Raw genomic sequence first — 282969 nt, 5'->3', positions numbered from 1 at the left:
TCAGTGAGGATTACTTAAGAGCACTGATGAGTGGGAATTCCTTGTAATGCCCGTACAGCGTCATGGTTATTCCCCATGTTCTGGGGGTGGATGTGGGATGTTAAAATAATCGCCTTTGATCATTCTAGTGACTCCCTCCCTCTGCTTTTTTCTTTTACTTTCACCTCATCATAGTAGCCAGTTGATGGAGGGGAGGGATAAAACCCACGTTCAGGATTAGACAGTGTTCATAGAGAGCGTGTGTGTGTGTGTGATCGGCTGCAAACAACAGTTTTCTCCTTCAACGCAAACAGTTTCTTCAATGGCTAAATACAAGCCCTGGCTGGTGTGCTGCTTCATCTTTGCTGGTTTGATCAGCGCGGTTGCTCTGGTCTGTCTGTGCATCGTGTCGATAGTGGACCGAGGTTGTGTCGGCGGCAGCTTCACGCAGGCGGCCGTGTCTGCGGACTCTCTGCGGTGCTCCGAGATTGGCAGGTGAGTCACTTTCAGAAAAAGTTAAAGTAAGTCATTTAACCTGAGTTTCGTTTAACTTATTTTATCTTAAAGCTATATATTAAAGTTTGAAAATGTTTTCTTTTCTTTTTTGGGGGGGAAATGTATATGTTGATTAAGTTGTGTGTTCTTATAGATATGCATATGTTATTATAGGCTATTTGCATTAAATATTTCCTTATTCACAGAAATGACTTTAGTATTAAAACTCTGTATGCTATATCAGGCTGCACCTCCATGCTCCTGTGGGTAGGATAAGAAGCTGTACTGAGCAATGGGATAAGCAGTTTAAGAGATTTGATAGGCTCTGTTTGAAGAATAGAGATAATGCCTGCAGAAATGTGTGCAGACAGGCCCTGACTGTCATCACCTCTTGTTGATTTATATCCAAGCTATCCTGTTGGATGTGACCGTACGAGGAAACCAGGTTTCCAAACTAACTGATTTAATCTTTTAATAAGGAGTAAACAGACTTCTATCTTTGTTCTAAACTTGCATTAGTTCAGTGGTGAGCAATAATGAGGACTCCACCAATCTGTCATCATCCAAACATAAAATAAAGCTGAGGTGGTTTTTTTAATTACTGTTATGTGCATGAATGTTGTGCCACAGTTGGAGTACAAAGAGAGTCCCTGAGACCAAACTCACTTATCAACCCAACCTACTGTTTATACCATCTTAAGTATGGAGAATTAAAAAAAAAAGACAGTACATACAAATTAAATCACCATATTAGTGTTGCTAGACCAGTAGAGAATTTCCCGATCAAAAAATCAGTTTATGACATCTACCGTATAAAGACATAACCAGTATCAACCATTTGTTTTTCAGTCTACTCTGTTCACTTGAGGATCCTTAAATTAGATTCTACCAATTAGATTTTAGTCTCTTATTCCTCTTCCTGAAACTTTTCCCTCAGTTAAACCCAAACTACAAACTACCTTACCAGAGCCAAAACATTCCTGTCGCTGCCTTCTCTTTTCGGTCAGTGAACACATCTGACCCCATGCCAGCCTCTCTGTGAAAAGACCTATTCAGCTCTTTAAGAGCAGCTCCACTCTTTAAAAGCTTAGATGCTCTGTTGTGTGGTGTAAATAAGTTGTATGAGCCTTATTAAAACAAATGACTTTCTATTTTTAAAGTGACAGTTTAATAGAGCCAAGTTTAAAAAAACAAAAAGCACCAACGTCTTCCTGGAATGTTGCCAAAATCTACCAGCATCAGCAGATAGTTTTAAACATGACTCTTGGCAACACTGATATTTTGACAACCTGAAATACTGGGACGCCAGGTCTAGTAAAGCGTGCAGCCATCAAATAATGTGCACAAATGTGTCCGTGGGTGTACAAATATGTAGTGAGTAGTCAGAGTGTGTGACTAAACGTGTGTTCACTCATTTCCCATAAAGCAAGTGGAAAATGACCTGAGGACATTTTTTTCCAGGAGCATGCTCAAGCAGGGGGGGTCGGCAGTAGATGGCGCCATTGCAGCTCTTCTGTGCACATCTGTGGTCAATCCTCAGAGCATGGGGATTGGAGGAGGATCTATATTCACCATAAGAAATAAAAAAGGTGGGTCTTCTTGTTCCTTTGTGTGACCTCAAATTATAAGGATTGAGTCGGCCGATCGTTCTAATTGCTGATCTCTTCTCAGGCGATGTTAAAGTCTACAACTTCAGGGAGACTGTCCCACCGTCTTTTAAAAGAGACCTGTTGAGTGACTGTCCCACCGAATTCGGACTGACCACAGGTAGGCAGACTCGGTGTAAAGTAGCTTATAACACTTTTCACACCTATGCTTCTTTTTCTAAAGGCTTTTCAAGCTCTTTTGGCTCTCAGTCCAGTAAAAGTTAGTCGAAATACACCCTTAAATATTATTTATAGGCACTATAAAACCGTTTAATAAATGGTTTATAACACTCTACAATATAGTTGTAAGCAGGTACAAGGGCACAAATTTAATGTTTATTTAGGTTGCTAATATTCTATTGAAATCAACCCCCTATCAAATAAAAGAAAAATCTCATATCATTGCTGAGGATAGTTTTTTGTTTAGCATCAAATATTTGTTGACCTGAAAAAACAATATCACAAGGAGTCAAAAACTTTTGCTGTACTTTTTTGCTGTATCGCTTCTCTCTCTGTTCCACATACAGTAAAACCCCTGTTCACCTGTTCAATGCAGCTGCACTGTTTTCCACCTGTACATTGCAGGCAGCCAGTGGATCGGCGTTCCCGGAGAGCTGCGTGGCTACGAGGCCGTTCACAAACAGTACGGGAAGCTGCGTTGGGCCAAGCTGTTTGAGCCAACAATTAAACTGGCCAGGGAGGGCATCCCTCTACCGCCGTTTCTGGGAAACCTTCTGAAGAACCAAATCGTGAAAGCCCACGTGGAGAAATCATCTCTTTGGTAAGTCAATATCTGCTTATAGTGACGGAAAGCTTTTAAAGGTCTCCAAAATGTTACTAATAGAGTTCCTACAGTGAAGCGACACTGATAATAAATGTTTGAGGTCACTGATGAACTAGTTCTGGGGCCATTACTAAAAGGTGTGTCACTGCTGAAATCCTGGAGCAAGAACTTTCCTATAAATCCCTGGTTTAACTCATTTAATAGTTTTATGTAACCCTGGGTTTGGCTAACAATTGACTCTTTCAGGATTTCACATTGCATAATAGATTCACCCAGTTGCACCGTCATTTGTACACTTTTGGGATTAGTGAAAAATGATTGTAATATTCTAAAAGCCGGTGCAGGGTTGAGTGACCCAGATATCAGTTTCCAACCTCTTAAATGTTTATGTGAACTGTTTATGTTTATGTGAACTGTTGCTTTTCCCGAATGCAAGATTTAAAAACAAGTTAGCTGGGAGTTAAGTGTGTAATCCAAAAAGTGTTGTGAAAAGCCAGAGTTTGTTTACTTCTTCTCTGCCTCTGCAAAAATGTGCGAGCAGAAATAAACCCCAGCAGAGTGGGAATATTTATTGATAAGTGTAATTATGTATAAAAGATGCATGTGATATATTTATGATTGCAGTAAAATTAATGTCACTCTTTGGAAACAAAGCAGCCCAGAGAGGTCACAAATTGGCCAAATAAGGATGTGCCGCATGGTTATCTCTAAGTGTAATCTCTTTATACTTCCTCTGTTTTAATAATGTTCTTTTTGTCGATACTTTTTACAGTGAAGTTCTGTGCAACAAAAACAAAACGGTTCTGAGCACAGGAGACATTCTTAGGTTTCCTAAACTTGCTAAAACCATGGAAACAATTGCAGAGCAAGGGGCAGATGCCTTCTACACGGGCGAGATAGGACATGACCTAATCCAAGACATAGAAGCTGCAGGTTGGTGCAAATTCACAATAAGTCGGGCAAGTTGGGGGAGTATACCGGTACTTAAATAAATGGGAAAAGAACAAATACTTTTATATTCTCAATGTTTTCTCTTAGGTGGGACTTTAAAAAGGGAGGATCTGAAGTCCTTCCATGTGCGTGTGGAGGACGCATGGACAGTTCCACTGGGAGACGTTAAGATGCACGTCCCTCCACCACCTGCTGGGGGCCCCCTGCTTGCCTTCATTCTCAGACTTATGAAAGGTTTCATGAATTGTGTGAAGACTATCTTGTGATCCCTTAAACTGACCTACTGCAGCAGTTGGATTACATTCTAGCATCTTTGCCCTATTGTCAGAATTATGGAAAGATTGTAGTGCGTTATCGTTTTAAAGTTGGTTGTTTTTCTTTTCTGCAGGCTTCCCCTTGTCTCCACACTCCCTGGATGGTGACCAGAAGATCCAGACATACCATCGTTATATCGAGGCAGCTAAATTTACTAATGGACAAAAGAGGAGCATTAATGATCCAGTCTTTAATGGCAGAAAGGTTGGGATCTGAGATAGTTGTTTCTTTTGCATTATACTTAAGACAAAAGATATTAAAAGGCCAAGAGCATATCTCATTAGCTGCACTAATAGAATTTACAATAGAAAAGTACCTTTGAGATGAGTTGAATTTTCCGCTGATACCATCCGCTCCATGCAGCGTTTTAGCGTCTGGTAGCTCATTGTTTTGGTTTGACGTCCTGCAACGTCACTGTTTTACTACTATTCTCATAAGATAAGATAAGATAAGATCAAATAATCCTTTATTTGTCCCACAGCGGGGAAATTTGCAGGATTACAGCAGCATAGTGGATAGTGCAAACAAACAAATAAGAAACATAAGTAGAAAACAAGATTAAAAAAAAAGTACAATAAATAAATCACAAAGTATAATAAAAAGGTTAAAAAACAACCTAAATATTATATTAACCTTGTTTCTAAAGCTCTGATAAACCCGCTGTACACCACCCTCCAAGCACCAAATGGTAGACAGACAAATAGCAGCTAGCTGTTGGAACATTAAGGTGGTAAAGAGCAGATATTTCCCTCAGGAGTTAACGGAGGGCAAACACAGAGCTGAGAGGAGAGAGAATATTGGATTTACATTTGCCAGGTAGACAGAAACACAGCTCCAAATAGATAGAATCGAAGATATGTATTGTGGCAGATGCAGTCCCTGGGAAGGTCGACACAAACACTACTAAAAAAGAATGCAGGTTTAATGAACAACAAAACAATGTCTGGTGCTCAGGTGGTTAAAGTAAAAGCAATTTTTGATTTCCTGAGAATTAGATGAGAAGATTGATACCTTTGTACTTAAGAGGCATTAATATTTTCATTATAAGTATAGGCAAGAAAATGTAGAACTTTGCCTTTAATGTGTGTTCCATATACCGCTACGTCTCGGGTTCGTTTCCAGCTGTTAAACACGCTGTCTCTCCCCATGCTCCCTGTTTTTATCTACACTGTAAGATGGCCAATAATGGCAAAATAGGCAAAAAAAATCTTTCAAAAGTTGAGAAACAAAACAAACCCCAGAAGAGAAAGAAAGAAAAAGAATCTGAGCTACAGTTTACCAATCACCCCACCAGTATACAGGATGTTATTATACCCTTTTAAAATCTCTTTACCATATTCTTCTTTCAGAGTGCAGATCATTTGATTGATCACTCCTTCGTTAATCGCATCAGGGATATGATCTCTCCCAACCGCACCCATAACAACGCTTACTACAACAACGCCAAGCCCTCCCGTGACCACGTTGGGACGACACATGTGTCCGTCCTGGACAAAGATGGACTGGCCGTCTCTGCAACGAGCACCATAAACCAGTTGTGAGCAGGAAACCTCTTAAAGCTGAATATTTTTTGTATCTACCTCATATTATATAGAATCTATGATATAATAATTATACGCTCAGTCTGCTATGTTTTGTTTTTGTAGATTTGGGGGAGCCGTTTACTCTCCACGAACCGGCATCATCCTCAACAACGAGCTGACGGACTTCTGTGGGAGAGCCGACAATGTGTTTGCAGGTAAAGTCACGGCAATAAACATGAACTTTCAACCCTGAGATAACTGAATTAAAAACAAGTATCATTCTAATATGCATTGTTGTCACAGGTGAGCAGCCTCCTTCCTCAATGGCTCCAGTAATACTGGAGACAAAGTCTGGAGGGCTCCTTGTGATTGGCGGATCGGGAGGAAGCATGATTACCTCAGCAGTGGCCTTGGTAACTCCATTGAACTCTATTTGCATACTTGTTTGTCTGCTTCCTCATTTGTTTTCTTACATGAGTCTCCTTCATTCTTGTAGTCTATAATAAATCGCCTGTGGCTGGGGATGAATCTGAAAGACGCCATTGCTGCGCGTATAGTGTTTGTGGATTCCAACAACACCGTGAATTTTGAGCCTGGTTTTGATAAGGTGAGCCACTCATGTTCTCATCCCGCTGTCCATTAATGACATTCAAGTTCACCAGACTGTGTACGTCATCTAATGAATAACATTTCTATTTATGTTAATGAATTCCGACAGAGATTACCACATCATAATCCGACAAAAGTCTGCTTCATTTTTACCTGTAATCAATTTTGAAACCTGAATAAGTGGTATAAATGTGTGTGTGTGTGTGTGTGTGTTTTGTGTGACCTCAGTCTGTGAAAGATGGCCTCGGAGCACTTGGACACAAGTCTGGGAAGTGGAAATACTTCATGAATGTAGTCAATGCTGTGGAAAAGGAGAATGGATGCATTGTGGCCGTATCGGACAGCAGGAAGATGGGGGAGTCAGCCGGATACTGACCACACACACACCATGAGGGAAAACAAATCTGCCCTTAGAGAATGAACCTTTAGCCTTAAGAAGAGTGAATGTGCCAACAAGAAAATGTGAGAAATGTGTTGCTCAGGCTCTTTTTTGGTGAGCCACACAATCAATCAAGAAACTACCAGCCTTATTAGGGTTGGTACCAGATTGTAATAACTTGGGCCTTATTTTTATTATCGTTTAAGCAACATTGTATTCACCATAGTAAATGCAGAGATCTTAGAAGTTAGCAACATTGCTCAAAAGAAGTCAAATGGGGCAAGAAAAACAAATCAGATTATCTAAACCAATTTCTTTGACGGTAAACTCAAAGTAAATTTTTTTTTTTTTAATGTCCAGGGTTTCCACTGCTGAGTGCACGAGAGATGCCAGTAATAATCCCTATTTGGACAAGTCAACTGTGTGCATGCACAACTACGGCAAGCACATTAAGTCATAGTTGAACCACGATGTCGGTCTGTTAGGGACAGTCTTCTTTTTTAATGTTTTGAACAGTAGTTTGCCAAAATAATCTTAACGCAATGTCCACTTGCTAATCTTTTCTGGAGCTTTCAACAGCATGTCTCGGTCTCCACCACCAAATGGAGTTTGCAAGTTGTCATGACAATTGAAATCTCCGGAAAAGCTAATAATTGGACCATTAACAAAATTTGTGTAACACGTAACGTAACCATCACCCCCAAAATTTTGAATAACTGTGGGGACTGTTTAAAAGTCCTTCTTCTCAGGTTTCTTGCCCCACCATTATTCTTTTGAGCTATGTTGCCAGATCTAATCCATTAACTTGGTGACTGTGACAGAAATGATCAATCAAAACTAAATAAGACCCAAATTGTAAGAGCACAGACTTCTTTTGAGCTAATTAGATCACTCCTTACTGAAATGCATTTTCAACCCAGCCAGTCATCACACACACACACACACACACCCTGATGTCATTCCAGTAAATGCTGTAGACTTACTCACAGTAAGCGCAACATGAGGCCGCTACTCTTGCTGCTGAGATCTGCTTTTATTTGCTGCAGGACTGAACACTCCTGAACCAAAGTGTTTGCAGCAGCGAGCCATAAAGGCAAATCTACTGTAGTCCAACAAAACAAAACCAACCGCTGTTTCACAACAAGTCAAATATCAATGACTATTTCATTTTCTTTTCTTTGTAATTCTGTGTAAGAACTGTTTATTGTAGATGAGCCATGAAACCCTTTTTAAAGTGACATCCTGCCAAAAAGGGAACTTTTACTGTGACCTTAAATATTTTCCTGTATGTGAAATGACTTTATTCCTGTCCCTAGCATGTTGTGATGTTTGTTTAAAGATTAAGGAAATGCTGTAGAAATCCATCTTTAAAAAAATAAGTTGATTAATACTGAACAAAGTTATCAAAAAAAAAACATTAGCCTATTTTAACACCACCAACGTTTTTTTTGTATTTTCTCTGTATTTTTCAAGTTTAAATGCTTTGTAAATTGATTACAAACTATTAACTGTGAATATCCGTCTTGTAACAATAAAAGATAAATTCCAAACAAAGACGATTTATCGCTGAGTGTCTGAGGTACTTTTCAACCACAAACCAGAAACCGTGTTTGGGCTCGTACTTTGTTCAACCCAAAAACTTTCAATATGCTTTTCACTGCAAACTACAACTCTTTAAACATTTATCATTAATTGTCAGTATATTATTATTATATTCCTTTATTGATCCCCATGGGGGAAATTCAAGTGTTGCAGCAGCTCAACTACACAGACAGACAATAAATACACATACTATACAACAAAATAAAGATAGAACAAAAATAACAAAAAGAATAAAAATAAAAATGTACAGTATATGATCTTATGATCAGCAATAATCTGCTTCATGTTTTCCTGTTTGCCTTGTTTCAGAGGAGCACTTTTGCTCAGAGACAAAATAAGCAGTAATGAGATACATTTCAGGAAAGAGGTTTATGAATTAGTAATGTTTTCTTAAGTGGATTCTGCTCCGTATTCCTTTGAGGCACTAGATGTGAGCTATGAGAAGATGCAAATTTTAGCCTGTGTGAAGCACCACTGTCTTTGTTTCATGACAAATGAGTTAATCTGGATAAATTGTGACTTCATAGCTTCATGATATGAACCGCTTTGTATGAATAACAGCCACTGAAAGCATAATTTCACACTATGCAGAAAATGATTCAAAGCAGCAGCAGTTAAATAATCCAGTGATGAATCTTTGACTTTCACCATTAGCACACTTTAAGTCACAAAGCCCCTTGATGAAGCAAATGATCTCAACAGTTACTTATTTGATGTCATTATAGATGCATTGTTTTCATTATTTAGTAACCGTCATAATGCCATTCAAGGCAGCGGGTTGAATTAAGACCACGTTGACATTGACATTCACAGATTTTTTCATTGCCTGAAGGGTAAATAAATTGTCTGAGTTGCATAACTCTGCAGTTCATTATAACTATGTGGAAGTGAGATTGTGTTTAATTGGGCCTTAAAGGGAAATTCTAGTGTGACTTGTTCATTTTTGCGCTCCTTGAAAATAATGGTAACCACACCAGGTAATGCAATTGAAGATATTTTAATATCGCTTTTGCGAGGTGCCCTGGTGGACTTCGGGGCTAAGACGCATCGCATGCAATATTGATGTATGGCTAGAGACATTTGTTACAGTCTGTCATCCCCCTCTCTCCCCACATTTCCTGTCACTCTCTGCTGTCAATAAAGGCAAGAACATTAGAGAAGTGTCAGATTAACGGCAGCTGTACAACTGAATATGATTGGATGTTACAAGTCAGCTGGAAGCCACACAGCTGATGAATGAGTGATTACTATCAATGCATTAATGGACTCCAGTGCTCTGCCTGAACAAATGCTTTGATCGAGTCATGGCTCCCTAAGAAATACAACAAAGGAAAAGGAATTTCTCACAAATATATATTTTTTTCATGTTAGCATAGCTGTATGGTTCTAGGGACAAACATGTTGGTCTGTTGCTGCTCGCTCCACTACTTTGGACCAGACTTAAATATCTGGATGGATTGCCAAGCAATTTTATACTGACTTTCATGGTCCCAGAGGATGAATCCTACTGACTTTGGTCATCGCAAAGTTTTTATTTATCAGCACGTAGTCCAATACTTTAGTTTATGACCAAATAAACTGCTGACATTACCAACAGCCTCAGCTGTGCTTTGTGTTTAGTGCTAGAATTCGCAAATGATAGCATGCTAGTCTAAACAAAAACATAATACCTGTTTAGCATTAGCATGTTAACATCTTCACGTGAGCTTTTTAACCTGCTGACATTTGCTGCTAGCACTAGCATTTAGCACAGAGCTATGCCTACATAGTACATACTCACAAAGCTAGTAGCGTGTCTGTAAACTCTTAGTCCTATCAACCATTAGCTTACGGTTGGTGGTTTGTAGCTATGTTAGGACCTCACGTCTGTCAAGTGAAATTAATGAGATTAAAGCCTGAGACCCAAGAATCAATAGACTTTTATACACTGGTAATGTTTTAATACTTAAACAATTACAGTATCTGCATTTCAAGTGAAAAACTAAAAACTTCTACTTCATCAAGTTGATAAAAACAATAAAACATTAAAATTACAAAATAATCCATTCACACAGAGATTGTCCCTCATTTGTTTTTAAATAAATATGTGTTGTGAATGTTTAACCACTTAATATTCTAAGAGTTTATCACATATGAACCAGTCATTTGTTGCAAAAAGTTGATAAAGGCAGAATCATTTTACACTTTTATGCATGTCAGTAATTATGTAATACATTTACATTCCAGCTGAGAAAAGAAGAGCCCTGAATCCCAGCGGTCACAGTGAGCAGCAACAGCTGCAATGTTATTATGGGGTCATTACAGGCCGTTGCACTCTGGGTTGTTGGAAATTACTCTAGTCATTAAGTAGGACTGCTTAGTGGCCCCTGAGGTGTGATAGTCCTTTATTTTAACAACAGCTCATGCCATCTCTCCCTCCTTTTGCCTTCACCTCATATGAACAGTTCTGGTGAAATTTGCTAAAGTTTTAAATTACTAAAAACTAATTTGAAGTCTGCTAGTTTCAGTTGATTATTTATGTGGATATTTCCTTCATTAAGATTTCAGTTTTTAGTAATCTAAATCGCATATTTAATGTACAATAAGAACGGGAAACAGCTTTATGCTTCTAATGATTAACAAAAGGGCTTTATAAATAGGTAGGAATTGTACACATTTATGACCGACAGTGTGAACAAAACACTGACGGTAAAGCTATCCTTTAAAATAACATCCAATGCCTTCTGCATTTCTTAATTACATGAAATTATGGAATGGCATTTAAACGCATTAGACATTAGTCAATATTCATCATTCATTTCAGACTGAGGCACTTTGCTTTGGTCATAAATGAACAAAAAGTCAATTTGTTATCAGAGTTTCCGTGTTATGCAGCACATGAACGTTAGTCTAACTTAATGAGGGACCAATTGGTGCCCAAGACAGCTGACGTTCCTGGTTCTTTATTGAGTCTTTAATCTCTCAATTCCTACCTCTGGGGTCAAGGTTCACATGGGTAGCACGTCTCTGCACAATTGGAGGTGTGTTTACGACCTCAGTACCCTGCGGCGTACGCCCACTTGCGAGGATCTGACTGAGCATGGAGTCCGTCTTCATAGCGAACCACCGCCTGCACCACAGCTCCCGTTGCTTTCAGGAACTCTGTCTCGTGGTTCTTTAATGCCAAACCTTCCAGGATTTTCTGCAAACAGGAGCATATATGAAGACTTAAACTGAAATATTTCTCTCCTTGTTCTCCACATCCCTGAAGGTAAATATAATGAACAGCGTCCCGGGTGCTGGTCACGACTGAGGTACTGTATGACTGCTCAGTGTTAGCCGGGCTTCCGGTTGACGGATTGTCTCCCTACACACCACACCAGCCTGCCATTAGTCACATTCATCAGTATTGTTTGCGGATTGTGACACTCACTTTGTCAAAGTCAGGCTCTGCTACAGTGGCGTTGGGACTCAGCTGGTTGTGGAGCCTTGGATCTGACACAGCTTTATGCAGGTCGTAGTCGAAGAACAGTGCATTCAGAATCACCTGCAAAACGGCAAACATTTCCGCCAATGACAACTTAACAGCCGAGGAGTTATTACCTGGTTATCATAGTACACTTCATTAGTTTATATGCTTCTTTAAATGGCTACAACAGCATGTGAGCTTGTGTCTTACCTGAGCAATTGAGGTGGTGATTTTTGTTCCTCCTGAGCCTCCAACCACCATCTTAACTTTGTTGTTTTTGTCAAAGAGGATGGCTGGACACATAGAAGACATTGGCCTTTTTCCTTTGAACATAAATTAATGGTAGTGTAAGTAAAGAAAGTGGTCAAATGAACAACTTGTATGACTTTTGTAGTGTCTTTAAAAAGTATTCATATTCTACTGTCTCACATCATCAAGTTTGAAATGGCTTTTTGTGTGTAGATACATAAAGATCCATCTACACAGGAGTATTTCATATTTGTTATTAATCGCTTTGCAGAGGTCTGTCACATTTTGACGTGAAAGGGTCTGTTGATTAGTGTCAAAGAATCCACATTAAACCCACTTTGATTCAATGTTTAAAACAATGAAAGATGAAACCTTTGATCAAAAGACATTTGATCCACTGTGTTTTAAGTATGAATACACAAATAAAAGCATTATTCAAAAGCCAAAATAACAGTGTCAGAGGACCGTTTAACCTCTGTCCATCCTTTACATCAGCCCACTGCTGAACAGCCAATCTATATTACAATTTAACTGGTTTATGTGATGGTGTCATCATCTCACCTGGCCTGATGAAGTTGTTGGGTGAAGGCGGAACTCCGAAGCCGTTTGTGATGAGCGGAGAGCTGAAGTCGTCCATCTCATTGTTGAGAAGTATCCCCGTTAATCTTGACATGACTTTAGAGCCCAAACTGCAGAAAACATTAGCAGTTAAGATGTCAAGGGAGTTACAAGCCCGAGACCAATTAACTAAGTAACTTAAAACATATTGGTGAAGGTCAATTAGTAGGTCATACTATTGGTTGATGGTGCTAGTGGCAGCCACAGCACTTCCATCCTCTGCTACTACAGAGAGGTGGGAGGTCCCATGGTTTTCCGGCAGGTAAAACTCGGGTTCGTAGTAGTTCATGTGGTGTGTGGAATCATCCGTGATCTTTTCACGGAGGTCATCGGCATAGGAACTTGAAGTCATATTCTGGATAAGCTTTGGAAGAGAGAGTGGGACACCAAAACAATTCATATGCCAATATATTCATGGAAACTTGTTATGTGTCATTTATTAGGTAATGATCCATCTTCTGTGGAATGTTATTTGTGTCCTACAAATCCAAAGCATGAGAACACCATGCTTTTAAATTTGTCAAACTCTGTAAATAATCAATTAATTTGGATTAATCAAAATGCTAAAATTCTCTTAAAGTTCTCTTCACAATATCAAGCAAGAAACTGATCCATCAACTCCTTGCAGATATTAGCCCAACTTTCCATTTTGCAGCGTTAGTCTGGGCCAAGCATTCTGGAGTTCAGCATTTACAATTTTAATTAATGTACATTTACCATTCAAAGCCTGTAATTTTACTATAAGAGAAAATACATTATTCTTCACACTGCAGTCTAAACAGCAGGTGAATATGAATTAGAGAAATTATGTTTATGTTATATACTATACATTTTAACAACATAATGCCACCTAGATTACATTTATCATAAGGAAACATTGTTAAAGACAAATTTGCCATGTTGGAAAATGTTGATACTGAATGTATCTGCAAAATAAGTACTATTTTCCTATATATGGAATTATTATTCCTGCTCAGTGCAACAAAAGCACGATTTAACCCTTTTTATGGTTGTATTAGGGACACTCACAGGACTGGTTAGGAAAAAATTGTGCTCTTGGTTTGATATTGAAAAAGTCAACAGTAACTTCAAGTATGAACCTTAAGTATCTCAAAACCCTCAGAGAATGTTTGGTTTGCTGAGCACCTGTGGTTTCACCTTGCTGTGTTGTACAAGTGTACTCCAGTACACCATGACATCACTGGATAACAACTGACCACTTAAACACTGTACAGATTATTGCTATATTCATCTTTAACCAAAGTGCTTTGTTTGCACGTGATAAACATGTTATTTAGCTATGTGTATTGTGTTTAAGAGGATGTCTGACTTGTAATACACTGCAGTACACAGGTGACCTTACATCTGTGATGTTGAGAAACACCGGATCTCCAAGTAAGGTCCTCTTTGCATAAGCAAAACGAAAAGCCTCCACGATGCGATGGTATGTCAGGATCTTCTTCTCAGTGCTTGCCACACTATCGGAGGTGAAGTTGTACCCTGTAGAAAATGTAACAATCATCAGTAACTCAATTTAAACAACAGCTTCACTCATCTGTCTTCATTCAGATGGCTGTTCAGGTAGGAAAGGAGACAGCTGAAATGGACTTGACAAGGCCTGTTCCTGTGTTTTTATTTAGTCTAAAAGCCACTGTGACCAGACCATGGGTATTAGCCTGAGCTGACAGCCGCAGGGGGGAAACGGGAGGAGAGGCTGAGGGAACCGGAAAGTTTTGGTTTGATGGGTTTCAGCTGTCAGACAGAGGCGGGAGTCACGGTAAATCAGCAGGATGAAAAGTTCTGGGCAGCCGCTGAAAATGTGTGCGTGGAGCCTCGACCACTCGACTGTGTCCAATTAGAGGTAAATTGGTGAGATTAGTGTTGGCGTGGGAGACGGGGGACCGCAGTGAGTGGGTGGCCAGTCCGAGGAAAGGAAAGGTTCAGAGAGATTAATAACTTTGGAGGGAAGTTTCTCATCTAATCATCAAAAGGCAGACACTGTCAATGTACTGAAAAGCAGCACAGCGACAGCATGGACGTTTTCTGCAATGACCAGCCGACATAGGAAAAAAAAAATGAATCAGGCAGATTATGATGTACACAGACAAGACATTTGCTTATATGCATGCCAAAAATGATGACAGACCAAGGGAGCAATAATTTGATTAGCATCATATTCATGAACTTTACTGATCGGACTCTGAGCTTCTCAGGTGTGAAGACACAGACTGCAATTATCTTTAGATTTTAATAACTTCAATCAAACAGAAGCCTTCCTGTCAGGGCTACAGAGTCGTTCCCTCAGGTGTTTTAACTGCATCCTCTAAATTGGAGGAAGTTAAATGTTAACTTGATATTGTTTCAGTAGCTAATTGCTTTATGTGATTTTGAGGTACCATCTGTTGCAGCATCAAATATTCAAGTCCTAATACGTGAACAACAAAATAGGCTTTTTGCCAGTGTCTTCTTCCATCAATGCAAGAGTGATTCATACATATTTATGAGTCTGATCCGTCACATCTGTGGTAAAACATTTCATTACAATATGAGAAATACGCTTATTCCCTTTCTTGCAAATTCATAAGTCCATAAAAATAAATGACAGTGTACAGTTGGTATTTGCTGGCATTTTCTTGGCCGCGAGATCCAAGATGTTAATTTATGAGCTTTAGGTGCTTTAAAAAAAAAAAAAAAAAAAAAACGTTGGATCACAACAGCTGCAATGTGAAATTGTGCCAGTGACGTTAGCTGAGCGGGCCAATGTTCCTTTCCACACTTTCTAACCTCCTACTTTTGGCGCCATTGCTGTGACCATACATATCTTCAAACTCTGACTCTGTTTTGATATCAACTACAAACCTGTAAAATTTGTAACTGCATCTTGTGCGGTTGCAATGCTTTGCGATGAAAAAATCTGTCCACAGACAGAAATAGGAATACTCGCACACAGACTGACAAGGTGAAAACATCTCCAGCGTTGCTGCTGCAGCCACAACCAGTCGAGCTGTTTCCTCTTGATTCTAGTCTGTATGCAAAGTAAGTCAGCCGGCTGTATCTTACTTGGCGTACAGACGCTTGACATTAATGGTATCAATCTTCTCATCTTAAGGCATTGGAAAACTTCTCCTTATTTCAATTGGATTTTCTTTCATTCAGAATTCAGCCAATGAAACCACAGCATTACAGTTACACTTATAGTTACATTTTTTAGCTTAAAACTTTTCATATTACCCTTGCAGCAAACGTAGTAAATCCCTTAAAAGCATTGCAGCCTTTAATGGCGGGCACACATGAATGTCTGTACCAAATTTCATGAAATCCATCCAATAATTTTTTTTATACATTTCATCCAAAATGTAGATTTGGCTAGATGAAAGGCCAGGGATCCGTGAATTAATTTAAGTTTCCAATTTTTCAGTTCCGTCCTAAAACAATAGTGAGGTTCCCATATGCACATTGTAACAGGTTTTGCAATTTGTTGTCATTCCTCCTGTTCATACTGGTCGTTAAAATTCATTTTCAATGTAAGGAATGAAGGAACAATCCAGAGTCCTAGTTTTGTGCAAAACTGTATTCCAAACTCTATTTGAAGCTTGCAAATCCTCTGTCAATGTGAAAGAGCCATAGAAAATGAGCTTTTAATGGCCAGTATCAACAGGAGGAACAATACATTGCAAAAACGGTTTCAATTTTCATAATACTGTAATATTATGAACCCTTTCCTTATCATCTGGATGCCACGAATGTATGTAACAAATTTTGTGGCAAACCATGAATAAAATGTAAAGGTGTTTCAGTCTGCTGCTACCATTAACGCTAAGGGAAGGAAGGATTATGGTCCTGGTTTAAAGACACTAAAATTGACTGTTGGTGTCACTCATCCTCTGCCTTTGGTTCTTAAGTAGAAGTCTTATGTCATATAGATCTGGGTTTATTTCTGTCCTAACGATATCAGTTGCAGTCATACGATTTATTACTTATTATAGTAGTGCATGTAACTACTTTGTAAAACAGATCTAGATTACAAACGTGGGTCCGTGTTTTACAAACTAGCTCAAGATTCTCTTAGGTAACTGAGTCAACAAAGCTTTAAGAGTAGATTTTCTGTGCAGCAGATCAACATGCTGCTCACAGTGGAGTCTGAGAGAGTGACTGGCAAAGGGAATGCAGCTCACATTAAAGCACTCCCACTCGGGACGTTTTTGGACAAAGTATCAAGGCTTACCATTCAAGATGTTCAATATCAGCGAGAGCACAGGGCCGCTAGCGGGGGCATTGGGAACAGACATGGTGTACTCCCCCACATTCACCCTTAAAGGCTGCTCATCCAAGACAGGCACATAATCCTTCAGATCCTCCATTGTGATGATTCCGCCTAAACACAGAGCGACACACACTGTCAATGTACACTTGGACAGAGAAATGGAAAAATAAATCCTTCTTAAATTAGCTATGCACAGAGAGGTGCATGTTAGTATGTTTTAATATACGCCTGAAGTGTTTTCAGCAAATCACTTTTATTGCTCACAGAAGTGGCAATGATGATAATGATAATGTCCTTGTGTGCGAGATGAATGTGCTTCAAGGGTACAGAAAGATGATCTAATCTACAGAAATAGCTGTTTGGATTGTAAAATAAAGAAAAAAGCAACTTTTTTCTATAAATGTGGAAACTTGGTATTGCAACTATTTATAGTAGACTCTCATCTATCAAAGAAAAGCAGCTTTTCAATAAACTATATGACTTTAGACAATAATTACAACAAAAATAAAACCTACCTGCTGCCTGAATATCTGTCACAAGGTCCTGAGCCAGCTGTCCCTGGTAGAAAGCATCAGGACCCTCTTCTGCTATTTTCCTATAAGTTACTGCAAGCTTGGTAAATTTGATGGTGTCTTTTTCTTTCAGGACGTCGTCATTTTTCCCACAAAACACTTCACTGAAATAGAAGGAATACTCTCAATAAACATTTCTAAAATCTCACTTAATCAGACACTGGTCTTATATTGCTGAGGGTGGACGCCTCTCACCACAGTGCTTGGTCTTTGATGATGGTTTTCTTGTGTCTGGACAAAGCTGAGGCAAGTGCCCTGCCCAAAGGGAAACCTTTTTCTGCAAGATCAATGCTTGGCTGGAACAAGTCTTTCCAAGGCAGTTTGCCATGTCGTTTGTGCGCCATTTCATAACCTCGAATCTCTCCCGGTACAGCAATAGACAACCCTCCTACCAACCATGGGAGCAAAGGAAACAAAGACCTAGATTATTGCCTCATAACAAACATTCACACATACTACTTCAAACACCCCAATCTTTTGTTTTTTATTACTGAGTTTAAGAGTCTGTCAAAGAATATACACTCCTGTTTGTCACTATCACAAGGTTATCCTCTTTCATAATAGTGTTAACTGCAGCTTCTGTCAGCTAATTTCCATGTCTGATAGCACTGGTTAAACATTACCTTTCTGGGATAAATCAGTACTGTTCCCAAACATGTTCTCTGTTGCATTGCGTGGTGCCGTCTCCCTGGCATCAATGGTCTCAACTTTCCCTGTGTACAGGTCACAAATCAGGAAATGCCTTTAGGAACGAGGTAATCAGGAAGTTGTGAGAATTTGTTGTGGCAGTGGTGAAAGCAAACAGAGGACTTTGTGGTGGTGACGTATGTGAAGGTACCAGTTGTGACATTGTAGATGGTGAAGAAAAGTCCTCCTCCGATGCCCATGCTGTGAGCATTCATAAGTCCAACACACAGTAATGCAGCTATAGAGGCATCTACTGCAGACCCCCCTTTCATCAGTATGTCTCTACGGTAAAATGAATTAAAACACACAAGGAGAGAAGGGGTGGACTGTTAGTTTTGTTGGCAAAGAATAAAGCAAGTAATGTTCATGCTTCTGTGTTTATGGATGTATGATTCTGAGCAACATGTCTGTCCTGATGGATGCTTCAGTCTTTTAGCTCTCACCTGCCGATCTCTGAACACGGCCCGGCATCGGCTGCCACAGCTGCCTTCAAGTACACCTGATCACTCGGTTGCTTCCTACTCCCGACACCAAAGAATACACCCACAAATGTGGCGACCGATGCCACCAGCAGCACTGCCAGTGCCACAATTATTGTCGCCTTTACCATTTTTATATCGCAGGAAGAATTAATACTATTTGATGCCTGTCAAGAGAAAAAAACATTGAAATTTGTGTGCATTTTAAATGTATGGGAAGGAAGCTGCAAAGAGCTGCACTTTGTAAAATCAGAAACAAGCAAACACAAATTACACATCACATTGATGAAAACTCTGCATTATCGGCAGAATCAATAAATTTGGAATATAAATCAGAAGAAATTTTAACCCAAGCATTGAAATATAAATTACATAAAAAGGTAATACATGTCGATAACTCCAATTTAGTGGAGGTATCTTGATATAGAACAGTACATAAAACCTACAGTGCATTTCTTTTGTGAATAATAAATATTTTAATTTTGTGTCAAATATGTTTTCATATCCTTGTTCAGTTCTTGTCGACTTTATATTAATTTACAAATTAGAAACAGGAAACTTTTAAAAAACACCCTGATGAAAGCTTTTGTTTGCATTTGTTGAAATGCTGCCATCTTGATTGTCACAAAAACGAGTGAAGTATAAATAATTTCACGACAATTCATTCTTAAATGAATTATTGAGCCTTAATGCCACCTCTTTTTGAAAATGAACCTCATTTATTTTAGTTTTCAGAAGGAATCACCTTAGTCAAAAAACATTAAAAAGTACCCTACTAATTAAGCATTGAACACTGACTCAGTTTACCATTAAAGAAATGGAGATATTGTCTTTTTAATTGCATGCATTCTTCTTCCTTTTCAAAATCTGGAGCCTACATTACCCACAATACAACTTGACAGCTGACACTTTAACATAGATCAGGGTTTGTTATAGTAATACTCCAAGACACAAATGACATTGATGTGAACGCCCTTTAAAATAATGTTAATCTATGTAGCTCTATTAAAATATAATGCACAAACATAATAATAAAGTGTATCATAATGTTAAGTCCAGGTATTGCACTGTTATGTCACTACAAACACAGGTCGTTCGGCCAGTTTTAAGTAACTATATTACTAAAACTGATAAATCATTTGTAAATGCTGCACAGAGCTGACATGTTTGCAATAAGTCAAAATATATTTGGAGGCCCGGTGGGGAGCAATACAGCCTCAACCCCATTTTACTTCGTTTAAATCAAATAAATCAACTCCAACCCCACTGACATCCTTAAAACCCCACTGCTTATCAGGCTAAAGAGGAAACAAAACCATAAGAATTTGCATTGTTCGATATTTGCTCACACAAAAGAGGGATTTGGTGCTGCCAGCCAATAAACCTACTTATTGTTGTGTTTAAATAAAGTTGTCGGAATCAAACAGTTTCGTATATCTGAGATGATCTGAATGTGAGGCTTTGTGTCCTCCTGGCTGTGGATTTAAGCAATCAATAAACAAAGATAAATAAAGAAAAAAGTCTAGTAATTTAGTTTAAAAAACACCCCCATCCGCTCCAAACCTTAAAGGAAATGAAACCAGATTACATAACAGGAATTGGTTTAATCTCACAGCACAATAGCTTCTGTTGAAACATTTTCACAAACCATTAATACAGAATTGTCTCCTGCCTTAACATCTCAAAGAACAAAGTTGCTTCAGCAAATAGGGTAATTTAAAACTATTCTCTTACCTGGTTTTTCTCTCGGGCCCTCAGCAACCAGCTGCTCACTACTAAGCGTTTGCCACGCTCTGTAGCGGTTGATGGGTAATAGACTTACTGTGCTCCTCAATGTGTAACTATCAAAGTCATTAAACTTTAACCCACCCCACCATAAAACACCTATCTTGTGTTAGCAAGGGGTTGAAAAAAAAAAAATGCACACGGACACAGAAGTAACAGCGTCAGACGACACCCAAGTTATCGCTGAAATAATTAGTCATCTGTGCTCAATCTTCACATAACTTTGTAAAATACCACAGAGCAATTGCATGACCCTGAAACTGAGAGGAAACAACGATTTACTGGATGAATAGTTCTTTATCTGCGGCAAAGATTAACAGTGGTTTGCTGGTTGTTCATCTCAAATAGATGACATATGACTATAGGTAGGCAACACTTTCACAAAATGACAAAGTAGGGATCTGTTTCACAGCTCTGATGCAACGGCTCACAAAACCTCTGATATTCAATTTTGAAATAAAGTGCCTCCTCACCGGGAAAAATGAAGGCTTTCAGGGCTGCGAGGGAGAAGATCACATCTGCCATGAGGGGAGGAAAAGAACACTAAGAACAAACTGCAGGGGAACAGTGTGAAGGGGTGCAGAGCCGGAGGAGAAAGGGTCAGTTAAACAAGCAGCCAGGCCAATAGGTGGAGGCCAACAGGGACAGGACATACGACTCAACTTTGACACGGGGACTCCAGGAACAGCTAACCCAGGTTATCCCAGAATACCTACCCCCACCGATTAAAGCCCACTTTAATTGACCCAATTAAACTCCTGGACTGCACCATAAAATGGTTTCACAGAGTAAATTGGGGGGGGGAAATCTAATTTGTTTAAGCTTCAGATGGCCTGAAGGCACTCAAGGAGGTGCATATATGCACTTTGAGAAAAAGCCCTGACAACCGGCCTTGAATTTGATTCAAAATCAAATAGTTATGTTTAAGTTATAAGTCAGAAGGGTTAACATGTTTTTTTTTTTTCTTAAAAGGAAGCAATGGCGCTGCAACAAGATGTTCTATTTAAGTAAAATCTTTCCACATCGATCAGTGAATGTGTATTATTGTGCAGTTTTATCTTTCAATATAGAAACAATAATAGCAGCATCCAAGGAGTCTCCATGAACGCAGTCTATTTTTTCATCCATTCGGTCCCTGTGTTGGACTTTTAGTTACAGCTGTGATAACAGCAACACTTAATGTTTGTGTTTTCACAGCTGTAGCCCATCAAAAATATCCAAAGTTGGTTACATAGCTCCATTTCAAACAGAAATTTATAGAAGGGAATGTGATGTAGGAAAACGTCACACTTATCTGGGCACCTACAAGCTGACAAAACATCCTGGAATACCGTTTCACTTAAATGACAAGTTGATGGCTCTTTATTTAGGACGCAGCAATCTTCTATTTCACAACACAGACTTTTGACAATGAGCAGACCAACGCAGCTATATACTCAGTCTCCACCCGCCTGTCATAAACTTTGACAAAAGTTGCGGATTAATACTATAATTACAAACAGGTCTAATAGAGAATGTAGTGTTTAATTTATATGCTGATTGTAGGCCTACTAGAAATTAAAAGTAAGTGAACATTTAGGTCCATGAAGTGGACCAAATCTGCTAAGCAGCTGCACTGCTCCATTTTGTCCTGATTCTTTATTCAGTGAACGCAAAACACATTGAATTTTCTTTCATTTTATTGTTTGCATGCTTCTGCCACTGACAAAGCAGCTTTATGATATGCGCTGCCATGTTTGTCTTTTTTTCCCCCTTTTTCTTTTGTAAACACACTTTCTTTGGGTTTATTATGAATGCATGTCACAGCCTGCTCATTTAAGACACATCTGTGCTGTGCTACGACAATCAACAGGCTGTTCTTATGCTGGATGCATGTTAGCCGAGCCACTGAAACACCTCAACGGAGAATGAGCAGCTTCTGAGATAATACTAAATATCATGAATCATTCCTTTCCAACATACTGAACATCTGCTCCTGGAAAGTCTTCCGGCTGTCGGCTCTGTCACCTCCTGCACCAAAACATCTTTGAGTTTGTTGCATCAAAAACATTTGAAAAATAAAACTGTTTTCTAAACTGTCACTGTTGTGGTTGGGTTTTAATTAGCTTTAGTCACAAAAACCTGGCCAGGGAAATCCAGACAGAGCCTGTGAGAGCCATTAGACTTTTAGTACCTGCATGATGGGGATGCAGCGCTACTGTTTCCATGGCTTTGCATTTAGGCTGGGAGGTGATATGACTTATTACACTCAACACCACTAGGGGTTGTTTGGTGGTGTAAGAGCTTATACTGGTATATTAGACAGGGCTGACAGTAAAAGCTTGGGCCCTAACTCATCACTCATACTCACTGACCAGAGAGACAGCGATTCAGACCATGCTTTTAGTCCATTAACAACATGCATCTGTGTAAATCACAGTGAATGCTGTTTAGAGGCTGAAGTAAATAGTGATTTAAGTCTCACTCTGTAAATTGTCTCTTAGCCCCCCTGATGTCAACTTTCCTGTGCCTGGAGCAAAACTCTAACAGAGCATTGCTTTTCCAATTTCTGTTGTTTTCATGAAGGAACAAAAAAAAAAAAAAAAAAAGACAGTTAAGGTTCAGTTATCCAAGTCATGGCTGGATATGTATTCTTGATGAGTTACTGGATGAAAAGCAGTGTTTTACCTTGTTGAGAGTTTTCAGTCTGTTGCACCTCTAACCACCCCCAGCAATGATGTTGTCGATGTCACGGTTGGTGTGTGGACCCAAGAGCAGTACGACGAGGAGACAGATAAAGTTCTGGAGCTTTATTTGAAGCTGAGAACACAGCAGACAGACAGGCAGGATATGACTCACAGTGGGAAACAGGCAAGGGATCAGGCAGACGGAAACCAGAGGAAGCGGAGGCTAATCTCGTGGTCGGGGACAGAAGGCTGAGTCGGTTAACCGGGGCACAGGCAAGGCAGGGAAGTCCAGACAGGCAGGGTCGGCAACGGGAAATCAGTCCACGGGAAATTGCTGGAAAGTGTAGCATGAAAACAACGAACGATCTGGCAGCGAGTGTGTGAATGAGTGGGACATTTATACTGCAGGGTGTAGGTGCAGCAGAGTGAGCAGGTGAGAGGGATTGTGCTGATGAGGTGGGTGTGGCAGACAGGTGCACTGCATGAAGCTGATTAGATGAGTGAGGGAGAGTGTGGTGAGAGAGAGGGGGGGGCTGGGCTGTGAGCTGGAAGTGGAACTGGGAGTGGCCGGAGTGAACTGAGAGAGAGTGACAGGCAGGTGAACAGAGTGAGCCAATTAGGTGAGTGAGACAGAGTGACAGGGAGTGTGGAACTACTGACAGTATGGCGGAAGAACTGTGACAGTCGATGCATCATGTCGTACATTTATACTTCACTGCAGTGAAGTGAAATATATGATTTTGTTAAGCTTCTCTTAAAGTCTAACTGAAATTGAAATTCTTTTACAGTATTCTCATCTGCTCTTTAAGTCACATGGGTTCCCCTTTGAGAAAATTAGAAACCTAATGTTTTTTATATCTTTTGGTTTAATGATGATTGAACACAGACACTGACATGCCCCTCTAGCCACACGTTGTCAAAAAAACATGTCAGTTGCAGGTTTGTTGCTCTTAAAGATACAATTAATTTCTCTTTAATTATTAAAGCCTCCCTGCAACTGAAACTAACACTTCATGTTTCTCAGTAACAACATCTGCCTGGGCTTGATCAATACTGTTCCTTATCCAATGAATACCCAAACGTTTAGAGTATGCGTCTGCAAAGCTTAGTATGGATCTACCGCCTACTTATGCAACTTTAACAGGGGAGTTTTAGTGTTATTGCTCAGCATCTATCTATCTATCTATCTATCTATCTATCTATCTATCTATCTATCTATCTATCTATCTATCTATCTATCTATCTATCTATCTATCTATCTATCCATCCATCCATCCATCCATCCATCCATCCATCCATCCATCCATCCATCCATCCATCCATCTATCACATATTCATATTACCAGATTTACATATCGTGACATAAGACACAATAGGCTATAACAACATGGATTATACAAGTCCACTCTATCTGATTGACTCCTGATTCATATACATTAGGCGCGTTGCGTTCACGTCCTGTGAAACTAAGCTGAGATCAGTCTCCGACATGACTCTCACTCTCATCTGATTGGCTGAGGAGCGCACCAGCTCTGAGTAGAGCAAAGGATGCCAGAGTGCTCAGGCAGTGCATGGTCGGATGCAGGCGGGGGGACGACGGCGAGACCGGACACATTATTTAATGACACTGCTGATTTAAACTTTTAAAGCACTATTTTACTGCTTGGGGTGCGCAAGTTAAGTGTGATGTTTTGGCTGCATGTTTTTAAAAAATCCCTCTCACCGCCACCGACACATCCTCTGAGGAGTGATGGGTTCTAAGTTGACCAGACGGAGAAGTCTCGATCTAGAAGCCAAAGTGTCCAAGAGGAGACGCCAGAGGAATGACAACTCAGGAGACAGCGAGAGAAGTGACTTCTTGTTTACCTCCTTGATGCTCAAGTCCGACAAGCTCCCAGGGATGCTGCGGAAAAACAACCACAGCCCGTATGTCAGACGGGTGGCTTGGATCCGGGAGATACAGAGGCTTCTCCGGGAGCAGAGGATGGAGCAGGCAGCTGAAGTGCTCAAACTGCTGAGAAAGGTAAAGGGCTGACACTGGTTTGGGATCATGAATGCGCTGTGTGTGTCAGTCTGCAGCCTTTTATGTCGTTATTAAGGCTAAAAACGTGGCTTAATTAACGCTGGAAATTAGTTTTGTTGTTGTGCACATGGGCAAAAAGTTCAAATAGTTAAAAGGCATAATGTTTTTTTTAATCTGTAGGACAATGGTTTTTATATTTACTGAGAAACAAGTTTATGTGTAAGTCTAAGAGGCTTGTATTTAATACAACAGCAGTTTATTCAGTTGTCGTGTCCTTATTTCAGTAAATCTGACATGTATTGCCTGCACAGATATACTGGAAGTTTATTGTATAAAGCCCAGCTCTCAATCATTGGAGAAAATCCCACTTTTCATGGAGCAGTTGTGTCTGCAAGTGTCAGTTTGTTAGTATTTTTTTTTTATAAAGTTTAAGTCATTAAATCATTTACTCTTTGCAAGTTCTCATAACTTTACATTGAGAAAATTTGACATAAACTCTGTGGCTTCTTTTAATATTCACACACAGAAAAAGAAGCACTCATAATGAGACGCTGTTTTGAATCAACCACCTGTTTAGTCTGAAAGGGAATGGCTAGTAGGAAGTCAGCTAGTTCAGCCTCTGAATATTCAATCAGCTCCACACAACACAGAACACTGAGTATATTATATGTTAGCCTGGCACCAAAACCAGTTTAAGAAGACCTGATTTATTTAATTTTTTATGTGACAAACTATGGGATCTCAAGTGAATGTTTTAACAAATTATATACTAGCCCTGGGCCTTTTGGTAACAAGGTCTTTTTCAGGTTTAAAGAAAATAATACGTAAATAACATAAATGAATGTCAAGCCGTATATGCTGTCTTTTTCTGCAAATGTTTCCTGTATAAAGGAGGTTTGAAATTCACATAAGAGAGAATTTAAAATATTTAAATCCACATAAGAAGAAGCACAAACACAGCTGATACTTTAATGTGGTATTGTTAAATGGCTTTACTCTGTCCCCTGTTGCACGTGATTGTGCAAACGCTCCTTTGTTGTCAGTGTCATAGCCCGCCACTATAATATAAACACTATAATGTATGTTTATTCCATGCATTTAAGTCTGATCTGTTACATTTGCCCATGTAACACCTCCCCTGCTCCTATCCTCACTTTCTGAAGATGTATTCAAACTAGAGAGGAGAAAAAAAGAAAAAAGTTTTTAGAGCTCAGTTTGAGCTTTCCTCTGCCTTATGGTAGCTGTGCATTGATCAAAGGAGAGCAGTTCTGAAGTTCAGACAAAAGCAGTTCTGATCAAGAGGGCCCCCTGTCATGCAAACTCCCTGCCCATCTGTACGGTGCAGTAGAATAAATTACATGTGCAGGTTTAAAGCAGGAAACAATGCTGAGGAGAAGCAACGGGTGTCTGAGAAGTCAGAGTCCAAGACAGATTTGTGGTATCTGTATTAGGCTACCCTGCACATAATCCATTAACTGAGCATATAATAGGTGGGGGTTGAATTTAAACTTCATTGTATGGCTTCATATTAGCGTGAAGCAGGAGGGAAATGACTCAGGCATGTGTTCCTGTAAGACTTCAATGTGTCTTCCCCTGTAGTCCGTCATATCTTATACAGAAAAAGGATCGTAAAGATCAACCTGTCAGTGCTGAGCAGGGACAGCTTTCTCCACAGCTCTGCATTTTAACTGCTCACGAAGCACGAATACGCCCTCCATCACTCAGTGCGGTGAAGCCAGAGCGCTGCTACTGTTGTATGTTGCTGGGGCCGAAGCCAAGTCTGACTAACAATACTTCAAGACGGGGAGAAAAAAAAAATCAGTAGCTCTCCTGTTGTGGTTCTCCAGCAGAGAAGCAGCTTTCCCTCTCAGAGACGTATGGATTTGGAGATTATCACATTAAGATCATTGAAGCGTGAACATGTTTCTTTCACATTGAGGAAACCATTACAAAGAGGAACCAATAACAACGGCCCCTACGCTGTGTCTACATGGCAGATCTGCCTTCTTGGCCATTAAGTTAATTAGTTTGGGATCTTTCACATTACTAAACAAAGAATCAGCAAATACTCATATAAATTACGCTCTACAGCATGCACACTGAGTAACCAATGTGCAGCGATGGAGAAGACACTAATTAAGGGGCTCTCTGTAGTGCATGAAGTCTGAGGTTAGCTGTCACAACACACATATTTAATTTGTTTATTTTATTCAACCTAAAATGCATCAACACAAAACCTGTGGGCTAGAGTTAAGGTTTAATAAACTCAATAAATATATATTTACTTCATCCCTCTCTTTCCTTGTCTGCCTCTCTGTATGCGATCAAAGGCAAACTTCCCTGAAACAAGTTTGACACACACCCACATTAATGAAGTAGTTTGATATGTTTCGGAAACACACATATTCATTCACAATATTCACTTTCTTGCTGGGAGTTAGATGAAAAGATTAAGACCTGTCTTATGTCTTTAGGGTTAATATTAGCCGACAGTTAGCCGCAGGTTAGTGTAGCTTAGATTAAAGACTGGAAATGGTAAAACAGATAGCCTGGCTCTGTTTAAAGGAGCAAATTCCATCTCCAAGCAACTCTAAAAGCTCACTTATTAACATGTTTAAACTTTTTGTTTTATCCATACGAAAAGTGTGAAAAGGATTTACTACGGGGTCATGTGCCGGACTATTTCTTGGCCAGACAAAGGGAACTCTGCTGGTTGTCTGGCAACCTCACAGTGACAACAGGAAACCAGGAAAATGTTTTAAAGGCTGTTTTTTGTACAGATTGAAGGAACAAGATATATCGTTTATTTGTGAACTTTAGAGACTAGCAGTTTCCAGTATTTGTGCTAAGCTAAGCTAAACTAAGCTAAACTAAGAAAAATATTCTATGTAGCTTTGCACTGGCCATACAGATTGTTAATCTTCTCATTTTCCCTTAAGCATTGAAGTGATTATTAGCATATTTCCCAAAATGTCAAACTATTCCTTTAAAAATATGGGCTTCTGGTTTACTTCTCATAAACTGAAAAAGGTCTAGTTTTTGTCACTTTGCTCCAGCATATTGTAAGGATCTGGTGCAAATGAATGCACTTGAGTGAACATTGGAAACTCCCTTTGTAAATAGCGATTATATTTAAATAAAATGCAGATTCATTTAGATATGAACATTGGATAGAAGGACAATGTGTACAGAAAGTTACCATTTATTTAAGGGACAGCTTGCTACTGTGACTGTGGTAATATAAGCAAAATGCATCATCAAGTACATATTTGAGTGTACAAGAAGAAAATATTCTTTATATGTCTTGTCACATTTGACTAAGCTGACATATTGACCTCGTCCTGCTTGTCAGATATCCTTGCCAAAAGCCTAGTTGCTGCTGGCCAGACATTTGTGTCTGTGAATCTTCAGCTTTTCAGTTCTAATTCACACGACAGCCCCGCAGTTTTGACTTCTTACCTTGGATTTTTATATAACTGCATAAAAGGTCACAACATTTTGTCAAACCTGTAAAGAACATGAAATGCTGAAAAAGTAAGTAAACAGAACTGGACACCTGACAGCTGCCATGTTTCTTAAACTGAAACAGAACACTGTGGGACTGGATTTGTCACACTTTGCAATATATTTAATTGGATTCTAATGAACTGCATGTGTGGGATGATGTTCTGCGGTTCAAAGCTCGTCGCTTTATTCAGAATTTTTGTGATGAGACAGACGTCAGATTAGATATGCAGCTTTCTCGAGGACATTTGTAGCGGGATCTGAGTGCACACAGGCATGAACGCAGGCATCCTGTCGGTGACAAATAGGAAAACACTTCATTAGGAATCAGCCAAATTAATCCACAGGATCAAATCTCTGTGTGTTTTTAAAAAATGGGCTTCGTTTCAGCTGTGAATCACACTCATATCTGATGCTGCAGCTGCACTACGTACAACAGACATCATCATCACATTATAATCTTCAAAATCATCTGTGCCTCCATTTATGGACACATGTGGTGCCCTCTGTCTGTGCTAAATGTGGTTTATGGAAGGGAGAGGGGTCTGGAGGATAGTTCATCGTCAGGGAATCCCGCAGAGCGCCGCTGTAATAAATCAACCCAAAAGCTGGAGGAGGAGAAAATGCTGATGGGAGTTTTCCTCTTTGCTTCCACTGAGCCCCTAAGTGTTAGGGCTGTCAGAGCCTATACAGCATGTTTTACACAGCTTCCACTTCCAGCCTGCTATTTGAAAAGCTTTTCAGTTCATATGGATCTGACAGTATTTATTCCTCAGCTTCACAGCTTCTACTTATACAGTTTCATAAGAGGGCGATGGTGCACTCAAACATATTTGTTCATCAGTAGCAGCAGTCATGTCACTGACTATATATATTATAAATATTTACATTGTCACTGTGAATAGAAACAAACCTGGAGATGATAAAAGTATCATCAACAACTGGGCGTGTGTCCTGGTTCCTGGTTTTATTGAACTGTCCTTCACATCACACAAGCTTTATCTTATGAATGCTAAAGATTAAAGGTAGAAAGCGGAAGTGCATTTAACTGGAATCAGAGCGTATTTTCCTCAGTATGTTGTGAAACTACAACTGAAAACCTGTAAATGAGATAAGAGGAACCAGAAGGAGTCTTGTTCTCTTCACTAAAGAGTAGTAACTGTAATAATTGAAGAAAGACTACATCAGTTTTATCTTAGCTTCCTGAAACTTTACTCCCAATATCTCTCACACACATGTATGCACATAGACACCCTCCTTTAATCAGCTGCATTGGCTGTTAACACAAGACTCTGATAGCAGAACCTTATCAGCTTGCCTCGCAGCGTGATGAGAGGGCAAGATGAAAGGGGATGATGAACAAAGCTCATAAACGTTGACTCTATTTTCATTAAACTATCCATGAAATGTCACTTGAATATTAAATTAAGCTCAGACATGGCTGTTTTAATCAAATTAATTTCTGAATGTCAACACTGTTAGTTTAAGTAAGAGTTAACACTTTGCTCTCTCTTCTTTTCTCTCAGGATTTGGGACTCCAGGGGACGTCACTCAATGAAATTTTGTACAAGAACGCAGCTTTTCTCAACCTGGTGGACCCCATTTCTCATGAGCTGCTGCTCAGTCTCGCACGGGACCTGCAGTGTCCAAAAAGGGTGAGAAAACCAGAATGATCCACTTAGTTTCAACTGTTACATTCATGAATTAGGAAAAAAACCACCTACAGACCTCACATTAATTGACTGTGCAAGGGCCGCGATTGTAAACAGAAGAGAGGCAAGCTGCAACATGTCCACATTTGTTCGCCATGCCTAAGTGCATGTGTCATAGTGGTTGTCATGCTATTGTGAAAAAAATGAACTGTCATTCTGTTTGTACAAACACAACTGCAGAAGCTAGGCAGCAGATTGAACTTTAGGTGTTATCCATTAGCGTAATGGATTACTAAACACGTCTTGGTTTCTCTAAAATGAGTTCAATATAAGGTGACATATTAACTTTTATTATGTAGGGATCCTGCATCACAGATTCTAGAAGTAGCTTGCTCATGTTTTAAAATGGAAATGGGAGTTGCTGACTAAATTTTAAGTCAAGTTTTATTTATTTAGCCCTAAATCACAAAAAGAGCTTTACAATGTGTTCAATGTGACTTTAAATCCATAGTTACAGTTGTTAAACCTGCTATCTCCTATGTAATTTCCCGCAGACTCAAATAAGATACTTATGTAATATCAAGGTCAATATTCACAGCAATAAGATATTCAAACTGATTTAATTTTTTTGCACTATCACAAAATTGCTTGCATTTGAACATGTCTTAATGAGCAGGTTTCAGCCTTGATTATTATAATAATAAATGATTATTTTTTTGAGTGTGCATGTGGAAAAGCTGCACTTTGAGGACAATCTGGAGGTCAAATAAGAGCTGCCAATCATTCCCCGCTACAAAGGGGACATCTGCATGCTAAAAGGTGGTTGGAGAGGTGAGGGATGAATGGTAGGGCCGAAGGGAGGCGCCGGTTCAGGGTTTGGCTCTGCAGTGGCACCATGCGGTCTGTCTTTCCTGCTGCTCATGCGCTCTTTCGACACTTCGGCGAACAGTAGCAGCTGTGCTCCAGGACCTGCAGCTGCATGAGAGTACCTGCCTAGTGGAAAGCATGGGCATGAGCCCGGTGGTCATCATGCTGAGATCAACAGGGCAGCTAGCCACGGTCAATACCACAAAGGATTGTGGGTCAGCATGGCTTTGGCACTTATAATGAGAGCACTTTGAGGGCTCTGACAGGAGGCAGGTGGCCAGTGGGATCAAACCGGAGTCTGCTGAGTGCTGTGAAGTCTGATGTGACCCAGGTAACAGACACCGCTCACTGTTTGTGAGGGACTGTAGGAACATTATAAAGAGGTGAAATGAGGTTAGACAAGGTGGTGGGTTTTGTAATTTTTCTTCTGGCTCTAGGTGTAATTTTGTTCAAAGTTTATCTTAAAAAATATCTTCCTTTACATTATATAGCGTTTTGTTAATGTGGACATTGATGGTACATATTCAATGTTTCATTTAAATATATCATAAATATATTTTACATTTTTGGCTTTTGAATAAAGAAGTACCAACTTCTCTGTTAGAATTCTTAAATTGGTTTACAGATATATCTGATATGAACAAACCTTTCACAGCATCACAACATTAATAATTTACATGCAGTTGTCTGACATTTGTCTGTAAATCAATTTGACAAGCTCTTCAATTATGCATATGAAATAAGTTGAGATGTGTGTGGTCAATATAAGAAATGACTGGCCCTTTAAGACATAAATCGTGATTTATCCAGCCTGGGAGCCGGCTCATCCACTTGTAGCGTGGCATACAAATCCGAGATATTAAAAATTAAAATTGCATTTGAAACTCGATTATGAGGGTGAAGACAGCACAGAAGCAGCTCAGAGTGGCTGTAAAAAAACAGACCCAGCAGCCATTACAGTTATCTCAAGTCTGCAGTTATCTCTTTTAGGAAAAAAGATGGGTTGACTTAAGATAAAGTCACTGTGGTCTAGTTTTCACTTACTGAATCCAGATGATAATCACCTGTGAGAAACTCTAATCTTATCGCTGTTTGCTTTGGCTGGGGGAAGCCCGGGAGGACCGCAGGGAAAAGTGAGGAGCTGGCAGCGTTCTCCTGACTGGCTGGCGACCCGTGGCAGGATACTGTGTCAGACGTGACGAGGGTGTAGAGAGGCAGTGTGCTGGATTTAAGGCCTGGCAGCTGCCTCCATACCCAGTACTTTCCACCACACTGATATTTATTTAGATTATATATTCAAGGACATATTGAGGACTAAAAGATACGCCGTTTGTCATCAGTTACAGGCAGTTGATTTAATCTGGATGCACTCTTTACTTTACTTTACAGCCCCGTGATTAACGTCTAAGAATGATTACATAATTTAGTGATTTTGGTGATCCTTCCGCTCCACTGATTCACAATTTCCAAGAATAAATTCCCATTGCGAATCAGTATGCGCAGCTTTAACGTTGTGTTCAGTCACCCAACTGGCTCAAACAGCAGCCCTGATTGTTTTGAAGTATGAGGCATGTTTGTTTTTTTTGTCATCCAAGGAAAGAAGTGGCAGCGGGAGTGGTTAATCGCCTTAAGGTAAATTAGCCCTGTCTTTCTTCCCTCTCGCCACATTGCCTTTTTCTTGTTGTTGTGTTGTACCACTAATTAGATTTACCCTGCTCAGCACAACCCATTTCATTTAAAGTCTTTGACGGAGGTGGGAGAGAGAAAAGAGAAGGCGTGGGGGAGGGGGAGGAGAGTCGTGGAACAAGAGCGACGCGAAAGGGAAAATAAATTTATGTATTTTCAATGTAGGAAATGTTTGATGCAGCTTTATGCGAAGGACAAGGAAGGAACACTTTGTGACTGTGTGGAAATCAGTACATCTGTAGTTTGCAGGAAGAAAGAAAGAAAGATCAGACATCCAGTAGTTTTAAATGACTCCAACCTTGTAGATATCTAACAGCTCCTTTACTACTTCTACAGTTTTATATTGATTCCTCAAATATGCGATGGTTTAGTTGCCTTTTCTTAATGAATAGCCACTGTTTTGATCTGTTGTAGGAACTAGATTTACATTTTCTTTTCCATCATTCGTGTTGTAGGAGACCGACTCGACCAAGTCCACCAACAAGATCTGTCGCCAGCTGATTTACCACCTGACCCCTCACTCCAAGTGGATGAGACAGAGCGTGCCCAGGAGGAAGTCTCAGGCCTGGTGAGTGTGTCCTCCATCACTCTGAAGAAGGACAGCCCCTGTGACAGTAAACACATCCTCACCATAAGCATCAGCGCAACTCATTAATCTCTGCACAGCCTCATTAAAATACTACTCTGACATGGAGGAAGTTTGGGAGAAGTCTTCGTACAGGTTGAGGGAAGATTTTCCTCGAGCATAACAAGGTTTTATCTGTGACAGTGTATCTTGTCACTGATACTTCATGTCACTGTATTTCCGGGATTTTCCACTCACAAATGAACATTTATTTTATGTCATAAAATAAGTTTATTTTCATTTGTAATATACGTTTTAGTAGGACTATTCTTCTCTATTTACTGTATCGTTGAGGTGTAAAACACAACCACACAAGAGATTTGAATCTCTGTTTTTTGCCATCAGTTTTACATCTGAGTGGTTATAATGGAGAGTCTGACCATCTTGCTGAAATTAAGTCACTGTTGAACCATCTGGTTTACATTTACAATTTTTGCACTCAACATTGTTGATTTAATCTAAAACATGTTTAGTCACACAAACGTAACTGGAAGAATTTACTGCAGATGAAAAGTTGATCTAGTTAAATTCAGTATAATTTGAGGTCAGACTATGACAGTGGCATAGGTGCATTAACAAGAACGGAAGTGGCATCATTGCTTCAGTACATACGATACTCATTATCTGAACATACAGAGCTCACACACACACACACACACACACACATACACACAATTTCCCATGATTGGCTATTCTTCTGCGAATTGGAGGAGATTTTAATACAATTTCCAGGAAATAGCAGCTGTGTCTCGATTAGAAACACATTATTGATCTGAACCAAATTCAGCCACATCCTCATTTGATAATTATAATGTGAAATAAATCCTGCCACGCCGCAGAGGAAAATCTTGCTGGAAGACAATTAAGAACATTAAAAAATGTACTTTATTTGATTTAAATGATGATTTGTTTGTGATGCATTATTGATCAATTTTTGCTTTTGATTTTTCTAATAAAATCTAGAGATGCTACTTTTCTGTTTCTGGTTACAAATAGGGTTTATCCTCCATACCCAGCCGTAGTCAGGTTTTAATTTAGGGTAATGAAATCATCAACTTGTGTTACAGTGTCTCACTAGGAAGATCTGCCCATTTTCACACTTCCCTCTCAGCCGTAAATACAGTTTCCTGCCTGACACTATTGTGAGAAAAAACAGCCTCACACCATCTTAAACACCACCCAACACAAGTGTGATGTGTCTATAGAAACTTTAATATGTTTTTCTACGTCTACAAACTGTCTCCAAGTATGATCTGGAGCAGACGAGAAACTAACACAGAAACTAAGATGAGGATCGTTGCCAGATTTGAACTTGGACCAACTGCCACCAAACTGCAGGATGTCCGAGTTCAGACACTGATTGTGTGCTTGAGTGAAACAAAGAAAGAGCAACAGAGGGATGCTTATTGTAGTGATTCTAGAAATGCTGTGTAAACAAATCAAAATGCCCTTCAACTCAAATTAAGTAACAGGTACATTTGTGGAGACGTTATGAAAGACAGAAAAAACTTCTCTAATGATGATCATGAGGCTCCGTCTCCCTGAGCAATTAACCCAGATTGAAAGATTTTTTGACAGCTCGACTTTACTTCCCGCCCCGGTCTCTTGGTTGCAGTATTTCTAAATAACACTCAACAGAACAACAAGGCAGACTCTCCCAGTGTGCTCATTAGCGAGCTCTGTCTCTCTCCCAGCGTCTACTGCAAGCATCCAATAGCAGCACCTACTGTTTCTGTTCTCCGTGAATATGATGCCAACTAAAGCTAACAGTAATGAATATCTAAGGATCAAATGAAGCATAAGGACACAGTTTACATGGTCACACATGTTTCTCTGTTATTGATCTTTTCATTCCAGCCCTCTTTCTCTATTTCCCTCTCGTTCTCAATCTTTCTCCTCCCCCTTCCCTCCTCAACCCCTCCATCTCTCCTATTTTTTAAATCCCTTCCTTGCATTGATTTTCTTCCCTCTCCTCTTTTCCTGTGGGATTTTTTTTTCCTCTCCTTCTTGTGAGAGTCCATTTTGGTCAACAGTTGCCTCACAGAGCGGTTCTGCAGTTTGAATTCGAGGCTCTGGGGAAAAGCTCTGTCAGACGGAGAGAAAAAAAAGGGGGGGGTGGAATCACTGCAAGGTTGCCGACTAGAAGTCACGCATTTTCCTCTTCCTTCCCGCCTCGCTTCGAATTGATCGTGAATTTGATCTCTTCATATTTAGGAATGCAAAAGCTATCATATAGCCGTTATTGCATTCTTATTTTTCTTCAAGTGACATTGAAAAGTCTATTTGATCAATTTAGAAATACTCGCAGCCTGCTTTCCAGCCAGAGATCAAATTGAATAGTTTTTATGGAATATATGCTTGGTTGCAAATTTTCAACAGATAGCACATAAATCATGTTTCAAGCTTATTACTCCAGCCTGCTTTGCTTTTATAACACTGTAACTGCAAAGTTGTGTCACGCTTTATAGTGTGTCACACTATATATATTATCAAGGCAACTTTTTAACTTTTTTCTCTGCAGCTTCATGTGCCAGGTTTCTGAGAAGAACAGTATTGCAGAGTCCCCACTGGAGTTTTTAATGTCATTGTAATTGGTATTGAATTTGAGATTAATCAAGCTCATATTCTTTTATGATGCTAAAATTGCCCCTGCAGCACATTTTTGAAGAGATTAGACTCCAATTGGATTTTACTGCAAGGCATGATATTGATGTGAGGCTCTTACAGCAGCTATTACAGATGTCTTCAGTACATTTAAATAAATAACTGTGGTTCAAGAAGTTTTATAGAGTACTGAGGGAAATCTAAGTGCATTGTTTGTTTTATTTAAGTCAGCATAGAATATACCATTTATCAGAATAGCTGACAGGATTAAGTTAATTGCTAATATATGGTCGTGCAGGTCGTGACGACTGACGATAAGAGTGGAGCGAGGCAGCTGTTTGGGCAGATGTAACCAGCTGTGGGTGAGCTTTGATAGTCTGTCTGAGTCCTCATATTTGACCCCGATCTAAAGTGCCTTTGCTGTCCTAAAGTCATTTATTTGCTTTTATTTATTTACATTTAAGGCTTAAAACGTATTGAAACAGGGCTTTTGGAGCAAACAATACATTGGCAGCTTGATTTGAAGAGTTTAGCACAATGAGATAAACACTTCCCTTAGATAACAGTCAGAGGCTCAAACAGTCGCTACTCTGCTGATCTCACTGTCAATAACATCTGGTTGCATTTAATGTCTGAACATGTTTGAAAACACATATTTAATGTTGCACATTTCAAACATGGTGAAATACAACAGAAACATTCACCAATAAGATGAACCACATGGTCTGGTGTGTTTGAAAGTTTAACATAACAATTTCATCATGTCTTGTCTTTATCAGCTTCATTATGCAAACAATAATGAACTAAAATGTTACGAAACCATTATGAAAAAGAGATTCTGCTGAACTCCTGTTCCCGACCTTTAATATTTACATTCTTCACACAACTACAACCACTTTTCATATTTATTTGTTTCCATTCGAAACAGCACTTCTGCCTTAAGACAACACTTGATAAGAACTAGTTTGATTGAAGCATACTGACGCCTGTAGAATCCAGATAAGACAGCGGACAATATTGCAGCTGCAGCCCAAACTTGCCCTCGATAACATGCATCAGACCCCTCTCTTCACTCGACATTCTGTTCTTCTCATTGTTCAAGTTGATAGTAATAATTACACCCAATATAATCTAATAATGTTATTGTCCTGGCAACTAGCGCTGACATGTTTTCCCATGCTACATTTCTAAAACACAGTTTTACTTTTCAACCCATAGAGACCGGTGGAGCTTTGTTTTGCCTCTTTCCAAAAGTGTTGTGCGGGTTTGCTCTTTAAATTGTCTCCTATCTGAAAACGGTATTGAAACACATTCCTCACACGGCTCATAAAAAAGAGCATGTGGCTCATCTGACTTCTCTTCAGCCTCCAAAAATTCTCCTCCATGAAATCACTGTCTGCTACCTCCATTGGTTTGCTGTTGCTGCTCAGATGTTATTATTCCAAGATGCTAACAAGCTGTAAACTATGAGGCTGCTACAGCTCCAACTCAACACCAACAGGTCTTTGCCTACTCTGCACACCAACCTGTGACCTGCATTATAATGCTTACAAATTCATCCCTTTCTTCTCTTTCACCAGTGCCGGAATTTCTTCCCCACTTCAACAAGATAAACCACCTTTTTCCCATTTTCCCATTCCCTCACGCCGTCCTCTCATTCTGAATCACACCCAACAAGCATTAGCCAGTGAAAAGTCGTCTAGGCATCTCGGCTATAACTATATTTGGTGAGCAGTGCACATTTTTGAGACGTCTGTGTAGTAGTCGGGATGCTTATGAACACTTTTACAACTGCATTTCAACAATATTTCTAGTGCAGATCCCTAGTCGGCTTTTCACCGGCTAATCACCAGAGAATTGCATTGCTGGGATTCTCTCTCCAGTTTCTCCCTGCTGCTGCTGCTAATTTGCTCTAATCTTTGAAGAAATCCCTGCTACCTCTCTTCCTCGCTGTTATTTTGAGCCCTTCTCCCTAACATGATCCTTCCAGAGCCAAGACAATATTGTCAAAACACTGAGCCTTCCACCTTTGAATTCAAGCTTACTCTGCTGCCCAATCCTTTGAGGCCATGTCTACACTGATGTAATTTAAAATCTATGTGACAATTTGTTTAAATTTTTTGGCCTTCCATCCACAACAAGCTGGCATCATTAACCGCTAAAAAATGATATTGTGTTTTTGTTTTCATATTTTCTTGTTGTTTGTTATAGAGTAGAGGAAAAGACGCCCTCATTTTCATACATAAATAAAGAATAATTTAAGATGGAGAAGATGAAAGGGTTATAATAACAACAACATACAATACATACAATTAAATGGAGGTAAAACTTCTTAAGATTCTCAACTTGTACAACAAACAAGCAACACTTGAAGAATGGCCGTGATTTGCAAAGATGGCAAAGCTTTTGTCTGAAGTTTCCTAAATACTGTATGAACTAGAGAGAATAATGTGGGTGAGCTACGTGTGGCTCTATGAATGGCAGGGTCTGTTAGTCTAGACTGAAATATCTCAACAACTACTTGAAGGATTGCAATGGAACAGACATTCATGATTTCCAGACAATGCAACTTAGCAACCTTTGTGATCCTCTGAACTGGAATGCCAGTGTGAGAAAAAATAACCAGATAATTCTTCCTTGATGCATTTACTGTACATGTGGCATCCGTACACTAGGCTATGTGTCATATATGCCTTTGACACGTGTGTGACCTATTTCTGGAGCCAAGGTGCTCACTTGAAGGCCGAACAGGCTCTGACTCAGCAGGCCTGACCTCTCACGAGCCTACAAGGTCGACTCTTAAGGCGAGAGCAAAAATCTGAAAAACACAGGGAAAGAATATTTGGGAAATTGGAGTTTGAGTACACAATCACAGATGTCTGTTTTAATTTTTTAAGTTTTGGTTTCTCTGCTTATATTTCCATTCAGAGTAGAAGTATTCCACTTGACTGCACTCAGTCTGCTCAATCTGCTTTCTCGTTGACCTCCACTTTCATTAGAGACTTAAAGCTCCAGCCACCATCCTCGTCCATGAATAATTGAGGGCTTCCCGCGTTACAGACAGAGATCCTGGAGGGTGAGGGGGGAGAATGAGGAGCTGCTCAGTATCCATCGCTCCAATAATTAAATAATTAGAATGATTAGATGTGTTGATCGGTAAACACAAGGTTGGAGATGTTATTGATTTAATAGACATTATAAAACAGCTGTAAGTCAGAGCATTTCAAGACTTCCTCGTTTTTTATCCAGGGATTGAACATCTCTTAACCTCTCATTGATTGGATTTTGACTATAAATCTGAGATAAGACTGCTGCTGCTCGAGAATAACATGAAACAAGGATTGTTGTGCTTCAGATGGTCTGTGGGTCTCATTCCTTTAAGGCTGATACAGATCAGTCCCCAGTGATCAAGCCCCTCTATCTGTGTTCAGAGCCCTGCATTTTAATGCCGATTTCATAACTGTGCCTCAACATAGTATAGCAGACACAGGCGTACTCCTCCATGCTACACAGTTATGTAACGCAAACTGCTTTCTGTGTTCTGTCGCAGTATTCTTTTTTCCTAAGCATCCAGTTTGTCACATCGAATCAAATCATGGGTGAATTTATAGCTCATCCGTGGAGTACATTTTGCATTTAATACGTTGCACAGTTGCATTATGGTACATTCTGTACCGAGAGGTTTTATAATCATTGGCACATCAGCTCAAATATGCTTTTATCTTTGGAAAATGTCACATATTATGAGGAGTAATCCATGTCACATCCATGTTGAGAAACAGAGTGGTAACGTAAGTGAGATTGCAAAAAAATAAGGACATCTTCTTCCCTTTCTTCTCTGTTTTTGCAGTGTACTTATTAAAACTCCATCATCACACCTGTACAAAAATGATGAGAATAATGGTGCTTCTTCAGACATCTTCAAAGATTTTTTGACGCAGTCGTTGTAAATTGCGGATTTGGCCCAAGTTTTTAATATGTCTGATTCCAAATATTTTTCTTTTTTTCATATCTATTTTTGAGGGCTAATTTGCTGTTCATTGCTGTCAGTTCACTCCTTGTTGACATCGATATTACTACTTTCCCCAGGATTTCGAATTTAGAGTTTCAAAGAATGAAGGGACTCATTTTGAGACGTCAGAACACCGCACAGCCCGAAGCTGCTGCATTGACGACGTACAATAGAGGAAGCCCTTATCAGCCCATCCACTAAATGTTTCACTGAAATTTAATCCAAATCCAAATGAGCTTTGAGGCTATTTTCTCCCCTCAAAGAAAAATGTGCCATTATCCCCATGAAACTGGAGGACATTGGATGGGGTATGCAATCACCACTTTCATGTTTCCCAATACATTTTTTGCAGAAGTAGTATCAGTGACAGTTGTATAGTTGAGGCAATTTTTTTGCTCAGAGTGACTGTAAAGTATTCTCATTAACATGGCAAAACTGTACCAAGGCACTCACATATCTGAAGCTAAAACTGATTTGGGTTCAACAGTCTGGTTCAGCACTGCAGCTCACAGTCACAGTTCTGAAGGCACAATCCAATAAAACAAAAGCACAGAAATAAACGAGCAGTTCTTTACTAGCTCACTTTTCAAGGATGAGTTTTTACATTAGACCCTTGCAGGCTCTCCCCCCCGACTAGCGCGCATGTATTATACAGATGCCTGGAGGGAAAACAGCTTAAATCGATCCAAAGAATAAACAGGTCAAGACCAAAGCGTTGATGAAGCAGACATTGATCCGACCAATCCCACGGGTCCCTGGAACAGCACCCACATCCAATGTTTCTCAAATGCTTTTATTTCATTCCCATGAAATAAAGCAAGTGTTTCTCTGCATACTCAGCAGAAAGTACATTTTGAATTTGTATTACAGTTTGTCCTTCCAGCTGAGATACTATTAGATATACATCTCTGCTCTGATCAGGGACACATTGACTTTGGTTGCTGATTTTAACATACAGGCCACAGATTAATTTTTTTCAACCAAGCCATCAAGAAAAATCCATATCACTTAAATATTTATACAAATCGTGAAGATATGAATATTTTTTCACCCCTTACTATCAAGCTTAAGTTTATATGTTGTAAATAATCTATTAATGATTAATAATAAAGAAAACAATGAAAATCCATGAATAAGAGCATGTTATGGGTAGCCAGACTGGTATATCCAGTCCTCCTCCTCCTGCATATCTAACATACATTTTATGCAAAGCTAAGCTAACCCTAACCACCTGCTGGCACCAGCTTCATATTTAACAAACATCATTATGCTAAGCTAAGTTAACCACCTGCTGGCACTAGCTTCATATTTAACATACATCTTTATGCTTAGCTAAGCTAACCACCTGCTGGTGCTAGCTTCATATTAAACATATATATTTATGCTAAGCTAAAATAACCAACTGCTGGCATTAGCTTCATATTTGTTCCATACATACATACATGAGAGTTGTAATTATCTTTTCATTTAACTCTCGTCAAGAAAGGGAATAAGAGCATTTCTCAAAATACTTCATCTTGCTTTGCTTTTAAGCTAATTTGCTCATTATTCATCTATAAAGCATTAATATGAGATTTATAAATGTTAATAATGCATTTAGTCACAAGTTACAAACCATTTTTAAGTGTGTCTTATAACTGGGTACTAAATCATCAAACTATCCCAGAAAATGTTTTCATTTTACATAACCAGACTTTCTTATAACATACCACCTTTGTTATAATAAATCCAACAGTAAATGAACATGAGGTAAAAACATGGCCCATAACGCCACCCATGTCTCTTTATGTATTACTGATTCATGAGAGTAAATGAAGGGGAACATGTAGTCTATGTGGGCGGACAGTTTACAAGTTTCTCCTGCCATTTCCTTTTAACTCTCACCCTGGTGGTAGAATATTGAGGGGTTGTACAATTCTCCTTGTAAAAATGTCAATGTATCTCAACCTAAAAGGAAGTACATGTTGGTTCGACCCTCTCAGCCCTTTTAAAAATATTCACCTCTCCAGCCCTCCGTCTCTTTAGGGGTTGAGGAAGTGTTTGGTAAATGGAAATTGATTTGCAGAATGGTGAAGTAGGAAGGTTTCAGACTTACACTGATGATGAGCACTTAACTTTTGTAACATCAGGAGAGACAACTAGACAGAGTGGAGACTAACCTGACTCTGAGTGGCACCAGACAGGGTTTATAAAATTATTGAATACAAAAATCAATGGATTTGCCTTGACCTTTAATGGAGAACTTTCGTTTTGTCAAGGGATGTATAGCACAAAGGGATAAAGATTAAACAATACAGAAAATACACATCTTCCTTTAGTTTTAGGTTGGGTGCTGAGGTGGATTGCAGGTACATATGGCACAACAGCTCACAGATGGAGCCAAACCATCGACTGCTTACACTAAGGGAGGGTGTCAGGTTATAGAATGTCAGTCTGACAATTCGTTCAGACATCAAACTGCTGGTAGTTCCTGATTTTTCAGCAACATAGAGTTGCATGTCATCAGCATAGCAATGAAAAGAAAAAAATTGGTTATGTAATATTTAAGCGGAAGCACGTGGATTAGAAATAGAAGTGGATCTAGGATAGAGCCTTGAGGTACTCAACCTGTTCAAAGAGACAGTAGATAAATTGAAATTATCAGGAGTAACTGTACATTGGCTGTTTGAGAGGTAGGAGATGAACCACATGAGAGCAGTGTCTGCAAGTCGTATGATGTCTCTTTTACGACAAATTAAAATAGTATAATCTACTGTATCAAATTCCGATCTTAAATTAAGGAATATCAGTGCAGATTTGCCAGCATCAGCAGTAATGAAGTGATCATTGGTCACACTAAGTAGAGCAATCTCAGACAAAGTTTTCTTAAGACCTTTAACAAGTGTATGTTTCGGAATTGGTCTATATAATATTCTCTAAACAATATATTACATTTTATTTACTGTGGTAAATATTGAGCGAAAGTAACAGTTCACATATTAATGAAATTACATTTTATATTTTAAAACATATTTTAACTCTAGCTGTGGAAAGAGACCACTAGAGCAGAAGTGTTTTGTGTGCAGTTTTTGCATTAGTCTGAGTAAATCTCTGTATCAACACTGTCAGCCTGTGAGATAGATCAAGTCACTGTAGATTTGTTATCTAGATATCACTATGAACTCTAGGCGGCCGTGGCACATGAGGTAGAGTGCTTGTCCCGCAACCACAAGGTTGGTGGTTCAAACCCCTCTACCAGCAACATGCTGAGGTGTCCTTGAGCAAGACACCTAACCCCCAGGCGCTTCATTGCAGCCCACTGCTCCTCCAGGATGGGGTTAAATGCAGAGAAATAATTTCCCCATTGTGGGACTAATAAAGGCTTAATCATTATTATTATTATTATTATCCACAGCAGTTTAAATAAAGATTGTATCACTGATTCTTCAACAGTGTATCTCAAAACACTGTTTCATTAAAATGATTCATTAAAAGTTTTGTTCTGACCTTTTCTGTAAGCTTGGTCTCTTTACTTGCACTCCATTTAAACATCACAAACCCTAGATGTTTCATTTCCTACCTCTGGGGTTTACATAACTATAGAACAGCAAGGACCCTTGATCAGTGCGTTAAAGTTAACAACATCCCAGAGGAAAGACGAGCCATGAAAAACAATTAGATAGTCTGCCTGAACCCACATTTAAGCAGTCAATAGTTTGACATATGAGAGTCTGCTCCTATCAGATTCCTGGACCGTTGTGTCAATAAATAGATTTTCCCTCCGTTGTTTGCTTTTAAATGAGTCCCGATGCAGGGGACGCTCTTGCTTCGAGTCATGTTTATGGGAGCACACCATCCTTTGAAGTTGTTTGTGTGCGAGCTGGTCCAAGAGGAAATGCACCTCTGCCTACGAGCATGGCAGCCACATCAGAGGGAGTGAGATGAGACGTTTTGTTGCTTATGTTGTCATCGTTTCATGGTGATTGACTACAGTGTACACTGTGGCTTTAGAAATGCTAGTTGTGCCCCGCAGCCAGCGGCCAGCTGAGCAGCCTGTGGGTGGAACTGGGCCCACTGAGCCAGGAGAAGGAGGATTTGCAAGGAAGTCTGAGGTCGTCATTACTCGGCCTCGTTAAAAGCACATTAGAGCCCACCCTTCCCATGCAACGCCCACTCAGCTACAGTGCCACTGCCTGCCCTGCCTGACTTTGTCTCATGAAACAGCTCTTCCTGCACAAACATAGGCACACGGTTGAGAGAGGGCACAAGTAGGAAACCCTCCTATAAATACGTCCATGAGAAAAAAACATCGATAGCCATAATCAGTTTCATTACAGTAAAGTGCAGAAGCTGCGCAGGGGTACAGTAAACCCTCTGAAATCACAGGAGTGGGCGAGTGTGCCAAGAAGCTGCACATGTAGTCACTTTCCTGGCAGTTTTAGATGCTACAGTCAACGTCAATAATCTTTGAGTGCTTTAATGATTAGTCAATTAATTCATTAGTAGAACTGACATCAAATGAATCAACATCAATTTAGAAATCTGTTATTTAAGGACTTTGTCAAGCAATATGAATGGTAATAAGTTTGGGGAAGCGCCAACAACAGCATGTTAGCTTTGTTACTGTTAGCATGCTGATGTTAACATTTAGCACAAAGCATGACTGTGCCACAGTAAAGCCTTTAGAGCAAATAGCATGGCCGTAGACTCTTAGCCTTGTTGGATTGTTACCCCTTAAACAAAAGCTACGTCTACTTGTTGCAATTCAACCAAACAGTTTTTTTTGGTCTCAGACTGGTCTGAAATTATGTAGTATTTCAGAGGCAAAAAGCAAAGACAGAAAACCACTGTAAAATAAACAATTTTGCAGTGGAGATACTTTTTTCTGACTCCATACCTGTTACAGTTTTTTCAATTGCTAACAAGCAGCTGTCAATATTGGGGCTCCGTTTTCAAAACTCTTCAGAAGAAGCTGAATTACTAACATGCATCTTAGCAAAACAGTTAATCAAACAGACCTCCAAAACACTTTATAGAAGATAAGCTCGTTCAACCAAAACACCGGCAACAATTCTCACTCAAACATTGTCATTCATAACACTAACACTTAAAAAACACTAACACGGATCATCACAAAAATCATAAACTTTTATCTTGGAAGTTTTAATTTCTTTTCACATAAATCAGTATTTCATTATAGAAGACAAATAACTTTTCACTTTATTGGCTGTACTAAAGTATATGTAACAACAATTAATAAAAAATGCATGGTACATGGGAACCCCTGGAATAAACGATTAAATCAATGGTCCAAACAGATTAATTTATAATGAAAACAATGTTTATTAACAGCCTTATAATGTTTAATACATTTGAGGGGAGCACACACACAGGCAGCATTTTCACATCATAAATTATCTTGATATTTTAAACTGTAGTATATTTGAAGAGGCTCATGTAGCTAGATGAACATTTTAACAAACTTACAAATACAGTAACCAAAGAGAAAAATAAAAAAGGACACAGGTGCTTCAGAAGATCAAATTTAGACCAAGACAGACAGTGAAATTATAAAAAGGGAGAAAATAGGCCAAGAAAAGAAAGAGCAAGAAAGTGAGAGGCAGCGAGCAATAGTGAGGATATGAAGGTGGGACAGAAGAATTATAGCCCACTCCTGGAATCAATAATCTTGCGAATCACCACCCCGGTGTGCTACATATCTTTTTATTTCCCTTAACCAAGCAGAAAGGGTGACAGATGTAAAGAGCACAACCACAGCCTGACGATTTCTACGGCTCACCGACAAACCAGAGAGCAGAGAGAGAGAGAGAGAGAGAGAGAGAGATACGAGGATAATCCTCACTGTGCCTGAGGAGGCAGAGGGACGGGCGAAGGCAAACAGGACTGAGACAAAGAGAGGATAAACCTTTAAACAGAACATTTTTCTCCTGTTTGTCAAATTTTTTTAAACAAAGTCTTCCACTTCATTGTCATTTGTTTGGCAGATGTCGTCCCTCCAAGTCTAAATGCCAGTGAAAACAAAAGGAGTCTAATGCACTGCAGCTCTGTCTTACTCTCCAGTGCTGCTGTTGTGACATGCATGCAGCTTCCTTATAGCTCTCCATGCATATTTAACCGCGCTCTGGTATAGCGAGGACATTTTGTTTCAGATTGCAGTGGCTATCAGAGGCAGTGAGGCATACAGCGTTCCAACTTGACAGGATGGATTCACCTCACACCTGCTGTCTGAAGTCATTTAGACTGAATAAGGGGATCACTTGCTTTTTCGTTTCCCTCAGTGTGTTCGTCCATCCATCATCTACCGTTGTGTCCTTTAGTCTGTTGCGCACAGATTTATCACATTTTGACAAAATTTTAAAAGGAAGAGTTCAATTATTTGGAAAATTTGCTCTTTTGCTTCCTTGCTGAGAGTTAGAAGGTAGATTTAACTCTTGTGTGTACAATAAACATTAAGATAGTTAGCATAACCATGCTATATCTTATTCAATCTGTACAATACTGAAGTGTAAAAACAACAAAGCAAGGATACGTGAAGGGTACCAGAAGTGTCTGGGGGCATTGTGGTTAATGTAGATGCCAGGTTTTGACAAGGAAAAAGAATGCATGGGAAAAAAGACAATATCTCCTGAATGCAACTTTAGAGACAGACAGTGGTTTGTACTGGAGAAGGAGATCACAGAGTGACTACTCATGTTTTTTTTTTAGCTTGCTCATCAGCTCAAGTGGATTATTAATGTGTCACCCATAATTCCTAAAAAATGTGCCCAGACTTTTTAGAAATTCCCCAAAAAGACACATCACTCTCCTTAATCCCCGTCTAAAAAATGTCTTGTCCCAGGGGTTGAAACTACAACCCCAGCTCAGAACAAGGTGACATATCTGTAACTAATTGGCTCCGACCGAAAAGCAACATTTTCGTTTTTGCCTTGTTCACGCTTTTTATAAGCATTTATTTATTTATTTATTTATTTATTTATTTATTTATTTATTTATTTATTGTCTTGGCTTGGAGATGGCTTTACAGGATAGAAGTGACACCCGAAACTAAAAAACAGCTGGTGCTTTTCAGTGAATGACATTTAGCCCAGGAGACAGAATTTGTTGCTTGAGGGACTCAGACCGGGACACATTTAAATGCAAATTCTCTTCTTTACATTATTGAATGCTACACTCTCCCCACTCTACTCGTGGATGCAGTTATCTTTTTTGCGTACTTTGCAGTTCTCCTTTACTTGTGGGACTTTGTGGCACCCCATTACAGAGTGTTTTAAATCAATAGCCCCAGTATCATTAAGTAAAGATGGCTTGTCTGTACACACTTTTGGAAAACTAACTGCCTTTCTCCTCTTTCAAACAGTCTGAAGACCACCCTGAAGAAGAAACTGTCCGGTGATGTCGTCAACCTTTCGGGCATCCCGCTGTCGGGCCGAGACGTCCACCGCGTGGCCTTCTACCTCCAGAGCGGCAGTGACGCCGTGTCGGCTGTGGACCTGAGCTTCACCGAGCTGCAGGACGAGAGCTTACGGCTGCTGCTGCCCTTCCTCGGCTGCCTGCCCAAACTGGCCATACTTGCCATTAATGGCAACCGTCTGACAACGGCCATCCTGAAAGACCTGACGGACGCAGTGAAGGATCCCAAGAAGTTCCCCAGCCTGGCCTGGGTCGACCTGGGCAACAATATGGACATCTTCACCGTGCCGCAGCCGCTGCTCGTGGCCCTGCGGCGTCGCTTCGGTCTACGCAGCAGCCTCCCAACCATTTACGAGTACAGGGAGGCGCAGGCATTCAGCGGCTACAACCCGAACATGGAGACGTCTGTGGAGGAGCCCAGTCTGTACGAGGAGGGAGATGCAGAGGAAGATGATAAAGAGGAGGAGGAGGAGGACAGGCTGGAGCTCCGGGCCTGGGGCTTCGGAGAAGAAAACACGTCAAAAAATGTGCCACTGCACTTCTGTGGGAGGTGATCGCCCAGAGCTGCTTTCACTTTGACCGGGTGGGCCCTTATATCTCTCAGTATCACCTTAAAATAACTTTCAAATAAGTAACTGTGTTGTTTGTCCCTCTGGATACTCCGCCTACTGAAACTCAGCAACATAATGCAGGCCGCTCTGTGGTTGAGCAGACACTAAGAATTCATCTATGGAATGAGTTTACCTTCACGTATCCAGGAGAAATTGAACTGAACGTGTTTGCCGTTTCCCAGTGCTTTATGTTCCTAATGTTTTGTGCTCTCAAATCTTGATGCTTCCCATTATTTGCCATCGTTCACTGGGGGTTAAGTGCCTTGCACAAGGGCACCTCAACAAAAGCGCTTGAGGAAGGGGTGGAGCGTTTTTAATTCACATTCCCCCGAGCACATTTATCCAGCTGGTGTCTCCCCTCCTGCCCCATTTCTGTGGCTGTCTGAATAAGTCAAAGTGACTAAATATCCCACTTAAAAAATTGTTTAATACAAACTGACATTTTTGTTATGATGTTTATGTTTTTAGTCAGAACTCAACTGCATGTTCAAATAAAACATGCCTCCAGTTTATTTTCTGTCGGGACCCAGCATCTATTCAGGAATTCAAATAAATGCTGAGTAAGTAAATTACGCATTCTGAATCAATTTTAATTTAAACTTTCAGCACTGATGCTTCAGTAAGTGTTGATATAGTGGTTCTGCAGCTGCGTAGAGAAAAACCTCAGGCAGATACACACATGCAGACAACACACACGCCGATGAACTGATTACCGCCTCTATCAGGTTTTGTTAGGCCCCTTTAGTCACAGATGGAGAGCAGATGATCTATTTTTTCCGCAGCAAATAGGACTAGCCCCAGATTATTTCATCCACCGTTGGTTTGTGATTGATTCTATTTATGAATCAGCCCACTCGCTTTTTCAAAGACGCACTCAGACAATGAAACAATTACAAACGGCTCTGCTTTTATCTTTTCTTCTGTCGTTCTACAGCTAAATCTTTTTTTTTTTTTTTTTTTTTTTGCAGATGTTTAGATTTCATCCTTTGGTATTGTTTTTTTAACCATGGGCATGACTGTTTACTGTAGCGCAACATAACACAGACAGAGAGCATGTTTACATGTACATTAATGTTTTGTTAAATTTGAGATTCTTTTTAAGGGGATTTGATAAACAATTGGTGCATGTATAGACTACTGCCCACTTTACCCTGTCTACAGATGTTAATGTGGTCTGTTCTCTTTCCATGCTATTATTCAGGAAAAGCTGTTTGTTTACAGGGATATTAATGAGCAGGATGGTTGGTTTGTGTGTGCGTATGTGTAGTGTATGTGTGTGTGTTTGTGCATAATTAAGAGTGTGTGCCAGTGTGCATGAGTGTGTTGTGGACATGCAGAGTAAATCACTACCTTTGATCGTAGAAATTCAATATTTACTCATTTGCACTTTAAGGACGACTTCGTCCCTGAATGCACAAACTTTGTTTTCATGGTTTTTGTTCATATAAAAACGACTCACTGAGTCACCAACATCCTAAAATTAATGTTTTATCTCAACTTTTTCATTTGATGAGACAAACCATCGACCTTTATACAAATCACTGTCAGAATAAAATCAGCTGTAAATTTACTTTATTTGGATTTTGGCTCATTAAATCATGGCTCGCTTTCAAAGTAAAAAGTTGTGTTTTCCTGCTGTTGCTTAAATAATAAACACGGTTTGAATAACATTTGCCTTTTGTGGAGTTTTTTTATTTGACAAGTCTAAAGCTAAAAACAGTTTACTAAAAGTTAATTCATATATGAAGAGTAATACTTTATTGACACTGGCTTTCAGTCATGAAGTTCAGCTTCAATAATGCCCAATATATATTGAACATGCATCACTAACTTGGTGAGTTGGACTGATTGAAGGTCTTTGGTCTGGGTTGCTACTAATGAGTGAATGAATGAGTGGAGTGCGCGTGCGATGTGCAGTGTGTTCCGCTTGTAATTAAATAGAGAAACGTTGGCTCCACGCATGCATCGAGGTGTTCGAAAAGCGTAGGGGCTTACGTAAAAAAAAAAAAAAAGAAATCAGTCATTTTATATAACTATTTCTTGCGAGCGTTTGAAAAATAGTTTCTTCTTGGCGTCCTCGTGTCACACACCTGTGTATGTGCTCTAAGTGATGACGGTCGCGCGGTGATTGTGTCATTTAAAACTCAAACTGCGACGCCTTGTAGTTCTTTAACAACACCAAGCAAAAATGGCTCTTACAGACGTTAAAGTAAAATTGTTGCACAACAATAACAAGATATAAGGCTAAATCTGAAGAAACATTTTTTTATTAATTTAAAGATTTGGTCTTGCCAACTTCCACCTAAAACTGCATTCTACACTTTTGACCACTTCAGAGAAGCAATAAGCAGTGAACGCAACATTGACATGTTTCTGGCTACCTGATGAATGTAAGTCAAATATTTTCCCTCTCTCTCTGCTCTGTTTTCAGTCTCTACTAACGCCTGTGAGAAATATTTGGCTCTTCAGCTGCTAAATGCTGCATATGTTCACCAGATATAGTTAGTGACTCTGTCTGTGGGCTTTTTGGTGCTTTACAGGAAGCCTACAGTGGGTTTTTGGAAATATTTAAATAGTTAAGGGACAGAAAACCAAAAGAATTAGCTGAAAGAAGAGGGGTGTCCAACACACATCATGTATTACCATTATTTTGAATATATAGATTAATGCAGCTTAAAAATCAAGACAACATGAATAGGAAACGTTCAATTCTGTAAAACTAACCTTAATTTTGGGTTTATTTAACATCAACCCTTCTTAAGCCCTTATTTTAAGGATTTTCTGTGCATTGAACAACAAGCCATTGTTTTTTTTAGAAAAAAACAACATGACTGAAAAGATGAGTCTACGTACATATTTTACACATTCATATTCCATTATATTTTATATGATTTAGATAAACAAAGAATGTTGTGACTTTATGTTACGTTTTACACTGACATAGATGCTTCTGTATACCTCCATCACACATAGATTGAACAGTATATAAATCCCTGAAAGTGAGTAATTGCTCTCGTACCTCAGGGACACATTAGAGATAGTTTAATGACTCTGGGGCTTCTTAGCAGCTGGTATCCATGTCAGCATTTTAATATAGTGTGTGGATGTGGCCTGTACAAACCTGTCGGGGACAGAATAATTTCAACATCCTGCTGACTTGTAGCTGCTCTGCTAGCGTGGCATTTTCATGTTCATAGGAGGGGGAGAGCCTGAGGCCATCAATCTTCGATCCCTGTGTGTCCCTCGAAGGAGCATCTGATAACAGAGGATCCTGTTCTGGTTTGTAGCCAACTGACATTTAGCAGTTTAAGTACCTGGTGTCTGTGCTGTTCCTCAGACATGAACAATGTCTCATGTGCAACAGTGGGGAGTCACAAAGCATACTTCCTACTGTAATATAATCGCAGTACAGCTCAGAGGTAACGCAAACTACAGCCTGCAAAATGGACATGAGGCTGATTTAACTCCTCATTAAAACAGGAGTTCTCGACCTTGAAAACAACATTTGAGAAATCAGTTTCTACACAAGGGCCTGACCCAGAGCTTTCAGTGTCATCAAAAGATAGAGTTTGCCAACCTGGACGAGAAGTCAGAAACAGTTCAATGTTTTACTGAGCAAACTCCATATGCTGATGAAGATCATGTGATAGGATCAAAAGCTCCGGAACAGCAAATGTACAAAATGGACTCTAAACAGTGTTTCAACAAAAGACGTGCTGAATACCTATGTTGAATACACTTCCTGTAAGTCGCTTTGGATAAAAGCGTCTGCTAAATGACTGTAATGTAATGTAATGTAATGTAACCATCATAAACATAGGATTTATTGCAGGACTGTTGTGTTGTTAGCTCGGTGCACCCAATACACATACAATGTATATATATACAGTACCAGTCAAAAGTTTGGACACACCTTCTCATTCAATGGTTTTTCTTTCTTTATTATTTTATTTTTTTCTACATTGTAGATTAATATTGAAGACATCCAAACTATGAAGAAACACATGTTGGTTGCTCAACAAAGCAGAAAATGTTTTATATTTTAGATTCTTCAAAGTAGTTGAATGAGAAGGTGTGTCCAAACTTTTGACTGGTACTGTATATAATCCATTTAAGAAATGTCAGAAAAAAAGTGACGCTCCACTTTCACCACAGCAACGTCTCAACTTCTCTCAAATGTTCCATCAATATTTTAACACCATCTTTGAAATGGATCTTTTGAATGCACAACTCTTCATGTAGTATTTAATATTGTGACAAGGAGGCATAGTGCTTAAATGTTTCTTTGTCTACTTCTCATAAAGCTACAACAGGACATGAAAGAAGGCACAGGAGAATGTAATTAATAATTTCACCAAGCTTGATCATCTCCAACAGATTTTTTCAAAAAGATAACACTTCTTGTTTACTTAACCAAACAGTCCATCCAGGTCATTATTCGCTGACACGGGATGTGTGCACTAACAGGCCACAGGTTAGTACACTGAGAAATGAAGGAGGCAGAAGGAATGTTTTCATTCTTTTGCCCTTCTGGTTCTTCCTTCCTGTGGTTTAACCGTGGAACTCTTTAACAAATTCTTCCTTTTAATGACAGAAGCTCTAGTAGGTCAAAGAGGTCACATCTCAGACTCACATTGTTTACTTTAGTTAAAGGTCCACAATGTAATATAATACATTGGACCGAGTTCTATTCACTTTGTATACAGTTAAGTACTTTAGTCCGGCGGTTCTCAACCTGGGGGTCAGGGCCCTTTAAAGCGTCCCAAGATAAATCTGTGGGGTAGTGACATTATAAATGTGAGAGAGAAGGAGAAAAAACAAAGATCTGCAACACAAATCTGTTTTCATTTTTTTTCTATAATCTTTGCTTTTTGTGTAAATTTTGATTATTTGACCTCTTTGGGCCTCGAGCAGTTAATCTTAAAGAAACCATTTCACAAGTTTGCAAACAACTAACATCTGAAACGTGACAAAGGGCCCCAATCCCCCCCTTCTTTTTTATGTGTAAATGGCCACAAGCCAAACAGGCTGTGAACCAGTGGTTTCATCTTTAACCATGTATTTAATACGTTTTTTAATGTGTTTTTATGTAAAAGCATAATAATAAAGTAACTCACTAGTTACATTACACATTCAGATTGAAATATGATCAACAAATACATTCTAATATATTATTAGAGATTGGGATGTGACTTTATTTATCCCTGGGTGAGGAAATCCACAAGCTACCCGGCAGTTCAGTACACTTCAAATTCAGTACACTTTTACTAGCTCTAACATTAAAAGGGATGTACACATTAATTATTATAATACAATAATATAATAAATAAATAAACAAACATTCTGAAATGCACCATCCTGCAATTTTATTTTAACTTTTAGTACTTTAAGCATATTCTTAGAGGGATTTACTTTTATTCAAGTAAATCTTGGAATACGTGACTTTTACTTTTACAGTATTTCTACAGTGTGGTAGTTCTTCTTTCATCACTAATATTATCTTAGTTTTCATTCCTATTAGTAGTTTGCAGATGTGCCAGTAAAGACAAGTCGTTTAACTTCTTCAAGCAAACACACAACGAGCTGCATATTTCTCTCTTTTTGAAAGCATTCACGCTCCATCTAGTGGCACTCGTTGGCAGCACAGAGCAGCTATCGGATGTCCACCCCAAATTGGGCTTGTTAGGGCAAGAAGAAAGTAATGTTTGTATAAACTTGAATTAAGTTATGAATTTAATCTGTAATGACTGAATCTCTCTGGCCTGTAGGAGCACAAAAAGAATGAATGTGCAGTTGTTTGGAAGAAATTCCTTAACGGTGTAAGCTGTAGTCATAAGAAACATGAGCTGCAGGTTCACGGCATGAAGTGAACACACATTGTTGTTAGGGAGGAGGAGGATGAGGGGGGTCCACTCAACTCTTTGAGTTCTTTATTGCTCATGTTTCGCAATCAGAAGTTTGTTGGACACGCTCCCAGAGAAGCCAATAGTTCTCACCATGTTTAAACTTGTCATCTGTTTCTCATCCAAAAGTAAATTGATACAATCAACTGACCGTAAATCACCCACGGATCCAAAATCCTTCCCCATAAAAGGTGGCAGTCAGGGTCTAGATTTGCTTTCACATTTGTTGCAGCATTTGTTTCCCACCAGGAGAACACATTTTCCAGTAAATATGTGATTTCCCTGACATGGTCACTTTTGTCAGAAACTGCCTAACTTGGCGCAGAATAACAGTGTATGAATGAAATTATATTCCTGCTGAGTTGTGCAATAGGGTGAACATGGATGACAGCTGTAAAAACAAAGCACAGATGCTAATGTGAGACAGTGAGGGAAGAAAATGAATATTCAAGAGAGCGTGTTCACTCAATGTGCCAAAAAGTCTCAGGCGTGTATGAAGCTGAAACGCATCGGTGGTCCATTAATCAGAAAATGAATCAATAACAACTTTGATAATTAAGTGTCTAAATAAAGGATAAAGCAAAACTACCTGAGATTCTCTGGTCCAAGCTTCATTGCACAGACGCTGAGAATGGACTTTTCAAGGGAGAAGGAGACACCTTGTGTCCAGTTGTCAAAGTTTTTAAAATGAGAATAAATATATACACACACATATACATATATACACACACACACACACACACACACACACACACACACACACACAGATTCTGGATTTCCCAGTGATGAATGAGGAGATGAAAACTTTTAAAAGGTAATTTAACTTTTTTGTGGAAAAAGCAAATCAGAGACAAATTAGTATTAGTACAGGGAAAGCCTTTTATATGGCTTTAAACAAGTCTGGATTGGATCTTCAATCAATTTGTTAAAATAATAATAAAATCATTTTTTAAAAAAGGTCACTTTTGTCACCTTAAACGGAGTTGTTCGAAAGCCGGTGTTGTGAAAGAATACTACACTTTCTATGACTGAGAGGAAACTCAAACTCAAACAGAGAAATGTGCAGGAAAGATTAAGGAGCAAGAGTTGACACAAACAAAACTCCCACTATAGCTGTAGGTCAAGGATGGACAGGAAACAGAGTGTGAGAGACAAGAGGAGACATTAACAGGATGGTGGAATTTCTATTTAGTAAGACAGATGTTTATACTCACTGTTTATATTTGTGTAAAGCATGGTAGATAATGTCTCTTTTTCATTTCTATTTCTATGACTTCACCCTAAAGCCTTTTCCACTTTGTTGCTCTACCACCTTTTGTTTTGCTCAGTTAATCTCTGGGCCCAAAAGCAGAACTCAGACAAGATGAGTTAAAGTGGAGTTGATATAAACAAGAAGGAGAGGAGACTTGAGCAGGCTGGAGCAGAGTGGGAGGTCCGGAGAGCGCAGCAGCAGAGCAGAGCAGAGCAGAACAGGATGAGCTGGGCCAGAGACTGGGAAGCAGGATGACGAGGAACTGGGCAAAGCAAGCAGGCGCAGATCTCGGGCAGGGAATGAACCTGATGCACAGGTAGGAAACAAAGTCAAACAGAGATCAGGTAACACAAGGAAACTTTTACTAGAGTCGTGTCTGGCCGAGTCATTATATAGGTGAACTGAATGATCTGCCAAAGACTGGAGAGAAGAGCCGGGGTAGATCTACTGCAGAAGCTTGACTGGATGAGTCTCAGGTGTGCAGAATAATTGCAGCGTGAGGGAGATTGAGTGCCACGCCCAGACAAACACACACAAACTGAAAGAGAGAACAAACAGGGGACCAAACAAGACACAAAGAATGGGTAACACACAAAAAAACACTCCTTTATCTGAATCACCATTCTGACTCTTCTCCTTTTTTAAATGTTAGTCAATGCAATGTCCCCCAGAGAGTCAAACTGGAATCCTCACAAATAAACTACCAAAAGCTTGAGAGAACAACTTCATATTCTGTATTTGTCAATAAAAAGTCCAATAATGATAACACCAGATTCCTATCAAACAAAACATAATGTTTCTCCGTAAGGTCTAGTCGGACATACTTATGTGTATATAGATATATAAATATGCAATGTCATATAGAGTCGATCTTAGCTTTGTTAAATGGAAGGAAAGGAGTCAAGTTAAAGTGATTTCATGTGGTGTTCATAGCATCAAGGTATCTTTTTTAAGAAGTGTCCCAGTTACTACAGATTATTTGCTGGCAGTTTTCATTGGATCTATTTCTACTGAAGACATAGTCTCTATGAAAACTGTTGGCATTAAGCTGTGTGGATTATCCAGAGAAATGAGGACACTGTTTTTGGGAAAAGAAAAGATGTTGCTGTTGATTTTTTTTCCCCTTGCTTAGCCCCACAACCCCACAACATAATTAGAATTTTTCATTTTCAGAGATGGTTAAGTCAAAACCTGCTCAAATAAAAGGAAATTATATACATACACCCCACTGATAATTTGTCTGCATTTATTCAAATTTGAGAAAGAGTTTGTACACTTCCATCATCCAATACAACTTTGATGTTTGAACACTGTGGAAGAAAATTTAGGCCAAGTCTAAATCTCTAAAGTGTGTCACTGGTGGCCCGAGGGCTTCCACAGATCTTTTAATGTGGTTGTGTGAAATAAAATCAACGTAGTAGGGTCACTGTTTGATGTACTGGAAAATGGCAGAGAATTTAAAGAGACTCAGGCTGCAGCATAATACTCTATTTGCATCATTATGACACCTTAAATGCATTTTTTTTTTTGTTTCCTGCTCTACTGTTGCAACCGCTGCATAACTTATAATTTGAGTATTTGAGCTGTATTATAATACAGTTAGAGCATAATGAACAGCATGAGCAGCTTTCGTCCCCTGAGGCTCAGTTATGTCTGAATGATAATAATGATGTGGCAGCGCTATCTGCTGCCCCCTGCGGGCTCACAGCGGTACCGGCCATGTGATGGAAGAAAACCCCTCTAATCTCCTTACTGCAGACAGCAGTGTGTGTGTATGTGTATGTGTATGTGTACACACACACACAGGCTAAATGCGGCGGTAAATAAGATTGTAGACGCATTTACTTTTGGAACAAATCAGAAATAACCCTCCATGTGTTGGCGCAGAGAGTAATCTCAGGTTTTGACTCATGTGATGTGAAGTAAGAGCATGAAAATGAAAATCAAATCCTCAAATTGATGCAACAAAAACCACATTTTTATGCAACAAAATCAATACTTTTTGCAAAATATAATAAAACATGATTGCAAAAAATTGTATCATGTCTGATGCAGAGAGCAAGTTATTTTATTATAAGAAACAAGTGTTGGTGCAAAAAAAAAAAAAAAAAAAAAAAAGAAGAAGAAAATTCTCCAGAATAAACTGACGCTGTGAAAATAGCACGATGCGTCTGTTGGTGCTCACACATGCGTCGGGACGCACGGATCTGAACGCCCACTCCGGCGACGTGTTGAGGCGGATTGGCTGCTAAAGATACCAGCGCCCGGGTGCGCTCCGTGGTTGGCTGCGGCTCGCTTTGCCATTACGTTATGCTTACTCCACACACACAGGCAGCTGGAGAGAGGGAAGACGTAATGGTTTGATTCCCTGTGCACTTGCAATGGTCGTCGTTCTGACATTACTCGGCAAATTCCTCGAACGGGAGGTGCAATGAAGGTACGTGGTCTATTTGCAGTCCGTTTTTACGGGTTTTGGATGTGGCTTTAGGATGCAGATTCATTGTGAGTTCCGCACGATGCTGCAACCGAGAGACAGGGAATACCTCCATCCTAATGCCATTTAAATGTGTCTTTCGTGCACCAAGATGTAATTATTTCAACATGCATTTATTTTAAATGCAGCATCCACTGTTTCCATTTGAACCTGTCAACCAGACATCATCTCGCTGCTGCTCTTTAAAGATCTGTGTGGGTTTTTTTTCCCCCGGCGAGATGGCAATCCTGGTAATGCTTTTTCCTGCATCTCCAGTGGTCCTGATGAACAGTAGGGTACAGTGTGTAGCCCTTTTATGAGCCTGCTTTGACCCTAGTGGGATAGTTCAGTGGACTAAAGCCTCTGGAGCGACGTCCATCCATAGTCAGGCTTTTTAATCCGGTCTAATGAGATAGAGGCTGCGGTCAGCGTGAGACTGAGTGAGTGCGGGGATGTTTGGAGAGAGATTCACCTCTCAGGTCCAAGCTGTGTCAGGAGTCTCCTTCCTACCCCTCTCTCCCTGTGCACTTTGTGTTTGTGCATGTGTGCATGTGTGTCTGTGCATGTGTGTGTGTGCATGTGTGTGTGTGTGTCTGTGTGTGCTGCTGTAGCTGCAGCACAGGGTGATGATGCTGTCTGGCAGCTCCCGCTCAGGACGGATAACGATGAGGATGATGGCGATGATGTCATTGGTGCTCTGGTGGCGGCAGGTTTGTGGTGACAGTCACGGAGAGAGAGAGAGAGAGAGAGAGAGAGAGAGAGAGAGAGAGAGAGAGAGAGAGAGGTGAGGGGGAAGCAGGACTGCCGCTACAGCCACCATCATCATCATCATCATCATCATCATCAGCATCATGATTAGTATCCTGTGTACACACACACACACACACACACACAATATGAAAAACAGGCTAATCACTTATTATTGAAGTCATACTGAAGTTGATTGGATGCTTCTTATAAAAGATGCCTGCATGCATCAATGATTACTTTAAAAAAAAGAAGAAAAAAAAGGTGCATGTGTCCATTTTGCAAATACAAATTTAGAGTTGCAAAGTAACTAACTTCACTCATGCAAGTACTGTTTTGAATGTAGAACTATTTATACTGTGAGACGTTTCACTCTGCTACATTTCATAGTGAAGTATTGTGATTTGTGTGCCAGGCTAGAGGGTTTCCCCAAGCAGCTGCTGCAAGCTAAAAGCCAGCGAATCAGCTCTGGCTAGTCAGGTAGGTTTTTTTTACTTAATCTAAATATCACACAATATCTGAAGTTAATGGAGGAGAAAGTGTATCCAGGCTTGTGAGAGTGATGTTTTTGTTTTGTTCAAATAAGTTCCTTCCACCAATTCCCCTTTTTCAGATACACTGCATGTTTTGGAGTAATGCTACCCCTCCGTGTGTGTTTTAATTCAGCATTGGCCATTGCACGGTGGAAATAATATTAAGGTATTGGCTTTTGTAAACACATATTTAGGCTTTGTAGATTACTTTAAAATTGCTAAAAAAAAAAAAAAAAAGCCATACAATCGTGCTCGCTACTCACAACATTTGCAAAACTCCCTTCACATCACTGCAGGATCAAATAAAATATTTCTACAGCTGCAGCTTTTGATTAATTTGAACTAACAGGGTTTTACATATAATACCTACAGGGAGCTCCTAAATGTGATACAGTTGAGAGAATAAACATGCCAGCGGTATTTAAAGCCTTTAAAGTCACTACAATCTTTTTTTGGTCAAAAGGCCGTGATCACAGAGGACACGATTTTCTGCTGCGTTAACTCAACAAAAAGTAGCTTTTTTATCAACTATTGATACTGAAGAATTTTTTTCTGCAAATACCTCAACATTTGTGTAAAATGTTGTGTGCAGTAGGTCAATCACTTCAGTACTGGAAAACTACTCACATGGAAAACAAGAATAGGTTCTTAACTCCTGGTGGGCAGCGTAGCATCACTCCCTGTGTGTCCCGGGAAAACAAAATGGACGTGGTGTTTTATTGACTAATCTGGTTTAAATTGAAAAGCAGCTTTTCTGTCCCTGTGGAACCGATGTTTTTTTAGGCATTTTGTAGGCAAAAATCTCAAAAACGTGAAAGCCTGCGGTACAGTATGTGTCATCAATGCTATTTCAATCAGGGAAGACTTGGTCTATGACATATACTTTCTCTTCAAAATCCTCTTACTGTTTCATTTTCAATCCATCGCGGAGGCAAATGCTCACAAATCTCTTATGAAATTGTAAGATGTAACCCTTGATGTAGCACAGCGGATCGTGATTATACGAAATGAGACTAAACTCACTTAGGGCAAACTTTGAAAGTATACGAAGAAGTCAGAAGCTATAAAGAGAGTCCAGAGGGCACAGTAGAAGTCTGGTTGTGGTTTTAAAATAGTCCAGTCATGGTTTGTTATTGCAGGACAATCTCCGCAGCAGTCTATATCGGTTTGTATGTTTGCACCAAAGGAATACTCCAGGCTGAATCCTCCCCTCATGCCTTTGGAGTTACTGTATAAATCATGTATAAATTATTTTCCAAACTTAGCTGGTAGCAGCTTGAGCTTTCTCTGCATATCTCTGCAGGCATCACTGGATCAGAAGGCTCCGGCAGACATCACTGAACATCAACTTGAGTAATGCCTCATTTGGATGAAATATCACATTTCTTCTCATCATCATTAATAACAACAAAAGGCGGTTATGAGTTTATTTTTTTAGTGACGACGTTACACTCAAGTCTTAACAGTTATTAAGGGAGCCGAATTCCCTTTTCACAGTCGGAGTGACATTTCTAGTTGATGCTAGATAAAAGGGGGAGATTCAGCAGAGAGAAAGAGGAAATGAAATGCGAGAGAGAGTCAGTGGATGATGGAAAGATAGTGAGGGATGAACCTATGTATAAAAATGTTTGATGGGGCACAGCTGTTTACACTGAAAACCACCTACTGTACCGTCTATAGCTGTATATTGACGCCTATACAAAACATGCTTTGCAAGTACATGGACGAGGGACAATAAATACCATGAGGTGATCATTTATAGATATTTTGTCATACCAATCGCACAGATGTAATTATCCTCATAACCTCCAACATAACGTAGTGGATAGTGTTGCAAATCAGTGAGCAGAACTAATTTGTGCCAATATTGGATTTACAGGATTTTTTGGCATCAATCTGACGAAGTGATCTGACTTTTAGTCGCTTGTACGAGCGCAACACTGGATCCCTAAATTTCCCATAATGCAACCGAACAGCATCTTTTATTAGAACCCCCTGCTTTCACCTTCAGTTTTTAATGTAGGATTATGAAATTACTTTAATGACGTCAGAGTTATTTCACTAGAGCCACAAAAAACATACAACTGTTTTCACAGGCTGTGTAGTACTTTTTGCGATGGGTAAACTGAACTTCATGTGTAAAATTGGTAAAATTTCCCTTTAAATTTAGAATTACGCTAGTGCCTTATGTCCTTATTGTTGTTATTGATGGGCAGAAGTCACTCGATGTTGTTTTGTTTTGGTGTCAGACTGATTTTCAGTACTAGTTAAACACTCCAGTCTCCACGACCCATTTAGGTCCCATCCAGGCTCCCATACGGTTTCACTCGTCTGTTCTCGTACAATATTTTGAAATTTTGATCTTCCAAAAACTAATTTATTGAGGTCAGATCACTGCACCATACGAGGCCTTAACATTTCCTGATTTGCCTCCCCTTTTGGTTTTTCTATTTAAATATGTATATCTATTTGCTGCTTTCCCCTATCAGTCTTTCTTTGTGTGCACATACTGGGCTGGATTGTTTGCTGACCCAATGTGATGTTGGGAATCCAGCAGCAGTGTGAGAAATATCTCAATTATTTGGTCCAGACCTGACACTCAAAAGTGTCCAAAGTATAGTGTGTGTGTGTATATATATATATATATATATATATATATATATATATATATATATATAAAATAGTGTTCCAGCTGAAGAGAAAATATAAATGATACAAGAAAAAGCAAAACAATGAACCACATGTGATGTTTACTCTTGTCACTTGTTTTTTCGGGACTCCCTGCCCGCAGAGCTTACAGTGTGCTAATTGAAGTGACAGAGGGAACTCGTGCTGCTGGCTCAAAGCCAGAAAAGACTGATTTCATGGCCAGACTGCATCGGGTCCTCACATGGATAATGCAGTAATTCCTCCTAGTGACTTTACTCTTATAGGAGGACGGCTGTATCTGAGATGGGAGACTTTTCTAAGCAGCCGAACATCAGGTCAAGCTTACGCCATGGGCAAATAATTCAAGTTGGTATGCATCATTTTTTGAGCACATAAAGCTGGAGGGGTGTTATGATAAAGTGAGCTTGTTGTGGAAGATTTAACCGAGGACGAGCTGCATAATGATGATGATGGAAAACATTAACAGCTTCCTGCTTCTCAAATTTGAGGATTTGTTAATTTACACTGTAAATGAAATATTTCAGGTTTTGGACTGTTGGTCAGACCAGACAAGCTTATTAAAGATGCCACCTTGGGCTGTAATGTTAATGATCCATCCGACAAACCATTCTATAATTAATGATAGATATAACCTTTTAAGGATCCATCCTGGCCGTCTCTCTGCAGCAGGGCTTCCTCCTGCTTGCCGTGACTCCACATATAGAGCCTCGTTCTTAAGGTTACGTAACGAATCCCTTAGCAGATGGGCGAGGTCAGATCACAAGGTGTTTGTGACAAGTCGTAAGGGGAGCGCCGCCTTAAGAAAAGATGTGGCAGGACCCTGTGAATTCCATTGTTTTCTGCATAGAGCCGGGCAAACCACAGAGGGCTTACATTATGCTCATGTCAGCTATTGATTCTGCAGGCTGGGGAACAACAGAAGACATATTCTCTCCTCGCTGTCCTCCCCCTCCCTCCCTCCTCTCATCAGTATGCTCCAAGGAGCCGTGGCTCCCATCACGCCATCTTTGCTCCCCGTGTCTGGCCCGGCTTGTGGTCAGAAAACACATCCAACACACTTTTACTTTGCAAGCCGAGTGCACCAACTTTACGCTAGTTTGCATGTTTCCACAGCACGTAGGGACGCAACATAACATCCACCTCTTCATATTTGACCCTCACGAGATGCGTGTTGTGTGGCTGAGACTCCTAACACATCGTCTGCGTGGATTATTTGTTTATCAAATTGTGAAAATAATGTAGTGACTGAGACGTTTAAAATTGCAGCTCTCTTGTCATTAATAGGAGCTTTTAGAGTCTGCTTCTGCCTAGTTATCTCTAACCTCAAAGACTATTACAGAGCACTCTCAATAATGTGCTGCTCAGTGTCTCCCCCCCTCCTCTCATTCATTTTCTCTCTTCACCCTTACCAAGGGAGACCATCTCCTTAAGCAGTTTTTTGTATTATTGAGCAAAGATTGGATGACATGGATCAAAGGGTCATATAATTAAACATATTTCACCAATAGTTTTTTTGAAAGGTGACCAGTTAAAGAAATTATTAGAATAAAATGCTGGCATAAAGCGCACAATTAATGTTTTATCAGTATAAAAACTACTGCTTTAAAGCTGAAAATGTATTTGACAGACTGCTGAAAAAAGTAGCTACATTAAAAATGTAAATTAAAATCACAAAGTAACACCTTGAATACACAAAACACCATTGAGTATCCAAAAACATCTGAATAACAAAATTCAAAATTCAATCTGAGCAGCAGTGTCCTCTGCACAATGAAACATGTTTTATCAGCACAACCTTCCTCCAAATTAATATTTGTAGCCTATAAACAGGGGATGAACTTTTATTTATCAAACATGTTTGCACAATCAGAATCGTATGCCTTTACAGTCAGCAGATCTCAATTGAATTGAGAAGGGATATTGAAATGAGGGATTTTCTTTTGGAGGAATGGTGTTTATACTTCCAAAGATTCAAAATAAAGCAGACGGCTTTTTGGGGAAATGTGTAGAAAATAATGCACAAAAGGTAGACATAAAACATCACATGTCTGGTGCCAACAGACAATGGTCTCAAAAGCAAGACTCCTAACAGAGGGCAGATAAAATAAGTATTTACCAGAAAACAGGGTTTCGGTACACAGCATGTGAGTCCAAAAACAGGTAACTGTTTTCAAAAACAGCAGGAAAAAAGGCTTGATGTAAATATACAAAAGCAAAGTTTAAACCACACGAGGAAGTTGTGAGGCTAAAAGGCTGGAACATAAACTACGAATAGCTCAGACCAACTTGCACAGCTAAAGAGGAGCACACAGACTGAATGCACAATGAAAGGGGGGTGATAATGAGGCACAGGTGAAAACAATCAAGGTGGGGCAGATAATCACACAGGGGCAGGAAGTGAAGTATCTGAAAGAGAGACGGGATCATACCAAAATAAGACAGGAAATAATAACTGGAAACAAGGAAAACATAATCTTAGAGGAGAGCTGGAGATGACATGTCTGTCACTGATGAGGCCAGAGAAACTAAAAGTCATGTAGATAGTTAGACATCTCTGAAAGTTTGAGATGTGTGTCCTTATGTGTCTGTCTCTGTGTGTGTGTGTGTGTGTGTGTGTGTGTGTGTGTGTGTGTGTGTGTGTGTGTGTGTGTGTGTGTGTGTGTGTGTGTGTGTGTGTGTGTGTGTGTGTGTGTGTGTGTGTGTGTGTGTGTGTGTGTGTGTGTGTGTGTGTGTGTGTGTGTGTGTGTGTGTGTGTGTGTGTGTGTGTATACTCCGCAGGCGGGGGCATCGTCCATGTGGGCGTCATGCTGTGGGCTGCTGAACGAGGTGATGGGTACGGGCACGGTGCGGGCGCAGCAGCCGGGGTTCGGAGCAGGGCGGGGCCCTTCCGCTTCGCCCCCAGTGCCGGGTACTCCACCTACCCCCCCACCAGCTCAGGGAGTGCCGGACAGCTGTGCAAGGCCTGCGGACTGGCCTTCTCTGTCTTCAGACGCAAGGTAGGCAAGAGTTGTGGGAGTGAAAGTGATGATGAGTTTGATAGTAGATGATAAAAGACGATAAGAGAGGTTTTTTTTCAACTTGGAGGTTAGGAAGCTATTTGTTTGGACTGCATGGTTTCACGATAAAAAAAAATCCACTTTCAGACTGGAAACCTGCTTGAGTAATCCTTCAGAGTCAACATTTAATCAGGTTTTTTTTTCTGTCAGAATTATGTAATCCTTGCGTGCAGTTAGAGCAGGGACTCTTCCTCACGGTGCATTCAAGGAAACACTGACATTCATAATTACTGAGTCACATGCTGGAGATCTTTTTAATCCAAAAACCTCCAAAATGATATTGCAGTGTTTCACACTGACATACAAGAAGTAGATTTGACATTATTACTTACATTATTTTGTCTCTGTTTCAGGGTTAAATCACTGTTCTAGCTCATTTATTGAACCTTTATTTATACAGGGTAGGTTGGCTGAGCAATGTCCTGTTATCAGTTAACAGAAATGAAATAGCCAGAACAGACAGCCATTAATAGAACAGAATAACAGCCGGTAAACAAGACAAAGGCTCAGATGAGGCAGGAATCACAGGCAGTTAGTAGATGTGGTAAATATAAAGACAGCAAGTTGTTTACTGTGATGGAAAAGAAAGTTTAAAGACTCTGCAAGCTGGTTTTCATGATGCACTGACATGAATGGAAACCAACATCTGTCTTGAAGGCAGTGATGGAAAGTAACTAAATACATTTACTCAAGAGGCACTTGTCCTCTACTTATTTTGAATGTATACTACTTGTATGTATGTGTCCACTCCACTTAATTCATCTATCAACTATGATAACTACCTATCAGATTAAGATTTCAGATTAAAAAACCTATGACAAACCTTTGAAATACACTGTATTGTTACAGATTAAACCAGTGGTGCACAGCAAAGTAGTTAAAACTAGAGCAGCTAAAACAGTAAAAGGCTACATACACATTGGTGCATCAGTATTAACATCTAATGATATCATATATAAAAAAATTTTTTTCAGCATTATGGGCCTTTTTAAGTACATTTTGTTGATAATACACAGTAAGGAGTATTTTTTTTAAGTCTTGTACTTCTTCTTCCACCACTGCTTTAAATTTCTAAGTTGACCTAAAAGCTTGTGGTGTTTTTGGGGGGAATATGGTCGTCCACCACGTTTGAATATAAAAGAGCAAAATCACTGGCGTGTTCCTTTGAGAACATGCACCATTCATATTCATTTTGGCATTTGCAGAGTGTCTGCACAGCTGAACATGTCAGAGTTTAAAGGCAGAGTGTCTCTGTCTGGCAGTCAGACGCACTGGGACACTGATGAGAAAGCTTCCTCTCTGCTCGCCGCCTCAGATCACTCTATCGCCATCCACACACCAGTTGCCTTACTGACAGCAGGGCGATTCCCCCGACACACACACACACACACACACACACACACACACACACACACACACACACACACACACACACACACACACACACACACACACACATTTGTGTGTCAGCGTGATATTTTCATTGTATAAAAAAATAACGTGCTGGGGGATTAACAACACATGATTGAAGAAAAGTATCTTTTACCGTGCAAATGCCAGAAGCACATTTGTGCACAAGTGATAAGAAAATGTTTACAGCCATGGCTGACCTGCTTTCCTGACCGTTTGAAGTGTCAATCTACTCAGCTGCTCCGTATCAGGAGACGGTGTTAAAGCAGTGAAATGTCAAACATCACCAGGAGCTTTACAGATAGCTTATTTCCCTTACTTTACTCGTCCCCAGAAAATAACTGAGCACACAGGATGTGGGCCAATGTTTCAGATGGAACTCTGTGTTGCTGGTTTATAAGTTTTTCTCTTTGTCAAAGCAGCAGTCTCTAGGAAATACATAACTGTCAATGTGGTTGTTAGGTTGAAATCATGCATTTGAATCTATTTATTTTTTAAAACAATTACCATGATATCTGATTATTATTTTCACCATTGATGAATCTGTCAATTACGCTTTCAATGAATCGTTTAATCTAAAATTCAATTTTGGAGCATAATGAAAAATGTCCATCATCATTTCCCAAAGTATCATTTCTTATTTTATCTAAATAGCGAGAAAAAGCAGCAAATCCTCACATTTGAGAAGTCGTAGCATCCAAATGTTTGGCATTTTTGCATCCGAAACTATTACATTTTTTTAACATTGTCATATCTAATTTTGAACAAGCCCTAAAACTGTATCATGCAAGTAAAAGCATCTGCTGGTGGATTATTCTGGTGCAAATAATGTTACTATTATTAGTACAAACGGCAGCTTCAGTTTCTTCAGTTTCATCATTTGACCCATTTTTCAAAATTCAAATCAGTGAAACCATTTTCAGTAGATGGTTCATTTATTCATAGAGGATAAATAGTTAAATATGTTTACAGTCAGACATCAGGGCCTGTTTAGAAATGATGAAAAATACCGTTTCCTGAGTGATGGTGTTGACAAGAAGATAAAGCACCACTGATCACATCCCGTCTCTCTTTGACCCTCCTCTCCCTCCGACAGCACATCTGCTGTGACTGTAAGAAGAGTTTCTGCGCCCTGTGCTCGGTGCTACAGGAGAACCTGCGCTGCTGCACCACCTGCCACCTGCTGCGCGGCACGGCCTTCCAGAGGCCTCGGCTCATGCAGCTCCGCGTCAAAGAGCTGCGCCAGTACCTGCTGCTGCGCAACATCTCCACCGACACGTGCAGGGAGAAAGAGGACCTGGTGGACCTGGTGATCTGTCATCAGGGGACCAGGGAATCCCCGAGACCGGTGGCGGAGGCCGAGGACGAGGAGGAAGAAGAGGAGGACGAGGAGGAAGAAGAAGAAGAGGAGGACACGCATGAGGAGGAGGAGGAGGAGGATGGGGAGGAGGATGAAGGGGGAGAAGACACAGACAGCCTGCATTCGCTCCCCCACTCACGCGCCGCCTCACCCCCCTCGGCCACGCGCTCCGCCTCCGAACAGTCGGTGCTCTCCGCCTCTCAGGGAGACGTGCTCAGCCCAAGTGACAGCTCAGGGACCAGCAGCCAGGTTAGACGCACGTCTGACGTTCACTGTGTATGTATGTATGTGTGTGTGTGTGTGTGTCTGTGTGTGTGTTTGCACGCGTGGCTCACACTGTGTACTGTGCAGACACACACATTCTCCAATTTACATATGCCATACTTCTCCCACATCTGTCCTCATTCTATCCCAGATAATTAATTTCAAAGGTGAAGTGAGCTTATTTACAAGTGTCAGTGTGACTGTTCTAGAGTCAGACTTCCTGCCTTCAACTCCCTGACAAACATCTTTAGATGTTATTGCTTTCATTGTAATTCGTGCTTTATTTTTCCCTCTGCGCTGTCTTCTGTTGTGTTTTTTTCTTATGATCACTTGGTGCTCTGCTCTGAATTAAGTGTTTCTCCCTGAAAATCTAGTACATTTCAGTGTTTTTTTTCTCCCTTTATTTATATTATAAAAGCTCAGATTTGCTGTGCTGGTCCAATGTTCATCAGAATGTATATGTGACAGCAGGAAACAGCTGTGTGTGTGTGTGTGTGTCTCTGTGTGTGTGTGTGTGTGTGTGTGTTTGTGTGTTGTGTGTGTGTGTGTGTGTGTGTGTGTGTGTGTGTGTGTGTGTGTGTGTGTGTGTGTGTGTGTGTGTGTGTGTGTGTGTGTTCAGAGCCCTCGAACCAGTCAGTGATGCAGCTTAAGCCCTTTGCCTTTTTTAGGTCGGTTACATAGGCTGAGTTATGTAACAGCCTCACCAGACAAGAAACACTACAGTACATCCCTCCTCTCACCCCCCCATAGATGAACTCTGTGATCTTCTCTTAGTTTGTGGCACATATAGGCTTTCAGATTCTTGTGGGTTATCTATTTTTACAACCAAAGGTAAATGTCTGGAGATAAACTGCAAAAAAACCTTTTAAATTGAAATATTAAAACAAATGACCCGTATTTATGGAAACATAAAAATCTGTCAAAATGACATCCAACTAGATTTTAATCTGAAATCTGAATATAAGATTATCCTACTCACCTTGTTTGGATACATAGTTTATGCAGTAAAGTAAATGCAACAAAACAACGACATGCAGTGTTGTTTTTGTTGAATAAAGTTTCTTGAAATAACCAATTCCTCCCTGGATCAGTTACCTTAAATCATGTAAATTGACAAGATTACTGGATGAAGAAGAAATATGATAAAAACCATCCTGAAATAAAATTGACAAATCTGAAGTATGTAGGACACATTTTTAATAGAAAACCCAGGAGGTTGAGTTAACTTTTGCAATGAAAGGGAGTTTGACCCATGCCTGTCTATCACCAAGTATATTTTTCTGAACATTTCTGAACATTTTCTGTTCTTAAAATATCAAATTTAGCAGCTTGTGCAGCCTTTACAGAAGTATGCGCTCTCTGAGTGCTTTCTAGTAGTTCCACATGTTTGAAATGTTTGAACAAAATCTAAGATCAAGTCAAAGAACCGTTGTGCTCCAGAGAGGTTTGGGACTTTGCATGTGTCGGGCTGCTGCATCGTGTTTGTGTCTCTGAGGAGTCTAGCCTGAGCAAAGCATGATGTCTGGTTGAGGGAAGCCATCTAGCACCGCGGCGCTGACGGATGCATTATTAACACATCTTCATTCCAGGGAGATGATTGGTCTGCTGGAATATGGCGAAGGAGAGAGAGAGAGAGACAGTTTTTTTAGGCAGAGAAACAGAGGCTGCACTCCAGAATGATATCACACAGTTACAGATCATTTCAGCTCTTCACATGCTCCCTTTTGACAAGAAGATAAAAGAATGAAGAGACAATCTCCTCTCTTCAAAGCACATAAATGGCTGAGATAACATTGAGTTATACTCTGAAACCAAACAGAGTCTGCACTAGTCTGTGGCTCCATTTACTCCCTTCTCATCCAGCGAATTCAAGACTGCCACCTTCAAAGAGAATAATGAACCGCTGGGTTTAAGAGCAGCTGAGTCAGTGTTTAAACATCTCTATTCCTTCATTAGATATCTGAACAGTTGTAGTTTAAAGAATTAGATCGCCACGAGATAATAAGTTGTCTTTTATGATGGCATTGTAAGTCATATGGAGCTAGAGGAAACTATGAATTTTAATCAGACACAGTGTATCTTATAGTAGTATCAGGGAATGTAGGTGGTGATCATCTTGTTTACGAGTCAAACAAATATTAGTCAACTGGTATTTTTTCCTGCCGGTTCAGCAGCCAAAAATCTGAAATTAGGAGGTTCTTTTAAATGTCTTTTAAACACCAAAATCGTTGTGCTCATATACTACATGCATTTTGTTCAAACAGTAAAAGTTTTAATTGCAGTGATTTGATATAAGGTGATTAAAGATTAAAAGCAATGTGTTTTAAACGGCGGATCAATGAGTAAAATACTGTTATGAGAATTTAAATCAACCTAAATTAACCTCAGTGTGTTGATTTCTTCTCAAACAGGAGCAGGAGGATACTCCAACAGCGTCTCTCTTGAACCTGGAGCCCACTGAAACATTCATGGAGGTACACATTTTTGCACATTGGCAGTACTAAGCAGTGTTTATAGTAAAAGAACAAAGATAACCTTAGACTGACGAGGCTCTCAGGGAATGCAGACCGTGTTATTGACCGCAGCTCCGCTTCCTGTGTGGATTGTAGGTCAGTCCGGCGACGCAGAGGAGGATCAGGGCCTCGCTGTCTGATCTGGACAATGAAGAGGCGATAGAAAACCTCTCCGTCCGACAGCTCAAAGAGATTCTTGCCAGGAACTTTGTCAATTACTCCGGCTGCTGTGAGAAGTGGGAGCTGCTGGAGAGAGTGCACCGACTCTACAGAGAAAACGAGCTGAACAGGAAATCCAGTAAGTAACTAACTTTCACATTTTGACCTTCCATGCTCTGTATGATAAAGATAATGAATACCTTATTTTCTCCTTTTGCTTTCAGTGGAGAATGTGAGCATAACTGCAGGTAATTATCATATTTCCCAGGTTTAAATTATGACATTGCCTTTTATTGAGAACACTAATATTAGCACATTAAATCTACATGCAAATGAAGAGCAACATTGCTTCAACATTGTTTTACATAAAAGGTTAAATTCACGGTTTCCTGAACTAATGTATTTTCTTTATTACTGCTCATTCTTATCTATAAAGTGGTTGCATATCCTCCACCTCTCTGCAAAAGTGGAGTTGGAGGTAAGATATTTTTATAAAAGCCTTTGCCATCTCCTCCATGATCACAAACTGTACATCGCACCAATCATTTGATATTAGTAAGGGCATGCTGCAGCACCTGTACCCTCTTGATCCTTGATATCATCCTGCATATTATCACATTATGGTCACTTGAGTCATTATCTCCTGCCTGGTTCAGTGTCTCCACATTCTGTCCCTCGTGTTTCTTCCCCAGCGTGCAGCATCATCTCATTTCATTCTGAAGGACCCTCATCCTCTCATTAATGCACTCGCTCTAAGAGCTTTTACCTCTTGACGAGCCATCATATTACTCCAGTAGCAGCATGTCTCCATCAGGTGTAATTACATTGTCGACCTTCCTAGAGGCTCAGTTGTTGACATAAAGGGCTTGAGGATCCTATTAGTCCACTTAATAGTCAGACGTGTAGCGACAACAGACAGGCTGCTGCCAGATTTAGTACGTTTAGCTATCAGCCAGCAATCAGACATGCAACTCCTATAAACCAGTGCACTGACATCATTTGCTGTTGTGATTGTTTTGGTTTATATCGTAGCACCTAATTATAAGTAGCAGATCAGTTATTGTAAACATTTAACGTAGCTGCAAATGTCTAAATTCACCTGATTGGAAGACAAATATCTCAATATTTATAACAATTATGGTTTTAGACTGTCTCTTTTCTTCCTCTTACTACTTAAACTAAAACCTAAGTATGAAACTAATTTTAGTTTCCGTCAGTTTGTCACCACTCATTTACCAAACATAGATTTTTCCAACTGGTGACACTTGGATTGTGCAATTAATACAGCCACTGTAGAAAGATGTTTTATAATTGGGTTAAAGTGATCCATTTTTTATTTATTCTCCATGTTTGAGTTGAAAATGAATATAAGAAATAATAATAATATTTTTATCCTACAATGGGCCTTACTGCATTTACCTTAGGCTTGATTTCGGTTGTCAGAAGGAATGAGCCAGTTTTCCACTTAATTACCTTAATTGTGTTACCACTTACTGATCACCATTTGAAATGGAAACAGTGTTTTGGGTCATTTTAAAGTGATACCTCACAAGTGCAAGGTGTGCACAAAGCAAAAGCAGTTTTGCATAAAAGGTGAAGAATTTGTTAGGTAGGGAGATAGAAGAGAGGATCCACTGGGAGTGAGTAAACAGTGATGAACGATGTCGTCATGGTGACAAATCACAGACTGCAGCAGCTTCAGTTAGGTGCCGTTGGACTGTACAGCATCACTGAACTTCACAGTTTAATGATCCTGAAGAGAAGCATTGTAACAGAAAAATAACGTTTTTTTTCCATCAACAGATGGTGTCAAGGCTCAGCTGGCGGCTGATGAAAACTTGTGTCGCATCTGCATGGACGCCATCATCGACTGCGTGCTGCTGGAATGTGGTCACATGGTAACCTGCACCAAATGTGGAAAGAGGATGAGCGAGTGCCCGATCTGCAGGCAGTACGTAGTGCGGGCCGTGCACGTCTTCAAGTCTTAAAACTGTGCTCGTCAGAGAGCGGCCCTCAGGCGTGCACGTGGCCCCGAGCCCTGACTTTATCACTGAGGATGAACTACTGTGCATGAAGCCTCGCAGGGCCTAATGCTGCAGCAGGTCCGAGCAACTTCCTGGTCTTTGAAACCAGACTGTTGCCTCTGGACTACCATGGTTTGTCCCCCTCCCCCCCTTCCCTAACTAACTCATGATCCAGCCCCACTTCTCCTCCCTGGTGGACCGTCATCAGCTGCACCGGGACGCTCACTCTCTCTCTCTCTTTGGTCGGTTAAACAGACAGCAGAAACCTACGACATCGCTTTCTGCTCTCTATTCTCGGTTTAGTTTGTACTCACAGGAGAGGAGAGGAGGTCGGTCCCATGGATACTTGAAGAGGATCGGGTCATTCTGTGTGGTGATGAGAAGCAGATAAATGTAAGATCCCAGGGTTAGAGTCAATATGGTTTACACAGTCATGCCACATGACGCCGTGTTATCTCCCTCAGTGTTCTTTTAGGATGTGCAATATTTAAAAGAAGAGACTTACATGTGTTTTTATTAAATGTCTTATCTGTTAATCCGAAAACATCACAAGCACCGGGTCATCTCGTCTCGCACACAGGAGGGTGCAAGGTGCCAAACATCATGCCTTTTGATCGATATTTGGTTTAGATTTCTTGGTATATTCACCTCATAACCAGCAAGCTTGGTGTGATAGTTTACTCAGTTTTTTTTTTTTCTCGAATGGACTTGAGGAAATAAGTGAAATATTTGAACACTTTCTATGTGTGATTGTTTCCTCATTGCAAGATTAAGTGCACGGATACGAGTTTGGCCGAAGCCACGAAGAACTAAGAGCGCTGCTTGTTCACAACACGTGCTGCGCTACATTCCTGTTACATCTAATGAGCGTGAAGGTTCATTCGTCAACTTCGAAACAGCAGTTTGAGGGGAAAAAAATATCAAATCTGAACTCGAGGCCCACTTACTAGCTTTTTCCTGGGCTTTCAAGTTTCACAGGCTTCATCTGCAGATGGAGTCTGCTCGGTTGTCATGGCAATGGGTCAGCCTCCGTGACCTATGGTGGTCGTATATGACGGGGAGATCATGCGAATGGCCTCATCCTTCTCCTGAGGAAGACCACAAGACAAGAAAAAGCTAATAAGTGGACCTTAAGTGAAGTTTTTTTTTAATCTTCATTTTAAAGACTCATCACCCTTTCATTTTAAATAACTGCCACCAAGCAATTCCATTTAGTTTCCAAGTCTACCAAGTGTCTTTCTTTGATTGTGTTGTCCATTAATGTGTCGATGATCTTAGGTAGGTGACAGGTGCTACTTTCTCTTTTCTGAGCGTAACATCAACATACCTTTTGACATGTTGTCAAGGGCCTCCTTCCAAATATCCATCATAGAGTGAGAGGCAGAGAAAGCCTGATTTACTTTAACCTGTTATGCAAATGAAACACTTTGTTTTTCTTGTCATGAGATCCAGTAAACTCAGATGTCACTAAAATATGTGTACAGTATGCCTGTGGTACTTTTAAAAAAATAAGCTGAATTGCTGTTAAGTGAATCGCATAGATAGCTTATATTGTTGTTTACTTATAAGTCATTAAATGTATATTTTTCCATTTACTTGGGAGGCGACATGATTTTAAATTATTAAAAGATAAAATATACCGTTTTTCAGAATGTATCTCTGCTGATTTTGATCAGACGAGTTCCTCAGTCCTCTGATCACGTCACTCTCTCACCATTAAAGTTGCGTCAGTCATGGTCTCGCTTTCCAGCACTTTTTGTCGCCGTCTGCTTCAGATCCAAAAACCGACACTGACACCATGCACTGTAACAAACACTGTAACTCTGTAAGTCTGTTTGTTGATGCTGCTGTTTCTCAAAGATGTCATTCATTGGGCAGCTACAGTATTACCAGAGTAGGCACTCATAATCCTGGAACTTTATATTTTGGAATGTTGAACCTTTTTATTTTGGTAAACAAGAGAAAAAATGATTTATTAGATTCAATAAAATGCAGTACTACAAACCAGAAAGTAAAACCCTGCTCTTCATTTTGTAATCGGCTTGATTTTGTTCTCTTACAACCAACATAGTGGTTGGCATACAGTTATTTTCACCTATAAATAATAATCATCTGATGACAGCAATACAATATTAACTCACACACAGCTCAGTATTTAAAATGAATTTAATATCTCAAAGGTTGACTTAACTTTTCCTAGAGGCTTTACATGTACATCATGTACAGATTCAACATTTACAGTGATGTACCAAAAAATGTCATGAAGACATGGTGCTTTAATAAAAAAAAATGCTAATGTAAACCCATCCACTGAACTGTACCAAGTGCTAGTCAAAAATACCTTAAAAAAGTTTAGTTTTCAAGAAAAATGCAAATCTATCAAATAATTTAACTGTTGAGTCTGACATTTGTTAGACAAGTTCCAATAGCAAAATTAGCAATTTTTATATAACTTTAAATATTCGGATGATGAATAAATGTGTAAAGACACAATACTCATGAAAATGCTACCGACTGATGCCCAAGGTTGAAAAGTCCTTTATATTCAGATGTTTAACTCAAAGAAATAAAACTTAAAATAAATGATTTTAAAGAAAACAACCAGTGTTAACAAATGTATATTTCAGTGGAATCTCTGACTAAGAAAAAAAGAACAAACAAAATCACATTTACATTTGCACAAATCTTTTAGAAAAGATGCTTCTTTTAATAGCAGAGTCTCAGTGACATTCAGGATTATGATCCTATTTCATACTCTGTTCAAAACAAAGTGTATTTAATCTTTCTCCACCTTGTGGTTAGAAGCTGATGTCTGGAGATCGACATGGATTTACTAGATTTGTTTACTGATACTGGCTTTATATCTTTTAAATAAAATATATGCATCTCTGCCCTTGGAAACAGAACACTAAACTGCTCACTTACTATAATCACATTTTGGGGGTTATGAGACATTTAAAATATACAGTATACAATTATTTCACCCTCCTGGCCTGTTTGACCGAGTTTAACATGTCACTTCTGTGAAATGAGGCAAAAACGGGCTCATCTAAATTATTTATGCAAATGTAATATCATATTCGATAATTGTTTCTTCTTTATTTCTTGCATGATTCAGTAATGAGTCTCATTTTTTCATCATGTGGAGTTCTGCTGACAGGAGTAAACAGATGATTATATTGTTTCAGTTACTAAATCTATTGACTGTGGTGTAAACATGTGTCTTTGCTGCATGCAGAGCTAAAACGCGTCCTTTCACAAAGCAACAATAATACCAAAGAGTGATGGAGACTGGTAGAGACGTTTGTATGCAGCTATGTCTTAATATAACCCAGTTATCTAGAAGCTGTTATTAGAATTAGCGGAACGTTTTAGTGTTGGGAAAAAAAAGCTTTATACACTGTACACTGTATAGTGTATGTGTGAACACATTCATGTATCCATATTTACTGTATCAGTGCAAATGGTATCATTATATGAAAAGAAAATATACAGTACCTTTGTTCGAACAGAAACAGGGCACTGACACATATAATAAAATATAAAAACATAAACAGAAGCTACCATCCTACAGCTTGGCAACAAATCTTTAGACCTTTGCCTCTCAACAATTAAGAGCTTAACAGTTATGCCGATTGATTATCAATTCCAACGGTATGATACTGTACAGTGGTGCAGTCAATACTGCACATAAATGTATGAAACACTTTCTGATACAAAAATATTACTCTAATGCAATAAACTTTGCATTGGAACAAAAAATAATCTATTAACACCAAAAGATAGTCATGATACGATACATTAACAATCAATATATAAAGAAATAAATAACTTATAAACAGGTGCAAACAACAACAAAAACATTTTTGCAATATTGCCTTCACAGGACAAGATTTCCGTTTTTACATTCTGGCTTAGCAGCACAGCTTCCCCTTAAGTATTTTGACAGATGGACGCGTCCTCGTGTCCGCAGACGTAAATGAAGCACCCAGTCATCTGCTGCCTCCATGTGGTCGTTTAACCACTTGTGAATGTCACACAGTCTTCCGTGCTACTAACTGATCTTTTGCAGCAGCTTCTCTTCTATCAGTTCAAACTGCACGCTGACGGACATTTCTGCAATGAACTGGTCGCATCCCTCCTTGCTCACCTGTTTGCAGTATCGCAGGTCGATATGACATATGCTTCCACAGCGCTTGAAATAGGTCAGCGACTGGTCTGTGACCCTGTTACAGACTGCAGGGAGAAACGGGGTTAGGAGAAAAAGAGCAAATGATGCTTAGCGCGTCACCTGTACTGACATAAACTATGACACACCTGGATTAATCAAGCCTTTAAGATATTCTAGGACATGAAATCCTCATTATTGTGGGCAGTGTTTCAGGATACCTGAGGAGCCAGAAAAGAAAAGCCAATTGTATTTGCCTTTCAGCAGTTTCCATAATAGCCCTTCAATTCAATGCTTTTCACATTTAATGGTATTCCAGAGAGACAACAAGTATAAGACGTGGTTCTTTTTAGCATTTGTGCACTTTGCATTAAATGGAATGAAATTCTATAAAAATGTATTTCACAATTTGTGAATAATTTCATGCCTCTGAACAAGAAGTAGTGCCTCAAACTACAACCTCTCTAAAGCAGTTTATACAAAAACTGAACCTTAAAATCCTCATGAAGGTCTAATTTATTGCAGGATTGTTGTATCAGACTGCATTAGTTTAACTGAGGTGTGCGTAATAAACTGGCGCACTTTCCCACATAAAAATGGAGGTGTTTAGGTTTATTTGCTTACAGGACCTTCCAGACAGAACTTTTGATATCAGGAGGTTTTCCTATAATATTCTTGTTGGCAACTATTTGACAATGACATGACAAAATATTCACTGTGCTGCATTGCACATCTGTCCAAAGTTCAGGTTTCTCCAAGATGATTTTTTTAAAGCTGTGATGTCACTGTCTGGAAGGACATGAATAAACACCAGTAAAGTCAAACTAAAGTAAAATATTTTCGTTACTTCTATTGAATTGATCTATTTATTCATTGGAAGTGGATAGACACAACAATTCGATTTCAGGATTTAGCCCTTGGGGGGAGCAAGTCAAATGCAGGCAGACTAACAGCCAACAAAGACAGGCTCCTACCTGACAGGTTGATGTCAGTGAGCGAGTCTCTGGTGGTCGTCCCTGCGGCGGTCAGGATGTTGACGGACTGGTCGTTGACGTGGTTGCAGTAGCTGAGGTCCAGCTTGGACAGCGAGGGCATGTAACGTATGATGAGGCGCAGAGATGTGTCTGTGATGTCCAAGCCTGCCAGGCGCAGGTCCTCCACGTTACGCAGTTTACTCCTGTTGTCCAACTGACCTAAAACAGTAAGGTAAAGAGATAAAAAGTTAATATTTCTGACCATATGAATTAGCCTTGTGCAAGAAGACAGATGTTTGAGACAAAATCATGGTAAAGGTTCTATCTTTTCAACTTTCCTGCTATAGTCACTAGAGGGCCAACTGTGTATTAATCGGCAACTGAAAATAGTCCGAAACAAATGCAGTACTTACTCCTATAAACTTATGCTTAGAAATGTTTCCCTGCTTTTTAAAGAAATGATTTATCTTTTTTTAAATGAAACTAATTTATTTGCAACCTTTTTTTTTAATATATTAGTATATAAAAGTTACAAGTAAAATATCCACTCCTCACTTTCATTTCCTATTCTTAATAATAGAATAGTAATTTCCTATTACTCCATGGTGTAGTTCGCTCATTCAGCCACTAAAGCTTCAGACCGTTTAGACAGTGTGTGTGTGTGTGTGTGTGTGTGTGTGTGTGTGTTGTGTGTGTGTGTGTGTGTGTGTGTGTGTGTGTGTGTGTGTGTGTGTGTGTGTGTGTGTGTGTGTGTGTGTGTGTGTGTGTGTGTGTGTGTGTGTGTGTGAGAGAATTGCAGGTCGGTACCTGGCCTGTTATCTGTAGGAGGCGACAGCAGGTCCCTCATCTGGGCATCCTTCAGTCCCTCAACCCACTGAACATCCAGAGTTCGCAGAAGAGGACAGCTGGAGGTGCAAAGAGCAGAGACCGCCACCCAGGAGCATCCCGACAACAGCAGCACACGCAGACCTGCAGAGACAGCAAGGACACACAGAGCCTGATGTCAGACACGCTTTGCACTAAGATACAATTCACTGATCTTCTGTGGATGATAAAAAAAATCTGTTATTTGTGGCCACAAGCAGCATCACAGCAAGCCAAATATACAGCAGAAATGTGCCCTATTTTTCAGTATTTATGTCTCCAGAGAAGTTAATATGCAGACACAGAATAAACACACACAGAAGCAGTGAGTATTATTATCTGATTAGCCCAGTGATCCAGCAAACACATTAAGAACCAACAAGGAAAAACCATCTGAACTCATGGAGCCTCCAGAGACATAATTATCCATGTGGAGGATCCATATCGGGAAATATGAGAATTCTAACTTAATAAAAAACCTACACATCATACTTAAACTTGTTTCATCACACTTCAAACACTTATTATAGTGTCCTCGGTACAAAAAGTTTTGCAGTCTTCACCAAGGTAAGAAGGTTGACTAGGAGGTCACATGGTTCTAACAGATATAAGTGAGTGACTGTGTCCTCATATCTCTACAATTAACAGGTCAAGTTAAACTTGTTCTCTTATTTTTAGAATGTTCCTTTATTAAAACCCTCAGTTCCACTCAATTTTTCAAAACCTTTCATCCCTTTAACCAAATTTAGTGAGATTAACTACATGGCAAAAGGCCATCAGACCCTAACCAACATAATGAATCACTGTTTTTTTGTCGCCCATCTGCTTTGTGTGAAATTTAACACACACCGAACACACAACATTGTTCAAAAGATCATACATCTCCCTTGTAAAAATGGACCTTACCTCATGTATTGCCTTTCATTAAAAGACAAACACAGTGTGGTGTTTTGCTGGTTGAATGTATTTACCTGGCAGTCTGTTGATGAGCCAGCTGAGTTGCTTTTTGGAGATGTTGGTCCAGCTGAGGTCCAGAGCGACCGGCTGTCTCCGGATGATGCCGCTCAGCATCAGAGGTGTGATGGACTTACAGCGGTTCAGATTGATGTGCTTCCAGAGCCTCTTGTCGCAGCACCTGGTGAGACACGCATCAACCATCTTTCAGCACAATGTCGTATAATGAAGAGTGGGAGACATGTTTTCAACTGCACAGTACACGTCGTACTCACCATCTGTTCCAGGTCCTGCAGACACGCATGCACACACAAAGGTCTCTGTGAGTCAAGTGGCCGAACACCGTCATCCACATCTCTCTCCGCATCACGTGTGCCTCACCGTCGGTCAGCGGGAGTCTGTCGGGCGGAGGGCTGATGGGAGGGGGCCGGATCACGTGGCGCTCCATTTGGATGCATTTCGGCGGTGACCGGCAGGGGAGTGGACGGGGACATATGGGTGTGATCTGAGCGCCTCTGTTCCAGCCCAGCGGCGAGTAACCCCGCGGCGTCTCGTTCGCCTCCCTCCCCCTGTGTCGCAGCCAGTCGCCCAGGTCGCTGCTGCCGTTGTTAAGAGGCCATTTAGGCTTTTGGTCCTCTACTTCGTTCTCGGTCTCAGTTTTTACAGGCCTGTGGTTTTGATTGGCCAGGCTGTCCTCCGTTTTCAGTGGCCGTCTGTTCTGATGGGCCAAACCTTCCTCTGTTTTAAGGGCCCTACGGCTCTGATTAGTAGTGGAGTCCTCTGTTTTTAGTGGTTTACGGTTCTGATTGGTCACGGAGTCCTCGTTCTTCAGTGGTCGTCGGTTGTGATTGGCTGAACCGTCGTCCGTCTTCACTGAGCCGTGGTTTTGGTTGGAGAGACAGTCTTCTGTCTTGGTAATCTCCTGGTTGAACTCTTTGCTCAGCTCTTTGTTGGGGAGGCGTCGACGCTGATGGCGAGCCTTTAGCTGAGCAGAGTTCCTCTCCGGTGCTTCGCCTGACTCGCCGCTTGTTCCGGCTCTGGGAGAGTTGGAGGTTTGTTCGCTCTCTCTGGCAGCGGAAGTTCTTAGCAGTGGACTTAACAGGACCTTGGCTTTGTCATCTGGACCGCAGTCTCTCTCCTTTTTCACTGTCTCCTCTTTCCTTCCCTCCTCGTCTTCTGCTTGGTCCTCATCATCATATTCACTTTTCCCCTTTAAATGAATCCTGTCCAAAGAAAATCCATCTTCTTCCTGATCCTCCTGGTCATCCTCTTCATCGCCGTGGTCATTTTCTGTCTTGATTTGCCGCAACAGCTTCGGAGTCAAAGGATCATCTGGTTTTGAAAGCTTTTTCTAAGAAAGAATAGAAGACACATTATGATTTCTTTAAAGCAGCTGTCAGTTTATCAGTGTAATTTTTGCATATATGAGTTCACTGTATGTTAATTTTTCAAGAGAACTTGATATATAAAAGGCTGACTTATTGTAATTCAATTTCATTATTAATTTCAATTAAAAATACACCCACCAAAAATAAACAACTAGTCTTAGGAAATCTACTGTGGCCCTGTCGACATATTTCATATTTTAATATAGTTGTTTAATCGTTATTTTCTTAGGTCTTCTTTATATCCCCCTTTGTGATATTCACAATAAACTGCACTTTGTGACAATATTTTTCTTCTTCTGCTTATTACACACAGCATGACAGTGACAAAGGAATTGAAGACTCGCACATTTGCATTTTTTCTGAACACTTTAAGTAAAGTTTAAAGTTGCAAGAGGAAAAGAGGAAAGAACAGCTGAATGGACCCTGCAATAAAACTATTTAGTCAACTGCTGTTTCCAAGGTCAAGCTTTAAAAGTGCTAAGAAACATTTATGTATGTATGAGATGTATATTCGATTATTGTACATTTACTAAGTATAACTGATAATATAACAAACAGATGAGGGTCTTACCTTCTTTTTCACAATGACAGGTTCATCATGGGTGTCAAAAAGCTTCCTCTTTTTCCTCAGTGGGTTGTCCTCTAGCCTTGGTCGGGGCGTACCATCCAGAGACAGCAGGGGAGGACGTTTCTTTGGAGGCTCTTCGTCTTTCCTCTTCGGGATTTCCTCCCGCTCTGCCTTTCTCTTCACAGCAGATGTGGCGGTCAAAGCAGTAACAGTTGCTGTGGCCAACATCGGTGGGTCAGGCTCCTCTTTTGAATCCCGGCTCAACCTCGGTTCTTTCAGTAGCGAACCAGGAAGGTTTGACGCATACTTGAATCCTGGCCCCCTTTTTTGCTTTGAGGCCAAAAGGTTAGAAAAACAGAGAGCACAACTGTATTTATCTGGTTCTGAGTTTCTGAGACAGACACATACAGGTTTAAGTCCATACTGATACTTACTTTTCCTGTTTTCCCAGCATGATTGCACTTTGGGCACTCCCAGCAATTTGGCAATTCATCGTTCACTACTCCGTTTGAATCTTTCACCTAAACAAGAGGAGGACATGCAGATTCAGATTTACTGAGGCTTTTGTGCCTGACCTTCAGGCGCAGATGTGACGCATTCTGCCCCAAACACATTGCATTCTTATTAGATACAAAAAATGCAACAATAACGCTATCATTAATAAACACAATATCTGATTACTGTACCACAACTAACTACTAGTCAACAGATGTTGTGGTTTGTGCTGATCAATTGGAATTTGAAGTTGACCATCAATAAACTCTTAAATAACAGCTGCAACCTTTTAAAAGAAAAAATACTTTTAAAGGTGCGTTTGGCGGCTTTTATCTCAGCATTTACATCGATATCATCACCACCTCCACCTCCATCGTCTATCCCTCTGACAACATTCAATACGTACTGATGTTGACTAATTTACCTTAAGACAGTTAGGATGAACAATCTCATTGCAGATGGAGCATTCCATGAGCATAAGGTTAAACTTCTCCTCCTCATCCTCCACTGTGTCCTCTTTCCCTGCCTCTCCACAGACGAGACACACTGCTGTGTGTGGCAGGACGGGCTGCAGACAAAAACAGAGGCTTCAAGATAAGGCTGTTGTATCACACTAATATCCTCTTTAGGAACAATTACTCTTTGCCACAATTGTGATTGACGGACTACTTAACTCACACTTCCTCCCAATCCTGGCACTCACCATGTTTCCATTCATTTAAGGTTCGAGTACATGCTGCACTCAAGTGAGTTTGCTATCTGCGATGTTTTGTGTACATGTTAACTGTGGGTTAAACAGTAAATTGGGCCAATATATATGGTAGACTAAGATATGTTTTGTTGTCTAATTGATGATGCTCACTGTTGCTCTTTCTTTCTGAATGTCTAGTAATTCATATTCTGCCACCACCATTTATATTGAACGTTTTGTTTTATTTGCGTTTAATTATATTCAGTGAATTGAATATGACATGAATTTAACAACTTGTTTTGCTGATTTAGCAAACAAGCTAGTTGCATCACTAGTAACAAATTGGAAAATGTTTTACACCAGACCGGGATGAACTAAAGCATGTTCTTAGCTCTGAGAATTGAACCGAAGCAGTAGTAGGCCGAGTGTACACCAAGAGTGGGTTAAGCATATTGGCATATCTTAAAAGTGGGACACAGTTGCTAAAGAGATTAAGACCGCAAGTGTGGGATAATGGGACAGATGCCAAGTTTATCTCACTCTGGTTTGTTGTGGTCCTTCATTCAAACTGACTCTTTATCATTGTCTGTATAAGTTGCTGAAACAATCAAACCCAGTCTCTCTGCATGTCTCTGTCCATGGTGCTGAAAAATGCAAACACAGTCTTTGTCCCTCTCTCCATGGCCTCCTGTGACTACTGCCACAGCTTCTGTTTCTTCTGCTGTTGCAAATACTTATTTGTATTACATGTTACTACCATAGCAACTACCTGAAACATCCTAGTAATCACCCTTTACTGCCCTAGCAACCACGTTGAGCAACATAGCAACAACTTTACAACCGCATGGAAGTTCCCAAAACTAATTATTCAAAATAAAAGTAAAGCAAAAAAACCAACAGTTTGAGATTTGGAGAAATTAGTTTAGAAAATTGATACCACTCTCATGTCTGAATATGTAGCTAGAGCCAGATAGCAGTTAGCTTAGCTTAGCATAAATACTGGAATAGCTATTCTGGCTCTGTCAAAAGGTAAAAACCAGCACCTCGAAATCTCATTGACTAATTTGTCATATCTTGTTTGTTTAATCTGTGAAAAACCCAAAATGTAAAATATTTTGAAAGATGGGTCACGTGCTGGACCAATTTCTTGGCCAGGTGCAGTGACTTCCTAGAATATTTGCAGGTTGCCTGGTAACCTCCTTCTGAACCAGGAAATCATTTGTTTTGTTTTGTGTCGATTAAACATGACATGAGAGAGCCAGGCTAGCTGTTCCCCCTTGTTTTCAGTCTTTATGCTAAGCTAAGCTAATCACCCACTTGCTGTAGCTTTGGCTGAGAACATTATGAACATTGGACTTACTGCAATGCACTGCCTCATGATGCAGGACTGTTTCATGCGGCCCGGCCCACCAAACTTCTTCATGTCTTTACAGAAGTGGCACTCTCCGCACTCCGTCCGCAGGCATGCTTCACACTTCCGACAGCGTGTCCTCCTCCTCCTGGCACCAGATGTTCCCCGACTGGCTGACAGCTTGACTGCTGATGCAGGCGAAGCTGCCATCTTAGGTTTCGGCCGGTTGGGAGGCCGGGGCTAAAAAGGATAAAGAGGAATCAGTGTCTAAAATGATAAAGCAACAAATATTTCACAAACAGGTATCTAAAAGGTCAGATTAATTAGTGGGTTGATAAAAGATAGGTGTGTTATTCTAAAGATATTTAGCAACAATATGCTACATTGTTTGCTACTGAAATATAGTTCAGTAGTCGAATGTGGCAAATATAAGTGCATTCACACAATACTGTGAAGAAAATGTGTAGTATGTAATGTGTCAAAGGCAGCAAGCATCATAATTATCTTACACAAAGAAGACTGCAGATGCTTTACAGTCATTATCTCATTATCTCATTATTTTCAGTTTGACATTTCAAAAGTCTTTTATTACCAAAATGTCGGATTAAAGTCAAAGGGAGGCTTTAAGCTCTGAGGAGCTCCTCGGTCAAATGTACTGAATTACATTGCATTTCAATTAATAATGGTGCTTTGGCTCAATAATAAGCACCTACAATCATGTGAATATTCTATTAAATTCAGCAGGTTTCAGCGTTATGGTGGATGTAGGCATTAATCCCTAATCCTTTCTTTGCTCTTTGTAACTTTGGCTGTTAAATCAAAGGATCCAGGAACAAACAAATAAATTAAGAATGTCCCTGGGGGCATCTTCTAAATTTAGCACTTCACTTGCTTGCATGTTTCTACTTCAAAGAAATACCGCACTTACAGTTACACATCACACATGGAGCCATTACTCTGTGTTAGGAGGGCGCAAACTGATTTACAACAGTACATGCTAAATGTGCTCTATTTAATAGAACTGGGTAATGGAGATGAGATGCGTTTGATCTCCATCATTATTGTTCCAGTTTTATATATTCTGCTCCTTCTCAGGCTCAGAGCCAAACCACAACAACATATTCTAACCATGAAAACCACATGTCAAAATGCTGCCAAACGTGCTGCGTGAGAAAATATGTGGCAACGTGTGAGATGAAATAAGCAAGGAGAAGGAGTGCAAAAGACTGCAGCTCTTGGAAATGAAGATCAGATTTCTTTAGTTACATCGGCAGTGCAGATTCTCCTGGAGTCAGCATAGCAACAGCCACGTCCCATTCCCTAACAGAACACTCTATGACACACAGACTTGTAACCAATAAGAAATGTAATGAGACTCTCTAACAGAAAAAAAGAAAGCAAGCTCAATCTGAGGCATATAACAATAATTTATTCCAACAAAAGCCATGAAATAGACTGACACAGGCAGTCAGATATGTGTTTACCAGACAGGATTAGAGGGAGATATTGGGGGGGTAGGGCTTGTTCAGTCTGCACTGGACCATTCTGGGGGTATTCAGGGGGATTAAAGACAGGAGGTCCACTCCAGAAGAACAATTTGCCACTTCTTTCCTTCAACAACAGGTTGGAGTTATGATCAACCTGCTAATGTCAGATCACGTTAAATAACATGAAGCCAAACACTGTAGTGTTTACTGTCTGATTACACATGAAACTGAAGCTGTAACTGCAGGTGTAAGCCGCAAAAGAAAAGATACTTCAGAGAGCTGTCCATACTGTCCCCTAAATCTCCTCTAATCCTCTCCCCTCTGTCCAATATGTGAGTGATCTCTAAAGCAGATAACCCTCCGATGCTCAGAATAAAATCACTGAGCAAATAAATAAACTGCCTGTCACTCTTTGTAGCTACTCTCTGTGTCCGGTTGAAGTGTTTTTAGTTTAGCAATAGAAGCTGTAGTATACACACCTCTTCACAGCACATAATATACATGTTTCCTCAGTGCAAGGACAGGCTCTACAAAGCTCATTCAGCTGGGAAACATGATGAGAAGCAGATTTTAATGTTCATCGACTCTGGCTTGGAGCCTCTGAAGCTGTATTGTGGAGAACAGTGGAAATCAATTACCGTGGATAAACTTAACATCACCTGAAACACACTTTGAAGACAGAGCATACTGAGTCCAGATTGCAGAAAACAACAGGACACATTGTTTTATCAAAAGCCAGAGAAATTATAAATCAGATACACATAACACTGTGCTTTTTAAAGCCATGAACACTGTAGCAATTCTCTTTTCTATACCAGTACACAGCATGTTGTGTTTAGCCCAGATCTTACATATGACAAAAGGAAAGAGAAACAAGTGTTACACACCAACTTGAGTAAAATCTCTGGAGTGTATATTTACTCAGAAGCTGAGGATGGTTGACTGAACAACAGCAACTGTGTCAATCTGTAAAACAACTGTGCAGAGTATACAGAGCAAGCTTTGGAGATATAGCTAGTATTAAATAAAGTGTAAAATGTTGTTCAGACTGGTGCTGGATGCTTTTTGGCTACACTACCTAAACTCTAAACGTACATGTTCTTCAAAATATGTAATAATATAATATATCACATATTTAGTCTGAGCATAATTCATCGATGTTCAAATAGTTGTAACATAAAGAACAGGTGCATTAACATGACTGGAACAACCAGAAATGTTATATGTTCCTCAAAAGAGAACAATGGACTTCTGCAGTCAATGTTTTTCAAATCCAAATGCAGTCAAAGAATTAATGTGAGGGGGGGTTTGGTTCAGAGTTAAGTAGAAGAGATATTCAAATTAACTTTCCACAATTCTTGCTGTGTAAGCAAGTCTCATCTTACATCTCCAAGCCAATTAAACCGAGCAATATTGAATATTCCTTTCATAATAACTGCTTTCTAACGAACACAAAACCTTTTCTGATTTCACACATTCTAATATTTTTATCCGGTGCTTTTACAACCAAACCATGAATGATTAATCTTCTGCATCTACATGATTTCCCATTCCTCTGCTCTGAAACAACCAATAGCAGCCCTGAGGCTCTGAGCTATATAAACACAGGCTTCTCATATTGCTGGTTTCACCTGCCAAAAACACACAAGCATACACACACACACACAAAAACACACACACAAACAGCAAACCTATTAGAAAAACAAAGGGCAAAAATCAAAGACCAAGCACAGAGGGTAAACTAAATCAATGCATTTCTCTCCAGGAAGCTCCATTTCCTCGCTGCCCTGTGATGCTGCACACCGCTCAGTCTGGCACAAGCATTCCTCTGGTGGCCTCACTACGTCTGCCTGCAGAGGTTTTGTGTGCTAACCTGCTCAGAGTCTGAATCGTAGTCCTCATCGTCAGCGCTCAGCGACATGGCCATGGCTGGTTTTCACGCACCGTCCAGCTCACAGCAAACTGACATGGCTGCAGTCTCCTCCTCCTTCTAGTCCTGCTACTGCTGTCTGGCCTACAGCCCTCCCCTCCCACTCTAAAGCTCCACAATACCACAAGCAGATGTAGGAAACACGGACAAGGCTGCCTCATTAATATGGATCAACTCCCAGAAAAAAATAGGAGGGGTGTTTTTGAAGCTCAGGGCCAATGGGAGACTGCTGTGCATCATAATATGGAGTGGAGGTGTCTGCTTCTATCCAATGAGGAGAGGAAATGCAGAGAAGGTGTTGTCATATTCATGATGGGCATCACGGGGAGAGGAGAGAAGGCTCCGCTCAGCCAATAGAGCCAGATGGCATCTCATTACAAAAGGCAAACACAAAGAGGCCCCACCGCCAGCAGCTGGCCTCTGGAGGGACGGGTGGGGGTGATCCAGAGGGTCCATAAAACCAATAGGAATAGCCTCCATACATTCAGATACATAACACATCTCATCCACCCACCTCCTGTTGAGGACTCTGGGTCTGTGATTCACTTCATGCATCTGTTTGGACAACGAATTATTCATAGAAAGTTTAAAAGTGTGTAGAATATATAAAATAGAAAACTGTTAACTTAAAAAGAGATATTAATTAGCAACATTTCAACGTACTTTGCTAAATAAAATTCACATTTTAGTTCCTTTTGGCTTACATTCCTGAGCACCTACTTTATTTTTAACCGCCATTAAATATTTATGCCTCCGCATTTTTATAGTGTCAAAGAGAAAGTCAGAGAGCATTGAAAATAAACTCTGTACATCTGTGTGTCATTTCAATAATAGGCATTTTTTACCTTTTCATACAAGGTTTATGGGAAAATGGAGGTGGTAATTATTTTTCTTCTTAGATTTATCCAATAAATGTAAAAGAAACTATAAAATCAAAGCATAACTCAAATAGACATTTAACGCACTTCAGACCTGCAAGTGTTCACAGCTAGTCAAGTCTTACAATATTATAATTTCATGTGTTACAGCACACTGATGAACAACAAGCACATACATAAGTAGTACTTATGTACTGAGAATCAGCACTGACTGAAAAATATGACTGAAAATGTCCTTTTTTTAATTCCTGAGTAAGCCTGAAGTGTAACAACGAACATGTAAGCAGTGAAACAGTGAGTCGTGTATCTGGTCTGAAAAATGTGTCATTAGCAGTGTGAGAAAACAATGGTCAACAAAGAACAGTCCCATTAAAGAGCCACAGACAATAAGTATGTTAATGACAGCAAAATACAGTGTGTAGAGGTATTTGTGTATGGAGGAAGGATAAATTAAGACTGAAGAGTGTTCTTAGAGTATTGATATTGAAAACCAGACCCTTCTTTGACAGTAAGTCAAATCTATCAAAAACCAAGATCATATTGTCAGTTGATTTTTAAGTGTATGACATTAAAGTAGTGTTTCACACTGTTACTGCTTTTGTGCTGTCACAGACCATCAGTCAGTCATCAGTGGGCTGAGGCTGCATCATCACCACTCACTCATTTTAACTACTTTAAAACATAAACTGTACTCTTGCCATCTTCTCTATTTGCATCTATAAAGGTTAAAATGTTGAAGTTTCACAAAATTAGCATTTCAGGTGAAAGGTTCAGAAATGTTATGGCACCACGAGTCAAAAGACCAAACCTCTGTCCATCACTTGTGTTCACTTTATAATTAAAAGTATTTTTTCCCAATTTCTATTGAACAATATTCGGTCCAAAGGCAATAACAAAGTCTCAAGAGTGCCACCGACGTATTCTTACCTTTATAGTTTTCTTGGGCCAGTAAACAACAGGAACGCCAGTGATCGCTAATTTGGGGTCGTCATCAGCATGTTCTTTTAAGACAACCTAGACAGCCACAGAAAACAGAGAGAAAGCATAAGAGGACTTTGCTATATCTATATAATAGCATATACTGTGAAAATGACTGTGTCTTCTTTTTTTGTTTCTTACCTTCATGTCTTCCAGCAGGGCTTGTGGGTTCTCTATTCCCTCGGGAACACATTTCTTATTTTCAGGGAGCGACTCCAGCTTCTCCACCAGCGTCCTGAGTCCGCTCAGTTCAAACTTGGTCAAATGTGTCCATTTATTCGGAGAGGCTGGAGAGTCAGAGGGGGTTTGAGGGAACTCCAGAGAGGTGGAGCCGGGATTACAGCTGTCCTCAGAGTCAACGGATAAAACGGCTTTGAGGTGCTGGCCTCTCCGGTTGTCAGGAGAGCAGGGACCATCCTGGGCGGCTTTCTCTGTTTTTTCACTCTGGCCCTCCTTGACTTCAGTCTCACATGAGTCCTCGTTCATGTCCTGACTCCTTGAGTCGGAGGACGGGCTCTCTGTCATTGCCTTTGTCTCATAGTCTGAAGGGACAAAATGAGAGAACATTTGTTGTATCAAATGACTTATCATATTTCAACACTGTGTTTTTTTTCTTTGTATTAGAAGAATGCGATCAGCTGCAGAAATAATTTATCTTGGAATAGAAAATGATCAACCATTACAACCTCTTGAGTATGTCCAATAGTGCTGAGCAGCGTCATTACTTCCTTTCGCTCACCTATTAGTCCGGGCTCTTTGCGGTTCTCCTGAGAAAAGTAGGAGCGTTTGGTGAGGCAGTGCATGTATCTCTCCAGGACATACCAGCATATCTCATAGTAGAAGGGGAACCGGAACTTAGAATGAACCTGAAGATAGAGGAAAAAAAACACATAATATTAACATGCACTTAACATTATTTTTGTATAAACCTGATTTCTTAAATGTTGTGTAATATTGCCCATGTGTACGCTTCACCAGAGTTCTGTTTGTGTTTCTACGTGTGTGCATTAGCGCGACAGAGACTTCTGACAGAACACGGATCCCTGACAGCAACAGCAGAGTAAAGAGATTATTACTCAATCAAAATATGTTTTGCTCTATCACTTCAGATACTGTCCTCTCATGCACACAAGCAAAGTTGTACAAGTCTTCAGGGACAAACTGCAATCCCACAAGCCTGCCTAAATTCTATGAAATAAGATTATTCTTCTGCAATAATACAGCTTTAAAACCTATTAGAAAGAAAGAGGTCATATTTCTTCTTCTTTTTTTTTTTTCTAGTTTCAGAATATGGATTTTGGTGTAGAACAAAGCACACCATACTGATTACTAAAAAAGGATCATTATTTTCTTGGAAAGAAAAACAAAATCTTCACATGAAGTGATATTGCCTTTGTAAGTATGAGGGTGGTATTACAACTTTCCAGACAACTATTATAGATTATGAAAAATATCTTAAAACACACATAAGTATTGCTTTTGGGCTCCGACACATCTTCCTGACTTAAACATTTTTATTTCTTGTCACAAATCTATTCCTCCTCCATCACATCTCTCATTCTCCTGTCTCTTCGCCATGTCCTGGTTCTCAGAGATATTGATTCATTATCATTTATCTTAACGCACTTCAGTGCAGGCCACAGTTCAGCCACACATAGGAGAATGCAGAAAGGCCCCTACCTTAGTCCTATTCTCTATCTCATGGATGGTAAGCTGCATAGGAATGTTGAAGCTGTGCAGAATATTGCCTCCAAATACCAGACTGTCCTCTGGAGTGTAGACAGCATGAATCCACCCTTAATTACAAAAAAAGTACAAGACATACACAAAAGAGATAAGCAACAGTCAGATGATTTATGTAACCACACATAGTTGAAGAATATACTGTTTTATAGAGAGGTAAAGCCTGGAATTGCTGTTCATTTAAGAGGCAGCTAATCTTTTCCTGTTGGCTACTTAAAAACAACCATGCCAACACACCAGATGGGATGAAGAACGTGTATCCTTGCTGAAGCTCCACCCTCTGGCATCCATCAGCTCGGTCTCCCAGGAAGATATCACTCTGCTTGCCTGACAGGACCCAGTCCTCGTAAAGGGCAAGGTTGTGAGGGGTTGGAGGCACAAGCCAAAACACCTGAGGAGAAGCAGAGAGCTGTTAGAAACACTTTATATTACCAGACATACATTCTCTTAATTTCTCCCCTTAACTTGTAATTCAATTAAATTGTTAAATAAAGATTTGTTGCACAAAATAGCAGATAAAAGAGTAGAATGAACTTACTTTCTGTCCCTTGAATACGTGATACCAAACAGAAGTTCCGCCAAAATCGATGTGGAAGTCTGTGTAGCAGCCCTTCACACTCATCAAACAATACCTAAGGCAGTAAAGGAGACAACAACAAAATACAAAAGAATCATATTGTAGACAAGGATTGTGAGGAAGTAAAAGAACAGACTGACATTGTTAAAAAGATCTGAAAAGGAGAAACACAGCTCAACCAATTAAATGCCAGCGGTAATCTCAGATGTGTTTTGCTGAAAACAACAGCTAAAACACCACTAGAAAGCAGTCACAAGAGCACTACAGCATAGAAAATTCATCACAATGGGACACCTCTCCACTGGAGAATAATTGAGGAATGATTAGCACTCCGAGACATAAATGATTCAGTCAGTTAGCCAGATAGAAGCAGCTCTATCAACAAGTGTATACAGAAAAAAAAGACATTGTAAAGAAATCTATACAGTATTATGTCATGCATCCCACAGAAAGATGATGTGATCATTACTTGAAACAAAAGGTGAGCTAGTTAGCCTGTCAGCTTTAGGCTACAGTTCTAACAGCGAAGGTCAAAGTCAGTCAGTTAAGATGCTGAATAGTGTGGTAACATTATGCTGGAGAGTTCTGCTCCTTCAACACCACTTGGCTTGCAAATGTCCGGAGTTTTCATAGCTTCCTCTTGGAGGCGTGCTTTTCTGTTTTTCTTGATTGATCAATTGGTAAGAGCCAGTAGCTGCATAACAACAGCTTAACTGATCACTAATAGTAACACTGAAATAAAAAATGTTGGTATGGGCTGAAATAATAATGGAAATTTGTAACAGGATATCTGTAAAATCTGCTCCTAATTTATTCATTTTCAATCCATTACACTAGCACTCATCTAACTAGGAGCATTATCAAATATATATAAATACAAGTCAGCAGAGGGACTCTGAGTGATGGGAGGAAATATTAGCAAATGGGGTTACAAGGAAAGACACAATTGGCTTTGACTCTTAGCTCTGTTTAAATGCTGACAGCTGATTGGCTGAGAGGCGTCTGTGCAGTCAGGCTACAGCTGTTATAAAACCATCCTCCACTGTGCAGAACTCTGCTGCCTAGCAACAATCAAGAGCACTTAGATGAGATGGATAACACTGAGCGTATGCAGCACTCTACAATCATAGAGCAATATAAGAGACACTCGGATGGGAGGAGGGAATTTGTGTTGTGTATTTACTGGCAAGGAAGCAGGAATTTCCCTAAAGTATTTTCTATATCTTGCTCTACACATTTCATTACTTTTACTCATACACTTTCATAGACATACGGCTCAGGAGAGATTTTGGTGAAAGTCACACCTTTGCACTTTAGGGTACTTCATGTCTGAGATTACATTGGTGGCTTCTGTTTGGCTGTGTTTCAGATCAGGAGGCCACATGTTGTCCACCCAGTCCACTTGATCTACCTGGGGGAGTGAAAAAAAACTGCACTTGTAACCAGCAATCACAGTGCTTCTTTGAATAGGTTACCATATTCGTGACCTTCATGTAAGCGTTTATGTCATCATACGGAGAGTGTTGTGTTTTATTACCACTGTGGGCCGCTTGATGAGGTTCTCCAGCTTAGTGTGGCTGAACTCTAAGCTGATGACGTTGAAGAGTTTGTCCCGCTCTTCCTCTGGGGTCTCATAATAACGGACAAACTGAGCCATGCTCATTTCAGAGCCTTTCTGAGTGCTCACATCCATAACATCCACAGACCGACGACTCCCTGCAAGCGACAACCACAACACAAATTGACGTTAACCTTTGAGCACTTACGCTGTCAGTAACATGTATACCATTTGTCTGTAAACTTGTCAGAGAATGATCTAGCATGTTATTGTTAGATTTATACAGAGCAAATGTGTATTGTTGGCATTTCACAGACAAGAGCCTCCTAATGCATGCAATTCACCATATTCCCCACTAGATGGAGAAACTACACCCCAATCCTTTGTTGACTTATTTCAGCTGTATTTTAATGTGAACGAAAATTGGATCACATTTTTCAGGGATAAAAAATAGACAAAGATAGATTAACATGCATGTTCAGTAATTAAATAATAGCCTAAAAAGGAGAAAACAGTGGGAAAAAATCAATAATACCATTGAAATAATAATATATATTTCTATGTCATTTAAACATACTATGAATTTTTGCCTGATTATTTTTTGCTAAACATCTTGTTTTGGTGCATAACTCTTCTTCCACTAGGTGCAATATTTGAACAAAAAAGCTGCTTTTTGAATGTTTAAACATTATTCCACTAAGCAAAAGAGTGGCTCTTCCGGATCTCTGAAAAAAAAGTGGGCATTTTAGCTGATACCACAACTTTTACGGCTTGCTATACAAACCCCACTACATAATCCATCAGAATTGGGGTAGTCTGAAGATGTTTCTTTTACCATTTACCTTCCACAAACTGTGCTCTGGAAGTACATAAGGTCATGGGACATGGGAAACTTCAAATCATCGCAAATCTTTCCAAAAGCTAAAACATTCCTATTTTCTCCTCCATCACTTCTTAAACTGGGGTACTCTCCCACTAGATACTTTTGTTTTTTCTTAAACCCCTCTAATTGCTACATATTTGCACATATTTGTGTGTGTATGTGTGTGTGTGTGTGTGTGTGTGTGTGTGTGTGTTCAGCATCATACTTACCAACTAAGCCTTTAATTTCACTGACTGTAAATTCTGGATCAGGCATTCTATGAAGGAGAGGGGTTGATGTCAATCAGTTCACATGCGTTGCCAAATGATTAAAATCATAAACATAAAACAAATCCAAAATTGCTATCACAAGCACTGTCAATGATTATTCTTAATAACTAATCTGCAAGCTGGTAAATCCACATAAATGTTGTCTCACCTGACCCCTAGTCCATCTTTCTCTTTAAAAATGAGAGGGGTCCTGAGAGCCTCCCTTTGCACATATTCATAAGAGAAGTCTGCAAGACATTGAGAGTGTTATAGACAAAAAACAAATAGGAAACCAATGGAAAATACATTTTGCCAATCAATGCCAATCAATTTTATTGCTAAATATAATAAACCGTAACACTGGCTTATCAAAAGAAAACATGACATTTGATGTTACTTTACCTTTACCCTCCATGGAGTGGACATACTTGGCGCTGTAACTGTCACTGACCAGCTTCTCCTCCACACTGAAACCTCTGATGTTTGCAATTTCTTCCACATCGGACAAATCCTCGTTTTCGTCGTACATCCTCCGGCAGATGGAGCGCTGCCATTAAGAAAACGAAATGATTCATTTCACGTTATAACCCCTCTATCTCAACAAACAGACACAATGATGGATGATAGGGCATTTGTTTTATTCCTAACTTTAAGTTATACTCATGTTCCAAGCATCGTTACCATCGCACCATAGAATAGTTGATTTTTAAATATGCACAATAAACATTAAACTCGACTTGTCCTGGGGAAAACGGTGCGTTATATCCACCACCATGCATGTCACATGTTTTTTGCAGTATTTCTCTGATCTGGTTGTTTTTTTTTCAGATGCGCGCACTGAAATATGAGAAATATACAATAAGTTATATAACATGTGAAATGCGAGAGCTGTGGTTTCTCCTGAAACTTGAGCAGCGTTAAGTGACTTGACGAACATCCTCAGCCTTCACAACCTGCAGGCGTTAGCTTAGCTCACTAATTAGCTCTCTGCCAGTGTCGCTCCACACGCTAACGTTACCAGGCGGTACGCACCAGCCTGCGTCCGGATTCAGCACACGTTTCCACGGCCTGGGCCATCGTCTCCTACCGGGGTTTTGCAGCCGCTCGTTTGGGGAAATGCATCTCCGTGCGCGTTGAAGTTTAAGAAAACACTCAGCACGCTTTTCAGGTTCAAAACAAGGGAACCATGTTTTTGTGTATTACGTCACCGCCAGGAACCAAAACATTGTTGGACAACGTCACGGCGTGTTAGTTGACTTTCTATTTACATTGGATCAAATATGATCAATCATTGTCTTTAGTGATAGAAAGACACAATAATGAGTTGCGTTTCAAGCACTAGTAGAAAACAGTTTAGCCTAACATGCTAAAAAAAATAATAATATATATAATATATATATATATATAATAGCTTGTGTTTATAAAAAAAAAAACATCTTTATACTTCCATTCATTCTAATTGTAATACTTCTTATTTCTGTATGTTCATGTTAGTCACATGACCTGGTGGTACAGTCAGTTCAACACATCTAATTGGCAATAACATGTGGACATTGCTACACATTGAAGGTGGTAATTACATCAGTATTTACTAAAGGGCTGATTCTTGATACCACAACAGAGGAAATGCATCCGACGGCTTCACTCTGGAGCGGATGTTCGCCTAGGAGCGCGCAGGCTCATGGGTAATGTGGTGCAGGCGGCATAACACGCTGGAGACCGGCGTTGGGTGGGGAAAAAAAAGAAATAGCTTCCGTATCTCCGTCAGCTGGAGGGGTTAAAGGGTCTGGAAGTGCACACTGTTGGCATGTTGAACGCTTGTTTGTGTCGCGTCCCGATAGAGTAACATAGTAACTGCGTCAGCGCTGCTCTCCCGATCCTTTGATACCAGCAGCGACATGAGTCTGAACGAGCACTCACTGCAGGCGCTGTCCTGGAGGAAGCTGTACCTGAGCCGGGCTAAACTGAAGGCTTCAAGCCGGACATCAGCTCTGCTTTCTGGATTTGCTATGGTAACATTCTCCCCCCCCTCTAACCATCATCTTACTCTCCTGTGGATGAATCACAGTCATGTCACATATTGTGGTCACGTGTGTGAAGTTATTTCCTCTTCTCTTCCTATCACTTCTCTCCAGGTGGCCATGGTGGAAGTGCAGCTGGACAACAGCTATCCGTACCCACCGGCTCTCCTGATCGCCTTCAGTGCCTGCACCACCGTGCTGGTGGCCGTTCACCTGTTCGCCCTGATGGTCAGCACCTGCATTTTGCCCAATATAGAGGCTGTGAGCAATGTGCACAACCTCAACTCTGTCAAGGAGTCTCCACATGAGCGGATGCACCGACACATTGAACTAGCGTGGGCTTTTTCTACAGTTATTGGTACTTTGCTCTTCCTTGCCGAAGTGGTTCTACTGTGCTGGGTCAAATTTTTGCCCGTGAAGCCCAAGTCCAGTAATAATAATACAATTTCAGCTGGTGTGGCTGCTGCTATTACCTCCACATCAATTATGGTCCCCTTTGGTTTAATCTTCATAGTCTTTGCTGTGCATTTCTACCGCTCCTTGGTCAGCCACAAGACTGACAGGCAGTTTCAAGAGCTGGAGGAGCTCTCTAATCTCACCAGGCTACAAAACGAGCTGGACAACAGAGGGGAGTCTTCCATCTTGCAGTCTCCAAGCTCACATTTCCCATAGTGAAGTGTGGTGGATATGCATCTATGGTGGAACTGTCACTGCTAGCATGAAGCCATTATTGGCTTCTCATTTTTTACAGGAATGAAGATGTCTCACCTCTTTGTTTGAAATTAACTTTTTGTGAAAAGAGTTGTATTTTTTAAGAAAACATGTTTGATTGACTGTGAATTCACAAATCTGCCGTAGTGCATGGCTTGAAATTGGTAAGTCTTAATTGTGTTAGTCGCTTGATTTATCTCTTTCAATATTGCAGAGATATCTGAACAATAACTTGAATGGCTGTCTGTTGCCTGCTGAATTTATTGACCCATTTGTCAGCGAACACTGCATTTGTTAATATAAACATATTGCCTTGTGTTTTGTAAACAACAGGTATTTAACGCTTTCTTACTTACTCATGATGTACGATTTCTTGTACTGTCCACTGATTGTTTTTGTAATGCTTGCTTTGTGTACACTGATTCAACAGCTGCTAAAAACTGCAGTATTATTTGTATAGTATATTTGTTGACATCTGTAGCACAATCTGTTGAAATAAACACCTTTATACCAATTGACATTCAAAGTTTTAGAATTTCAAAAATAATTTGGATGACCTATTTGACATTATTTTATCTATTATGGTATAAATGTAATATACCTGCTATAATTGCAAAGACTAAGTAATGTGTACCTAGAAAAGTGTTCGGTTCATGAGTTGTCTTGATATATAACATTTTTACTACCCTTATGCTGGATTGCTTCATTTTGTAAAGCCTGAGCAGTCCACTTATCTTATATATCCTGAATTAGCTGGTTGTTTCCATCATTCATTCCTAGAGTAAACATGGATTGTTATTAAATTAAGCTGTTCAAATTTAATTTAACTGGGGCATCTTGTCTCATGCAGTTGTAGGTCCACATATTCCCTCATAATTAGAGGTTGGTTAGGGTTGGTAATGAAAGGGTTAGTGTATTTTCAGAGTGCAGTGTAAAGAAAACAATGGCTAATATTTAATCAGTCCTTACTAGACAAATTAAGTGGATGTGTCATTTGGATTTTCCACGTATACTAGTATTGAATTTAATCATCTGTGTTGGTAGTAAACTGGATTAACATGTTAAATTATATCACTATTGTTTTCAGCTCATTTGAAATATCAATAGATGTTTTTTCCTCCACAAACGAGAAGAAACAATTTGGTTGTAAATGTCTTGACAAAACTGAACGAGCTGAATACCATCATGCCATTTATTTAATTTTTTTATTCTTGCCCTGTGAGTGTGTCATGGAGTGGAAACTTGCTGTTGGTCCTCTCAGTGTAGGCTGACTTGGCTTCACTTAAAACCAACTGCATATCCACCAATTGTATCTTGGGAAAAAAAAAAAGATTGATATTTTAATCCACAGTAATGCATCGGAAAAGTGCTTTGTCAAATTAAATGGTTATTTGAGTGGCGACAGACATGCATGCAAACTCTGCAAAAGTATCCACAGTGAATATGTACCTGTGGAATCGGGTACTTTGTCGGTGTCGGTGCTTCGTTCCTCCCAAAGTCAGACAGGGTCCCACACTTTGCCACTCCAGCCACCCAAAAGCCTTCATAAATCTGGCCTTTGTCCGAATAGTAAAACTTTCCAATACCATTCTTCTTGCCATCTCGCCAGGCGCCTTCATACCAATTTCCATTTGCTTGGACAAAAGTTGGAAAGTCACATTTTAAAAACCACCATCTTGCCTCACTAAGCTATAATTTATATTAGAGTTTAAAAAAAATGTATGGAAAGCAGAGTGGTCTTACCAAATCGGATGATGCCCTGTCCATGAGCCTTATCCTTCATCCACTCTCCCTCATAGATATCTCCACCATCATAGTACATCCTTCCCCAGCCACCTCGATGGCCCTCACTCCATTCCCCCTCATAAACAGCTGAGTTTTTGTAGAAGAGCATCCCGTACCCCTTGGGTAGGAAATAGAAAATGATGCACAATATATCACAGAGTGTACATACAAGTGTTACAGTGTGTTTGTATAACAGCAGATTAAATACATACATGCTTCTTTCCATTTTTCCATCCGCCACAGTACTTCCTCGCATACTCCTTTGTTTCTGGGAGCAGGACACTGAGGGTACCATATCCATCACGTTTTCCAAATTTCCACTCTCCATTATAAATGGCACCAGACTTTTGCCAAACCTGAGTTCCCTTCCCTTGAAAAAAGAATAAGTAAACATTTGAGTTACAGTGTGGCCAAAGCGAGTCATGCTAGATGCATTATAAACATGTGTTTACAAATGTACATGTCATTCAGTGGAAGCTCATATGAAAAGTATCTCACCATGCTTCTTGTTGTCCAGCCACTCTCCAGTGTATTCATTTCCATCAACTGAGAACACTGTGCACCGCAGTCCACATTTCTGTGACTTAGTGTCCAGCAATGTTAACAACAGCTGATTTGTTTGAGATGTTTTAATGTATGGCATGACTGGGAGCAGCTTGACGAAAACCTATAACAAAAAATCACATGTTACCATTTTGATCCTTCTACTAACAATCCCATTACAAAATGAGAAGCACTACCTCGCCCTTCTTTAAATGTGAGGTAACAAGGTGAAGGGAATGTCTGCACATAATCAAAAAGTTTTACTAAGTACAAAATTGTTTATGTTTAAATGAGCACGTTAGCTACCAGGCCATTTAAAGCTAGTTCAAAAGCTCGCTTAATTAACCTTAGTTATGTAAATTAATGTTACTATTAGATTAGATTCAACTTTATTGTCATTGCACAGAGTACAAGTACTAGTACAACGAAATGCAGTTTCAGCATCTAACCAGAAGTGCAAAAGAAGCAGTAAAGGTGCAGTGCAATGTGCTGGATAAATAACAGTATAAATAACAGATAAATAATAATAATAATAATAATAATAATAATAATAATAATAATAATAATAATTTAAAAAAGTGTAACTTTACCTCACACCGGCAAAATTAGGACACAAAACACTCATTTAATGCAATAAGTAATTGTACCTTAGCGACGTGTCCAAGCGGATGACTTACTTAAACTCAACACGCTTGTAAACGCAGGACATGTTATTCACAAACAAACTATCACAACGTGGTAAACGATTCTAGCTGGTGTCGGAAATCGAGTGTCGCCGTATCCTAGCAACAGAAGTCTGTACTGTAACGTTGGTTACTGCAATCTAATATAAGTTAAATATGTCTGGGAGGCCCAACTGATGTATACTACATTTATTTTTATTTTTTATTTTTTTATTGTATTTAGTGTCAACAGATTAAACCACAAAAGGTTCCGGATCATAGACTGTAGGTTATATTTGATGTTATCATATTATTATTGCACAGACAGTTCGATCCATCCTACACTGCCTCTGATTGGCTGACACTGATATCCTTATCAATCCAACCAATGAGGGCCGCGAGTACGAGCCAATCAGAAGCAGAGTAGTTACGGCGTGCGCATGCGCCTTACTGCCCAGTTAAAAAAAGCTTATGAGTGGACAGTCAGCCTGTGTGAGGAAAGGCTGAAACCTAGAGAAGCTGCCCTCCTCGCATCAGCTCCTGTACCACAATGTCCAAACCGAAGTTTCAGACGGAGTGGGAGGAAATTGACGAGGAATATCAACAACTACAGGTGACAGACAACACTCAAACGAGTGCGTCGTGAATGTGACAGGCTGCAGGTTTCTTGTCATGCAGCTAGTGTGCTAGGCGGCTAATGAGCAGCTAACGCTACAGTAACTTAGCCAACAACAGAGCGTGGTAATGTTCAATTGATTAATGCTACCGTGAAGGGATCACTACCAAAGTTACACAGAGGGTTTAAAGGCAACTTCACGCTGTTGCTCGAGTAAAACAAGTCGTAGACATTGAATGCATCATCATTCACCATAACCATGCTAGCAGGCTAGCTCACTTAAACCAACAATGTAAGGAGGCAGGACAGGGAGAGCAAACAGTTCACTTTGAGGTGTAACACGGCATCATGTGGTCTGTGGTGTTGAGGCACGGCTACCCCCTCTCCCCTCTGCTCATCAGACAACTGAGACGTGGGCCTGTTGTGCCATCAACATGTAAGATCTGGAGCTGATGCGTAGGGGATGAATGTGACTGTCAACTGTGCTGAGATGTTCTTAAATAAAGCGTTTATGTTGTGGTGAATAACTAGTGGGAAACATTTCCCATCATTGTCAGTTGCTTCCTTTTTGAGATTGTTTATTTGGTGCATGTGTGCATCAAGTCTTTACTCTGAGGTTTGTGGGTTTGAAGAGGCTTGGTGATTTACACACTGTTGACTGGCTTGTGATAAACCTTTTAGGATAAAACATGTAGTTATTAGTAGGCCATGTACACGTTATAATTATGGGTATGAGAAAAATGGCATGTGAACTACAATGTGCATGAATAGAAAAACACAATTTCTAGTGCGATCATCTGCCAGTTTGCTTCCCTCTCCGAAAGGTCAGAATCGTTTATCAAATGTCCCGGCTGCCAGTTTTGTAGCTAGTATTTTGATCCAGTGTTTTTTTATTTTCACGTATTGAGTGTTTGGAACAGATACAATTCAGTTTGTTTTGTCAAAGATGGTGTATGTTGTGTACATATGAACAGCAATGGCAGATCCATCTGCTGACAATGCATCCTCGCCTCCACACTTGGTCTCATAAACCAGTGCTGATGGGAAAAGTGGAGACAGTGCAGGGGAAAGCTATGTTCTGGTCTACCAGCATTAAATGCATACATACTGGAATATGCATCTCACAGCATAATACAGTGTCATAGGCTGTTTAAGTTCTGATGGAAAGGTCAAACAAGATTTCACTGGTTGAAGCATTTCCATCTCTGCTGAATAGAGACTTTAAACTTGGTAAAGATTTGTGCGAGATTAAGAAGCATTTCACTATTTCAAAGAAGTCTTTTCAGTGGAATATGACAATTAAATGTATGTTAATTTATGTGTGGGTTGTAGCCACCCATCAGCACTTCTTTGAAATTTCACTTTTGCCTGTTACTGAGTCGGCAGACGTTTTGGTCGTTACAGAGTTCCTCCGCTCACCTTGTGTGTTTTGTTTGATAACTAGGAAACTCACAAAATATACCGAATAAAACTTGAGGAGCTCACCAATCTCCAGACAACATGCAGCAGTGCCATCAGTAAACAGAGAAAATGCCTAAAAGACCTGAGGCACAGCTTGACCAAGTAAGTGTTCTCTGATCAAGTCAGAAAACTGCATGTTTCTTTAACAGATCATTTACTCACACCACAGTCGGTATACTTCACTTTATCATTTGTTTGGGGCTCATCGACCTGTTTAGAAGATACACAGAAGTCTTTAAATAACAAAACAATAATAATTCCACTGATGATCATTTTGTCTTTTCTCCGTAGGTGTTCAAAAACATGTGACGAGAAAGAATTGGAGCTAATAACGGATATCAAATCACAAATCAAAGAAAAAGAAAATGTGTTTTTTGATATGGAAGCATATTTGCCAAAGAGAAACGGGTCAGTACTTCTGCTTGTCAGTTTCACTCATTTTACAAACAGTGAATATATTTATTTTTCTGTGTTAATGAGGTATTATTGTGTTGTTGTTTTTCAGGCTGTACCTGAATCTGGTCCTCGGCAACGTGAACGTAACGCTTCTCAGCAACCAGGCAAAGTATGTCAAATATTCAACCTTAAGGACAGTGTGAAATGTACTGTATAGACTTGGGATTTGTGTATGTTACATCTTCACTTTGACCTCAATTTATTCACATAGATTTGCCTACAAGGACGAGTATGAGAAGTTCAAGCTTTATATGACAATAATCCTGATGTTTGGAGCAATAACCTGCCTCTTCTTCCTCAACTATCGGTGAGAAAACTTTTCCCCCATCAATCATCATTATTGTTGTTGACTTATACAAATCTAAAGAGTGTGTAAAGACCGTTTTATTTTCTCTTTTTTGTTTTAGGGTCACCGATGAAATCTTCAACTTTATGTTGGTGTGGTACTACTGCACATTGACCATAAGGGAAAGCATCCTCATGAGCAATGGCTCCAGGTATGTTGTGATGTCAATCCAGAGGCACTGCAGTCTGTTGAATCTGAAAAGTAAAACCAGTAGAGCACGTGTTCATAGTTAATTATTTTCTTTTTATTTTATTGAAATAATGATTTATGATTTATCTATGATGGGAGCAGTTTTTGACTAACCGGGTCTTCTTATTCTGCTTTTATGCTTTCTAGGATCAAAGGTTGGTGGGTGTCTCACCATTACGTATCCACCTTTCTGTCGGGTGTGATGCTCACCTGGTGAGTTTTTGTCTTTGATCTCTTAGTATGACAATGTTTCAGCCTTCATATTTGAACCTTGATACAAACATGTACAGGTTAGAGACCGTAAAGACAATAAAGGCCACAGTACCTTTTTTATTTAGATTTAGTTTACCCTTGTTTCATTTCACAGGCCAGAGGGGCAAATGTATCAGATGTTCAGGAGCCAGTTCCTCGCCTTCTCCATCTATCAAAGTAAGAATTGTATCTGTTTGTTACATTGCCATGTATGTACAATATGGTGAAGGCTCTCTGAGTCATAATGTCGTTTGGGTCATAACCAGAAATGCTAATTTTTAGGGAGGTTATGATTTGGGTTTGATGTAAGAATGATGTCTTTGCTTACCAAACATTATGTGGTTAATTCTCAAAAAGCAGCAGTTAGTTCTTCCGTTGATGTGATGTGCGATAGTTTAAATTTGGGAACATGTAGTCCCTCCTTTTGTTGTCCCATGACCAACATTGCATTTCACAGGGTTTTTGTTGACTTTGGTTAAGTGTAGCCACACTTTGGGACATTTGAGGCTGTCAGTATTACATCATCAGTTAAAGACACAAGCTGTGGGACATAAAGGGGAATCACTGTTCCATATGCATCTTTGTGTTTTCATACATACTGTCATTTCTTTTTTCCCAAATGAATACTTGAATGTAGGGCCGCAACTAATTATTACCATTGATTAATCTGCCAATAATTTCTTCATTGATCAATAAATAGTTTGCCTATAAAATGTCAGAAAATAGTGTACATGCTCGTTATAATTTCAACTCGTAAGCGGAGTCTTCAAAGTGTCTTGTATGGTCTGAACTACAGTCCTAAAATCACAGATTAGAGTAGCTGTAACCAGAGAAAATGTCACATTTATTTCTTGAAGAAATACCAATCGAACTAGTTGCTGGAGAAGTTTCTGTCGATCAACTTTATTATTAAAGTGATTAAATGACTGTTTCAGGTCTACGTGAATGTTTTGTAGATTTGTAATCGAATAACAAAGAGGAGATAAGAACATTATTAACTTACATTAATGTTTTGAATCTGGATTTTTATGACAGATCCCAAATTTGAATAGAATATCTTATGAAATTGAATGTTAAAGCCTGAGTTCAAAACGCCACTCAGACGTTGCTCTCGCCTCTGTTAATCTGTCACACCATGGTGCGACTGTAGACCAAGGCCAGAGGTCAAGGATCATCTGCAACACTATGTTTGTTAAACTATAGTGAAATGTTGTTTTGTGTCAGTGAAACCAACATATAGTTTCTGGACATTAAACGTATTCAGAAGAAGTGAACACGACTTTCCTCAGACTAATAGCTGACGTTAGATGGACCCAATTTCAGCGGATATAATTAATTAGCTTCTTGATGTATTAAGATCTTATTAGATAAAGACATGAATCCAGACTGAAGTTGATTTTTAGCATGAGCCGTACTACACTTCTGTGTTTCACAGATGTTAGACTGTAGATACTTCCCCACTAGCCTGCTAATAATAGTTTCATTTATAAGAGGCTACAACAGTTCTTCTCACCAGAAAACAGAAGGGAAGTAATTTTTCACACACTGGTGGTTACAGTCATTATCTGGTACATCACATGAAGACTCATGTATGATGTGATATGATGTGAGATATTTGAAAACCAAAGCTTCAGCTTAAACTGAGACAATGTGGCATTTATTTGTTTGTTTTGAACATAATGACCCAATTTGGTGCACAAAACTAACTTTATTAGTTGAAAATATAAGTTGATGAGCTGATGCCGGTCCTGTAAAACAGTTTTCCTTTCCAGCACTGATATATGAGCTAGATCATGTGAACCTCATTGATCTGTTCATCGCTTTTACAGTTATGGCTGTGTGTTAATCTTTGAATATTTGCAACCCGTTTGTCCTCCAGGCTTTGTTCAGTTCCTCCAGTATTACTACCAGAGCGGCTGCTTATACAGGCTGCGAGCTTTGGGGGAGAGAAGTCAGCTGGACCTCACAGTGGGTAAGTTGTAAGCTATTTTTGGTGGCAGTCATTTCGATCGTTTGAACCCTTTGAGCCATCTGCAACACCATGTCCTGAAAAAATAGGGTAAAGGTGAAAGACTGAGACAGTTGTTAACATCAGTGTGCTGCCAAGCAGAAGTTTGAGTAACTTTAGTAAGTTTTGCTTCTAAAAAACATCTCTAATTGACAACTTGGTACCAACATGGCAACCATTGATGTAGTATTCTGTGTCACGTTGTCCCAAGGTCACTGTTAACACTTTTGTGTCTCCGCAGAGGGATTTCAGTCCTGGATGTGGAGAGGCCTCACGTTTCTTTTGCCATTTCTATTTTTTGGCCATGTAAGTCAAAATGTAACTTTTTTCCCTACATCTGATTTACCTTGCTAACTATTTTACACCAGCATTCATTGTTAAGTGTTTTTATTAGTGACTGCATCAGCTGAGGAGAACAAATTGGATCAAAGCAGAATTTGCTTGTGCAACTAGAAAGTATGGCAACACAGTGAAAGATAATGCCTCTTCTTCTTTCGCAGTTTTGGCAGCTCTACAACTCGGTGACCCTGTTTCGCTTGGGAGGACATGAGGACTGTAAGGAGTGGCAGGTAAGGATCCCACTGGTAGATACATTGCTTAAATCTAAAAGAGTTATGTCGAGATAGAGTTTAAATTGTTTGGTCAAAAGGAAAAAAGCTTGACAGGCTTCTTTTTTAAATGTTTTTTGCATTTTGCCCCTCTCCTTTCTGTTCCTAAGCAGTGTTCACACATGCACATGTCAGGCCACATTCAGAGTTAGTAATATGAGCTGGTGTCTGAAGTTAAGTCAAAATATGTGCAGGGAAAGCAGCACACATACTTAAATAAATGTCTTTATTGAAACGACCTGTGATAAAGCCTGTTAAGGTCAAAGTCTGACTGTTATCCCCACCTACTTAACATGTCCGAGCCCTACCGCATTTCAAAATCCATATAGCTACAGTCTTTTAAAAAATATGTCTCTTGACTTGAATAAAAGCCATCTTTCCCTTTTCTTCCAGGTATTTATGCTGGCATTGACATTTCTCGTCCTGTTCCTGGGGAATTTTCTCACTACTTTAAAAGTCGTCAACCAAAAGGTTCACAAAAACCAGGACAAACTGCAAAAAAATGACTGAGACAAAAAAAAAAACCTCCTCGGATCCTTACAAACGGCCAGTAATCTTGAAGCAACGCACACAATGGCTCGATAGACTGACCACAGTACGATCAGACCGGGAGAAGACGAAGCTGAAGCCACTGTCTCCTCTCAGGCTTTGATGGCAGCAGCAGCGTCCAGCCAAAGTATCGGGCCGACGGGCTTCTGCTTTCTAACGACTCTGCATCGATGTCGCTGCACAGTCAGTCACAACACAACGTGGTTTCACCTGGTAGACGAACAGTTTTGTCGCTTTATCCTGTACATAAAAAGTGAGCAGGAAGAATGTGTTTTTTTTATTTGGGTGTTCTTGTCAGCGCATGAATCTGTCAGAGAGCCTTTTTTTTTTTTTTTTTTTTTAAATCATATGCAACTAAAAGAGGGCAGGTAGCGTCGATCAACAGAACAGAATAAAGTTTGCCTTTTGAAGAGCTAACGTCTGTCAGTCCATCATAACTCTGTGAAGTGACACCGGTCAAACTGTCTCTGGCTCAAACTAAATTGGACATGATCAACTTGGCACTGCACTTCCTTTCTAGAATAATGTAATGTTTTATGTGTAGTTATGAACTCCCTGTTGTGCTATATCACTGCTAACAAGTATTTTGTTACAAGACTTGTAGATCGACAACTTCAAAAAAACAAAAACCTGATACTTGACTGCCCTTCAATGTCAGAAAAGACTTCTGGTGTTTTTTGTTGTTTTCCTAGTTCCTCAAAAGAGTCAAGACTTCAAGGGAATGCAACACTGTTTCTTCCTTCTGGCAGCAGTTGCAAAAGCCATAACTTTATTATTATTATTTTTTTCTTCTTTTTTTTTAACATTTAACGCCTAAACTGGGTTATATGGCTGAGTCACCTGTATACAGATCTAAAAACGTGTACTGTCTCTACGAAAAACTGTTGTTCCCAGTGAGGATCGAGGAGGGTTTTCATGTGTACTCCTTCCTAATGGTTACACTTTAATGTTGTCATTAGTTTAATACTAATTAATTGTAATTCCATGTTTATATGTTTCACTAATGGTCTAACTCTTCCTTCCAATTTCTTACACAATTTATCAATGGCCAAGCACCGAGATCTTTCATTACTGTGCTAAAACAAAGAACATGCTGGTAGTTCCCATCTTGTTATGTGATGTTGCAGAAAAGTATTATGATCAAATGCTGCTATTAGTGCTGGTACTGTAAGACCAAGACACAGAATGGTTACTAAAAATGTGCTGGGTTATTGTTTTCTCTAATTTCAATCAACATACTAAATAAAATATTTGTATAAATTAATTATGGCCAAACCTGGAGCTTTTGCTCTTGTTTACTGTAGTGGCATCTGGTTCTCATGTTTGTTTTAAAGTATAGTCTTTTTGTTTTTCAGTGGTGTCGGATATCTAATGCCTTATTCTTCCTGCAGCCTGTCACAGCAAATTACTTTTATTTTAAAAAATCCAAAGAAGGTACCGTTTCTTTGTCATTTACCAGAAAGTAATCACAATAATTTATATATCACTTTTATTGAGGGAAAATTGAAACACATCGAGTTACAGACCAAAATGTTACATTTGATGCGAGAGCTGCCAGAACACACAAAACCACTTGATTTCCTCATTTTTATGATGTAGCTGATGTTGAACAATGTTTTCATGGTTCATTTCTGTAACCGTAACTGGTGCCTGAGTATGATCAGTAACAAGAGACAGTTGACAATTTCCCAATCTGTGTACATTGTTGTACAAAAAATATATATTAATAATTAAACACCTAATTAAATTGTTTTGCCATTTCTGTGGTTCTTGTGCAATAGGACAGAAATACATTGTATTTATTTACAGTTCAAGGTGGTAATACCTCAGTTGTTCAGCCATTGCACACATTTATTTTTCCGACACTAGTGGGCGCTGTTGGTAAAGAAAGGAGCCCTGCTTCAGGTTGACACAGCTTCAAAACAGATTCTAGTTCAGTGTTTTGTTTTACTGGAAATTAACTAATCCTGTTGGGTGTTTTTTTTTACTCAAGACTGTTAAAGCTAAAGTACAACGATATGTTCATATATTCTGTCTCGGTATCTGTTATCTACTTGCAGCTTTTAAGCCAGATTCAGACTTTTGAATAGTCGAAATAATGACAATTTCATAACAAGTCAGAGTTGACAGAACAAGAACTTGCGGTTCAAATTCCACTTATAGATGTACATTTCAATACAACACAGGTTTGGAAACAGTACAAAGCTTTCTATCAAAAATATATAAAAGTACTAAAATAATCTCATTCAAAAGTAAAAATACATTGATGGAAGGCATTTCAAGTTGCATACAAACCTGCTGCTTCTTGCAAAAATGTTCTTTCCTGTTACGTCAATAGTTTGTTTCTTGCTACGGTGAGGCCCAAACTTACGTGGAACTGGTGAGTGCTTTCTGAACCAGTGCTCATGCAGTTGTTTCCACACTATGACGCCAAGCATCTTTAGCCTCTGAATGTCCAACCACTCTGCATGTAAAAATGGTTTTCCCAAAAAAAGAAAAAAGAAAAGCCAGTGGAGTCCTCAAGAATCAGTTCTTTTGACTTCACAAAACTACACATTTCTTCTTCCTCCTGTAGTTCTTTTGTTTTCGATTGAACTCCAAAGTTCTTTTGGTTGCCTCCCTGAAAAGGTCGTCCACGTTCTCCTGATACTTCGCCGAACATTCGAGGTAGAGTTCCGCGTTCATCTGCTGCCGGGTCTCCTCACCCTACATCCCAAAAAAGAAAACACCCAACATTTACACAAAGAATTAGTCCTTGTCAGCTGTTCAATGAACATTTGGCACAGAAGTCTCAATGCACTGAAGGTATAGTATTAAGGTGTGGTTGTAGGTTCTGGTTTGCACGCTTCCTCTTGCACTTCGTAGCTAACATCCTGTAACCTCAAGCGTAAGGCATGTTTTTATAGATCACTAAATGTCTGAACACTCCTGTTTACTTTACCTGTGTGTAAGTGATGGGCTCCTGGTTCAGGGCCTTGAGTTTCCTGGCACACTCTTTATCCTTCCTGAGGTCAGTCTTGCAGCCAATCAGGATGACCGGAGTGTCTCTGCAGAAGTGCTTCACCTCTGGGTGCCACTGGTTATACAAAATAAGACTTTAAGGATATGAGGCATTGCATATCTGCTCTTTTTAACATCAGACTTTGTGCTTCAGGATTACCCTCTTTAGGAGAATTCACAAAAACGAAAGTCCCAGCACAACACTGAGTCCTAGCTGCATGCACAAGGGGGTCAATGTCCACATGCAGGCTCAGTCACATGAGTTAATCATATTGAAAAGAATGCAGCCGACACCAACATACCAGACTCTGACAATCATTTACACGCTGAACCTGAACAGCAAACCTGAAACTGAATCTTGCCACGTTGAAAAAGCACAATAGAAGTAATCACCTTTATCAGGACATTCTCAAAGCTGGTTGGGTTGGTCACATCAAAGCAGACTAGAATCAGATCGGCTTCTTGATATGAAAGCGGACGTAGTCTGTCATAGTCTTCCTGTCCTGAAAGAAAGAAGGCAAACAATACCACTGTTAGATGATACGTGTACAAGTGTGCACACTATTGTTAATACAATTCATGTAAACTATACAAGAAGTGGTGTGCTTTGGATACAACAGCATGAACACAAAGATATGAAGTGTGTTATGAAGTTAGGGCAGATGTTTAAAACCACATCCTGGATTCAGCTTCCTTTTACACTGATGTAAGGCACCATGCTGCAATTGCACCAAAGATAAGCAGCCAGCACAGTCCGTCATAGGCTGTCTTGAAAATGAAATGAATGTAAAAGCTGCTCCGCTCAGATAGGAACTTCACGTTTATACAACACAGAAATACAGCAGCTTGGAGTAAAGCTGGGTATTTTTTAAATAAATACCTCAATGTAGGTGACACTTGTACAAAATGGTGTTTTATATACACAAACACCAAATACAAGCACAATTTTATTCAAACATCTTGAGCGTTTTATTTGATTTGATAAAAACACAAATAGCTGTGTAATAAATCTACATTAACAGGAAATAACTAAATATATGAATTCAAATCTGCCAATATCAGAACAGAGACCCACTAACTTGACTGAGAATCTGAACTTGTGTTAACTTTTAGCAAATAACAATAATAGCGATAATGTATAATACAATAAATATAAGTCTAACTCTATTATTGGTGGTTGCAAAAATAAAAGGAGTTATTCAGCTATTAAAGAAGCGGTTAAATTCAACATTTTATCAGGAAGAATAAGAAGATTTCACTTGATGCGGGTTTCTGTCTTATTTGGGAGTTAAAACACTAAATCTGCCTCTTAAATTGATTCCTTATCATGATATTGATAGTCATTACTATATGCAACTGTTCAGTTCCTGAAAGATGATGTTGATAATGCTCTGACATAAACATCGACCTTTACCACTTCCCCCTGCCTGTCAGTTTCAGAACATCAAGATAAAGAAACACATTGGGAGGATTTGTGAACTTTCTTGAACATATAAAGCTATGAAATGATTTCCCCCCTGGCAATGTGAGTCAGTACACAGGTATGTTTTGTTTATCTGCACTTTGTCTCTATACTCTATTCCAACGAGTGGTCTCTCCTCATAATGTGAAATGTAAAAACAGAAAAAAATATATGTTGTTCAACATTGAGGTGATATTTGATGTTCTTACCAGCCGTGTCATACAGGTTGAGCTTTATCTCTTTTCTTCCCAGAGAGATAGTGGTGACATACTTTTCGAACACTGACGGTGCATAATTCTGTTTTTGATACACAAGAGAAAGATGTCCATTTTATGATACAACTCTACTTAATATTTTAGCCCCTTATATAAGTTCTCACATTTTATTTGTGATCCCTGTCACATTAGGAAATGAAGCTCACTTATTTATTTCGACTTAAATAAATTGTTGAGAAGTTCAGAATTCCACATTATTAGACTTTAAATTATGGTAAGACAAACATATCTTAAATTAATAGTTTAATATCAAGAGATGAAGCCTTTTCTTACCTCAGGAAAATCACCTTTAGCATAAACCAACAGAAGAGATGTCTTCCCACAGCCTCCATCTCCCACTATCACAATTTTAAGTTGGTCTCCCTTTTTCATGGTACCATTAGCAGTCCGACTCTCAGCACCGTTTTGTGTCATTTTGCCTCCAAACAATCAAACAGGTACCAGACAGGACAGTGCTGAGGATACTCCCTCTCGATTTAAGTTAAAAACATAGCAGAACTTAATGACTCTATATCTTTGGAAAGGCTGAGATGATGCACAGGCAGTGTCAAGAGAGAGGAACAAAAAAGCCTCATGTTTTACCGGGTAGCTCGCTCTGTTCACCACTTCCTGTTCCTGTCACACTGAAACTGTTTCCAATTGACCCCCTACACTCTTTTCCTGTCTTATTATCAGTCTGCTCACGGAAAGCATCTCTGGGTGAGAATAGTAGGTTGCACATGTGGAACAGTTGAGTCTGGCTGGTACACTTCCTCTATCAAATGTGCATGCCTACCTCATTTTCTGGGTGGGCACTCAACCTGAAGCCCTGCCTCTGTCCACAGAGGTGTGCGTGTGAGATAACACTGAAAATATTCACTTCTAATACTGAAGTGAAGTCGGCAGGTTTCTGTTAACGGTGACAGATTTCTAGATTGTTATCTTCAAAGTCATGCATGTGTGGCCTTAGATTGACTGTGAATTTTCATTCCCATGAGTGAATGTTTGGAATATTCCTTTAATGGTTATTCATTAAATATAAGTCTAATATACATGGGATTCCATGTTCATGATGATTTACCTAAAATGAGGAATATAAAAATTATATATATATATATATATTTATAAAAATAAATCATAATAATTATAAATTATTATAAATAAGAATATATAATAAATAATGATTTAATAATTTAAGGTACTGAAACTTTATTCAATTTGGATCTGATTGTATACATTTCTTAGCCTTTATATAAACCCTCAGCAACCAGTCTATATGCAGAATCTAATCATTGAATTTACATTTAAAAAAGCACATTGTGGACCATATCCTGTGTTTTCCTTTTGAATGTGATTTCTTTGAATCCCCAGCGGTATTTTACAAGCAATATGTCAGTCATACTTGTCTGTTCAGTCTGTATGGCTGAACCCAGCAGTGACATCACAGATTGGGGCGTCAGGATAAACTATTCATTCTCATCCCAGGGTGCAATGTATACGGACATCTTTATCCAGCATCAAACTAAATAAATGAGCAAATAAGTGATTTGGAGACGACATTCTGAGGAACAGTACGTTACCTTACTATGAGCTGAAAACATGTATTTGCTGCTATTAAATGGGAGGCTGTGTGTGTGTGTGTGTGTGTGTGTGTGTGTGTGTGAGGCAGACACGCTGCTTTAAAGCAAGAAGAATAACTTATCAGTGTTTAAATTCTGTTGAGCCACATGTGGTGTAATGATCAAAAGCAACTGGACCGGCACTGTAGTGTTAAAAGTTCACTCCAGTTATTACTGGATATCAAATAAACTGGATTATCGAGAATGTTCTTGGACCTTACAGTTTATGCAATAAAATTATATTTTTACATTAGGAACATGTCACAGCCACGTCGATTGTGGCTTTAATAACAAAATCAGTAACAGAGCAGGACTGAGTAGTTCATAGAAAATGAGTCTACATTGTCAGAATAAAGAAACATTTTGTGTTCGAGATTAAACTTGATTCAGTATCTGGTCTGGAACATTTTCTCTCTCGTAAAGGCAGTGAAAGTCTTATTGTGGTACGCTACAAAGACAAATTTAAAAAGGTCAGATTCCAGTAGTCACGGGTGGGAAAATATGCAGTCTGTGGGTAGGAGTGGTGAAAAATTGAGAAAGCTGTCCCTTTAAGAGGATGAGCAGACTTTTCCTTTGCCTATTTTAAGAAAACATGTAATCTTCCAAGTACATTGCCAGAATACACACACATTTATTGCAATAACTAAAAGGGAGTTTCACCTATAAAAAAATGTTTTAATTGCTTCTACAGCTATGTCACCATGCAGTATGAATTATTAGTGTTTTAAAGATGGGCCTAAAAGCATTAAAATAGGTAGACATAACAATGAAAGTCCAACCTGCTTCATTTTACACAACAATAAAACATGAGAATGAGGGTATATTCTATTTATTTAAATATTTCAGGAACACAAACAGGTGATAATATTTCCAAGTAAGAGACTAAATCACAAGCAAAACTGTGGAATTTTACACTAATGATACACTAGACATGCAAATAGTGAAGACCTAGAAAGAAGAAAAGACAACATTTAAAATCAAATAAATACAGTAGCCTACCACCAATGAAAAAAAGATTGAATAAGCCAGTGTACCCATAGATAAAAAAAACAAAAAACGTCAAAATAAAAGGCTTTGAAAGAAAGGGCAGAGCAGTTTTTCTGGCTGCCTGCTATTCTGACTCCACAGAAACAGCCATAAAACGGTACTCATGTGCCCCAATAGGTTCTACAAAACGGTATGGTGTAATACAAGCAATTAAAAAAAAAAAATTGCCCGTATAATAGTACAAAAAGTGCTTGTTTGACTTACAAGGTGAAACTTGTAATGAACATCGTTGCGTATAAAAGGATATTAAATTGTCCTGTAGATGTAGGCTACAAAATATCCACACGTATACAGCCTCCTTTCTTAAATAAACAAAGAACATTTGTCAAAAAATAGGGTTGTTTTTTTTTGCTCGTCGTGTAGAGAGACAGCTGTCCCGCAGAAGAGAGGCCAATCCTCTGTGTGGAATATTCCAGTCTGTCGGCGGCGCGCAAAGCTGAATGGCGCAATCCACCGAGCACGGTGTGTGTGTGTGTGTGTGTGTGTGTGTGTGTGTGTGTGTGTGTGTGTGTGTGTGTGTGTGTTTTAAACAAAGGCCTATAAATAACGCAAAATGTTCCCTCTTTTGTTACATGCATAAACCCTTCTTCACAGTGTGTCCACATCGCACTGAGGGGGTTGGACAGAGAAGAATGCTGCCCGCAGCCTCGTGACCCGCAAATGGAGGAATGCGCGTACTTGGCAGCTAGAAGTGTGTGACAAGAAAAACAGGCCTCTGACACACCAACTACCATTTAGTGTGTCCTCACACTCACACACACACTAAAAAAAGCTAGACCCCCCCTTCTTTCCAACTCCTTTGAAAAATAAATAAAAAAATAAGATTGAATCGCATCGTGTTAGTTTGTATTTTCTAAACTACAGCAGTTAAAACAACCGTTGCTAAGGGTCCGTCGGAGGCTCTGAAAGCGACCCCCGTGTTCTTTTCACCCAGATACAGAACGACAGGGCTGCTGCTGCCGCTGCTGCAGAGAATTCCTGATGACCTTATATAGCAGTGTGGGGGTGCAACAACACGCTCGAGCTCTCATGGCAACCGTCCAGAGCTCTCGGATTACTGCTGTTGCCAGGGCGAGTCAGCCCAGCAACCGACCGCCTGAACTCGTCACCTTAATAACGTTTCCTTCCCTTTTAACTCACTGTCGACAGTTTCTTTTTTTTTTTTTTAAACTTGTTAAACACACACACCACATAGAGTAAAAAAAGAAAGAAAAAAAATCTCCCCTGCGTCGGTCGGTATTAAAACTTCCTGTTTGTATCACCGAGAAATGTCCTCGCAGAGAGGCTCCCTCACCGAGTGAACGAGCCTCTCCCAGTTATGGCGCAGCAGCGTTTCACAGCACAGTGTCTCCTTTGTCTGTAGAGAAGCCATTTTGAGACAAGAGCACAGCAGAGACAGCTCAGCCAGTGTAGCCTCCATATCACCCAAAGGGTCTCTTTGGATAAAGGGAAGCAGTGACATTTTACAAGATTCCTCCCCATAAGAGTCCTTTCCTCGTTTAACACTTGGATTACATGTTTTGAATGCAAACTGTAAGTTTACAATATCAATCCAAAAAAAAATAAAAAAAATGTGAGTTAAAGTTAAATGACAAAACAAAAAAACGAATACAGTTTTTGTTGATTACGTTTTAACCACAAGTATTTATTGTCCGTGTTGTCTGTCCTCTATTATAACATTTACCTACATTTTGACATAAACTCTGGCAAATGAAGTGAAATATCTCAAAATCCATTACCTTTCCAAACAACATTTCCTTGGTTTAATAGGACGTGGCTCAGTAAGAAATGTCGAAATTGACGAGTTTACAGCCTACTTGACTGCAATCCTGTCTTCAAGGAGAGAGAGATGGTTTTGCATATTGCCCACACAGATATGATGCTTGAAGATGCATATTCGCTGGCTGAGAGGCAATGCCTACTGATCACAAAAAAAAGTTTTCAAAAGATCTTTCTATGCTTCGTGCTAATGGATGCCTTCCTTTGCAGGAGATGCTCTCCCACCCCTTAGTAAAGCCATTATTAGAGGATCCGAAGATGGAGCTGAAAACGTTCCTCCTGCCCCTGCGTTTAGGCCTGTTAACTGCATTTCACCAAAGTGCTGAGGTAAATATTTTCACCATAAGAGTTTTCCCTCTGTTTCCTCTTAAGTTTGACTTTTCTTCTTTTTTTTTTTAACCATTGCAGAAACTGTAAAAGTCTACCTTTTAAAAAAAAAAAAAAAAAAAAAAAAGGGCGTCTTAAGACAAATATGCCCTTGAAGTAAGGTCAAGCCGACGATTACACTTTGGACGCATTTGGTTCTTATATGGCAAATGGAGAGCACACACCTAATCGTGCTTTTTGAGTTGTCTCCACAGCTGTAGGAGGGGTAGTCTACAACACACAAGCAACCAAAGTGTTTTGAGAGGAAAGTGTTTTTAAAGTCATTAATCAAAAGCAAATGGGTTTTCAATCAACAGTCAAAATCCCAGGCAGCACATTAAACTATTTTGCAAAAGGCCATTAGTTATCCATGGCCTGCTTTTTTTTTTAAATGTCATTTAAGGAGGAGTGGCGTATAACCTGGAATAGTAAATGTATACCTACATTTATGCATGCCAGTGAACATTTTGAACAAAGTTGTCTATTACAGATGCAACATTTCTTTTGTGATCAAATAGATGATAGCTCAATAGATAAATTAACAGAAAAACATTTTTAATAAAAGTAAACTGCATGCCTCACATTTTTACATTATTAAATAAGCAACACATTTTGAAATTATTATAAAAGAGTTGAACTTACTCATTGTTACTCATATCCTACAAGGCCAAATGTGCAATGCCAACAATCAGACATTACAGTGTCACTTACACTGTTTCCCCCCCCCTAATTTAACATCTACAAGATCATACACACTGTTTATTCACAACATTTGGTTTTCTTTTCACTTAAGAAATATAAATACTATTATATGGGTGTGCCATGACCTAGTTAAGACAAAGATGGATTCCAGGCAGAGGAAAAAAAAGGCTCAAGATGTCACAGGGTATTACATCCAGCACATTCTCTTCCTTCTTCTCAATCCTTTAAAAGGAGGAATCATAGTTTTATCATAGTCCGTGAGAGATGAGGAAAGCAAGTGTAAGATCCCTTTTGGAACAAAGGAAACCCATATAGGCCATTGAGTCCTGTTTCAGGAAAATGGCTGCCGGGAGCGCTCGGCCCCCTCTCTCTGCTCTCTGTTGAAGGACTCCTGAGCCGTGCCTCTAATAGCAGACAGCTCTTCTGCTGCTGCGCTCTGATTGGCCCGCTGAGCTGCCGCTGTTAACCAGCCAATTGCCCGAGCACTGCAAAACACCAGGCAATGTCAAACAAAAAAAAACAAAAAACAATTTTAATCGACAATATGCAGTTCATGAGTTTTATTAAAAATAAGAAATCATTACGGGGTTAATATTGTCAATTTTTTAAAAAAAACAACAAAAAAAAAACTCCACAGCTGTTTTAAAGCAAAGGCAAACACAACGGTTGGGCACTATTTGTTGGTCTTGATTAGACTAACTGACAGAGAACCAACCGCCGCATTCCAACGGTTATAAGCAGTAGCTTGGCCGTTGCATTGACCTCGTCACCAGTCTCGTATTGTACTCGCGTTAATCTCACAGTAATTTCACAGCAGCAGTCGACTGTCTTCTTAGCAGCAGTGCCCCCCATTTGCTTGTTTCTTTGTTTTTAAATACACCCCGACTTGTATGAATATGTGAACCACAGGTCTGTGCAGAAAAGAAACTGCGACCAAAGCGTTTTTTATTAGCCTTCAGGGGCAGTTAAGAAGATATAGCCCCTGTGTCTATCCTCTGTTTGCCATTTGTGTAAATGCAATCGACAGATTCCACACGACGAGATGTGCAGATTGTAGCGACACCGAGCTGTTACTATGTTTTTAATAACACCGTGTATACATACAAACATCACCACCCGAGTCGTTTAAAACATTACAATCACATCCAGGGTGACGGCGTAATTAAATGAGCAGCGGAAACAGAAATCATTTTGTAGCGAAAGTGCGGCTGGCGTCGGCGGTGGACGAGCCTGGCGGTGTATTGTGGAAGAGACAGAAGCTACAGACCAGAGGCACACAATATGTGTTGGCTCTCGCCGAAAAGGAGGCAGTATTCTTCAAGCTAAATCATGTAATGTAAGCGGCGAAAGGAAAGCGATTTCGTCTTTTCGTCAATTAAAGGAAAAACGACTCGATCGGACGAATAATGTCCAAGCCAGGGGAGAAAAACAGATTGAACGAGGACCATGGCAGAAAGCAGAGTTCAAGTAAGCTGGTTCTTTTTCTCCTCTTTCTCCAGCCCTCCTAATGCCTGTTTTTCCGTAACTGGGATATACCGCTAGATCAGTCTGGGTCGCCCCCACCGCCAGCAGAAGTCATGCATCCGTACCGTGTGGCTGTTTTAAAGTGTCGGGGTGGTGGTGCTGCTGGTGCTGGCGGTGGTGGGGGGGCTGGTAACGGGACCGTGTTTCGCTGTGCCTCACGGTAGCTCTTCTCTCCCTGTCGCTGCCTGCTTTCAGGTCTGGCGAACGGCATGGACAGTCATCCCGTCTGCGGCTCGGCGGAGAAGCGGAGTCACCACTGGAGAAGTTACAAGTTGATTATCGACCCGGCGCTGAAGAAGGGATCCCACAAACTCTACCGCTACGATGGGCTGACTTTCAACATGCCCGTGAGTGGGACCGCCTGTGACAATAGTAACCGAGTCGCTGACCTCCATGATGGGTTTATGATGTGGCTGTGTTTGGGGGGGCACGGGCATGCTCCCACACACTGAGGCGGGAGGGAGGCTTTTTTAATTTTTTAATTTTCATGCAAAATTTTTGGTTGGTGCAAAACTTATTTTGCAACAAGTTCTCAACGTGTGCAGTTGTGAAATGATGGATAACTGTGTGTGTGTGTGTGTGTGTGTGTGTGTGTGTGTGTGTGTGTGTGTGTGTGTGTGTGTGTGTGTGTCTCTCTCTCCTCCCTCCTCTCCTCTCCCCTTCCCCTCCTCCCCTGCAGAACCCCGGGATATCCCCGGTGGACATGGTCCGAGACCCGAGGATCGGTCGGCTCTGGACTAAGTACAAAGAGACGGACCTACCGGTGCCGACATTTAAGGTATCTACTCTGACAGAGGCTATGATAACAGCTTTTCCTTTGCCTCGAGGGAAAAGGGGGAGGCTGTCAAAAGTTGCAGACACACCCCCCCCCTCACTCATCTTTGGGATATCGAGTTTCATTATGATGTCGGAGGGGCTGTTGCATCCAAAATAACAGAGAGCTGACTGGACTTGCGTGCTCATACTGCTCTGGTGCTGTTCTGGTCTCAGCTGTCAGAAACGACACCACATGGTGCAACACATGGAAGCCCCTCTAACGGTAACTCCTCTCCCTCTCCCTCCAGATCGATGAGTGTTACATCGGCCCCGTGCCTCCAAAGGAGGTGACATTCGCCCGGCTTAACGACAACATCAGGGAAGGATTTCTTAACGACATGTGCAAGAAATTCGGAGAAATCGAGCAGGTTGAGATCTTGTACAATCCGAAGAACAAAAAGCATCTGGGGATTGCCAAAGTTGTTTTTGAGAACGTGAAAGCCGCCAAAGTGGCCGTGCAGTCGCTTCACAAGACATCTGTTATGGGAAACTTCATCCACGTGGAGCTGGACCCGAAAGGTAAACAGTGATTCAGTCATTGGAGGGAGAGCTGTGTAACCTACATTTATGCACGATCGAGCCTGCTCTCTGCAGCACGAGCAAAGCCATTCATTGAAAAGGGAAATGTTTCCTTGTTGTTGTTGTTGTTGTGGGTTTTTTGAGTTATTAGGAGGACAGCAATCACGTGTGTACATTTTCACGTGCGTTGCCTAGTAATGTGGGATAATTGAATATCATTGAATGTAAGCCTGCTCCCACAAGCCCTGCGCTGAGGGTGCTGTATACTCCCACTGGGCATAATTTCAGACCTGTAAACAAACACAACCTGATCCCTCAGAGTCCTGTGCCCCTTCACATGGTCTCTGCTTAGTCACATTTAAATCACTCAACTCTTATTTAGTGTTTCTGTCAGTGGCATTGTTAGGATTAAAATACTCTGCTGTTGCTTCTGACTAATGCAGAACAACAACAACAACAACAACAGCAGCAGCATTAATTCCCCTTTAAGAAAATGTAAAGTATTTATTATTTGACTGGCAAAAGTTTTGCATCTGTTTTCATATAGAAGCAAAATAATGACTGATGTTTTTAATTACAATGTGTACAGTTTTTACTGGCTACAAAAGTGCTATATTCTTGAATTATTCCTGTAAATGTATTTTTATTTTTATGAATAGTCTTAATAAGAATTGTAGTTGTAAAGTGTTGCATTTTGTGGAGGATATGTTAAATCTTATTAAGACATGTTTGGGTCGCTATAGTACAACATCTACTGTATCCATTACATGTAACTTCCCAGATTAACAATATTTATTGAACTAAAGTTTAACAGTTTGCAGTTCATATAAACGCAGACACAAAGTATGTGAAATTAGTTTGTAATGCTCCTATTGTAAATATTTGGAAAGTGTGTACTATGAAAAGAAACTGCTTAAGTTTATCTACAAATGTTTAGATTATTGTTCAGCTACCAGCTTAGTTTTTTTAATAATAATAATAATAATAATAATCTATAATAAAGCCTGCTGGTATTAAGCCTTCTTTATAGACTTTGCATCAGACCCATGCTTGTTTACCGTTCTGCAGGTGAGAATCGCCTCAGGTACTTCCAGCTCCTGATGAATGGCAGCTACACTCCGCAGACCCTGCCTGTTGGTGGAGAGGAGGCAAGGGAAGTTTCCCCTCGTAGCCTGGCAGAAGCCCTACTGGTAAAAATGCAAAAATGCAATATGCAATATGCAAAATATTTTTTGTTTCATGTGTTTATCAGTAATCACTCCCTTAACTGAGGCAGTTAGAGTCAGACAATAACATAGTTTAGTATAGGTTTTTACAATGTATGCCTGGTGGTTACTAAACTGTAGTGTTCCTTTGTAGAAATAACTGACTTGCCTAAGCTGACATCCCTATCTCTAATCCATTTTATCAGCGCAGCAGGTGGTAGAGTAGAGCAAAGGCAATGTTATCCAGACCCCAGCCTGTGTACTGAAATGACAAAGCCACTGAAAGGTGCACTTTGGCCTCGTAGCACGAGATGCCTCAGGCATTGTGCTGAGATACTCATCCACTAGTTGCTATACATAAAAGTCTTTGCAGATGTATACTTGGAAATGCAATTATTGCTCATTTGGCAAAAAACATCAAAATAATTTTCATGACTGCATTGGTATACAGTTGCTCCAAAGTTAGATTTAATTTGTAGTCGTGATGGTAGAGGATTCAGAGGTGTGCATGTTTGCCTCTGACACCTTGATTAATCTGGATCCTGTTTCTCTCCTCTTAGGCCTGCGAGCCCATCCGCAGGTTGTCGGAGGGCAGTGCGTCTTCTGTTGCAGGAACATTGCCTCCCAGCAGCTCCACCACCCCTCTGTCCCTGGAGACGGGCTACTCCAGCCTAAGGCAGGACACGCCCCAGTCCCAGGGAACCCCTCATACCCCGCGGCAGACAGGAACGCCCTTCTCTCAAGACTCCAACTTCTCCAGCCGGCAGTCCACGCCGGCGTACCAGTCCAGCCGGGCCGAGAGCTCCGGAAGTTACAAATCTCGCAGACACGAGAGCAAATTCCAGGATGCGTACAACCGCAGACCAGAGAGGCCTCAGTACCGCAGCAACATGTACAGAAGCACGACGTCCGAGCAGGCTCCCTTCAAACAGCACCAGCTCACCCCGCCTGAACCTCCACCAACCACCCCCTCCTTCACCTACACAGCGCCTCCCCCTGCTACGCCCAACTTCAAGTCCGCCTTCTCGCCCTACCAGGCTCCTTTGCCCCCGGCGTTCCCCCCGTCAGAGCCCGCTTACCCTCACCCGGCACAAAGGGAGGGTGAATACCTCCGGCCCCCTCAGCCGCCTCTGGCCGCTGCCACTGACTTTTTGCCCGTCAAGGAGAGACCAGAAACTCCTCCGATCCCAGAGCCTCCGCCGGAGCCTACGCCCCATCCGACCACCCCTCCTCCTCAAACGCCAGAGCACTGTCCCTCACCCGGCTCCCCCACGCTCGATCCAGAACGCAATAGTCTGGATTCCCGCATTGAGATGCTCCTCAAAGAGAAACGGACAAAACTGCTGCCGTTCCTTGAGGAGCGAGACTCGGACACTGAGGTGCGTATGGAGGGAAGTCCGATTTCCTCCTCGTCCTCTCAGCTATCCCCAATTCCCCCGTACACGAGTGGCTCCCAAGGTGGCCGGCAAAACTCCCGTCCCTCTAGTACAGGCTTGGAGGACATCAGTCCGACCCCACTGCCAGACTCGGAAGATGAAGAACCTATTCCGGGAACTGCCTCCCTGATCAAGAGAATCAGTTCTCCTGTCCAGGAGAAGATCAGCAACAATGACCTCAAAGATGGACATTTTCGAGGCCAAACTCCTACTGATAAAATGGAAATGGAAATGGTAAGACACATATTTTCCTTATATTTGCATGAAACCTATGTTTACATGAAAAATAATACTTATTTCCATGTGTTAAGTTACATTTCACGGGAAAGAACAACCCAATGTTGTAATTGTTAAAAAGAGCTTGCATTGATAGTCTTGGTTACTTGATAGGCGCACGCCGCTGATGTTTACTCACAGCTGTAACGGTTTCACAGAGGACACGGGAAGTGAGGTCTAGTTTCAGTGCACAGTGATCGTAGTAAACTTTCCCTTTTTCTTCTATTGTGCTTTGTGAAGGAAGTTCCGATCTAACAGCATCTATGTATGAAGGAAGCAAAAAAAAAAAAAGGAGTACAAATATGATTTTAAAAGTAGTGTTTTAACCGTGAAAAGTGTTTGCACAGTAGTCTATGAATATATGTTTAAAAGATGTAAAAAAAATCCTTGTGCACACAGGCAAAACAGTTAAGTTATGAATGAAAAGTTTTAGACTCACAGTCTTACAAATGCCTTCACATTCACATGAAGTTGATCTCCTTGTTTGAAGTCATGGTAACACCATCTGGCCTGTGATGTTGTATTTCTACACTTGGTGTTGTGCTTGGAGAAATAAGAGCTGCTCTGCTGTGGGGGAATCGAGCACTCTTATTTCCGCTTTCTAACACTCACCACACGCTCACAAGGAGGAAAACACAGTTTGGCAGTTGGCCCCATTCAGCATCACACTTCCTGGTTTTCACTGAGCCTGACAGTCAGGATTGGCCGCAGCGCCTCATGTCTCGCATTTCAAGTTATCACAAAGCAAGCACTGCAAACAGGTCATTTTGGATACCGTCGCCACTCCCATGCTGAGTTTACTTAGTTTCATTTCTGAAGAAGTTACGACATGAATCCGTTTATGATAATAAACATCAGGTACAGAGATTTTAAATGCGGATGTGTTTAATGGCACAAGTGTTGCACTAACATTATCCACTTTTAGAAATAAACAGTCTGATGCCCAGAGCAAACAGCTCTGTTTGGAAACATGCTGACCAATGACATGGGTCAGCTGTGTTTGACTGTGTTCGTGTGAATACTAAACTTTGAACTCAGATCTGCACTTAGATCATTTGTTTCCCTTATTTTGAATGTTACACTGAGTATTAAACATCAGTACTTTTTGGTACTGACCAAATTAGAGTAATGTAGGTATTGAGTGCCGGTATGGTTTGCTTATTCTTTGATCAAATATTTCCAGTTCATGAATGGGAGCTCGTGTTTAAGCATATATGTTTGTATTTCTCAAAGTAAGAGAAAGAGAAGTTGTTGTTTTTTTTTTTATGTCAAACTGTACCCATAATCAATGGTAAAGCTAAACATGCAGGTTGACAAAACAATCTTAACTCAAGGTCCACTTACTAGCTTTTTCCTGAGCTTTTCAACCTTATCTCAAGGTCTTCCTAAGTCAATGGGTTTTGCTCAGTTGTCATGGAGATGATTGTGCTTGTGTAACTTGTGCTGTTGACCTCACCTAGTCCTGACAGGTTTTCCGTTTTCACACAGGGTCATCAGTCGTCAGGCGAGGACATGGAAATCTCCGACGACGAGATGCCCGGGACTCCAACCAGCGGTGGAGAATGTGGCAAGGGCATCGTCATAAACTCTGCGGTGTCGCCGATGCAGACCATCTCCATCCCTCCTCCCGGCTTCGCTCCCCTCCAGCACCAGGCCAGCTTCCAGATCTCCCATCACCACATGGCCGCTCACTCTGCCGTCCCGGGACACCCTCACCTGGCCGGTCACCCTGGAGTGCCTCATCATATGCTGGCACCCATGGGCCCCTATCCTCACAGCATGATGCCACTGGTGCAAATGGAGCTGATGAGCTGCTTGGGGTGGGAACAGTGGAGCACCGTCCCCATGTCCTTCCAGATGCAGCAGCAGATGCTGAGTCGCATGGCTCAGACCAGAGGTCCCTATGCTTATCCACACTTTATAGACAGCGCTGCGTCGGGGCCGTATGGGGCGCCCTACCAGCCTCTGACTATGGGAGTTACACCTGCTGCCAGCGCAGCAGCACCCGGACAACAATGGCAGAATCCCAGTATACCAAAGTTCAACCCTACTGTTCCTCCCCCTGGATATGAGACTAAAAAGGAGGATCCCCACAAGGCCACTGTTGACGGTGTACTGCTGGTCATTGTCAAGGAGCTGAAGGCCATCATGAAGAGGGACCTCAACCGCAAAATGGTGGAGGTGGTGGCTTTCAGAGCCTTTGATGACTGGTGGGAGAAGAAGGAACACTCAGCAAAGGTAAGTCATTTATTTCACCTTCCAAGGTACAAATCCAGAAGCAAAGAGCTTATGGCCTCACATGTGTATGTGTTGGTAAAAATAAACTTGTCCTGACTTCTAACCTTCTGTAAATAAACAAAACGGACTCATGATATCCATATTAAATGAATCATTTATATAAATAGAAGCCATGAAATGCAAACATCAAGAACCAGTCATCAAGTTCGCATTGCAGCACAAATGTTCTTGAAGAACATTAAATCAGCAATCAAAACATGATGCTTTTTAAGGATTATTAAAGGAGAAGAATTAAAACAACACATGTATTTTGCGTTCCAATCTGAAATAGAATAACTACGCAGCATTAAAAGATCATGTTCTCTTCCCCAGGTTTCTTTGACTCCAGTGAAGGGTGCCGAGGGGAAGGAAGAAGAAAAACCCAAACCCAAAGAGACGATGGGTTCAAGTCTGCTGGAGAACTGGAACAAGGGCGAGGGGCTGGGCTACGAGGGGATGGGCCTGGGAATCAGTCTACGAGGGGCCATCCGCCTGCCCTCCTTCAAGGTACGTTTTTTTACTTTAAGTAAACACGGACGACAACATTTTCACCGCCTGTTGGTGTTTAACGGTTGCATGTTGTGTTCAGGTGAAAAGGAAAGACCCGCCTGAGGCTGCAACAGCAGGGGACAACAAACGAGCCCGACCCTCCACTCCAGTGGATGACGAGCTGGAGGATGAAGGTAACACTCTCTTTGGTCTACACAGTTACACTTGAAATTACGTCTCCTTTTTTATGTTATAAAATTGCCTATCGCTTAATGTGTCTTACTTATTATCAGACCGGGATCGAGACCCGGCAGAGCTCCCGTTGGACGATTCAAAAATGGACGCCGACAGTGCATCAGCGAAGCGACGGCACTCGCGGCCGCTTGAACTGGACAGCGAGGGGGAGGAGGAGGTGGACACTTCAGGAAAGGAAGAGGAGTCGTTGTCGGACAGGGAGGAGGAGCCTGATAAAACACATGCCACAGATAGACTGTCATCAGGCAAAGTAAGCTGTCTCAAGTTTTAGCTTCAATTGTGTATCTGTTTGATTACTCACATAGTGTGCATTCACTGTTCGTGCATTTTGTAAACATTGTTATGATCTGTTACCATCTCTTAGGAGAGTGGCGATGAGGAGGGTGATGATGAAGACTCATCCAGTGAGAGCGCCTCCTCAGATTCGTCCGATGAAGGTACTTTGAATATAAAACGGCAACATTTGTTTTAATTTAATCCCGTTGTTTCCTGTAACTCATCATTTCTCTTCCACGTTTCTTGCAGAAGGGGAGAGCTCAGCTTCCTCCAAAGCCAGCTCAGACTCCTCGGCGGAAAGCGCCGACTCCTCTGAGTACGAGTTAAGCTCGGAAGAGGAAGAGGATGAGGAAGAAGAAGAAGAGGAGGAGGAGGCGGCGGTGGCAGCCCAAGGTGTGGAGGCTGAAGGCAAAGGGGCAGAGACCTCCTCGTCCTCTTCATCTTCATCAATTTCCTCTTCTGATGAAGAGGAAGGGAAGGCAGAGACCAAGGCACCGGGCCCAGAGGCTAAGGAGGACCAGAAGAGCAGCAAGGAGCTAAGCATTAAACCCAAACGCAGACCTCCTAGTCCTGAGGCGGAGGTGACGGAGGACGTGAAGCCTCCTTCACCCAAAGGCATCTCAGGTGAGTGTCCGCTGTGTTATTCAGCTCGAGCATGTATCATTTCAACAAAGCTACTTGATGTCAGATGTCGCATCAAATTATCATTCATTTTTTCTTCTTGCAGTCAAAGAGCGAGACATCAGTGTAGACGCTAACATTCCTGCAGTGAAGGAGCACGTAGCAAACCTCCGGCCGCCCACTCCCACAGGCGCCCACCCCGACAGCGACCAGGAGACAAAAGCCAAAGGTAAAGCAGAGCCCGAGGAAGTCCCCTGCACCCCGGTCGCTTGGCCCCACCCCCCGTAAATGCGAACACACCTGTCCCCAAATCTGCCTCCGCATCGTTAATGCACCTCCCTCTCCCTCCCCACCCGGCAGTAGAAGGTCGATCCCTCCTCCATCCGCCCCCTGGTCCCCTGCCCGACCTCCCTCAGCGGCCCAGGCTCCCCACGGACGAGGACATCCCCCGCACGCCGGGCAGGGACCTGATGGAGCGTGCCCGAAGTCTGGGCAAGTCCCAGAGCACGGACACTGTGCCCATCACGCCGGGTAGTGACGGGGGTGGCCTGTTGCTCAGCTCCCCTCACATCCCCGGCAGCCCCTTTTCCTACCCTGCACAATCCCCTGTCCTTAGTGCTGGAGTCCCCCGCACTCCAGGCAGAGACTTAACCTTCACCCCTGTCTTCCCCGACCCCACAGCACTGACTCTTAATAGGAAAATATCCACTGAGAGCCTGGATGAGAGACCCGTTTTTAAGGAGCCACCCATCAGCGCTCTGCCTCACCAGGCCCCGTCAGCTGGAGCAGAGCATTCAGCCAGTGTCCCTGAAGATCTGCCCACTGGTCTCACTGTAGACGTCCCTGTGCCATCAGATACTGCCCACTCGAAGAGGAAACCTGGACGACCCAAAGGCAAAAAGCCTCCGTCTGTCTGTGCGGCTGATGAGTCTTTGGAGCTCTCATCTGAGTCCACCCTTCTGCCTCACGACGGACATCTCGGCGATCTATCCGCGCAAACAATCTCCGCCAAGTCCCCCCACCACCCGAGCCTGGACTTCAGGGAAGGAGAGGTGAAGCAAGAGACGGTGCTACCCGACGAGGACGGCTTCCTGTCCTTCGAAGAAGAGGCGCCTGTGACCGTGAAGCCTCCACGGAGGGCGCGGCGAGGCTGGGAGGAGCTGCTGCTGGGCGGCCTGTCACCCGTCACCTCGCCTCCCCGGCCGTACTTTAAGTCACGCTCTGAGTTCGAGGAGATGACCATCCTGTACGACATCTGGAACGAAGGCATAGATGACGAAGACATACGGCTTCTGCAGATCACTTATGACAAGATGCTCCAGCAGGATAACGGCAACGACTGGCTCAACGACACGCTCTGGGTCAACCATCCTCATATCCTTTACTGCTTAACATCGGCTGATTCACACCAAGTTTTGTCATTTATACTATTCTCTATGTATGTCACACGTCAAAGTTCAAAGTGCTCCACAAATGAGATCATTCCAGATAAATGACACCTAAAGAATGATAATAAGTGCATTATAATTATTTGAATAGAGCTGTTTTGTAAAGTGTATATCATAGAGCAGCCCCCTCTGGTGGTGAAAACTAGGCACGTATTGGCTGCTATTAGTAAAGCAGATCCTGTTAAACTTGAGAATTGTTTTTGGCATCTCAGCTGTGGCCCCAAAGGCCTTTTTTTCCCAGTTTCTTCCTTGACTTCCCTGCACCTACCAACATCCCGAGAGTGAAGAAAAAGAGAAGAGACGACGGCATGAGAGATCACATGACTGGCTGCGCGCGAAGCGAAGGATACTACAAGATCGACAAGAAGGACAAGATCAAGTACCTTCAGAGCACAAAGCTGCAGTCGGAGGAGCCGCCGGTCGACACGCAGGTGAGAACACATTGTGATGTGAGACCTCTGTGAAAGTGTTAATCTGTCGTGGGTGAACACATCTAACGCGTCTTCTCTTTGCAGGGTATGAGTATTCCTGCACAGGTCCACGCCTCTACCAGAGCCGGCTCGGAGCGGCGATCGGAGCAGCGACGTTTGTTGTCCTCGTTCGCGTGCGACAGTGACCTGCTGAAGTTCAACCAGCTGAAGGTAAACGCAGACAAACTGAACTTTGCTCCAGTGGGCAGTTTGATTCACCCTGATTTTTCTTTTTTTTTTTTTTTTTTTTTTTTTTTATAAAAACAGCATTAAGCAAGAACACAAGACAGACGGGTGGCATTTAAATTATTTGTCATCATTAACAGTCAACTGACACTTGTCTCCCCTTTTTTTCTCTTTCAGTTCCGTAAGAAAAGGATCAGATTCTGCAAGTCGCACATCCACGACTGGGGTCTGTTTGCTATGGAGCCCATCGCCGCTGATGAAATGGTGATAGAGTACGTGGGACAAAACATCAGACAGGTACATTTTTACTTATTTCCTTGCATTCATTTAACTCATGAAGAAATAATTGATCTGAATTTATTTGTAGATGCATGATGGATTATACAGTTTATATGTCAATTTGTGAGTTTGCATAGAAAATGTCTGTTGCACAATGCAGTTCTTCAATTCTGAAGATGCCAAATATGATAACCAAACTTTGATGCGTTGACTGCCATCACAGTATGAAAGAAAGGGTTACAACCGAGCATGATTGGTTTTTTTGCCTTGAAGGACCAGAGCTGTTTTAAATATATTTATACCCAGGCGATTTTGATGTCAGATAAAGCCGTTAGTTTAATTTCAAAGCAGTCAGACCTCTAATAATTACCAATCCTCCGTCGGCAGGTGATCGCCGACATGCGGGAGAAGCGCTACGAGGAGGAGGGCATCGGTAGCAGCTACATGTTCCGCGTGGACCACGACACCATCATAGACGCTACGAAGTGTGGCAACTTCGCCCGTTTCATCAACCACAGCTGCAATGTAAGACAACATCCACATGATGCTCCTTTTTTAAAAGCTTCAGAACTACGTATATGAAACTGAAACAAGCTTAAAAGCAATTTAATATAATAATAGTTATAATAATAATAATAATAATAATAAATGTCTATTTTGTTTTCTTTCAGCCCAACTGTTATGCGAAGGTCATCACAGTGGAGTCTCAGAAGAAGATTGTGATTTACTCCAGACAGCCCATTAACGTCAACGAGGAGATCACCTACGACTACAAGTTCCCCATCGAGGATGAGAAGATCCCCTGTTTGTGTGGGGCGGAGAACTGTAGGGGAACGCTGAATTAACGTTCCACGAGAGGTCAAGTGCTGTCCTTAAATTTCATTCAAGTTTTCCAGACCCGCACATGTTGAGACTCTGGACGAGGAGGATCTGAAGAGGGAAGGTCTCATTTTTTTTTTTTTTTTTGATCGAGGAGAAGAAAGCTGCAAGTGGTCTGTACGGCCCTCGTCACACATTCAACTCTAGATTGTTTACGATTTATGGTGCTCTTGAAATAAAAAACGCATCGTTTTTTATGTCTGCCAGTGACCCAGGACTTACTAAAACACTTGACTTGCTGATGCAGCATTTCATCCTCTCAACTGGGACAGTATTTCAGCATAGCTCCTTCCACACCCTCTCCTGGTTTGTACAGTTTTACACTTAAAAAAAAGTTTCATAAGCTTTACATACAAAAGAAACAACACATGTTCAGCTGCTTACTAACACTGCTGAGACGCACAAGCCCACCAGGAAAACTCGCCTCTCTGTGGGAGAAGACGTGGTCGGGCATCTGAGCAGAAGGGATGACGGCCGAGTGTCGCAGCCCGACGGTCCTGCTTTCTCGCTCCTACCTCCTCTGCACTGGTTTTGTTGGACGTAAATCAGACCGATGAGAAAAAAATCCATGCATCACAAATGGTTAAATCCTGCCACAAAATCTGGAATATTTGAATATCATGCCTGCTTTCACCAGCCAATGATGGATCATGCTGCTTCCCATTAGTTTATGCAAAAAAGTTAAAGATGACGTGCAAAATTTGTATTACTGATAGTCCAGTGTTTTCCAGTTTTGTTGAGGTAGTTCTCCTCTTTTTTGTTTCGTCAAAGACACTATCCACTGTGTGTGTTTGTGTGTGTGTGTGTGTGTGTGTGTGTGTGTGTGTGTGTGTGTGTGTGTGTGTGTGTGTGTGTGTGTGTGTGTGTGTGTGTGTGTGTGTGTGTGTGTGCGCTTGTGTGAGAGAATGTGAGTGCACTGCCCCCTGTAGGCCACAGCGTAGTATGCCGCCCAGTCATGAAGGGCAAGAAAATTAATATGTAATCAGTTCCTCTCCACATGCACTGGGCAGCATTTGAAAAGACTTCTTAAACAAAGTTTTCAGCTTATGAAGAAATAATATTTCCTTATTTTAAGTGCCATATGAATGTGTAACTGTCTTTGTTTAACTTGAGCGGGCCGGTGACGGACGTAGAAGTCTTTTTTTGTCACCTCGGGCTTTGTTAACATGCATGTGCAAAGAATTGCTGCCTATTTTCTTTCACCGCTGTGGGTGTTTGCCGATGATGTTTCAGATTCCTTCATCTGTATCGGAATGACCGTCTCATGTTTGTGTCCTCTTCAACTATAACACTTATTACTCTACCAGTGTTCAATGTTTCCTGCGAAACAGAAGTGTTTCTGCAACCCAGCAGCCCTCCTGCAAGGGTTGTTCTTTCTTTATAATGTCATTAAGAAAAAAAACTTGTAAATGCACTCGAGGCTTGCACTTCTGCTTTACGCCCCCCCTCTCATCCAATCGTATCCCCCCTTCAAGACCAAGTCAGTCACTGCTTTTCATTCAGTTGGATCGATTAAGGAGATTAAGGAGATTTTCTTTTTTTTTCACCAGTGATGTTTATATTGTATATGAAAACTTGTACAGAAGATCTAAACCTTTTTTTTTTATCTTCACAGGGGCAACACTTTTAAGATGCATCTTTCTCTCATTTTTTTTAACAAAAGACTGAGTATTTAAAAGTATTTCAGGGATCTGTAAAAGGAATCTGAGGGTTTAAAAGGGTTGTTTATTTAAAGAAAAAGGCCCACTGTGTACAGGAAAAATCTCCACCTCCCTTTTTGAAAGATTGTTTCTTGTAGAAACGTCTTGATTTTCTGCCCATTTGCTTTGTAATCCTAAAATGTGTACATACAGTTACTGTGAATACTATATAAAAATATATATATATTTTTGTTCCCCGGGGATTTGCTACTTGAACACCGCTCAGAGTTCTATGTAACATATGAGGTGAGCGATGAGCTGGTAGCAGGAAATTCAGCTTGTGTCAAGCTTTGTTTTTTTTTTTTTTTTTTTTTTTCTGTTGTAAATTCTATGAAAAGTTGTTTGCGGTGTGGAGAAAAAATGAAAAAGGTGCAGAATCGGCATGGGAAGAGGATTGAAGCATCAGCCTGTTTCTCATGTCTATTTATTACACAACAAATGTATGAAAAAGGAAAAAATGGAAATAAAGCAATTTTGCATACATCCATAAACAGCGGTTGTTTTACATGGGGCATTGAGCAACAATATGGGTAGATGAAAATACTTAACTAGCTGCAAGTGGATTTATTCACTGAAGGATGGTCATCTGAAATAAGCTCTCAGAGTCCTACTGGTGCTGACTTTTCATGAATGGAAACAGTTGGCAGCAGCTGACCAAACAATGAGTCCCTGTCAGGCTGGCTTGATGGAGGACCTGGTCATGTGATTCACTGTCCTCCAACAGACACACACACACACACACACACACACACACAGAGTATGTTTCACACCACTAATCACTACAAATAGAGCATTCACCAGTAAAGTGGTTAATGCGGTACAAGAAATGAAAGGTATGCAGAACATTACGATTAAAAAAACATTGTAAAGGCTAATGTATATATTAATCATGTGCCATGTAATCCAGGATCAGGAATGAGAAACCAGACTTTACTGATTTCAAGAGCTCTTATTAAGTGTGTTTGGGGAAAGATTCAAGTCTGTCAGGCCAACAATCAGATCTTGTGAGTGGGAGGTTGACTTGATTCCCAGAAATCCACCACCTATTTATATTTCATGGTCCAGGTTTTTACTAGGTCAAAACTTGAGACTTAAAATGTTTTTGCTTTGTAGTCTCACCTCAGGCTTTTAGAGAGTGAATCCTCAGGTAACTTTTTGTGCTTTAAGCCACTATAAGTTTGATTCCTTTCTAAAGTCTGCAGCTCTCCTGATTCCATCCATCTTTTCCTCCTCTGGTTGAAGCTTATTAATCAGTGAAAATCTGCAGCCTGACGTCACCTTGGCAGAACCTGATATGCATAGAGAGAGTCCAGAGTATGTGTGTTACACTGTATATATATGCTGCTAATGTTTGCATGATTCTATATTAAATATATTATATATATTACATTTTTTAATAGAAAGAAAATAAGAGAATAGACATATTCCAGAGAGAGAGAGAGGCTTTCATTGTGGGTTTTTTTGTGTGTGTTTGTATGTTTGTGTGTGCAGCCCTAAGGCCATAACAGGAGGAGGATGGTGTGACCACAAGCAGAGAGATGACGTGATGGGACTGCAAGCTGTGATCAGAGGAACACACGCCTCCACACGAGCGATCGGATTGGTCAGCAGGTCCGACTTTATAACTCCAACTGTGTTCTCTTGTTTTGTTTCCAACTCGTGATGTCATGTGTTTATCGTTGCACTGTTGATGTTAAAGAGACAAGTTCAGGTTAACCAGTCAAACCTCATGTGTCACAGACTGTATGTGCCTGCTGGGTCATGTTATTTTAACATCTCATGTCAATGCTGACTCACCTCAGCCACAGATTTACAACTCACTGAGGGCTTTTTGCATAATGGCCTCACCAAACCTCCCATTACTCACAACTACAGCAAATATGACACAGAAAAGGATTAACATTGTTTGAATACAGCAACTATTCCAAGAAAATTAAAGTTAAATATGAATTTACATTTAAGTGTTAACCCCATATTTGATTATATTTTCTTGCAGGTGTTTTTGCAGTCATTCAATGTAACCTGAAGTCCTTCTCTACTTGCTGCTTGTTTACACTGATGGGGTGGATCATAGTAAATATGCAAATGATGCACACACAGAATATTATTTTTCAGAAGGCAATAGTGGATCCCTCCACTTTTTACAGTCCTGTATTTAATAGGAAGATGCACGCACTAGGACCATGCGGTAACAGCATCCAGCTCCTCCTCCCCTCCTCTCGTGCTGATCGATCAGACAGCAGCTCAACAGAAACTTTACTTTATTAATGTCCAATTAATAAAGTTAAGTTTTAACCACGCGATCGACTTTGAAAAAAAAGAATGTGAGCAATGTTGCCAGATACGTCTTTAGTAAAGAATGTAAAATAAAGAAAGTCATGTTATAATATCTCCAAAAAATAAATAAAAAAGTTATAGTATAGCATGTTGATTTTGTTTTTGTCATAGGATAGTATGTCGAAAAAAATCAATAAAATAATATGTCGAAAGTAGTTATCCAAAAGCATGTGAAAAAAGCAAAAAAAAACGTTATAGTTTACCAAGACATAAAAATGTGATAGATAGTTAAAGAATAAAGTCAAAGTATAGCATGTCAAAAGTTTAGTATGTCGAAAAATATCATTAAATAATTGTGTAAAAACAAGTCATAATATAGTATATCGAACGAAAGTCATAAACATATCATAGTTTGATATGTTGGAAAAAATCATATATAATCATATAGTTTGTCAAATAAAGTTATTGTATGGATATTAAACAGAAGTGGTATTGCATGTTAAAAAGTCATATAAAGGTCATAGTATAGTATGTCGGAAAAAGTCATAAAAAAGTCATAGTATAGTATGTTGGAAAAAGGTTATGGTATCATTTTTTTTAAAAGTCATAAAAAAGTCATAGTATAGTATGTCGGAAAAAGTCATAAAAAAGTCATAGTATAGTATGTCGAGAAAAGGTTATGGTATCATTTTTTTTTAAAAGTCATAAAAAAGTCATAGTATAGTGTGTCGAAAAAAGTCATAGGATAGTGTGTCAAAAAAAGTCATAGTATAGTAGGTCGGAAAAAGTCATGAAAAAAGTCACATATTTTGTAAATAGCCATAAAAAAGTCAGTACAAAATATAATTTCATATTATAAAAAGGTCACAGTATAGCATGTTGAAAAAAGAGTCTTGCATTGTTATGAAAGGAGACCATGCAGACCAAAAATAGGAAAATATGGCTTAGACCTCAGTCTTGCCAGAAATATTCAAAAAACGTTATGGAGGTAGGAAACGTGTTGGTATCCTATTACATTTTTATTTGTATTTATTTATGATACTTCTTATCTTATACGCTGTTTTTTGCAAATTGGGAATGGGAAATACAGAATAAAAAATTCTTCATAAACTATTTTAAATTGGTAACAGTATCTATTATAGTGGATCTTGTATAGAGTAAACATTATAATAGGAAATACATCGGGAAATCAGGAGCTCCATAGGGTTTATTGGATTCTTTTTTTTTTTTTGATAAATCTCCAAAAGTATAAAAGCCATATTAACATTTTTTTTGTATAGTTTCATACATGTTACCATGAAAAAATGCATTTCAGTTGTCACTTTACACCTTTTGCTTTACTGCCTTTATTGTTTTTATACAACGTTTCTAATCAATGTGATGGCCTGAGCGTTGCTGACATAATATCATATATTAGTAAAAGTAACTTTCTTTAATTCCCCCACATTGCATTTGTATTTGACTGAAATTCTGAGATCTGTATTACAAAAACACTTCATACTTCAACAATTTGCATTTCTTTATATTTTTAGCCCATATGAGGTTGACATTTTTGTTTTTTATTGAAATATTCAACTTTTGATCCAGAGCCATCAATACTTGTCCAATACTTAATACCTATTTTTTCCATTTTACTTTTGTCACTTTCATTGTAATATTTTTGACACAAACCTAAATGAGAAGACCATACAGTATATGTTCCGCTTGTACCTTTTTTCAAGAACAAGCTGAGTAAAAAGGCCTACAGTCATAAATGCACACATGGCTGTCACCATAAAAACACATTTCAATGCTCAAATGACATTATTTTAAACTGTTAGTAAAGAGACATTTATTTAATCACATTTTAAATGCACTAATCAAGTTAAACCTGCAGAGACTGCAGAGACGGTTTAACATTTAGCAACATTTTACAGTACTTTATTCACAGTTTGTATTTTGATATTTATTCTTTGCTGGTCATCATCTAAATGTCATTCTGGAGTGAGTTGCAAACACATGAATCCATCTTTTGTATGACAATGCAGTGTTTCATGTTTTTGACTTAACGTGTCATTAAAGTCCAGAGATGAAGCCTCCCAGCAAAATGACTTGAAGCAGCTGCAGTGACACATCGGAGCCGAGGGGACGACCGGACGTCCCTGTGAGGAGTTTGACGTCTTTGGACACAGAGATGACGCGGCTGAAGGTCGGGTGGATGTGTCTGAAGTTGTTCTGCAGAGGTGTCACCTGCTCTGCGTCCTCCTCTGTGGAGAAGATCTGTGAGGTAAACTGAGCCAGCTGAGGAGAAACGATAGATGAGGATTTAGAGGACTCTGGAAACCATTTGTTATGTGTTTCTGTCAGAGAAAGACATAAGATAAGAGACCTACTTGGGACCATGAGATGTAGATGGGGACTTCATACAGAGTCCACACAACCACTTGAGAACACGGAGGGGTGGTGAGGCTGCCGTAGTAACGGTAATACTGACTCATGTTGTGCTTTGGCAGAAGGTTCGTCAGCGGGAATGGCTTGATTTTGGTGGTTTGGCCTTGAGGGAGGATGCACAGTTTTGATTAAACACAGTAACAAACAACAGAAACAGCACAAAGACGAACATTTTCCACGAGTGTTCTCTTACCTTTGTAAGCAACAGAGGACAGCTTTTGTGAGATGAGTCCGAAGTGCACGTTGTCTGCGTAAACAACCTGAAAGAAAAGCATTAAAATAAGGATGTGTTTGTATGCTACAAACGCTTGAATATATAGAACAAATTTCATTAAACTGACATCAATAAAGAACCCAAGAACAGCGAGTCCTGTTGGATCGTCCATGGCTGCTGTCATATTCGGATGGATGGACTTCATGTTGACTATGTGCATCTAGAGGTAGATAAAGTACAGGTAATTAGGTGAAGGCTGCACTGCACCACCCTGCTGCATCAGTCGCTTGGTGACAGTGTAGAGCTTGTCTACTGACCGTACTGTACCTCCATCGGGTATCTGCGTCCGTCCACAGTGTGCTCTGAACCGTTAGTGGCCGGGCCTCCCCAGTGGAAGTGCAGCTGCATGGTGTGGTACACATCTGGAAGACCTCCGCCGCTCACCGACATGCCGTTGCCAACCTGCAGCACCACTGAGAGAGCAACCAGAAACGTTTAATCACCCAAACAATCATTTATACCTTCATGTTAGCGTCTTCGGTGCATTCACCAGAGTGTCCGTCGTTTTTAATGGTCCAGTGGCCCGTTTGGATCACGTCGAAGCCCTCCAGGTGTAAAGATCCCAGAGACTCGTTCCTGGTCATCGGGTGGTCCAGATTGATGGGAGAGTGATGCTCTTCAAGTAAAGGGTGACAAGACGGGAACATGTCTCCCCACGCATAAGGATCTGAGGACGGCGAAGAAACCACATGAGAACCAAATACACCAGTGACAGACTGAACGGAAGACGTACATTAATAGTCTCCAAGATAACCCTCTTGATAATTATTTTCACAGGAAAGAAGAAAAATATTGCATCTTGAAGTTTCATTCTTGACCTCGGAAACCGTACGAAATGTTACAGCTATTCAAATCCCTCAATCTTCCTCTGCAGATATAGTTTACTTAACACGTCTCTAAGGACTTCTCATCCATTTTGGCATAAAAGATTAATACCAAGTTATTTCTTGAGCTTGGAAACAAACACAACCATCTCAAGGCCCATTTAGTAGCAGCTCAAAAGATAACATTGCTTTTTTTTTTTCTCTAGTCTTTGCTTTTTTCTTCTGAAACACTCAACAATTTAACCTCTTGAGGACTTCAAACAATTATTCAAATGACACAATCTGAGAGGTTTAAAGGAGACAATTTGCTCAGAACTCAAAAACATATTCAACTTGTTTGCAAGAAAACACTGCTTCATTTTAGGAGGTCACCAACCAAGAACAGCTCCACAGTATAAAAAATAATGATAGCAACATCATTTAAATTTGTATGAAATCAAGGGCCAATTACAGATGAATAATATCTCCGGTTTGCCAGTAAATTATTCACAAACAAGTGGGGACATAGTGCTCATATATTTTGATACGCCGCTAACACTCTATTGAGAGATCATATACTTTAAGTCGTAGTCTGTGTGTTTTAAAACAGAAGTAGTGCATAGGTTACTTACCGCAGTGTGGCTCATCGTAGCAGTAGTCCTCTGAAATATAAAAAGAGCAAAATGTTGGCAAGCATAATTTAGGTTTTCGGAAAAAAATGACACATTATAAATATAGTCTATAGACTCGAGGAGGACCCTCACCTGAATTAACGTACGAAACAACAATCATGAGGAGAGCAGCAGCCCAAATCATTGTGGGATCCTGCAGCCCGACGGCTCCTGACAGGTGTCGGTATCTGAGGTAGACTGAGGAACGCGGCCGACGTCCTGCTTTAATGGGAACGGAGGTGGAAGCTGAGTTTTTTTATTTTCTCCTGGTCTGATCAGTGAAGCGTGTCATTACCAGTCTAGTGGTCTTTCCTGATCAACAGGCTCATTGATGGAGGACAGCTTCACCCTCTCCTCCGCCTCCCCCCCCCAACCAACCACCACCACTACTGCTGCCAGCATAGATGCCCACTGACCAGTAACAAGAGCCATTCATCCCATGGGAAAGTCAGTGGATGTGTCGCACGCTGAATAAGAAGGGGTCAGAATGTATATGGTTTCATATAAGGAGGAGGAGATGGAAATGTAACACCTGTAACTCTCAATGGTTAAAAATAATGTGGAAACAGAAAAAAATCCCTCCCATCGCTGTGTGAAATAACATATTTTAATATTAAAGCACCTTAAGGACATCCTCCTTATAAAATATGAATGGACTGCATCTCTTAGGAAAGTCCTTTGAGTAAGAAGGAGGTAATCAAACTTAATGCTTTCACACAAATGTCTTGAAAATAAAATTCACCTGAAATATTAATTTCTAAAAACTTGAGATTGAAATATTTAGCACATAACATTATGTTTAAGTTGCCAGTTATCATCACCTTGATATATGAAAACTCTTATGTGTGTTAAAGGTTTTTAAGTGATGTCACAATTTAGAACAGCGTTAGGCGTTCCGTCTCTTCCATTCTGGAACAGATCATGTGATTCTGTCACTACTTGGCCCGCGTGAACAAAAGCCTCTTTTCTTCTTCCACAATGCTCTCCAGCCCGGTATCGCTATCTCTGCTCATGAGTCACTGCGAGGTGCGATATATCCGCTTTCTTTAAATTATCTGAATCTCTTTTGATTGCCGTGGATTGAGTTTATCTAGCGACCTCCATCTCAGTGTCGGGGGGGATTTCCCTGCATCCCGCCTTAATCCTCCGTGACATTTGGTCATTGCAGACGCAGGACTTTCCTGCAGGACTCGCAGAGCAGCTAAAATGTCCCGATTGATAAGACTCAACGGAGCTCAGTATGACGCTGTGTTCGTACCCACTGACGCATGAGTCGTCCTTTAGCTGCTATTTATTTGGCATTTCATTAGATGTACATCTACCTCAGAAAAACACAAGGCCCTCCCTGCAAATGAAGCACTTTTTTTTATTTATTTAAAGGCTATGAAATAAAAGACAATGAAATGTAGCATTTGTCGTATTATACATAAAACAAATCATATCCCAATAAAATTAGTTCTCACACCACCATAGTCTAGCACAGGAACTACAGCGTAAATGCAGCTGTTTTTGGGATACGGGCAGGTTTTTGGATGCATACAGAGAAGTTAATCTATATGCAGGAGTTTACTGTACAGGACAGACTGTTGAGCTAAAAATGTTTCCATCAAAAGAAAAATCTCTCAGCATGCCAACAAATTAAAACATGCACTGTAGCCCCAAAAAGCAGGTTAAAAAAATTAAAATAAAATCGAACCAAACAACTTAGATGAAAAATAAAAATGTATACCTTCTCCTATACACACACACACACACACACGCGCACATGTAGATGCCATTTTTTCACAATTGATGCGATTTTGTTTCTGGGATAATTAGCTATGGATTGTCAATACCCCCCCAAAAAAAGAAAAAATGGGGAAAAAAATAAATAAACGTTTTAAACTCAAACATGAGATACACAGACCGTCAGTCAGACACACATTTACAGCTGGTGCTCGAGCAGATCAAAATAGCGGTTTGAATGCTGGTGGTTGTGGATCGATTCTGATCTAACTTCTTCTGGCTCTGCAAAATTCATCCTTGTGTGTCGCCATAAAATGGGTCTAAGAAGTTCCAAATATACAATTTTCTTTTTATTACAATTTTTTTTTTTTTTACTGCAATCCCACTGAGAAACAAGGACGGTAACAGACCCTTCAACACCGAAATAGACTCACAGCTACAGTCAGAGATCTTCATCAGAAGCTGAAATGAACCTCAAAAACTGAGATAATGGGTGTATTGCATGGAGAACCACACATAGAAACACATCAGGAATGGAGGGGCAGCATCCAAATGTGACAATTAACAAATTTCTTTGCAACAAAAAAAACAAACCAAAAAAAACAAACCCTGATTAAATCGAGGGATGAGCGTGCAAAACACTGAGCTTTGAATCCCTAAACATGGTTCAGTTAGCGAATACACAACTATGCTGCCAAGAGTTGATGTTGATTAAACCACTACATGATTGGAACAGCTATCTTAAATAAATTGATTTTCTCAAATTTAATGACAGAATATCATCCCTAATCTTCACATCAACACTCAAAAAGCTTCGTCGCTTGCGCTCGCTGATCACTAGGGAGTTCAGGCTGCGTCTATCTCACAATAAAACAATCAAGAATACAGCCTGAAGTCATAAATTGTCATCAAAAAGAACACAATAACAAACTCAGATATTTATCAGTACCACAACATTCCTTGATACACAATGCCTTGTGTCAGCATTACCTAATAAAAACCGCTATAGCAGGAAACTAACTGTACTCTCTTGCAAGGTTAAACCTCTGAATTACAAAACTTTTGCTGCAAATACGCGCTATAAACCTGGAAGACAGCTTCATGTATCAGACTAATAAGAAAGGGAGTGGACAGTAGATTCTCTGAGCGAGTAGAAATCGAGAACAGGGCCGATGGGAACATTATTGTAGCCTGGGGACCGTCAGATCAAACACAGATACGTCCGTTTGGACAGTAAGATGCAAACAAAAACGCACAAGAAACATTAGCTGACTTCACCGTCCGTCTGTCATTCTTGTGCTGGACTGTGACACACAAGTATAACAAATTTGACGGGAAACGGACCTGAAGGGGTATTTACATTGGGGCCTCTCGACCAATCAGGCCAACTCTGAGATGTTTCAAAAAGCTTTGCTCAGTCGATGCTTAAAGAAAAAAGTGCAGCCTTTTCAGCCACAATGTAGTGTTTTTTTTTTTCTCTTCTGTATAGAAACAGTCCTCTCTGCTCCCTCAGATGCCAGTGTTTTAAAAAAAACAACACTCGGAAAGGCCAACTGCAGAAGAGTCTTCAGAAAGAGGGCATCCTTGCACCTCAAAGATGGCTTCTTCTGTTATGTCTGTACAAACTTTATCTCTCCTCCCTGCAGTCAGCGTTTTGATACATGACACCACCGTCTGCTGCGTCCTCTCCCGGAGAAGAACGCACTCATGACCTTCCTCAACCATCGGGGTTATGTGCGGATGCAGCTCCCTGCCGTCCGTCCACAGTCCTATACGACGGTGCTGAGGGAGGAGGCGCAGTCTGCGGGCATGGGAGCAGGGGCGTGGCCGTCTGTCGGGGTGTCTGGCCCCACCAGGAGGGTGCTGCTATCTATGGAGTCCTCCCTCTCCTGAGGGGGCGGAGCCGAGTCCGTCGCGGGGCCAGAGGCGTTGGGAATAGCTGCCTGGAGCCCGTCTACCATGGTGTTCATCTGGCTCGGCACCAGGGAAACCCCATGTCCTGCAGGAAATAAAAAGAGAGGAAATGAGGTTGAGAGCCGAACACTCTGTACGTGATGATATACACGAACAACAGGCTCTGCGCTTACCGAGGTCCACGTAGAGGAGGCTGTCTGGGTTGATGGAGGCTTCATACGGAGGAGGGGGGTCGTCAGGATGCTGGATGTCGGGGTACTTATAGGCTGCGTACGGTGGTGGAGGCTCCTGGAAATGGAAAGCTCCTCCCTCTCCATCATCAGACAGATGCAGGGGAGTGAGGCCGGTGCCAAAGGCATCAGGGCCGTAGTCGAAGCCGGGGACTCGTCTTCCAAGGTTAAAGTGGTGCACTGAGAAAAAAAAACCAGATGGAAACAGAGGATGATGTGAAACAACTGCACTTAAAATACAAAAATCAACCTTTTTAGAGAAACTTTCATTTACAGGACTAATCTAAGTACCAAGAAAAAAGTAGAAGGATCAGTTAAGAGAAAGCCACAAGAAAGCAGAGAGTCTTAAGAAGAGATTTAAAGAAAGAAATTCAGTTTGCCTTAATTCGAACACATCAGTAGCCCATAAGACTGGACTGCACAATGTATTGTTTGGTTTGATTGTTTTAAAAAGCACTATTTAACTTGGGTTTTTTTTTTCTTAAGGAAACACTTCACTTTGTGACTTTTTCTTTCAAATAAAACAGCACTTTATTATTTCTTAAATTGTCTATTACTAAAGCATTTAGCAGTATACAGTTAAGATGGAAAATAATATGAATGCGTTGCGTGTCGATTACTTGGTGCGCCAAACTTCTGTGTAGGGGCTCCTAAAATGTTCAGTTTTTCTAGTGGAAAAAGTTTATCTGGATTATATATATTATCTTTTTTTTAAAGTCTTTGAGAAATGCCAATTTTGAAATTAAGCTTTGTGTATCGCAGCCCTTCAATTTAACATTAAATAAAAACTCATGTGTTGAATCAAATTTATCTGAGACAATTTTAGACGAGAAAGCCTTAAGTTACATGACCAACTTATTATTGTTCAGAGAGTGGAGTGCTAAATGCTCACAGTTTCCTCCAATCAGAGTTTCGATGCGTTCACGTCTCCGCTGACGGAGTCTGTGCACCATGAAGAGCAGCAGAGAGAGGATGAGGAAGGACGAGATGCAGCTGACGATCAGTCTCATTCCACTGGCCATCGAGTCGAACAGACTGTTTCCATCTGAGGAGAAAGAAAAAGAAAACTGACAAAACAAGAGTATCACAAGCGGAGCCCTTTGGTGCTCATCAGTGTGAGAAATGCACTGATTTTTCCCACCTTGCTCTGAGAGGAATTCTGATTAAACTATTTGAAAACAAACTACTGATGTTACTCTTTTTTTTACTGAATTTTAAATTGAATTGAATTTTAAAATAATAAGTTATATATATTTTGCACACAGAGTAAAAAGTATTCTTATGCTTAAAGAGACTGAAAGATTGCCACATGCTGCAATAAATCAAATACTGTAGATTTGTGAGGAGGTCCGCTTGGGGTAAATCTCGATTAATGATTTCTCAAGATTTCTGTGAAGCAGCTGTCGCGTTACCTGGGTCAAGGCAGGTGAACTTGCAGCACTCTTTGGGATCCTTGCGAAAGTGCTGGCAGCCCTGCGGACGCTCACACAGCGCAGCCACACACATCTCAGGCTCGCCGTCATGACACGTGCAGCTCAAACACGGGTCGTCACCTTTGGGGGTGAAGTAGTAGCCCTCGTTTACGACGTTGTCTTTTATATCCACGCATGTTTGCCCTGTCGGGATAAAAAAGAAATACACATTATATCACTGTGACAAAGCTAAAAGGTTTGTCCACATTTCTGATGGAGAAGACAAAATATGCACATACTCCTCTTGCAGAGAAATGGGAACTTCTTGTAGCAGTTCTCAGCGTGCCAGCTGTGCAGGCCTCGTTCATTCATGCTTTTGATCTGAAAGCGCTGCAGCTGGGCACAGAAGACATTGTCCTGGGTGGGAGACGCCTCCCCAAAGTTGGTCAGACCCTCAGGTGGCAGAAACACCTGCATGGACCCTGTGGAAGGGGAAAAAAAAACAACAACACATTTTAAGCATTACAACAATCAAGTTGCAGAACAGTAGTTGGCATCTAGTGTTTAAAAAATAGCAGATAAAGCTCCTACCTTTGTATGCGACCTCCCAGCGGCCCTCCAGAGAGTGGTTCTGATTGGTGATCACATACTGGTAGCCCACCCAAAACCTTAAAAAAAAACAAAAAGTAAAACAAATACAATGTTTAAATGTACTGGTTCAAAAGATCCACTTCAGGTTTTATGCATAAACCAGAATGGAGCACTTTATATGGCCACTTTTGGCCACTAGATGGCCTGCAACCAGTGACGGAGCACCATAACTCCCCCACCTCTGCAGTCACACACTAAACATTTGACTGTATATTTATACTGTATACTTGTTTCATGAATTAACCAGGGCAAAGTAGGATTTCAATATGCTAGAAAAGTTAACTTAAAGAATTTAATCTTGAGACTGAGTCCCTTTTCTCTGAAATAATTGAATCATGCGTGTTCAGCCAGTTATTTTCTGCGTAAATAAAGTCCAAAAGAAAAGGTAAAGAAAGAGGAGTGTTCAGGACTTGGACAGAGCTGTTTGCCATTTCTGTACAAAGACAAATACAGACAAACTACACATGAACTATAGTTACCCAACTGGTAAATGACTGTACTGTACCGACTCGAAACTCTGACTAAACACTCATAGTATCAGTTAAGTAAAGCTCTTAAAAACAACCTACAATCAAAGGCTTTGACTGATACAGTAAAGTAAAAACTCACTTGCACTGGTCTCTGCGCTCACAGACTTTGTCATCAAAATCCACCTCGATCTTCAGGATGAACTGCAGCTCCTCGTTGGTAACGAAAGTAGCCAGCGAGCCATTGACTTTCTGACAAGTATCGACGGCCTGCCAGTAGTTCTCGTTCCTCAGGTACACTTTGTAACAGCTGGCCGTCTTCTCGTAGTGGTGCCATCCACTGGGGCATTTCTCTACGGACGGAAAACAAACTTTAACATTGTGGTTGGTAAAAGCATCAAACGCATGATCAGAATCAGAAACAAGCATGTTTGCAAAGACCTTTGACGTGGTGATTGGCACATAACAATAGACAGAACAAGAGTATAAAGACATATCTAAAAATACAAATTTGAAAATGTACAATAAAATATAATAAAACAAACAAACAATATAAGAGTGCGTTCAGATATGCTTGTATTGCAGATTCAACAACTACATTATGAACAACAATTACCAGGGGAGAGTGAAGTGAGGTGCTTACTGTTGAAGCGCACAGGCTGAGCCACACCAATGACGTCTTCTACCTGGTCGTATCCGTTACCAAAACGAAACCGCTCCTCCTTTATAGCTGCAAAGAAAATGACTCAAGGTCAACAAGTTTTTACAGACGGCATTTGTATAGTTAAAAAAGAACTCTGGATTTGTTTTTTTCAGTGCACGTATCAGTTTATGTTGTGCAACCTGTTAAACGCCTATGATGCAACTTACTAGGAATTTCATTAGTCTGATAGTTTGATAAATCTGCTAAATCCACGATTATATCATGTGTGTGTAAAGGCCTTTTTCATTTAGAAATAATAATACATAAGTTAATTTATTCATAAATGTCCACAGAGTGTACAGACTTATTCTGATATTCCTCTAAGTTCTCTTTGTCTAGCTTTGTATTTACTTCTGATCAGCATTTCCTCTTTCTTTCTCTAAAAACATGAAGCTTGTGTCTTAAGAACCGACTTCAACCCACAAAATGTCAAAGAAGTTAATACAGATTTGAGGAAGATAAAAGCAGAACCTTACTTTTTTAACATTAAAACAGTGCATATAGTATTCTCTAGTAAGTATCATTTAGAGCTCACAATTGTAAAAAAAAATAATAATCCCAGACATAAATGAATACTTTTCTCTAAGGAGACTGAGGTTTGACTGACGTCTGACTACAATTATTTTAACTTGTCCTCTTATTTATGAAAGAAAATGTGTTAAGGAAGGAGTCTTATTAGAAATGACAGTTTACAGTATTGAATAGCCAGAAATCAACATTAACAACAGCTGCACATAAAAAGGAAACATGGACTGACATTTTAACAGTGACATAAAAAAGGAACAGGAGAAATCCAACTCATGTTTTACATGTCCTTTTTCAGCACTGTTAAAGCGATTGACTAAAATAAAATCAGCGTTCCCTTGATTCAGTGAAACGAGATTGACAGGACAGACAAAAAGCAGGAATAACTATAAATCCAACAAAACTGCAGAAGGACTTTCTTCTGCTTTGAGGAGGAAAGAGAAACTCCACCCTCCAAATTAAGACGTAAAATGAACTGTAAACTTAAGTGTTGAAATCTTGATAATCTATAAAAACTAAAAAATGATTAATTAATTTTACTTTCTCCATCTTTAGAAAATACTATTGAATGCAACTGGTGTTTGTTTGCAGCCTGGCTTACTTTCGCACAGTCTGCAATGTGCTTTTAGCCAAATGGACATCTATAAAATACCTTTTTTTCCTATTTAACCTGCGTTGAATTCATAAGCTTGAACAGTTTCTCCTGGTATTTCTCTATCTGGAATTAGTGTGAGGGCCTGCTCCACCTCCACATGTTATTCAACAAAGAGCTAATCCCAAACAAGAACATTGATTTCCATGCGCGCTGTTGATTTAGCAGACAATAAGCCCTCACTGAGACATGTGCAGGCGTTGTTTGGGTTTTTCTTGCCTTTTCCTCTATGAAACAACAGATACTCGGCACACAGGGAATGAGTAAATACATGCAAGTCTTTTTAATGTCTGAACATACAGAATATACTGTATATGCATTACTTAAGTACCTTTCATGGGTGAAAACAATTTCTGCTTTTATGCATGTTCGATAAATGTGGTTTTACTGGTGATTGAATAGAGTGTAGTGTTTAAAGCTCACTCAGCATACAGTGTTGTTGCGGGCCTGCAGCGTTAACTCAAAGGCATACTGCTGTGTGGAGGTCACATGCTGAACTCAATCCTCAATAATTCCTATTATGCGGTCAGAGATCCGGGGATAAGGTCTCTCTGGATTTATGGGGGTGAAAACAATGGGATTTCGGTCTCAGGCTTAGCACTGCAACATCCATGCAGTGTTGAAGAGATCAACGAGCGGTAAACAAAAACAGAGACACATGTGCAGCCACTCAAGAGTGTTCAACTCTGCCTCCCCCCCGCCATCTGATGCGGTCCGTCCAGAGCTGCTGCTCTTGATTTTAGATTCCCTGTGGTGGATTAGGAATTTTTTTATTTTTTTCCCCAAACCTCCTCTGTTTGGTAAAAGTAAATCAGCTGGATTGAACTGTGTCTGGGGTTTTGAAACACTACAAATATGACTGGTTCATCCTTTGGTGCAGGCGATACCTCTCACACTACTACAGGCTACTTCTGCTCATATGTGGTCCACGTGCATCACTGAACATCCCTGGATGTCCCTTGATTAGATCCCACTGCATCCTTAAAGCTTTTTGTGTGCATTCACACCTATATTTAGAGCCGTCCAGCTGTGATCCGATCACCCAAGTGTGAAAGGTACTCGCTACTCTTTCCAGAAATCAATCATGTTTATGGGTGTTAGGTAACAGAGTGGGTGTAAAAGGGCTTAAGAGAGCTATACTCACGGGGACAGTCCATCTCGTCACTCTTGTCCTCACATGCTGTCCAGCCGTCACACTGCCAGGACATCGGGATACACTGCATCTTCCCACTGCGGCAGGCAAACTGCCCAGGGCTGCAGCGCTGCTCTGAAATACAACAAGAGAGGAGCTCCTGTGGTCAAACCTGCATGTGACTGAGCCTTTTCCAAACAAGAGAAAAAAAACATTTTCAAGTTGGGAGTCCAGCAGAAGATACAATGAGGCCATGCTTTTAAAAGGCAGTAGATACAATAAGAGATCTTAAATGGTGATGGGGTGAATTTGGGGTAGTAGAACTAATAAACTGTTTTTCAATGTTCTTCTTGATAGTAACTGGGTGCAAACTGAGAAAATGACCAAAATAAATGTCTAAAAGGGACCACCAGCATCACTGCACCAGTGGGATGAACTTTGGGCTAAAGTGTTTTTCAGCTGGAAACAGCAGGCGACCTCCTGAAAAAGACCATCTAAGAGCTCTTGAGAGCGCTTTGGAGACGCAGCGATTTTTCAGCTGAGATGCTTTGGTTATGTCTGGTTGCTATGATACAGAATGGTTGCAGAAGTAAAATAGCCGGGAAAAGCTACTTGATCTGGACGGGAACACTTAAAAACTTGGGGAAAGCGGACTGACCCGCCAGTCTATTTAGGCCCATGAGATACATTTTAAATTTTTTTATTTCTCCTTCATTGTTGGTGTGGTTATTCAGCCCTTCTAGCCTGCTCTACATGTTGGATGTGACAGTTGATCTTTGTTGTATTTGTCCCGCCCCTTCCTACACTTTGATTGTGAAATTGAATTTCTTTAGACTCGTAGCGACCAGAAAAAGAAAAAACGCCAAATGAGCAGCGCAGAAAAGACGCTCAGCACCTTGTCACGCTAATGGCGTATGTAGCATGGGAAAAAACATACGCTAGCCTCAGGATAAAAACGCTCTGGTGGACAGTGCACCTAAATCAGCAGTAAATTTCCACCCACTTTTTGTCAGCATAATAGCCCACTAACCGATTCAATATACCGAGAGAGGAAAGGACGAAATAAAAAGATAACTTGTAAAAAGGGATCCTGGCAGAGAAAACCCATAGCCGCTAGTAACTCAACATGTTTATACTAGTGCAGGGAAACTTGTGTGTCCACCAAAGTCCATTGAAAATAAAACAATGAGACTTTCATTAGCATGTACACAAGTAACAGTTAAGTTATTAGGGCAACTGGAAAGAGGTGTAGCCTTGGACCTGCAGCAGACACACATTTAATGTCTTTTTGTATGTTCAGCAGCACAGTCTGTGCTAAGTGGGTCTTCACACCAAGTGTGGTTAAAAGATTTATCTGCCTTCCTCGCGTGATGAAAGAACTGCTCTGTCTGAAAGCAGACTCAAATGGGTCCCAAAAATGTTATTGGTCATATGTGAAAAAAGTTCTAACAATTGTCATGCTCTTGTTTTCCGGAAATAAAAACAATAATATAAGCTTCTTAAAAAATAATGTTTAATATATAAGAGGATTCTTCTATTGTAAAGAATGTAGAAATTCAAAACAGTAAGAGAAGTAAACAATCCCAAGTGTTTTAAGGCCTCTTTTTGTTTTTGAAGGGAGGTTTCTTATTACAATCTGAAACAATTCAAGGCTCAGCAATGGTTCAAACTGAAGGAACTGTGGAGATATTCTCACAAAAAGATCAGACAGCCACTACACTAAAAGATATACTGCGTGCTTACCTGACAATAATCTTGCCAGAGCTACCCGCGGACCTGAAACAAACAGAAACAATAGAGTGACTATCCAATCCATTGTGTTGTCTTTTATGGGACAATATGAATCCTGTTTGTGCTGCTCATTATGTTGTCTATAAAGATATCTATTATTTATACTATCAACAATTATCTGGCATTTGTCAGTGCTCTGTGATGTCCCCAGTTGCTTGCCCATCAGAGGGTTTATTACACCATCTGTTCTTGGATACAGGTGGTTATGTTTTCCTACAAGGCTGGACCACCCACTCACGTGACAAATACGGGAACACTATTTTTACTTAGAAAAAATACTTGGTGCTAATTCAAGTGACTATTGTTTCACCTGTGTACCAAACAGCCCAGGTGACTTTAGCCCACACAGACTAGACTTTCAGCTCGGATGACACACCAGAGCGACAACCTACGCCCAGCTTTAATACAGTGATCAAAACCAGCCTTTATTAAGAGTTCTGACGGCTTCACAAATTGATGATTAACCTGATATTAAAAAACAAAACAAATATGAGCATCTGGCAATGTCCCACAAAGGATTTATTTAAAAAAACAAAACAGATGTAATTAAAGGTTTTCCCACTATTTCCAATAATAGTACAACCTCAACAATAGCTTTGTTTTAAGAAACCAATCTTTCAATTGCAGCTTCTCCCTGGTTTGAATACAACCTAACAAGAAAAATTGTTCAGACCTTCAAAAACGATGACAAATCATATTTTGCAAAACAGGAATCTCACATTACACCAGATGTAACCTTGTTATGTTCTACTTTAACAACAAAGGGCACAAACCTTGCCTTATCAGGTCATATTGACTTCATTTTGAACACCATCCTGCTTACTGTTAGCTCAATGGAACAACATTAATATAATATGATTAAACAAGTATTTTGTTTTCACCCCTGCTTTCACATGCATAACATATAGACCAGTTATGTTGTGAGCATACTGTCTTTTAAACAGTTTATATATGCTGGTATTTGAATGCTTAAACTATTTCCCCATTGGACTATGTTTAATCAGAGTGAAGCTCAAGGAGAACTGTTAGTTTAAGAGAGTTAACGCTTCATAAAGGTATTATATAACACTATTAACAGCTATAAACGATAAGAAAAAACACTTGAGGTCTGTGTTTAACAAAGTCAACACATCCTAAAAAGCCAACCTTAATGCTGAATAGCAGATCGCCTTCACTCTGCCTTAAAGGTGTCTCACACAGCAGACTTGTCTTAGTTAATGCTAATGGGGTTGAGACACATTACAGAGCCGTCTCAGTCTCCACGGACTGAATGCGTTATCATCGATCTCATCAAGCCCTAATATGGGTCAAATTGATGGATAACATTAGAGACCATGTGTCCCAAATGTGATGTTAATAATTAATGCATACAGAATAATAGACTCGGTAAAAAGAGCTATTGACTTTCATGTGTGATAGTCAATCTTATTTCAGTTGCCTTGTAAAATAACACAATTAAGGGAAAATATAATATCTAATATTTAAAATCACATTTTATACACATGTGCCTGTACGTGGCTGCAGGGTGATGTTACAAAGACATCCAAGGACTTTTATGGTCTACATATGTTTTCAATATTTTAATAAGACTTGTTGCTTTGCCATTTAAGCCTACTGGGAAGCTAGCGAACAAACAAAACCCAAATCCAGCTGGCGACTGTTTATCTAGAATGTAGCTGACTCTTTATAAGCTGTATCTGCGGGTTCTCACGACTAGAAAATAAACGCCTGGCTTGTACTTTCTGCTGCCTGTGGTTTGAATGAAGACTTTCCGCCTGCACAAATCGGCATTCATTCTTTTTTCCCCAATAACTGCTGCTGGGAAATTCACAAGAGTTGAATTTATTCAGATACCGGTAGCTTCTTCTGCTTTAGGTTATCAGACGGTACATGTTGAAGGCACAGCTTGGGCATCTCCAAGTTTAAAAAAAGCCTGTATCTATAACAGCTTGATGTTCAAGTGCACTTCCCTCGACATTAAATGAACTTCAGGGTGATTGAGATCGAGTATCTGAAACAGCTGCTGGAAATCTCATCTTTCCCTCCTTGTTCGGTCGGGAGGGACACTTCATTAGAGATAATTTACGGCTCACACTGGACAAGGAAGTTAATGTTTTGTTTTGAGACGAGCTAGAAGAAGATGATCGGTCATAATAAACCACACAAACCAGATGTAACTTAGTGCACATGCTTCACATGCATGGTGCAACATACTGTATCTTGCGAAAGTCAGTGGAAATGCATCTGACTGGGAATAACTGAATTAATGAGTGATGCATGATAAATGGGGCCTTTCTGGCGGTGGCAAAGCAGGTGGAAAACATCTCTCTTCTTGAGGCCATTTCTCTCACAAGCTTTGGATTTTGTGATGTCAAGTGTTCAAATGAGTGAACACTGCATCTCTTACATAACCAACAGGAAGATACAACAAAGACTGTAAGACTGCCCCAACTCAGTCCCACTGAAGAATAACGGCACAGTGAACTGGCCTTGTGTGCACACTGCATCATCTCCAGCCGCTGATGATTCACATCAACACTGAGGCTCACTGTTAGAAGCAGTGAGTGGGTACAGACATTCGTTTCTTACTTTCTTTATACCAGCTCACTTTTAAAAAAGCAATATATTTTCTTTATTCCGTGTGGATGAACGCACTGCGGGTCAACTTCCTTCAAAAACATAGCTGTTGGGTTTGCAAATTATTACATGGGCAGCCTGCATAACAAAAAGCAGTTTTGGGGAAATGAAAATGTGCGTTGACTCGTAAGGCTTGACATTTTCCATTCTTTTCAGTACCAATATGACAACGTCAACACTAAAAACGGGAAAAAGACTTCCTCTTGAATACAGCACTGTAGCACTGGGTTTTACCCTATAAGGAGAAAGTGTTATTACTGGTTATTTCTAGTGTCGCAGTGATAAAAAAGTATGATCTTTACAGACCTATAGCATAAATAACCCAAATCTCTCTGAAGGCAGCTGGTGGGATATATAGACAGACTCAGGTTTCAGACATGTTGTCAGTCAGACTGAAATCTCTCTTCCCTGTAACACTGGCATTTTCCACCTCTGATATTTTCATTTCGTTCACATACACTTTCAACAGCTCAATACAGGACAGCAACATAAGATAGATGTTGCAAAAATGTTTCAGTGGCAAAGGTGAAAAGGTCTATCAAAAACAACATATTTAACACTTTCCTTATTGGTGGATCATTTTTCTCCCATTTCAATCCAATAGCCGACCCAAGGATTATAGTTATGTTGTAAGTATGAATTAAAGGCTTTTAATTGAGCCAATGAACACCTCTTTGCTGTAAGTAAACTAGTTTGTCCTTAGCAAAATTACTGCTTCCAGTTAGAAGTTGGAAAATACACATATGACTGGACCTTGTGCCTTTAGAAAGAAAAACACACTGTAGGTATAGCCAACGTCTAAAACTAAATGTTGTAAATGCACTCTGTATCAAAGAGGATTTTAAGAAAACTCTTGAATTCACTAATCAGTGGAACCCTTATCTAGCCTGATAATAATATCCCTTACTCTCAAATCAACAACAAGAGGGTTTCCGACAAGTCAACTTCAAACCTTCACTTAAAAGGTCTTTAAAATAATGTACATCACTGTGGCTGTACTTTAAGTCTTCTCCATTTGGCTCACTGCAAGCCAACTGTAAACCCCAACTGTATACTTCGTCAGTGAGGGATTAGGTGAACAAAAACATCTGACTGTTGACGGAGGATGTTTATTTAAAGTCGAACTACAGCCAACTGCTTTGTGCTGAACAGATAGTGATAAACCAGCTGCCAGTGTAACACAGACAGTTCATTCAGTCAAACAGACGACAAACAAAGTTCAGTGGACTGGTTGTTTTGAATTGTTTAGAGCCGTATTGAAGAAGCTTAGTTCAGTCGAACGCCTATCTACTGAGCATTAGAACCAAAAACTAAAGCCAGATCTGCCTCGTTCTTGGCCTCATTCACATTCAGAGAGGAAGGAAAACAACTTTGGATTCGACCATTAGTGCATTTTTTTACTTTTCATCTAATGATTTTAAATGGGCTATTCAAGAGTTCCTACTGGGAAGTTGATTTACCTCAAAATAAATGATCCACTAAGTTAGTTGAAAGCTACGTTTTTCCCCAAAGTAAGTCTTTCGAAATAAGTATTTTTGGACCCAATATGTAATATTTGCTTCAAAGCCTGGTGCTCTTTCTTAGGGCTTTGTCGGGAAACACATGACAATGCATTCACGATCATGTGCTTTGCATGTCTCTGTAGTGTGGGAGCTGAAGCCCCTGAAGCACCCACAGGACATGCACATGTGCTAACCCCAGAGCCACGGCGGTGTGGATATGATCATAACCATTTCCGTTAACATTTATCACATGCGATCGCAATATTGTGTAACGTAATGTAAAACATACATGCATGAGCAACCTACGAAGACACATTATCTGCATGTGAAACTTACGTGGATGCTAAAAGGAATTCTAATCATAATTCTAATTAAAAGCAACTCCAACAAGTTTCATTCTCCTTTGGATGGAGTGTATATAAAGGCCGACTACATTAAATTTATTGACATTTTAATGTTGCCCGGCTCACTGGCATATATCCATAACTGGTTGTACAAAACTGAAGGCTAACCAAAGGGCCATTTAAAGGCCAATTCATTTTATGATGCATGTACCTTTGCAAATCAGCAGCAGAAGATGCTGTCAGATTCAGACACTGTGAGATGGCTCAAGTCTACCTGTGCGACAGGAAAAGGTTCCATGCTCACACCAGCTCAAACACTTTTAATTGAATTATGTTCCAGCAAACTGGATTACTCTTAAGTCCAAGTCATGTGGGCATCAAGCTTTAGGAAGCATGCACTTGATGTGCACCAGCATGCTCTACAAAAACACACCCGCTGTTACATCGCCTGTGCAAAATACGATTAGTGAGTCCCCGCCTGTGGAAGGCTTGGCATGAAGGCCACACTATCCACCAAACAACCAAAGAGTGGTTTCAAACAGAGGACAATACCCTTTTCAAAAGCATTAAGCCCAAGGCTAATATATGGACAGAAGATAACCTTCACTTTTCCCTCAAGTTATTCGAAACAAAAAGGTATTCAGAGTTCATTCAGAGAATATTGAATTCCCCTTAAACCAGATTGATACAGTTGATTACACTCTATAATTGAGTACAGATCAATTGCCTATTTGCCCAAGAACCAAACACAAATTAACTATAAGAAGTATGCAGGGTTACTTGTTCCGTGAGCGCCGGGCACTCCTTTTTATAACCCTAAACAATAATGTGTTTATTCAGGACCTGAACTGATAACAGTAGATGGTTCAGGGTCCCCAGAGACTAAACCATTATAAACATTAATTCCTGCCTTTGTCCGTTAAGATTCTCAACACTAACAGGTAGTCTAGGATGTCGGCCATTAGGGGTTGTGCAATACGTCGCCATTGTCGGAAGGCGTGTGTGGCCTGTGTGTATGTGCAAACTGTTACATGGAAGCTATGTGTTGCTGTATGATTTTATCTTTAGCTTCTCCAATCCACACGTTTGGCAGGATCACAAGATCAGGCCTACAGGGAACCACAATATGATTTTATGATCTTGCTGCTTAAAGGAGTCCAGCAAAGGCTATGCAAGTGTTTGCCATCAAAGCACGAGTTCAGGCTTTCTATTGAGACAAATTGTTTGAAATCATTTTCCTGTTTGATCATTGAAACCTGGCATTTTGTGACAGACTGTACCACCTGAGGAGGACAACAGTGTGCCATTAATGTTTTGTATGTGGCTATATTATTAATAAACAAACATTAACCCTATGTATTAGCTTTTAAGGGATTTTTTTTTAAATGTTTTATATAAATCAGATTGTGTCTGCAGTACGCGTTGAACACACACACAACAAAAGCATCTTTAGGAGAGCGTAATGCCGATTACATTACTGTGTTGTTCAGCACTGGAATATTTGACTGTGTTGCTAAAGGATGAGTCAAAGAGAGACAGCTTTTGTGATGCAGGAGCATGAATATCTGACATGCATTTCAAATAAATGATACAGCATCACGTCTAAGCAGACTCACACCCGGGTTAAAGTGCCTGTAAAGATACCCACCTTTTAAAATAGGCGTTTACATTAAATGTGTATAACATCATTTCTCAATACAGCTGGATTATTAAGTGTCAAAATAGCTGATAAAGGAGATAAAACAAACACTTTTTGAATATAATGTGGTTCTTTTAGACTGTATAAATCTTTAAGTGGTTTAAGAGGTTGTCATTTGCCCACTTCTTAAATGTCCCTTCACTGCCACAGGTGCAGCAGGAAGGCTGTCCGCCACGCCGTCCAGCAGTAGCACGGCAGCGGCTTAAAGAAACACTCGAGTCCCCGGTTCCTCCAGCGGGCCTCTCTGCTGTAATCTCTGTTTCTCTCTGTTTCTCTCTGTTTCTCTCACCTCCAAGTCGAGCTGCACGGGAACAAACGCTAAGAGACACACACACACACACCGTGGATGTATTTACCTGTCCGTGGTGGGTCCGTTAACGTGAGGACGAAGAGGAGAGAGAAGAGGACGAAACTGCTGCTGTCAGCCTTTGGCAACATTTATCCTCCATTCATAGTAACTCCTCTATCCAGAAATCTTAAACAATATACGGAGGATCTGCACCGCCGCCGCCGCCGCCCTCCTCCTCCTCTCCGGAGCTATAACGTGAAGCCTTTAACACAGTTTATACACATTGTTCATGCACTCAAAGTGGCATTTAACGGAGAACAACAGCTATGAAGCATCGTCGCACCACGACAGCAGACACAGATCGTGGTTAATCTCGCGGAGAGGCTAACGTCAAGCTAACTGGCTCCTCCGTTTACGTCCTCCGTCCTCTGCTCTGTGCGGAGCGCCACTGATCCAAGATGGCCGCCGCCTCCCATCACAACAATCCCAAACATTCAACACAGGCTGTCAGCTGGAGGGACCGTGGGGGCGGGGCTACCCAGAGTGACACGCGAAAACCCGTATGTGTGTGTGTGTGTGTGTGTGTGTGTGTGTGTGTGTGTGTGTGTGTGTGTGTGTGTGTGTGTGTGTGTGTGTGTGTGTGTGTGTGTGTGTGTGTGTGTCCGTTGGGATTCTAATGAGATGATTCCAACATGTTACCAGGGAGAGGATGGCAACGACACGCAGTTGATCAAACAGCATAACGCGAGCCGTTGGCGCACAGCGGCGGTTTGCTTTCAGTTGGTTGCGCACATCAGGAGACTTTAATGAAGTCTGATTTTACCAATTAAAAAAAGGCTAATTATACGACAACAAAGTTGACCTCGACGTCATAAATTAACGTGAAATCTTATCATCCGGTTAATCGGAGATTTATTCTAAAACAAAGCCAATTAAAGTTTTTCACTAGAACAGTCATGGGATGAGATTTCTCTTTTGGGAAATCTTTATTCTAAAATTGCATAAATATGCATTTCCCACCCGGGATGTTATATACAGTGCCCTCCAGAAGTATTGGCACCCTTTAGTAAAAAATGAGCAAAACGAGATGCGAAAAAAAAACGTCTTTATTGTTTATCCTCATGATCTTTCATTCAAAATATTCACAAAAATCTAACCTTTAACTGAAGTAACATAATTATTATTATTATATTCCTTTATTGATCCCCATGGGGAAAATTCGGGTGTTGCAGCAGCTCAACTACATAGAAACAGATAATAAATACACATACAATAAAATTAAAATAAAAAATTGAAAGAAACATTAAATTCTTATCATGAAACAAATATTTTTCTCAAAAATATATGTGCCACAATTATTGGCACCCCTTCATTTAATATTTTGTGCATCCTCCCTTTGCCAAGATAACAGAGTCTTCTCCTATAATGCGTGATGAGGTTGGTGGACGCATGGCACTGGATCTGAGACCAGTCCTCCATGCAGAATCTCTCCACATCCTTCAGATTCCGAGGTCGACGCTTGTGGACTCTCCTCTTCAGCTCATCCCACAGATTTTCTATGGGGTTAAGGTCGGGGGACTGTGATGGCCATGGCAAAACCTTTATTCTGTGGTCGGGGAACCATTTTTGTGTAGATTTTGAGGTGTGCTTCGGATCATTGTCCTGCTGGAAGGTCCAACCACGGCCCATTTTAAGCTTCCTGGCAGAGGCTGTTAGGTTTTCATTTAATATCTGCTGGTATTTGATGGAGTCCATGACACCATGTATCCTAACAAGACGTCCAGGGCCTTTGGAAGAAAAACAGCCCCACAACATCAAAGACCCGTCACCATACTTCACAGTGGGTATGAGGCGCTTCTCTGTATGGCTTTCTTTCTGTCTATGCCAAACCCACCTTTGATGTTTGTTGCCAAAAAGCTCTATTTTGGTCTCATCAGACCATATAACCCGGTCCCATTGAAAGTCCCAGTAACATTTGGCAAACTATGGGCACTTTAGTTTGTTGTTGATTGACAGCAGAGGTTTTTTTTCTGGCAACCCTCCCAAACAACTTGTGGTGATGTAGGTGGCGTCTGATGGTAGTTTTGGAGACTTTCTGACCCCAAGACTCAACTAATCTCTGCAATTTTCCAGCTGTGATCCTTGGAGATTCTTTTGCCAATTCTTTTGGAAATGGGTATTTTCAACTGTTTAGATATTTTCTTATATCCATTTTCTGATTTGTGCAGCTCAACAACTTTTCGTCGCACATCGTCACTATGTTCTCGGCTTTCCCATAGTGATGAATGACTAAGGGAATTTGGCCTGTCTCACCTAATATTTATACCCCAGTGAAACAGGAAGTCATGGTTGACCACTTAAGAGTTCCTAATCAAACAGGTGAACTTAAAAATGTAAAATATGACTGGAATTATACTTCAGTTAGATTTTATTCATGAGATTGTCTAGGGGTGCCAATAATTTTGGCACACGTTTTGGAGAAAAATATTTATTTAATGTCATTTTTTTTTTCTTTCAATAATTTTACTTCAATGAAAAGGTAAGATTTTTGTGAATATTTTGAGTGAAAGACCAAGAGGATAAACAGCAAATACATTTTTTCACAGCCTGTTTTGCTCATATTCACTAAGGGTGCCAATGATTCTGGAGGGAGCTGTAATTTGTAATGTAATTTGCTTATTTTCATAGTCTTCCTTCACTTCCTGGGACAATCCGACCTTTTCAATAAAGCCTGGGACCCTCTGTGACTCTTTTATTCATTAATATACACTTTATACTAATTATATACTTTTTTAACAGTTATCTGTTTACCTTATTTTATTGTGCATTTTCATATTTCTATTATTAAATTATATATTATATTATTGTACTGTTTTTCTGTAGGCACCAATAAATCACCTATCCAAACGTACTTGGCAATAAAGCTTCTGATTCTGATTTGAACTTGTGAAATAACCTATGGGTCAAACTCCAAGACGACAATTATCATAACAAGTGTCTTTGAGGGAATTTTATGGATTACTTTTGTTATCATATCGGAAAATATATCCAATATCTTAACATCGGTTTTCGGCTCTAATTGCAGCACATTGCACACATGCTGTGGTATGTTAGAAACAATGTTCATACCATAAACTGTCATGTACATAATGGTCATGCAGGTATAGTTTTAAGACAGATTTAACTAAATGTAAACCTTTCCTTAAACTGCTATTGTGACAGGATCCAAATTAAAATGGGCACATTGTCTTTGACATAAAACATGCATATCAAACATTCACTGTACAAAAACCATAGGCTTGTTTAATGTCCACAACTGAGTCAATATTATGTCTGACCCAACCCTGAATAACATTCCTTGTTATGAAAACACTTTGACCTATGAACAATGACGTTGTAAATCAAGCTATGTGTGTACGTGTATGTGTGTTGATTTCCCCAACAGGACAACTTCCTTAGATAATACATCTAGTCCTAGAGGACCTGGTACCCCTAATGCTTTAAAAAAACTGAACAAAAAAAACAAAACAATACCAGACTTATTTGAACACATTTGAAGCTTGCTTGAAAGAAGGAGGCATAAAGGTATTTTTCACAGCTTTGTTCAACCACCAGTAGGAGGTAGAACAGATCTATTATAACTGATGTGATGGTTATATTATTATATATTATATTCTTTTGTAGACTTTTTTTTATCAAACATGTCCAGTTTTATTTGAGATTTTAAGGAAAAGGTTGTACAGATTTACAATGCCAAGCCCAGCTCTGCATGCACATTCTTTTTCCAAAATAGGGCAAAGAGAAACTTTCATTATTTACATTTCAGTGAGCCGTCTAACTGAAGCTTTGTATTTTTCCATTTTAAACACCAACATAATTGTTCGACGTTGGGTTTGAGTTATTTCTATGATGCAGAGACAAACACTGAAATGTCATGGCAAAATGTATGGAGAGCTTGTCAATGGCTATTTGATGAAATTATTAAATATCAGAAACAGCTACTGGATTATATGTATATATTAACATCATTTAAGCATGTGCTGCGGGGTTGGTTGCTGTGTGGCAGGTATTCCAAACATTCGTCAGAGTGGAAAACAGCTGTACAAAAATCTATGAAACATTACATTGGGATAAAAGAAAATATAAAAATAAGATAATTAAGTAATACAATATCATTTGGACACTGTATTTAGCAGGGATCTATATCAACCTCTCTACTCAAAAATATAGTAAATTCTTTCAAATTCTTCAGTCCTCCGTGCAGTTCTTCATCCAGTCATTCGACTTGAAAGATGTGCTCTTTAATTTGAGAAAATTGGGTCTGGACAGTTAACAATCAAGTCCACATAATAAAATGTCTGTTTTGTACAATCCCAGCAGAGAACAGCTTCTCTTACTTAGAAATAATCTGCGGCTTTCCGTCTCTTGGGAAGTTGCAGCAGATTGTCTGTCAGTGATGTAAGGTCCTGAGAGCTCGGCGTCTTGGCTTTGTTTGGTGTTGGCGTTCCTGTGGGAGTGGCTGGGCCACCGAAAGGAGACTTGCAGCCAGCGACTCCGTGTGAGGGCGATGGGGTGTAACTTGCTCGTAGTGCTTTGTCCGTGTATTTGCTAGATGTCCGATTTACGAGCCTCTGCAGGGCGGGGGTGAGGGCTGGGCTCAGACCTTTAGGAGTAAGACTGCAACACAAAAGTTCATGTGGTCACTTAAGAATGGTATTAATGCCTTCACAACTGCACTAATAAAAAGGAAACAAGTAGCCTAAAATTATTTAAAATTTAAGCTTAGCTTTTGTTTTTAACGACAGGAGTTGACAGATGCAGTAAGTTGTTGTTAATTGTTGAAGCAGATATAATCACGAGAGGAGAAATATCTTTACCTTGCAAGGTTCTCTGTGACCTTTCGCAACGCCTCTTGTTTCTTTGCACGGTTTTTAGCGGCAGCTTCATTGGCCATCTTTAAACCCAGCCTCTCTCGTCTTCCTGGTTCTGGAATCTTTTAAAACACATATTCAATGTTAACATTTTACAACAACAACAAAAATCAATGAATAACAAAGAGTTGGCTACAGCTGGAGGTTCAGTACCTTAAATGATGGACCATGGTTTCTCTCAATATATGGGCTGTCCGATCCATCCAGACGAAATGGGGTGCTCTCAATCTCACCCCAGGTCATCAGAGGCGAATCAGCTACACCTGAAGGGACAGAAACTGCTTTGAGATATCTACTCCAAATGTAAGAGGTTTTCTGAATGAGCCTTATAAGGCACACACGTTTAGGTTGATCTGTGTCAGGACTGTTACTGAGACCCACTTACCAGGTGCTGGGGATGGCATACTTTCAAAACCATATCCGTTCACTGTTGGGGATTCATTTGGGATGAGCTCTTTCCCATCAGGTCCGACTTTACCCTGTTTGAACTGGACATAAAACATGATACATCAGCTACATCACTCATGAATTAACACTTTTACTCAACTGAAGAATAGACTGCCAAGTATGGGGCACACATAGGCCAACACAAAACAACATCAATGTTTTTATACATTCTCAAAATGTACCTGTGCATTGAGGGCTGCAGCCTGCTGAATCTGGCTTTTGTTGAGAGCTTTGCTGAATGGGTCTCCAGCAAAGCGTGTGTTCTGGTGAACTACCTCCCGTGGCTTCTTAAATAGAGCATCATCGTCTTTAACACCTGATTTAAAAAATAAAAGGGAAAACACATAAAAATCTAAGTTTCTCTCAAAGCAAAATCTCATTAATTACATGCCTCAAATAGGGATAAATGTCACATTAAGAAAAGAAGGAAATTCAATCCAAGTTCTTACCCTCTGGATAATACATCAAGGCATTCTTTGCTTTGTACTCCCATGTCTCAAGTCCAGCTTTGACACATTCAAGTGCTGCTTTTTCTGCTGATGGTAAAGCAAGGTTCTCTTCGTGGCGCTGAAAAAATATCAGAAGTGTTTTCAATGTAGTCTATGGGTGAACCAATACTTTAATAATTGTCTGACAGTTATCAACTGCAAACAAAATCATTAAACCCTCATTACCATCAAAGATGTGGTTTTGCCTGCAGGAGTAAGCTACAAACTTTAATCTGACATAAACATAACATGCACCAATTTGGTCAAAGAATGTACACAAAATCTAATTTTGATCCAAATTATAATAATTCTACACCCAGCACACCTGTAATCCAAACATAATCATTCCTCTGCTTTAAAATGAATTCATGAGTTTAACTCTGCACACACATACCTGTTTGTATTCAGCCTCGGCCTCATATAACCAAGAGTGCCTCAGCTTGTCCTTGTCATCTGCCAGATCCATTATCTGCTCGAATGATGCATTATCCTCACTGGTATTTTTAGCAAGGAAGCGATCCAGAGAGGGAAGCTCTCTCTCTTCCTTGTCATCATCTTTGCTGTCTATAAATACAACATCAATAGAAATAGGGTTAATCTACTTGTGAGTATCATGGGACACAGATCCGGCTTCATATTAACACAGAAATAAAGAGCAGAACATTGCTGTGTTATCTGTTCTGTTCATCTTCATCTTAATAAAATAGATACTTACCCCCTTCTAAGCCTTTACTGCCATGAGTGGAGGAGGGAGACCCTGAGTGGCCGACTGGTGTCTCAAAGCTTGCTGGTGTCACATCTTACATACAAAGAGGGGGAAAATGGGGAAAAAATAGACGTGAAGATCATTCAGAAGGAATATTTTATGTTGTAAATAAGGTATAACAACACAAATAAAAACTCACTACTCATACTACTCACAGGGTGCAGAAGATCGTGGTGTAGATTTAGTCAAGGATGATCCATATCGGATGGATATCTCTCTCATTCTTTCTAGGTCACCAGTCTCCTCCGCCTCCAGATAGTCCTTCTGCGCCTGCAATTTAGTCACATCTGGGAAGAAGTCCCTCTGGATGATCTTTTCTAAACTCTGTTGGAAGTAGACAGTTGGGTTTATTTGACTTTGTAAAATGGAAGACAATGACAGATAATGTTGGTACGACATCAAACAACGAAGAACAATGTTTATCTCAGGTACATCTGTTTCACTGAATCTGGTATTTTCATGGATGCTTTTCTGTCTTGTTGTCCGTCATATATCTACCTCAATGTACTCCTCTTCGTCGAGGACCTTTCTCTGCAGCTTCCCCTTGTCGTTGTCTTCGGGTTGTTGTTGTAGCAGAGCCATTGTTTGTACCGTTACAGGGACGAGAGTCCCGGACAAGGCTCTCCTCACGCTGGCGCTGCCCTCCATTGTAGAGCCTGTTAGCCTGCTAGCTCCTAGGCTAACGGGTTAGCTTCAACGAAAAACTGCGACTGGATTGAAACGGAAAACGGCTTTAGTACCTGAGAAACACCGTTTAAGTGTTTAGAGCATACAGTTTGTACCCAGACATTTAAGACTACGCGAACGTCACTCACTGTTACGTTAACCTGTTAGCTAAGCTAGCTGACGCTTGTTACCGTGGGCTAACTTCAGAACTGCGTGCAAACAAGGTAACACGCAGAGGCTGCAGGCTGAATGATGACGTCACCGGAAGTTTACGGCCTCTCAGGAAATTTTCAGTATAAAGGAGAAAGAACATTTCCGGTTAAATAATATTATTAATGATAATCATTATTATGATGATAATGATATTTGAAGGTGGGGATGGGAGGATAATTAAAGACCTCTTGGTTAACTTTAACAGTAAAGTGTAATCCTAATATTTAAAACTAAGTGTTTTTCTTTCTGTTTTTCACTGGAGAATGCAGCACTGGTATTACCATTTGTAAAGGAATCTGTGGTTATGTTTTATTAAATACATGTTTGCATACAGTACCAGTCAAAAGTTTGGACACACCTTCTCATTCAACTACTTTGAAGAATCTAAAATATAAAACATATTCTGGTTTGTTGAGCATTTGTTTGTTTACCACATAATTCCATATGTGTTCCTTCATAGTTTGGATGTCTTCAATATTACCGTATTTTCCGCACTATAAGGCGCACTTAAAAGCCTTTAATTTTCTCAAAAAACGACAGTGCGCCTTATAATCCGGAGCGCTTTATATATGGATTAATTCTGGTTGTGTTTACTGACCTCGAAGCGGTTTTGTGTGGTACACGGCGCTCTGCCAACATGTTTTAGTAGACTTAGTAAACTACAAAGCCGCACCGCAGCAGCGGTAATAAAATCATTAAATAAAGAGAATGAAATATTAAATAAAGAAAATAAAACATCAAATAAAGAGAATAAAACATTAAATAAAGATAATGAAAAATTAAATAAAGAAAGTAAAACATTAAATAAAGAAAATAAAACATTAAATAAAGAGAATGAAACATTAAATAAAGAAAATAAAACATTAAATAAAGAGAATAAAACATTAAATAAAGAAAATAAAACATTAAATAAAGAGAATGAAACATTAAATAAAGAAAATAAAACATTAAATAAAGATAATAAAACATTAAATAAAGATAATGAAACATTAAATAAAGAAAATAAAACATTAAATAAAGATAATAGATGATATTGCAGCCTTCGTGGCATCAACTTAAGATCTTAAAAATAAGAACTTGAAAATTTAAATATATACATATACCGTAATCTACAATGTAGAAAAAAATTAAAATAAAGAAAAACCATTGAATGAGAAGGTGGGTCCAAACTTTTGACTGGTACTGTATTTTTTTTCTCATAACAATAATACAACTAGTAATAAAATATTTTATGAAGATAAAATAACAATTTTAACAATAATACTGCTAATTAAAGATTATGTAACTACCAAGCAATACCCAGAGTTTCACGCTGATACCTGTTATCCACCTACACAGAATAATATATAGATGTTCAAATACAGTAGCACAATCAAATTCTAACCTGATGTGTTCACTACATGTCAGCTTTTAAATTGGTATGACACCCAACTTGCCCCAATGTTTTATGGCTTGTATAAAAAAAGTTCTTCCACCTCTTTCAAAATAACTTTATTTGTTCGCAAGGACACTTTTTTTCACAATCAGTGCAAATAATAACAAATTCCAGATTCCAGATTTATCTTTCAGGATTAGTATGAGCTTAAACTGCAAGTCCTTTGATCTTGCCCTCAAACAATCAGATTCACAAATAGGCTACAAAACTGTCACATGATCTGACTGACACAAAACGTTTGTCTATTTTCTGGAGAATTGAATTTCTTTGCAATAAAATAGCTATTATATAGCAATAAAAAAAATCTTGTATGTATGTAACTCAAGCTCACACACACACACACACACACACACACACACACACACACACACACACACACACACACACACACACACACACACACACACACACACACACACACACACACACACACACACACACTTTCAGTTTTGTGGTCCATATATAGGCTACAGTACAAAATTTAGTTTTCTGTGTTCCCCACACAAAATGATAGTCTTTTCTGACGCCTCCATTTTGCTCTTCGGTTTTTAAACCAAACCTACCGATAGAAAAAAGGTCATGTTATTTAGTTCCGATTTTTTTATTTTGCACATTGTGTATTTACATTCAAATAAATAACAGCATTGGACATCATTATCAACACAGTCATACAATTAAAATATGTCAAACTGATGAGAGCTTAAGTGAAATTCAGTGCTATCATATTAATACTTGTTGGAGCAGTCCCTGTATCACTGTGAAAACATGACTATTATTTGTTGAGAGGCTGAATTTGACAGTCTTACCTCTACTCTTTCTTCCCTTAAGTGAGTGTGCTGTGCTAGTTTCTCTCTTGTGGTCACATCTGGATACTGGTTCTGCAGGAAAAGCTCCTCCAGTGCATCCAGCTGCTCCTCTGTGAAAATAGTGCGATGGCGTCTGGTCCTCCTCTGCACCTGACCGGGGTACTGCTCCTCCCTGTGAGCATCTCCTAGCCTGCATGGGTCTGTGAGCATCGCTGGGGACCATCCGTACTGACAGGCTGCAGGGAGGAGATATGATTTTAGGTAAACGTGTCAACAGAAGTGACTCTTCTCATTAAGAGGATGGGTTTGGTCTTACCTTCATGAATGAAATCAGTCTGGTAAATGTCTCCACAGTGGGAGCAGTAGCAGCAGCACAGGCAGGTATGATGAACCGCCTCTGTCTGGCCTCGGACAGGACTCAATGCTTCCTCTTTTAGTCCAGCACCACTTGCTCCACATGACTGTCTGTCTCCATTTGTGTTGGGATAATTGCTCAGTATGTTTTCAATAGTGAAAGGAAACTTTTGTCTCTCTATCCTGATCAGTCCATCCATCTCCAAAGAAATTCCAATAAAACACAAGCTGCAATGGTCACAGGATATTGACACACTTTCTGACAGTTCAGGTTCAGCTGCTCCTCTGCTTCTCCTTTCTCCACAACGGCGTGTCGGGCCCTTATAGTGAAATTGGGAGGTAAAAAAAATAAAAGAGTAAAACTATAATCCCCCTGTGGACCAGACACATAAAACGGTTGAAACTTAATTCCTAGCTAATCTGGGCAGTTTTGTGAAGAGGTTAGGGAGGACGGCAGATTCAGATAATCTTGCTTCATTCCTTTCTCCAAAAGAAATCAGATTTCACTGCATAAAATGAGAAGTGTAGAGCTCCTAAGATCCTTATTGTTGGGGTTTTAGAGAAAAGGGGATTGCTTGGTATTAGAAACCTGGATTTAAAGATGAACGCTTTTTTTGGTGTGGCCAGAGACTTGTGTTATGTTGAATTTGAGGATTAGCTCTTAAATTTATTTCATAATGTTGCTTTCCCATTACGCTTTATCAACAAGTGATCTTATGTAAATTAGTAGATATGTTCAGTAAATGAAACAAGTTCATGCTGCACTCACAAGAACAATGCATACTGATTACACACAGTAATTAGGCAGTTGAACTAATGACTCATCTTGCTAGTGATGTGTGGTGACACTAATAGATTTGTATGTATTTTTACTCAGTACAGACAAAACAAAAATGGTGAGAGTAAATTCAGAAAAGGGGTCCTTCCATGTGGTTTGTATTCACAATCGCGCATCATGTGTCTTATCTGTGTGCTGCAGTCTTTCAGCCTCACCGCTCTGACAATGTGCACAGCTGAGGTAAAGCTATTACAGGTTAAATTCATCCCCCTTCAACAAATCCTGTGATTTCATACAAGGTAATACACCTTTTTTTTTCAGAGAATTAATGGATTTCCACAATCTGTCTTAAGCTCCTCTTATAAGGGCTTTTGAAAACAGATAACAATAAACACCATCCCATCCCTTTCACTTGGGTTTAATAGCATCCAGATTGTTGAAGTATAGTTTGCGGAGCATGTGAGATCGCTATCTCGCAGATATTGTGGCCCTCAATAGAAGCATTGTACCACATTCGCATTGGTTCCAACAGTTCAAAATTCATGGGGATTAGATTAGTAAGAGCAATATTTGGTACAAGAGGTAAAGTAAAGGAAAAAAAAAAGTCTGCACCACCAACATGGCTGATACAGTTTTTCTAGATGTTTTAAGATCTGCTTGGATGGCTCTCTTCAATTTAATGTGATTTTCACTTGTAAACAACAGTAAAAACTTATTTTTTCTACTCTGGTGCATTAAAAATGGTTCTACCCAACACAATTAGACTTTATAAGGTCCATTGTTACTCTACAAATACACAACTTGAAGTGACAAGGTCGTCAATACTGAGCAGGTGGTATATTTTAATCCCTCACTCCGCAGAAACAAAAGTCACTTCAGATAAAGTGACAAAACACAAGTCCTTGGCTGACAAAAATGTATTGTAATTGCTTCTCTGCCTTATCGTGATGTGATGCTACATTTTGAGGACAGTTTAGACTTACTGATGGTAAATGAGCAGACAACCCAACACAGCATCAGACTATTTACATGTAAAAAAAAGCTCAGTGTTTCTGTTCTTTGCTGGACCGGCGTCATAAAACCTCCCGGGGAATCTGAGATTGCAGCTGTGTGACCAAGAAATGCGGAGGATCAACCTTCCTCTCTGTTTACTCCAGACGTGCTTGTTCATGGAAACGCAGTAACTGTTGAGGGCTCAGAAAACACTTGTCAGATAGTGTTTCCTTGGAGACAAGAAAGAACAACCATGAGATTGCAAAAAACTCCAAAGCTAATAGCTGCATTATTACAAATATTATGTTTATGAGGCTGAGGTCCTTCAATGTGTGCAATAAACTGCTCAAGGCATTCTACCAGTCTGTGGTAGCCAGCGCCCTCTTCTTTGCTGTGGTGTGCTGGGGTGGTGGCATCAGGACTGGAGATGCCAACAAGCTCAACAAGCTGGTGAGGAAAGCCAGCTCTGTGGTGGGTCTGGAGCTGGACAGTCTGGAGTCAGTGGGTGAGAGGAGGATGAAGGCCAAACTCGGAGCCATCCTGGACAATCCCTCTCACCCTCTCCATGAGGAACTGTGGCAGCTGGGCAGCTCATTCAGCCATCGGCTGATTCTACCAAAGAGCAGGACTGAGCGCTTCAGACGCTCATTTGTGCCCACTGCCATCAGACTGTATAACAACAGCGGAGACCACAGTCTGTCATCATGCTGACCAGGCGCCCCTGTGGATATACTGTACATTTTTATTCCTGTTCTATCTTTCTACCTTTATTTTGTTGTATAGTATGTGTATTTATTGTCTGTGTCTGTGTAGTTGTATAGTATGTGTATTTATTGTCTGTTGTATAGTATGTGTATTCATTGTCTGTGTAGTTGTATAGTATGTGTATTTATTGTCTGTGTCTGTGTAGTTGTATAGTATGTGTATTTATTGTCTGTGTCTGTGTAGTTGTATAGTATGTGTATTTATTGTCTGTGTAGTTGTATAGTATGTGTATTCATTGTCTGTGTAGTTGTATAGTATGTGTATTTATTGTCTGTGTAGTTGTATAGTATGTGTATTTATTGTCTGTGTCTGTGTAGTTGTATAGTATGTGTATTTATTGTCTGTGTCTGTGTAGTTGAGCTGCTGCAACACTTGAATTTTTCCCCCATGGGGATCAATAAAGGAATATAATAATTTATCTCTCCTCATGTCCTCAATTTTTTTTGTCAATATCTAATAATGAACTCTGGGATCTGGTGTGTAATTGTCTGGCCTCATACTCTACAGGCTCTATGAACTAAGGGCCATATGGTTTTTATTTTTTTACCAGTATGTTTATGCTTCTTAATGCATCTAACCCTTAGGATTTCTGTTCTAATATGTAGAACAATTTTTGTAGTTTAAGTATGTGTTCAATGCATTACAACCATTGTATTAATCGTCCCATCACCACATGATAAAGCCTACATCACAAAGCTTCTCAATTCTGTCTCTCGGTGCATCAACAGCTTTTATGTTTTGTAAAAGCAGTGTGTACAACAGGGATTTATAATCAAATTAAGTTAAACATTGTGTGAAATTTAAGCTTATTAATTATGACTTTCTGATTTAACTGTAAACAGGCGTACCTTTCAGAGGATATATATGTATCATGACAGTAATAAAAACATTTAATTTTAGATATGTCATGCACAAGCTTGTTTAATCATGGTGACCCCAGATATTTTTGCTTTGACCCCAGGGTGCTGCTTCCATAAACTAAAACGCCCCCTGTCCTGTACCTGTAATGGGCAAAGAGCAGCAAAGGAGCCCAACACAGAGTGGTGCGCCCCCCTGCGTCAAAAGACTACAATGCCCACCGTCGAACGGCAGAGCGACACGGCGCGGCAGGCAGCCCGCCACTCGCGATAACTCGCGTTGCAGCAGCAGCAGCAGCAGCAGCAGGGCGGAAAAGGCGGGAGAAGACTGCCGCTTCCGCGTCCGCGCACAGACACAACGCTGGGGCAAAATGGACGATAAGTTAATATTGGCAGTATTTAATTACCCAGAGCTGTACAATGTCACTTTACCGAATTACCGCTGCACAGAAAGTCGGGTAAATGCCTGGAGGAGCATCAGTATCATACTGGGTCTCCCATGTGAGTATTTGATTGTTTTTTGTTTATCACAACTTTACAGCCAGTTATTTCCTAGCCGTTGTTGTCGTGAACGATTAAACTCGAATCAATAAGAACCCGTTGTGTGTGTCAGGGAGTTACAGGTATTTTTGCATATGTCTAACAGCTCATTTGAGTTTTTAGGTTTTTTTTTTTTTTTTTCCGTATCCGCGCGAGGACAGCCCGGTGCTGTGGATGCAGCCGCGCGCACCGTGCTAGCGGTAGCAGCCGCGGCTCGCACGCTGTAGGCCGCGCTGCACCGGACGGCACGGCACGGTCCGGCTCTGCCTCTGCGCCGCACGGCACGTCGGAGGAGGAGGAAGCGCAGCTCAGCGTCACGGACGAGGCGTATTTACCGCGTGCTTTTTTTTTCCCCAACACGAGCTCCATATAGACTGACAGCGTGCAGAAGTCGCGTGGAAGCTGCGGCATGAGATAAAAACGCGTCAGAGCCACTGAACCGAGGCCGCTGTAATCAGATGCATAGAGTCATGGTGAAGTTATGACGAGGCAACATAACACGGGTGACCTGACAGTGACCTCCAGACAAGACCAAAATGTATTGAATTACCTTTAACCTTTATGTGACTTTATACAAACTTATATATACTTATAACAACTTAATATAAGTAAAAATACGAATAAATTATATATATATATATCATTTATTCGTATTTTTACTTATATTAAGATGTTTTTGCCATATTTTAATACCCTATTAACTGATGCATTAGCCAATAAACTACCTTGCCCCTTAATCAGGTATAATACTCCAATATAATTTAATACAATCCAATAAAACATATCTGCCACATATTCCGCACTTTGGGTATGTAAAGAGACGTTAATTCAACTATATGATGAGTGCATTTACAGAAATGTTTTATTAATGTGCACTGTCCCTACCAAATAAACCCCCAAAAAAATTAAAAAAGTGTACAGTTCCGTTTAACCCAAATAGTATAGAATATAATCATCAACAACACGAAACATTACTTTGTTCCAACTCCTCAGTAAATTAATTATATTCTGGTTTTGGACCAAAACGAGCAAACTAAATATGTCATCTTGGGCTTCAGGAACGTCATGGGCTTTTCACACTCTTTTCTGACATTTTATAGACAGAACAATTAATCAGCAGGATAACTGGCAGTTTGATCGATAATGATTATACTCATCAGTTGCAGCAATAATCAACACCCCTCTGACAGTCCCAAAAAACAAAACAAACTCCATAGGAACAATTGAAGTGCTTTCTATTTTAAAGTAAGTCATTGTATATAAGACTATAATGCCCAAAGCGCTGCAAGGGTGCAGCTATTATTTTGCTCATTCTTCTGTATTATATCCTAGAACAGAGATGGACCATCAACATACCACAGAGAGCCTCATTCAGTCTGTAAGCTAACAGCAGTGAGTTAATTGATAATGAGCAGTAATCGTCATATAACTTATTACAACAACTTCAACATGATATTAAAGATAGCCCGTTATTCTATAGCAAACATTTGTTAGGTGGGTGGAGAAGAGCACACAAGCTCTTTAGATGTCTGCACCCATCTAACATCTGTGCAGCAGACTGCTCATCTGCACAAAATGTTTGGGAATGTTATTTTAGAAAAAACATATTTGAATTGGAAATGTTTAAAACTTATGTGGTAAATGTTCTAATTTTTGTGGACCTCTAGGGTGCTTACTTTCCATGTTTATTCCTGTTCATTGAATGTTTATGAGATTTCTTGCTCCTGATACTCCGATATTTTACATTTTCAGCCGAGGAATGTAAAAGAAAATGGAAGAACATGAGAGACCGGTACTTGAAGGAAGTCCGAATGGAGATCAAAAGCAAGAAACAAGGAGAGATCATGCAAAGCAGATGGAAATATAGACAACTTATGAACTTTATCGCACCCTTCACTGGATCAAGAAGTGGACTGGCAGACATCAGCGGCAACAATGACGATGACCACGATAATCCTGACAACGAATCGGGCAGCGCCGAGGAGAAACCACACCAACTGAGGCGGTCAAGACGCCGCAGTCCGCCTCAAAGGTCCCTGTGAGTCAACCTGACCTCAAGCCCCAGGTAGCGTTTGTGACGCAGATCCCTTCAATCTCTCAAGACACACAGATGGCTCAACTGGCTGTTCTGGCTAAGATGCCATTGTGCTCACAGATCACCCCAATCAGCAAAACCGGACGAAAACGACGCCTGATGCAAGAGTCGCTTTCGCTGTCGTCTTCTCAAAGTGCATCATCTCCTGCGAAGTGGCTGGTCAAAGACAATGGCGCCTCGTTTCCCAACAGGCCACGGGATGAGGACGAACTGTTTCTCCTGAGCTTCGTCCCCGCTCTTAAGCGTCTCGCTCCGCAGAAAAGGTGCGAGACAAAAATAAAGATCCAGCAGATTATGTATGAGGCAGAGTTCAACGTTGCACAGCCAGGATCTCAAGAGAAACAGATGGAGGCAGCCACACAGGACTAAGCCAAACTGACTATTTTTATACTTTGTACTTTCTAAAAACCTCATCCACAAAATGACCAAAATATCTATTTTTCTTTTTTTTATAGCACGCAGTGGTTGAGTCTGAAGTACATCCTTTTTTAATGTGAAATTCTCACAATGAGGAATACTAAACATACTGCTATCGAGCAAGTTTCTGAGTTTTTTTCCCACACTGCTGTGATTTGGTGTGTCTTGATTTGCATATTCAGAAGAGTAAGGCTTATGAGAAAACAAAGCCGTAACATATTTCCACATTAATAGGACAACAGACGGACTATGATTAACATCTTTATTTACATAGCTTTACTGCCAATAAAGGGAATTCACATTTAGAAAAGTGGTTTCATGTTGAAACAATCTACCAATCTTCATTTAAGTAATTATTCAGTAATAATCTATAGTATTTTTACATTTAATTACAGTAACAGAGAAAACTGAGCAAAAAAAAGGCTTGGAAATTGTGAAAGGAACACTGTTAATCTTTCAACTGCTTACATGCATCAACACATTTCCTTTTAATTTTAACGAAAATAAAGAGACAATGCTTGACGTTGTTTTGATTCCACAAAATGTGTTTGATTTCAGTAAATTTTGATGATCATGTGTACACTTTCAAGATCAGTTAGAGCTGGATGAAATCAAATTCTTAGTAGATAAGTGAACAGAGACCAATTGGAGGTTACTGAGTGTTACTCAGTAGGATTCTTTGCAACAATTTAAAAAAAAATTATAAATATAGGCTAAAAGGAAATCTACAACATACAGGGTTTTCAAATGGGAATGAAAAGTTCTGAGAACAGAGCACTGGTGGTCTTATTTTGTTAAGCTTTAGCAGAGTATATCTTTAAAATACAGTGTTATTACCAAAACAATACTCAAAAAGAGAGACTGATATCTTCCCATTTATCTCACCTGAACATCCTGTATGTGTCTTATCAATAAAAAAAGAGACAGACATGTTGTAAAGGTAGGTGATAGAAATATAATGAAGAAATGCAAGTGTGCTGCTTTGCAAAGCAACTGTGTTAATGAATTAAAACGTTAGGTACCCAAGTTTATGTAGTTCACCTTAAAAGTTGTTATCTTGGGATTAACAGATATCTATATTTTGGAAGAACTGTCTTCATTCAACTCTAGCTTTGTGTCAAGAAAAGAAAAAAATCAAGTTACCAGAAAGGAAGCAGAATCAGATTGGCGCAAACCGTGTTGATGTGCCATAATTTAGCATCTCTGTCAAATGATTTGGGTTGTCCAAAGCTGTTGTCTTTCCATGCATTTATGCAATCAGCAGCCAAAACATAATCACCAGAGCGACAAACAGGAAGAGTCGAGACAGAAACTGTTCATCCATGTGCTGTGGTGTCCCAGGGGCTGCTGTTTGGGAAATTGTTTAAACAGAAGTTATTTAATATATTGTTGATAAAAGACAGAGTGGTCAAGGTGAGATGTTTAAAACAAAAAAATACCTGGAGGTGGTCTGCCATCGTTAATGTTAAAAGCTGTAGCGAAAATACCAAATGGAAAGGCACCAATTCCAAATGACATTTGGAAACCCCCGTCTCCAAAGCCAAAGCCTTGAAAGCCCTGCGGAACATGTATTTCATCATTAACATGAAGACGTGTGTAGTTGAGATGTGCCGCAACAGCTAGTGAAATGTGTGACCATTCTCAAGAGACGTCTCTACACTTCAGGGCTTAGCATCTAATAAATCCCAGAGGGAAATGTACTTTTGCTAATGGATAAAACACAGGTTTACTCCGCAGCACCTTCATCACCCTATGTAAAGGTTTCATCATGAATGCATGTTAATCAACAGCTGACACTGAAAGCTACATACAGCTGCCTAAAAACATTTGAGATTAAGAAACTTCTGATCTGCTACTTAGTCATGTTATCATATACCTTTTTTTAATTAATATTTAAGTATTCTTGTTCATAGTACTTACACCACGGTTTTCTGGCTCAGGCCTCTGCCCTTGTGGTCGAGGAGGGGTTCTTTCTCTATAAAACAAAACAACATTTTGTAAAAGCCATGATTACACTTATTTGCACTTTTTATGCATTCATAATGGTTTTAGAAAATCTTTTTAAAGTTTGATATCGTTTATATTGTGATGACATAAAACATGAGGTTTAGAGTTGCTTTGACCTGAGAAAAAAGTACCCACCTGGGGTCTTGTTGACCTGTGCTTCCTCGTCCATATAAAGGGATTACTTTGTCTCTGCTGATGCCCGCTTTACACACTGGACACACTTGTCTGTTAGGTCTGGTCTCCAACCACTGCATGAAGACAAAGAGACACTTAGGACCTGACCTGACCGTCTCTATCGCCTAAAAACGATCAGTAACAATGCTTGTCGTTTAAAAATAGTGAAGAAAACAACGGTCGGGTCCAGCTTACCTGATGCAAGCAGGGCCAACTGTTTGAGAGGAGGTGCAAAGTAAAAAAGAGAGTTGACAGGGAAAAGGTTTGATTAGTGAAACATTGTCTACCTCCTCATAACAATCTGACAATGCAAAATATACATTCACTGAAAAAAAAAACGGCACCAATGTATCCTGTGTTCACAAATGAAAACACTGCATCCCTTCACCAGTGAATGCTGAGGGTTAACTCAGCCTCTAACGAAAAAGGAAGAAACGTGGCTTCCTGTCAAGGTGGTTTAACTTATTTTTGAAAACGAATAACGAAATTGTCTCTGTCACCACTTATATCAGACCAGATGTTTAAGCCCTGTCCTGTCCTGAATGGAAAGAGAGGTTGGCAAGAGTTATATGTGAAGGGATGCACCCGGCTACAGAGGCTGGAGAGTTTTTATGGAACTGACCAAAATGACAAGATCGAAACATTAACCCGACTATGTTAATTCATTCCCAAATTCAAGTAGCCTAATATCATAGATAATTAGAAAAGGTAAGGTACTTCTTGAAGAGGCTGAAAACTCACCTATTCAAGAAGTGCTACCCTGAGCCTTCCACTTAGCACTTATTGTATTCGTATTAGTTTGTTGCACTTATTGTATTCGTATTAGTTTGTTTCTGCACTATACTTTTGCTCTGGTTTATGCTCTTAGATGCTTGTTTAAAAAAGGAGATGCACTTATGACTTCTGGTGACTAGTAGTTCTCTTGAACACCTATGTTGAATACACTTATTGTAAGTCGCTTTGGATAAAAGCATCTGCTAAATGACTGTAATGTAAATGTAATGTAATAATGTAAATGAATGGAGATCCTGTGATAACTAGTTAAAACAAACATTGCATTGAGTCTACCACGCCTGTTGGTTAGACCAAGATTTTACACCATTACTGTTGGTAGATAAGAGTAAATCCAACATGCAAATTCCAGATATCAGCAATACAATGGATGTTATTGTTGGTGGTAACTTTTAAAAACTGATCTCGGCCAGTAGGAAGTATGCCAACAGACCAGTTCATCTCTTGTTCAATAATAAGAGAAAAAGGATTAACAGACTGACCCTAATGCTTTGACTAAATTGGATTATAACGCTGTGAACAGGAGAGACACACACACACACACACACACACACACACACACACACACACACACACACACACACACACACACACAGTAGTAGTTACTCACCAGAAGAGGTGTCCACACAGGCTGATCACTGCATCCTTGGCGGTGTCCAGACATATATTACACTCAAAAGTGCTGTCCTGGTTGCCACTGTCGGCCGGAGTCGAGCTGCTGGACCCGGGAGTTGGGTTTTCAGTGGCCGCAGTGGAGCCAGGGGCTGGAGGGGGGGCAGCGGTGGCCATTTAAAAAGAGAAACACTCAACAAGAGGTGGAGGGGAGAGTCCGCTGCCACCCAGAGCTTCAAAACAAGGACATAGGGAGGCCCAGCGGAGGGGGGTTAAAGCCAACAAAGAGGAGACGAGGACAGGCTGAGCTTAAAACAAATACCTATACAAAAAAGAGGTGAAATGAACAGGATCCACCGGCTGCTAGGTGAAGCTAGCTCCCATCTGGAGGAGGGGAAGCTAACGCGAGCAGCAGAAGAAGACTGCGGACAGCTGGCAGTGTTATTACCGGACAGATTAACCGAATATAAAGTGACGAACAGCAAACACTAACACTGTTCATCCAAAGTGTCGTTCCGAACGCGGTTTTCTAAGTGAAAAGCAAAACTTGCAGCGAGAAGTTGGAGATATCCGTTACGTTTAGTTGCATCACACATCCGCAGCACGGCGTTGACGTCACCCGGTAGTACATCCAGGGGGCGTGGCTAGCAGGGGGCGGGGCTAACAGCGTGCTGGGTATTCTGTTGCGCTCAGTTAGGCCTATCAGGTGCCCACAACGAAAAGATCCACCAATCAAGCATCAGTATTTATTCCCTTAATACATGAATGAGATCCCACGTTCATATACATTTTTTTTTTCCATTTTAACATAGAAATTGAATAAGAGCAAGTTTAATGTATTAAATTGACTTTAGATAAAACAAATACAACAATAAGTACAACAGTAGCCTACTGCTTTCTAGTAGGGCTACATTCAATCAAAAGGAAGTTTTAATTTACAGAACAGAATACAGTAACAAAAATGTAAGTACAACACTCATTTGTTTACTTTCTTTTATAAACGTAAATATGCATCAATTACTAATTATAAGATTAATTACAATTACAAGTGTTTGTTTATTTCAGTGTTTGGATGCTGTTAATTTAAAAGTTTTGATGGCCCAATAGACTTTTCACTATGTTTTAGTTCAAAATCAGCTCAATCAATTCAAAATAGCCTGCTTTATTTGTCCTGCAAGGGGCAATTTGAAGCATGCAGGGTTTGCAAAAATAACAATCAATTTATTCACACTCTTAAAAACAATATAAACACTAACAATATATATATATATTTCTTAAAAAGTAAAAGGTAAGAATTAATGTCTGAGGCTAATCCATAGCTTACCAACACAGTCCAAATGAATCAATGTGTTATGCAAATTTTATTTTGTGTAAAAATCAATGAGGTTATATCATCCTTACAAGTAAATCCTTGATACATACATGAATTTACAGTATACACAGGTAAAATATGCCATGACATGATTTTGTCAATATCACCCGCTCTATAATCATGTTCTGTAAAGTGAAACCATCCTTGTCATTGATGACAAAGGTTTAAACTTGAATTTAGATAATTTCCATTGACCTTGACTGATTGAAACCACCTGTCCGGAAATCCTCCACCATTGCCTCCTCTATCCTCGATGTCAAAGACCGCTTTAGGATTTGTTTAAAGTCGTTGCCAATGAACACATAGAGAGCTGGGGAAATTAAACTGTTTGCTGCAGCCAGGGTGGCCCCCACCTTCAGGCCATTTTGAAGAACTTCAAGGCTGTGGTTCTTTAAGTCTGCCTCCAAAAGAACAAAGCTATGATAGGGGACCCAACAGAAGAAAAATGACAAGATGAGCGCCGTCATGACTTTGTAAGGCTTTGTTGTCCTGATGGTCAAACTTCTCAGCTTCACACAGAGCACCGTGCTGCAGAACACAATTATTAGGAAAGGAATCAGGAATCCGCAGATGAATCGGGTCAGGACCACTGCCTTGTGTCTGGAATTGCCCATGTAACTGGTGTAGCACTGGGTGACCGAGCCGTGGACTATGGTTTGTCTGAAGATCAGCGAGGGCAACGTCAGGATTGCAGAAAGGACCCACATGAGGACAACAACTCCAAATGCTTTCCGCACTGTCCGGTGGTTATGAGACCACACAGGAAAAGAAATAATTATACAGCGATCGGCGCTGATCAGAACCAACAAGAACACACAGCTGTACATGTTGAGAAACAGGGCAGAGGAGGTGAGCTTGCAAAACACCAGGCCGAACGGCCAGTGTGAGGTGATCATGTAGAATACTTCCAGGGGCAAAAAGGCACAGAACAAAAAGTCTGAAATGGCCAGACTGATGTACCAGGTGGTGATGACGGTTCTTTTCATTTTCCATCCACAGATCCATATCACTAATAAATTTCCTCCAAGACCGATAACCGATATAATGATATTGACTGCTACCAGAACATGAGACAAAGTAGACTGCGAACTTCTGGAAGTCAGTAAATCAGTTGTGATGTTGTTCTCAGTTTCATTGCCTGGGGTGTAATCCTCATATTCAATATAATCCACACTCATGCTGGTTACTTTTCCTGAAAAATGTGGCACAATATGTTTATTTACATATATTTACACATAGATGATCACAACAATTCACAATTGTTATTGAGAAAATACATTTTATAACATAAAATGTACTCAAGTACTCACGTTATGTCTCAATACAGAAGCAATCGCTTGAAAGTGTGGTGTTCCCTTCCTGCTGAATGCAACTTCTCACTTCTGTTTCCTGGGCAGTGTTTCTGACGAAAGCAGAATCAGAATTTATATGTCATGGGGCAAATGAGAGTCTGACCTCCTCCCACTAACCAAAGAAATAATTCATTTATAATAAATGAAAATAATAATATAATTAAAATGGTGAGACCATTTTTTTTAGCTGTTTAAGTGGTTTATCACAGTCACAGAGGTCAAAACAACCATAGCAAATTATAATAAATATTAAAAGTCTTACAACAGCCTTTTTTAGTAAACTGTTGCAATATCACAAAGGAAAATCCCCTTTACACAATCACACCAAGAGACATCCCTTAACCAAGGGTGTGCCTACACCATTTTACCAGAACCAAAACTTAGGTCAAGGGGGATATCTTGTAAAGTTGTTTTTTGTAACTCAAAGATAATATTTTTTTTACAATAGCTCTCTATTAAGGCAAAATAAATGTAAAATATAAAAGAACATAATACACTCAACACATGTAAATACCACATCACCAAAAGTACCCATACTGAGAAATCACAATTAAAGGTCAATCGCAAATGACGAGTGTGAGAGAGACCACACACTTTAGAACTTCGGTTAAACGTTGACAGTGTGTTGTAAGTACATTTCCCTAAAAATCATATGATTCAGTTATGTAACAGAAAAAAGCTGAGTAAATCATTTTCAGTCAAAGACTAAACCACAAGGAACATCCCTGAGATTTTGTTTGCATAAAAATAGTCAATACCAATTCCCTTAGTCCATTTGTTAAACATAACGGAAGAGTATTCAGATCCTTTACTGAGCTAAAAGTACAAATACCATAATGTAGCCTATACAATACAAAATAAGACTAAAGGTCCTGCATTCTCAGTTTGATCTAAATAAAATACAGAATTATTTAAGTAAAGCTACTTGTCATGCAGAATGGCATACTTTGTAATCTGAATATCATAACACAGTGTTTTGCTATTATATGCCTTATGCTTTCATTTGAAGTTTGTTAAATCACGACGGTGACAAGTAACATTGGCTACGTTACAGTACATGTGACCAATTACTGTACTAAGAACCATGTTCAGGTATTTGTACTAGGCCTAACTTCATATTTCTACTGTCATTTCTACTGCTCAAGACATTTGAAGACGTCCCCTTGGGCTTTGGGTTGTTGTGACGGGTAATTTCATATCCTAACCTAAACTAAATCCTGAAATAAAATGTTTTCTAACTGGGTTAATGAATGTTAACAATGGGAGTTCTATATTTTTTTCGTAAACCGCACATGCGCAGATGAGATTGGTTAGGCCCCTCCCCCTACAGTGACGTCACGGACTCTCGGCTTCGATATATCTTGCCTCTGTCAAACTGCGCCATTCCGCTTGATTGTCAACATGGCGAGTACCGTGGCTAACAAGTGTCTCAGTCCTCTGGCTTTCCTCACCAGGAGGCTCTCTGCTCCGGAGTTCATCACCCAGTGTTGCTACCACAAGAAGGTAAAACAAATGCAGTCTGTTACTACAGGAGGGAGGCCGGGGTCAATGCGTGCTAACTGCGTGCTAGCCGCCGTTCGGCTAATGTTTACAAATATGAGCGTTAGCTTTGAGTAGTCGTCGCTTAATAAGAGCTGCAGGAGTAGGTCAGAGAGGTCACGTGGCTCAGGTATTTAATGAGATGGGGCTGGTTAACCATGTAGCTGGTTTTCTATATGGTTGTATATACAAACACCCAAGGTTACATCACTCTGGTGTCATATAAGGTTATGTATCCCAAACCACGTGTGAAAGAACGATAACATCCGTTTACATAAATTGTTTCGGGCCTGTTGGTCGGTAAATGAAGAGACGTCACTAATCTGCCCTTCAGATTGGCAGCTCTAATACTTGAATCCCATCCTATTAAGACGCTTTAAGCAGTGTGCTAGAAACCTGTACACCTTCTGTGGTACACCTGTAGAAAAGGTGTATCTTCATCTTGGTGTCGCATCTTAACACAGCGTCCTTGTTCACATGTTAAGGTCAAGTTTAATTTTGTGATGTGATCATCTGATGCTACTTGCAGACAGAGGCAGTGATACATTCAAGCTAGGCTGGTTAATGTTGGTAAACCAAAAACACTTTAAACGTTTGAATGATTTTAAATTGAATAAACCTTTTTTTAATTTTATTTTTATGTTTTATTTTTGTCTGTGAGGTAACTGTCTGTAAATCTGACACCTAATCTGGAGAGACAGTTGTGTATTTTCTATCATTTTGGAGATGTACACCAAAAATGTGCTTTAAAAAAAAAAAGAAGCTGTAAGATCATAGAGATATGTTTTAACTTATGTTATTCTACACCATAGAATTAGTTTAAAAAGATGAAAGATCAAAAATATGTATAACTAACTTTTGAGAACAAACATACTATAATTGCAAATATGTGTATTAAATGTAGTCCTTTTTATAGGATATTTTGTGATACAAGCTAAGCCACTTCATGTTGTCCAAGTCAGAGTGACTCGGCAGGAACAGGGGGGAGAAGGGCAGGATGCAGGAGTTGATTTAGTGGACAATGAAATCCTGTCCTAATCTGTTTATTTCAATGTCTCTTACGTAACGATGACAACTTGTAATTCTATTACAGGGATGCTTAAGACTTTTTTTTCCCCTGATTGTAGCAGAGTACAAAATGCCTCCCAGGATGATACCGTTGCTTTACTTCTTCACAATTATTTCAGTGTGGTGAAATAACTTTCTGAAAACCCATTTTGATGCGTTTTTTTATTTACTAACACAGTGTTTCCTGTCTTTGCTCTCTGAAGGTGGTGGATCATTATGAGAACCCAAGAAATGTCGGCACGCTGGACAAACACTCGAAGAATGTTGGGACCGGTTTGGTGGGTGCTCCAGCCTGCGGTGATGTAATGAAGCTCCAGGTATGTTTGTCACTAAACACGGAGGGATTACACCCTTTATTCACACACAGAGCCGTTAAAACTGAATTATAATAACAAAGTTAAAAGACGTTATAGTTCAGCATTGCCATTAAGCATTCTCCTGCTATTTTGCAGTTGTCTTGAACAGTAGCGGAAACGGTTATTTTAATCCAGTGGTTATATTTGGAGTTAAGTTCCCTTTTGGCATTTGAGTAAAACTTTCATTTTGACAGATTGAGGTTGATGACCAGGGGAAGATTGTGGATGCCAGGTTCAAGACTTTTGGCTGCGGTTCTGCTATTGCCTCCAGCTCTCTGGCCACTGAGTGGGTGAAGGGCAAATCTGTGAGTTAACACACTACAGACACTTCTTTCATTGCCTCTTGGAGTGTGTCATGTATTGCCTTTCCTATTCTTATTCATTCTGCTCTGCTCATTTCTTATCATTGACTGGAAAGGTTTTGTGGTCATACTTGCTGTGTGCTTTTCTCTCCAGGTGGAGGAAGCTTTGACAATAAAGAACACTGACATTGCCAAAGAGCTCTGTCTTCCACCGGTTAAACTTCACTGCTCCAGTAAGTTATTAGGGATATTTTCTTAAACAATGTCCTTCCTTTCCCAAACTGCTCCACACGTGTATGTATATTTAATGGATCTTATCGTTTCTCATCAGTGCTTGCAGAGGATGCCATCAAGGCTGCCCTGGCTGACTATCGCCTCAAGCAGCAAGATGACCAGCAGGGGGCAGTCAGAGCCAGCAGTTAAAGAGAGCACTCCTACTCTGAGCTGGGTGCCACTGTTAGCTCCCCGCTGTCAAGAGGTTGTCCAGAATCCTCACTTTCCTGCAGTATTGATGAGGCACACCTAATATGTTGATGACCAGTACACCATCGTAATCGTCATCCCTCCGTAGCAGTGTCACACCAGGCTTTCTGTTTTAGTCTGTGGTCCTTTTAAACCCTGCATACTGAGTCTTTTTAGCCTGTCACGTAAATGCACAAAAAAGCACTGTTTGGACTGTTTGTATAAAAGGTGAGCCTTATTTTTGAGATTGTGTTATATTTTAAGATTTCGTGCTTGGGGAGTGTTTAGTTTGAGTGGTGTGATGGAGATGGGGGATGAAAGCTTAAAGGCCGTATCCTATCTGCACCCTAAGCACTGACCTTTTGATATGCAATGAAACAAAGTGTCTTGAAACAATGAAAGGGTCCACTGGTTTTAAGTGTAATTCATGATTCTGTAGTAATGCTTCCTTCCCAGTGTGAAATAAAAGCATCCTGAAACCAAAACTTTGCTCAGACTGTGGTTCTCTATACTTTACTAATGTTGAACATGCAAACACTGATCTGTAAAACAGAGTTGCTGTTTGAATAAACATGGGACCATGCCACACAATGTTTACTGAAGTGGCCTCTATAGAGGAATGTTAAAGGAATTAGATGCACACTCTGCAAGCTGTCCATAAACTTCCCATATAAGAAATGTGTGTTCTACCAGATGTTGTATCAGGTTATTCAAGACATGTTTATGCTATGGTATGAAAGACACATCCAGGTTGCTGCATGCATTTCCTTGCATTAAATATAAACGTTGCAAAAAAACACCTAGGATTGAAGTTAAGCAAACCTTTCTGCATTTCCTTGATAAATCTTAGAAGCGTTTTGCTGCACAAATTGCTACTCATGTATTCAAAGTGTAAAAAAAAAGGTCAGAGTGTTCAGTATAGTTAGAATGCAGTTTTCTCTCCTGCGATCAGCTGAAGTGTAGCAGAGTCATTGTGAATATGCAGAGAGGGGGGCCGCAGACTCCTGCCGGTCAAAGGCTCCTGTGGATCGTCTTCCTCTGGAGGGTTCAGCTCAAGGCTTCCTCCTGCAGCTGCTTCACTGTCAGAAAGCCCACATGGATCCTTTTCCTGAGGGACGCTTGGGAGCTGCTGGTCCAGGATGCTGCCATCTGGTTGAGAGCTCTCCTCAGGACTGTGGTCTGATACTTTCTGACTGTGATCACTTCCCTCTGCAGCATCAACACATTTATTAGGTGTGCGCAGCCTCTTGGCAGCCCTCATAATGTCTGCATGCAGCTGCTTGTGAGAGTCCACTGGCTCACTCTCCTGCTCAGGAGCGGGTTTTTCTGGCACCTCATTAAAGAGTTTAGTACCTCCAGTTTTGTCTCTGTGGTCCACGTACATTTTTGAGGGGAAAGAGGAAGGATAGTAGGCATTGACTTTGCGCCTGCGGCTCATGAATACTGCCCCACAGATAAGAAGGAAGAGAAGAAGGATGAAAAAGCCTGCAACAAGGATAAGGAGCATGTTCTCCTCCATAAAGTCCACAACTTGAATCAGAAAGTCAGTTTTCACATGGGTGGGGCCAACAGGTGTGGTTTCGTACTCAGAGGAAAGGTTGCTGGTGGGCAGAGAGGAAGTAAAGATACTGAGATCTTCCTCATCAGTACTTCCTTCTTGAATGCTGTAAAGAGGTAGAGGTGTGGCCAAGCTGCGGCTGATGCAGAACACCACACACAGACTAATCAGATGAAGGCCCATTGGTAGCATGGTTTCCTCTCAGGATCTGTAGATGACAGTCAGTAACTGAAATGTTAGTGTGAAGACAGTTTGTGCCACAATTATGTTGTAAAGCAGTGAGCCATTGGGGGAAAACATCCATAAACTGCATCAAACCGCCAATGTTTTATACTGTACATATTTCTGCAGCACATCAGCCGAATTTCTGCAAATTCACTTGATTATACCAAAACAAAATTTTCATTAGTTTTTGCTGATTCGCCACAAAGTTAAATACGTTGGCATTTTTTACTCATTCAGATATAAGGAGTCGACTGAACCCACATGCTGCACAGAGTATAGAGTTAAAAATGTCAAGCATGAGCATACTTTCCCACCTAACCCCAGTGGTATTGGCTAGGAGATAATTAACAATAATAATTTGGGGAGGGCGAATAAAACCCAAACTATCTGTATGGCTTTAGATATAACTATGGGTATATTTTTCAATTTTGGTGAACTGGCCCTTTAACACAGCCTTAGTTATTTATTACAGCTCACTGTCCAGTCTGTGTGTCAACTGGCAGCACATCTCACACTTTTATTCTTATTCTGCTCCATCTGTGTGCAAGCTGGGCCACATGAGCCTCTGCTCTCATCTGGAAAAGAGGGGGCGGGATGTTTCTTTTTTTTGTCAGAATTAATCACACACTCACCCTAGACCAAATATACACGGCCACACATGCCTGTACACATGTGCACATAAGGCCAAGGTCATATGCGCACACACACATGCACACATGGAATTAATTTGACGATTTTTAAAATTGCAAAAATGGAGAAAAGTACTATGATTCTGTCTTCGGTCCACTGTAATGTCCAAAACTAACTTTTAGTTGTCATGGTCTCAGGCTAATTCCTCAGGCTGGATGCTGCTCTGAAGGCACCATGATGCTGTCACATCAGCAACTTCAAATCCACATGTGAACTTACATCAAGAAATCCTAAAATGCCCTATGAATGCGCAACATTCAAAGAAAAAACTTTGAAATGTCTGAACATTTTACTCACCATCCACTGTGGCAGAAGAAGTGTCTCAGTTGGCGTTTCCTCTGACGGAGGATGTGTGAAGCCAGTCTGTAGAAAAGTGAACTGAGAGAGAGAGAGAGAGAGAGAAAGAGAGCGCACAGCAGAGAGTTGCAAAAGCTCTGTGAGCCACACTACTTCTGCAGTTTCAGATTTCAGGCTGGAGGTCTGTCTGGATAGTACAAAAAATGTTGTTCACCATGAGGACAAATCCCTCCTTCTGCCTCTCCACTGTTCTCCTCCCCCTCCAGCTTCCTAGAGAGTGTCTGAGCTCTCCGGCCTGCTCACAGATTGTTCTTGTTAGGTAGGAGTTTATAATGTGCTGTGGGGGCAGGGACCCTCTAACCCAATCTCCGGTGTGGCTAAATGGATATGCAAGGCTAAGACAACACCAGTGGAATGAACAAAAACAACTTTATGACAAAAGAAAAAACATCACGAACAAACCCTCAAACATCCTCGTCTGCAACATTTGTTCTCATTTCAAATATTTCTCCATGATTACTGCAGATAGAGCCTCTGATCCTTTTCGCCAACCTCAGCCTCTGATGACTAACAGAAGGCCACCTGGGACAAAACGAGTGGGAGAGAGCTTGTAAGAGTGACCAGCTAATGCAGGAAGAGGTTAATGTTTCCTGTGCAGACAAAAAAACAGTCAGAAGGCAGAATTTTCTCCACGGACAAACAATTAGACTCACACACAGCGTGTGTGACCACTTTAGGGAGAGAGTGGGACTGCGTACGAGTTAGCCCTACAAGTTATTGTGTACATGCGCAAATGGATGCATTTTTGGCAACTCTACAGTGTTTGTGATCAGTCAAGACAAGTCCAGCTTTATATGGTCATCAGGAGAGTGAAATGAGGTCCTGCTTCTCCAGGTTTACATTTGTCTCAGCTCTGTTGATAGTCACCAGTGTCTTTTTCAGTTGCACATAGCTCAACGTGGAATGAAAAAAAGCCTTGATGAGCATTCAGGGCTCTGTTTTCTTTTCACTGGAAGGGAAGTGAGTATGAAATCCAGTCCAGCATAGAAGAAAAAGCCTTTTATAAAGCCTGTCATTAATAAGGGAACTGAACTGGTCCACAGAGTGCTCAGTTTTATTATGACTGTTTACCATTTAGGGACACATAAGGACATTGAACACCTTTAGCAAAATAGAAACAGAGCTGTTTTGTGTTTCACTGATTTTCACATGAGCTTTTGTGTTGAACATTTGCAGCACAAAGTTCATCTAAATAAATAGTTCTTATTTTGAATCTCAAAGTGAACAGCTATTTGTTTTAAGAAAGGAAAGGAAACACTTTGATAACCCCTTCTTTTACTGGTCCGTTATGTCAAATAATCATAATCATTAATCAATTCCAGTTAAATGCTAAGCTAGTGTGACCAAGACTCTTCAGATTTTTGAGTATTTATTTTAAGTTTTTTGTTCTATTCTAGTATTTATTTTAAGGAAATTTGTCTGGAAATCAACAACAGTCTCTAAACTTCGTCTCCATCTAAAATTAGTAAAAAATAAAAATGATCAGGCAACTACAGACCTGTAAAATAAAGAGTTACCAAACCGTTAAATAAGACGTTAGTTTAATAAATTATCACAATACAAAAGCTGCATCTAAACACACATAAACAGAGTCACATACAGTTTATCATTATTCAAATTACATCGTTCATACAATGAAGACTCAGTGCTACCAGGACACCACTTGTAAACTGAACTGTGTCTGCGATGAACACTAATCCCTTGACAAAACAAGCCTTCCTGTCTCCCATTGCTAAGTGAAATACCATCACAGCTCAGCTCAGGATGTTCCAAAAAAAATCTTTGATCCCACTCTTCATCCTGACTTAGACTCTTGTGGAAGGCAAGTGTAAAGTTATGCAAAAAAAGTCTCAACTCTTTCCTTAAATATACATTTGATGACCTTTTCCCACCAAACACCAGATACATTAATGGTACATGAACAGTATTGTTTTGGTTTTGTTTGTGGATCTACATCTCTTCCTCCACAGCAATGAATTGTGCGGCGAAGCCAAACCACCAACCTCAAATGGGAGGCACGAGTTTATTCAAATAGCGACTGTTTCCGCTTCGCTGACATCAAACAGGTCTGCTGACAATAATAGTGATGCCATTCAAACAAAGCGGTCATTTTCTGGAAGGAAGCTGCTGAGAGTGAGGTTATCCCCTCCGTCTTCATCGCTGTCTGCAGCACTGTGGATCACCAGGACTCCGTTGGTGACTGGATTGCGTTGTCTTGAGTAGGTGATGTTCCTCTCAGGCAGCAGGGACGAGATGCACATCATCTCCGTTGCCGGCTGAGGTTTTTTAATCTTGTACTTCCTTGTTGACAGCTTGGTGCAGAGGACGATGGTAGAGACCATGAAGACGGTGGCCAATGCAGCCAGGGAGGCGACGGCGATGAGGCAGTTCTTCGCCAGGTGCCGGGTGGAGCAGGGTTTGACCTCGGCAACGGGTGTGCTCTTTGAGACTTTGCGAGGGGCTGTTGTAGTTACCGGAGCTGATTTGGTGGTCAGGACGGGCAACTTCTTGGGTACACGAGGGATCAATATTGCTGTAGGACTGGTAGAGATATTGGTGGTGAAGACATTGGTGGTGGATTCTTTTGTGGTGGAGACTTTGGTGGTGGGGACATTTGTGGTGGATTCTTTGGTTGTGGATTCTTTAGTGGTGAAGACATTGGTGGTGGATTCTTTTGTGGTGGAGACTTTGGTGGTGGGGACATTTGTGGTGGATTCTTTGGTTGTGGATTGAAGACATTGGTGGTGGATTCTTTTGTGGTGGAGGCTTTGGTGGTGGATTCTTTGGTGGTGGAAATGGGAGATTCGGTTGAGAATGACATGGTGGGGGACTCAGCAGTAGAGCTCCACCCTGCTGTGTGAGGAAACTGTGATGAGGAGATTGGGGTTTTAGTCACAGAAACAAGTTCAGACGTAGACAAAAGTTCTGTGCTGGTAGTGAAAGTTTCACTCATTGTGGGGTCAGGTGCTGCCTCAGAGGTGGGGTCAGCTGTCACTGTGGTTGTAGCAGAAGCCAAGGGACCGCTGAGGGTCTGAACATTTTCAGGAGAGGTGATGGGGGATGACTCTGATGTAACTTCAGGCTTAGTGGTGGACAAAGGCTGCAGTGGAGACACGGCCACTGTAACTTCAGAAGCTGTTGCTGAAGGTGTTGCAGGAGCAGTCAAGTCAGTAGGAGTGGTGGGTGACTGTTGATGAATCTGAACCTCTGTAGGGTTTCCCATCTCTAAGATCATCGCATTGTGGGAAGGATTTGCTGCACCTGCAGTTGTTACCACTGCTGTGGAGGTGTGAAGCAGCTGTGGCTCTGTTCTGCTTGTAGTCGCTGCTACAGTGTTCACTGTAACCACGTCACTTCTGTAAGTGGCGATCACATCTTCCGTTTTTACTGTGTGTGGCACAGTGATCTCTGCCTGTGAAGCAACACTAATCTCTGCAGGCTTGTGAGGCTCAGCAGTTGAGTTAATGCTGCTTGTTTCTGTGGTGGAAGCACTCATGTCAGTCTCCAAAGCATACAAAACAGATATTCCCAATAGCAGAACCAGATACGTCTTCATGCTGAGTTGCATCATTGTTGTTTCTGAAATTACAGAAAAGATGCAATGCAAGACTTTGGTTTAGAAAACTATTCAACAGTTGTAGCAAAAAGACAATGCACATACAAAGCGATGTGTCATGTGTCTGCTAGTGACAGATTATGATGAAACAGTCATGCGTCTTTCACCACACCCAGTGCTACATTTTCACAGGAAAAACAAGAACCACTGCATTTAAGAGTAAATTAGAATATTTCTCTAAAATAATCTATACAATCAGAATCCACATTTAAAGTTGTTTTATATGAAAAGGTAACTGCAAACCGCAGCAAAGTTGTCAACATCAGATTTTCAGAAACTTCTGAAATGTTGTCAAAGTTAAGAATACATTAAAGGTATGACGTAAACAACGTAGAAAGATCAACCTCCTTTTTGAGAAAATCCTTAATAACATTTTAAGAGAACAGTTAGAAAACTTTATGCAACACCCTTACATGTAAGGAAGTGGTAGATTATAAAAGCAGAAACATGCCTATCCAGAGAAAAGATTTTAAATGCATCCTTAGAGAAACCGGGTCGGTGTCTTACCTCGCTGCTGGTGAAGCACATAGACGTGACGATAAAATCTGATAGAAGTTCAGCTCATTTCAGCCTCTCTGGGAGAACATCCTCTGAGCTCTGACATGCCTTCTGTATCACTACCTGAAAGAAGAAACAGGAAATGTTCAACCTCACACTTTTTTTTTTACTGGCTCTATATAACATTTTCAGAAAATCCAGAAACGGACAGACACTTCCCTTAGAAACACACAGCTTTATTCTTGCAACAACAAGGAAGTTAAAATGATCCACAACCGCTTAGCATCGGTTTTTTTTAAGATCTTGTATCTATTCATTGGCAGAAGATGAAATATGTCTTACCTCTCTGATGGAAAGCTACTAAGAGCTCAGTTGCTGATGTTTGCTATGCACATCCTCATGATCTCACCAATACTTTATATAAAGCAGCAGGAAGTACTCAGTTCTGTTTGTCACATGTCAACTACTGATCACTTAGAGTACAGCTACATATCATGTGGGTGAAATGCATTAACTCAGGAACTTCAAGGCACTGATAGTGTACCACAGTGACAGGATCAGCTTTATGAGGGTGATTATTTCAAGTGTAATACATGCGGAAATAAATACGCTGAAAGTCAAAAAGTCAATGCATTGAATGGATTTGAAGTGTGGTGGTTTGTTGCCTGATTTAGTTTCCTTGCTTTAAAGACAAATATGCAGTAATAAAAAATAACAGTAAAAATTTGAAAACTTTGACTCGAACTGACGGATCCGGTAACAAAACGGAAATGTTCTTCATGTGTGGAAATCATAACCATCACTTCCTGTAAAGCTGAGTCATAGGAAGATGTGGTTTTAAGAAAAAAAGTGACTGCTGCAGCTTTATTCTATCTAAGTTTACTGGTCTTTGATTAAAGTAGTATAAAAAGTACATCTTATGGAGACTAGAAGTGCAGTCTTATCCTAAACAAAAACATGTTTTTATTACCCAGTTCCTTTAAATATGACAAAAATTAAGATACAAAAAATAATACATTTAACAATTTTCGTTTTCATAATAAAATTCCTGGATGAGAGGTGAAAAGCATTTTAGACTGTCCTACAGCAAAGTTAATTTATTTTAAATTGAAATCTACATCATCTGAGATTGAGAAAAATGTTGATTGCCTCTCAACGGCTCTCAACATGTTGTGAGCAAGCCGGCAGCTTGCAGCTAACAATGCTAACAGCGCAAACTAAGGCGAACGCCCTGCCAGAGCTAACAGTGTTTAGTTGAGGTGAAAACGGAGGGAGGGTGCTACACTTCCGCGACTACGCTTTGGGTCGAGACAGCATTATCAGCTGTAACCGACATATGAGAGCAGTGGTGAGCGGTGGCTGTGGGCTTATTTGGGGCAAGCTCAGATGCACAAACCTGCACCTATGAATACACCATGCCTCCGGCCACAGCGGTCGCCGGTGTGGAGGCATTCAAATGTGACAATATGAGGAGGAAAATAAATTCAATAAAAAGCTGGGAGAATATATCATAAAAACTGAACTAGGGGGAGCCAGAGTCATCGGATCAACATTTGAATAACCTCACAAGTACTGCTTTAGCACCATTGTCAGGTATGAAAAGAAGAAACACCTGACAAGTTTGAAGGCTTTGGGACTGAGTTAGAGCTGAAACAATTATCCAATTGACAGAATATCAACTCCCACTGACACTCAACCTGCAGGGATAGAGATTGATAACAGCCAAATAAATATAAAGAAATGAAAAGAAAGTAGAGGTTTTCGTGTGTAAAGTCTTTATTATGTGCACAGAACTGTTTGTCAGGGGTTCAGTGAGACACAAGCTGGGTGAGTGGTCCCTTCCCAACACCAAATATGCACTGGAGAGGGCGACTTCAGGTTGACCCTTAACAGTGACAAGAGGCACCACTACATTTGCACAACATTTACACCAGAGAGATGCACCCCCCCACCCCACCCTCCCCAATAAAACCCAATGTTAAATTTCAAGCCCAGAAGACCAGGAACAAAACGCTTAAAAAGGAATTTTTCCACATTCATAAATCTGATGGTTATCAAAAAGCAAACTGGTGGTAGGAAAAAAAACAGTTCAACAGCTATTGTTTAAAAAAAATAATAATTCCAGCTTGACTAAAACAATCTACCAGGTTGTGACTGGAATGTACAACAGGAGAGAAAATAAATGTAAAAGCAGTGCATGAAACGGCACACAATTCATATTTGGCAACACATAAAATAACAATGGAAATACTGATGCTACATACAGTTTTTGAGTAGTAAGTACAAACTTCACATAAGAATGTTTTACCACAATTAAAAAAAGAAAAAAAAAAAGGTTAAGACTTTTTCCTTCAACAAAAATGTCTTTTCTTCAAATGTGAACATGAGCTGCGAGAGTTTTTCCTTTTCTCTGTGGTTCGGGGCAAAGTGTGAAACGGGAGACTTGATGAGGAAAAAATAAGTTCATCTTGGAATGTAGGGCTTGGTCTCATCGCAGGACGACGCCAAGCTCAATGAAGCCGAATCTTGAGAATTTGGCTGTGGCTGACCCCGTCCGTTCGATTTTACCAAAACAACCAACCGTCCCGGGAAGCGGGGCCGCAACTTACATGGTAACCTTGGATACTTGCTCTTCCAGTCTGGCGATTCGACGGTCTTGGAGGATGACACGGTCCCTGAGTGACTTGAACTCTCGGAGTACCTCTTCCAGTTTATCTTCCATTTTCTGGTCCGTTTTCTGGTCAAAAACAGAGAGAAAATTAGCTCCACTGAGTTCTTTAGTCGTCACATTTGGCTTTCAACAGGATGCTTAAGTTTCAAGTGTTTCCTTCGTATCCTATATACTTCAAAACCTATTCTCAAGGCAAAACAAGCACTGATTTTACAGGCAATGAAGTCCTCCAGCTGTTAACATTTCCCTTTGCTGTTCCACTGAATCATGACCCAAATACCAAAGTATGTGCTGATCCTTAACTTTTTCTAAATTGTTCCAAACATAATAATTACTGTGAGCGGAGGAGTTCAAATGTCAGCAAATTAATGCTCAGTTTGAAAAGTGAAAAGATTTTAATTAGAGGAAACAGTAATAATAGTCTGTTATAGGAACCTAGTTGTAAACAAAAATAAATCTAGAGTTGAAAAAGAAACAAACTGGGTAGTTTGACACTCACTCTTGGAGGCTGTGGAGAAGCGTGCTTCTTGACAGTCGGGATGTTTTCTGCTTTTATTGCGGCCTTGGTTTCCAGGACGTTCGTCTTGACCACTTTCAGATCGCGGGTCTTCGTTGAGACGTAGCCATCTTTGAGTGAGATCAGGATGGGGCCTCCGTTCTTCCCAGCGAACCACTCCTCCGCCTCCAGGGCGGGATCAGGGCCGGCTGTGTCGGGATACAGGTCGTCCTGGAACAGATCCGACTGGTGGAGAGGACAGAGGACAGGTCATATGGAGAGGACAGCAAGAGGAAAAGCACATGGTCTATAAAGCAACAACATATTTATGACTTGATATAAACACACACATACCTTACGCGGTACTGTCATGATGATTGGTTCACATTTTCTCTCGTGCAATTTGTAAAACCTAAAGAGAGGATTGAAAATAGGTGATCAATGTCATACACAGCAAAACAGTTTACTGCAACAGGAAAAACACATTAACATTAAAACAGAGACTCAGTTACAGTTAGAGTATAAAAAGTATAAAAATACTACTACATTTTAAATTAACTAAATTATAATATTGGTAAGGCAAATTATTTATTTGTTTGAATTATCTGTTTATTTAAAATATTTTCAGCAATGAGTAAAACAAAAAAATCCATAATGTGTGAAAATAGGGGGTGAACTTACTTTTAATTTACCTATATTAGCTCTGTACCTATTCTTTCTTCTATTTAAGTCAAATGAACATTTTTACATGAAACTATAGTGACGTCAAGAGCTGAAACAATTAGTTGATTAATTACAGAATATAAATAAGCAACAACTGATCGTAGCTTAATTGTTTTTTCCTTTTTTATGCAAAAATGCCCCAAATTCTCTGGTTCCAGCTTCTAAAATGTTAATATTTGCCGGTTTTCAGAATCTTCTATGATACCAAACTTGGTTTTGAACTGTTGGTTGCACAAAACAAGACATTTAATTATGTTAATGAGCTTTGGGAAATCCTGATTGTCTACTTTCTTCTGACATTTTATAGACCAAACGACTAACTGAGAAAAATGTGTAGATTAATGGATAAGGAAAAAACATTAGTTGCAGTCTTAGTGATGTCTCTCTTGCAGCAAGGTTTGGTGCATGAAGACATGATATCTAAAAAAAAAAAAATGGTTTAAGCTGTATTTTTGAGACGAATTCTGCAATGTTTAAAAATACTGTGCGTATACAGAATGTTAGCTCCACAAACTAACTGAACAAAAGTAAAAAGAAAAAAACATAATTACTGCAATACCTTGCAATTTCACATTTGTTGACATCCAGGCCTCTTTTGGGCATGTATCCCATGCCTCTCTGGGGCTCCTTGGTGGTAAAGGTGCTGAGGTAGTGAACGAACGGAGCCTCATCAGTGATCTCAAAGTACCGAATGCTGCTGTCACCCTGAGAACAAACACAGTCACAGCTCAGAGTCAGTTTGGGAAGAAATTTATCAGAAATGGTAAACGGAAACTGGAATTTATTTTCAAAGGCTGCCTCACCTTTCCACACAGGTAGACTACGTTGGTGTCGGGGTCATAGAAGGGCAGCAGAACTCCATTACTAGAGTCCATCTCTTGAACACATATTGGCTCGTCCATGTTGTCCTGGAAACACAAAAATAAGTATAAGTAAGCAGCACTAACTTGTGGAGTTGAATGGCAAATATCTAATCTAAAGCCAATAATGAACAGATAAAAATCATTTTCTGCCAATAAATAAAAAAGGACTGTTTTAAATTAGATCTGGAGAAGTAAAATCTCTTTGAATTTAACGCCCCCACCTGGAGTTGTGGTGTAATGAATATTTTAATTTTGAAAGGAAAAAAAACAATCCTCATTTCACATTCAGGCAGCACAGGAAAATATGATGGAAACCACAATATTTGGACTTTTATAAACAGGCAGGAAGCTTCACAAAGCAAGTTTATATGTGGTCAATCAGTGTGTTAAGGATTGAGTGAGATTCACTCCGGTGACGTACAGCTTTCCACAGAGCCAGCTGGCGTTCGCTCATGCGGCTGAATCCAGTGGTGAAGATGTTTCCATTCGCTAAAAAGATGGCTCTCATTGGTCGAGCTCCCTCGTGAGCTTTGTCCTTCTCCTAAAAACAGAAACACACTTGTCAGATTGGGCATGCCATGTTTGTAGGTGCTTTGAGTAAACAAGCTCGGTGGGGGATTCTGGGAAAGATCATTCCACACGAGAAGCATCCAAACCCCAAATCCCCGCAGCGTTTCCACTTACCGCAACAATCTTTCTTTTACGGGGGTCGATGACACGGACCTTCTTGTCCTTGCAGGCGGTGCACAGCAGGCTGCCGTTGCGGTTCCAGCTGACACTAAAGATAACATCGGGGTGCATGTCCTCCAGGTTGATCATGGCCTCTCCCGTGCCCACATTCCAAATGATGATCTGGTTGTCACACCCTTAAATGGACACATGCAGCACAGCCTGACTACACACACCTCTGTGTCCAAGTTTATTTTAAGCCCTTTACATCACACAAAGCAACATGACAGAAGGCGGCCTGTGAGATAATCGGTCAGATCTGGACTTCAGCTGTGCACAGTGGAAAAAATGGCAGACAATTACCTAAACAGATATTTGCAGTTTGAGGGCAAGGGGTGTGTACCACAGGCTTCAGTCAAAAGTTACCTGCGCTGAGGAGAACGTTGCGAGCGGTGGGATGCCAAGACACGATGCCGACCCTCTTGGAGTGGCCCTCTAACACGACCACGGGCTCTGAGAGAGGAGTCACCAGCCCGTTCTCAGGGATCTGCCAAACCTGAGTCAGAAAGTAAAAAAAACGGTTACATACCAGACATTACACAGATGCAATCTGTCCCCTAAAATCATTTTTCAGTACCAATACTGAATAGTAGACTAATGACAGTAACATAAAGCTGTTAATACAGACAGTATGACTTTGTCTAACTTGACAAGTCTGTTTTGTCACATGCACAGAAAGATTCCAGCTAAATTTTCTTTACATCATAAGCTTCAAAAATGTAGTAGATTACAGTATATAAATAAAATAGAAAATAATAATATATTTTCTATAAGATAGGCCCATCATTTGCATCTTCTAGATCTAAAATCAAACGTTGCAGTGGGTAAAGTGTAATGTAATCTGTTATTTAAGTATTTATAATTGCTTCTCTGTTAAAACACATAATAAACAAGGAACAAAATATTGAAGGTCATGTGGATCAGAGAGATTAGGCATGTTCTTACCATGATCGTGCAGTCCTCTGAGCCGCTAGCAATGACAAGGTCATTATGAGGACACCAGTCGATGTCCAACACTGGGCCCGTGTGACCACATACTGTAGGGTAAACCTTGTCTATACGGCCAGACTGGGAGACAGAAGACAACTTTGTTACAAAGAGTGTGAACCACATGCTCCTGTAAGATTATATCTGTCAGAGAAATATGAAAATGACTGACTAACAGGGCTGATTTAACTATCCTGTCCAAGTTATCATCAGTCCTTTGCATGATTACAAAACTATTTCACACTTTTGTATGACCATCACATAGTAACTTCAACACACATCTGTCCTCATGCTGGGCTAAAAACAGAGAGCTAGGGTAGTTATTGTACATTTTCACAAAATACACTCGGAAGTCAAATAAAAGCTGGTTATTTAATATCAAACAACATTCAATACCTAATATGTCAACCAGTATTTTCCAAAGATTGTATTTATTTGTGGCGTCAGCAGCAAATCCTCAAATTCACCAGCTAACCAACAAAAGCAGATGGCTTAGTGTCATGAATATGTCTGATGCTCTGGGCCGGTTATGATCCCATTTTAGTGGTATGACCTCATCCATTGTCGTCGTGGTTGTACATCTGATAATTATATACCAAAAAGTCACAGAACATTATACAGTGAATAAAACTCCCTTAACCCAGTGGCCTGAAATAATGCAGCACCCATCCCCTCTGTGAGTATCATGTGTTCAACGAGCCAACTGTTACAAGATACACAATGCATGCCTTTATTACCAGGCAGATTTAAACATTGATTATCTATGTTTTTTACTATAGATATGAGCCTCGGGGAACGACCGGTCAGGGTCACAGCAGCAGCGTGCTGAAGGTCTGCTGACCGAGAAGCCTGTAGGATTGATTTGCTACATGCTCCACATGCTATATTATGATACAGTGTACTGTTACAGTGTAACCCTTGTCTCTCTGGGTGTGCCTTACAACTTCTGTGTCCAATTTTGGTCTTCAGTTGCCAGTGTCATGCAGCGTTTAACAGACAGTTAAAGCCGCTATGTGAAGGATTTGAAAATACACCATCCCTTGACGCCCGACCATTTAAACTATTTTTGAAACACTTCATATGAACATGGACCTCGCAGCTTGACCGTGAAGAACCATCAAAAGATATTTTGAAAACCCTTGAAGGAAATGAGAAAGTGATGCAAGGCGCCGCTCACCTTTTGTAGAGGAAGTACGAGAAAGGCTCCTCCCCCACTGGCGTCTATGATGATGGCGACAAATTTGGGGTTGACGGCACAGAAGGAGCTGTCCCATGTGACCCGGGACACGCGGATGTCATCATAGCACTGGTCGTTCCTCACAGCCTGACCGAAGACATGCCGGAACTTGCTCTGTCGCACAACTCGCCGCAACATATCTGTTAAAAGAAATAATAGCACATAAAGAATTTGTTTTGGCCAGAAATGTGCCTAACCAAAGTAATTCTGACATTAAAGAAAATGTAATAAGGCTACAGAAAAGTGTCTATTTCCCCACAGGATACTGATGTTATAAAATATGAAAATGAGCACCATTCTGTCAAATTTGAGCATGCAGAGGAAGTCTTTGGGTTTGGTTTACTGCCAGCACAGTCCGTCTGATCTGAGATTATGCGTATGAGCTGTGACTGAGTTTGTTCCTGTGCCTTTGAAGGACATAAATCAGCTCTACTTACTGGCAAACATTTGAGGAAAACTGTACATGAGACAGGTTTTTCTTTTTAATCCACCTGTGTTTACCTCATCTTAGTGTAATTTCCCAAACCTGTGAGACTGACAACCATTAACAAGTATAACAGATATCTAATCTAACATATAATGACAAAATAAAGCCAAGGACTGTATGTGTCGGCCATTAACAAGAACATAATGAATATCAATTATTGTAAATCAAGTTAAAAATTGGACAAATGGTTATATCATCTAAAACAAATATTACACAACATTTAACATGTAATTAGTGGATAAATAGAAGTTCACAATATATAGCCTAGATATTGTCGATAAGAAAAGGTAAAAAGGGGACTTCTTGATTAAAAATCCATTAAATCAATGTATTGTGTTTATGTATTTCAGAATTTTACAGGACAGAAATAAACTGGATAGCTCTCATTTTACTGCAACTAGACAAGGTTTTTTTTATCCAAAAGAAAACACAACAAAATTGAAGTAGAAAGAAGACAGAATTGCCATTTAATGTTTTTGGGGTAAGACATTGAACCACACGTTTTAAGGTTAACTAATAGTATTGTATAAAAAAAGTACGCATTTATAAAAAAACGCCCTGCGGTGAGGTTTTATTTTTTACTACATGGCCTTTTGCTGCTCCATGATTCCGGAAATTATCCTAATGGTTGATCGGCATTTAATGATCATACACGTATTTTGGCCCAGTGCAGCCTCAAGCTTGTACCGCTCTTCCTGTTTCTTATTTAACTCTCATTAATACTTTCAGCTTCAAGGGAAGTCATTCATCAGTACGAGACAATTGTTTTCACAGCAAATTCCACTATTGGCATTTTGACAACTTCGTGAACGGTTTGGTCTAATCCGCAGCCAAAACATGAAAACCAAACATGATGGATGTTCCAAAAAACTTGTCTTTGATAGGTGGGACAGAGATTTTCCATGATTTTAGTGTTATTCCTTTGCTTTGTAATTATGTTGAAAATATAGTGTCTCAGGGCAGTAATTAAGCTGCCAGTCTGAAGCGACATACTGAGCAGCTATACAGGCTGCAGGATTTTTCTGTAGTTATCTAAACCACCTACTTCTTCACATGCAGTCATGGATTTTGAAAATGGAAAAGTTGAATCACAGCTCTTTTTCCAAAATCTTACTCAGCAACATTGGAGCCTTTTTTGCAGTTTTGCATAGACTGAACAAATCTTGCATCGGCAGAATACAATTATTATCTCTGATTTAAAGCGGACATTTAAAAATAGCTTTGTTTTTCAGATTTTAGATGTTTATTTTAATAAGACCTGTATTTGTGTAACTCAAGGTCGGGATTAATATTTATGAATGATTTTCTACAAATGCTTAGTTTTGTTTTTGAAATCATTATAATGATGCTTAGGACAGGTCAAATGTATTCACACAAAAAAAGTATCCAACAACCTTAATTCAGCAAAATAAGATTAAATCCTTAAAAGCCCCCCACTCACCAATTATATACCCACACAGGTATACATTTGCCCTGATTAGATCTCGTATCCATTCAGGCCAAATAAGGACAGGGTTTGTGATTGGGATTGATTTACACTAAATCTTAATGTTTCTTACATGGAGTTGATTTATGATTCTTACGCGGTTAATGTGTAGACTGTGAAGTCAAATAATTATTTAACCGTATAGAGTCAATCGGCATAACAGCCAAATTCTAAACGATCACAGTCCAATGTGAGGTCACATCAAATGACACGTTTTATAATCTGAATTTGGATGGTATCCTCTTCCTAAAAGATATACACACACACACACACAGCACACCCACACTGTACATCTGTATATGTTTCACCTGAGAGAAACTAACAGTTCTAAGGTGGATTGCCAGACATGACCCTTTTTATGAATCAAATACTCGCCCTGGATATAGTCGATTCACAGCACAACGTGTCACAGAGCCGTGAACAGTGATCCTGTTGCTGCAGGGCAGTATAGAGCCTGGACAGCAAAGGACTGTACAGTTTACGGCCGAGCAGCACAGCGTGTTCCCTCAGCCAATGCCACTGCTCCATTCAAGAGCAGCTACACTCACTCCAAATGTGCATCTGACAAAATGTGCTGCTTCAGCCCCTGCAGGCTTCAGTTGATGTCATACATGCAGTGTGTTGCTCCATGCCACACAGGGCATCACTGAGCATCATGATGGTGGACTGTCTTGTTTCTGCAGAGACAGACTAATCCTATGATATTATCATCCAAGAGTATAAGATAAAGAGTCATTTATCTGATATGTGTAAGAATGTAACCAGCAGCCCTGCAGGAGTCTGGCCTCCCTATCTGCCTGGACTAAATGCCTGGACACAACCAAAAAAAATGCAATCACAATCACTTTAACTCAACCTAAGCTTGTGATAATACTGGCATGGTGCGTTTTTGCAGGTGTATACTGAATAAACCAAATGATTCAATGCAGGTGGAAACACACCACACTGTGCTAACGTTAAACAATGGCTGCTAGCCACCATTAGCTGATGTTAACACAAAGCCCGGTGAACCCTCCTCCCCAGTAAATCAAGTAGCTATAACATGAAATATGAACATGGTGATCTGACTCAATAGGGATTTAAAAAAACATGCTTGCAGTTTATTTTAAACCAGGTTGTTAAAGCTGTGGAGGAGCTTCAGATAGCTTCAGATAGCTTCAGATAGCTTTGCCTCTGCAGCTGTGCCCTGTGCATGAATGCTCGAGGAGACGCTCAGTGTGTTTTGCATCCCAACCATCAGCTAGCCGGCTAGGTTAGCCACCTAGCTGCTAGCTGTTAGCCGCCTAGCTGCTAGCTGCTAGCTGCTAGCCGCGGTGGACCACAGCCAGCTGACGCAAGTGCAGATATTTCCACCCAGGGTTTTTTTTTTTTTTTTTTTGGCTGCTCCCATTCTCAAAACCCATCCGGCGAGCTAAATGGATGCTGCATCCACCCGGACAGACAGATCACATGCAAAACACACAATGCAAAAGAGACTTTTTTTTTTTAAGGCTTTCTTACCTCCTAACTCTAATCAAGATTTTCGTAAGCACGGGGGTAATCAATCACAACACATGAGTCTGGTAGTTTAGGCGCGCCCTTATCCTGCAGGACGGTGGTCTAGTGTCCGTCCCCTCCCGGCTTGCAGATGTGTTTTAAATCTCTAAGTGTTTGTAGATGCAGGCTGACCAATAGAGCATCTCCTGTCCGCTTCTCACCTGCAGAAGACTAGCACACGTCTACTCTCATAGTTATTAAATTCAATGGGGGTACGTTGACGAGAGGCTACGGCACATGCGCAAATGAAAAGATTTCCTAAGGCTGTGAATGGGGATGGGGCTGCAGGAAAGCTTGGTTCCTCGCTACATCCTGTCCGTGTCTGTTGAAGCAGACCTACCAAATGAATGCATTTTATTGTTCAGCTATGCAAAAATGTTGTTTTTTTCCTTGCAGCAGCATCTTTTGTGTCATGGTCCCTCTCCTCCCCCTCTGTCCCATCCAACCCACCCAGCCTGCACTGCTCAAACATATATATATATATATATTAAAAAAAATACAGTCTTTAATGTACCCACACATCACACATTTAGGGGAATCTTTTCACATTTTTCATTCATGTTTTCACAGAACATATTTGCACTCATCAGGGTTGACTGAAATTCTTTATATTGTGTTTTTGATGCTAACTATTGATACCTAATTATCTAGCCCTTCCTACAAAGTCAAAACTGTCGGTGGAATCTGAATATGTCCTTTGAGAGTGAAATCAATGTGAGACGAGCATTCTTAACCTTGGAAATAGTCGTTTTGCAAAACAATCCCAACTCAAGAGAAACTTACTAACTTCTTTTCAGCCGCATCACCAGGTCTTCATCAAGGTCAAGGAGAACTTTCATAATTAGTTTATAAGCCAACACAGATGAGCCCTAAATCGGATCCATCTCCACTACAACTGACAGCTGACAACTGAGAAGACCATGTGATACATCTTAAACTAGTAAGAGGATCTTGAATTGGGATTGTTGTGCTTTTATTTTTTTTCAACCAGTGAAGCCGCTTTTGTATGACTCCTAGTGTCTGTAGGCATTTTTTTACATCGACTTTTTACTATTTTGACCAGTGATGTGTTGATGACCTTGTGAGTTGGTCTGCAATTATATTTCTACAGCTCAGAGTTTCTGGGTAAATGTTGAGTAATTAGCGAATCGCTATCACAAAGACACATTCATCACTCATGAATGCGTTCAAAATTACTTATTTTAGGAGGTCATTCACAGCTTGTTTAAATCATGAATGGGATATGTAGAAGGATAAGTAATTTATTTGCTTCTTTCCTTACTTGCTTATTTCTAAAAGGTCAGAGAGTTTAGAGCGTTTCACAGTTAGCATCGGCAGAAGGCGGGGAAACATCATGGACAGTTTCCAAGACTGCCACAGGAATAATTAAGGTAGATGGTAGTTTGGGCTGTGGGAGGAATCTGAGGTTAACACAAAGAGAACCAACTACACTCAACCAGGACCCAGATTTAAAACCCAGCAACCAAGTCATAGATAAAAGAATGAATTTAGTCAACTGATTGATTAAACAACAGGATGAGCGATGCAATAATCATGTAAATAATACTGAGTCACAGTTCAGACCATGTGAAATGTTGTTTTGGGAAAACTTGCTTTGTTTTATATTGAATTACTCTCCAAACCAGAGTAGAAAAAGAAGAGTCTTTATCAAATTAGGCTAAAAAGTTAAAATGTTGTGTAACCACTAACAAGACTTTGACCCTGTTTTGTACATCCCTGGCAGAGCATGAATACATCAGCTGATTTGAAGGAAACTGTAAAATCAAAATGATGAGCTAATAGAGGCTAAACATCTCCTTAGAGCTGAGGGGAGCCATGCTAATATATAATTAAAAATATTGACGCAGATCTTTAAATCAGATTTCTGTGTACTGTTTATATCACTTATTACTTAAAATCTTCCTGATTTAATTTGACAAAATGAGTTGTTAATTGGCTTCATACACAAACGCAGAAGTATTTTAACTCACATAAACCATCCCTCTCATGTACAGGGAAGTGTTTTTCTCATGACAGTCTGTGGTATGCAGTTTAGAAAGTACCCTCTCGTCCTAATATAACAAACATCATGTGCTTTTTGTGTGTCTAAATGCTTTGATAAACCATAAATAAAAGACAGAACCGATGTCTCCAACATTGACATTCCAAAGACCTTACCTTTCTTTGGAAATTGTTGAGCTTCCGGTGGTCTCTCTTTGGATTTCTTTGGGACATCAAAGGCATTCTTCATTTGGGATACTTTCACACTGGGACCCTCCTCTGCCACCCGAACCAGAGCTTTGGCCCCCTCAGGTTTGACCCGGGCCTGATGTCTCTGCATCTGATTAGTTTCTTTGATGATTTTCGCCACAGGCTTGTACGAACCCACCTCACTGTTGATTCCTGCATCCCTGTCGCTACTTTGGTTGTCTCTACGCTTACCATAGTTACCATGGTTGTCATTGCTAACTCTTTCAGATAGGAGCTCAGGGTGGATTTCTTTTTCCCCCGAATAAGCAGGTTTTGGTCTGTGGATTTCATTGTATGATGTGACCTCAGGTGTTTGAAGAGACTCTGTGGAGGAAACACGATTTGGGGGCTTTTTCGCTACAGGAGGAGGAGGAGGAGGAGGAGGCGAGCTTTTGAATCTGGATCGTCTCTCCAGGAACACTCGTCTCTGCAACATGTCCAAGTTTTGCGGGTCTTCCGTTGGAGACAGGTTTTCCATACGCTCGCAGTAGTCAAAGTCGATCATGTCCCCGTAATGATCATCCATGTGTCCAGGCGAAAGCTGTTCCCAAGGACTGAGGTCAACTGACAGCCGCCTCATGTTGGTCGGCGCCGTGTAAGAGCCCCTTTCGTCCCACAGCAGGCACATGTCCTGATTAATCGGAGTGTTGCGCAAAAGATCTTTGTAGAAATCAAAAGTGTGTCTCCTCTTGACCCTCTCCTCAGAACGCAGATGATCTTTGCCTCTTCTTTGCACATCAGTAGACCTTAATTGTGCAGTTTTGAGCTTTATAAACGGGTTTTTTGGTTTCTTGGGGACAGGCGGAGGTGGACCTTTAACTTTTGGCTTTTCCTTTGGCATAGATTCATCTTTAGAATCACATGGCACCATTTGTGAATTCTCCATGCTTGTACCGAGTTGTGTCGTAATGGATGTGTCTCTCTCAGGCAACAGATAAGTTAAAGGTGGAGGGGTGATGACAGCAGAGAAGCAAACAAGCTGGCTCTCCCTCTTTAAGCTCGCGACCTGTGTCTTTCCATCACAGCCTTCATTCCCTGGCAGAAGAGGAGGGCAAGGGATTACACCGCATTGTTCCAATGAGAGTGGTGGATTGTCATGTAGTAGTGGTGTTTCAGAGTTAGGGGGTTCTGCTTTTGGGGGGTGAGAGTCAGCTCCTTTCCGGAACACTCTGCTCTCTTCTTTGTTGGTACACAAACTACCTGCTTTAGCCCTCGTAGAGACAGCACCAGCAAACCTGCTCTGATTAGACTGATCCGCTCCTAGCTGTGTTTTTTGTGCAACAAATCCTGAATCGTGGCTTTCTTCATCAATCATGTCCTCTAAATCATCACTGCTCTTTCTTGATCGTTTCACAAATCCGCTGTTGTTTTGTGTTGACAGATGCTCCTTACTAATGTGAGACACTTGCCCCTTGCTGTGGTCGTTCATGTTTTCCTCCCTCTCCGCTCTTCCTCTCCCAGTTGTCCCAGCGTGGACAGCTCCAACATGACCGTCTCCTTTTAGCCGACACCTGCTGCCTGTCACTTCAGCCAAATGTTGACCCATTTCCCTCTCAAAACAGGCTTCGGCTGAACTCTCAGCATGCGCTTCCACACCGTCAGTCGTGTCTGGAGGTGTGTCTGATCTTCTGCTGCTTTTCTTCTCATTACCTTTTTCTTGAGGGGCATTCCTGGAAGTTTGTGAAAGGTTAACGCCACTAGCAGAGGCGTCTTCCTCATCCCTTCTTTTAATAGGGGATTGAAGATTCTCTGTCTTTAACCTTTTGCCAAAAGTGATGTCCCCATCAGATGACGTCCAAGTCTCATCCTTCTCGAGCACCACAAAGTCCTCCTCATTAGTGGGATTAAATGAGGGAGTTGGACTCCTGGTTTGAATGTCACGACCTAACTTGCTACGGCCAAGATCTGATTTCTTCCCATTTCCCTGCTCCTCCATAGCTGTAGTCTCAGTACAGACCACAGTCTTACTCTCAGAGCCTCGTCTTCTGTTTGAAGTTTGTCTTGTCTTCTTAGGGCTCAGGGAAGTTTTTGACTCCTCTAAAGTTCGAGCGACACTCCGGCTCTCCCTGTCTCCTCCCACCCACTCTCCCCTGGTGTTCAGAGGGTGCTCCTTTTGACCTAAAGGTCTGATTGGCTGCCCAGTTTGGGGGTCTGTACGTGCAGAAGTGACTGTGAGCCCAGTGGACGGCCCGCTGACACTGATCCCACTAATCCAACAAATACCCTGAGGGGTCACAAAACTGCCATCGCCCTGATCCCTGCTCTCATCTTGCTGTGCCGTCTCCGACTGTTCGGTCTCTACCGTTTGCCCCGACCAGTCTGAGTTATCAAGCGACTCTTCATTCCTTTCCGACAGCTTCTCCAGCTTCTGGCCCATGGTTGTTGTTCTGTCTTATCATTAGAAAAGAGAGAGACAAATGTCAAGACAATGATGTAATGTGGATGGCTTGCCGCCCCATTCCAATATAGTGAAAACTCTATTTTGAACCATCGCGAACCGGTCTCTATTTTTGTATATTCTTCTATTCTGCTCACACTTGCCCCCCACATGTCTATCTCCCCTTATTCTGTCGGGAAGGAATGCTGTGGTGGCTATAATTAAAGCTGGTCTGACTGCTGCCACTGAGTCAGGAGTCCAAAAAAGAAACAAGACAAGTGAGATAAGAGGTCAGCCGCCAGGTGCCAAGGTCAATGTGAACTAAAAAAAAAAAGTTTCCAAAGACATGAATTATAGATCTTTTTAAATCTTGCTATCTGAAACCAAATGAATAAATCTTTATTTATAACAAAGCCTTATTTTTGGATGATTCGTTTTAGAACTGACTCTGTATACATGTCTTCTCAGAGGCAGCACAGTGCTAGGCATCATGCACTGTCAATTACTGGTTTGGAGAAAAAAGGCATGTTTGTGCTTCCCCTTCAAAATGGCTGAATGTTTATGGTTGTTTTGGTTACAGTGAAAGGTCACCTGGACTACGTGATTCAAGTCACAAGCGCTTTGACTTCTGAACCGAATTGTTTGATAGCAGAGTTTAAACACCACCGACATGTTGGAAGGTGGACGAGAGATTATTGCAAAGGGAAAACAGCTCAACAGACTTTAAAGTGGCATGTGTAGTATTTTTAGATTACAAACGACTGAATGTGCAGACATCTTGTTGCATCAGGTAGGTTTTCCAGGAACATTCGCTTAAAATAATCCAGAATCAGGCGAAATGCTAAGCTAATGTCCTTTGATTTTGTCGTCTGAACGGTTAGTGAGGAAAGAGAAGGTGACTGAACCTCTTCACCCTGCATCTGCAATCATGTGCTCCGCAGCTTAAGCTATTTCAAGCCTGAGAGGCGTTGAGTGACACTTCATGTCTTTCAGGCCCGTCCATTTATCCAACGTGCTTGTCCACATTACGTAAATAAAACTATTCTCCTTGAAGCTTGACTCCTGTTTATTTCTAAAGTATGATTCCTCTTGTTTAATACCTGTGATTCCCAACTCAAGGTACTTGTAAGTGGAAAGATTGTGGAGCAGCTCAATTCATTTGGTAAATCAAAATTACAATTTGATTGTAAAAATATTCCCATTTAGAGCCAGTTGTAACATCTGAACACCACATATTGAGAGTACATGAAACACTAGTTAGAATAAGACGAGAAACAACTGGAACGGGAGTGGATAAATTCAAATAAATTAATTGAATTGAAACAAAAACAAATTTGTTTACATTTGCTCCACATAATGGATTCACATGGGTAGAAATTCTAGAAATAGTTTTGATTAATACTAAAGTTAAATGAATCCAGAGCTCAGTTTTGAAAGCTCTTTTCAGTATTTTACATTGCCTGCATTCGACCAGCACCTGACTGAATTATATTGATGTAGTAAATTGTTGGCGCATACTGTCCCTCACCTCCTTCCCTTAGTTGTATTAGAGCTTTAATCTTTAACCAGCTGACATTGTCGAACTTTAGCTCTGGTCTTGTAGTACGATGAGGCTCCCAACAATCCTCCGACAGATGCTTGCGCTAGCAGCTTTAGGGAATCAGAAGTGTTTTTTGGGATGGATGTGTTTTAATGGCAGCAGTGGGAGGAAACTGTGATATTGGCTTGTGAAACTCTCTCCCTCATATCTCTCATGTCCCATTACTGTGTCTCTCATGCACACAGTTTATAAGAGACTTGTGACTTTGAGTACACAAATTATTAGCCCGGTCTCAGAATACTGTGCCCTTCCTTTAGAGCATTAAGTGCATGGCTGTACATAGAATAAGCTGAAATTCAAATAGGCAGTACTGCAAGATCATAGTCAGACAAATTATCTAGTTTGACAGTAAAATTTCCACAGCATTCTGAAAGGCAGGACTTAAAACGTCATAAAGCGATAAATGTGCTGCTATGTTCCAGCGCATAATAAGCTGTATACATAACCACAGGAACATACAGTGACAACATGTACAATACGGGCATTGCAATGGAGATTCTTCGGTCATTGAGGTAGAAAATGTTAACTAACCATTTACTGTAGCTTTTACAGTGACAATACTTCCACTCAAACAAATTAACTGTCTACAGTTATGGAAGTTATCTAATAAACTGCATAGTTACACTAAAATAAAACCATCACAGATTAAAGGTAAATACTTACTAGGACTGATGTTCTGCCTGCCCGTCGTCCTGTAGGACTTTGGTCTTTCGGGTAGATCTTCTTCTTCAGCTATCACCTGCCCCATGATGTCACACTGACTTAATTTGACTAACTCAATAAGAGAGCTGTCTGCCCATTTAGGAACAGGCGAAGGCCAGAGGCGAACATATGATTATAGATGTACAGCATACTGCAATAAAGGTATGACAAAGTTGTACAGTTTGCAATTCTACGGGGAAATGTGTAAATACAATGAAAAGTGTGGTGATAATATCGGAGCTGCAAGCACAGAAAATAAACTTAACTGAATTAGTAGATTATGCAGAGGAAATGGTTTATTTCCATGATAAACATTAGACTGGACATCATTTTAACAAAATGTAAAAAAAAAAGAAAAAGAAAAGTGCATTACACATGAACATTGGCAATGTACAGTACAGTACACAGAAGTTAACGAAAAACAATTAACGTAACAAAATCGTACTCCCAGGAAGGTTTTTATCGTGTTCCAGGTTTTCCACTCGTCTCAACCTCGCATGCTTTGGGGCAGACTTGTGCTCTATAAATACACTCTATAAATGCCTGGATCCCCCTTTTAAATTGCAATATGTCTTAATATCCTTCCACACAAAGTCCTCAACGTCTGGCTCTTAAGTAGGATTGTCAGTGTGATGCCTGATGCCTGGGAATAATGCAATAAAAAAATTAAATTGTTGCCATTTTTATTGGAGCCTGAAGACATTTGTCTAAATTAAAGTTGGCCCAAAGTCTTTTTTTTTTGCTGTGGTACAAACACGAGAACTTAATTATGAATACTTCTCAATACACAGTAGCATTATCAGTGCTTTTTCTTAATATTGACCACATCTGCAAGCTAATGTACTTATAGCAAATTGTTGAGAAAAATATATACAGACTGGTAAATTTCAAAGACTTAAATCCATCCTTTCTAATGTTTTAATGTAAATGATAGTTCTCATTCCAGCAAGTAAGGTTCCTCAGCCAGCTATTGAACCAATACAGTGTACCACAAGTTTCAACAATATCAAACAAATACAATATTATTATAGGCTATTAATAAATGGAAGTCCATCAAGTATGCGTGTGTTCGGGGCGGAGGAGGCTGCTGTGCATGAGCTTATGTGTGTTTGCATACATTATTATTTTGTGCCGAGTTATAGATTGCAAGGAGCATGGTTATTATAGGGAGTGAGGGTAAGTAATGTACAAAAAGCCAGACCATCAACACACTCACAGAAACTCTTGCAACGCCTGTGATGCTTTATGATGGAGCTAAGGCCAAGGTTAAGGCACTTAAATACAAAACACAAATTCAAAACATGAAGCAAACAACCCAACGCAGTGCTGTGGTCTGGGAACGCAAACAGAAGGATTTAGTGCTCACAATGTCAAGCTCATGGATCATGCCCACCTGTCAACGCACTGAGAACAACTGGCTTAAATTAGATCATACATTAAAAGGAAGAGAACATTTTGGGAAATACGCTAATTTGTTTTCTTGCTTGGAGTTGGACGACAACATTCCAATCTTGTTTGTGGTATCAAATGCTGTCAACAAATTTGTAAGTGCCTTACGTTACATCATGCTCACGTGGGGGAAAGAACAGCTTAAAAGGCAAAACCAAATTACTTAAATCTAACTAGTGGAGCAAACTTGCAGCTCCCTGTGGGTCGAGTTAAGGGAGGTAAAGAAACAGGGGTGCATGGAAGTTTCTACTGATCTAACTAAAGAAATGTTAAATCTACAACAAAAAAACAAAAAAAACAATACAATAACCCCATGGTTAATGATGGTTAAACAACTTGCATTCATTCATTGCACAGTTTTCATTTCTTCTGAAGCACTCAGATCTTTAAACACAGTAATAACACTCCCATGTGCTTTTTCCTGCATACAAACAGGCATCATTTAGTCCCTTTCTAGCACACCCAGCGTGCCAAAACACAACGTCAACCAAAAATAAGAGCTTGTAGAGAAACACCCCGTGGCACAGCAACTTTGGCTTGGTGGCAAAAATTGAACACAACATGCTTCAAGGTGTCTAAACATGTACAACATGGACAAAGATACTTGAAGAGTTGAAAACCTGTGAGTGCTGGACTTTGCAGTTTTCCAAATTGATTACTTATCTGTATTTAAAATAAAGGAAATCTAGTATTGTAAATTTCGATTATAACTCCACAATTCCAAAATGTAAAAATAAATATTTAATTTGAAAGTCAGAATTCTAATAATAAAAGTAACTTAATTACAGTTATTAGATCAAATAAATTACACTCAAAAGTGTGGGCACTGTAAGCAAAGAATGGTACCACCTCTGATGCTTTAGTGTTCTCAAATTAATTTGATTAAACGTAGCTATAGAGCTGAAATGTGTGCACTGTGTGAATGGATATTAGAGTTGTGCTCAAGTGCTTAATGTATACATGATTACTGTGTGTTCGCAGATGTTTGTGGGTTTAGGAAAAGGTAACCGGAAAGTTAGCTGCTTGAGGCATCATTGGCTGGGAGCCTCTAAGATAAATGAGTACCCAGATGCAGATAACTTGCTAAGAAAGTAAAAGAAGAATTTAAATCATGAAGGTGATTTACTGTACCGGGCAAAATGATATGGCTTTGGTTACATCAGGAAGTGATCAGACCAGGAGTGGAAAATAAAAATCACAATTGAGCTCCTGAATGTTTCCAGGCATCTGAATGAATGACTGTAAAGTCTCCAAACAGCTGTCTGTTTTTTTGTTTTTTTTGTCATTCTTTCAGGCATAAGATGAGGGGTTAGGTTCAATTCAAACAATTCATCATCCAACTGATGAAAGATTGTTGTCACTTTAACTAAATAAAGACAAATTTGAATGCATTTCAGTAGTTAAATAATATGTTTTCAGCCCAAGCGTGTTGACAATATGTTTTGTAATACTGCAAAGTCATGAATGGGGCTAAAGTGAGTGCTTTAAGTACATGATTACATAAACTTTAACGGAGGAGGTCAGGGTGAACCAGCCACTGTGCAGAAACAACAAAAGAGTCTTTGACCAAAACAGTTCGAGATGCTTGTGGTTCCGAGGTACAACACCTTACAAAGAGGCATAAAAAAAGGCCCACATCCTTTTTTCCCCAACATGATTATGCTTCCACATGAAATGCCCTTTCTTGATGCAAAAAGCAGCTGCAGCAGGGAACGTATAGGTGAAGGTCAGTGAGGATTCAGCTATCAGCGGTAGCATGAGGAGATGCTGAATGCAATCAAAATGGGGCAACTGCAAACATTCATTGAGCTCCTTCATGGATACTGTTGATGAGTTGGATTGTAAAACATACAGTACTATGAAAGAAGCATGGGACTTCAGGTATTTTTTCTTTCCATCAAAACCAAAGTGCTCGCTATAGCTTTCTGAGGACTTAGAAAGGAATGACGACCACCACTGTCTCTGGAACATGCCAAAGCTGTCTCTTGAGGGTAATACGGCAGCATAACGCTCATCTCCACTGGGCTGTGGGGAAGTGGGATGATCCTGTATGTGGTGTGGGGCCAGCAGGCTCAGAAGAGACCAGATGAGCCTCCATCAGGTCTGAGGGACAAGTGGAAGGACACGGGGAAAGTCTTCAGTCCTTACCTGCGCAGAAGCACTCAAGCTTTCAGCGAATGGTCAAAACATCCGGCCTCATCTGGATCTTAATGCCAGTAGATGATGACAGGACACTCTCTGGAAATACAGAGAGGGCTGTTGCAGCTTGTGACAGTGCAGCTATGAGGCCAGGACATGACAGTTCAGGTCAAAGCAGAGCTTCCTTTTCTGGTTCGACACCACAGCGGTAGTCATCTAAAAAGGCCCACAGCCATCATAGGGTTCCTGCTGAAGGTCAGTGGCAAACCTCCACCTCCATCTCATCCATGTGAGGGTTACTGTATTAAGGCAGGGGCCCCACTGGGAGCTGGCCCTCCATGGCCAAGTTTGGCAGCTTCTCAAGCTGCTCTGCCCTCTGTCGCATCAGTTCCAGACCAAATTCTATTCCCAGTCCTGGCATATGCAGCTGGGCCAGAGCCTGCCGCTGGAGCTCCACTGCACCACCAGGTTGTAATTCTAAACCTTCAGCGGGAGCCCCTCTGATCGGCCCCGTGCCATCCCTCGATATTTCTTCTCCCATGTCGTCCCCCTGTGGTTCGTCCATGTCCTCGGTGTCCACCGAGCCGCGGTCCGGAAGCGTCTCCTCACAGCTCATGGGTGAGGCCAGTTTCTGGCGGTTGGTCAGTGGGACACCGGGGGTGCAGGTGGAACAGCGGTACAGATGACTACAGGGCTGGATCAGGGTGGATGGGACGACAGCAGGGGCTTGCAGAGACTGCAGAATTGGGGTGGAGGCAAAGTTTGTCCCGGGTGGATCTATGCATATGGTGGGGATATTGCAGTGGCGGGAGGGGTTAAGGCGGTGGGAACGGCCCCCTGCTGGACGGTCACAGCGCCGCACTTGTGGTAGACGCAGGCAGTCTTTACAGGACTGATAGGAGGGCTTCACTTTTAAAGGGTTTCCTGTGCTACCACTGTCCTGAATGGAGTAACATGCAAATACAGTATATGGTCAGTTGCGTGCAGAATATTTAAATAATTATGAAGTGTGAGTTTAACACAAAACATGACTTAACTACAATTACAAAGCGATATTTTCTTAACTCACGTCAAAAGCTGCAGGGCAGCTGCGTTTGGCAGCCAGCCGGTTGCTGTTGTTGGTGTTCAGGTTGGCCAGGCCTAACCGGCTCTCCTCCGTCCTCTCAGCATCCTCCCCCGCCCTCCCCCCAGGCGTCTGAGCCAGGGCCGCCATCTCAGCTTCCTCTTTCTTGGCCTCTTCTTCGTCCTCCTCCTCCAGAGTGCTGATCTCGAGCCTCAGCCTCATGTCCTCCAGGGGGTCGAGGCGTCCACACGTCTGAGCTGCCGTGCCGGCGCCAGGTAGGGCTAAATGGGCCATGGGGAAACCCTCGTCCTCCAGTAGGGCATCCCTCTCCACGTCTTCGATCTCAATGAAAACTCTTTCCATACCTAGCAGAGGGGGGCCCCGCACTGGAGTGGAGGGCTCACTGTCTAGTGCAGAGTCTGACAAACGTCTGAAGTAATAGTTATAGTTAAGAGAGTCAAGCGGCTCCATCTCCAGACCCACAGCCCGGCACGGAGAGGCCCTGCAGCCTCCCATGGCTTCTTCCCCTCTGAGCACTGGTGTCTCCCCCGCCAGAGGCTTGCAAATCATCTGATCCCTCCTTATCGGTTTCAGGCCTCCAGAGCTTGTTGTGACGATGTTTACTGTGAAGGCAAATGTATTTTGTTTTAATACCAGCAGGATGTGTGTAATGGCTATTAGCTTTAGAGCACATCTAGTCTGGGTGAAACTGTAGACCTGCTCACCTTGCGTCCAGGATTCCCTCGTACTCTGCCAGCTGTCTCATGAATCCAGCGTTTGGCTGAGCTATACTCCGCTTCTGCTTTACAAAGTTGTAGGCTTTCTCCAGAGACCAGCCGTACTCCTTCATTGCATAGGCGATAACTGTAGAGGCAGACCGGCTCACCCCCATCTTACAGTGCACCAGGCAATTGGAGTTGTTCTTCCTAGTGGACAGAAAATGATTTATTTATTTATATGCATCTAGTTGGTGACAGTTAGGACGGTGTAGTAGCCATTCAAATATTCAGTTAAATCTGTTTATGTTTGGATTTGATGGTTTCATGAGGTGCACTTCACACGCTTAGCTTCTCCATTTCTATTTTTGCAAACATCCTTTTTTTTTTTTTTTTTTTTTTTTTTTTTTTTTTTTTTTTTTACTTCAAGTTAACATGCTTAGACAGTTGCATAGCAACCAAACTGATCGCACCATTTCAGTTCTCTCTCTCTACGTTACTCACACACAGTGTCATGCATTTGGGCGGGAGAAATATTCATCATGTTGGGTCACGGCCCCATGACTCAAGGAGAATACATGATGAGAGCCAGTCAAACTGCAATGACTTAAAAATGTCTTACAGCCACATCTATTAAAACCAAAGGGCTCTGGGGACAATCTGGTTTTACAGTTTTTGATCCGTACAAGTTTTCCCAGCCCACTGCTTTATTTTATCACGTATGGTCTTACTTGGCTTTGACGATGAAGTTGTAGGTGTCGTTCCAGTGGGCGAGCAGGTCGGTAGCATCCTCATCGTATACGCGGATGTTGTGATAAGAAAACATTCCCGGGAAGAAGTTGTCAATCTCTCTGGTAACATTCAGGATGTAACCCACTCTGCAACCAAAACAATTATATGTTAGTCTTTACCTCCAATACTTTTTAGTTTAATTGTTACCCAAGACACGTGTTATCAGACTAATGCTGTGCTCAAGACAACTCTGAACAGAAAATTTCATGAAGAAGCAGATGTCTGACGTCAAACAAATGGGAAAGCCCGCATTGTAAATGTTAAACCATGTATAGCTTATTTACTTCTGTATAAGAATAAAAAAAATGAACGATAAAATCAGGATTTAGTATGTGTGCGCACTATAAACTCACCCGCAGACACGTAGTTCTTCCAGGTTGGAAGCGTTCCACTCAGAGCCCTACAGAACCAAAAGACAGACACTTATAGTCAATAATTGCTAATAAAAAGCAGTTTTTTCAATGAGGTAAGTATAAACCCCAGTGTGGTCGTACGTAGGCGTGGTGGAAAAGTTAAGAAAATAATGGAAGAATCTGATAAAAAAAACAGTAAAAGGAAGAATAAAATAATGAATTAAAAAAATTCTCACCAAGTACACATGGTCAAAGATGAGTGTGGGTTTGTCCATCTGACCCAGGATCAGAAGCATCTCGTTGTCTATGAACTCTTTGTACTCTGAGAGGTTACAGCTCATATGCTGCTCCAGCTCGTTACGGATCTGTGGACGAGGGTTGAACAAGAAACACTTAACTTTACTAAAATAGTGTACAGCTAATGACTGCTACATTCTTAAAACATGGAAATCGTGAGGTACAGTATTATAGAAGGATCTGGACCAATCAAAGACATCGTTGGTTTGGCACATACCTCCTTCGAGGTGATGTTCTCCAGGTCTTGAAACGTCATGATGCTGCGTAGCTTGGCTTTGATCAGACACTCTGTTCTCTCCCGCTCAGTCGGCCTGCACATAATGAGTCAATACATCAGTGTTGCTGTCTGAATGAAAATTAGCATAACAGTGTAACATGTTCCCACAGCTGAAGACAAAGGGACAACAGCTGGTGTCCAAAGCATTAAAATACATTAGATTACTAAAGTACTCTATACAAACACCAGGCATGTTAATAATCAGCATCAATTGGTCTGTTTGGCCACGTGTAGAGCTTTTAGGATGAGTCGACTAATTGAGTTGACCGACAAAAAAAATATTTGTCAACTATTCTGATAATGGATTCATTGTTACAGTAATATTTCAGGAAAAATAGCAGAAAATGCTGTTTTCTGCCACTCAAATATGGAGATATTCTGCTTTCTCTGTTTTACATCACATTAAACTGAATATATTTGGGTGACAACACATTTAAAGACATCACCTTAGACTTTGAGAAACTGGGAAGGGAATTTTCAAAATGTTCTGACATTTCATAGACATTCAATGAATCAATTAATATAGAATATAATCAGCACATTAATCAATAATGATTTTTTTTGTTAGTTACAGCCCTAGCCACATGAAACAGATACTGTTGTAAATCCTCTTCCGGCATAAGGGATAATCACATCAGGTACTGTGAATTAAATGTTCTAATAACTTAAACTGTTATGTTACATGAAGCAGCCTGTGTGGTCTCACCGGTCGACGAACATGGTGGGTGAGTCGGGCCGGGTGGTCTCCAGGTCGGTCATAGTGTTCCACTCATTGATGCAGCTTTGCTCCGAGGTGATGCAGCTCTCATAGAAGGCCATCCACGTGAGAGCAATGCCCCCTTGGAAGTAGTTGAGCCGGCGTGACACCTCGCATGCCTTGTGGAGGACCTGCAGGGCAGACCTGCAGACACACGGAGCAAAGGCTTCACCATCACAACTCAGGGTAAAATAACACGATGGCAGACTTGTTTATTGGTAATACTGATATGTGACCAGCAGGTGGCACATGCATAGAGCTAGATTGTCAATAGTCATGGAACTGTGATGATCCATCCATCCATCTTCCATAACCACTTATCCAGTTAAGGGTCGCGGGGGTGCTGGAGCCGATCCCAGCTGTACACCCTGGACAGGTCGCCAGCCTATCACAGGGCAGACATATATAGACAGACAACCATTCACACTCACATTCACACCTACGGGCAATTTAGAGTCTTCAATGAACCTAAGCTGCATGTCTTTGGACTGTGGGAGGAAGCCGGAGAACCCGGAGAGAACCCACGCTGACACGGGGAGAACATGCAAACTCCACACAGAAGGTTGTCTGGCCCGGGAATTGAACCCGGGCCCCTCTTGCTGTGAGGCGACAGTGCTAACCACTACACCACCGTGCAGCCAACTGTGATGATGTTATTTACCAAACCAAGAAAATTAACAATTTGCATGTTGTCTATGGAGTAAAGAACACCAGCACAAAGGTAGGGAGATTTTCTGTAGCATTAACCTCTCCATTGATGGATAGCTAGTCAAACACATTTACATGTTTTCATTTACATATTCATGAAGTCCTGGAATTCAAGAAACGAAGAAATCGTATGAATGTTAAACTCTTATGTTTATTGACATAAATAGTAGAAACAAACAATATTCTAAGAAATCTCTTATATCCCTTAAATTGATAGGATTGGGATTTTGTGCACATGTTCGTTTATGTTAATGTTGCCAAGTGCAAAGCCCCAATGTTGGCCAAAGTCTAAAGTTATTTATTACCTTTTTTAAAAAAAAGCTGCTACTTGATCCGTTAATTAAAACTAGGCTAATCTCACCCTTCAGCTTTTCAGTACCTTCACACTGGCATAAAAACTGGGTATACAAAATCTGAAAGCTCCAATTAACTTGAACATACCATGAGGTCTGGTACACATGTTTTCATCTACTAACGTGAGAGTAAACAACATGTATCCAGCATGGTCAACGCTTGTTTTCCTCGTGTCCACACACAACAAACACACACCGGTAACCCCGGGTAAACACGAAGGAGTCACTCACCACATGGCCTGCACAGAGACAGGCTTGAAGACATGTGACCGCCCTGCCGTGTTCACGCTGAAGCCTCTGGTTGAAGAAGAGGAGGAGAGAGAAGATCAGTTTAAGTTTGGGTGTAGATGCGGAGAGCGATCAGGGGATTGTAAACACAGACTGGACACGGCTTGTTCATGGGGACTATTCAGGACACCAACCAGTGGAACATTCCTCCACTGTACAGAGACAATGTTAACAGGTCAGCAAGAACTGTTCTCACACACATGCAGAGAGAAAAATGCATGTAATTCACTCTTCTGCCACTGGTGGGCAGAAAAACCTAAAAAGCAGAGAACCACCAAAATCATGCAGCTGGAAGCCCACCTGAATATCAGCAGAAATGACAAACTGAAACTTACCCATCTCCATCTAAATGTATGTTGGAATCACTCCACAGCGGCAGCACCATCCCAATGGAGCAATTTTTACTGTAGATCACAAAGATTTAAGAATACAATTTGAATAGGTATAATAATCAGATAAAACTGCACTAAATGTTAGACAGCAGAGGGATTCATTACCTGTCCTTGTCTGTGAAGTCCATCCCCACCACGATGTTTTCCTCTGTATCCTGATGGCCGTTGGTGTAGATGACGACCATGTAGCGCACCCGGTCTGACCTTCCGCTCTCTAACCGTACCGCCTGTGGAACAGAAGGAGAGCATGAAACAGTCATTTTTGTGCCAAAACATATGTGACGGCATGAAAAACAACAAACCTTAGACTCTTTACTCTCAGTAAACAACACTTTTCTAAAATGGTTTAGTGAGTAAGAGAATTAACAGTTGTGCTGTAATAACTTCAAGTGTACAGCACCCACACAAACGAACATACTATCCATATACTTTTGAAAATAAATAAATGTGAGGGATGAAGTGTGTGTGTGTATGAAGTATCATACTGACCAGCTTAATGCGATCTTCAGACCGGAGGATCTTAAACATGACCTGCAGGTGTTGAGGTAAATCACCTGAAAGTGAAACACACTTATTAGGAAGTCTTATTAGGAAACTGAGTGAGTGTACTGCAATTCAATGAGAAGCATAGTTTAGTTGTTTAGTGTTTTAGTCATTTTTGATTAGACGAGTCTAGGTCTTCATCACAGTCTGGATGTCCAAACTGGACTCCAGTTTACCAAGATCCTGACAGAGAAAAGTATTTACCACCACTGCAGTACGAAACTAAAACTGCCTTAAATAAGCTGAAAAAATATGACCAAGTTCAGCGTTAACAAAACAGAGAAAACAATACACACTTTAATCGCTGACAGGCTTCACTGCAGAGACACACAATTTCTAACAAAAAAACTAAAGGTCAAGTACAAACTGATCATTCAGTTTTTCTATTCCACATTCATTTTTGTTTTTTTCTCCAGTTGGAGGAAATATGCTTGTGGATTTCTCTCAATGAAGACAAATCTAAACCCTGCGACCTTCCAGCTGTGCTAAGCTAAAGCGTTAGCGAGTAACACATGAGTCCTGTTCAAACAGGCTCCTGTATTGTCCCGCCTTTGTCCTCAAATGACATCAGGCTCAACAAGATGTCATATTAATAAACCTGTAAACAGTGAGCATCTATGAAAGAGCCCCATCACTCACTGAACGCTTTTATTTTTAGATTGTGCATGATAATGCTGCATTTTAACATCCCTTTGACGTGCAGACAAACATCAGCAGCATGATTATGTAATAAATAATGTCAAGTACCAAGAATTCAAAGAGTTAAAGAACAGATACTGTCTATGCCTTTCTTTAAAATAACTTTAAGCTAACAGCTTGATCTTGTTTGAACTGATTTGTGAGCATCCCCTTGTGTTAAACCACAGGTCACTTCAGGTCAGACCACAGTTTAGAATAAACGCAGACAAACCCACGGAAAGAAACGCCACCTCAGCAAATACAATTTTCCTTTTGTCTGGAGCTCAAGAAACAAAGCTTCTTCTGTGCAAGTTTGTTCCTACCTGCATGTTTGTGGTGGGTCGGGGTCTTTGGTCCTTGTGCGCTGCCGCCCTGCTGCAGAAAGAGGGCGGCTCCTTTGACCATGAAGAAGCTCTCACTGAGGCTGGAAAAAGGCAGACGTGGAAAATACATTGAGGGCTACTGAAATCTTAACAATGGCCATAAAGAACTTATTTTTTACAGTACAGTGTTGACACTTTTGATTGGGTTGATAATGTTTTCCCAGTTGAACCACTCTTAACCAAACGAGTCGAACCCAAGTGAGGTAAGGATTTATCGTTTCACCTCTTTCTTTTCAAAAGGAGAGTTATATACCAGGATAGACCGAAGAGAGATAGGGGACTGATTTGACTGATCTACTGGCTTGCACAGGTACAGGTGTACTTAAACACATTGTTGTCGGATTCCCTACATAATCCAGCTCAGATATCTCCAGATTCCAGTCATAAAACCAAACTGACTAGTTTACTGGTTAAGAAATCAGTCAGGTTGCAAGAAGTTGCAGATAACCGTCTTAAAATACCCTCTAGGTGGGTCATCAGAGTAAACTGGCTGCACCAGAGAGGTCGGAGTGCTTAACACCATGGACCCATTCCATATCTCCACAACCTTTTTTTTGCTTTAGACTTAAATGGAAAGAAGACGGAAAAACAGAAAAACTATTTTTTATGTTTTTTCCATATGTGGCAGATGTGAGTTTTTTCATGTATTTTAACAGTTTACAATATTTCTACAATCACTGTTTCTAATCTAGAACCAGATCTTTACTAATCATTATAAACTAATCTGAATCAACTGTCAACCTCTTTGTTTTTCTATTCCCTGATTAGCAAACAAATGTATTCTCACACATTTGAAGGAAACTACTGTCACAATCATTAAATGTGGCTGGACGACTTAATTATTACCCTTCATTTAAAAGACATTATGAAATTATTTTGAAAAACAAAATTTAAGCAAAAATAGAACCAGTGTTATCGGTATTTGACCTTAACTGCCAAATAAAAAAATGTTTAGAAATAAAACTATTTAATGTCCCAAAAAGGTAAAAAATGCCCAACAGAAATTCCCAGTACCTAGAGTGATATCTTCAAATTGCTTGTCCTTTTGGACTATCAGTCCCAAACAAAAATATATTTAATTTACTATCACATAAGAAAAAGAAAAGCAAATCCTCAAAACTGAGAAGCTCAAACCAATGAATGTTTGGCAAAGAATCAAAATTTCCAAAATCAATTTTCTGTCGATCATCAAATAAGTCATCATGGCGTAAAAATCCCATTCCCAATCATGTAGGTTGTTCAAGAATTGCAATGAACAAAGTTGACCTCTGCTGTTTGTCAACCCCAATATCTCCCCTCTTCCCTGTCATTCACCAGCTGCTCTAATAAAAAGCTAATAAAGCCCCCAAAAATAATCATAAAACAAAAAGACATGTCTGCAGTCTGGATACTGTACGCACAGCGAGCAGCCAGGTGTAGGCGGCGTACTTATTAAGTCCTCATTGGTTCAGCGAGCAGGACGGAGGGCTCATCAGTGGCTGAAAGTCAGCAGAGATCTGATGCAGTGACTTTTACAGCTCTGTGTTTTTATAGCATGATTAACAGACGCCTCCTGCATGGGTCCGCTGACCTCCGCTGAATCAAGCCTGACACCACGACTATCCAAATGTGCTCCGACTTAAAGACTTCCTCTCCTGTCGAAACCCGTATTGGATGCAGGACTTGTGGGTCACGACTTTGTTACGAGGGCTGCAGTGAAGCAGGAGGAGAGCTTTAGCATCTTTTCTCACACAGAACAGAGTGCAGCTTTGTTTAACCTCAGTCTCGTTCCCCTGTTCCACCAACACACACAAAGCCTGGTATGACTGAGTGGGACCATCACAAGGCCTTTTGTTTCAGCTGCCCTGCGACGCAGCATCACTATTTCTTTTCAAATATATGTAGAATAAATAAGAATTGGAGAAAATAGTAAATTAATCACAAGGCAAGATGTGAAATCATTACGTTAAGCAAATGTACGCTACACTTGAGAGTTTTGTTGATTTCAAAAGCTTCAAAAAACTTCAAACTCTTCTCAAAGCTCGATCAAAAAATACTTTTTCTTATCTTAAAACTTGAAGCATTGAAAAACTAGAAAACCTCTCAGAGTTAAAGCTTTTAAATGTGGATGACTTTCCTAAAAATGTAGTTTCCTTCTGCTAAATAAAACTAATCACACTGTGACATCATAATCTATTAAACCTTGACCGCCAACTCTAAACATCCCACACTGCCAGTAAGCATTGACTTTCTCTAATAAGGTTTCACTATCAAGTCTGCTATCGACTTTTTGTTTGTGTCGCTGTGAGAACTTACATGCGACAGATCTCCCTCCGAGTCAAAGCGGCTTTCTCCACAAAGTGAGGCAGTACGGTGAGCATGGCTTTGTGGGAAGGTTTCACTACTAGATGCATCCTGCTAGTAGTAAGTGGACTATTTACAGTCTCCTCAGAAAAAAAAAATCTAATTTAGTCTCCTCTTATTACAATCCTCCCATCCATCTTCTACACCTGGGTATTCCTGTTAGTCAGGAGACAGCAGCTTCTTCTAGCGGATTAACTTCTGTCCCCGTGGTCTTGGTCTAACAAGTCCTTCCTCTTTGACTCCCGCAGCTCTCTCGGTCCTGAAGTCTCCTCGTCTGCGCTGCCCTCTCCTCTCAGTCTCTCCTCACTATCTCCTCTCAACAGCACGTGCTTCGGCTATCAGCTCTCCCTACGCAACACTCTGCCACAATACCATCATTCATGCACTGTGAAGCACTGGAAACGTTTCTTGGCGTCAATCTCAAGCCTGACATGCAGAATTCTAAAAGAAGACTCTACGCTGATGAATTACTGAGCCACAGAAACATGTTACTCATGTAGACACTCCAGACAAGGCATGACATGACTGTTTCAAAAGTGAATGACCCACACACACCCACACACTCACACACACCCACAGTGAGCACAAAGACAGAGTCTGTGCCAAAGCTCTACTGACACATATCTTGACTTCTGTGACGTTGGGTTGAGTAAAGAAAAGCTTTGTGAACGCGCAGGAACAACAATACTCTCCGTTATGTAACTGATGAAACATTTTAAAAACGTTAAATCAACTGTACTTCCAGCAGGTTTTTCTCCTTGACAACAGCGAGAAACTGAGGGCCGTTACAGAAAATAATGTGATTCTTCTGTATTTTCAGGACTGATGTCTCAAGTGACTCATCACCTCCCAAAGCAGTTCTTAATGATCAAGTCAGCATGCGTCTTTGGCAATTCATTGCATACAGTCATTTGATGTGTTTCTGTCTTTCCCAGTTAGTGTGTTGTTTAAACCCTTCTTCCAGTTAAAGAACCATTACACCAATTATAGAATCAATTGTGCAACATGCATATGGTAGAAACATGACCAAACTAGAGACTCCATCTTGGGATGGAATCACACCAGCCGTGACACCAATTTTGGCGTAAAGTGGGGGACCAATGGCACCTTCTCCACGTCACAGTAAACTGAAAATCTAATCTAGAAACGTATATGTAAAAATAAAAAGTACTGTATTTCATGATGTCATCCTTTTATTAACTAAGCAAATGTATCTGTACTGTTTACTTCCTGGTTTCCAAGGAAATATGGATTGAAGCTTTAACTGTTTAAGCCTGAAATGTTTAAATTGGAGCTAAAACCGTGTTGTTAAGATGACATTTTTTAATTTAGTTGTTTTCAGTCATACTAATGCTACCTTCTCAAATACAATCATGGACTGAAATTATTGCTTGAGACATCAATGTCTGCTGGCATTTCCCCTTGTTGCTCATGCAGCGTCAGAGGACCCACTGACACCAAAGACAAAACTATAAAATGAATTCCACAAATCAGAAGCACAATAAGTTTACATTTCTTTGTAAATAAATTTGAAATCCTGCAAGAACTCACAATACATGACTGTTTAAACAAAAAGATCTTACCTCTGATTATTTTTCCGCTCATCATCACTTCCAAAATCCTGAAAGACAAAAAAACAACGAAGAGAATATAAAGACAGAGTGACGTTGTGTAACGGCAGTGTTGAATGAAAGTCGAGGAAAAACTGAGGGGGTGGGGGGGTATATGTTTTTCGTCATCTTTGTGAATCTAATCTGTGTAGCTGCAGTCCAACAGAACTGGAGAGTTGTTCCTATTTAGTCCCAGACCGGATTAGTGAACAGAGACCACTGCACTGTGAACATGTCACTGTTGTTTGGGTCATCTGGAGGCCGACATTCATTGTTAGTATGATACATCATTACTGCCGCAAAAATATTTGTTCGCTGTGTAAGTGAGAGACTGAGCTGCAGAGCCACATGGGCACAATGTATTCAGGAAGTGGACCTTGATACATTCATGTTTTGAAATCTTTAAGAAGTGAGTACAGTAGCTCAAATTGATGTTGAGGACCAGGCAATTGGAGAGAAGCATGCTGGCGCCAACTGCTGGTCCTGTCCTGTCAGTGTTGTGATCTCATCTGCTATAGTGACGACCGTAGAATCATTAGGATGCCATCAAACCGCAGGAGTTCAGCAAAAAAATAAAATAAACCACATGCAAGCATCACACCCATTCACTTTTCCTTCCTGCTGTCTGACTCTTGCAGAATAGTGAGCTGTTATGCAGAAAGTGATGTTAAAAACCCAACTTCTCATCAGACGAAGAATGTCACTGCTTGTTTTTTTTAGTGTCTCAGCTCAGTCAGACTACTTCAGAGCACATAATCCACTTTCCCAAAACTAGAAACTAGAGCACTAACCCTGGTGTTATGATTTCATTTAGATGTTGAATCTGGCACCGCTCCACATTTGAATAAGAGTTACATATGGGATTTAACATCTGATTCACAGCCTCAAACTCCTCAAAGTCAACATTACTTCTTGTTGTCAGGAGATGAACTTGACATGTTTTCTAAAGCTAGAAAATAACATACTCTCTTTTTTAATTGTGCCCCAAAAAAATAGAGGTTAGTAAGATTTTTGTGTGAGGTGTTGCCTACATCACACACCTAATTGCACACCTTAGTGGCATCACTCATCAAGAACTTCTCTTTTTGCAAGTTCATGAACACTTGACTAAAGTGTCCTGGGGCACACACTGATCACAAAAAAATGGATGTCATTCCCCTTTAAAGTCTCCTCCCCAACACTGAGGCTGCATAACTACATAAAAGGCCAATAACAAGGAGGGAGAACAACCTGAGTGCAACGCAGCAAATGTTTGTGCGGCAGCAAAATGACCACTTTGTTCTGACAGCTAAACCCAGCAGCCTCCCCCTCCCCCGCTGCAGGATTTTGTTTACAAATCCGCTGCCACAGGAGCCACAAACAACTCTCTGCTGCAAACAATGGGACAATAAATCAAGTTTATAACACACACACACACACCCACACACACCCACACACACATATAGCAATGACGGAATGGGAGGTTAACCCTTCCTGCGGGATATTAAAGCACCACACCGCCCGGGTTGATACGGGGCTCCTGCAGGCGCCTTCTCGCCGTTTCCTCAAACCGCGCACACAAAGACCGAGCCCCGGCTTTCCCGCTTACCTCCCCCGCACTGCTGTTCGTCGTGCTGGCCGAAGATGCTGCACTGGGGGTGGGCGAGCGCTGCAGAGTCACCAGGGCCATGGTCGGTGGGCTGCAGCCTTGGAGGGCAGCGGAGGAGGAGAGGAGGAGAAGGGAGGGGAGGGGAGGAGGACGTGGGAAGATGCGCCGCCGAGATTGTCTCTGTCACCGGGGAGAAAATGCCTAGTCAGACTCTCATCCAGCAGCACCTCCAGCCTCCAGAGCCCCGGCGGTGCTCCCGTTCGGTCCTGCTCCGTGCGTCCTCTGCGGTGTACCGGAGTCCTCATGAGCGAGGAGGCATGAGAGATTTCCCCCGTTTGCACCGAGCCGGCAGCGAACCCCGCGATTTCATCACTGCTGCGCACAGACAGACAAACAAAACACGGTGCAGGTTGCAAGCGGGGCAGAAATGACATGCAGCCTCGCCGGATGCCTGTGATTGGCTGGCCTAGTTCGCGTGCGCGCTGTCATTGGGCCAATGTTGTCAAGGTGACTGGCCAGACTAGGAACTCCCAAATACAAATGATGAAATAATATTCCGCTCATGTTATGAAACACTAAATGTGACTAAATGTTGAGCGACGGTTATTCTCATGATCGATTCATATGCTCAATAAATGAGAGATTCATTGTTTGGTCCAAAAAAGCAAGAAAACAGATGAAAATGAACGTCACAATGATGTGATGTCACCAAATGTGTTGTTTTGTTCCACCAAAAGTCCCAAACAAAAAAATATTTAAACAAAGAAACAGCTTAATGCCTGGATTTTTATCATAATTGCAGATTTGTTTGCTACTGATCCACTTATCAATAAATCAAGTCGTGGTTGCAGCTATAAAGTGATAGAAACATGCATCTTTTTGTGTAAATTCGACACTGGGATTCACTGACAAAATAAAGTGGAGCCTAAGGTATATTGACCATTTTTTTATTAGCAATAATCACCCTGGCTTCATACATAAATAAATACAAGAAGGCATTTTTATCCAAAATGTTAGGGCAAGGCTTAGGATGTGTAACTCTAAATCAGAGCCAGTCCAGTGAATCATCATTGTCCATAATGTCCCTCTGTTGCCTCTCCTGGCCTAGATGGAAGAGAGGGTAAACAAACCAGTCCGAGCACAAGTGTGCTTCCGCCCTCATTAGACATGGGAAGTAGGCCGGCCCTCAATTATCACTCCCCGCCTGTAATGAGATTCGTTTGAGTCCTGTGAGCGATGATGGGGGAAGAACAACGGGACAAAGTTAAACAGACAGTTGTGGCATCTGCAGCAGCATTGGAGTTGAGAAATTATCCTTTTCTTAAATTTTTGTGTGTGGTTCACACTCCTGCGCTGTTATCATTTTACTTGATGGTCGTGGTGGTGGTCGTCTGCTCACAGGTCTCCTTCTGATTAAGACTGGACTCCAGTGAGAGGCCTGCCCAACGTCTCAATGGGCAGGATCAAGGCTGCAATGCAACCCAGCAGACCGAAGACACTGTACAACGACAGGGCTCCTTTCACTGATATCCTGAGCAACACCTAGAACCAAAACCCAAAACGTGAGGAGCCACGGCGGAGAAACAGCTTGAAGGAGTCTGATATCAGAACGGTGCTGGAACTCATTTTAAACAAGTTTCTTTGGAAAGTGCCAAACAGAGATGGTGACCTCTGCATACCTGCGCCACAAAGGGGGTGATCAGGGCACCAATCCTGCTCAGCCCATGTGAAGTCCCAATTCCTAAGGCTCTGTTTTCTGTAGGGAACACCTGATGAGAGGAGAGAATATTTTGTCCAGTTCAAATTAGGGCTGTCCTTCACCAGAGGATTCTGTAGAAGTGAATTTATCCACAAAGAATGACACATAAAACAACACTTAAACTATTTTGTTTACCAGAGATGTCTTCATAAGCTTCTAACAAGTCATTCGGCATGAAAAAAGCATTTAAAAAAGACACATTTCCTAAAGATATCTGAGTTGACTAAGACCAAAACGACCGATTAACTAAGAGGAGGCAGCCCAATTCAAATGATCTAAAAACAAATGCTGAATGTTAACTTGGTAAAAGGCATACCTCAAGTGTGTAAACATAAGCAATATGGAATCCGCCAGTGATGGAGGCTCTTGCTATAAAGATGAAGACTGTAAAAGCCGTCCTGCATGGACAAAAAGACAGACACAGACAAAGTTAAGAGTTCAGTCCTGATGTTTTAATAAATAACTATTGTTCCAATGTGACAAAACAACACATAGACACAAACATACCTCCCAATACAACCATATAAGGGCAGAAAGCTAAAAAAAAACATGAACAAACACAGAGTCAGGGTCCTCCTTCTGCCAATACAGTCGATTGCCAGAAGGGCTACTAAAGTACCTGAAACAAACATGAAAAACAAACATCTTTTAAATGTGGCAGTCAAGAGCTGTAAAGACACAGTGTGAATGAATTGCAATTCATCAGATAACGAAGAGATATGGAGTAACCTCTGTATATGGGCTAAAGGCTGCTCTTGGCCACAGCATCATGAAGGTCTTCACATTAAAGTTTTAACAGCTCTTAAAAAATGCTAATAAAAGGAGCATTTTACCTGGGAATTCAGCTAAGGTTGTCCATAAAAGGGATTTGTAGTCATCTGATGTCAAATAGTTGCATTCCAGACTACATCTTGGTTCAATCTTGGTCACTTGCCTCGCTATGAAGAGGAAGGATGGTTTTGTTTTGGGGTTTGTTACTATTTAAGACACATTATGACAAAAGCTGGTCCCACAGGGTGCTGTTACTTACTCTGACATGAATCTCCGATTTGCAACAGCTCAGTCGTCAACAGGATTATACCGTAATAGATGAATGTGTTTGCAAACCTTTGGGTAAATACACAATAGAGTTTTCTAAATTGTGTGCACCCGATTGAAAAAGAAAGTATTAAAACACATAGCTGGATTAATTTACTAGAGGACACTGGGGTCAAAATAATTCAAATCTGTCGCTCTGTGTCTTGTGTGTACACACATCTTTAACTGCCAATCATATAAAGTATAAACAGCAGACTACACAAGGCAACCTCAGCACTATCTTACTGTGACCTATGTACCGAACACTATTTGGTAATCCAGCCTTGATTAAGTAATCAATTTAAATGAAAATATCAGATGGAGGTAAATTGACAGAGAGGAGTTTACCATATAAACCACAGAAGAAGAGTAGTTATCCTATACTGGGGAACGAAGAGATCTTTGATCTGTCCACGGTTAATCTGTGAAATTAAAATGACAATAGTAAAAGGCCTATTTATTAATATCAACAATAAAGCAGGACCCTTGCGTTCTTTATCTGAAAGAAATGCAAGAACCAATTTTTCTTTAATCTCACCTGTTTATGGGCAATAAGCTTCCCTTGAGGCAAGGCCTTGCCGTTCTCTTTGGCGATGCGTGCCAAAGTCGCCATGGCCTTCTCGGTTTTCCCGGCCAGCACATTAAAATGAGCGCTTTCAGGTAGCCACTGTGTAACACAGAAAGTTCAGCTGGAGCTTGATTCCTCGGTTGGTTTTCATTTTTATAACCAACATACTTACAAAGCAGAAGCAAACGTAGATTGCCATCGGCATGGTAGACACGCCGAGCAGCCACCTCCAGCCGAGAGTGGGCATTATCCACAATGCCAGGAGGACCTCGAACATAGAGCCAAGTGCCCAGTATGCCTAATGCACACAAACGCATCAATCAGGAGGGAATCAATAAGCAGTGTGCTTAATCAGATCAAATATTCAGCACTGGAATACAGTTAAAGTCATGCAATGATAACAAAACCACCACAGTACCACAATGAGTATGATGCTGATGGCTCTCGACTTCACTGGGAGGAATTCTGAATACAGTGTCACCCTTAAAAAGAGACCAAACGTTTATTGCAAAAGCCTTTCATGGCTAACAGGTCTGTTTGGCGCAGAGGAAGCAGGGGAACTTACGCCTGAGGAGCTCCTCCGAGACCGAAGCCTACGAGGCCCCGCAGGAGCAGGAGCCATCCGTACCCCGGAGCAAAGACACTCAACAGGCCGTAGAACAGAACCCAGACCACAGAAATAATCAGACACTGTTCAGCACAGAAACAAACAGGGAAAACAGACAGTTAAAAATCAACCATGCACAAAAAACACAAAATCATTCATTCATTCATTCATTTTCCGTAACCTGCTTATCCAGTTAAGGGTTGCAGGGGTGCTGGAGCCACTAAATCATTAAAAACCCAAATATAAGACTTACTGCTTTTCTGCCGTGGATGTCAGACACTTTCCCTATTAGAGGTGAACTGATCCCCATTCCTATAAACACAACCTGAGGCAATAAAAACAAACAAAAAAAAGATCTTGAGAGAGAAGATCTTCACAAAGCAATCAACTAGCTGTAGAATAACACTAGAATACGGTACATAAAGGGACTTTACCGATGTTATGAGAGCCACCTGATAGCCTTGCAGCCTCCACTCACAGTGCAGCTGAGGGCCCAAGACACTGAGGATCATCATCTCCATGGCGTCTCCTATCTGCTCTCAGAGAAGCAGAGCACTACATGACATTCAGTATCTGGAGGTCAGAGTGAGGACCTTTTCTTGCATGGTTTAGGATTCTTACCCATGACAGTCCGGTGAGGACCGACATTTTCCACTGGAACTTTCCAAAGCCGAGGGCCTCAATTGCATCGTCTACCGTAAAGGTTTCTGTGAAAAGGGACAAGACAGTCACTGCAATTTCACTGTAAAGAAGTGTGAGCAGATTTGCTCCAGAATCACAACAAGCACCACATAATATATAACTATTATGTTAAAATCGGGTTTTACACATCTCAAAAAAGGTAAATAATGATGTTAAAATAATACTTTTGCTTTAAGAGCAACAGAAGTTGATTAGACGTCATCACATGAATGTGTTGCAACTAACAGGCCTCAGATCAGCACAAGTATAGGTTGTGTATAATAAAAGTACATCTTTTAAGTATTTGTTCTTTACTTAAGTATTTCCATTTAATGATACGTTGTACTTCAATTCCACTACATTTTAAAAGGAAAATACTGTACTTTTTTCACCACTACATATTTTACATAGCTATAGTTACTTTTCAGATTGAAATGTAACAAACAAGCATGACATTAATTTATCAAATATGTAGCATTGTTGTGGATTAAACTACAAAAAAAGTATATCAAACAATTACAATGATATCTACGCTGTCCAACTACAACATTAAAGTATTACTCACATAACAATACATAAACAATGATGCAAATTTCCCCGCTGCGGGACTAATAAAGGATTAACTTATGATACAATGATATAATGAAGAAACCCTGACAGAGCCCATTCTGCTGCATAATGAATGTGTTTACTTTTTATACTTCATGTACATTTTGTAATCAATACTTTTGCACTTTTGGTTACATTTTGAATGCATGAGTTTCATATTGTGGTCTTACATTGTGGTATTGCTACTTTTACTTAGGTCAATTATTGAAATACTTCTTCAAACCCCTGATGGCAGGTCAGCAGATCTACACTAGTGCATTGTAGCTTTGTTCTGCTTATATGCAAACTGTCTTCCACCCTTCCCCTCACAAAAAAGTACAGTTTCAGTTTGCAAAAATGACACATTTAAATCAAAAGACCACCTTCATGATTGTGTATTTATCACACAGACAGATAAGATCAAAATGCGTATAAGCTACAATTAATAGTTCTACAGACCCTCAGTTTTATGAAATCCCATTGTGGATGCAGACTCCAGTCCCTCTGAGTGGACTCTCTCTGAGGCTACGGTGCAGAATTCCTTGTCTGTGCAGTCCTCATTGCTGTGACCAACCAAATCCACCTCACCCCTTGATATGTCAGCACATCAAAGAAAGAAAAACAGGCATTATTAAGCAAAAATGGTTGAGTTTGAAGTGCAATATGTCACCTTTTATCATAAAATGAATTAGCCTCAGCGTGGACAAACAGCATGAATTAATAGTAAATATTTCACTTTTCTTGGTCACAGTTAATCTGACAGAGATCATAAAATACAGAAGTACGCAAAGATATCTCATTATTGTTTAATGCCTCTTACATAAACTCCCCTCTCCTTGCATCTCCCGTGGGCGGGACTAGGACGCGAGGAGAGGGGGCGAGGAAAGGAATCGAGGATGAACCAACTGGAAAAGTGAGAAAGGCATCCTGTAACCCTGTGTTTAGCCTGCGTTTTATATACGGTTTATGGTTTAACATAACAACGCCATGAACTGTTGGTAATTTCCTCTGGCATAGCCTGGAGAAAGGCAAACTTGGGAACATATTTATAAAGGGCTTAAATGTCTGCGAGATACCTCAGGCACTTTGCGTTTTGACAGTTGGACAGCCCTAAACTCACAGACTTTACGTGAACGCAACTCAAAGTCTGTGAGTCTATACAATGTTACTATACGTTATTAATAACTTACTATGTGTAAGTTATTAATAACGTATAGTAACATTGTACGTTGTCTCTTTTTGACCGATTTGCCAAAATGTTTCGACATGCAATACTCTGGTATGTGAAGACAGTCGGCAGGTTTTGTCACATTACCTAGTACCATATATATATATACACACACACACACATATATATATATATATATATATATATATATATATATACATATATATATATACATACATACATACATACATACATACATACATACATACATACATACATACATACATACATACATACATACATACATACATACATACATACATACATACATACATACATACATATATATATACACACATACATATATATACATACATACTTATATACACACACATACATACACACACATATATATACATATATATACATATATATATACACACACATACATATACACACATATATATACACATATAAATATATATACACATATATATATATACACACATATATGCATATACACATATATATCTTTTTCAAAATTTTATGTTTTGATAAAATACAAAATATAAAATACAAAAGTAAAATCATGTGGTTGTCATTACCTCTGTTCAGGATTTCTCCACCGTTTGTAGGGAATCGTGATTCTTCTGCTCCAGCTGTCCATTTCAGTTAACTGTTGAACGAGACTTTGAGCAGACAACACACAGGTGTTGTCTTCAAACATCAGGTGCAGTCTCTGGTGTCACCGAGACACCCAATCAGAGAACAATAGCTGAGGGGGGAAAAGGAAAGAGGATAGATCAGGAAAAATGAAACAGTGCTGTTGTGCAGGAGTGAATGGACAGGAGTTTCGTGGGCAATAGTTTCTAACTTTGGCAAAAATGGATCATCTATATAGAGGGCAAGACTTATTAAAACAATAAGTAGGGATGATGAGATAGAAAATGGTGATCACTTTGCATTTTTCCTACTTTATCACTTTGTATAATTTAGTCATGACAAAGTAAAAATAAAAAAACAAGACACAAAATATGAAGCTATTATTTTATTTTATTTTGATTGTTTCCAGTAATTTAATTACAATCATAAATCGAACCATTGGAGATTATTAAACTGTAATAATCTTCCATTATCCTTTTGATAAAGACTCTTAGCTTTTGTTCTTATCCAGTAGGACTTACATTAAGTACAAGGGTGAGCTAAGCTTAAGCTAAATTAATTGATCACCAAAAGATAAAGTATGTGAGAGAGTCACTGAAGTCCGGCTCTTTTCCTTTGACGCAGCGTGTGTGTTTGTGTACGCGCGGCGCGCCCCCGTAGCGTCAGCTGGGAGATCAGCTGTTCGAATTTTGACACTTCATTCAAAATTCGACATTTACAAAATACAATTCACCCAAAAAAAACTTTTCTTTCCACGGTTTCAACAGTTTGGTCGAAATGAACCCTTCATTGAGTAAGATTATACAATGTGCCGGCTCTACACACTGGTTTCCCCCGCAGCCTCTCATGAAGTTCAGTTTAGGACTACTGCACTGTGATACCTTCTAGCAGACAGCAGGTTGTGCTCTCTTCCTTCTGCTGTTGGTCAAATAGCCAGAATGCTTTCCCTGTAAAGGCTGCTGTTGTCAGAGGTTGCACTTTTGGTGTTCATAGCTGTGTGTATGTTCATATTCACACACACCAATAGTGGTAATTACACTTCCACAGCCTATTGTATCTTTACAGAAGCCTTATGATAGACATTGATTTCTTTATTATTTTTCACTGCTCCTATAACACCTGGCTCTGGGTTACCTCGTATCTCAAATAAGTTTATAGTTGCTGCAAATTAAAATTAAGTGAAACCAGTGGCTACCAAACATACTTATAAATATAAAACCTGATGCTATGCTTAGGGAAAATGATTTGCAGTAAGTTGAAAACTATATCATTTTTTTTTTGTAAATGAGTAGCATTCAGAAACACTGGTATAGGCCCTGGTACAGTGATGGAAGAACTATGTGAGAGTAAGCCAATACAACGATCTATAAATGCTCCTTTACAAGCAGAAGTCAGGAATTACTGAAGTAAAAATAAAAGATGTATTATCATAATCTGACTTATTTTTCTCTAACAATATTCTAAATGAAACTGTGTGAGAAGTATCGAAGTGAAATCAACTCATAGACAATATGACAAGGAGCATCAAGACTCCGCTTTTTGTAGGGCACCAAATCTGTTATTTTTAACAAACCTTTATCTTCTACTTATCATTTATATTTGTTTATATTTCTGAAAAGTACCTATAGCTGTCAGATAAAAGTAGTGGAGTAAAAGTACAACATTTCCTTCCTTTAAATGTGGTGGAAGTATAAACAAACATAAAAAGGTAAGTACATTACTTGAGTAAATGCACTTCCCTTTGCAGCATGTTGCATTCTCATAGCCTATTCTAAACTCTTAACAGACAGTATGATGCGACATAAACAAACTAAATAGAGTATCTACTACCACAGGAGGACTTCTTGTCTGTGGCTGCTGGAAGTTTTCAGTCCTCTGCCCCCCTTCAAGTGAACAAGGCCAACCTGAAAATAAAAGCTGTCGCAAAGTAGGACACCGTGAGGACATGCTGAGGCTGCTGCATTATGGGACGGCCATAAATACAGGTAGAATATACAATACATCCTCGGGTCACATCGGCTGCTTGTCCGGACTCACGCGGAACGACACTGAACCTCAGCAGAGCTTTTCTGAATTGCACAGAGAACGAAGACATGGAGTCAAAGGTAAGATATAACATCTGCTGTACATGCTTAAAAGCCTTTGACATGTGAATGGCCTATCGTGCAAACAGATATTCAATCTGTTAAAATTCTGTTTGCATGCACACATTACGAAAACAGCGAGTTTTGTGATTCTGCACATTAGTTATTGTGTGATTTGTTCACTGAATGCTCCACTTCTGAAACCAACAGCCTCACAGCTCGTTTTAGCCTTCAGAGCCCTGCCCCGTCGACAGTAAGCTGTTTGCTCACATAAATAAAGGATTAGTTGAAAGTTTAGTTGTTTGGGACTAATTAGGCTGGTGAATATTTATTTAGACAAATGGTGGATCAGGACACTTTGTGATCCAACTTGTCCTTCACTCTTTAGAGACACGATTGCAATCAACGTATTATGAAATGTGTTCTTATGTGTGTGAGTTAATACTGCACAGTCTGTGGTTTGAAGACTTTTTTTATTTGTACACTTTGAACCCTCAGTGCAGGATTGAGGCTATGCATGGAATTAATGCAAAAATGAAGGAGATACGAAGCAGTGGTTTGTGTTATAATCAGGGCTGGGTATCTAACCTCAACAGTTTGTACTGTACTCAAAGTACTGAAAATTGACAGCTAGTTATCAGATTTTTAGTGTTCTGACTTTATATAAACTTGTAAAAAAAATTCTACAAACAAATTCTTATTTTATAAGACGTGTACTGTATTATATCATATTATACTGCACTGTATTACACACAATATTATGGAGTTAATACAGCAATCAACACTGATGTATTTCAGAACTTTGAGCCTAATTTGTTCAATGAAAAAGGGTTTTTATGCTCACAGTAGAAAAGCATTGAAAGCTTTGTTTGTATCGGCACCACAGCTCAAATTTATCATTGACACGGATATAAAAAGAAAACTTGCATCCCTTATTATCAGAACCGTTTAGTGCTGTTTTGATTCAGTCTTAAGTAAAGATAATTGCTACCCTGTAAAAACACATAATCTAAATTGGAGTTTCTAATACAAAAAAACTTTAAGTTAAAAATATTTTTCAGTTCTTCATAGATGGAGGGCAAACAAACTATGTAAATAATTTATTTTCAAGCAGATGTTGCCACTGCACTTATATTTTAACTATACAGTGGATTAAACCAAATTGTGCCAAACTCATAGGATTCAATTGTTGAGATAGGAGGTGTTGCCATCAGATGATACTGGGTTTTCCATTGGTGCACTGTAAATCAATAAGACGTGGCCACCACAGATCATCATTGAGCGGATCCTTGAAACCCCTCAGAATTTGCATAATGGATTACATTATGTTAATGATGATTTTTTTCAGCACGCTCTCTTATGTCACCGTGTATTTTTTTGCCGATCCACGTAACGTAAGCTGCCTTTGTTGATGCTTACAGGAAGCACAATGTTAAATTTTAAACAGACGGAATGAGAGGGCAATGTTACGTTGCCCGCAGGCCTGTCACAACTAAACCCCAAGGCGAAGATGAGATAGAAGCATCCGGGTGATAATAATACCAAGTTGTATTATTGTGATTTAAAAAATATATATATATACAAAAAGTACAATGATCCATCTTTATCTGCTCTCTCTTCCCACATTTCCTGTTGGCATTCCATAATATAAAGGTAGACATACAACAAATACCATTTTGTGGCTGTTTAAATACAGTATGATACATAAAATCAGTGAAGTTCCATGTTACAGATTAATGATACATATTTTATATTTTAATTCAGATTTCATTGAAAAGCTTTCTTTGAAAACAGAATGCATAACAGTAGCACATTACCGTAGATGAGCAGCTAGTAATTAGTTTGAAATGCATCTGCCTAATCAAAGATCAGTAATGGAATACGTGTGCTGTAATTTTGTGGGGAGGAGGGTGAGGACGGGTCTCTGGGAGGATAGAGTTACCTCATCCTTGTATTACATACACACACACACACACACACACACACACACACACACACACACACACACACACACACACACACACACACACACACACACACACACACACACACACACACACACACACTCTTCCTTAAACACATAGAGTAGCTGTTCAACACTCAGGTGAAGCGCTGAATGAATGTTTGCTGCCTGGGCTCCATGAATGTTTAACCATCCCGGTGCTTCCAGAGCCAGGTAGCTCATTACTGCCTCATTACCTACAATGCACGGACGCCAGCCAGGCAGGAAGCAGCAGTGCCACACTCTACCTGATCTTCAGCCGCTCTGTCCAAGGTCGTGGTAACGGGCCCGCTACGAGCCAGTACTTGAATCAGGGGCCGACGCAAACCTGAGCAGCAGAGGAGACAGTAGATTCTTGATGAAATACCTGTGCTGACTTTAAGAGGCTCCACTATGGGAGAACTCATCGGCTACTAAAGCAGCCGTCACAGGCTGTGTGTTCGTTTGAGTTTTACACCTGGAGGATTGAAGTTCGAAGTTATTTGGATTTCTCAGGTTCATCACACAAGACTGATTCAACCATGACACACCTGGCTTTGGAAGTGAAGGAGGTAATTCCATGAACATCTTGGCTGCATTTGTGTTGTACCTATAGTACTTTTAGATTATTTTAAATGATTGTAGCATCTCCGGTGCATATTTTCTTAATTGTGGAAAAAATTCAGGTATAACTCCAGATGTTCTCATACTGGATGACTTCCTCTGTGGGGATGCCACAGTAAGTAATATGGTCCAATTAAATTAAGAAATGGCATTAAAGCTGTATTTATAAATATTTTCATAACCTCAATTAATCAAATAACTATATGTAATATGAAAGGGGTTGCTCGTTGCGCTGAATACGAAGATAATTATCAACCGACTCTGCAGCTAAGTTTGTAGCCTCTTTAAGCCCATCATTTTTGTTTTACAGTTCGCAACTTTAATGTTTCGGTTAATTTTGCTGCAGAAGGAGTTTTTAATTAAAATCATCTGAGGAAACCCACTTTCCGTTACCAGCTCAGCACTTAACAACAGAGAGACACAGTTAGTGACTTGCTTGTAAACATAGTGAAGCATTTAATGAGACAACCATTTCTTTCAACAGTTGGTGGAAACCAAAAACAGAGCTAAAAGAGTGAATATTGGACGTCAGGTGACATGAAACAAGACTCCAAAATGAATGCTAATGTTTCCCTGTATTTTTCCTGGATGTGGAAATAGAGCACAGTTAGTCGACGCTCTGAAGCGATAATATATGAATAATGTGTGTTCAGTTCTTTAAACTGACCCCAAGTGGCCGGAAAATAAATGAATCCTGCTTTAAATAAAAGCTAACCATATTTAACTGTTCAGAAGTGAAAAAATGTTTCAGCAATTCAAAAATAGCCAAACAGGGTTATAGGTTCATAGCATGTTACTGTTTGAAACAGTAGCAACAGAGGAGGTACTGGACCTGACTGGTGTGATGGAGGCCTGTGACGGTCAGGTTTCTCTAGACACCTGGAGCCCCCTAAATGTGTGTTGCCCTGGGTGATGTGTGGTGTCAGTCAATGGCCCGCGAGGAGCGCTATCTCTTTCAGGAGCCTAACTGCCACTTTGTGGATGCGTAACAGGATCCTGCACCGTACTGGATAGAGAGGGACAATGGAGCGCCCTCTCAGGTGATGGTCTCCAGGTCAGATAGACTTTCCTGTTCCGCTGAAGCCCGACATCAAAATTTGATGTTTATCGTAGTTATGTGTGTTATCTTATATATGTGCCTTTGTTTTGTTCATCTTCTCTGTTCATATCTTAAAGTCTTGAGCACTGTCTATTTTACATCAGATGACAATGTTGCCAAAAAAAGCCACCTCTTATCTTGTTGCTCTTTTCTTTAACAAAACTGTCTATCCTCTTACAGCATAGTGTTGTTTTACCATTTGCCGTTTGGTCAGCAGAGGTCACGTTTCCTCTGAATGGCAGAAAATCTCTGCCCTGCACTTTGTGCCCGGTCAACAGCATGACGCCCACAGAGTGTCAACAGATCGCCGCTCGCTGCTTTACCACTTTTGGTTACCTTTGCATTTCATGTGAGACACGAAGAGCCTTGACAACAAAACCAAATTCATCAACGAACAGTTGGCCTGTCAGAAGGCATTTTTCAGGTGTTATTTACAGACTGATGATGAAATGTTTTGAGGGAGACCATCTCTGTGATAAAATTAGAAAAAGCATTTGGTACCTAGTTTTACTGTGACTGCTGTTATTTTTTGGGTTTAAACCTTAAGTCAGTATTAACGTACGTTAGGTATTTAGAAGCATATTTTAAAAGGCCTCATATTATAGTGCTGCTACCATTTGTTTCACTTCTTTTGTTGTGTAAATTCAAAAACAGGCTTATCCTTATTGTCTTCCGGCCAATGAGGGTGACTGTTATGTGCTGAATATACAGCTTTATGTTATATTAAATGCGATGTCAAATATAAAACTAATATTTAATGTGCATTAATATATGGAGTTGCAACATTCACATAAATAATTGCATTGCATACCTGAAAAAAGGAGTTTTCCTATAAAATAATTTGGTGAGAAATAAGTCTATGTTTTTGCTTGGCTTCTAGTCATGAATTGTCCTATTATTTTCTAATATCATGACTTGATTAGCAAGATCAACAAGTTCTTGTTTTTGCTGACGAGTGACCTCACAGCCTTTCCCAATCTTCTATCATTCAACTCTTTGTGATTCAGATATGAAATCCTCATTGGTTGAAAAGTTACACACAGTTAACGTTCACACAAGTATGTTGTATGATGTAGAGTAACATCTACAGTAACTTATATATCTACAAGCACACACACACAAATACATATTTGCGAATGAGATTTGCTTCCTTTGTTGAGAACTCACTACATTATTGATGGTTTCCTATTGAGGGAAGTGGAGATGGTTATCTATCCGCGTTTCCTTTTACACTACTGTCCTTTCCCTCAATAAAACCAGATGTTCAGTTCACAATAGGTACAGACGAACACACACATACTCATCTGGGACCTTAAGGGTAGGTCACTTTTTAAACTTTTTCCTGCAAAACGTTGAACATTTTAACGATCACGTGTGGTTTTTCAGGACATGATGTATTGTGACATTCTGCTGTTAATTTCTGCTGGGTCAGTAGAGCATCAGCTTGTTTTACTGGAGAATGATCTGTGAGTGTCAGTTACTCCGGTGACAGGTCAACTTGGCAGTGATGAGAGCCAAACTACTGAGGCGTAATACTGGGCGGCTCTTTCATGGCACCGTAATTAAAGTGCATTGCGTTGGCTGATTATTTTACCTGGCACTTCTTCAGCTGTGTATGTTTAAGTGTCAGATCATTTCCTGTGTCCATACATATTAAAATGACTGTAATTACTTCTAGATTCCACTTGGTTAAGTTCTTATTTGTGTCCGTTATTGTTTGATCTTGTATTCAACTGTGGACTATATGAAGCTTCTGATGTATGTGGAGTTGTTCTTGTTTGTTCTGTTCTTGTCATGAACAAAACTGATGGCACCTTGGAGAGCAAGGAAGCAGATTAGATAGTGATGGCTGTATTTAGATCCGTCACGCACATGAAGGATACAGCCAAGGCCGCTAACGGCTCTGACTGGGAGTCACAGATATAGGGACGGGAGACACCCACGGGGAAATATACATCCTAGACCATGATTGTGAGCAAGTGTGTGTATGTATGTGCTCTTTTTGAACTTTTGGGAAAAACAGGACACAAAGGAAAAGGATGGGGCGTATAGGCCTGGTGTTGACTAGATGATTGAGAACTGGGACAAAAATAACACAATATCTGTAGCTTTTGTTGAAAAGAGCAATAAATTGTATTATCTAGATCTAATAAAGTGCAAAATACAGTTTTGACATTTCACTTTGTTGTGTTGCAATACCTTATTTCCTTGTTACGGATGTGTTCCTTTCTCGGGTGCAGAGCCTGGAGGAGCGCTGTAACCAGATCCTGAGGAACATGGAGGCCTCCCTGACAGCCCGGGATCGCGTGGGCATCCAGGATTTTGTTCTGCTGGACGCCTACACCAGTGAGAGTGCCTTCCTGGACAACCTAAGGAAACGCTTCCATGAGAATCTCATTTACGTGAGTCTTCCTGTGTGGTGTAATGTTGGATAACCCGACTCCTTCTCTTACTCTAATTAAACTTCACGCCTTCGACCTTCAACCCAACAAGGTCCTGATGCTGCTTCTGCTGAATAAGGCACCTTGTGTTGCTGAAGCAGCAGCTCCTGTTCTTTCCATTTGCACAGTGAGCAATATAAAGGTCACCAATGTCCGTGAGGTCATGACAAGTGATTAACCAAACTTATTGCTTTTGATAAGAGGGACAAAATTACTTATCAGCAGAGTGATACATGCACACCACACTGCCGGAAGCTTTCCTTTTATACTATGTAATGAGAAAAACAATGTCCTGTATGAACAAATGTGCAAGAGTTGCAGAACATGACTTCCTGTCCTTGTCTTTCTCTGCAGACCTACATTGGAACACTCTTGGTGTCGGTCAACCCATATAAAGATTTAGATATCTACAGCAAGAAGCAAATGGATACCTACATGGGTGTGAACTTCTTTGAGCTGCCACCTCATATGTAAGGTTTTATAAATGTTTTCATTTATGTTGTGTATTGACATACAGGGGGGGAGACAGGTTGTCAGGGAATTTTGTACAGAAATGTATATTTCCCAGAGGATGAATCCTACTGGCTCTTTATCCAGCGCTATCATCAGGTCAAAATTATGATTTCACCAAAGTAAAACCTGCAAAACTAAAGACATTCCTATTCCATTTGTGTTTAGTGCTAATAAGCACACTAAGATGTGAACACGATAAACATTATTCTTGCCAAAAATCAGTGTTGTCATTGTGAGTGTGTTAGAATGCCGACATTAGCATTAAGGTAAAATTACCACTGTACCTAAGTATAACTTTCAATTTCCTGAAACATCACATTAAAAGGAAAAAAGACCGGATGTCAATGTGACACAAGGGTTTATAAATTATAAATCCAAGGCGTCATGGTGCCAAAGCAGTTTAGGTGGCAACCATGAACCACAGCGACCGCGGACCTTTGTTGCAGGTCATGCTCCATTTCTCTCTCACCTCATTTCCTTTCATCTTTCCACTCTCATTAAGCTATCCAATAAAGGCATAACAATGATAAGGATATGTTGGCCTCTTGTTAAGGGAGAGAGAAATGTGATTTATAACTTAAACAGGAGTGTTGAAAGCTACATTGAGTTCAGCAATGAAATAAAAAAAGTACTGTCTGCCGAGTCTGACTTTGGTGCTGACTTTGACCTATTACTGTACCTTCAGTTATGCGCTGGCAGACAACGTCTTCCGCACCATGCTGTCCGAGTTCAACAACCACTTCATCCTGATCTCAGGGGAGAGTGGGGCCGGCAAGACTGAGGCCTCCAAGAAAATCCTGCAATTCTACGCTGTCAGCTGTCCAAGTACCAAACTCCTGAACAACGTCCGGGACAGGCTGCTTCTCTCCAACCCAGTGCTTGAGGTCAGTGACATGGATATGAGTACCAATGCTAATTACTATTTTTGAGAGTATAACATGATTTTAAAGGCATTTAATGGGGTTTTGTTTTACACCATCAAGGCTTTCGGAAACGCCAAAACCCTGAAGAATGACAACTCAAGCCGTTTTGGGAAATACATGGACATCCAGTTCGACCACCAGGTGGACTGAAATATATTCATTACATTACAGTGCAATAAAACAATGTCAAAAAAATATACCACAGCAATGTAATGACCACGCCAAGGTTCACGCCAAGGACTGACTAAGGTGTTAAGACTTACCTTTCGCCCTCAGGGGGGTGCAGTTGGTGGTCACATCCTGAGCTACCTGCTGGAGAAGTCCCGTGTGGTCCACCAAAACCACGGAGAAAGAAACTTCCACATCTTCTATCAGCTGGTGGAGGGAGGAGAGGAAGATCTGCTCCGCTGGCTCGGCCTGGAGAGAAACTGCCAGAACTACCGATACCTGGTGCAGGTCAGTGTAAAAACAAACAAAACAAACACTTCATAACTTGTGCAACAAAAACTTCTTAACTCAGACATTTTATACTCTGTCTCCTCCAGGGTGATTGTGCCAAAGTTAGCTCTATCAATGACAAAAGTGACTGGAAGACGGTGCAGAGAGCCCTCTCTGTCATAGAGTTCAGTGAGAGTGATATTGAGGTGAGGTGTAACAGTAGATCTTCACACACCTGGACAAAGCTTTATTTAAAACTATGAACGATATATTTTGCTGGTGATTCATGAAGTATTTCTTTCTGGGTGTAAACGCAGCACCTGTTTGGAATAATTGCTAGTGTGCTCCATCTGGGAAATATCAAGTTTGAAGCAGATGTTCGAGGATACGCCTCTCTCAACAACAACCAGGAGATGCACTGGGTGTCAAAGGTGAGCCCCACCCACAAAAAACAGATAGTTTAAACTCTTAATATGTCTCTATGCAACTGTCTGATGGAGACTAGTAGGATGGAGATTTGGTGCTACATGTGTTTGCTTGTATTTGCTGTGCAGTTGCTGGGGATTCCTCCTCAGGTGCTCCAACAGGGCCTAACCCACAGGAAGATTGAAGCCAAAACAGAGGAGGTGACTTGACTTCTTTTGTTTTAAATATAAAATATGTGTAACTTGTGTGTAGTGCTTATCTTTAAACATCATCTACATTATTCTGATGTTAAAGGTGCTTAGTCCCTTCTCTGTGGACCATGCAGTCTATGCCAGGGACGCCCTCGCCAAAGCAATCTATGGACGCACTTTCAACTGGCTGGTCAACAAGATCAATGAATCTTTAGTTAACAAGGTGAGAAAAAAAAAAGCAATCTCCTCTCTGTCTAATCTCGCCTAGCGAGACCTGTCTCATAAAGATCACAGAAATGGGGAGTAAATTGGGGTAATGACATTTTGGCAACCCTGAGGCAGCCATTTGATTGGTTGTGGGTCTGAAAACACCCAATTCCGGTAACAGCACATCTGGTAAATTTGACTTTGGGCTGATTTTTCCCCCCACAATGTAATTTAATTGGTTTAAAGTTACACCAACTGAGAGGTTGAATTTCTCCAAAAAAAAGTCTGGCTTCACAAAATTGCACATTTTCCACGTGCAGAAAATCATATCTGCGTAAATCATCCTCAGGATTCCTCCAGGAAAACAGTGATTGGTCTGTTGGACATCTATGGTTTCGAGGTTTTTAACGTGAACAGGTGAGATCCCGCACAGATGAGTTGATTCTGAAATGAAGAATCCGATACTAACAGCCCCTCTGATTTATTTTAGCTTTGAGCAGTTTTGCATCAACTACTGCAACGAGAAGCTGCAGCAGCTTTTCATCCAGCTGACCCTCAAGTCAGAGCAGGAGGAGTACGAGATGGAAGGGATTGAAGTAATAACGCTATTAATCCTTATATGTTATTGTCATTTGTGTCTCACAGTACAAAAATAAAACTCACAATAAAAAACTGCTTCTCAACCACTAATGCTTTTCTCATTTGTTTTTTCGCACAGTGGGAACCAGTGCCATTTTTCAACAACAAGATAATCTGTGATCTCGTGGAGGAGAAACACAGAGGAATCATCTCTTTATTGGTAAAGTTATGATTGAGTTACGCTCCTCTAGGAAGACAAATAGTACGCTCGCCCACAAAACTAAAACTGAATACGTGAACTATTGATGCTTGTCCTCTCATATAGGACGAGGAATGTTTACGTCCCGGAGAGGCCACAGATCTCACCTTCCTAGAGAAGATGGAGGAAACCATTGGTGGTCATCCTCATTTTGTCACGTGAGCTTTGCACGTCATCTACACATATTGAGACCAACACATCGCATGACCCTAAATATCTTAATAACCTACACTAACTGTCCCCTTCCTCTAGACATAAACTTGCAGACCAAAAGACAAGGAAAACATTGGACAGAGGAGACTTCCGACTCTTGCACTACGCTGGGGAGGTCACATACTGTGTCGTTGGTAAGAGATGTTATAGCTCTGTATGTTGAATCTATTACAATGCCATTAAATGAGCCTTTGCAACAGTGGACTATCGCTTAAATGAAGTGACATAAAGTCAGCAAACAAGGGATTTTCTGTGTGCCATTACATATGTCACATTATATGCAGTCAATAAAATACATCACTTTCATAAACTATCGTGTTATTTTGACAAATTATCATAAAAGTGACAATATTTCTGCCCACCAGTAACAAGATAAAAATGATATAAATATATTCATGAAAAATTATGAACATGCATACATTTTATTTTATTTCTTATGCATTCAACTTTTAATATGCAAGAGGAAGAATGTGTTGTTTCCAAAAGAAATATTCTTTTTGCTATTTTAAAGATTTACTTGTTGTTTACTTCTTAATTTCAGGATTCTTGGACAAAAACAATGATCTCTTGTATCGAAATGGGAAAGAGGTAATTTCATTTAATTTCTCTAGTTTGAAACCAGATGATAAGCAAATATCTTTGAACATTTGTTTTGAATCTTCCGTGTGACTTCTGATAACCTCTGTTCGCAACAAAAAAAAAGCAAAAATAGAACTGAAAATGTACCTAAAAGTAAATGAGCATATATCTGACATTACATCATTATATATGGTATATTCTGTTTTGTACAACATGTTGGATGATTATATAATTCTCTCTTCTCCTTAAGGTCATGCGCCAGTCCAAAAACGCTATCATCAGACACTGTTTTCCTTCTTCTGAACCGGACAGCAAGAGGAGACCTGAAACTGTAAGAAACGATTCAGATAATGACGTACAATGACCTACTGATTTTAATGATTTACACAGCTACTATAAACACACTATTGACCCCTTTCCTGTGATTCCTCAGGTGGTGACTCAGTTTAAGAGCAGCCTGGTGGGCTTGACTGAGATCCTAATGTCCAAAGACCCGTGGTACGTCCGCTGCATTAAACCCAATGAAGCCAAGCAGCCAGGTGTGTCCCAAAAATCCCCCACTTCTGAAAAGACCCTAGAGCCCTCACTGAACCTGCAGATGAAGTTAGACAAGACAGTTTTGACCCCTGAACTCTCTATGTGACCTTTGATGTCTCCTACAGGGCGCTTTGATGACGTGTTGGTGAGACATCAGGTGAAGTACCTGGGGCTGATGGAGCACCTGAGGGTCAGGCGTGCCGGGTTTGCTTACCGACGCAAATACGAGATATTTCTCCAGAGGTAGCGAAGTGAACTTTCACTCTATTCTCATCTAAATTGCACATAAAGTTTCTCTTTTTCTTGCAGAGAACATTTGCCATTTTCATTGGTTTTCATTTTTGCTGCTGTTATTGTCATTAAGTATAAAGCTTTGAGTGATTCTGCGTCCTTTTTTTTTGTGCTCAGGTATAAGGCTCTCTGTCCTGACACCTGGCCCAACTGGAAAGGTACGGCAGCAGAAGGTGTGCGGTGCCTGATCAAACACCTGGGCTACAAACCTGATGAGTACAAGATGGGCAGGTAGGCAGATGGCAATGTATTAAAGCTATAAACTGTCTATGAAGGGTTCTTCTGAAGAAATACAGCAACTTCTCACTGATTGTCTTTTCCCCTCAAGGACAAAAATCTTCATCCGGCATCCTAGAACTCTGTTTGCAACAGAAGACACCTTTCAGGTCTGCAAACATAGACTAGGTGAGATGTTGTTCTGTATATTTACTTTACAATTCTACATTTAGCATCTTAACACTCCTGAGGGTGAAACTGTGACTGTCATTGTTGCAGCAACGACGATTCAGGCCAAGTACAAAGGCTACAAAGTGAAAGGAAACTACCTGAAACAGAGAGAGGCTGGTGAGTGTTAAAAAGCACTGCAAACTGTTTATGCATTTATAAGCATAAACTACTACTACTATAAGCTGCGCAAGCATTTTAGGATATTACTTTTTATTACTGTGTCTTATCTAAATAGCCACTAAGATTGAGACCTGCTGGAGAGGTCTGCTTGCCAGGAAGGAGCGTGAAAAAAGGGCGTGGGCTGTCAAGGTCATCAAGAAGTAAGTTCACACGATAACGGAGGAAATAGTCATACAGTCTAATAAAGTCTATGTTGAGAAATTACCGGTCTATTGGTTTGTTCTAGATTCATTAAAGGTTTCATGACCAGAAACCAGCCGCCCTGCGTTGACAACAGTGAGTACCTGGCATACGTGAGGCAGAACTACCTCACACGTCTGAGGGACAACCTTCCCAGAACAGTGTTGGAAAAAGACTCTTGGCTCACTCCTCCGCCTGTAATGAATGAGGTTGGTGATACATTTGTTTGTATCAGCTGTTTTTAGATATAAGGCTGCATGTGTGAGGGCACAAGCTGGTGATTTTTGGTTATAGGTGCAGCCTGTAAAAGGTGTCAAACTGTATTTTCTCTAGTTTTCCCAGCTGTTGAAGAAGCTCTACATTCGTCACATGGTGCGAAAGTACGTTCAAGGAATCACCCCACAGAGGAAAGCACAGGTACAAATGAGTTGATAGGAATCACGATATATGCACTCACAACATGTCCGTTCTACATTTAAAATAATTAAATAAATAAAAACGTAAAGTATCTTCTCTTAACTTACTTTATGCTTTCTTTTCTGTTTGCTTGTTTTCAGCTTCTGTTAAAGGCACAGACAAGCTTCATGTTCAAAGGAAAAAAAGAAAACTACCCCTTCAGTGTGTGCAGACCGTACGTGGACACCAGAATAAGTAAGACTGCTAAGGTTTTTTCTTTTCATTGAGTTTACATACAGGAATAAAGAATTTAGCATTCATAATTTTTGATAATACTGGATAGTTATGATAGTCTGTGGAGACTGCAGATGACAGCAGAACTCTACATTAGATTCGATGTATGCATGCTCTACTTTTTTCAGAGTTTTGCTTTTTAAATTTGGAATAAGTCTTTCCAGATGGTAATGAATAAGCAACAGTACATTTTAATTTTCAAATGAAATAACAAAACCTGATTATGCATTCTATGATACTTTGGGAGCCGGTTAATGGACTATTTTGCAGATTGATAAGCAAGTTATAATGGAATTACTGTGACAGTATCACATTATTGTATTCAATCTGTGTGTGAAATCCTCCCTCATGGCTTTTCTCATTCTATTAAGATGCAGAAGACATAAGCATCAGAGTGCTTCAGATGATACGGCATGAGCACATCAAGGTAAATTAATATTGGAATTTACTTGGCATCTTTGTCCTGTTATCCACTCTGACCTTGTGTGTGTGTGTGTGTGTGTGTGTCTGTCCGTCCCACAGTACAGTGTGCCGGTGGTGAAGTACGACAGGAACGGGTTCAGGCCTCGTCTCCGGCAGCTCGTCTTCACCCTGGAGGCTGCCTACCTGGTCGAGGAGGCCAAGATCAAGCAGCGGATAGATTACATCTCTCTGAAAGGTAACGAGTGAGACAAAATAAGCAGTATTAGCTGAAGTGAGAGCTACACACATGCTTGAAACTTGCCGTTACATAAACGTTTATTTTTTTAATTATAGGTGTGTCAGTCAGCAACCTGAGTGACAACTTCCTGATCCTTCATGTTACATGTGATGACATCAAGCAAAAGGTAGAACTATCAACAGACTATACACAATTGTACGGTGGTTCAATTACTCAAGTCTGCAAATGCAATAAAGACATTCCTCAGACAAGAGATGAACTATACGACTTTTTCAGTCCCGTTAGCGTTAACTGGGCTTCGGGTATCAGCTGTATGTCTCAGGGAGACTGGGATCATTCTTTTATGTGTACACATCACAACATCAGGCTTGATTTAAAAATGCACTCCTAACTTTGTAGAACTAAATGTAACAGAGAAATACATGTATATAAATTCACTGAATATTTGTATCAAAATAAGTTTGATTCCAGATCGGCCCATTGTCGCCGATACCCGATCAGCTACTTGAGTCAGAATTGGACAGATCAATATCCGTGCATCTCCACCGCAGACTCAAAACCATTTCAAACACATTTCAATTTATTGTAGACAAACAGAGAACAAGACCCGATCTGAAACATTACCTTAGGAATCTTTTCATTCAACAGTTGAAAGACTGACACTATTTGTTCTTTTAGGGGGATCTGGTTCTGCAGTGCGACTACCTGTTTGAGGCCCTGACTAAACTGAGTCTTATTGCCAACAAGCAGAACTGTTTGAAAGTGGTCCAGGGCAGGTACAGAATCTGGATTTATGTAGTAATGTTAATTAAGCAAAATCGATAGATGTGCCTACTTCAATGTGAAATTGTTGCTGTCATTTGCAGTGTGCGATTTGACATCCAGCCTGGCAGAGAGGGGTTTGTGGACTTCAAGAGTGGTCAGGAGTCAATGGTCTACAGGGCAAAGAATGGACATTTGATGGTGGTGAGTGTGGACTTCATCAAAGCATCATGTCAAGGCAACGTAAAATTACTATTTGTATCAACAATTGACCAAAGTCTTTACTGTCTTCTTTAGGAATCTACCAGAACCAAGTCCAGATGATGCTGCCACTGATTTGGGATGATGTTGCGAATTTTAGAAACAGCCGTGTTTGTTCTGTAATTCTGCTCCATGGTTGCTGCCAATTGTGTTTCATGTCAGCTGATTTTTACCTTTTGCATCTTTATGACAATGTTATCCAATGATATATATGCAATCATTACACTGCCAATATGTCAGTAGAGCAGACAAAAAACTAAAAGTAGAGCCTAGCCAGCACATCATTGGGTCTGCTTGTTCCTAATGTCTGGAGTTTAGATCATCCCTGAGTGAAAAAAAATGTTCCGAGCTCAGTTTTGTGGAAATCAACTATCCTTAATATGAATTTAAGCGCTTGCAATCTTTTTTTTGTATTAAATGTATCTGACATCCTGTGCAGATTCTAACATGATAAAAATATATATGTGTGCAGCCATGAATGTTTCTAATACCTCACCCATGTTTTACTGTTACATTAAAACCATATCAAACCACAGACACTGCATGTGACAAGTATTTCTGAGGGGGGAATTACTTAATTACAGAGTAAAATAAACCAGCACATTTCAAAGGAATCCTTGACAATCTATACATAAGTATATTTTGCATAATTACTCCTGATGTAGCAGCTCTCCCTACTGGCCTACTGCTGGCCCTACATGTTCCCTATAGGGTTGTTTTCAGGCTGGGTAATGAAATCTGAGGAAAATCAGCAAACTAAATTTCCATATACCTTCAACTTTAAGGTGATGCCGGAAGGTTGGCCAGGAAACTAAGGATGTGAGGCATAAAAGTGTAACTTGTTCTTGTCTTCTGAATTACGAATTTGGTCTAAGCGAAGGCAGCATTGCATTGTGCAGTAGCTTGATCTGCAGCACACTCTGCTGGACAAAACAAGTACAAACATGAAAATAAAAAGTTAAAAGTCTAACAACTGTTATGTTATGTAACAAGCTTATATGTTGACAGCATTTAACCATATTGGCATGCTAACAATCACTCCTGTGACTCAAATGTATTCTGTTATTCTTAAGTCTATGAGAATTCTATCCTGTTTCAGCACACATTATGTCATTTAGAGTATAAAGGAAAATGCTGATGCAGGATACAAATGCAAAAATTGCATCTACAATTATGATTCTCAAATGGAAAAATTATCATAATAATTAATAAAATACAGTTTGTCACCTATTACACATATTGTTACTATCTAATATGACTCATTTGTTAAAACAAATACTGACAGTATGTTTTATTTCGCTATTATCACCATAATTGTGTCCCTAATGTAGCTTTATCTAAATATGATTTAGAGTCGAGGTGAGTCTGATGATAAACCTAAAATCCATTAAGCAGCTAACTAAATGAGAGGTGGTTATAGGTGGTGTGAGGATGAATACAGTCAGAATTGCTATCATAATGACTACTGGTTGATGATTAAACAGATGTAGTTTGTAAATAGCTGTGATGAAATGGGCCAAGGTTTAAAAATATGCTGAGTATAACAGCTGCGACTAAACTGAAGAAGCAGCAGAAACCTCGGTCATGATGGAAAGATTAACCGCCGTAATATTTTTCCTTCTGGTTTCATGTATCTGCAGGATATCAGGTAAGTACATAAACACTTCAAAACTACTCCATACGTTGTAGTTTGTCTCCAACATTTGGAAAAAACATACCTATAAACATGAACTGCTTCTTTTAATTTAAAAATAGAACTCTAGACTCCATACTTAAATTACTGTCTTACTTATTTTTAACAGGACAGACGTGTGAAGGAAGTTGTGGATCAAATTTTGACTCATGTTCATGCCACTCGACATGCACATCTCTGAAGAACTGCTGTACGGACTATAAAGAGTACTGTGTGGAAGTCTTTCCATATTCAGGGTCCATTTTGGGTGGGACGGATTTTATTGTCCTTAACGCGAGTTTTAACAAGAGTTCAAAGATTATATGCAGGTAAGGCTTTCTTTAACATCCAAGTGTTTACATGCTGCTTAATCTGTTCATTGATCCATTGAATATGGATAAGAGAAATACTATGACAAATAATAATTTAAGCTTTTTCCAGGGATTTCAACCTCATCTAATGGTCTTAATCAGTTCTTCTTAGCATTTTCTGACAAAGACATTAACAAAAATTCTGAGATGCAATCGAAAGTATAAAAAAAAGCATAAAGTAAACCTTCACGCTCAAGTATCACAGTAAAATTAAACAGTTAAAGTACATGACAGAAACCTGCTGATCATTCTTGTATAACGGCAGGTTCAACGACAATATCAACACTTTGGGGTACGTGGATGAAAACAGTAGAGGCCATTGTATCTCCCCTCTATTATACGAAACAGGATGGGTTCCCTTGCACATCTCCTCTGATAATGGCACTACATTCAGCAGAGTTGGAGCTTGGTTCTCAGGTACAATAACTGTCTGCATATTCTTTTGAGTAAGGCCCCGAAACTTATGTTATTTAACACATAGTTTTCCATTTGTTGTTAAACTGACATTATGATATGATTTCAAATGTGTTGCTGCAGTACATACAGGCAAGTTAGGTGCTCAGTTTAAGGCGACTCTGGTCAACTCAACAAAATGGCAGTACTATGGCACACCTGGTGTCGGAGGCTCTCTGGAGATGACATGGAATACGTCTTTGGTCAGAGCGGGGAGGGTCAATATAGAGCTCTGGGGATACAGGGAGACGGGTGAGTCAGACCGTTTATACACTGCAGTTACACTTTGTAGATCACATGACTATTAATTGGTAAAACACTGAATTCTGTATTATGTTTCTCTGAAGGAAAACCTTACACAAACAACTGGCAGGGGGAGTGGCGCTATCTGTACTCGCTTTCAAAGGATCAGGCCAACAGCGGATCTTTTAGCTTTTTGCCCAAACCAGCAGAGAACGCCTTTTCAAGTTGGGAGCTTGGCTCTCTACGTATCAGCCCCAGCACCAACCCTGATGGCATGTGGTATGTACAAACACATCCCATAATATAGAGGACCATTACAAAAAACATACTATTTTAGTTGTCAGCTGTACAGTATTTCTCATGCGTTTCATTTAGGAATGTACAAGCAGCATGGACGGAGGATCACGCTCTGGCCTGGCAGCTGGAGGAGAAGTTCAGGAAGAACTCAACAGCTTGGGCCCTGGAGAAATGTTTAGCGTGGGACCTGCTGGAAATTCAGCTGCCCAACTTCCTCAGCGAGGTCATAGACTGTCCCTGCACTCTGGCTCAAGCAAGAGCAGACACTGGGAGGTTTCATGTAAGTGTGGCAAGTTTATGTTTAAAGGTTATCTGTACGCAATTTCTAAATGAACATGAAGCACATGCAAAGCGATACGTATCAGATGAACTTACGTCACTGCAGTAAAGTCATTTTCTTCAGTGTTGTAGATTAAAGTTATTACTTTATGTGTTTATGAGGCTTGTCTGTGGCCGTAGCCCTTTACATATACTCACTGCTTATCAGTGCAAAGTAAAGGTGAGGTCTCCCATTAAGGTTGTATTCGCAAGCATTATCTAGAAGCGGTACACATTTCAGCATCCATTCTATGCTTTTTTATCGAAAGAATATCCAGTTAGGGTCAGGCAAAGCCATTACTGTCATTCAATGTCAGGAGAGTGACAAATGGGATGTTAAAACGTAACATGTTCCGCTAGTGACTGAGCATATTGATGGGGACTATTATGTCTCTGACCTGCAGCACATACATGAACACATTGAAATGCACATTTGGCTGCCTGGTTAGCACTGATGCAGTTTCTCTCTCTCCTCAGACCGACTATGGCTGTGACATAGAGAAGGGGAGCGTGTGCACCTACCACCCTGGGAGTGTTCACTGTGTGAGGGCTATACAAGCCAGGTGAGTCCTTCACCCACAACTGTTGACGGCCTTCCCGGTCAGGTGTCAACATTATATTCTAATATCACAAATGCATTTATATCATTAGCAATGCTTCTGAAACACACAGTATTTATACGTTCTGCAGGGTAGGTTTTATAGCACAACTTTATTTTATAACTTTATGTATATTCTGTAGTATTTATGGTAACATATTGCTGTATTTATCATGCAGATTTTGGAAAAGTGTGAACATTCTTGCCAAATATGTAAAATGACGGTTTCAGGTAAAAAAAAGCAAACGGAAAATGTCTCTTTTGGTATTTCAATTCCTATGCACTTTGTAGTCTTTCGACTGCCCATGTATTTTAATCTATACTCTTAGTCTATAACATCAATGACATGTCCACGCTACCTCACCCTAAAAGTAAGCAGTAGTAATGACCCGCATCACCCCTCTTTATGACTTATGGCTCTTGAAATAGTAAAAATATAGGCCACTCTGTGTAGGCTACTGATTAACGGAGTTCTTGTCACAACTAATAAAGTTGCAACACATTGCCAATAATTGTTTGATGACATTCTCATCAGTCTTCTTTTTGTATTCTTTGTTTATTGCTTATTAGCAAATGTTAGCATGCAAACATACTCTAAATACTTTAGAGTACACACACAAACATCAGCCTGTTAGCATTCTAGCATTTAGTTTGAAGCCCTCACAAAGTCTCTATAGTGTAGTTGTAGACTCTTGTGTAAACTGGTATCATGTTTTCGGCTGCAGCAGAGTTCACCGTTTTAAATGACCATGTTTTTGGATGTGTATCAACAGTCCTAAATATGCAGCGGGACAGCAGTGTTGCTATGACAGCACTGGGGCTCAGGTGCTGACAGCAGACTCGATTGGGGGAAGCACCCCAGACCGAGCACACGACTGGGGCTCACCCCCATTTCTGAAACCCCCTCGGGTCCCTGGACAGTCCCACTGGGTCTACGACGTCCTCAGCTTCTACTACTGCTGCCTGTGGTCCGACAACTGCCACTTCTACTTCAAACACCGGCCCTCCAGCGACTGCAGGCGTTACCAGACACCCAGCTCAGGTGAGAGAATCATTAAGCACGGTGTTACGGTTTATGTGTTTTTATGTGATTATTCTTAAATGTGAGGTTTTTACTGTCCGTAATGACAGCTGTGGTGTTTGGAGATCCCCACTTCATAACTTTCGATGGTGTCAGCTACTCCTTCAATGGCAAAGGGGAATACACTTTGATGACTTCGGCAAAGAAACAGCTGACAATCCAAGGCAGGACGGAGCCTGTGAATGGTGAGTTACTGAAGGCACTGAGCTTTAAAACCTTTTTAACTTTCTCAACATCTATCGGTAAACGTTCGTTTGTTCCTTCCTGCCGCTGTCAGGCTGCACAACCAGCTCTGCTCCCAGTAGACCACACAACAATAAAAGTCTGTGCAATACAATAATTATTCTGTCTGTATATATAATATTTTAGTTATTGTGGATTCTTTACTTTTTTTACTTACTTATTTAATATTCTTTACTGGGTAATTACTTATTTATAATAATTGTTTTGAGCCTGTTTTTCTTACTATGTCTCTTGTTTGCACTATCCTCTATGCTGCTGTAATCCTTTAAATTTCCCCGCTGTGGGACTAATAAAGGATTATATTATCTTATCTTACCTTACCACTAAACACATGAACTATTACAACAATCCTCGTTGATATGATTCTTTCACCAGCCACGATCAAAGCTACAAAGTTGACGGCTGTAGCCATGCAAGAAAAGGCCTCCGATGTTATCGAGGTGCGGCTGGCCAGCGGTTACAATGGCCTTGAAGTTCTGCAGAATCAAAAAACCCTCTCCTTTTCTGAGCAAAGCTGGATGGACCTGCACGGTGAGACCCTGATTTGCCTTCCTGCTTTAAGATGAAATCTTTTAAAATGCATTTCCTTGGTTCCATTTATTTGACAGCAAGTAGGAATTTGGGTGGTTACAGTGGTTAAAGAAACAGAATGAAAGAATTATCTCAAACTTGACCAACTGTAACAGTCAAATGCTGTTTACACATGAAGAGGTGTGAAATAACCAAAACTGTCAAAATATGTTTGATTTAATCTTGTTAAAATTACAAGAACTGCCTTTATTCTGATCAAATCTCCCCTCTAGGTGTGTTTGTGTTTTCTCCTACCACCACTAATGTCACCGTGATGTTCCCAAGTGGAGCCGGGGTGGAAGTGCGACTGAGAGAGGGAACCATGACAACCACAGTGCTTCTGCCAGAGGAATTCAAAGACTCCACCCTCGGACTGCTGGGAAAGATGAACGGTGATGCTCGAGATGACCTTGCTCTCAGCAATGGTGAACTTGTGAGGAACCTCACCAACCCAGAGGAGGTGTTCAACTTCGGGGCTAGCTGTAAGAAATAATTCACTATACAGTATATCAGGTTGTGTCATTAAAAGTTCAGGTTTTTATACTGTGAACCTAATTTTATGTATGAGCTGTATACGTTATATACTCACCAGAACCTCATAAAATCTAATTAAATAGGCATTAAGTTTGATAAGGAATTACATTAAGACTATGTTCTTTTGCCAAGACCTGGAAAACACATTCATAATTTCTTATTAAATGGTTAAGTAGCTAATGAGTAATTTTAATAGATAAGTAAACTAATTTAGGTAAGGACAACATTAGGGAACAACAGTAAGACAGTAAGGTCAGGACTCCAGCCAGGTTATATATGCGTTATTTTGGATATTAGAAAGAAAGCATTAAACACAGGTCAGCAAAGTTGAAGTTAAAAGTTAAAGTCCTTTCACAAAACTTTTTTATGTAAGCTGCTTCCTGTTTTGGGTCATGTCCCCTTCATGTTACCCTTTCGCGTTGGGAAAACACATTTCTCTTTTTGCGTTTTCGTGCATAGATCAGCCATTTGAATTCCAGGAAACCGCTCTAATTTTATGAAACATCAGCAGATAATGTTGCAAAGGTTCAACTTTAAATTCAAATGATTTGAATGGTAAGTGTTCATATTTCTTTTTGTCTTACAGGGGCCATCTCCAACCAGTCTGCCTTGTTCACATATGATTCAGAATATCTTTTGAACACATATTATCATGCTCCCAGGCATGACCACCTTTTTGTTCCAGTGTTTTCTGTCCCTGACAGTCCAGATGATCCGTTAGCCAATCAGGCATCTCAGATATGCACCGGAGAGGGCGCTCAGTACTGTAGGTATGGGAAGAAAACTTTTATCTACTCACTATAATAAATACTAGTGTTTTCATAAAAAACACATAAGTATTAAGGTAGCTCTATTAAAGGGGCAATCTGCCAATTTTACACATGAATTTTAGTTTACTCATCATAAGGACCACTTGGGAAAACAATTACATAATGTCTTCTGTGGCTCTGAAGGGAGCTTTTCTAAAAGCCTGCATTGCATCATGGAGTTACGGGTTTGAAAGACACGGGCATTGACCAGGAAAGGAGATCTCACAAAAGGCTAGTTGCATTGTGGGAAATGTAGGATGCAGTGCTTTTAGATTTTGACCGATACAGGGCCTAAAAGTAATGATATCTCGACTTCTGATGATTATTGATTTTTTTTAACTCCATGAAAATGTAAGTCATTGCCATTTCAGAGAAATAGTTTTCTTATTTAAAGCAACTTATTTTCTAATCAGTACCTCTGTCCTGTAGGTATGATATCCTGGTAGGTCGTAGTCCAACAATGGGAAATGCAACCAAAGTGTCTTTCCAGAGTCACATTTCTCTTGTGGAGGATCTAAAGCGAGGTGAGAGTTTAAAAAACACATGATGAAACAATGACTATTATGTACATTTACTCACTGTTTTAGGTATTGTCTTACTGTGCAGTGATATCCTGTGGATGGCTTTCACCACCAAATAATGGGAAGAAGGAGGGGACCACATATTTACAAGGAGCTAAGGTGAAGCTTTCCTGCGATGACGGCTTCACCCTCAAAGGATCTGCAGAGCGAGTATGCCAGGGGAACGGCCAGTGGTCTGGAGAAAACACAAACTGCGTGGTTCCCAGTAAGAACAAATTATGAAATCAGCCCTGTTTAATGTTTCTGATCGTCACAAATCAACAGTATGGAATAACTTAGAATCATTGATTCCTTAACAAAAAAGTACAAAATGATTTAGGAAACAACTATCTTCAACCAATTATTTAGAAAATATCTAAAACAATTAATAAATACGACTGAGCAAGCACCTTCCTTCTGTTGACACATTGAGCTGGAAAGTGTTAACTGGCTTCTTTCTGACTAGTTTGTAAATCATGATTGTGATAGCAGCTATTTTATTCTCAATCTAATTATGACTTTATCCTATTAATAACAGGTTTGGCTGTGGTTTTGTCAAAGCAACTTTAACATTAGGCTAAAAAGCTCTGCTGTCGTAATTCACTCACACTTGAGTGAACTGCAGTTCATCCAAAAAACACAGCAGGTGATCATTTGTGCTTCACAGAAAAAAGGAGGAAAGCTGCTGGATGCACTTTTTTTTGCATTTGATTGCACATTTCCTTTTTTCTGTGTATTATCATTGACCTGTTTGGAAGCGTGTTTCACTACTGCTTGTGGATTCCTGAAAACAAACGTCTTCAACTTTAAAGTGATTCATTATACCAAACCATCCACAATCTGTCCAGTAGATCACTCTGGACCAAAGCGGTGAACCAACAGACCAAAAGCCATTGCCATTCCTAGAACCAAACCTCCAGTGTGACTATAAATAACAAACATAGTTTAAGTTACCTGCATAGCTGGGAAGTTTATTGAAACATGATCACAAAAACAAGGATGAACTTTCCCCTGCTTTGTTTCTCTCTGTTGAAACAAATCCATGCAATAAAAAGCTAAATATAGGTTTAAATCAATGAAGTCCTATAATCCAATCATAAGAAATGTCCAGTATGTTCAGCAGCAACAACAACAAAATCTACTTTCTATAAGAGACAGAGGTATATGAATTATCCAATGTGTGCCACTAAATTGAAAAAAAAAACATGAACACCTTTAAGAAAATCTAATATTAATACTTGAGCCTCTGGTTAAAATAACAACAACATCTTTGGCATTTTATCAGGTAATATCGCAGGAATTGTGGCCGGTTCAGTCGTTGGAGCGCTAGCACTGATTACAATTATAACAGCAATTGTACTCCACTCCAGGAAACAGAAAAGGTAAAGTATCTTCAGTTGATGTATCATTAATCTGTAACATAACATTTCTAAAATGCCCTCACAATACTTGATATGAAAGAAGTGCGATAGAGGCTCTAACTGTAGTTTCCTGCTTCACTGTTGTTATTTGTGTTTCTTCTTTTTTCAGAAAAGCTGCAAGGTCAGGAGAAGTGACAAGTGAGATGTTCTAACCAAAACTGTTAATCTACTGAAACATTTTAAACTTGGAAATAAATCTATGCTTGCACTGGATGAAGAAACACATAACACAAGAGAGATAGCATATCCTTGTAAACCACAGCCACGTTACAGATTAAAATATATTATAAGGTCGAGCAAAGGTCACTGCACGGTTAAAGAGTAACTACACACTTCATTTTTTACACACTACTTATTCCATTACAGAGATGTATTACTGCACTTATATCTATAGGATGACATTTTAACATCCACCATAAACGCAAAGCATTCTGGGCTAAAAAACTAAATGTTTATTGTAAAGTGAAAACAGGAAAAGCTTGTAAGATCCTTTACTTCACACTCAGTCATCAAGTTGGATGATCTATTCATGAATGATAGGCCGAAACCAATAACTTACTGTTAGTCTGTTCAATAAAGTAACAATAATTGATTGGTGAAACATTATTGAAGCAAACTGCTACTTATTGTTAGTGTTTGGGCTCCTGAGGGAAGACCTTTGTCAGCTCTTCAGATCACCTGTTTATTTAATCCAACAGACAAACTATGAGATTAAATTAACTCTGCACGGTGTACTTATATTTGTTCCGTCATCAAATGCTTTTGAATATTTTTTTAAACGTTAGTTTTCAAATTTGTAGGACAATAAAAAATAAATAAAATACAGTGTATTCTGTGGCTTCAATTCAGACTCAAAGTGAATTATGAATTTCTTTTTTTACTATGCATTCTGCAAAAGTACAGACAGAACAACACAACGGGCCTCATGCACGAAACAGTACAAGAACTAATTTCCTCTTATTTTTGTTGGTAACCACGAGTTGTTCTCATTTTGTTAGTAACCACTGATTTTTAGGACTAAACAATGTTTTCTCGTTTGTTCGAGAACAATCTTTCCAAGATTAGAGAAGAAACATCTTGTTTTCATAGTCCGAAAATTCTTTGTCCAACCCAAGGAAACACGTTTTAAATTTGAGCAATATAAAATAAAAAAACCAGAATGAATATCATAATCAAAAAGATTATTATAGGTTTGTAGTAATTATAATGATTTTATTATTAAATCTGAGATTTGATCCACAAAAATATACACCACTCTTTTATCAGCAGGTACTTCCATCATGTCTCCATTCCTATTCTTGGGCCTCTAATTGGCATTTGAAACAAGCCTTTTTGCAGTGATGACACAATAAAAATAATACTAAAATATTTCTTCTTTGGAATTCAGCGAAAAGACAATTTATGAACAAAATCAAAATGATAGTGTCAATAACTCTTCAGTGCTTCATCTTTCATATGTGTTGCCATTCTGCCTGTATCTCTATGGTATGGTGTGCTGTTGGCATTTGAAGTTGTGGTTCAGCTTCCACAAGCCCCAGCAACATTATTAGTATTATAAGTTAGCAAGGCAAGAAACGTACACAATTTGAGTTGAAATGGCAGGATGGTGCTGTTCCTGCTGGCTTCCTGTAGGGCTGTCCCTGTTTGTTGAGTCCGGGGGAGTGGAAAAAAGTTCACATGGTTGTAATGTTCTTCAGCATCCATCTAACTAGCAGGCTTTATACGACAAAAGTGAACTGCAGTCAAAAAGACGCGGTCTGCAGAGGGCATGCTCGAATTTGTGAAGCCCTGAAGCTTACTCTTCTATTCAAACTTTATTAATATTGAATGTGTTATGTTTACAATTTGAACCAAATTCGAAGAAGCACCCAATCTGGTCCTCTGTAATACCTGAACGGTCTAGTCCCGAATAGTGCGCCACAATTTGAGAAACTCTCGCGAGATGAGTAAGGTTACACATTGACCTCTCGCGAGAGTTTCTTGCAAACCCACAAACGAATTTAGAGATTCCTTGATTTAAAGTTAGATGATATAATTCAAGATGGTGTTGCTAAAAAATGCTGCCAATGGAATCACACCAAGCATGATGTATTCACTTACTTCAGCTACTTGGTGACGCCATTTCTACCATGTATGGTCAATATTGGTATAGTTAATACTTTGGACTGATGCTTTGGATGAGTGCAAATAAATAGGCAGATATTGCCTCATTAATAAATACCATTCCTCTCTGATGGCAAATGGCTTGATTTTTTCCTCTGAAGCTCAGGTCATTATTTATACAACGTAACACCCATGAAAACTTAGCTCTAGATGCAAAATTCCTCACTACCACTCGACTGCATCAGCGCCTCAGTCCTTCACTTTGTCCTGGATATAAACAAGCCTTTATCGCTGTAATTCGCGTTACATTCTCATCACATGATTGTGTTTGTTTGGTTTTTTTTTTCTTCATTCTTGTGTTGAGAAACTAGAAGTAACACTGTTGTTTACCGTGTGACTCTGCTTGTACGTGCTGTTCTTTCACATAACACAAGGCTGTGATTTCTACGGACAAAGAGCACCAGTATGTGACAAGACTGCAGAGGCCACCGCTGAATAAACTGTCTGCTTGCTGCTCCCAGAGTCATTCACCAACAACTTGCCACAGACACTCTAGAGATATAAATACAGAATGGTTAGCATTATGCTCCACAGGTCCCAGGGCAACGGAGGAGTTAGACCCCAGCTCATGACATACCAAGTCATTCTCATCCCTTAGATCACACTTGATGCTGGACAAGTGTTAGAATGAACCAGCCGGGTATATATGTGTGTGAGTAGAGCGTTACAGATGCCAAAGCAGCCTTTTCCTCAGACCTCCTGCTCACTTTCTGTTGTGAATAGAAATACAGCTGCCCATTGTTTAGTTCCCGGATCATCAATCTAGACTTGTTTGTTTGGGTGGAGCTACAGGCTTTTTGCAGTTTTCGACATCCTTTCCCATCATTCTGACCTTATTTTCTAGGATATGGGGGAGCAAAATAAAATATTATCCCGTCCCATTTTCCGCCGGGATGTGGGCTGGGAGCCTTTCCCAAACTGGACGCAGCCGAGCCGAATCTTCTCCCAGGATTTTGGCCTCCCTCCTTTCCTGGACCCAAGTGATCTGGACTGGATAGAATGGTCCAAGAGGAGACTGGCATCTTTCTCCTGGCCTGGCTACGCACAAACTCCACTTCTGCCTCCATTCAGTGGTCAGCACCCTGCGGCGTTGAACCAAAAAGGTCCGAGGCAACTAGCAAGTGGGGTGTCAGAGATCCAAACGGGGCAGGACAGCTGGAAGATTAACCTGGACGTCAATCACTTCTCGCCTGAGGAAATTACAATCACAACCAAGGAAGGTTATTTACAAATATCAGGTACATTAGTATTTATTATACTCCAGCATTATATTACAAAGCTCCAACTTGAATGTACATTAAGCTAGACACATTTGAAAGTGTCTAGCTTTTGAAAGTGTGTGTGTGTGTGTGTGTGTGTGTGTGTGTGTGTGTGTGTGTGTGTGTGTGTGTGTGTGTGTGTGTGTGTGTGTGTGTGTGTGTGTGTGTGTGTGTGTGTAACCACAAAATTTCATTTTGTCAGAAATTCTCTGATTTCCCACAAGCTTTTTTTTGAGATGTTACAAAAAGTATCCCAAGACTTATCTTGAATATTCTTTTCTTGACAATTTCTTTTTTTAAATGATGTCTGTTTTTCATTACTAGGAAATCATGAAGAAAGGCAGGATGATCATGGATCAGTTTCAAGGTGCTTCACCCGGAAATACAAGTAAGTCGCTCTGAGAAGCGGAGGAATTTTCTTCCTGTAATTCAATATGATAACTGTATTGTATGATGACACATTTTTATGAGGCAAGGGGTCAACATAAACTTTCTCCTCATTTCCTCAGACTGCCACAGGGGGTGGACTTGCAGCACATCAGCTCTTCGCTGTCTGGTGATGGAGTCCTGTCCATAGAGGCCCCCGCTCCAGGGACATCCATCAGCAACCCACCCAATGAGATTGTCGTACCGGTTCAGATCAGACAGAAGCAGGACGGTGAAAAGTGAAACCAGTAAGCAAGAATTTGAAACCACAATCAGATGTAGCCCGAGTTGTGTTTAGTAACCTTTATAGCACTGGCATGAAAAAGGCAAAATAATAGTGTTTTCCTGCTATAAAAAAAGGATATTGTAATGTCAAATGTACAATATCATGTCACAAATACATTTGGTTTCACAAACAAATGCACAGTCATCAATATAACTAGGAATAAAATAAGGAATCATTTTTGCTTGTCATCGCTTATAAATGGATTAGCATGACCTTGTATTCCTAACAACATACCATCATGTTTTCATGCTCTTCTAATATCTGAATTGTATGAAAAAATACAAGCTAGCAGCTGTAGTGGTGACCTTACATGACCTATGTGACTGTGGAGATTACGGCTGACAATACTGGCCAAGAATGGACAGTGGAAATGGACTATTTATATCCAAACAGCTTATTTACTTTATAACATAAAGGTATGTACGTCAAGTTGTGCTTCTGTGTAACATGGCAAGATAATTCATAATAATTAATTTAGTTTGATTTTAATTTGCATGTGAAGATGAGAAACACTGTAAAAGTTGTTGCGTAGATTCATTTTGTGTGTCTGTCATGAAAGTTTTACATTGATGTATTGATTAACCAGCCTAAAGGAGCTTGCTGGATATATCTGGCACAAATGTATTAAACAGCTTCTGACATATAAATAAAAAAATATAATTTTATCCTTAAGTGTCCTTTATTAGTAATGCATTTGTTAGCAGGTTATTGGATTTAAAGAAACCAGTTTAACCTGTATTGATTATTCATCTATTGCTCTCTTTATCATTGCTTTCCATATAATTATTATCAAATGATCCACAAGAGGGCACTGAAGTCCTATTTAGTGTAACATTTTACTACATTCTACTTTCATCTTTGAGAGACGGTTTTAACTCTTTACATGTTTTAAACAGTGTACTTTGCTTTAGGCTACTATCTGCTGGTTCACAGAAATATCAAATGAAATATACTCATTCCAGTAAATGATAACTTCAGAAAGCATGTAGCCCTTTGGCTCAGATGCTGCAGTAGTGTGGGCTGCACATGTGATGGGAGAATGCACTGTAATGGGATGCTGCATACTTTTAACCAAAACATGCAATATTGTTTTTTTATGTACATTTCCCCAAAATTAAAACTCCTTTTTAAAAAGTAAGAGCTTTTTAAAATTTTAAATTCCCAAGCTTATCTTCCCTCGGAAATCTTCCGATCCTTTTCCTCCCTAGTCTCATCTAACATGATGTGATTTTTTTTTTTTTTTTTTACCTACATGCATTTTCGTGTTCCTTTGCTGAGATTTCTGGTTGTGACTATCTTGATCCTCCAAATTAGATGTTTTAAGTTTTATAACCACCAAATTAGTTACATTTTTAAATTAACTGTAATCAATTGTGGTCCTCTACAAGCCATGTAATGCCAAACTTCAGAACAAATGCACAGCAGTCTAAAGATGGATGAAACGAAGGTGTTTGATAACTGGGAAATTACACATTGATGTAACTAACGTCTGCTTTATTTCTGCAAGTGCATTAAAAGCTAAAGAGTAGAAATCAGGTGCTCGGCTGATCTGATGAAGGCCACTCAAAAGTAAATGGTGACATCTACTGCATGTACTACGTATTACATGTTAACATGTCAGGAGTTACTGTACTTGTACTACGTGTACTGTATGTCAACACATGGATTATTGTTATGTTTGGAATAATTGAATAGATAGTGAAAAAAGGGAGGATGGTGTATTAAATACGTAAACAAAATTGAATTGTGATAGCTTTCTTGGCTTGGTTTGTTGATTATTCAACCAGTGGTTTGCTGACATGGAAATACTGAAGGAATAACTCAACAGCAATTTGATGAAGCAACAAACTTTGGTTCAATTTACTTTTAATATACAGTAAAGGATGGCAAATAAGGTGCCCCTGGAAAACAGGAGAGTGGTATTCCTCTTGCTTCTTTGTGTATTTAGAAAAGGAAAGGAAACTAATATGAGATGGAGGTTAGTTGTAAATCTATAAGTAGAGAGGTGGACATTTGTCTTACTCATTTAATTTGACCAAAAATAAATGCAAATTCAAACTGACACTGTAGAGAAAATGCACAGACTCTTTAAGTGATGTAGTCAAATAAGATTTTCAGTGATTTGTTGAGGTTTACTGTGCTCATTTTCATATTACATCGGACTCAGAGGTGAAATGTCCCTGCTTTAATTTGTTCTTGATCAAGATTAAAGCAGAGTGGTGGGAAAACCATCACTTGAGATTAATTTGGGGAAAAGGTTTTTTTGCAAATCACAAGTTTTTTTTTCCTTCTTTGATTCCTGGCCCCCACAGTGGGAAATGTACCTAAATTGATAGTGTGTCAGTTTAGATAAAGAGGAGCTTTAGACATCTTGAATTCGAGGTCTTGCTATTCTATAGGTGGTGTCTAGCTGTGGCTTCTAGAGTGTTGCTAGATCTGTTCAGTGTGTTTGGATAAGTTAGTACAGTAAACCCTAACCCCAACCTTGTCACTAGGTGGTTGCTAAGTAGTTGTCAGGGCATTTCTGCTAAGGTGTTCTGAGGGTCGCTGGGGTTGTACTAGGTGGTTGTTAAGTGGTTGCTAAGGTGTTCCAGGCGGTTTCTAGGAGGTTGGCATATGAGGTGTATTCCCATTGTAATTCCAGGTGGTTACTGGGAGTACTGCATGTTTGCTACGGTGTACTTTGTGGTTGCAGTCATAGAGGAAGTAGTGCTAGTAGTGGCAGAAGTGATGACGACACCAGGTACATTCAGCACCATGGAGAGAGACACATCATCAAAATGTTTGTCCATGTCGCCCTCCAGTGGCCACATGTAGTTACTACAAGAATATTACGAGTGACAAGTACACAAATATTAGTCTCTTTGCTTCATTAGTTCACCAAAAATACAAGTAACGTTCATAGTACATAAAGAAAAATGTGGGTCTCACTTATGAAAAAAGAAAAGGAGCGTTAAAAAAAATGTTTCCTCAAAAATATAAAAAATAATGTATCATTAAGGAGGCTCGCAATGAGCATATTCCACCCATGCAATGAGCCCTTCTCAGGAGAGTATACAACTTATCTATCTTTAAATCTTAAAGTATTTCAAAAAGGAGTGGATTTTGTGAAAATGTACTATAAGAACAATAAAACATTTGAGCTATCTATATAAGTGTACATTTATCTTATCATATTGTTTTTTATTGCAACAAAATAAAATCTTGTGCTAGAGCCTGCTGTGAAATAACTTTAGTCTTGTTGGCTGTAGTATTGCGGTGTCTCTTTAAAGGAAGGGGGAGTGTAGAAGAGGGACAGAGGAAAGAGATGAATAGAAGGCACCAGAACCACCTACCATGACCAAGTGCGCTGTAAATGTAGGACAGAAATTCGAGTGGAATACAAACGGATCATCAAGCGACATATTCGAGGGAAAACCATGTTTGGATGTGCCTTATCTGATTCAAATCTTTTTAAACATGGTACCCCATGCGATCATTGGAACACAGGGAAAGTATTATTCCTCCCAAACATTTCTTGCATTTTGAAACGGAAAAGAAGAGTGGCAGTGAAAGACATCCCTGTGCTATCTTTCTCCGAGTATCAATGGTAGGCATTGCATAATTCAACCTTATCCACCGGAGCCATTTGGTTTCCTCCTCTTTGAGGAGAGGGGGACGCCAGAAAAAAAACAAAAAAAACAAAAAAAAAAACCGACTACATCCAGTAGCTGCCTTCTCGGTGGTGCCTGCAATTGTTTAGCAATGCCCTTTTCTCTCGCAGGAAGAACTTGCAGACAGTAGCGGGGGAGCGAGCAGGGGAAGGATGCATTTAAAGCTGGATGTGTGCTGCATTCAGGGAGATTCGGCAATAATAGCAGCTCTAGCAGAAACAGCGAGTGCGGAGGGCCTGGGAAGCACCCAGCCCCACTATCTCCTCCTTTTCCTCCCCCCCTGCAGGACCATGCTTGCGTGAGGGATGAGGCTGTGCACAGGGACACCAGGCCAGAGCTGCGGCCTACTTCTCACAAGAGCCGGTCTCTCGACTGCAAGATCTGTGAACACATTGCCACCATCAAATCAGCATCTTTTGGTACGCAGCAGCTCCCCCCCCCTCTCTCTCTCTCTCTCTCTCTCTCTCTCTCTCTCTCTCTCTCTCTCTCTCTCTCTCTCTCTCTCTCTCTCTCCTTTGCATGAAAAAAAAACAAAACCCTGCTGGTGCTCTGTGTGTGTGTGTGTGTGTGTGTGTGTGTGTGTCTTGGTGTATGTGTGCGTGTATGCGTGCTGGCGGCTGGGGGGTGAGGAGGGGAGGGAGGGGTGTCTGTGTTCTCAGCTGTACATCTGTAGTCATGGCAACCGGATCCTGTTAATGGATGTCATTTTTTTCCCCATCCTCAGCTTCCCTCTCTCTCTGCCGCTGCTTTTTTTTATGTGTGTGTGTGTGTGTGTGTGTGTGTGTGTGTGTGTGTGTGTGTGTGTGTGTGCATTACGTTTATATGTATCCCGTATAAAATCTCTGCCCCCTTAATAATGCCTGTCACAAGTGAGATTTAGTTTTTGTCAGATTGTCGCATCTCCACATATTCTCTCATGCATGTCTTAAATGGTAATTTTACAAATTGCCTAACAGTGGTGTTATAGATTGTAAATGTTACGTTTGGAGATTTGATGATTAATGGATCCATTCATGTTGCTTTCTAGTATTAAGAGTTCACTCTAATCAAGAGCATGAATGGGATTAAACAGCAGAGCCTCTGCATATTGATAATCTTCCCCTCTTGTGAGACAGTGATGCTTAAAGACATTGATACTGTCAACCCCTTAAGGATGGTTAGATGTCTGTATCAACCCTTGTTAAGTTCTTGGGTTATTGTGGATGTGTAGTAACTCTGCAAACTGGAAAGTAAACAGTTTCCAGAATTGTCGTTTGCACTATACTGTATGTGGTCTGTTTGTAAGGCCATATCCTCTGACTTACCAGCTGTCTTTCTTCCTTTATTCCGCCTGATTTCACCATGGCAGTTGCTTCTCTCTGCCCGCTCCGTTTCTTCAACTTCCTGCTTCCTGTCTTCCTCTGTCTAGGTCATCAGGTAGATCCAGGAGCATGAGCAGGACTTTGAGCTGCGGGAGCAGATGTCTGGGTATAAGCGCATGCGGCGGCAGCACCAGAAGCAGCTGATCGCCCTGGAGAACAGGCTAAAGGCCGAGATGGATGAGCATAGGCTCCGGTTGCAGAAGGAATTAGAGACACATGCGAACAACACTTACATTGAGCTGGAAAGACTGGCCAAACGCCACTCTGCTCAAACAGACAAAGAGGTAAAGCCTTAACATCAAGCAGTAACGAATGATGAGTGATTTGATTCACTTCATACCAAACTTGTGTCTGAAGAGGCATTTGTGACAGTGAAGAGATCAATTAGGGGTGTTAATTGACTGTTGATGTCTGTTCACAGATAAAGTCAGTTGCATCTGAAGAGAGGAGGATCCAGCAACAGATTGTTGCTCAGCAAAAGAAAGAGCTGACTTCTTTCTTAGAGAATCAGAAAAAGGAGTACAGGCTTTGCAAAGACAAGATCAAAGAAGTAAATATCACAAACAAATACAATGTGAAGTTAATTATCCCGTACATTATATCTTTTCAATATATAACACATTTTCCTGTGTCTGTGTTACAGGAGATGAGTGAAGACCCTTGTACACCCAAGGAGGAGAAGCAGGAGCGTCTGTCCAGGCACAAAGAAACAATACAGCGCTCCCAGGCGGAGGAGGAAGCTCATCTGTTGGCCCAGCAGAGGCTGGTCTACGACCGGAGCTGCAGGGCCCTTAAACGCCGGAGTCTGGTCAGAAAGCACGAGTTTGAACAGGAGCAACTGAGAGAGGTAATGTGATTTACTGACGTCACAAAACAGAATGTGTAATCAGACTGTGCAGACAGTCTCATTCGATATAGAACCGTTTTGAATACCACTATTGGTGTTTTCATATATTGTGAATCAATTGCTGTCGGTGATGGCTTTATCAATACCAGATCCACAGAATAAAATGTTTCTTTATGAATGAGGTTTCATTGATTAAAATGCCTGGGATAAGGCTACATTGTTTTCGTTATAAATAATTTGTTGCTTATTGTTTGATTACTTATGCACCCTAGGGGATTTCTTCAAACTTTTGCCAAAACTCAAGTGGTATTCAATTTACATTTTTATGAAATGAAAAATCTTCACATTGGGAACCTTCCACAGTGTGCAAGGGTCTTAACAAGGCAGTGAGCATAGTGGCCTTCAGAGCAACCCACATTATGCAGAACAATATGGCTCATTCCCACCCTACAAAACATTTTACGCCTCAAACTGTCCACTGACAACAATAATGCAGAATTCTGCATTTTAACACTGTGTTTTACAGCAAACATGGGACACAATCACTAATATCATAAAAATGAATATGCTTTTATGAAATATAACATGAACCTACAGGTAAATGGAGCATAGGCACCAAATTACACGCAAAACTGATAGTGTGACTATTGTTAATTCCATCATTTCCTAATTGAATTGATCAAAAGATGAGTTTCAGTCTTAGTGACTTACCACCTTGGATAAACAATTTATTTGGGAAACTTTGTAATCGTTACTTATTTTAAGTTGTCATAATTTACACAAGTGTATCAAAGAAGACACTACATCTATGAAATTAAATATCAGCAAAAAGAAGAAGACCTAAGCTGAATTTGTGAATGGTGTCATTAAAAACGACTTTACGTCAAACTTGTTGTCCCAGGAGCTGAACAAGAAGAGGACCCAGAAGGAGATGGAACATGCCTTGATGATCCGGCAGGACGAGTCCACCCAGGACATGGAGCGCCGGCAGCTGCAGATGCTGCAGAAGCTGCGTATTGAACTCATGCGGCTGCAGCACCAGACCGAGCTGGAGAACCAGGAGGAGTACAACGGCCGGCGGCAGAGAGAACTACACAGGAAACACACTCTGGAGCAGCGGCAGCAGCCCAGAAACCTCAAGGTACCTGGGACTTACTCTTTCCAACTATACGGTTATTTAGTGAGTTGATATCCAGAAAACTTCAAGAGGTTTCAAAGTTTGTTTATAAAAAGGGACGAGACATGTTTCGACATGAAGATTGCATCATGGGTTTGGTATGAAAGCTCTGCAACTACTGTACATCTGTCCCCTCTACTATTCTGCACTTCTGACATTCGATTTGCCTAAAATGGACCTTGTATAGAAATATGTATAAAATACATTAGAATGTTGCCATGACAACTGCTTCTTCCAAAAACAGATCTTTCACAAATTAAAATCCTTTCTCCTCCCTTAGTCTATTAACCCTTTTTTTTTTTTTTTTAGCTACAGTGTTGAGAAGGGAAAGCTCACTTTTTCTGATCAATGTCATTGCAAGAAATGAATATATCCATTCATGAGTACATTTTTTATACCACTTAATCCATTTAAAAATTATTAACATGACGACATCAGTAGGTTAAATTAAATGCATGCAAGTTGTTTGGTTGTCAGTCAATTTAAGAGACTTATTGCAAGAGAGCCATATAGCCAACTGTTAGCTTTTTATTTTCTATTTTCAAGTGGAATTATTTTGCATCAATGTTAAAGTCAAAATGAACCAGTAACAGCAATTACCTGTGATTGGGTGCCTTTAATTTGTCTTTCTCTTTCAACCCTCTGTAGATGCTGGAGATGCAGATCAAGAAACAGTTCCAGGATACCTGCAAGGTGCAGAACAAGCAGTACAAAGCTCTTAGGAACCATCAGCTAGAGGTATCTCCCAAAGGCGACCACAAGATTATCCTGAAGAGCCTAAAAGAGGAGCAGACACGCAAGTTGGCCATTCTGGCTGAGCAGTATGAGCAGAGCATCAACGAGATGATGGCTTCACAAGCGGTACGAGGATCCTGAAGCATCTTGTCATGAATAGCAGAAGTGGGCCTCGTTCATCAGTTGTATGTTTTATATTTATGTGTACAAGACATTTGCTCTTCACTTTAGACGTATGGTAATGGTCGCAATTATGTGCATTGACTATTTACAACCTCACCATGAACATTTTACATTTTTAGAGCCCTCACATTGTTGGCCTGTAGTTTGATAAACGAGGCCCAACCTATGCTTGTTGTTTAATGTGTTTGTAACTACCTCTGTCTCGCTGGGTCTCTAGATGCGATTGGACGCAGAGCAGGAAACAGAGTGCCAAGCCCTGAAGCAGCAGCTGAAGCAGGAGATGGAGCTCCTGGACGCCTACCAGAGAAAAACCAAGTCACAGATGGAGACCCAACACGAGCGAGAGCAGCAGAAACTTGAGCAGAAGGTCTCCATACGCAGAGCGCACCTTGAACAGAAGGTAGGTTTAAGATCGAAGCCGTTCTAAAATACTTTGAAATAATGCAGCATGACATTACATTTTACATTTACATTACAGTCATTTAGCAGACGCTTTTATCCAAAGCGACTTACAATAAGTGTATTCAACATGGGACTTCAAGAGAACTACTAGTCACCAGAAGTCATAAGTGCATCTCCTTTCTTAAACAAGCATCTAAGAGCATAAACCAGAGCAAAAGTATAGTGCAGAAACAAACTAATACGAATACAATAAGTGCAACAAACTAATACGAATACAATAAGTGCTAAGTGGAAGGCTCAGGGTAGTACTTCTTTTCAGCCTGCGCCGAAAGATGGGCAGCGACTCTGCTGTCCTGACGTCAGTGGGGAGTTCATTCCACCACTGTGGGGCCAGGACAGAAAAAAGCTGTGACCGGGTGGATCGGCCGCAGGGACCTCTGAGCGACGGGGCGAGCAGAGCGAAGTGATCGGGCGGGGGTGTAGGGCTTGACTATGGCCTGGAGATAGGAAGGAGCTGTTCCTTTCACTGCCCTGTAGGCTAGCACCAGAGTCTTAAACTGGATGCGAGCTCTTACAGGGAGCCAGTGTAGAGAACGGAGAAGGGAAGTTGTGTGGGAGAACTTGGGGCGATTGAACACCAGACGAGCTGCAGCTTTCTGGACAAGCTCCAGAGGTCTGATGGCCGACGCCGGGGCTCCGGCAAGTAGTGAGTTGCAGTAGTCCAGGCGGGAGATGACCAGAGCCTGGATGAGCACCTGTGCCGTCTCCTCGGTGAGGAAGGGGCGAATCCTCCTGATGTTGTAGAGGAGGAATCTGCAGGAGCGTGTGACCGATGCAATGTTTGCTGAGAGCGACAGTTGGTCGTCCAGGGTCACACCCAGATTCCTCGCAGTCCGAGTTGGCGTCACCACGGTATCATCAATGGTGATGGACAGGTCTCGGTGCGGGCAACCCTTCCCCGGGAGGAACAGTAGCTCGGTTTTGACGACATTATGACGACATTATGTGTGAAGAAACGACCCCCAGATAGATAAATGTCCAGAGAGACACCTGTTGACAGCAGCTTTGTTGGGGTTTTTGTACAAATCAGTGCACTGATAGTGACCACAACCACTATTGTGTTGAGGGGAAGATGTTGAGTTTGGTTACCTGGATATGCAAGTTTACAGTTTGGAAGGAAGTTGAGGGTTCCTCTAACTCTTTATGGTTGGTTGGGATGGCACAGTTCGGGTTGAGATGTCACTTTGTACTGCTGGTGAAGCTCATCGCTGGCAGGTGAATAGAGGCGGCTGGGGACTCTAAAGCTCTGCAGCCTTCCTCAGGTCAATAGTCGAGTTACTAAAAAGGGCTGTAATGCAGCAGAAAACTGGGCTAAAAAAGTAAATTGTTTGTTGTAAATTATTTGTTGTAAAAACTTTACACATGGAGTGGTGCTCGAGGAAAAAACACAGGGTCATTTAAAAGGTTGCAGGGCTTTATTATTCAAATTTGAGTTATCTGTTTTGTTTACATTGGCTTTACTTCGTCATTGTTATGGGGTCCCACAGACCCTATTGCTGCTATAAGATAGCAAAATCAAGTTTTTTGTTCAAATGTTCTTAGCCATGCTGGTGATATGCGCCTTGAGATGGCAATGTTGATCAGTTGGTCCACCACTTTGGTCAAGACTGAAAAATTAATAAACTATTTGATTGATTGTCATGAAATTCGGTACACAATATAAACATGTCTCCCTCAGGATAAGGAGGTCATCATCAGGTCAAACTTCTGAAACTGTAACTTAACTTTAACTTGGGCCTCAACTGAACATTGGGTTTAGGGCTAATTAGCAAATATTAGCATGTTAAGATCAATTTAGATGTTGAACAAGGTAAACATTAAACCTGAGAAAGAAATTTGGTCCAAGAGTGATCAAAGAGCAAAGTGTGTACAAAATGAAAAAGGTTCATCCACTAGGGAGCATCGGAAAGTATACGGTACAGTACAGTATTCAGTATGGCAGTATGTTATTGGATTTTTCTTTACTACAAGTGGAAGTTTTATTATGAAGGGACTGCAATGATTGATTCAATTTATTATCAATCAATGTGACTTATTGTGCTTATTTTCCTGATTAATTAATTAGACTATAAAATGTCTTGAAAATTGTAAAGAAACTTTTACAAATTACTTGTTTTGCTTGACAAACGGCCCCAAAAGCCCCTCCAATCGATTTTCAGTATACTATCACATACTGGAGCTTGTTTTAAAAACAACCATAATGATCGCTAGTAACAGTTGCAGAAAAGTGCATGCTGATTGACACTTTAACTGGTAGTTTCAGCTTTAAGGTGGCCCTAAAGGAAAACCACCACTGACTGTAAGATTAATGCTTTATGAAACATCAATATCTACACTAAGTTCATTGTCAATATGGCTAATAACTATGACGTCTTACTGTGAAAGAGTTGGAGTTACTGACACCAAAGCCACATCTCTAGTTGGGCAAAACATGAGGTTAAAGTTAGAGTCCATATAAGGAAATAACTACCATCATGTTTTTTGATTACAGATTGAAGAGGAACTGGCTGCACTTCAGAAGGAACGCACTGAAAGGATCAAGCACTTGTTGGAGCGTCAGGACAGAGAAATTAACACTTTTGACACAGAAAGTAGAAGCCTCGGCTTTGGAAGCCTGGAATCTCTGGACTTCCCCAAAGAAGACAACAGATGAAAGTGGATTTATCTTTAGAGGACAACATATCCATGACCTTTTTTCGCGTCCACTTGACAGTTTGTCACGTCCACTGGTGACAATATCTGGATAACTTTCTCTATTGCTTTTCTTCTCTCTTAGATATTGCATCTTTGAATCGAGGTGTTACGTGCAATGAGAACTTCTTTTCTGAAAGGGGGGGAAAGACAAACAAAAGAATCTACAACAACATGTCAATAAAAATCAAACGTAGTCAGTGTAACTCAAAACTTGTGTGTTGAAAAATAACAGACTCTTTCCTCCATGCCATTTCCTCCTTTTGGTATGAATTGAATAAATCAGGAAATTTTAGTAAAATTGGCACTTTGATATGTTTAAGTAGAAACCCATCATGTTCGTATGATGCTTAATGTGTGTGTTACATGGAGGGACATTGTGGAATGTGAGCTGCGGACTCCCCCGCGGTGTTAAGCTGCTTTGTCTTTTTTTATTGGTTTTATTTTAATTTTATTTTGTTCTATTTTATTTTATGCTCTGAATGTGAATATTACTGTATGGGGTCACTGGAAAAGTCAGAGTTTATTCATTTTATTTATTTTTTTTGGTCATACTTCCATATTGTGCTTATGCATACAGTATACTGTGGTCCCTCACTTTTTCTAGGCAACAGTTCTTACCTTTTCTTTTATTTGATATTTAGGGTCAATTGGCATTCGCTTGATCAATCTGTTTACCTTATCACAATTCAAGATCCCACTTGGTAAAACTGCTTATTATTGCATGCACTTTAAGGACAAATTCAGGTTGTGAAGTAAAGCATGAATCTGTCAGAGATTTTAGCCGTTTGTAAATAAAAGCATTTTTTTTGTTTTTTTGTTTTAAGCCTATGGATACTGGACATAAGCGCCATATTTGATATGATAATTTCACAAATGCCTTTATTTAAGTTGTGCCTGATGATTTTAGTTCCGTGTTTGTTATATCTATATTTTATTTACAGAGGCCGGCACCATTTTGTTTTGGTTTCATCCAAACTTGTGAATCATTTAATGTTCACTAATCAAAGTTCTTGTAAAGGAAAATGGTGAGAATTGTGCTGTATAACTTTTGATATGAATATTTGTACATGAGAATATAGCTAGAACATACAGAGACACTGGTCTATTACTGATAACAGAGCTTAACAATACAGATTTTGCTTCATTTTTTGTTTTATGATATAGCGGTATGGTCAGACAATAGCTCAATATATGCTATGTCAAATCACTAGACTCTCAGATTGTATAAATGCTGGTGGATGGAACCACAGACTTCTTATAATATCAGTACCACGATCTTTAGGGATCATTGGTTCTACAAAAGCAGACACAACATGTGAGTCCAGATTGCATTTGAGTAATTAGTGTCTAATGATCAGATTTACATATTTTTTTGCCATGTTCATTATGGTCATTGAACAGGTTGCACAATGTTTCCATTAATCCTGAATGGAAAGATAATTGTTTGGTGCTTAATTTCTAATACCACCTTTAGCCTTGTAGTTTTTTGTGTCTTGGAGAGACAATTGATTTTTACAAAATGTTAACGTGAAGCATTTCGAAACCCCCCTCTGAGTCAAAACACTACTAAGTTTTTCAAACACTCATGACATATTTAGAGTACCCCATGCAGTGAAACCCTCTAAAAATGAAGTATATGTATGAAAAAATAAATACTATTTTATCACAGGTCAGTTTTTGAAACACTGTTTAATGTGGTGGTCTTGAATGCAACCCCGTTATTTTTGGCAGATATTCCCTCCCTGTTTTTCTTTTCTTTTTATCCACAGCCACAACGTGTATTAATGTTTGGTCGTGTTCCTCACAGGGCTGAAAGGTGGAAGACGCCCCTTGAATTAACAAAGTATTTTAAAATCGAGGAATATATTGACATTCTATTTCAGATGGCAATAGAACTTAAATGCTCTTGTTTTACACGAAGAAACCTAAAATTTGTTTGACCAGAGTGTGTTCTGAAGTTGAATGGCTCCTCCTGATTTTTCAGCTTTTTACATTTTCACAAACTTTCTGAAATTTGATGAAAAAGTTTCTCATATGCAGTAAGGCCTTTTGTCTGGTCACATATATAACTGAAGCCTTGCAGACAAATGGTTCCATTAAAAAGTGCTTTTGGGGTGCTTGAATAAGGTTTGCCTGAGAGCTTCAGAACGGTTATGAACCTTACAATTTGTGGGAATTTTAAGTTAGAAAGATGTATTTAGTTAGAATATAAGGGGACTTTCCTAAACAACCTTATTCACCATTTCCTGTGCAGTTCAAAGACAAAATAAAAGAGATTCTGTTGAAAAAAAAAGGGTCTCAATCAACATCCTGCAACTTTTGACAGTGCATTTCTCATTGTTTGTGGTTGAATTTCCTTCTAAAGCTCGCTTATTTCCGACTTCTCATTTTCGCTTTACTTTGGCGTGATGTTATGGCTGTGACGGCTGTGACGGCGCTGTTTGTTGTAATTTACTGTAAATCTACAAACACACGTGCATGTCAAAGATAACTTGTGAAACCAGAACCTTGAAATGGGAACAGGAGGTGAAAGGGAAGTTACACTGCAGAGCGCCCCGCGTTTTCTAGGTTCCCTTACATTTCAGGGTAAACTTACTTGATTTAGGGTGTTGATTGGGGGCTTTTTTGGGCATGCCTGTAATGTAAATGCTGGCAGGAATCCGACTGTAGTTTCCTTGAATTGTCGACCTCTGCGGTACCATCTGCAGCTGTTGCCCGCCTCACCACAACTCCTCTACTATTCCCTGGGGCAGATGGAAAGCCCCGAGGATGGCAGTAGAGTGGTTAGCCTTTACCTGCTGCAGTGCTGACTGTTGTTGTGGTACGTCGAGTTCCCCCAGTCTTTTCTCAAGTAGTCAGTGGTTTGACAGAACTGTAGCATTTAGTGTGCATGTCTGAAACAAACATGATATTCCGATCAGAAAAACGTTAAAATCAGGTCATCTCTTAGTGAGCCGTTTGTGGGTTGTCCTGTGGGCTGACCTCTAGTTAACCCTGTGATGCAGACAGCAGGCTAAACACATCATAGGGTGTCTCCAAGCAGAAGTTATCATCATTTCTGGACGTACGTGGTGGTGGCAAAGATAAGATTAGACAAGACATGAAAAACCCAGTTTGAGTTATATTTATATTTTCCATAATCTTCTTGGTCCCTCCTCAAATTCAGCTGAGACAAACCACAGAGGATGCAACACCATCATATGTCATGATGATATCATCTTCTGATAATGCAAGCCAGCTCCTAAGAAACTTGAACTCTGCTAAATGACTGTAATGTAATGTAATGTAATGATGGGATGACACTAACATCTTGCCTACTTTAGCTACACTGACCCTTCCTTTTACGCACTTGTAAAAGTTTCTGATTGAGAAATGCACTTCCTGTGGCGTTGCCAGCTTCCTGCTTACATGGCCACACGAAGATATTGCTGCAAAAAGACACGCATTTTTATGAGGAGCAGTTAGTAATTGTTATGATGACACAATTATGCATCAAAATGAAGAGAAGGTGGCAGAAAAAGTTAATAAGAAAAGTTTATCTGAAACTACTTTATAGGGATTATTTTCTATAAACTGTGTCAAAGGGTAGGCTGACCTCAGTCCTTTAATCATTTTTATGAATGCCTGACATGGTTCTATAAATTCAGCAGATTCATGTTTTCAAGGGATTTAAATATATCACATTTTAGTATATTTTTCCATGCTGAAATAAAAAAAGGAAGTGCCATTAAAAATACTCTTTGCTACACTGCATGGTCACTAATAATAGCAATAATTAGATAACGTCCCTACATGCCTGCTCTGTGACCAGACATGTAGGGACGTTACCCCCTTTTCTGATATAGAAGAAAGAGAAGAAAAAAAAATGCACATCTGAAAAAAAAAGACATACTGGGAAATTTGGTTGCCTCACAAAGTGCACGTCATTTCCTCCTATGACAAATGTGTGGTTTCTGTCTTTTAAAAAAAAAAAGTTTTAAAGGAGTGTGATTATGAGGAGTCTGTGCAATTCGCCTGTGATTCTGAGAGGAGAATGAATGGTCATGTAAAGAGCATGCGTTTTCAAAAGTTTATGGAACCAGCTACAAGTAAGTTTCATTACATCTACTTTTCTATTAGAATAATAAAAAAAGAGCATTTTAGCATTGTGCACACTACTGTGGTTATTTCCAGAGCCTAAAAGCTGTTGTGAAACTGACTGACATGTGAGATTCAACTTCACTGCTTCCCAGTTTTTGAGCAAAGACTAGTTTTTTTATGGAGTGAATATGTTTTTAAATTGGCCAATATTTAAAGAGACTGTCAATGTTTCTTGGCCTCTCAACATACTTAATCTACAGGTTATCATTCTGTAAAATGTCCTTTTATTCTTGCTGAATATTTGCAAAGTGAAAAATCTATTGTAATCAGTCCTGTCCTACTCTTGTGGTTTTGAAAACAAGGTTCCCCTCAACACTGGGATGTTGGATAACCTTAACTGACCAGTTCCTCTCTCTGCAGCTTTACTCTCTTTCCTGCTGGTTATGGCGGTTCATTCAACAAGAACTGTGGAAGCAAGCAGAAACCAGCGTGGTGGGGATTCACTGCAGCAGGCTTTGGCGCTATCCAGACTCGTACAGAAGGACTCTGCCGACCTAATCAAAACATATGTGAGTACAGACTTAAAAGTGCTGTGTTTAATCCTCATTTGCTTGTTCAGTGCTCAGCCCTTTAACCTTCTTTTAAGACATAATATGCCTGCTATTCATGGTCCTCTTGAAGACTTGTGGCTTAAATAATATCTGATCTTTTGTTTTGCAGAAAGCCTCTCAAGGAGAACTACCAGACTTCTTCTGCAAGGGGCCAGTTAATGATGTCCCCGACCCCAACATCTCCGGCCTGGAGCCCTCAGAGAAGCTACTGAGCGTCTACACACATCTCCAAGACTTCTTCCCGCATTTAAAACGGGTGTACGAGCAGCAGACGGACTTACAGTCACCCGATAGCCCACTGCTGATAGTCTTCCCCCGTTTGAGGGCTAACAGCAGGAACCTCGCAACTCTCATAAACAATTCCTATCAGAGCCTCTTCCCAAACCTGCCAGTACCAGAGCCAGCAGGAGGGCCGACAACACTACCTCCACCTCAGAACGTATTCCAGCAGAAGATCTACGGCTGTGTGGTCCTGAAGACCTACAAGCAGTTGCTGTCGAATGTTTCTCGAGAGCTGAGGACTCTGAAGAACAAATTTTGAAGGAGGAGGATACAAATATACACACTCCTCTGAAGATGACCTAAGGCTGGCCTTAGACAGTCAGAATTAAAGACTTTAAAAGATAAGTGAGTATGAAGGTGGCTGGTACATCAGTGTAATGAAGCCTATTTATGGTATTTAATAATTATAATTTTATAATTTAACAATAATATTTATTTTCTTGTTTCCAATAAGAGGAATGCTGTTAAAGATCAAGAGTGTGAAAGTATCTCTATGCAGGTTATGTATATTTAAGTTGTCTTATATGTTATGTAAGGTTCTACTTCACTGATGTATTATTATGATCATTAAAAGATATTTTGCAGCTGTACTTCTTTATGATCTTAGTCTTCATTTTGTAGTGGGGTTGCATCAAAAATGTACAATTTCAGCAACATGGAAATTTCTGGAAAAAGGACAATCTCAAAAACAGGCACTACATGTGTCTTCTTATTTGCCAGACTCAATTTGAGTAACAATATATCTGTTTCTACACTTAAGAAAAAGATTTTCTGTGCAAAAAAGGTGTAAAAAGAAAAAAGGAAATAGTGTAACTTGTGCTGGCAGGATCATGTTAAGAATAAGTCCATCAAGATGGGTTACAAGAAAATCAGGAACCTGCTGAGACGCTGACTGCGTGATATCAGCTCAAAATGACGCATGTGTTCAACACAAGGCAGTATCAGATAGGAAAGATTTCATGAAACTGGCGGGCTGTCTGGCCAGTCACAAGGTGTGGGTGTGTGTGGGTCAGATAACTGTATGTGTTGTTTGCACACTTGCATCCTCATACAGATGGAGACAAAAGTGTGTGAAGGGTGGGACGGGAGAGAACAGAAGAGAAGTTGAAAACCCCTTTTTTAAATAGATGAATAACAGACACTGCACACAAACCTTTCATCTATATATACACAGGAAGGTGTATATATATATATATATATATATATATATATATATATATATATATAACATGGATGCCAAATATTATAGTTGGAATGAAGTAATGCTTAACTGAACTTTCCTCAGATCACAAGTTCTCAGGAAAATGGAAGTAGTTGGGGGATTCACTCTGGGTCATGAATCAAGTTCCCTGTTATGGCTCTGCTCTATTTAAACACAGAGGGTACCTCAGGACAACGATCATTCCTCAGTCTTTGAACTAACCACTCAATGCTTTGCAACACCACAGAAAGCTATGAAGTATACCACAGCAGAGTATTCGGGAAAACACCTTAGACTAGTCACATGTCCTCCCTGTAAAACGCTTTAATTTCACCTGAAGTAGAATAACACCCATGACCTGTTGTAGTGTCTGAAACCACAGATCCACCTGTCAACCACATGGTGGCGCTGGAGAAAAAGTCAGGGGATTATTAAAATTGTGAAGATACATCATCTGGTAACCATGAAGATCTCTACAAATTGGTGTGCTAAAATAGTTTTAAGGCCTCTTATACATAGAAAATACTTATTAACCTGCTGTTATGTGATGGATCCTAAGGCACATATGCAGCTACATTTCTCTCCACAACCAAAATAATATGGCTGAACTGAAAAGCAGAATGATATTCAATGTGCCTGTCCGACGATGAACACAAGTAGGCAATTTGAAATCTCAACCACCATTACATATTTGTCGTATTTTATTGCAAAATATGGACAGCTTTACAAAGTATAAGCCTAAATGAAACAATCACACAGACTATAAAAGCGACAAATCTAATCATTCAATTAATGTGCACCTGCAAAATAACCCAGCATGTACCATGTGTAAAAGCACTGCAATAAACATTTTTTTCATGAAATGAGGTACTAAAAAAACTAAAGAAACGACTTATATCCTAAATGAATCTGGTGCAGGTTCATTATCATTTAACATGCTTTACATGTTTTGACCCGTGGAGGGCAGCATTCACCAAAGACTGAATACATAGAAGCAAGTAGTGCGTCAGAAGTGCTGGTGGGTATCTTTGGACGTTCTAGACAGTCTTTCACATTAAATTCATAGGAAATATGAAAAAATGAAATGTTAGTATGCATTCAACAGGATAAACAGGTATTGATAAAAGCTTTTTTTAATGGATTGTGACAGTAATATGAGCTTGACAGGAAACTTGTTAGCCAGGACTGACTGATTCATCTTATCACTCCTCTTTAAGGAGTGATACAGCCTTTAAACATTTTTTTTTTGCATTAGAGCACTCCCATTTCCCTTTTTTCAGAAATACACATCATGAACTGAAGTCAGATCTGTTTAATGCGGTTATTAATTGTGCAAATGTAGTGTGCAGAGCATGCACCAGTTGTTATTTTGTAATATGAATAAAGGCATCTCAAATGATTGTATTGCTATTATTACAGCCATAGATATACTTAAAGATAAACCTTTATATCCCTGATAATTAAAAGTTATTGATTTATGGTGTTCAAATTTGTAAAGGTTCTATCAATATTTGCATGCATTGATTTATACTGCCTGCTACTGCAGACAAGGATATTTCACTATTGCTTAGTCAAACTACTAAGGGTACTAGGTACTAGGTACAAGGCTGATTGTTATTTGACTGGTTATCTTATATTATTGCTTCCGATCAAATAAGCTACATCTATTACATCAGCATTATACATGTATTCATTTGCATAGTTATTTGAACATGAGTAAGGCATATTATTCAGTGCAAGCGACAAACTGGAAACAACAGATAGTGAAACCATAATCATGCGTCTTCAGAGTTTTCCCAGAGTCACTGAATAGTTTAGTGTACCAGCCTCACTTACACAAGGTTGTTGTGTCCATGTACAAGAAGCGAACGTTCATTCTTGATTCAATCTCAAAGCCATTCAGCAACTAAAAAAGAAAAAAAAAAGAAAAAGAGTTTTACATTGTTTATAATATATATTTGTGATAATGTCAAGTGGAAAGGTTGAGTTTTTACTTGAATTTGCAAAAACAAAAAAAAATCTAAACTGACTCACTTTCAAACTATGGTAATGGTAATTAACTGAGGAAGTAGTTTTGGCAAACATATTATTGTGTATATTCTGTGTACCAACCTTGAGAAAATGCTCAAATGTGATTCCCTCATAGAACTCATCGGGTTCCTGCGGGTGAAAAAAGTGAAGTTACGGACAAAACAATAAATCACACTTGACGTTATCTTGAGCTCCACCACAGCTCACATACCATATGACCCATTGAGATACTGGCCACTTCCAACATGGCTGCATCGGCTATGCTTTTGGCTGAATCCTTCTCCAGGGCCTCGCTGAGAGATAGCAGCTCCTCCACCACCTGGACAGGTGTAAACAATGAGTTGGAATAAAACAATATTACAACACAGGCTTCAAGACTCAATCCCTGACCTGAAAAGGGTCAGGGATGGACCTTTCCTTTTCCCTAATTTTCTTCAAATTGTGCTGCAGGAAGACAACTTTCAAGTGTTTGAGTGTCGATGCCCAATCACTAAGTGTGTGTTAATAGATAACTTCCTTTTATACAGAATTTGCATCTTCAAAATTCACTTGAAAAGTTTAGATGATGCTGATGAAAACAACCTCAACAGTAAACACCCACATGATAGACTCATGCTGATTTTTGTAATCTTTACTGGTTATGTGACGAGTAAAGTTCAGTTAAAAAGGTGCATGAGTTTTGTCCAACAGAAGTGAGCTGAGGCTTACGTGTCTGTATTCCTCCAGGGTTATCGTCCCATCGTTGTCCGTGTCATGCATGTTGAATAAAACTGTAGAGAGAAAAAAAACAGCCTCTCAGTTCAACAGCTGCGTGTCGTAGTCAGATAATATCAAGCATGTGATCATGTGATTTGAAGTCACTACATCTCAGTTTATCCCTCCTGACTCTCTCACGCTGCTCCTCTGTTACGTGCAGTGAGGGGGGTCTGAAATGGGACATGACCAACAGAAACTCCTTGAAGCCGATCTCCTCAACAGTACCCTCGCCATTCTGACGAAAGTTTCTGAAGAAATATAAGAAAGGAACAACTGAGAGGACGGATGCAGTGCAGTGCAGAACAGGATGCAAATTCTTGAATCTTATCTCGCCCCATATTACAAGTTCAGGCAACTTTCAAACCATCACCACTGTACCTTCTGTCAAAGAAGGCCTCTATGATTTGAGACCGGATGGGGTTGCATTCAAGATCAGGGATTTTGCTGAAGTGTTCTCTCCTGAGGGTGTAAAGAGGATTTTAAGGTGCGGTATTTTGCGTCACACACTGTAACATTATCATCATGACAGCCACACGTTTCAAGCTATTGTGTGCAGATATATAAAGCCTGTTAGGCGGGTTTCCACTTCTAAAGAAACTTGGTTGGCTGCCAGGCCAATTCGCTTTAAGAAAGACATCAGATAATAACAAAACAGAAACCTGACGTTGCCACGGAAACATTTACATTTACATACACACAGTATTTGAAAAATAATACATACACCAGAGTTTCTTCATTGTGGCTCAATTGCTTGAATCTTTTATGGAGGACTCCAATCTGCTCAAATGAAACTGAAAGCAGAGAAGAGGAAACATAAATTTACTTCTTGTGCACACATAAATAGCCTAAGACCTCCAAAATCAGTGAGACAGAAAACTACTCAAGCTCATTTTGATACCTCAATAAGTAGGTTTGTTTAGCATCTGATGGTTACAGCTCTTTATTCTCTCACAGGAACGAAGCCTTTAAAGGGCAGCAGATTTGGATATTCATATTCTATGTAAAACTTTGTGGTTTGTTATGGTCTGTCACCTGCAGCTAGGCCTCCACGCTCTTTCATGTGAGGCTACGTGTTAATCAAAGTAGCTCCTGTTGCATATAACAACTCTCTGGAAATCTTTTGTCAAAGCTTTCCATTCAGTGTCTGATCTATAAATTAAATATGCATCCCTTGGTGGAGTTTCTCTTCCATTAACTTAAAATGTGAATTATTCACTAGGCTATTACTGCACCACACAGACCGGTTGTCCTTAGATGCGTGTGTATTTAAAGGCTACGCTGTAGATAAATCATGATCAGCTCTTTATTTAACACGCAATACGTCAAAATGGTCGGGTTTCCCCTTTAGGATAATGCCTAATAATAAAGTGAGACTAAATTAAAAATCATATTTCCGGTGCAGTAATGTTTTCACACATCCTACATGTGTGGATGATGTCTTATTAGCGCCTATGCAACAGAGTAACGATGACTGTACTCACAACCCGTCTTTTCCGCCAGATCAACGTACTCTGGTCGGCCAGGTGAGGACTGTAACGCTCCCATTCCTCGATGAAATAAGATCTTCTACCAGTCCAGTTTTTTTTTGTTTTTTTTAACGGGACCAGAGACGGAAGCGGATCTCAGAGCACCGTGTCTCATCCATCTCCTCCTGAGTGTTTTTACGACAGCCCCACTGAGCTCACACTCAGGTCTCTTCCTCTGCAGGCTACTTCCGCGACTTACCGTCCGGATGACGACACACACATACAGTGACAACAGGCTGCCAACAGTTTGAATTATTTACACGGCCTCGTTTATTAATTCAGAGGCCGCCAACACTGGCTGTGTTTGTTTATGCTGAACCAGCCAGAGAAGATGGAGAGTAGGAAGAAGGTACACTGGGAGGTCTCAGATATCAAAACACAGGCTCCAGTGGCTGAAAGAGGAGAGATATTGATTCAAACTGGACACAGGCACTTTAATCAGTTGTGATGTATTGACTTGAGTGATTATATTTGTCTCATTTTGAATCTCACTAGCCCAAGTTATTTCTTTAAATCATTTAAAACCACCATGTTTTTACTATTATTTTGCAGCAGAACTGTGTCCAATCAAAACAAAACCCCCCAAAAAAGCTTATTTACATTTTTGGACATTTCAAGGAT

The 282969-nt window shown here is 40.2% G+C and overlaps 29 protein-coding genes across 33 annotated transcripts; 13 read left to right on the top strand and 16 right to left on the bottom strand.

The window, feature by feature from the left end:
* Positions 1-192: 192 nt before the first annotated feature.
* On the top strand, positions 193-8226 carry ggt5b (gamma-glutamyltransferase 5b). Its single transcript, XM_054612236.1, has 12 exons — positions 193-474; positions 1936-2063; positions 2146-2241; positions 2706-2901; positions 3677-3837; positions 3943-4089; positions 4244-4374; positions 5520-5707; positions 5817-5908; positions 5997-6106; positions 6190-6300; positions 6531-8226. Exons 1-12 carry the CDS (start codon positions 302-304, stop codon positions 6675-6677), a joined length of 1680 nt encoding a protein of 559 aa, XP_054468211.1. The 5' UTR covers positions 193-301; the 3' UTR covers positions 6678-8226.
* Positions 8227-10213: 1987 nt separating this feature from the next.
* Positions 10214-20549, bottom strand: ggt1b (gamma-glutamyltransferase 1b). Its single transcript, XM_054612298.1, has 13 exons — positions 20335-20549; positions 18565-18767; positions 18273-18403; positions 18058-18147; positions 17630-17822; positions 17378-17538; positions 16824-16973; positions 13962-14098; positions 12775-12962; positions 12542-12669; positions 11942-12054; positions 11696-11809; positions 10214-11464 (listed from the first exon to the last, which is right to left on the bottom strand). Exons 2-13 carry the CDS (start codon positions 18729-18731, stop codon positions 11318-11320), a joined length of 1719 nt encoding a protein of 572 aa, XP_054468273.1. The 5' UTR covers positions 18732-18767; positions 20335-20549; the 3' UTR covers positions 10214-11317.
* Positions 20550-24685: 4136 nt separating this feature from the next.
* On the top strand, positions 24686-49675 carry lrrc75bb (leucine rich repeat containing 75Bb). The gene is made up of 4 exons (XM_054612850.1): positions 24686-25074; positions 30105-30233; positions 33239-33351; positions 47382-49675. Exons 1-4 carry the CDS (start codon positions 24802-24804, stop codon positions 47986-47988), a joined length of 1122 nt encoding a protein of 373 aa, XP_054468825.1. The 5' UTR covers positions 24686-24801; the 3' UTR covers positions 47989-49675.
* A 7838-nt stretch (positions 49676-57513) lies between these two features.
* rnf34b (ring finger protein 34b) lies at positions 57514-74408 on the top strand. The gene is given in 9 exon segments (XM_054612518.1): positions 57514-57637; positions 58836-58900; positions 64402-64498; positions 64501-64619; positions 67186-67698; positions 70125-70187; positions 70323-70524; positions 70610-70633; positions 72189-74408. Coding segments are annotated over 7 exon segments (1188 nt in total). The 5' UTR covers positions 57514-57637; positions 58836-58900; positions 64402-64416; the 3' UTR covers positions 72374-74408.
* Positions 74409-74602: 194 nt separating this feature from the next.
* Positions 74603-95341, bottom strand: LOC129102138 (lysine-specific demethylase 2B). Its single transcript, XM_054612132.1, has 21 exons — positions 95177-95341; positions 94547-94691; positions 94314-94392; positions 94106-94152; positions 92993-93171; positions 92760-92866; positions 91417-91510; positions 91116-91269; positions 90816-90931; positions 89875-90001; positions 89277-89677; positions 89085-89171; positions 83872-84102; positions 82245-82388; positions 81761-81846; positions 81329-81665; positions 79645-80720; positions 79387-79550; positions 78359-78520; positions 77552-77770; positions 74603-76645 (listed from the first exon to the last, which is right to left on the bottom strand). The coding sequence occupies exons 1-21, from the start codon at positions 95219-95221 to the stop codon at positions 76464-76466; spliced, it is 4182 nt and encodes a 1393-aa protein (XP_054468107.1). The 5' UTR covers positions 95222-95341; the 3' UTR covers positions 74603-76463.
* Positions 95342-95804: 463 nt separating this feature from the next.
* orai1b (ORAI calcium release-activated calcium modulator 1b) lies at positions 95805-97383 on the top strand. Its single transcript, XM_054612131.1, has 2 exons — positions 95805-96156; positions 96280-97383. Exons 1-2 carry the CDS (start codon positions 96043-96045, stop codon positions 96835-96837), a joined length of 672 nt encoding a protein of 223 aa, XP_054468106.1. The 5' UTR covers positions 95805-96042; the 3' UTR covers positions 96838-97383.
* A 698-nt stretch (positions 97384-98081) lies between these two features.
* Positions 98082-99903, bottom strand: morn3 (MORN repeat containing 3). Its single transcript, XM_054613079.1, has 6 exons — positions 99795-99903; positions 99160-99328; positions 98874-99031; positions 98620-98779; positions 98326-98510; positions 98082-98189 (listed from the first exon to the last, which is right to left on the bottom strand). The coding sequence occupies exons 2-6, from the start codon at positions 99302-99304 to the stop codon at positions 98082-98084; spliced, it is 756 nt and encodes a 251-aa protein (XP_054469054.1). The 5' UTR covers positions 99305-99328; positions 99795-99903.
* A 441-nt stretch (positions 99904-100344) lies between these two features.
* tmem120b (transmembrane protein 120B) lies at positions 100345-106541 on the top strand. Its single transcript, XM_054612024.1, has 12 exons — positions 100345-100479; positions 101927-102045; positions 102235-102351; positions 102449-102508; positions 102611-102706; positions 102807-102896; positions 103082-103147; positions 103302-103363; positions 105066-105158; positions 105436-105500; positions 105695-105763; positions 106196-106541. Exons 1-12 carry the CDS (start codon positions 100417-100419, stop codon positions 106310-106312), a joined length of 1017 nt encoding a protein of 338 aa, XP_054467999.1. The 5' UTR covers positions 100345-100416; the 3' UTR covers positions 106313-106541.
* Positions 106542-106690: 149 nt separating this feature from the next.
* Positions 106691-111832, bottom strand: rhof (ras homolog family member F). Its single transcript, XM_054612025.1, has 5 exons — positions 111362-111832; positions 111023-111110; positions 109745-109854; positions 109293-109427; positions 106691-109057 (listed from the first exon to the last, which is right to left on the bottom strand). The coding sequence occupies exons 1-5, from the start codon at positions 111500-111502 to the stop codon at positions 108893-108895; spliced, it is 639 nt and encodes a 212-aa protein (XP_054468000.1). The 5' UTR covers positions 111503-111832; the 3' UTR covers positions 106691-108892.
* Positions 111833-117233: 5401 nt separating this feature from the next.
* Positions 117234-131710, top strand: setd1ba (SET domain containing 1B, histone lysine methyltransferase a). Its single transcript, XM_054612105.1, is given in 19 exon segments — positions 117234-118047; positions 118300-118451; positions 118784-118882; positions 119169-119439; positions 120508-120629; positions 121205-122314; positions 123845-124594; positions 124967-125140; positions 125223-125316; positions 125416-125627; positions 125742-125814; positions 125903-126277; positions 126381-126530; positions 126533-127648; positions 127987-128153; positions 128238-128363; positions 128556-128675; positions 129045-129182; positions 129329-131710. Coding segments are annotated over 19 exon segments (5484 nt in total). The 5' UTR covers positions 117234-117986; the 3' UTR covers positions 129503-131710.
* A 3160-nt stretch (positions 131711-134870) lies between these two features.
* Positions 134871-137836, bottom strand: car15 (carbonic anhydrase 15). Its single transcript, XM_054613108.1, has 8 exons — positions 137785-137836; positions 137653-137682; positions 136708-136884; positions 136485-136630; positions 136285-136377; positions 136137-136203; positions 135886-136046; positions 134871-135793 (listed from the first exon to the last, which is right to left on the bottom strand). Exons 1-8 carry the CDS (start codon positions 137834-137836, stop codon positions 135569-135571), a joined length of 951 nt encoding a protein of 316 aa, XP_054469083.1. The 3' UTR covers positions 134871-135568.
* A 1207-nt stretch (positions 137837-139043) lies between these two features.
* dgcr2 (DiGeorge syndrome critical region gene 2) lies at positions 139044-155828 on the bottom strand. 4 transcript variants are annotated; one of them, XM_054612171.1, is made up of 11 exons: positions 155432-155828; positions 148846-148878; positions 147115-147237; positions 144707-144820; positions 144233-144443; positions 143564-143640; positions 143272-143454; positions 142973-143176; positions 142453-142605; positions 141504-141740; positions 139044-141415 (listed from the first exon to the last, which is right to left on the bottom strand). In XM_054612171.1, exons 1-11 carry the CDS (start codon positions 155511-155513, stop codon positions 141186-141188), a joined length of 1647 nt encoding a protein of 548 aa, XP_054468146.1. In that variant the 5' UTR covers positions 155514-155828; the 3' UTR covers positions 139044-141185. The 4 variants fall into 4 exon arrangements, with proteins under 4 accessions (XP_054468146.1, XP_054468148.1, XP_054468149.1 ...); XM_054612173.1 differs by having other exon boundaries at positions 144734-144820; XM_054612174.1 differs by lacking the exon at positions 148846-148878.
* A 2694-nt stretch (positions 155829-158522) lies between these two features.
* ess2 (ess-2 splicing factor homolog) lies at positions 158523-162886 on the bottom strand. 2 transcript variants are annotated; one of them, XM_054612617.1, is made up of 11 exons: positions 162812-162886; positions 162495-162706; positions 162152-162320; positions 161946-162029; positions 161625-161794; positions 161192-161309; positions 160925-161058; positions 160681-160783; positions 160449-160558; positions 160242-160357; positions 158523-160041 (listed from the first exon to the last, which is right to left on the bottom strand). In XM_054612617.1, the coding sequence occupies exons 2-11, from the start codon at positions 162642-162644 to the stop codon at positions 159762-159764; spliced, it is 1434 nt and encodes a 477-aa protein (XP_054468592.1). In that variant the 5' UTR covers positions 162645-162706; positions 162812-162886; the 3' UTR covers positions 158523-159761. The 2 variants fall into 2 exon arrangements, with proteins under 2 accessions (XP_054468592.1, XP_054468593.1); XM_054612618.1 differs by having other exon boundaries at positions 162854-162872.
* Positions 162887-164160: 1274 nt separating this feature from the next.
* Positions 164161-165670, bottom strand: LOC129102807 (homeobox protein goosecoid-2). Its single transcript, XM_054613077.1, has 3 exons — positions 165433-165670; positions 165117-165352; positions 164161-164205 (listed from the first exon to the last, which is right to left on the bottom strand). Exons 1-3 carry the CDS (start codon positions 165668-165670, stop codon positions 164161-164163), a joined length of 519 nt encoding a protein of 172 aa, XP_054469052.1.
* A 3474-nt stretch (positions 165671-169144) lies between these two features.
* Positions 169145-172080, top strand: LOC129102517 (transcription factor Adf-1-like). The gene is made up of 2 exons (XM_054612696.1): positions 169145-169364; positions 171156-172080. Exons 1-2 carry the CDS (start codon positions 169235-169237, stop codon positions 171443-171445), a joined length of 420 nt encoding a protein of 139 aa, XP_054468671.1. The 5' UTR covers positions 169145-169234; the 3' UTR covers positions 171446-172080.
* Positions 172081-172615: 535 nt separating this feature from the next.
* On the bottom strand, positions 172616-176112 carry rnf185 (ring finger protein 185). The gene is made up of 6 exons (XM_054612695.1): positions 175499-176112; positions 174292-174310; positions 174058-174170; positions 173836-173890; positions 173355-173472; positions 172616-173262 (listed from the first exon to the last, which is right to left on the bottom strand). The coding sequence occupies exons 1-6, from the start codon at positions 175675-175677 to the stop codon at positions 173165-173167; spliced, it is 582 nt and encodes a 193-aa protein (XP_054468670.1). The 5' UTR covers positions 175678-176112; the 3' UTR covers positions 172616-173164.
* Positions 176113-176249: 137 nt separating this feature from the next.
* On the bottom strand, positions 176250-178259 carry LOC129102514 (chemerin-like receptor 1). Its single transcript, XM_054612694.1, has 2 exons — positions 178183-178259; positions 176250-178064 (listed from the first exon to the last, which is right to left on the bottom strand). The coding sequence occupies exon 2, from the start codon at positions 178048-178050 to the stop codon at positions 177049-177051; it is 1002 nt and encodes a 333-aa protein (XP_054468669.1). The 5' UTR covers positions 178051-178064; positions 178183-178259; the 3' UTR covers positions 176250-177048.
* A 1303-nt stretch (positions 178260-179562) lies between these two features.
* Positions 179563-182436, top strand: LOC129102512 (iron-sulfur cluster assembly scaffold protein IscU-like). The gene is made up of 5 exons (XM_054612692.1): positions 179563-179727; positions 181035-181148; positions 181382-181492; positions 181644-181722; positions 181821-182436. The coding sequence occupies exons 1-5, from the start codon at positions 179626-179628 to the stop codon at positions 181910-181912; spliced, it is 498 nt and encodes a 165-aa protein (XP_054468667.1). The 5' UTR covers positions 179563-179625; the 3' UTR covers positions 181913-182436.
* An 85-nt stretch (positions 182437-182521) lies between these two features.
* tmem119b (transmembrane protein 119b) lies at positions 182522-185017 on the bottom strand. Its single transcript, XM_054612691.1, has 3 exons — positions 184936-185017; positions 184722-184802; positions 182522-183717 (listed from the first exon to the last, which is right to left on the bottom strand). The coding sequence occupies exon 3, from the start codon at positions 183699-183701 to the stop codon at positions 182874-182876; it is 828 nt and encodes a 275-aa protein (XP_054468666.1). The 5' UTR covers positions 183702-183717; positions 184722-184802; positions 184936-185017; the 3' UTR covers positions 182522-182873.
* Positions 185016-189098, bottom strand: selplg (selectin P ligand). Its single transcript, XM_054612693.1, is given in 3 exon segments — positions 185016-187510; positions 187513-188360; positions 188905-189098. Coding segments are annotated over 2 exon segments (1476 nt in total). The 5' UTR covers positions 188353-188360; positions 188905-189098; the 3' UTR covers positions 185016-186874.
* Positions 189099-190661: 1563 nt separating this feature from the next.
* On the bottom strand, positions 190662-200409 carry coro1cb (coronin, actin binding protein, 1Cb). Its single transcript, XM_054612690.1, has 11 exons — positions 200075-200409; positions 196542-196741; positions 195323-195445; positions 194744-194873; positions 194333-194514; positions 194070-194189; positions 193589-193693; positions 193345-193490; positions 192417-192474; positions 192066-192308; positions 190662-191632 (listed from the first exon to the last, which is right to left on the bottom strand). The coding sequence occupies exons 2-11, from the start codon at positions 196737-196739 to the stop codon at positions 191501-191503; spliced, it is 1437 nt and encodes a 478-aa protein (XP_054468665.1). The 5' UTR covers positions 196740-196741; positions 200075-200409; the 3' UTR covers positions 190662-191500.
* Positions 200410-210931: 10522 nt separating this feature from the next.
* ssh1b (slingshot protein phosphatase 1b) lies at positions 210932-224119 on the bottom strand. Its single transcript, XM_054612624.1, is given in 16 exon segments — positions 210932-211567; positions 211697-212240; positions 212242-212313; positions 212416-212616; positions 213138-213284; positions 213552-213598; positions 213788-213916; positions 214066-214159; positions 214832-215026; positions 216175-216240; positions 216567-216635; positions 216729-216850; positions 217113-217177; positions 218168-218268; positions 222154-222191; positions 223769-224119. Coding segments are annotated over 16 exon segments (2607 nt in total). The 5' UTR covers positions 223850-224119.
* Positions 224120-225132: 1013 nt separating this feature from the next.
* LOC129102806 (synaptic vesicle 2-related protein-like) lies at positions 225133-232974 on the bottom strand. The gene is given in 16 exon segments (XM_054613076.1): positions 225133-225195; positions 225197-225310; positions 225448-225537; positions 225844-225925; positions 226035-226146; positions 226361-226465; positions 226558-226634; positions 226953-227026; positions 227143-227271; positions 227345-227470; positions 227591-227654; positions 227738-227862; positions 228033-228104; positions 228214-228312; positions 228401-228486; positions 232917-232974. Coding segments are annotated over 16 exon segments (1476 nt in total).
* A 4982-nt stretch (positions 232975-237956) lies between these two features.
* Positions 237957-247970, top strand: myo1hb (myosin IHb). Its single transcript, XM_054611850.1, has 32 exons — positions 237957-237985; positions 238908-239069; positions 239463-239578; positions 240307-240505; positions 240605-240685; positions 240821-241000; positions 241090-241188; positions 241300-241413; positions 241537-241608; positions 241703-241822; positions 242156-242223; positions 242297-242402; positions 242525-242605; positions 242711-242802; positions 242897-242991; positions 243399-243445; positions 243687-243767; positions 243870-243975; positions 244099-244216; positions 244382-244495; positions 244593-244669; positions 244760-244828; positions 244947-245031; positions 245118-245280; positions 245405-245488; positions 245629-245722; positions 246133-246188; positions 246284-246419; positions 246518-246588; positions 247101-247198; positions 247289-247388; positions 247482-247970. Exons 2-32 carry the CDS (start codon positions 238944-238946, stop codon positions 247506-247508), a joined length of 3075 nt encoding a protein of 1024 aa, XP_054467825.1. The 5' UTR covers positions 237957-237985; positions 238908-238943; the 3' UTR covers positions 247509-247970.
* A 1059-nt stretch (positions 247971-249029) lies between these two features.
* LOC129102741 (sushi domain-containing protein 2-like) lies at positions 249030-256893 on the top strand. Its single transcript, XM_054613004.1, has 16 exons — positions 249030-249093; positions 249248-249446; positions 249754-249905; positions 250026-250193; positions 250289-250463; positions 250560-250761; positions 251277-251362; positions 252171-252439; positions 252529-252663; positions 253097-253252; positions 253525-253773; positions 254412-254595; positions 255064-255158; positions 255241-255420; positions 256480-256576; positions 256725-256893. Exons 1-16 carry the CDS (start codon positions 249030-249032, stop codon positions 256765-256767), a joined length of 2454 nt encoding a protein of 817 aa, XP_054468979.1. The 3' UTR covers positions 256768-256893.
* Positions 256894-259483: 2590 nt separating this feature from the next.
* Positions 259484-261245, top strand: LOC129102295 (heat shock protein beta-1-like). Its single transcript, XM_054612369.1, has 3 exons — positions 259484-260016; positions 260362-260425; positions 260547-261245. Exons 1-3 carry the CDS (start codon positions 259626-259628, stop codon positions 260704-260706), a joined length of 615 nt encoding a protein of 204 aa, XP_054468344.1. The 5' UTR covers positions 259484-259625; the 3' UTR covers positions 260707-261245.
* A 4601-nt stretch (positions 261246-265846) lies between these two features.
* taok3b (TAO kinase 3b) lies at positions 265847-271820 on the top strand. Its single transcript, XM_054612368.1, has 7 exons — positions 265847-266047; positions 266185-266313; positions 266407-266610; positions 267512-267751; positions 268436-268648; positions 268923-269105; positions 271659-271820. The coding sequence occupies exons 1-7, from the start codon at positions 265862-265864 to the stop codon at positions 271818-271820; spliced, it is 1317 nt and encodes a 438-aa protein (XP_054468343.1). The 5' UTR covers positions 265847-265861.
* A 4051-nt stretch (positions 271821-275871) lies between these two features.
* Positions 275872-277403, top strand: m17 (IL-6 subfamily cytokine M17). The gene is made up of 3 exons (XM_054613078.1): positions 275872-275949; positions 276362-276510; positions 276662-277403. The coding sequence occupies exons 1-3, from the start codon at positions 275895-275897 to the stop codon at positions 277091-277093; spliced, it is 636 nt and encodes a 211-aa protein (XP_054469053.1). The 5' UTR covers positions 275872-275894; the 3' UTR covers positions 277094-277403.
* Positions 277404-278736: 1333 nt separating this feature from the next.
* On the bottom strand, positions 278737-282508 carry tescb (tescalcin b). Its single transcript, XM_054612700.1, has 8 exons — positions 282304-282508; positions 281544-281613; positions 281201-281281; positions 280931-281070; positions 280775-280836; positions 280278-280385; positions 280148-280195; positions 278737-279941 (listed from the first exon to the last, which is right to left on the bottom strand). The coding sequence occupies exons 1-8, from the start codon at positions 282365-282367 to the stop codon at positions 279864-279866; spliced, it is 651 nt and encodes a 216-aa protein (XP_054468675.1). The 5' UTR covers positions 282368-282508; the 3' UTR covers positions 278737-279863.
* Between the last annotated feature and the right edge of the window lie 461 nt (positions 282509-282969).

The sequence above is a fragment of the Anoplopoma fimbria genome, chromosome 14 (assembly GCF_027596085.1).
Source record: "Anoplopoma fimbria isolate UVic2021 breed Golden Eagle Sablefish chromosome 14, Afim_UVic_2022, whole genome shotgun sequence".
Classification (NCBI taxonomy): Eukaryota; Metazoa; Chordata; class Actinopteri; order Perciformes; family Anoplopomatidae; genus Anoplopoma; species Anoplopoma fimbria.
The sequence above is the reverse complement of the archived record's forward strand: the minus strand, read 5'-3'. Positions and strand labels throughout refer to the sequence as shown.

Coding starts and splice junctions, on each gene's coding strand:
- ggt5b (XM_054612236.1), top strand. CDS start 302: ATGGCTAAATACAAGCCCTGGCTGGTGTGCTGCTTCATCTTTGCTGGT. Junction 2,902..3,676: donor GTGGAGAAATCATCTCTTTG/GTAAGTCAATAT, acceptor TACTTTTTACAG/TGAAGTTCTGTGCAACAAAA. Junction 6,301..6,530: donor TTGAGCCTGGTTTTGATAAG/GTGAGCCACTCA, acceptor GTGTGACCTCAG/TCTGTGAAAGATGGCCTCGG.
- ggt1b (XM_054612298.1), bottom strand. CDS start 18,731: ATGGTAAAGGCGACAATAATTGTGGCACTGGCAGTGCTGCTGGTGGCA. Junction 18,404..18,564: donor CCGTGTTCAGAGATCGGCAG/GTGAGAGCTAAA, acceptor ATTTTACCGTAG/AGACATACTGATGAAAGGGG. Junction 16,974..17,377: donor GACAGATATTCAGGCAGCAG/GTAGGTTTTATT, acceptor CTCTGTGTTTAG/GCGGAATCATCACAATGGAG.
- lrrc75bb (XM_054612850.1), top strand. CDS start 24,802: ATGGGTTCTAAGTTGACCAGACGGAGAAGTCTCGATCTAGAAGCCAAA. Junction 30,234..33,238: donor ACCTGCAGTGTCCAAAAAGG/GTGAGAAAACCA, acceptor TTCGTGTTGTAG/GAGACCGACTCGACCAAGTC. Junction 33,352..47,381: donor AGGAGGAAGTCTCAGGCCTG/GTGAGTGTGTCC, acceptor TCTTTCAAACAG/TCTGAAGACCACCCTGAAGA.
- LOC129102138 (XM_054612132.1), bottom strand. CDS start 95,221: ATGGCCCAGGCCGTGGAAACGTGTGCTGAATCCGGACGCAGGCTG. Junction 91,270..91,416: donor ACGTATTCAAGGGACAGAAA/GTAAGTTCATTC, acceptor GCTTCTCCTCAG/GTGTTTTGGCTTGTGCCTCC. Junction 80,721..81,328: donor CTGTCATTGTGAAAAAGAAG/GTAAGACCCTCA, acceptor ATTCTTTCTTAG/AAAAAGCTTTCAAAACCAGA.
- orai1b (XM_054612131.1), top strand. CDS start 96,043: ATGAGTCTGAACGAGCACTCACTGCAGGCGCTGTCCTGGAGGAAGCTG. Junction 96,157..96,279: donor TGCTTTCTGGATTTGCTATG/GTAACATTCTCC, acceptor ACTTCTCTCCAG/GTGGCCATGGTGGAAGTGCA.
- morn3 (XM_054613079.1), bottom strand. CDS start 99,304: ATGCCATACATTAAAACATCTCAAACAAATCAGCTGTTGTTAACATTG. Junction 99,032..99,159: donor GCTGGACAACAAGAAGCATG/GTGAGATACTTT, acceptor TCTTTTTTCAAG/GGAAGGGAACTCAGGTTTGG. Junction 98,780..98,873: donor GGAAAAATGGAAAGAAGCAT/GTATGTATTTAA, acceptor TTCCTACCCAAG/GGGTACGGGATGCTCTTCTA.
- tmem120b (XM_054612024.1), top strand. CDS start 100,417: ATGTCCAAACCGAAGTTTCAGACGGAGTGGGAGGAAATTGACGAGGAA. Junction 103,364..105,065: donor CGCCTTCTCCATCTATCAAA/GTAAGAATTGTA, acceptor TTTGTCCTCCAG/GCTTTGTTCAGTTCCTCCAG. Junction 105,501..105,694: donor CATTTCTATTTTTTGGCCAT/GTAAGTCAAAAT, acceptor CTTCTTTCGCAG/TTTTGGCAGCTCTACAACTC.
- rhof (XM_054612025.1), bottom strand. CDS start 111,502: ATGACACAAAACGGTGCTGAGAGTCGGACTGCTAATGGTACCATGAAA. Junction 109,855..111,022: donor CAACCTGTATGACACGGCTG/GTAAGAACATCA, acceptor TCTTTCTTTCAG/GACAGGAAGACTATGACAGA. Junction 109,058..109,292: donor AGCCCATCACTTACACACAG/GTAAAGTAAACA, acceptor TTTGGGATGTAG/GGTGAGGAGACCCGGCAGCA.
- car15 (XM_054613108.1), bottom strand. CDS start 137,836: ATGATTTGGGCTGCTGCTCTCCTCATGATTGTTGTTTCGTACGTTAAT. Junction 137,683..137,784: donor TGTTTCGTACGTTAATTCAG/GTGAGGGTCCTC, acceptor TTTATATTTCAG/AGGACTACTGCTACGATGAG. Junction 136,204..136,284: donor TTCTTGGGTTCTTTATTGAT/GTCAGTTTAATG, acceptor CTTTTCTTTCAG/GTTGTTTACGCAGACAACGT.
- dgcr2 (XM_054612171.1), bottom strand. CDS start 155,513: ATGTTGCCAAAGGCTGACAGCAGCAGTTTCGTCCTCTTCTCTCTCCTC. Junction 144,444..144,706: donor CCTCACTTCACTCTCCCCTG/GTAATTGTTGTT, acceptor TTCCGTCCGTAG/AGAAATGCCCCAGTGGATGG. Junction 143,641..144,232: donor GAGCGCAGAGACCAGTGCAA/GTGAGTTTTTAC, acceptor TTTTTTTTTAAG/GTTTTGGGTGGGCTACCAGT.
- ess2 (XM_054612617.1), bottom strand. CDS start 162,644: ATGGAGGGCAGCGCCAGCGTGAGGAGAGCCTTGTCCGGGACTCTCGTC. Junction 161,310..161,624: donor CCGAGGCTGAATACAAACAG/GTATGTGTGTGC, acceptor ATATTTTTTCAG/CGCCACGAAGAGAACCTTGC. Junction 160,559..160,680: donor TATGCCATCCCCAGCACCTG/GTAAGTGGGTCT, acceptor CTGTCCCTTCAG/GTGTAGCTGATTCGCCTCTG.
- LOC129102807 (XM_054613077.1), bottom strand. CDS start 165,670: ATGGATGGACTGATCAGGATAGAGAGACAAAAGTTTCCTTTCACTATT. Junction 165,353..165,432: donor GACTGATTTCATTCATGAAG/GTAAGACCAAAC, acceptor TCCTCCCTGCAG/CCTGTCAGTACGGATGGTCC. Junction 164,206..165,116: donor TAAGGGAAGAAAGAGTAGAG/GTAAGACTGTCA, acceptor TATTCTGTGTAG/GTGGATAACAGGTATCAGCG.
- LOC129102517 (XM_054612696.1), top strand. CDS start 169,235: ATGGACGATAAGTTAATATTGGCAGTATTTAATTACCCAGAGCTGTAC. Junction 169,365..171,155: donor TATCATACTGGGTCTCCCAT/GTGAGTATTTGA, acceptor TTACATTTTCAG/CCGAGGAATGTAAAAGAAAA.
- rnf185 (XM_054612695.1), bottom strand. CDS start 175,677: ATGGCCACCGCTGCCCCCCCTCCAGCCCCTGGCTCCACTGCGGCCACT. Junction 173,891..174,057: donor ACAGGTCAACAAGACCCCAG/GTGGGTACTTTT, acceptor TTTGTTTTATAG/AGAAAGAACCCCTCCTCGAC. Junction 173,473..173,835: donor CTGAGCCAGAAAACCGTGGT/GTAAGTACTATG, acceptor CATGTTCCGCAG/GGCTTTCAAGGCTTTGGCTT.
- LOC129102514 (XM_054612694.1), bottom strand. CDS start 178,050: ATGAGTGTGGATTATATTGAATATGAGGATTACACCCCAGGCAATGAA.
- LOC129102512 (XM_054612692.1), top strand. CDS start 179,626: ATGGCGAGTACCGTGGCTAACAAGTGTCTCAGTCCTCTGGCTTTCCTC. Junction 181,493..181,643: donor AGTGGGTGAAGGGCAAATCT/GTGAGTTAACAC, acceptor TTTTCTCTCCAG/GTGGAGGAAGCTTTGACAAT. Junction 181,723..181,820: donor GGTTAAACTTCACTGCTCCA/GTAAGTTATTAG, acceptor GTTTCTCATCAG/TGCTTGCAGAGGATGCCATC.
- tmem119b (XM_054612691.1), bottom strand. CDS start 183,701: ATGCTACCAATGGGCCTTCATCTGATTAGTCTGTGTGTGGTGTTCTGC.
- coro1cb (XM_054612690.1), bottom strand. CDS start 196,739: ATGTTGCGGCGAGTTGTGCGACAGAGCAAGTTCCGGCATGTCTTCGGT. Junction 194,874..195,322: donor CAGAGGACTGCACGATCATG/GTAAGAACATGC, acceptor TTTCTGACTCAG/GTTTGGCAGATCCCTGAGAA. Junction 192,309..192,416: donor TCATGACAGTACCGCGTAAG/GTATGTGTGTGT, acceptor CCTCTCCACCAG/TCGGATCTGTTCCAGGACGA.
- myo1hb (XM_054611850.1), top strand. CDS start 238,944: ATGGAGGCCTCCCTGACAGCCCGGGATCGCGTGGGCATCCAGGATTTT. Junction 242,803..242,896: donor GGTCATCCTCATTTTGTCAC/GTGAGCTTTGCA, acceptor CCCTTCCTCTAG/ACATAAACTTGCAGACCAAA. Junction 245,723..246,132: donor GTACGTGGACACCAGAATAA/GTAAGACTGCTA, acceptor CATTCTATTAAG/ATGCAGAAGACATAAGCATC.
- LOC129102741 (XM_054613004.1), top strand. CDS start 249,030: ATGATGGAAAGATTAACCGCCGTAATATTTTTCCTTCTGGTTTCATGT. Junction 250,194..250,288: donor CTGGGGATACAGGGAGACGG/GTGAGTCAGACC, acceptor GTTTCTCTGAAG/GAAAACCTTACACAAACAAC. Junction 252,440..252,528: donor TTACCAGACACCCAGCTCAG/GTGAGAGAATCA, acceptor CCGTAATGACAG/CTGTGGTGTTTGGAGATCCC.
- LOC129102295 (XM_054612369.1), top strand. CDS start 259,626: ATGGGGGAGCAAAATAAAATATTATCCCGTCCCATTTTCCGCCGGGAT. Junction 260,017..260,361: donor AGGTTATTTACAAATATCAG/GTACATTAGTAT, acceptor TTTCATTACTAG/GAAATCATGAAGAAAGGCAG. Junction 260,426..260,546: donor TGCTTCACCCGGAAATACAA/GTAAGTCGCTCT, acceptor TCATTTCCTCAG/ACTGCCACAGGGGGTGGACT.
- taok3b (XM_054612368.1), top strand. CDS start 265,862: ATGTCTGGGTATAAGCGCATGCGGCGGCAGCACCAGAAGCAGCTGATC. Junction 266,048..266,184: donor CTGCTCAAACAGACAAAGAG/GTAAAGCCTTAA, acceptor GTCTGTTCACAG/ATAAAGTCAGTTGCATCTGA. Junction 269,106..271,658: donor GAGCGCACCTTGAACAGAAG/GTAGGTTTAAGA, acceptor TTTTGATTACAG/ATTGAAGAGGAACTGGCTGC.
- m17 (XM_054613078.1), top strand. CDS start 275,895: ATGAATGGTCATGTAAAGAGCATGCGTTTTCAAAAGTTTATGGAACCA. Junction 275,950..276,361: donor GTTTATGGAACCAGCTACAA/GTAAGTTTCATT, acceptor CTCTCTCTGCAG/CTTTACTCTCTTTCCTGCTG. Junction 276,511..276,661: donor CCGACCTAATCAAAACATAT/GTGAGTACAGAC, acceptor TTTGTTTTGCAG/AAAGCCTCTCAAGGAGAACT.
- tescb (XM_054612700.1), bottom strand. CDS start 282,367: ATGGGAGCGTTACAGTCCTCACCTGGCCGACCAGAGTACGTTGATCTG. Junction 281,282..281,543: donor CACAATGAAGAAACTCTGGT/GTATGTATTATT, acceptor TTACACCCTCAG/GAGAGAACACTTCAGCAAAA. Junction 280,196..280,277: donor GTATCTCAATGGGTCATATG/GTATGTGAGCTG, acceptor TTTCACCCGCAG/GAACCCGATGAGTTCTATGA.